Below are 288358 nucleotides of genomic sequence, written 5' to 3' on the forward strand. Positions count from 1 at the left end.
GCTGGGAGGAAATGACAGGTGTAAGCTCAAAGTGTGGGCAGTAGAGGTGGCAGGTAAGCCAGCACCAACAATCTGTTGGTTCACAAGGAGGGAGGAGCACCATTCTTCCAGGAAGCACATAAAATTGTAGGAAGGAACTTTGGGGTTGTCACAGTGACCAGCCAGTACTGCCCTATGCTGAACATCCTACAGTGCTGAGGACACTCCAGCGTCACAAAGTATCCTGGGTATCAAATGCCAACATTGGGGGCCCCATCCAGAAGAACTGAGAATAGAGCGAAGTCTTGGTGTTTAGGTCTGAGGTTTAGTTTTTTGGTATATGACCCAGTGAAGGAAATTCCTGAGTTCTGTCCTGCCTTCTCCATCTCCTGTCTTCCTGAAGAAGGAGATGTGCAACACAGATAAAATGATGCAAAGCAAACAAAGCCACACTTGATTAGCAGCTGGGGATTTGATCCCAAATACCAAAGTAGAACAAAGTACATCTAGGCTTGACCCAACAGAGAACCTTGTTTTCTTAGGCCTGTTGAAGCAAAAGGAAAGGCCCGAATTACCTCCCTCTTGAGCCCAACCCAAGTTTGGGATTTCACTGCTCTGATTGGTGGATACAGGACATTTAATGTGATAGAAAAAGGGTTCCAGATTCCCATATCTTTGCCTTAGCCAACTTCTCACTCAGCTGTCTAATAAACAAAATGCCTGCTTATCTGCTCTTTTCACCCTGGAAATCTATTTCTCTCACTGGAGTTTTGACACCTCTAGATACTCAACTTGTTCAAGCCAGAAATCACTTGGAAATCATCCTTGGTTTCTTTTTGCTCACTTCCTGTATAAATTATCTATTATTGCATGACAAACTACTTCCAAATCTCATGGCATGAGATAAACATATAATCCCACTGTTAGGACTGGCAGAATTCAACTGAGTCCTCTGTTTCATGGGCTTTCACAGGGCCATCAAAGCGTGGGTTTGGGACTGGATCTCATCTGACAACTCCACTGGGCAAGGACCCACTTCAGCGTTCACTCTGTGGTTGTTGGAAGGATCTAGTTTCTTTCAGGTCATTGGAATGAGGATATCTGTTCCTTACAGGCGTTGGCCTGAGGCTGCACCTATTTCCTTGCCAAGTGCCCTCTGTCTGAGAAAGTATATAACAGGAACCAAGAGAGATTGCCAGCAAGATGGAAATCACTGTCCTTTATCACCTATTTTCAAAAGTGATAGCCCATCACTTTGCCATGTTCTACTTGTTACAAGGAAGTAATTAAGTCCAATCCACACCCCAGGGGAGAGGACTAATTACACAAGGGCTTGAATACCAGTAGGCCAGGTATTGGGAGTCATTTTAGAAGACCCCCTCTCTCAGCCCCCAAACCCAGAGAATGAACAAGTTTGTAAAAATACCTCCAAAATTTAAGTGGTACCTGTCTGCTTTTCTCCTGAAATTTTTCAATAACAATTGCTTGACAAGACCAAACCTTCAATTCCTGAAGGCTTCATTCCCATTGTACTTTATGTAAATTGTCCCAACATGCTGACTAGTGTGATGTGACTATTTTAGGACTTAGAAAAAACCACAGTAATCTAATTAAACTCTTGCTTCTTTCCATGCCTTTTCCCAATCCTTAAACTAAATGATTTTTTAGGTTTTTTATTCTATTTTTTTCTGATTTGCCTTTAAATTTTTCTACCAAATATAGCATTATGCATATGTATTTATTTTTATTAAATTTTTTTTCTATATACCACTTGGTTGTATTCATTTATTGTTTCCACTAACTTTGTGGTGGAGTCTTTGAGATTGTCCATATGTCATATCAATATCATATTATCTATAAATATGATAGTTTTACTTTATTTCCAGTTTTGGTCTGATAGCTCTGACAAAAACCTCTAAAACTATGTTAAACAGAAGAGGTGACAATGGACATGCTTTTCTTGTTCCCAATCTTAAATGGAAAGCTTTCAGTTTTTCATCAGCAAGTATTATGTTGGCTGTTGGTTTGTTGCTTTATTATATTGAGGCAGGTTCCCTCTATTCCCATCTTGTTTAGAGTTTATATCATAAATGGTGCTGAATCTTATCAAATGCTTTTGCTGCATCTGTTGATACTATCATAAGATTTTTATTTTACCTTTGTTTTTATGATTATTACATTGATGTATTTATATATTGTATCACTGAAAAATCCCACTTGATCATGTAGCAAATAATCCTTGTGATATACTATTGAATTTGATTTGCTAGTTTTTTGTTGAAGATATTTGCATCAATATTCATCAGGGCTTTAGGTCTGTAATTTTCTTTTCTTGTGTTGTCTTTATCTAGTTTCAGTATGGTGGCATTGTAAAATGTTTTAGGGAATGTTGCCTCATCTTATATTAGCAAGATGGATACTAGTTCTTGATTAAAAATTTGATAAAATTTATTTTTAAGACCATCTGGTCCTGGGTTTTTGCTTTATGGAAGTTTTTAAAATTTGTTTCGGTTTCCATGCTTGTGATCAGTTTATTCAACTCTTCTGTTTCTTCCTGGTTTACTCTTAGCAGACTATATTGATGTAGGAATTTGTTTAGATGATTTTTAAAAATATATAAATCCTAATTCTTCCTTAATCACAATTCTTCAATGGTTATTCATGGCTCATTAAACAAGTCTGAACTTATGATGATGTCTAAGTCCAGTATGATCTGACTCTGATTGACCGCAGCCTCGCTGGCCTCCCACTGGGAATCCACTGTTCTGGCTCACTTGCTTTGGTGCCTTTGCATTTGTGGTTTCTTTTGCCTATTCCATGTTCTGAGATACTTCAAGCTATAACTGTCAATTTAAAGCACCTCACTAGAAAGGTCTTTCCCTGTCACCCTGTTTAAAGAGAAAATGCTCCTCACATTATTTTGTATTATTTGCCCATTTTGTTTTCTGCACAACGCTTACTACTAATTATAATTACTGAAAGTAAAGTATACAATTCTGAGGTCTATGCCACAAAGATCAAGATATAAAACATTTTTTAAAAGATTTATTTATTTATGCATACAAGTGCTGGGGTATAGGCCAAAGATGCGGAGGGTGAGAAGATTCAGCAGAGACAGAGTAGGGAACAGAACAGGCAGATTGACTGAAGTACACTGCTGAGGGGAGCAGCGGGTGAGGTGGGAGAGGTCTCCTGCGCCATGTGGGTTCCTCAGAGTATGGAAATGGTTTGACTGAGAATTCCTAACAGCCCATTTTCACATAGGTTTTTCTGTAGGTAAAAAAAAAAAAAAAAATCTGAAGAGAAACTTTAGGTTAAAATAGCCCAAGCTGGCAGTTTCTTCTAGTTCCAAGAGTAAATTTTCTTTGCGTTTACATATTTTAGTCTTAGGTTTAGTCGTTTGAATAGTGACTCCTTAAAATCCATGTTCATCTGGAACCTCAGAATGTGACCTTATTTGGAAACAGGATCTTTGCAGATATAACTGATATCATGATAAATGGATATCATGACAAATAGCCCTTGATTTAGAGTGGACCTTAAATCCAATGACTGGTGTCCTTATCCTTATGAGAAGAAAAGAACACAGAGAAACACACGTGTGTGAAATAAAGCCTTACAAATATGGAGAGATGGAGGGAAATATTGGAGTCATCGCCCACCAACTAAGGAACATTATGAGCTCTCAGAAGCTGTAGCACACAAGGAAGGATTCTCTCTCAACCTTCTCAGAGAGCATTGCCGTGCTGACACCCTGATTTCAGACACCTGGCCTCCTGAACTGTGAGAGTATAAATTTCTGCTGTTGAAGTCACCCAGTTTGAGGCTATTTGTTATGGCAGACCTAAGATATGAATACATTAGCTTTCAAGAAACGCACAAAGATAAAATTCCAAGGAACTTGATGTCACATCCCAAAACCATAAAGTACACAAGGAAATAAATTATGATAAGTGAAATTCAGCCTGCAGAAGCAAACTGCAGAGAAAAATCTACCAATACAGGCATTGTACAGCCACATGCAACAGAAGTAATGTATGCACAATATTTTTCTTTAAATAAAAAAAACTGTGAATTAGATAGAAGACACTACCAAAAGGGATAGATGTGAGGAAAAAAAAGGTATAACTTCTAAAAATACAAAGTATGTAATGATTAAAATTAGAAACTCAGTTTACGTTTAAGTAGCATGTAAAATCTAACTGAAGAGAAAATTAGAAAAAAATAAGAAAGGTTAAGTCTAAGGAAGTTACCGCCAATGTGCTATAAAGAGATAAAAGAAATGTAAAAAAAGTAAGCAGTTAAAAGAAAAGAAGGTAGAGTGATAAGATCCAACAGGCTTCTGATGATACTTTTTTTTTTTTTTTTTTTTTTTTAGAGAAAGGGTTTTTTTTTTTTTTTTTTTTTTTAAATAGAGGCATGCTTTATTTATTTGTTTGCTGGTTTGTTTGTTTTGTTTATACATGCACTGGGTACAGTCAGAAGCGCGGGAGGGAGGGTGAGAGAATTCACCAGAGCCAGAGCGGGGAGCAGAGCAGGCAGAAGGACCGAAGTACACTGCTGAGGGGAGCAGCGGGCGGCAGGAGAGGTCTGCGTGCCATGTGGGACCCTCCTCTGGTGGCCGGGGAGCAGCCGGGGATTGAACCGGCGCCGCAGAGGCCGCGCGCAGTTTCGCAACCCAGCGCTCAACCGCTGCGCCACCGGGGAGGCCCGATCCAACAGGCTTCTAACTGGACTTCTAAAAGGAAAGAAGGGGGACTAGAGGAGGCAATGTAAAAAATGAAAATGGCATAGAGTTTTATAAAACTAAAAATGGTACAAATATTACATTGAAAAAACATATGTGCTGTAAATAATAAATTTAAATAAATTCATACACAAGCATATTTTTTTTTAAGGGCAGCAGAACATAAAGGGAAAAAGAGAAAATCTTAGGTACAGAGATAAAAGTCCTTCTGTTAGGGGGAAAAGGATGTCCCAAATAGAAATATGGATATCAAAGATGCTTCTGATGGTAGTTGAAAAGGAAATGAGGATCATTTTAGAGAATGTATATATCACTTAGCAAATATTTACATTTTTATTAATAGAATATTGATAGAAATGTGAATATTAAATGCATAAGGGCTTGCGAGGAACTGAAAAATATGTTATTATAAACTGCAGGAAAAGAAATCTTTGTCACAGTGTTAGAAAATTAGAACTTTCAAAAAACTATAGAACAATAGTTATTAAAAACAATATGGCATTGGGCCTCCCCGGTGGGTTGAATGCTGGGTTGTGGAGCTGGCCGCAGCCTCTACAGCGCCGGTTCCATCCCTGCAGGCCAGGCAAGGGTCCCACATGGTGCGCAGACCTCTCCTGCTGCCCGCTGCTCCCTCAGCAGTGTATTTCATCAGTCTGCCTATTCTGCTCTCCGCTCTGGCTCTGCTGAATTCTCTCACCCTCCCCTGCTTCTGACTGTCCCCCAGTGCTTGTACAAATAAATAAATCTTAAAAAAAAAAAATATGGCATTGGAATAACAATAAAGACTTGATTAATGGAACAGAATTGAGGGTTCAGAAATAAATCCATATATATGTCAATACTTAATTTATATAGTGGGGAAAAGGAGATTCTCCTTAGTAAATGGTGCTGGGAAAACTGGATAGCCACATGTAAAAGGATGAAGTTAGATCACACTCTAACTTTGTGCACAAAAATAAATCTTAATTGGATTAAAGATTTGCATATAAGACTTATAACAATAAAATATATAGAAGAAAACAGTGACATATTTCATGAGATCAGTGATAAAAATGTTGTTGGAGACTCAACTTCCATGGTAAGGGAAATGAAAGAAAAATAAATAATTTGTATTACCTCAAACTAAAGAAGTTTTTACATAGCAAAAGAAAATATAAGTAGGTTTAAAAGACATCCTACTATATGAGAAAATAATCATACATTACATAACTGACCAGGGGTTAATATCTAAGATAAGAGACAAAAACAAAGCCAACACTCATACAATTCAATAATAGAAAAACAAACAACTCAATTAATCAATGAGTCACAAACAGGAAACAATTCTCCAATACTGCTGGTGGAAAATGCAAACTGGTCCAACCACTATGGAAAGCTGTGTGGAGTTTCCTCAAACTACTAAAAATGGAGCTTCCATATGACCAAGCAATTCCACTCCCAGGAATCTACTCAAAGGAAACAAAAACATTAATTCAAAAGGGTACCTGGCACCCCTATGCTTATTGTAGCACTATTTACAATAGGCAAGATATAGAAACAACCCAAATGCCTGAAAATAGATGACTGGATCAAGAAGATGTGGCATATATACACAATAGAATACTACTCAGCAATAAAAAAAGATAAACTCATGCCATTTGCAGTAACATGGATGGAGCTGGAAGGGATTATGCACAATGAAATAAGCCAGAAGGAAAAGGAAAAATATTGGATGATTTCACTTATAGGAGGAATATAGGAAAACCAAATAAGGGTCCAGGAAAATGAAAAAATTATAATGAATTAAAAAACACAATTAATCAGAGACACACTGCGGGGGGGGGGCAGGGGAGAGATAGGGATCAAAACAGGGGAGGGAATGTGTTCTTACACAAGGGACTATGTTGATGGTGCATTGGTGAAATGGTGATGGGAACTTTGCAGGGACTATTCCTGAAAGGAGAAAGCATGCATTGTACAAAAAGGAAGAACGATGTAAAATAAATAAATACATATTGGGCCTCCCCGGTGGCGCAGCGGTTGAGCGCTGGGTTGCGAAGCTGCCCGTGGCCTCTGCGGCGCCGGTTCGATCCCCGGCTGCTCCCCGGCCACTGGAGGAGGGTCCCACATGGCGCGCAGACCTCTCCTGCCGCCCGCTGCTCCCCTCAGCAGTGTACTTCGGTCCTTCTGCCTGCTCTGCTCCCCGCTCTGGCTCTGGTGAATTCTCTCACCCTCCCACGCTTCTGACTATATCCAGTGCATGTATAAACAAAAACAAACAAACAAATAAATAAATAAACAAAACATGCCTCTATTAAAAAAAAGAAAATCCCAAGGAAAAAAAAAAAAAAAAAATAAATAAATAAATAAATAAATACATAGACAAATTAAAAAAGACAAAAAAAATGAGTCACAAATCACAGTAGGTCAATAGATATATGGAAAAATTTCTATCACTTTTAACAAGGAAAATGCATGTCAAAACAACAGTGAGATATCATTTCACATCCATGAGAATGACACATATGAAAAAGATCCCCAACAAGTGCTGGAGAGGATGTGGAGTAAAAGAAATCTATCCCACTATTAGTGGGAATGTAAACTGGTATAGCCATTGTTGATTGTGATCTGGATTTACCTTGCAAAACTAAAAAAAAAAAAAAAAGTTTCAAAGCAGGGTACAGAAATGCAGGAGCATGAGAGACCTTACCAAGATGGTGACAAATGAGGTTACTTGCTTTCCTCCTAAGGGAAACATCTAACAGTTACCTGGAGGGACATTATACCCAGAGAATCCTGTGGCTTGGGGCAAAACTGGAGTAGCCCTGGGACATCAGAGACCAGCACACACTACACAGAGGAGACATAAATGTCAGGCTTCATTGAAGAGAAGGTAGGTGCAGGAAACCCCTTGCCCAAGGCAGAGGACACAGATGGCAGGACTACTTGCTCAGCCGGGGTTTCTGGAGGGGAGAGCAAAAGGGTACAATGGCACACACCTTTGACTGAAAGGAAAGTTGGAGAAAGCAGGGTGCTCCACCCAGGTGGGGGTCCCCTGTAAGAACAGACACAGTGCTCTGGGATGCACTCACCTTCTTCACTGGTACTGATCTTATGAAGTTCAAAGGCAGTGTGCAGACTGCAGAGTCTAAGATCTGGCACCCCAGAAAGGAGGGATATTTGCAGCAGTGCCACAAATATGAGACATCTCTCCCCAACCCCAGCACATTCCCACCAGTGGCTGGACCACTCTAAACCCCTCCTGCACCCTGCTGACTCATCAACGACAAAAGCAAGTTTCAATGCCTATTAAAACAGTGAAGTTAAAAAAATAATAATAAAATTAAATAAAACCACAGTGCTACCTATAAGAGAAGTAAAAGTAGTTCATTTCTCTAAGTTCCTGCTATAGATATTTTAAAAGATAGGGAAATTGAAAGCAGAAAAATGAACAGACAAAATAATATAATAATTGGCATCTTAAGATCTCAGGGTAACATAGTGTCAAAAGGGAGGAATCCCCAGAATCTAATCACAAACATGAAAGAGTGTATTTCTCCATCATATAGAGAGTTCAAATTGCTTTAGAAAAGAAAATCAGAGATAGAAGAAAACACAGAAAAGTGAGACAAAAGACTTATACAAAAAAAACTCAGAAAAACTAATCAAAGTTATAAAATAATTTTGGAAAAATGAATGAGTGCAGAAAAAAATTAATAAACTGAGGGAAGAAATTGAAGTTTTAGATAAAATAGGGATTTATGATGTAAAAAACTCAATAAATGAGATAAAAATTCCTGGGAAAGCTATGGAAGCAGAACAGACCAAGTGGAGTACCGAATCTTGCCCTTGAAGATAGTAATACACACAGGGCCTGGTGGGAATACAAGGAAAAAATGACATACGAAGGAAAAAAAAAAGAGAAGCATTTCAAGACCTATCTGACTCCATTAGGAAAGGCAACACAAGGATAAAGGGCATTCCAAAATGGAAAGCGTGAAGGAAAAAGAGCTAACTCAAAGAAATAATAGAGGAAAACTTCTTAACTTGGGGAAGGAACTAAATATACAATTCCTCGAAAGAACACCTTGTTATCTAAATGTAATGAGGCCTACACCAAAAACATACTAAGGAGACTACCAAGAGTTCAAGACAAGGAAAGAGTATTGAAAGTAGTGAGGGCGGGCCTCCCCGGTGGCGCAGCGGTTGAGCGCTGGGTTGCGAAGCTGCCAGCAGCCCCTGCAGCGCCGGTTCGATCCCCGGCTGCTCCCCAGCCACTGGAGGAGGGTCCCACATGGCGCACAGACCTCTCCTGCCGCCCGCTGCTCCCCTCAGCAGTGTGCTTCGGTCCTTCTGCCTGCTCTGCTCCCCACTCTGGCTCTGGTGAATTCTCTCACACTCCCGCGCTTCTGACTGTACCCAGTGCATGTATAAACAAAACAAACAAATGAATAAATAAATAAATAAATAAAACATGCCTCTATTAAAAAAAAAAAAAAAGAAAGTAGTGAGGGAAATAAAAGAGATTTCCTATGAAGGGTCTCCATTCAGACTTGTAACATGCACATTAAGGGCAAGGAGAGATTGAAACAATGTATTTAAAATACTAACAAATTTTAAAAACTGCCAGTCAAGAATGCTATATCTTATAAGATTCTCTTTCAGATATGAGGGAGAAATAAAGGCCTTCACAGACAAACAAAAACTGAAGGAGTTTATGAACACAATAACTCCCCTATAAGAAATGTTGAATAAGGAAATAAATAGAACCAGAAAACTAAAGACAAACAGTAGTTTTAAACAAAAAGACACCCTACTGAATGGGAGAAAATTTGTGCATATCATACACCTACAAGATCCTAATATCCAAAATGTATGAAGAACTTATATAATTTAGCAAAAAGAAACCAACCCAATCAAAAAATGGGTTGTATCTTAAATAGATACTTCTTCAAGGAAAGCCTAGTAATGGCCTACAGACACATGAAGAAATGCTCATCATCACTTATAAGAAGGGAAATACAAATCAAAGACACATTGAGATACCAACTCACACTCTTGAGAATGGCCACATCATAGATATCAGACAAGTATTGGTGACTATGTGGAATAATGGGGGCTCTCACATACTTGTGGGAATGTAGATTCATGCAGCCCATTTTATCCAGTATTTCCACTCCTATCTGAAGAATGCAAAAACTCTGATTTGAAGGAATATATGTTCTCCTACATTCATTGCATCATTATTTACAATAGCCAAGTTCTGGTAACCACCTAAGTGCCCAATGATGGAAGAGTTGATTAAGAAGATGTGGTATATTTATATAATAAAATACTACTCAGTTATAAAATTGATGAAATTTTGCCATTTGTGGCAACACAAATAGAAATAGAGAGCCTATGATCCGTGAAATAGGTCAGAAGGAGAAAGACATATACCAGATCATATCACGCATGTTGAAAATAAACAAAACCGAGAAACAGACAAAATTAAACAAACCCTAGAAATCTGATAGCAGAGTTGAGGTTACCAGAATGGGGGTGCTGGGGAGCAAAGGGGATGGGGCCCAATGGACTATGGTAGAGGATTATGGGTACTTTGGTGGTAACATAAATCTTAATAGATATGGACCTATATCCTTAAGTTATATACAGTGTTGTAAACCAATGTTATCTTCAAAATAAAACACAATTGGGCCTTCCCCGGTGGTGCAGCGGTTGAGCGCTGGGTTGTGAAGTTGCCCGCAGCCTCTGCAGTGCTGGTTCTATCCCTGGCTGCTCCTGGCCACCGGGCGAGGGTCCCACATGGCACGCAGACCTCTCCTGCCGCCCGCTGCTCCCCTCAGCAGTGTATTTCGTCACCCTGCCTCTTCTACTCTCTGCTCTGGCTCTGGTGAATTCTCTCACCCTCCCGCCCCTCTGACTGTACCCAGTGCTTGTATAAACAAACAAATAAATTTGAAAAAAAAAGTTAAAAAAAATACAATTACCAAACGAAGTAACTGAAAATGGAAATATCATATGATCCAGTAATGCCACTTTCGGGCACCTATTATTCAAGGAACAAGAAACTATCAACTCAAATTATATACTCCAGTGTTTATGGTAGCGTTATTTATAATAGCTAAGACTTTGAAACAACCTAAAGGCCCACTGATAGAGGACTAGATTAAAAAGATGTGTGTATCCACACATTGGGATATTATTCAGTATAAGGAAAGATGTGATGTTGCCACTGACCAAAAAAAAAAAAAAAAAAGGAATTTGTTTGATAATGTGACAAAGCAACATATTTATAAAAGATAGTAGACATCAAAACATGAAGTGAGCTTAAAAGCAAGGAGGGAGGCATAGAGGGTCAAAGGGGTATAATAGATGAAAAAAATATACATGAGAAGTTATCACTGAATATTTTCCTGAGATTAAAAACTCTGATCTCATCTTTTACGTTTTGTAGTTGCTTTCTAATGCTTAACATCAAAAACTTCTGCCTACACATTGAAGCTGGAAGTTCAATGAGGGAGGGTGTAGGGTAAATGGTTTTTCAGGCTTTTCTGCCCTCCCACCATTAGGATTGCCCTGCCTGATGGGGCACCTGCAGTTGTTACATTGTTGCAAGCTGTCTTATTTACCTCTCTGGGCCCTGGGAGGAGTATTGACCTAGTCACCAAGAGAAGCAGAAGCAAGAGGAGAGGCAGGAGAGAGAAGGGGTGAAAGAAGCCAGGGAAGCCCAGAGTGAAGACTTGCAGGGGGCTTGGAGGCGTGCCTGCCATGTTCCTGGTTGCTGCGATGCATGTAAAACACAATAAAAGCCTGAGAAAGCCACTGAGGGCTCCAAGACTCTACCAGTCTGCGGGATCATAAATAACCTGCTCAGTGGCCATCCTGCCCCTATAGAAGGAGACAGATTTTTAATTATCTTGGGGGGAAATAAAAAAACAACTTAGGTGAGTTATGTCTGACAGTTATATGGAAAGCAAGGGTGGTACATGTTGAAGTTGGGTATTTAGCTGAAGTGATTATCAAACAAAATATTGACAGTACAGTTTTATTGCTGCATTTAGTAAAATATGAGAGGGAAGAGATACACTTAGGGAAGAACTGTTCAGCAGAAAAAGAAAGAGTACTTCATGATTTGGGAAATTTTTGGCCTGTCTGGATTGTAAAACATGCAAACATTTCAGAGAGTCATTGTAAGAAAAATGTTCCCTGAAGAGAACGTCAGGAAAGTGGCTGGGTAACTTTTTACCAGTACTTGGAAAGGCTTGTCATTCAGAATATTCAATCATGTGGAGGACTCTTTGGAGAGATTAAGCATATAATTCATCAATCTCCTTGGCCATCTCCGCAGAACCAGGAATAAAGATAGATGGGCCAATAAACACCCATAGTGAGCCTTTTATTTAGCAAGGTGAATCCTCATGACATACATGACATGACATTGGTACACAACCACAAGGTTTGGGGGGCATGGTCTATTACTAAGAACACCATCAGCTGGGACAGAAGGGACAGTAGTGACTAAATGAAAGCAGACTGTTGGATTCCCCAAATTCAACAAGTAGTAAACAGACTGATAAAATCCTTCAGCTGCAAACATGTGTTTTCTTTCAATAAAAAGAAAAGGGTAATCAGAACGCAGCACCATGGCCCCAGAGGGTAGAGTTGAGAGCCAGAGAGGATTTTTTTCAGGCATCGTAACTAATGGAGATTGCACACTTTTGATTTCAAAATAGTTTGTGACTAACAATTCCTTTCTTTTTTTTTTTTCTTCTCCCTTTTGGAATGCGAATGTCTATAATTGTTATCCTATTCTTGTTCTATTGAAATTTGAGAGCAGATAACTTGCTTTTGAGTTTCCTACATTCATAGATGGAGAGAAATTTTGCCCAGAAAGGATCCTACCCAGGGTCTCACCCATATACCTAATTTAGGTTACGACTTTTTGTCTTGATAATATTTAGATGAGATTTTGAACTTGAGTTGATGTAACAGGTTGAGAAATTGGGGGAATTTTGGGGTGGAGTGAATGTATTCTCTATGTGGGAATGGTTGTGAATTGAGGGGGGGCACTGAAGGCAGACTGAGTAACAGTCTTCAAACATTTCCAAGTTCTAATCCTTGAAAACTGTGACAGTTCATATAGTAAGAGGAACTTGCAAGTATGATTAAATTTGGAACCATGAAATGTGGAGATTATCTTTGATTATCTGGGTGGACTCTAGATTATCTTTGATTATCTGGGGGCTAGGGAAAGGGAGGAGATCGGGTAAGACACTATGCATGATATAGTAGGAAATCTGCACATACGTATTGTTTATGGCCTGCCTGCCCTGAGTTGATTTTCCAGCCCAAGGACACATCTAGAAGAGTGTGGGAACTAGTGCTGTCAGAGGACCAGACCCAGCACAATGAGACACACTGAGGCCAGGTGTCCAGGAGGGTGATAAGGAGGTCCAGGGGCTGGAGATACAGGCTCCTAAGCAGCAAAGGCCTGCTTACTGCTGAACTGACTTTGTTCAACTCACTATAAAAAGTCAGTGGGAAACAAAATATTAAGGTGGTTTCCTCAGGGTGTCTGACCCAGATTGCTAGCTGTTTTGAGTGTCTGATGAAAGCACACCTCAAAGAGTTAATTCCTATCTCTGTTGGCATTTGGGGGTGACAGGTTAAGAAGATCAAAGGAGGAAGTAGGAGAAATGTCAACCAGAAACAAGAAATTGGATTCAAGACGGGTTGTGCGTTAAGGAGTACAGGCAAACCTCAAAAAAGCTAGAAAAGGGAAGGAAATGCATCCCCCTCTAGAGCCTCAAGAAAGAACCAGCCCTCTGACACCTTGACTTCTTGCTCCAGAACTGTAAGAGAATAAGTTTGTGTTGTTTTAAACCAATAATCTGGTGATAATTTGATATAGCAGCAACAGGAAACTAATAAAGAGGATAAAATAGTGTCTATAAGTTATTGCTCTTAAATACTCAGTGAGTGAATAAAATATACTTTATGAAGGAGAAGTTACTTTGTGAAATCAAGGAGTGGGGGCCGAAAAGCAGAAGTAAATTAAGAAAAAAGTAAGAAAATTTGACAAATGCGAAAACAAGAAAAATATTTTGGAGGATATTTATAATGCATGTATGATTAACATCTATAAACAAAAAAGATTGCTGGATATAGTTCAGAGAGAAGTTGAAAGGTTGAGATCCTTGTTTTGTTTGGAAGTAGGAGATAAATAATGATTATGTTTTTCTTACAAACTCTAATGTTAAGAGTTTTTTCTATATGTTTTTAACAGAATCTAAAGCTAAAGTTAAATGTGTATTTGAAAATTTTAGGCAGAGGTGAACACACAGTATTAACTAAAACATTTCTTTAAACTTTTCTGTATGCTTGAAAATTTTCATTATAAAATATTAGGAATGAAAAACCCATGATGAGATGTCTACCAGAAGAGCTACAATTTAAAAGGCTAATACTATTTAGCATTGGCGAGATCATCAAGCAAACAAAATAGCTTACCTTTCTAGAAGGAGTGTAAAGAGAAAAAGTGGTAGAATCTACTAAAGATAAACAGATGGATAACCTTTAACCTAGAACTCCCACTCCTGTAAATAATAAATAATAGATATCATACTAGGTGCAACAAAAGATAGATAAAATTCATGGTGGTTTCACTTATCAGTCAAAAACTGAAAATTATCCAAATGCTCAGCAAAAGGAGAATTATTGGTGATAATTCATGAAGCTGTACACTGACATGCCTTTCTAAATTAAAAACAGATTATTGCTTCAAAAATTTCAAGATAATTACTGAGTCAGCGAGCTCACATTAATTTCAAGAGACACAGGATAAATACCCCAGGTAGGATGAAAAACCTACCTGTTATTTGGGGGAATCTGAGACTAGAGGATCCCTGACCTGCTTTACTCTGGAAACCGGGAGGTGGTGATGCCATCAGAGTTCCCTGGACTCCACAGAGTAAAAAAGGGAAGTGGATGGAGAGCTGAGGTCTGCAGAGAAGATGTGACGTCCTCCTATGGCCCTGAAGTGTCACAAAAGAGGCAAAACTTTCATGCCCTCTCAGGAAGGCACTGAGGTGAGCAACAGATTCCTGTCAGGCTTATCCTGATTATTTACAGGGTCTGGGGCAAGCGAGTAAATGGAGGCCCACCTACTACTGATGCTTAAATACTTAGCAGTTGTAAGCCAAACTAGCCACTGTCAAAAAAAAAAAAAATATGTTCTATGTTCTTGTCAGACAAATATACTTCTGTAACAATCAAAAATGTCATACTTGTCCATGGAGGTGATGGACAGTCCTCAGTCCTCATTCCAGGCGTTTGGCCCATCTCCTTCACCCTCCACCACTGGCACATCACATGCATAGAAACTCCTGCCCACATGTCAGACTTCGTTCATGCCCCTGTACACAGCTGTTCTTTGGCCACCCTCAGGCCTCAGGAGAAGTACTCCAGATACAATTTACCTTGTGGAGAACTCAAAATGTAGCTTATACCAACCCTTGATATAGGCTGAGGAATTATGCAGTGTGTGTTCTAGAATGGGGGAGGGTAATGGCTGAGGAGGGTCAGAGGGGTCCCTATAAAACATGGAGCTCAGCAGAGGCCTCTCTAACTAGTGTAGAAGGAAAATAGAGTTCCTGTGCCCAGGAGGGATGCCTCAGCACAAAATGGAATAAACTGTCTGTGAGATAGGATTTGCATGCCTCAGAAGGTGCTAGTGTGGAAAGATAACCATTCTTGAGGATCACATAGGACTAGACATTCCTGCATGTATCTGTGTAAGAGAATTAACTCCAAGAGTCAGACACCCTCTCAGGCCCTCCCCACTCTACTGAACGCCAGGATTCTCTGAAAACACCCTAGAAATGCAATGATTATTTTGGGAGAATTAAGAAGGAAAGAGTACCTGTGACCCCTTGAATTCATCCCAAAGAAATTGAGGAAAACACTCTGAAGTAACTGGGTTTGCCATGAATTAACTAACAAACATCAGCTTGAAAGAGAAATTAAGTTCAGATCTGGAAAATAGAAGTTAATTTTTTTTTTTTGCACACCTGAATTTTGTGCATTCGAAGACCATACCTCCTGCATTTTATAACAATGATGCTTAGGTTTACTCTGTTTTAAGATCATCTACCATTGGGAACACCCTGACTTACCTCATCACAGAAATAGGTGAATACATTCATAACTCAGGTCTGAATTGAATGTGGTGGTCAGATTAGGGACTGGAAGGTGATGAGAAAGAAGGAAGAGAGGGCATCAAGATTAGATGTTCTTTTAGTAAACTCAGAAAATGACTGCTATTAAAATATATGAACTCAAAAAAATTTCCAGTAGTAATATTAGACTTCCTAGGATTTTGTTTTTGGAGCTGGACAGTATGAAACAAAAAATATAGAAAGAAGGGGCCTCCCTGGTGTCCCAGGGGTTAAAGACAGAGCTATTAAGCCATTGGCAGCCACTGAAGCACCAGTTCGATCCCCAGCGAGGGAGCTACCCACATGGTGCAGCAGACCTCTCCTGTCTCACCGGCTGCTCCCCTCAGCAGTGGATTTCAGTCAATCTGCCTGTTCTGTTCCCCGCTCTGTCTCTGGTGAATCCTCTCACCCCCTCACTACCCACACCTCTGGCCTGTACCCCAGTTCTTATATGCATAAATAAATAAATCTTTAAAAAATATGTAGAAAGGGCCTCCCCTGGTGGTGCAGTGGTTGAGCACTGGGCTGTGAAGCTGCCCGCAGCCTCTGCAGCGCCAGTTTGCTGGTGAGGGTCCCACATGGCGTGCAGACCTCTCCTGTCTCACCCGCTGCTCCCCTCAGCAGTGTATTTCATCAGTCTGCCTGTTCTGTACCCTGCTCTGGCTCTGGTGAATTCTCTCACCCTCCCGCGCTTCTGACTGTACCCAGTGCTTGTATAAATAAATAAATAAATCTTTAAAAAAATTACTTTATAAAAAAAATGTAGAAAGAAGACAACCACTGCTGTCCACATAATGCACCAGTTAACTGTAAAACAGGATGGGATTGTTTATTGATGTCACTTGATGGCATAGAAGCCTGAGAAAAGATTGACCAATATGAACCTGGGCTGTGCAGTAAAGAAGGCTTTTCAAGTGGATATGCAAGGATGACATTGAGGTAAGCAAACACCACAATGGAATAAAAAGTTGAAAGTAAACTATAAAAGAGCTAAAACAAAACAGAAGTAAACAGTTTTACTAATTTGGTTTGGAGACAGCTTTTGTAAGCATTGCAACAGTCTTGTTATAATGATGAGCAAATTAGGTATCACAGAAATTTTCTCATAATTGGACTCAGGTAACAAACAGTGGTATATAAGTTCAACAAAATATTACTGACGTAGATTACTGATGACAACATTCATTTTAAAATAGGTTATCAAAAAGTTTGTGCAGTTTAGTGTTATAAGGAAAAAAAGACATTTATATGTTTAGCAAAAAATTGTGCAGAATATTAATAGTGTAGTTATCTCTGAATGGTGAATTTTCTTCTTCATATATCTGTATTTTCTTACTTTAATAGACAGCCCTCAAAAACCCCAAAGCTTCTGTAAGTGATTTGTCTATATTTAGGCATTTTTGCTACTTTAAAAACATAGAGGAAGAAACCTGTTCACAAAGGTGAAAAGACAGAAACAAGTCAAATGTCAATAACTGGAAAATGGATGAACAAAATGTGTCACACATAAAATGGAATACTATTCAACAATAAGAGGGAATGAACTTTGGATGCATGCCCCATTTAGCTCAATGTCCAGAAAAGGTAAATCCATAGAAAGTAAATTATTTATGATCTGTGGCTTAGAGTGAAAACAAGGATTAATTTTTATATGAGCCATAAAATAAAAGAACATGGCTTTAAATTCTACAGTGTGTGTCCAGCTATTTAGGATGGGTGACATATTTTATGCCAGAGGAGAAAGTTTATCTAGATTTAGACACAGAACAGTGATCCTATTTTCCTAACCAACGATGGGTTTCTGGAGGAAAGAGACCATGCCTCAGCCTTGAGTGTTAACTTCTGCAACCAACCAGCTACAAGACCTTTCCCTAAATCACTTTGTTTCTCTAAGTTCTTCTCTTCTCCATGTGCCACCTGCTGGAGTTCCAATGTGCAGGAAACCTTCACTTACAAGCCTGGTGCCTGAGCTGGCCTGGCTGGGGCAGCAGAGGCTGGCCACACAGCCCCTCCACAGGGCTTGGTTGGGCTTCTCCACAGCATGGTGGTCTCAAAGCAGTTGGATTTCTTGCACCATGACTGGCGTGCTCAGGGGATGTGTCCCAAGAGGACAAGGTGGAAGTGGCAAGACTTTTCATGACCTGGCCTTCAGAAGACACACAGTAGTGCTTCACTGTGTGCTGCTAGGTGCATAAGGCTAACTAGATCTACTGGGGGGTTGACTACACAAGGGGGTGGTGATTGAGAGTGGTGGCTCAATGGGAGAGGCACCACCACTGCTAAGCTTTCTGTGTTTTGTTTTCATAATTATAGTCTAAATTATTTGAAGTGTGAAAAAGGATGCTCAAGGCAGACTAAACAAATTTCACCTTGTGCCTGAAACCCCATCTTTTAACTTTTAAAATCTTTTTATTGGCTGGCAAGAATCAGTTTCCAACCAGCACAAACTTCTCCCAGAACTGTGAAAAGACAATTTTTTTTCTTTCCATCGTACCCAAGGTTAGCTTGATTAAAAGTCAATGAACTATAGGAATGTAATCTCTAACCAACCCTAATTCTTGGTAAATGCCTTTTGCAATCCTGTCTTCTCCCCACTCCCACTTTTGTCCTTTAAACCCCATTAGTGGGACACACTATGGGCTGTTACCTGAAATTGCACTACCTGATTTGCGATTCTAAGACCATCCCCTTTTCCCCAAAGAAAAGCTATTTACCGGATAGAGGGAAGTTAGAAATCTTTTCCTTTAGCTTTTATTTTATTTTTTTGTATGACATGTTTTATTTCATTTTTTAAATTTATTTATTTATTTTAATATTAATTTTTTATTTTTTACATCATTGTTCATTTTAAAACAATATTTGCTTCCCCCCACCCCCTCAGGTGTAGTCCCCATAGAGTTTCCTTCACCAAGGCACCCGTGCACCATCACTTCAGTCCCCTGTGCTCCTCCCTCCCTCCCTCTGACCCCTCTCTCCTCCTTCCTTGCAGTATGTCTCTGATTTTTAATTGTCCAGTTTTGCTTTGTTGTGTTTTGTGCTGTTATTATTTTTTTACACTGATGTCTTATTGGGTTCCCCTATATTCCCACTATAAGTGAAACCATCCGATATTTTTCTTTTTCCTTCTGGCTTATTTCACTGAGCATAATTTCTTCTAGTTCCATCCATGTTGCTGCAAATGGCATGAGTTTATATTTTTTGATTGCTGAATAATATTCCATTGGGTGTATGTGCCACATCTTTTTGATCCAGTCATCTATTTTTTGACATTTGGCCAACAGGCATATGGAAAAATGTTCAACATCCCTTATAATCAGGGAAATGCAAATTAAAACCACACTGAGATACCACGTTACACCAGTAAGAATGGCACATATCAAAAAAAAAAAAAGAAAAGAAAAACAAGCAACAACAAATGTTGGCGAGGATGTGGAGAAAAAGGAACTCTCCTGCACTGCTGGTGGGAGTGCAAACTAGTCCAACCACTGTGGAAAGCTGTCTGGAGGTTCCTCAGTCTACTAAAAATGGAGCTACCATGTGACCCGGCAATTCCACTCCTAGGGATCTACCCAAAGGACACAAAAACATTGATTCAAAAGAACACCTGTACCCCTATGTTTATTGCAGCACTATTTACAATAGGTAAAACCTGTAAATAATCCTTTATCTTTTATTATCTTCCCTCTCCTCCTCTCCCCCCAGAGCCTCATGAATTGAAACTTGTACAGTGGGTTGGAGGCAGGGTAAGTTCAGGTATCCCAGTCTTAACTCTGTCACTTATAAGCCTTGTGACTTGGGCAATCATTCAACCTCTGAGTTGAAGGTCCCCATTTATAAAATGATGGTGGGGGTAATAGAATAGTTTTCTCTCATACAACTGATATAGGGATAAAATAATGATGGTTTGCAAATCACTTGGGAAAATGGCTAGTATACAACAAGCAACCAATAAATATCAGCTACTGTTGATTAAATTTATACCAAAGATTTATAATTTGTGGGTAGAGTTGTCCAGAGAAAAGGGAAGAACCCAGCCATTATTTTCCAGGATGGAAAAAAAAATTAATAAACTGTGATAATGAACCCAATTGACACAACAGTTCCCATTCACCTCTGTGCCCTTGGCTGTGAAGATATGTTTAAATTTTCTTTTTTCATATCTTCTCTAAGAGAGAATACATCTAACTGACTATGAATTATAATTTTTAAAATCACTATAAAAAGACTAAGTACTGAAATGACCAAATGCAAATAATTAAAACCTACAAGGGAAAAAATTGATATGAAACAAACAAAATGTCAATGAAGGAAAAGAAAAAAATTACTAAGTTACAGAATGAATGAACACTTAACAGAGACTATGCAAAAGCCAGAGTATAGAATGGAACAAAGCCAGAGGAGGAAATGGAAAGAAGGCTCCGAAGCTATGTCTTGATTATGTACAAATGACAATGATATAATTACATTTTAAACACTAAGGCATCTTGTTGAAAGGATTTTCCTTATTTAAGAAAAAAGTGACTAATGTGAACTCTTCTGGAAAAACAATATATAACAATCCAGTTATGCTATTTTAACTTTATGGAGAAGTGTTTGTAATAAGTTTGCAATACTTATAATCAACAGAAATTGTTTGAAATTGCAGGGTGGCCTATTTTTTTTGTAGTTGCAGCTCATAGCTTTGTGGAATTTTTTTTTCTCACAATATTGGTTTTCTTCTGGGTGGCTGCAGTAATTAAAAGACATTCAAGAAGATGGAGATTCCTGGCAACAGTTTTTAAAATTGCAGGCAAAATCGTGGCTGTAAGACTCCGCAGTGAAAAATGCTAGGAAATGAAACTGCAGAAAAATCAAGAAGGTGTTAATTTGGCAATTTCAATATTGAGAGGAAGAAGGGGATCCCAGGATCCCAGTGTGTTTAGAACACAGCAGATCTAATCTAAAATTCAAATAAAATTTCAGATTGCTGATACTGGAGACAAGACTCTAAGACAGTTGAGTGCTGATAGCTTTGTGGGGATGCTCTTGGGTGACACGCTTGCCAGAAGAGGGAAGTGGGACTGGTCTACTCTACATAGAGCTCTGGAGCTGGCTAGCTTTCAGAGTTGTCCTGTGTGAGCAGGGAGCTGGTCTTCTTAGTCCACATTAGCCTTCTGAAGATGGGTAACTTTGGACAAAGCACCTGTCTGCAGTCAAGGGCAATGACCTGTGAGGACGCAGCTATGAGCCAACAGCAGCCTGAATTCCCAGTATGTGGAGGTGAACAAGTCTTCCAATTGTTTTTTAGTCATTCACGAAATTTATTTTTTGTTGTAATATTGTATACATCAATTGCACAAATCTTAAATATATATAAAACTCTATGAATTTTTATATATGCATATACCAATGTAATTCTCGTCCAAATAAAAATGTGCCTAAAATTTCAGTACTCAAAAGTTTTTCTCATGCATCTCACAGTCAACAACCATGCCTCCGGAGGTAATCAGTATTCTCATATCTGTGACCAAAGACTAGTCTCTTTTGAACTTCGTGGAAACAGAAACATTTAACATGAACTATTTAGATCAGGCCTTTTTCATTTAGCATGACCATGTGATTCATGTATGTTGTGTATAACAGTTGTTTGTTCATTCTTGTTCTTGTATAGTAACATTGAATTAAATATGAATATACTACATACATGAATATATAATATGAATATACCATTCAATGTGTTATTTTTTAACTGAACAATTTCATTGTTTATTTTTTCACAATATTGGATTTCTCCTATCAGATGCAGTCTCCACAGTTTTCTCACTACCAAAGTGCCCACAGTCCCCTACTGTGCTCTACCATGTTTTCTCCCCACCCTGTCCTCTACTCTCCCTCCTGAATGTCTCAGCTCTGTGGTCTGCTTTCAAGGGTCAGTCGTATAATTTGTCTTTGTCTGACCCACAGTTTTGTTTCTCTAGATTCCACACACATTAGTGAAATCATCTTGTGTATATCTTTCCTTCTGGCTCACTTCCTTTAGAATAATCCCTTCTAGTTCCATCCATGTTGCCACAAATGGCATGAGTTTATCTGTTTTAATTGCTGAATAGTATATTCCATTGTATACATATACCACATTTTCTTGATTCAATCATCTGTTCTAGGGCATTTGGATTGTTTCCATATCTTGACTATTGTAAATAACGCTTCTATAAACATGGGAGTGCAAGTTTCCTTTAAAATTAGTGTTTTGGTGTTTTTTGGATGGATCCCTAGAAGTGGAATTGCTCATTCATATGGTAGATCAACTTTTAGTCTTTTGACAAACCTCCACACAGCTTTCCATGGGGCTGGACCTTTCTATCTTTTCATCAACAGTGTAATAGGGTTCCTTTTTCTCTATCCCATTGCTGCACTTGTTTGTGTGTGTGTGGGTGTGTTTTATATGGGCCATTCTCACAGGTGTGAGGTGGTATCTTTTTGTGGTTTTGATCTTCATTTTCCTGATAAGTGATGATGAACATTTTTTCATATATTTATTGGCCATCTGCATGTTTTCTTTGGAGAGTGCCTAATTAACTCTTCTGCCCATTTTTTGATCAGGTTGTTTGTTTTCTTTTTGTTGAGTTGTGTAAGCTTTGTAGACCCTCAACATTTGTCCCTTATCAGATGTTTTAGCCCATTCAGTAGGGTGTGTTTTGTTTTGATCACTGTCTCTTTTGCTGTATGGAAGTTTTTAGTTTGATATAGTCCCAGTTGTTTATTTTCTCCTTTGTTTTCCTTGCTGCTAGAGATGAGTCTGCAAAGATGTTTCTGAGGTTTATGTGATGGAGTGTTTTGCCTATGCTTTCTTATATGTATGTTATGGTTTCAAGTTTTATTTCCAAGTTTTTTATCCATTTTTGGGTTGATTTTAATGTATGATGTGAGATTATGGTCTAGGTTCATTCTTTTACATGTGCAGCCCAAGTTTTCCAACATCATTTATTAAAAAGACTTTCCTTGTTTCATGTGTACACTTTGTTCCTTTGTCATCTATTGTCCATAAATGTATAGTTTTATATTGGGGTTCTCAATTCTATTCCATTGCTCTGTGTGTCTTTTTATTTCAGTGTCATGCTTTTTTAATTATTATTACTTTATAGTATAGTTTGAATTCTGGGTGTGTGATACCTCATTTTTCCCCTTTTTGATCAGGAGAGCTTTGGCTACTCAGGGTTTTTTTGTGGTTCTGCATGAATTTCAGTAATCTTTGCTCTATTTTTTTGAAGAATGCCACTGGGATTTTTATTGGGATTGCATTGAATCTGTAAATTGCTTTGGATAGGATGGCCACTTTGACAGTATTGATTCTTCCAATCCACGAGCAGGGAATATCTTTACATTTATTTGTATCTTCTTCTATTTCTTTTAGCAATGTTTTATAGTTTTCCTTATATAAGTCCTTCACCTCCTTTGTAAGGTTTATTGATTTAATTTTTGGGGTGATATTATAAATGCATGGCTATATTAATTTCTTCTCTTTTTTTGTTTATTACTTATAAGTATGTATATGGGATTAGCAACACACATAAAGCTGATATTTGTATGTTGATTTTGTATCCTGACACTTTGCTTAACTAGTTGATTCAGTTAGTTTTCCCGTAGAGTCTTTGGGATTCTCTATGTGTGTTGTTATATAATCGGTAAATAATGATAGCTTTACTTCTCTCTCAATTTGAATTCCTTTTATTGTTTTCTTTTGCCTAATTTCTCCAACTAGAACATTTAATACTATGCTAAATAATGGTGGTGAGAGTGGACATCCTTTTCTTGTATCAGATCTTAGTGGAAGTGCTTTCAATTTTTTACAATTGAGGATGATATTAGCTGTGGGTTTGTTGTATATGACTCCTATTATTTTAAGATACATGCCAATTTTTCAAGGGTTTTCATTGTAAAAGAATGTCTGGAGATATTTGTGGCTATCACAACAGTGGGGCTGGTATGGCACTGAGGAGTCAGGGCAGAGAAGCTACTAAGCATCTTAAAATTTCATAAGGCAGACCCCACAATGAAGAATTATCTGGCCCCAAATACAGAGGTTCAGAAATCCCAGGTTAGAGCAATTCTTTAGGGATGGGGCCAGGATCAAGGCATTGCCAGCGTTCATGACTACTGACACATGGTTCTATAAAATGCATCTGGGCAGGATAGTAGGACAGCAAAACAATATCTTCTGTAGAACTTTTTCCCTCTCTCTCTGTCTCTCTCTGTCTCTCTCTGTCTCTCTCTCTCAAACACACACACACACACACACACACACACACACACGAGACGTTAAACAATTAATGGAAGTGGAAATGCTTTTCAGTGAACATTCCTATGTGATCTGAATTTCAAATGATGGGATGGGATTAGCATCTTGAAATTTATATTGCTCAGTTCTTAGCTACAAGATGTACAAACATGTTGCCAAAAAAACTTCCTGGTTTAGCTGTATACATTTTCGATTTTCTTCAGAGCTTTATTGAGTTTGTGTAAAATTGGAATTTGGACTAAATTGGAGATGGACTAAATCCTACCTGAAATGCCCATTCTGTGCTATGTTATAGCCAACACTGTGCCCTTTATCAGCTGTAACTTGGACAGATTGAACAATGAGTTCAAGAAGTAGAAATAGCTGTGCTTAGTATAAAGCAGTTGAAAAAACACTGGTTCTCAGCAGTGTTAGCCTTATGGTCTGCTCACTCTATATCCTCTTGGGACTATCCTTTAAACTGTTTCTACAATCTAGTATTTATCTGTAAATTAGCCATGAATCCATCTAGTCCTCTTAGAAGCTGTTAATAACTTCAAGTTGCAAAATGTGGGGTATTTCTTGATAGTTCCATTGTATTTCCCACTGTTATATAAAGTGACATTTACCCCCTGTCCACCTTCAAGATGTGTACCTGGTTTGTACTCTAATTTTTGTATTTTTACTCGAATTTTGTAATCTGTGTTTTTCCCTGTCTCAAAACAAATAACCACCTTGTTCTTCATGTCTTGAGTCACACTACGACGCTGATAAATAAGAAGGGTAAATAAGAAAAGTACAATTATCATATTTTTGACAAAATAGTAATCAAGTGGAAATATTTTAATATTATGTTAGCTGAAAAAAGTGAAAATACGGAGTATGATACTATTTTTGTTTAAGAAACTTCTGAATAGGATAAGAATCTGAAAAAAAGTAGTAGTGGTGTAGTTTGCATGTTCTGTGCAGGGTCTCATCAATAGCCAACAATGACTCAGAGAATGGGCTAGAGTTAAAAACTGCTTATTCAAGAAGCTATTTCCAACATAGGTTACTAGCTTACATTGTCTCAATGCCTATATGCATGCCACCTTCTGGAAACGGGGAGCATTTCACCAGTAAAAGACCAGCAATAGAACTTTGTAATAAAACTGAAATTGGAATTATTTATGGAAATTAAAAAAAATAATATTTAATTTTGAACATTGTGGATCACCATGATTTTGTTAGACCACAAGAGAGGCTAATTTAATATAGTCAGAGATGACAGGTTATATACTTGTCCTCAATAAATTGGCCATGGTAAAAACTATTTTTAAAATGCTGAAAGACTATCCAAAAGTAAGTTTTAGGAAGTAGAAAAAAAAAAACAACAAATACAGCAAACTTTTAAAAGGCTAAAAAAATGATGTAAATTTCCATTCCTGTTTGTCTTCCTGCTTAATCAGAATTAACACAATGCTGAAATAATGTCTTTATTTCCCAACAATGTCTACATCTAGAAACAGGAACTCAAATGGGGCTGTAAATCAAAATATGTTTAAGAAAAATACCACGGGAAAAAAATAACATTGCAGATTTACATTTACAATGTGAAAATGTACCTACACATGCAAACATAAAATAATAGGGCATTTAGAAATTTATATAACAATATTAAAAGGTCTGCAAAGGTAGCTAGAGGCCTTAACCCTTGGGGAAGTGGGGGAGACAACCAAGGGAGCTTGATCTGTAATATTCTATTTTTTCAAAAAAGAGAATGACTTTATCACTTATGTAATTTAGAATACAAAGATAAAGAGAATTTTGCTTGCTAAAAAACCCCCATCCTATTATATAGTTGTATTTTATGATATAGTGGATGCAACAGCAATGAATCATATTGCCTGATATCAATGCTGCAATTCTGTGTGTGTTGCCAAATGCAAAATATCTAGAAAGTGCGCAGCTCTACTTTGTAAAGTGCTTTCAATTAGAGTTTTCTCGTGGCTAGCACAGCTTCAGTCTCAGTTAATTCTCTGGCATTAATAATTTAAAAATACTACTGCTTGTGACCTGCAACAATAAGTTCCTTGATAAATATAAAGACTCTTTCTAGAGTAGCCAATTCGGAATGATCCAGTCAAAGGCCTATCTCAAGAGACCTTTTGGGCTATACTAATTCCAAGTGAACATCAATTCATTTTTAATATTGAATGCCTATCATTTTCAAAGCAGGCAGACTTGGGCTTAGTCTGTGAAACAAATTGGATAGGTGGTAATATTAGAATGAGTAAACTCTGTAGCTTATAGAGTATGGACCCAGCACACAGACTTAAGCTTGAGTTTTAATTTTCATTGCACCATTCACTAAATGTGTGACTGGTGCAAACCATGGTGATACATACTATTTCATAGAGTTGTCAGGAGGGGAAAGTGAGATTATTGTAATCAATTTGGTGCAGTGCTAGTACTTTGTTAAGTATGCAATTAATTCAGTTAATCCCTTTGCTACCCAAGGAATGGATGAATGTATAAAGAGTGCTCTTTAGATTGTTTCACACACAATTTATTTTGCCTTTATCAAAACTCTTAGAATTTTTCAGAGTGCTGTTTATTTGGAAGTTTTAATATTATTTGCTCTTGTTAATATAATTTTCCGAGTCCCGATTAATTTTCAAGACTCACACAAAACTGGAGGCTGGACAGGCTTTTGAGGTTATCTGGTAGATGGTCACAGGAGATGACTTTTACCCCCTTTCCACTGATATTTGCAACCATGAAATAAATACTATTTCTTGGACTTTTCTAGTTGCTGGTGGATTAACAGGAAGTAAAATGGGAAGGAAGGATAGCAATTCATCAATGCAGGAGCTTTGGTTTTCTAATAATTGTAAAATGCATAATTGTAAGACATATTACTTAATATTTCTGAGTTGTAGTCTTTGGAATTGATAGTGCAGATTAAATGAGATTAGTGGGGTAGATGCTGTGTAAAATGAACACAATATTCAAATAGTGGATTAGGAAGGAGAGAAAGTAGTAGAAAATGACAGAGAAGGAGAGGGGAGAGAAACCGGCAGAGAAAGACCTAGAGAACTGTTAACAAGGCAAGTGAGAACGAAGGAAAACCAGTAACGACACTGTGACTACTGCGGTGACTGCTCTCCCAACACTGAGCAAAGGCACGTTGTTAGAGCTTTACGAGCACACTCTCACAGTAACCTCACAACATGTCCATGAGACCAGATTCTATTTTTTTCCTCATCTTATTGAAGAGCTATCTGATGAGTTGTTGTAACTTTCTCAAGGTTTTCTTATAGTTGGAAATTGGTCGAGAAAGGATTCAAACGCAGATCTGTTTACTTGTACAATGTGTCAAAATCACTTTTAAGAACCTCGAACCTTGGTGGGCCTGAGGGGGGCTTTTTTTCGGGTTTTCCAAGTTTTTCCTGGGTTCAATTCAAGAATTACAAAGCCACCTAGCCGCGAACATTTTCCTCCAGGTCACGAACAGCGTCCCATCCCCAAGGAGACCGACGTAGGCGGGACTTCCTGTCTACGCTAGCGCACTTCCGCCTCGAGCCGGAAGTGCCGTGGGCGACAGGACTGGCGCGCCGCGTGGGGACTGCTTGGGCAGTTTGGTGCCCGGGTAGCGGCGGCTGTGAGAGTGACCGGCGCGGGCACCTGAGTTCGGCGCGGAGATGCTGACTCCCGCGTTCGACCTCAGCCAGGACGCCGACTTCCTGACTGTCGCCATCCGCGTGCCTTACGCCCGGGTCTCCGAGTTCGACGTTTACTTCGAGGGGGTCGATTTCAAATTCTACGCCAAGCCGTACTTTCTCAGGCGAGTTCCGGTGTCTGGTTTTAGGAACACTTTATTTTGGAGATTTATTCCTTCTTTCACTTGACAAATGACTGCTCGTCGAGGGAGGATGAAAGATCGAGGGGAACACTGCTAACCTACTTGGGCCGGTTCACAGCCGTCTTTCGGCAACTTGGTGGTCCCTGGCTCCAGGAGGTCACCATAGTGACGCCGAATTTAGTGGGGACGCCCGATCGGCAAAGGGCGTCCAGCCAGAACTCCTGGGCTCTAGCGATCCTGAAGTCTCAGCCTCCGCCCCCGGGTAGCTGGGACCCCGGGCGCGCGCCACCACACTTGGCGAGGGAGTACTTTTAGGTTTAACAACTGCCCGAGATGCCCGCCCCTTATTCGGTGCTGAGGAAGTGACCTTTTTCAGGTGTGAGTTGCTACAGATGCAGCAGGAGCACATTCCCTTCCTAAACCTTCCGAATTCCCCATATTAAAGAGATTTCGAAGTCACTTTAAAAACTTGGTGTTTGGCAGCCTGTCAACTTTCCAGTTTCTGTCCTGTCACCGTCCCTCACCAGGGACAGAAACTCTTCTGTCCCTTCCTTTTTCTGATCTTTTTTTTCGCTCTACCTTAATCCTCCTGCCTCTACCCTGCCCCATGATGGTCCTGGCTCACCAGCCCACTGGGCCAGTTGACTTCTCAGTCTCACGTTCTGTTTACCCTCCTTTTGACTGATTGCTCCATAATGCCTGAGATGCTCACCTCTTTGGCCCCCTTGACACCAAATTAGCCTACTTCTACCTCTTGGTAGTCTGCTCTTCCCTGGTTTCCACTCCTTAATTGTGGTTGATGTCCCCGATGTCTCAGGAGGGCTCTTCAGCACTTTATCAATTTGCATTTTTCTCCTTACAGAGCCCTAACAACAACAGAAGTAAAAGCTAACACCTCTCACCTCTGGCAGGGCAAACAAACAATGTGTATTATCTCATTTAACTTTGGCAACTCTCCTTGGAGAGAGACATTATTATTGGCCCATTGCATTTTAGCAAGGAGCACTGCCTGATATTTCTACCTAGAACATTGTCAGTCTTGTCCTGCCATTTCCTATTAGGTAAAATCCATAATAATGTTTCTCATTCAAATGTAGTACCACTACACTTGAAGTGTTTTTGGAAATGCAAACCTTCCTCTTGAGTCAACCTGGTTCTTTCCCTGGACTTCAACCAGTTTTGCTCAGATAGCCTTTAGGCCCTCATTTAAGACAACCACTTGAATGTACTTTATTCATTTATTCCTCTGATGTATTTATTGAGCTCGTTGTGTATACTTCACTCTTTTTTTGGTATTGGGAATGTATTGGTGCCTCATGTAGTTTACATTCTAGTGGAAGATTGAAAACAATAAACAAGCAAGTAAAATACTACATATGATGATAAGGCTACCAAGGAAAATAAAATGCACTGATAGAGAATAACTGGGGATCTGTGTTTCTGTCAAGTGGTCTGGAAAAGCCTTTCAAAAGCAATGATATTTCAATCAAGATATGCCGAATGGGAAGAAGACAATGGTGGTAGCATACATTTGTTGAATTTTTACTTCTGGTTAGTGCTTATTTTTTTTAAAAGATTTATTTATTTATTTATGCATACAAGAACTGGGGTACAGACCAGAGGTGCTAGGGGTGAGAGGATTCACCAGAGACAGAGTGGGGAACAGAACAGGCAGATCTACTGAAATACACTGCCGAGGGGAGCAGTGGGAGAGACAGGAGAGGTCTGCTGCACCTCCTGGTTAGTGCTTTATGTAGATTACCTCATTTGATTTTAGGAAAGTTCTGCAAAGTAGGTTCTATTATCTGTCCATATTGTAGACAAGGCATTAAAGGCTCAGAGAGAAGGTCTTAAGTGAGGTAGTATTGTACTTTAAAATAAATACAATAAAATAAAATTTCAAAGGAAAACCACTCAGCTTAGGTTTGGGAGTTTTAATAAAAACAAAATTAGAGGTTATGTGTGAAATTTATTTATTTATTTTAATCACATTTTACTGATTTGCCATTCATTTACTTAACTATATCATTTTGGAATTACAACTTCACTTTTCTACAAGGTCACTTGTTTCATGCACCCTGCACTAGAGCTTGGCCTACTACCTCCCCTTGTCAGTCTTACCTCCCCTTATTCCCCCTCCCCTTGTGTTCCCTTCTGGTAACCACTGTATTTTTTAGAGTCTAAGAATTATTTTTGTTGTGCTTTACCGGTTTGTTTCCTTTGGTTTTTGTGTTCCGCAAATGAGTGAAACGATTCAGTAGTCTTTCACTTCTGATTCATTTTACTTAATGTAATAATCTCAGGATCCATCTATTTTATTCCAAAAGGTATTATTCATATCTTTAAAGAGCAGAATAGTATTTAATTGAGTATATGTATGCCGCAGTTTCTTTGCTGTTCACCTGTCAATGGTGTTTAGGTTGGTCCCACATCTTGGTTATTGTGAATATTTCTGCTGTGAACTTTGAGTTCTTAAATCTTCTTGTATTAGTGTTTTCATATTCTTTGGGAAAATACACTGAAGTGGTTGCTGGATCAAATAGTTTTGTTTTCAGTGTTTTGAGGACCCTCCATTTCGTTTTCCACAGAGGGTAACTATTGACATTTCCACCAATAGTGGATGAGTGTTTCTTTTTCTTGCCAATATTTGTTTCCAGTCACTTTGGTGTGGGCCGTTATCACAGGGGTGAGATGTTATCTCATTGTGGTTTTAATTTGCATTTTCTTTATAATAAGTCTCTTGAGAATGTCTTCTTTGGACAAGTGCCTATTTCGGTCTTTTGTCCATTTTTTTATTGGGTTGTTTATTTTTGTTGTTGAGTTGTATGAGTTCTTTATATATTTTTGAAATTATCCCTGTGTTGGATATGTGATATACAAATAAATATCTTCTCCCATTACATAGGTTCCCTGTTTGTTTTTATAGTTGCTTCTTTTGCTGGGTAGAAACTTTTTATTTTGATGTCCCATTTGTTTGTTTTTGCTTTTGTTCCCTTGGCCAGTTGGTTGAGTCCCAAAATACAACTCTGATGCCCAGGTGTGTATTTCCTATGTTTTCTGTGTATTTTGTGGTTTCAGGTTTTATATACAAGTTTTTAATTCATTTAGAATTAATTTTTCATGGAGTTAAATAATGGTCTAGTTTCATTTTTTGGTATGTGGCTGTCACTTTTTTTTTACAGTTTTCTTTTCTTTATTTTTTTAAAGATTTATTTATTTATTTATTTATTTAAAAGATTTATTTATTTATTTATTTATACAAGCACTGGGTACAGTCAGAAGCGTGGGAGGGTGAGAGAATTCACCAGAGCCAGAGCAGGGAGCAGAGCAGGCAGAAGGACCGAGGTACACTGCTGAGGGGAGCAGCGGGCGGCAGGAGAGGTCTGCGCGCCATGTGGGACCCTCCTTCGGTGGCCGGGGAACAGCTGGGGATCGAACCGGCGCTGAAGAGGCTGCGGGCAGCTTCGCAACCCAGAGCTCAACCGCTGCGCCACCCGGGAGGCCCAGTTTTCTTTTCTTTTTTTTTTTTAAAGATTTATTTATTTATTTATACAAGAAGCAGGGTACAGGCCAGATGCGCAGGAGGGTGAGAGGATTCATCAGAGATGAGTGGGAACAGAACAGTCAGACAACTGAAGTACACTGTTGAGGGGAGCAGCGGGCGCTACAGGAGAGGTCAGCTGCACCATGTGGGACCCTTGCTGGCCGGCTGGGATTGAACCAGCGCTGTGGAGGCTGTGGACAGCTTCACAGCATGACACTCAACCGCCTGCACCACCAGGGGAGGCCCTGTCCTACTTTTCTAACACCATTTGTTGAGAGGCTTTTCTTTTTCTGATGAGAAATGATGGCTCCGTTGTCACACATTAACTGTCTGTGCTTATGTTTATTTCTGAACTTTGCATTCTAGTCCATTGGTGTGTTTTTATTTGTTCTGATACCATGCTGTTTTGATTATTATCACTTTGTAGTATAGCTTGAAGTTAGGGGATGTGATACTTCCATTTTTCTTTCTTTTTTCTTTCCTGTTATGCTTGCTTTGCCTATCATGGTCTTCTGTTTCATGCAAATTTAATTTTTTTTTAATTTTATATAGTTTTTTAGATTTTTGACACTTGGTTACATAAACATGCTTATTTGTAAATTTAGTCAATATAAATAATTGTCCTTAAAACTTCAAAACTACTGGAAAGCTATCTCTACAGTGATTTTTCCTGGGTATGTTTACCAGATGTAGCTCAACCCAATACCCTCTTAGAGGTTATTCAATAAGTTGGAACTGTGTGCATAGCAAATTTACTCTGAGGGTTATAATATACAACCACCACAAGGAAAAGAACTTCTGTATTGTTTCCTTTTGGTAGAGAAAAACTCAGCCTAATTTTGAGACTAACCATAATACAATGCAAAGCTGTATCAACTAGTTTAGAATATTAGTAATATATGCTGTTGGTGTGAATAACTTGTCTTATATTCTAAAATCATTATAAATAAAATCCATCCATTAGTGTTTGCATTATCATTTGGAGGGTTAGTTAAAATGCGGTAGAATGAATACTTAAGCTAGATATAAAATGTAAAAGGCATTTTTACCATTATGAAAACAAGTGCAGTCTAGTTAGTGGAAAACCAACTGGACTGTAAATTTCACATACCTTCATAACAATACTCCTTATCACATGTGATTGTAAACCATTTTATTTAAAACTGATGAAACTAGTAAAATAACTATTTATTAAATGGACATATTAGATTGGATAGTGGCCAAGCTTACCTTTTTTTTTTTTTTTCTCTCTTTTTTTTTTAAAGGAAACTCTAAGTCACATTGTGGTTACAATTTGTGTCTTCACCCTTGAAAAAGCCCACATTCTATCACAGTGATGTACGGTCAGACATAACCCCCATTATTAAAAACTTGGATCAACTTATAACCAGCTTTATTGCAAAAGGACCCTGCATATATTTATCAATCTCAGCACCTTCGTAGCTGTCCAGTAAGTCACTAAAATACAGAAACATGCATCATGAGAAGCAAGAAATATCACCTATCCCATCCCTTCTGCATGTTAATGTATCACTCCTGAGCAAAAGGGCTCTCATATCAGTGAGATCTGTGAATGCGCACTTTTCTCAATCATCCTGAGTGAAAGATGGAATGACTTAATTACAAAAGCAACATATTATAGACAATTTATTACAAAAGCCATCACAAATTAAGCCAGTGTATTTTACTGAATTTACTGTAAAATGCAATAAAAACTACCTTAAGTGCTCTTTCCCTGTATCTGAACAGCCAACTGGATGTCTTTGGGCAGGGTGGTGACTCTCTTAAGTTGGATGGCATACGGATTAGTGTATTCAAATTAACCTGCTGGGTACTTCAGTAGCCTACCGAACAACACTGATGGCAGGACTCTGAAACCTTAAGTTGATTTTGAATTCCCAGGTGATCTCTCTCTTATATTTGGAAAAGCAGTTTCTGGATCAGAAGCTGGGTTGATGACTTTCTCAATAATGAGATGAATTTCTCAAAGTGCAATAGTCCCAGGCCTGTACCACTGAGGTATTTTTCACTCTGCTGATGAAGCAGGCACCTTTATTGGCAACTTTAGTGGCCAGTTATTTGCAGGGTTGTTTCATACAGTTTGCTTGGATTGGGCCATTTTCTCTTATCTAATACAAAGTCTTAGTCCATCTCTCTGACTGTTGTGCCCCTTTGGTTGCCCAATGAAGAACTAAGTTGCTGAGCGAGGGCAGGATGATACTTCTACAAAGGATCAAGCTGCTTTGCTGGTTGCAGATAAATTTTAGGATCAGTGTATTGCCTTAAAAAATGCCATTGGAGGCCTCCCCGGTGGCGCAGCGGTTGAGCGCTGGGTTGCGAAGCTGCCCGCGGCCTCTGCGGCGCCGGTTCGATCCCCGGCTGCTCCCTGGCCACCGGAGGAGGGTCCCGCATGGCGCTCAGACCTCTCCTGCCGCCCACTGCTCCCCTCAGCAGTGTGCTTTGGTCCTTCTGCCTGCTCTGCTCCCCGCTCTGGCTCTGGTGAATTCTCTCACCCTCCCGCGCTTCTGACTGTACCCAGTGCATGTATAAACAAACAAACAAACAAATAAATAAATAACATGCCTCTATTAAAAAATAAATAAATAAATAAAATGCCATTGGGATTTTTTAGATATTTGATTTCTCTCTTAGTGAGCTTAGTCAAGGGTTTATCAATTTTGTTAATCCTTTCAAAGAACCAGTTTGGTTTCATTGATCTTTTGTGTCATATTTTTAGTGTCCATTTATTTATGTTTTAATTTTTATTATTTTTCCTCTCTACTGATTTCTGGTTTCACTTATTCTTTTGCTAGTTCCTTCAGATGTAAAGTTAAATTGTTTGTTTGAGATTTTTCTTGTTTATTGATGTGGGCCTGCATTGGTATGTACTTCTCTCTTACTACTGCTTTTGCTGCATCCCATAGAATCTGGAAGCTTGTCTGTTCATTTTTGTTGGTCTCCAGATAATTTTAAATTTCTTCTTTGATTTCTTCATTGATCCAGAAATTATCAAAAGCATATGTTAAGTCATCACATATTTGACTTTTTTCTGGGTTTTTTTTTTTTTGGTGGTTCATTTTCTATCTTTATACCATTGTGTTCAGGAGAGATGCTTGATAGAATTTCAATTATGATATATTTATTAAGATATGTTTTGTTTTCCAGCATATGATCTATGCTTGAGAAAGTTTCATATGCACTTGAGTAGAATGTGTTTTCATTTCTTTTGGGAGGGAGGGCTTTGTAGGTATCTATAGTCCATCTGATGCATAGCTTCACTTAAGGCTGTTATTTACTTATTTACCTTCTGTCTGGATGATCTATCCATTGATGTAAGTGGTGTACTGAGATCCTACTATTACTGTGTTGTCAATGGTTGCTTTAGTTCTGTTAGTAGGTTTTATATATATATATATATTTGGGTGTATCTCTGTTAGGTGTATAAATACCAATGACAGTTCAACTTGAGGAATTGTCTCCTTAATCATTATAGTGCCTGACTTTGTTCCTTATTACCTTTTTTGAATGTCTAGTTTATTAGATACGAGAACGGTAGTTCTTTGTCTCTCTTATTGGCTTGAAATATTTTGCTGCAGGCTTTCAATTTAAGTCTGTTTGTCTTTAGATTTGAAATGTGTTTCTTATGTGTAACATATCTGGGTTATGCTTTTTTGCCCAACCTGTCATTTGTGTCTTTTAATTGTTGAGTTTAGAGCTTTCACATTTAAGGTGGTTATTGATATAATGCCATTCTTTTTTATTTGGATTGTGGTTCTCTTGGTTTCTTAATTTCTTCCTAGAATAAAGAAAAGTCTTTATTCTAGATTTTTTTTTTGTGGTTTACCATAAGGGTTATATCAGACTTTCTGTGTCAAATAATAGCCCTTTTTGTATAGGTATCAACTTGTCATCATGTGACTATAAAGATTTCTTTTCTCCTTTAATATTTTGTATTTGTCTCATTATTCTTGTTTACCCTTTTGGTTCCATGTTACTCTTTAACACCTAGATCAAGGTTTTGTGTTTGTTTATTTTTTTAGAAGAACTTTTAAAATTTCTTGTAGGTTCAGTCTGGTGGTGGTAAACTCAATTAACTTTTTTTTTTGCCTGGGAAAACCTTTATTTCTCTATCATTTTAATGATAATTTTGCAGGATTTGTAGTGGCTGGCAATTTTTATCTTTAAAAACTTTAAATATGTCATTCCACTGTCTTTTAATCTTGTGCATAGCTGCCAAGAAATCTGAAAATCTGATAGAGGCACCTTTATATGTTACATCTTTTTTCTCAGGCTTGTGCCTGATTCTTGGCTTGTTCTACTGGCTGGAATGGTTGATGCCCTGACCATAGTTCCCCCTCTTTCTCCTTCTTCTGTTCCCATGATAAGCAACCAACCTTGAGTAAAATATCCATGGGCCAGTTCCTGAGGTTGGCAATGAACTGTTGAAATTTCCCATGAGCAAACCTTAGCTTTTTATTTTTTTTTCTGATTGTGTTTATGGGAGAGGTTTATGAAAACATCTCTATTCCATCATATTGTGATTGGAATCTGAAACAATTTTAGAGTCTTCACGCACACTCATTCATTCCTTGGGTACCAGAGGCTTGGGATTTGGACACTTTTGGATTTCAGCACACTTACTGTTCTGTGAGTTTGGGCAAATTATTTAGTCTCGATTTACTAATCTGTAAAATGAAATTAGTGTTAGTGTCCTTAAAGAGTTGCTGAGTATTAAGATAAGGCGCACATAGTCTTTATTACATCTTGATACCTGTGTGTGCAATAAAAGTGTTACTGTTTGTTAAGGGGGTATTGTTTTAGTTATCTTGTTGCTGCATAACCAGTCAAACTTAATAGTGTAAAGCAACAATCATTTAACTCCTTGTTCTGTTTGTGTGTGTGTGTTAGGACTTTTTGGTCACATGGTGGCTAGACCTGCAGCAGTAAGGGCAGAACCAGCTCTGGAGGTGACGAGGAGGCACAGAATCTCTCTTTTGCTGTAGTCTCAGGAATTCCTTATGTGGCTGGCCTCTTGGCATGGTCCTTTAGGGAGCTGGACCACTAACTATATCACCTTTTATAACCTAACCTCAGAAATTACATTTTCACTTCTGCTTTATTGTATTAGTTAAAACAGTTCCACAAGCCTGCTCAATTTTAAAGGGAAGTGACATAAACCATCCCACCGTTTGGGAGAGTGATGTGAGATGAGCCATGTTGGAAAATACTGTTTGCTACAGCAGACCAAAGATGAATACATACCCAGTAATGGTAAAACTGGGACTCGATTTGAATTTTGATAGTAATGTTAGTGTGCATAACCATTATAACGAACTAATTTATCCATATACTGACTCCTTATGTTGGGCTGAGAAGGGATCTTGTTTTGGAGAATGCTTTGTAGCTCCAGGAAACATTAGGATCAAAGAAACTAAGTTATGAAACCCTGGGACTTTGGAAAGGCAGCTCAGACTCTTAAATTGGGAGGAATCCTGCCTGCCTGTACAGACCATACTGATGAGTTTAAGTGATTTAGCTACTGTCAGGCTGCCACAGAAACTTTTTTTTTTGGGTTCTCTCTCTCTTTTTTTTTTTTCCAAAGATTTATTTATGCATACAAGAGCTGGGGTACAGGCCAGAGATGGCAGGGGGTGGGGGTGGGCAGGGTGAGAGGATTCACCAGAGACAGAGTGGGGAACAGAACAGGCAGACTGACTGAAATACACTGCTGAGGGGAGCAGTGGGTGAGACAGGAGAGTTCTGCTTCGCCATGTGGGTTTCTCTCTGGCTGGCAGGGGATTGAACTCATGCTGCAGAGGCTGCGGATTGCTTCATAGTGCGGTGCTTAACCCCTTGCGCCACCGGGGAGCCCCCACAGAAATTTTTTTGAAGTTCTTATGTGAGGTCTCAGTAGAAAACTGACTGTACCAGGTTGAAACAGGAAAATCAATTCATTTTCTTTAGAATGAAAGAGGGGGAAATCCCCATATAGTAATAATGGGATTTGAGAACAACAATTTTGCTTTCCTTCTTTTTTTTTATTTTAAGTAGTCATTTGCCCCATAGAAACAATTGTTTCTCATTCATTGTCTTTTTGGAAGTCAATTAGTATTCTTTTATTGCACCTCTGCTGTGTTGGGCACCAAGTATATAAATAATTCTTATTCTTTATGAAGGAGTAAGTATTATAGCAATAATGACACTTCATATTTATGTGGTTTTTCTTAAGTTTCTATTATATCAGTGACTATGGATTATTCAAACAGAAAGATAAATCATCTATGATTTCTTTTTTCTTGACTAGAGAAGAAATCTAAGTTATTTAGTTTATAAAATATTAAAGAAATGCTGAGAAATTTCCTTTAAAAATGGCTGATAGACTTTAGTGGATATGTATATACTATCACTGATGGTTGCTTATGCTACTTTGTAATCTGGAGGCTCTATGAGACTTTGTATTAAATCTGCAGATTAACCCTCCCTGGAAGAATTGTGGAAAATGGAAATGAGCAAGGATCCTATGATGCAGATAAAGGTATTGCCTTTTGAACTTTTGCTTATTTTTTCTTGGATTCTTCATGTTAGGCTAACTATATAATCTTTCCAAATACAGTTGGGACTTTTAGACATATTGTAAGTACAATCTATCTCTGTCGTTCTATTATTTCTTAATGTCCATTGACTGTTAGTTGTGGATTTCTGGACAATTACAACTTTCTCAGTCCTTTAAAGCATTTCATAATATTTTTCAAAGTAAAGTTCAATATGCTGGTTAATAATAGTTAAATATGCTGGTTCTATTTACTAGAAGTTTTATTTCCTACTTTCCCTACATTTAGTAAGTGTTTAAAAGTTAAGTGTGAGGTGATTGATTAGAAAAGATAAGGATGAATTTGTAGGCTGTGAGTCAAATCTTGTACAATTTTCAGCTTAAAATTTAAAAACATGTAGGTGAATTTAAAGACTGAATTTTCTTCTCATGATTCATTTAAGATAGGCATGAAACAATTTGTTTTCCCTTTGGAGAAGCCAGTAGATTTTCCACTGGATCTGGAATAAGAACACCTTGTATTTTCTTACATAATTTATGAATGAGTAATTACTTACATCAGTGAACCCCGGATAAGGGGGGGAGAGATGGGATGAGAGTTAAATCACAAAATTTTAACCCAAAACACAGTGTAATTAATGTAATAGTGAAGTATAATGAACCTGCCTTCGTAGGTAGTAAATCTTTTAATTTTAGATAATTGCATGTTGAAACAAAGTTATTCAGTTTTAAAATTGCATAGGGGTTTAGGAATGTTGTATATGTAGTAATGTTTGAGTTATATTTGATATATTAGACTATAGTATGCTAAAAAGAGGTAAAATGTTTTCAAAATGTGAGAGTAGTAAGTAATGTAATGAGTTCATAGGAGAATCTATAGTTGATGAACTCAATCAGGAAAGAAAAGAAATAACATAGAGCTTGATTCTGTTTTAGACAGACTTTAGGGATTATTTCTTGAGTTATCAGAGAACTTTATTAAGCAATAATTGCATTGTTTAAAACTGTATTTTTGAATTGCTATTATTCTCCATTAAATACCTTGATTTCCTCTTTATCTATTGCTTCCCCACCTCCAGAAATATATTGTATTAAGTAGCTACTGGTTAATTCTAAATTATTATCTCCTCATACCATTGGGTTTAAAAGTTTCGGCTTAGACTTTTAATATTATCGGCAGGTTAAGGTGAGACTATGTAAGACTAAAGTATTTTGCAGCTTAATATTTTCACTTCTTATAGAGGTAACAGATGAATCAGTGGTTCTGAAGAACTATATTTGAGCCTTTTTCTGTTTTGATTTTTATTCATTAAATCTATAATAAGCATCTAATTTTAGAGTTCTGTGAAATGGAATAATGTTTTACTAAGACATATATATTTCTTAGATATATTTGGGAAGTCTGAGTTTTTTAATCTAGCCAAATATAAAAGAAATTTATTTTTAAGGGATCTTTACCATTCGACTGCCCAAAGAAACTCCTGGCCAGCATTTTGAGGGACTGAACATGTTAACTGCTCTTCTGGCACCAAGGAAATCCAGAACTGCAAAACCACTTGTGGAAGAAGTAGGTATGTTTATCACAGTCGGGAGGAAATAAAGATAAGCACAATATTTGGATTGCTGTGTGCTTCTAGGGGGAAGGAATATAGCAATATGAAATTGGATAAAATACTTCAAGTGAGAAGATGAGGTCATGTGAAAAGAGCACATTTAGTGATATATGATTTAAAGACACAAGGAATTCTATTGAATCTGTAGGTCAGACATATTTTTGGACCAAGCTGTATCTCTATCTTTGGCAAAATATTAGCCTCTTGGGCTCAAATCAGATAAGTGGAATGAGTTACATGAAGTGAACGCGACCTAGGTTAAGAAATGGAACGTTTTCAACACCAGATTCCCATCCTGTCTCCTCTTCCCTCCCTTCTCGCCAATGTAGCTGCTACCCTCAGTTCTGCCTGTTTTTGAATTGTATATCTAATTCATATAGTATGCATTCTTTTTTGTCTGGCTTCTTTTGCTTAACATTTTTGTGAGATGTATCCATATATAGCTGAGGTGCTTCTGCTTTCATTGCATTTATTCTTTAGCTATCCTGCTACTATTGAAGACCTTTGTATTGGGTTCCATATTTTGGACTATCAAGAATAGCAGGCCTTGCATACTCTTATACATGTCTTTCGATGTACAGAAGTAGGCATATTTTCCTATAATTTTCTTTCCCAAGTTGTACCTAAGATTACCAAAGCTTTGAAAAAATTAGTATTTAACACATTTAGGTGCTTCTGAGGTTTCTGAGGAAGGTGTTGAAGATGATGATGAAGAATTTGATTGGGAAATTGAACAGTCACCCTATGAAGAGGTATCCGAAAGTGCCCTGAATCTACAGTGTCACTATGGATTCGGAAACTTACGTTCAGGAGTATTTCAGAGATTACAGGTATGTTGTCTTTCTCAAAGATCTTGGTGTACAGTAAGTCCTCACTTAGCATATATATGTTCTTGAAAAGTATGGCTTGAAGTGAAATGCTGTATAATGAAAGCAGATCTTCAATAACATTGTTTGTTCAAGTTTGGCTGGGATTGTTTTTTCCTCATTGAACCAAAGGTCATTTTATTCGAGGACCTGTTATATAGGACTTTATCATTTACATAGTTTAATTTCAGTTCTGCTCACTTTTAGAGACTTTGTATGAAGGTTATAGGAGATGATGTATTTTGAACACAAATCACAGCTTTTATGCAGGTGTTACACAGATGCTTGTTCCTTCTATTGCGCTGGTTGTACTATCTGTTCTTTTGGTGCTTACAGATATAAATTGTCTTGCTATTTTCTGTTTTCTCCACTTCATTCAGTATTCTAGACATGAAGTTTCCAAAATATGAAAATGAAGCCCTTTTCTTCTCATATTTCTTGGGAAACCTGAAGTTCTGTATTTCTGAAAATTGAGTATCAAGTACTTAAGATATGATGTCCCTTATGTTTTATATATACAAGTGTGTGTGTCTGCCTATGTAAAATATATATAAATACAAATATATATTTATAAAATTTAAATACATATATTTATGAATATATATAAAACCAAGAAGGATCCTGTTGAGAATGAGTTTGTTTCTTGATCAAATTGCTTAGTTCTTGGGGGTACAGTAGGCACTTTTATTTATTTCTCTTTGATTGGAGGTTGAATGTAATCTCTTCTTAAAACTCAATCATTTGTCAGCCTAAAAAGAATTACATCCATTTTTCTTTCTTCCTCAAATAATCTAGGAAATTCTACTTCATTTTTAGTTGTATAGGAAAATTGAATGTCGGAGAGTAGAGCTTTTTGGATTAATTTATACATATGTGGCTTCATAAAAAATGGATCCCTGCAATGTTACATGGTAAATGTGTTTGAACCACTAACTCGGAGTCTTGTTTTTTTTTTTTTTAATGAAAGAAACAAGTGAGCAGATTTTTTCTTTACTCTCTGACTGGATTGAGGATGTTAAATCAGTTGAGAGTGTGGCTGGTTTTAATAGGATATATGTGAGTTTGCCAACAAAAGGTGGAGAACCTATTTTGTAGTCCCGTTTCTACCTCTCTTTAGATTTGGACCACTTGTTTGACCACAAGTAAGTTTCGTTTGTAAAATGGGATAAAGCCACTCACCCAATTTAGGAAATGAAAGATGATGAACATTATGAAAACTCTTTGAAAGACGGATAGGGTGATAGAAGGACCTCTGCCCCTGAAAAATACCAAATGCTCTCAAGAGTTGTTAAAGGGAACAAAATTGGGAGCTGAAGAGCAAAATTTCTTAAGAGCAAATAATTCAGACACCCTAGATGTTTTTCTGCTGAATTATGGTCTCTCATTTATTCCTTCTCTCTAATCAATTCCTGAGGTAATTAGAATAGAGTCAGTTTTGCCTACACAGGAAACTATGTCTAAAGCTACAAATGAAGGATAGTAAAAGTCACACAGGCTAAGTATGCATTGTATGTCTGTGATTCCTGAGGCCAGGGAACTTTGCTCCTTAATTGCTGCTGCTGGCAAGAGGAGATCCTTTGGAAGGATTGTTGTCAGGTTGCTGAGAAGATTCAGGAAGGATGTCATGTGAGCTGAGGCCAAAATCCTGTTAAGTCATAAGTTTTTGCATCTATTTAAAGTGTTCATGAAATTGTAGTTTAAGTTAATTTAAGAAAAAAATTATGAAATATTCTTTATATCTTCTTGAATGTCTTTTTTTTTATAAATAATAAATTTTATTTTTATATTCCCCATACAATTGCAGCCCCCCCCCATTCTGACCCCAATCCCTCCCCTCCCACCCCCGCCCCCCTAAAAGTGTCTCTGGTTCATAGTTTTTTGTTGATTTTGATTTTCACTTTCTTATAGTTAATCATTTTCCTGGTCCCTTATTTAATTAAGTTTTCTAGATTCCTGCTATGAGTGAGACCATCCGGTATTTTTCTTTTTCTTTCTGGCTTATTTCACTGAGCATGATCCCTTCCAGCGCCATCCATGTTGCTGCAAATTGCATGTGTTTATCTTTTTTGAATGCTGAGTAATATTCCATGGTATATATGTACCACATCTTCTTGATCCAGTCATCTATTTTTGGGCATTTGGGTTGTTTCCAAAGCTTAGCTATTGTAAACAGTGCTGCTATAAACATAGGGGTGCAGGTGTTCTTTGGAATTGATGTTTCTGTGTCCGTTGGGTAAATACCTAGGAGTGGAATTGCTGGATCATATGGAAGCTCTATGTTTAGTAGGTCCAGAAATCTCCACACAGCTCTCCACAGTGGTTGGACCAGTTTGCACTCCCACCAACAGTGCAGAAGAGTTCTTTTTTCCCCACACCCTCGCCAACATTTGTTGTTGCTAGTTTTGTTAATATGTGCCATTCTCACTGGTGTAAGATGGTATCTCATGGTAGTTTTGATTTGCATTTCCCTGATGACAAGTGATGTTGAACATTTTTTCATATGCCTGTTGGCCATTTGCATTTCCTCTTCAGAGAAGTTTCTTTTTAGCTCTTCTGCCCATTTTTTGACTGGATAATTTTCTTTGTTGTTGTTGAGTCTCATCAGCTCTTTGCAGATTTTTGTGATCAGTCCTTTATCATTAGTGTTGGGTGCAAAAATGTTCTCCAGTTGGTGGGGTTTCTCTTTGTTTTTGTTATTGTCTCTTTTGCTGTGCAGAAGCTCTTTAATTTGATGTAGTCCCAGCTGTTGATCTTTGCCTTCACTATCACTGCTTTGGGTGATGTGTCTGTAAAGATGTCTTTGATGTGCAAATCACGTAGTGTTTCGCCTATATTTCCTTCTATATATTTTATGGTTTCAGGTCTTATGTCAAGTTCTTTAATCCATTTTGAGTTGATTTTTGTGTATGGTGTGAGGTAGTGGTCAAGCTTCATTCTTTTGCATGTAGCGACCCAGTTTTCCCAGCACCATTTATTGAACAAACTTTTTTTGCTCCAATGCATATTCTTTGCTGCATTGTCAAAGATTAGTTGACCATAAATCTGTGGGTTTATTTCTGGATTTTCTATTCGATTCCATTGTTCTGTATGTCTGTTCTTGTTCCAATACCATGCAGTTTTGATGATTATGGCTTTGTAGTAGAGTTTGAAGTCTGGGAGTGTGATGCCTCCATTTCCTTCTTTTTTTTTTTCAGGAGAGCTTTGGCTATTTGGGGTTTTTGGTGATTCCATATGAATTTCATCAATAATTGTTCTATTTCTTTGAAGAATGACATTGAAATTTTGATTGGAATAGCATTGAATCGGTATATTGCTTTTGGTAGGATGGCCATTTTAATAATGTTTATTCTTCCAATCCATGAGCAGGGGATGTCTTTCCATTTCTTTGTGTCTTCTTCTATTTCTTTTAACAGTGTTTTATAATTTTCTTTGTATAGGGCCTTTACCTCTTTTGTTAGATTTATTCCCAAATATTTGATTTTTTTTTGTTTTGATAATAAGAGGGATGTTTTTTTTTTATTTCTTCTTCAGATTTATTGTTTGTGTATAGGAAGGCTACTGACTTTTGCATGTTGATTTTGTATCCTGCCACTTTACTGAATTGATTGATAAGTTGAATTAGTTTTTCTGTGGAGTTTTTGGGGTTCTCTGTGTATATTATCATATCATCTGCAAATAGTGATAGTTTGACTTCTTCTTTTCCTATTTGGATTCCTTGGATGTCTTTCTCTTGTCTTATTGCTCTGGCTAGGACTTCCAGTATTATATTGAAAAGCAGTGGTGAGAGTGGACATCCTTGTCTTGTTCCAGATCTTAATGGAATTGCTTTCAGCTTTTCACCATTGAGGATGATACTGGCTGTTGGCTTGTCATATATGGTCTTTATGATGTTGAGGTATGTTCCTTGTATCCCAAGAATTTCAAGGGCTTTTATCATGAATGGGTGTTGCACTTTGTCGAAAGCTTTCTCAGCATCTATTGATATTATCATATGGTTTTTATATTTCTTTTTGTTGATGTGTTGGATAACGTTGATTGATTTTCTGATGTTAAACCATCCTTGTGTCCCTGGAATGAATCCTACTTGGTCGTGGTGAATTATCTTATGGATACATTGTTGGATTCTGATAGCTAAAATTTTATTGAGGATTTTTGCATCAGTGTTCATTAGGGAGATTGGCCTGTAGTTTTCCTTTTTTGTGTTGTCCTTATTCGGTTTTGGTATTAGTGTAATGTTGGCTTCATAGAACGTGTTTGGTATTGTCCCTTCCTTCTCAATTTTTTGGAAGAGTTTGTGAAGGATAGGCACTAATTCGTCTCTGAATCTTTGGTAGAATTCATTTGTAAATCCATCAGGTCCTGGGCTTTTGTTTTTGGGAAGCTTTTTGATTACCATTTCAATTTCGCTGCTTGTAATTGGTCTGTTTAGGTGTTCTATTTTTTCTTGGTCTAGCTTTGGGTGATTGTAGAGTTGTAGGAATTTGTCCATATCCTCTAGATTGTTGAACTTGTCTCCATATAACTGTTCATAGTAGTTACTGATTATTCTTTTGATTTCTGCTGTGTCCGTTGTGATTTCTCCTCTTTCATTTATGATCCTGTTTATTTGTGCTTTCTCCCTTTTTTCCTTTGTGAGCCTGGCTAGGGGTTTGTCTATTTTATTGATTTTTTCAAAGAACCAGCTCTTGGTTTCATTGATCTTTTGGATTGTTTTTTTAGTTTCAATTTCATTTATTTCTGCTTTGGTTTTTATTATTTCTTTTCTTCTACTGGTTTTGGGGTTTTTTTGTTGTTCTTTTTCTAGATCTCTGAGCTTCGAGATTAGGTTGTTTCTTTGAGTTCTTTCTTGTTTTTTGATGTGAGCTTCTATTGCTATATATTTTCCTCTTATTACTGCTTTTGCTGCATCCCATACATTTAGGATATTAGTGTCCTCCTTGTCATTCAATTCAAAGAATTTTTTAATTTCTTCTTTGATCTCCTCATTAGTCCAGTGGTCTTTTAGTAGTTTGGTTTTTAATCTCCATGAGCTAGAATAGTTCCTTGCCTTCTTTTTATGGTTTATTTCTAGTTTGATGCCTTCATGGTCAGAAAAAATGGTTGGTATGATTTCAATCTTGGTGTATCTGTTGATGTTTGTCTTGTGCCCCAGTATGTGATCGATCCTAGAGAATGATCCATGTGCGCTTGAGAAAAATGTGTACTCCGTTTTTTTTGGGGTTTAGTGTTCTATAGATGTCTGTTAAGCCCAAATGCTCTAGGTCCTTATTTAGAGCTTTAGTTTCTTTACTTATTTTTTGTCTTGTTGATCTATCCATTGTTGATAGTGGTGTGTTGAAGTCTCCCACTACGTATGTGTTTTCTCTGATGTCTGTTTTCAGAGAGGACAACAGTTGTCTGATATATTTTGGTGCTCCTTCGTTTGGTGAGTATATGTTAATGAGTGTTATTTCTTCTTTAAGTATTGTCCCCTTGATCATAATGTAGTGACCACTGGGGTCTCTTTTTATTTTTTTGAGTTTGAAGTCTGTTTTATCTGATATAAGTATAGCTGTTCCTGCTTTCTTTTTTGGTCCATTTGCTTGTAGGATTGTTTTCCATCCTTTAACTTTGAGCCTATTTTTATCTTTTGTAGCTAAATGTGTTTCCTGGAGACAGCAAAAGGTTGGGTTTTGTTTCTTAATCTAGGCTGCAACTCTGTGTCTTTTTATTGAAGAGTTTAGTCCATTTACATTTAGAGTTAATATTGATATGTTAGCATCTGTATTTGCCATTGTGATTTTCTTTCCTTTGATTTTATTTATTTATTCTTTTAATAACTTTTTTTTTTTTTGGCCTTCTTTCATTGTTATTCGTCCCTCTGAGGTTCTGGCTTTAGGACTCCTTGTAGTATTTTTTGGAGTGGGGGTTTAGTTGTAATGAAATTCCGGAGTTTCTGTTTGTCTGGGAAGGTCCATATTCTTTCTTCAAAGAGGAAGGAGAGCTTTGCGGGATAGAGTATTCTTGGTTGGCATCTGTTTTCTTGGAGTCTGTTGACTATGTCCCGCCACTCTCTCCTTGCCCGTAGTGTTTCTTCGGAGAAGTCTGATGACAGCCTGATTGGTTTTCCTTTGAATGTTATCTGTTTCTTCCCTCTTGCCAGCTTCATTATTTTTTCCTTGTCCTAGATTCTTGGGAGCTTTACTATTATGTGTCTTGCTGTATTTTTCCTTTCGTCGTGGAAGTTTGGTGTTCTTCTTGCTTCTTGTATATCAATTTTCAGCTCCCTCTTCACATTTGGGAAGTTCTCTTCAATTATCTCTTTGAATATTTTCTCTGTTCCTACATCTCTCTCCTCTCCTTCTGGTATTCCTATAACTCTTATATTTCCTTTCCTCATGGAGTCAGATAGTTCCCAAAGTCTTTCTTCGTTCTTTTTCCTTCGTACTTCTCTTTCCTTTTCTGTTTTGGTTCTTTTTATTTCTGTGTCTTCAAGAGTACTTATTCGTTCTTCCATTTCATCTATTCTGCTTTCATTGCTTTTCCCAGAATTCTTTAGTTCTTCCATTAATTCTTTGATCTCCTGCATTTCTTTTACTTCCCTCTTTAGAGACTCAATTTCATTCTTCTGACCATTGTTTTCCCTCTCTAAGAACTCGATTGCATTCTTCTGATCGTTGATTATTTTCCCCTTATCATTGTTTTCCTTTATGACTTCTGTCAGTTTTTTAATCACGGCAATTTTAAATTCTCTTTCTGGAAGGCTCAGAAGTTCTTCCAAGTTACTGTCGTTGCAATCTGGGGGCTGGTTTTCTTTTTGTGGTGTGCTTTTTCCCTGGGGAGTTGCTAGGTTGCGTGTGGTTCTTCTACTCCCTACTGTCTGTTTTCTAATTTGCCATATGCATTGGGACAGTGTGTTGATGGGACTGGCCGGCATCTTGGGCGAGCTTCTCTGCTCCCCTCTGGTTCCTCCTGGAGCCATATGTCAGTTTCAAGCAGTCTTTACTGGAGAAAGGTCCCTGTTCTAAAATGCCGATGTGAGGACACACTCCCCTGTGCGCCTGGTCTGCCCCGGCGGTGGGTTCCTGCTCCCCCTCTGGGCTTGGACTGCAGGCCAGAGGGCGTCTGGCGTGGGCGGATTTCCCCCGCTCACCTCTGGCTCCTGAGGAAGCCTTCTTTACTGAAGAAATGTAGTCTTTACTGAAGAAATGTCCCTGTTCTAAAATGGTGATGTGGGACACACTCCCTGCGCGTCCGGTCTCAGGCACACTCTTCTGCTCGCCTGGTCTGCCCCGGCTGTGGGTGCTCGCTCCCCCTGTGGGCTCGGACTACTGGTCGGAAGGGGCCCGGCGTGGGCTAACTCCCCAGCCACTGGCTCCTCCAGGAGCCTCTGCTGGCTTCAAGTCGCTAGGTGGCGCCAGAGATCTCTCCTAGAGCCCCTGGGGAGCTGATTTTCCACCCCGTGGGACTGGGAACAGAGCGGGAATGGTAGGGTACACCTCAACGGCTTTGGGGTGCTGTGTCTGCCTTGTGCCCCACCGTCGTGGGGAACCCACGCCCCTAATTTCGTGCCCCGGGTCTCAGTTCCAAAGCTCTCAGTTCCAGGACGCGGGCTGTAGCCCAGTTCAATGGCGCGGGAATGGCGCCTTTTGAATCTGGCTCCCGTGCCTGGGCGCCTGGTTCCTGCTCACTCAGTGAGGGCCTCCTCGCATCTCCCCGCAAGCCTAGGTCGCAGGCGCGGGGACCTGCGCTTGCTTTTCAACCGCACTGCTTTTCCGCGTGATCCCGATTCCAGTCTGTGCTACTTTTCCGCGCAATCACGATCCCGATCTGTGTCTGCTTTTCCAGCGCGCCTCTTTTCCGTGCAAGCTTACCGGGCGGCCGGGGCTGTGTGCTGGTGCTGGCCTCCTCCTGGGGGGCGGGGTCTCTCTTTTATGGCGCCCGGAGCGCACCGCCGCAGCGGATCCTGCAGGATTCTCCACAGCTCCCGTTCACGGGGTGTGGTGGCTGCAATAGTTCCTTTCCACTCACAGTCCCGCTTGCTGCGTCTTTTGTTCTTGTTGGTCCTTTTAGTTTGTTGTTTTCCTCCTCTCTGCTGGTCGGAGAGTGCCGCCTCTGTGGGCGGGGGAGGGGAGCAGGGTTTTGCGCTTTCCTCCCTTCTGGTCCTCTTTTATGGCCACTTTCTTCTTCGGGCAGTTTGCTGGAGTCACCCGTTTATCTTCCGTGTCCCAGTTCTCACTCAAATAAAAGATCTCTTCTTGAATGTCTTAACTAATGTACCAAATCCCTATATACCAGTCGCCTAGTTAAAAAAATTAAATGTTCCCAGTATAGTAGAAGCCCCTGTGTATCCCTTCCTGATTGCTTGCCTCTTGTTTCTCTTTTGGAAATGAACCACTGAATTTATTGTTTTCCAGCATTTAGCTTGCTTGTCTAAAATCACTAAACTGTTCTTCAAATTTTATTTATTTATTTATTTTTATTTTTAAAGATTTATTTATTTATACCAGCACTGGGCACAGTCAGAAGCATGGGAGGGCGAGAGAATTCACCAGAGTCAGAGCGGAGAGCAGAGCAGGCAAACTAAGTACACTGCTGAGGGGAGCAGCAGGCGGCAGGAGAGGTCTGCTCACCATGTGGGACCCTCACCCGGTGGCCGGGGATCGAACTGGCGCTGCAGAGGCTGCGGGCAGCTTCACAGTCCAATGCTCAACCGCTGTGCCACCGGGGAGGCCCCTTCAAATTTTAATTGAATGAAAATTTGCTATTGAAAACTATCCGGATGCATATTTTCCTCAGTGTATATGAGCTGCTGAAGCAAACACCATATTTTCTTCATTGTAGGGAAAAAAAAAGGTTGTACATGTGAAGAACTGTGAGGGATAACAAAATAGTAATACTGCTCGTGATACATGTTTATAACCTGACATGTGCAGGACTGGGAACACAAAAGCTGTTAACTGTAGATTTATTTTTAAATTCAGTTTGGTGACAAAATTTGAATTGGTATGAATCTTTTCAGAGTTTTTTGTAAACTCCCACTTAATGTGCATATTAAAAAAAAAATTGCTGTAGAAATAGAATATAAGGTGCCGTTCCAGACTTCTTGAAAGGGGTTAAAATAAAATAGGGGATATGTATGTGTACCATACATATTCCTAAACTCTTCAAAGAAGAGTCTGAATGCTGAGGCTCATCCATCTCCAGGGGTTTTGGATATCAGAGATGGTCCTGCGGTGTCTGCATGGCAACAGCCAGCTACTGCTGATCTTTCCCTCACAAGGCACCGCGCTGGGCTTTTGTGTGTCCCCTGCAGCAACTGTTCTGTTGCGACATCTTTGTTCTTAGTAGGTGCACATTTTAGGTGTACAAATTAATAGGCAAAAGTGGTTTTTAAAGAAATTGTGTTTTCCTACATGAATTAAATTTGAGGACTATGGTACCCTTCATGACAATTAGAAATTAACAGAACTTTTGAAAATCACATGTGAACCAAGGTGCCAAGAATTCAAGGACGCTCCCTTTAGCATGTTAGATGTATTTTATGAGCTAGTACCACAGAAACCTCACACAATTGGTATTGGTTGCACAGTTGTTTTGCTTTTACAGCCTCTTAATTTGTGTCATTCTTTTTTTTTTTTTTTTTTTTAAAGATTTATTTATTTATTTATCAAGCACTGGGCACAATTAGAAGCACAGGAGGGTGAGAAAATTCACCAGAGCCAGAGCGGGGAACAGAACAGGCAGACGGATGATACACTGCTGAGGGGAGCAGTGGGCTGCAGGAGAGGTCTGTACGCCATGCGGGACCCTCGCCTAGCGGCCGGGGATTGAACCGGCGCTGCAGAGGCTGCGGGCAGCTTCACAACCCAGCGCTCAACCACTGCGCCACCCGGGGGGGGGGGGTGCAATTTGTGTCATTCTTATTACCATGTGGATTAAACATGGATGACCATGTAAGATTAACAATATGACATATTTCTTGCTTGTAGAGAAACTAGAACAAAATCAAAATGAGTACTGCATAAATAAGGGCTTTGAGAACATATCTTCTAATTTAAAGTGGTGTGTTTAAGAAGCCTAACTTTCTCACAAGTTTAGTTTCTCTAGTTCTGCCTTGGATGAGAAAATAGCCACAAAGTTTCATTGACCACTTATGTGAGTATTTTCTCTCATTTTTCTCAAGATAAAAGCCATATATATATTCATTATAAAGATGGAACAAAGAAAGTAAAAGTCATCCATAATTCTAATTCCAGTATTCAAATATCTTCTCTTCATTGGACAATTTAACTGTTTATGGGGGAGGGGTATATAGTTTTTTGTTTTTACCTTTCAACCATTTACACAGTATGTGCTTGTGAACTTTGTTTTATACCATAAGAAGGACATAAAAATATTTTTGCTGAAACAAATTTCTTAACATTCATGCCCCTCCCCCTGCACCACTCCTCCCCCCAACACACACGTCTCTCTTTTTTTTTTTTCCCCCTGAAATTTCTGCCAGTTACCACATGCCTTTGGAAAACTGCCCTGACTGCTCAAAGTCAGGACTTCACAACATGCCTCTGGCAGTGGGTGGCTGCCAGCAGCAACCATCCTAAAGTCTCTGGGCGCCAACCCAGCAAGCTCCAGGGACCACTGCTGCCAGACACCATGGGACACAGCCTGTTGGCCCTTTTCTTCCCTCGGCACTGGGGACCTTTGTTTCCAGGAGCTCTACTGGCAGGATGTGCTCCTAGTTCTCCATTTAGTTATGCCTGAACTTACATAAGCTTGATTTAAATCCCCACGACCTTTTCTTGGCAATGTCCATCTTTAAATAGCTCCCATAACAGGGGCCAGAGCAATGCTGGAGAAAGAATCACTTTCTTCCTGCTGTAGTTCAAAAGTTATCGTCCTCTTTTCTTCCTTCCTTTGGCTGATTGATGTCTGAGGCAGATTTCTCTGTGCCAAATTGACCTTGTCTTTTAGTTTGTTCCCCTTTTGTTTGAAGGACTCACTTGAACAGGGTCAGTCTGTGTGGTTGTGTCTAGGACAAACCTGGGCAGGGCCTACACTATTGTGGATGGTCACTTTCTGTGGGGAACAAGGTGTGTACCTGCATTTGGAGGACCTGCGCCTGAGGTAAGGGGGAGGAGATAGAGAAAGGATAGTGGCATTCTTTTGTTTCTCATTCCCATGAGATCAGGGACCTTGTGTGTGTGTTTATTTCTGGATACCCAGCATCCAGAACAATGCATAGCCTAGAGCTAACTGACCCTCATGCACTGTTTGCTGAAGGAATGATTTAATACTGAAAACTGGTCGTGGGGCTGGGGATATAGTGAAGAAGACAGATCAGACCTTACCATCATGGAACATTCTAGTGAGAAGGTAGATAATAATCATATTGTAGAGGCAGGATCGTTACAGGGCAGGATCTCTATGACTGGGCAGACGAGTGACGGGTGAAGGAGAGTCCTGGAGCCCTTGGTGGCTTTTGCAGGCTTTATTGGGATTTTACCAGGGACATGGCAGGCAGGGGTGGGGGGGCAGGAGGCTGGGAGGCCTCCTAGCCCCCGGTGAATCTTCACTCTTTCTGGACTCTCTGGCATTCTCTCGTGGCCTCTGATTCTTTGCTGGGGCTGCTTTCTCGCTTGTTCTTCTCTGATCTCTCTTTTGTTCTCTTTAGCTCTGCTCTTCCACTCTCTCGCTCTTTTCACTCTCCTGGCATCCCTGTGAAGCCGCCCTTGTAAGCCCAGTCTCTCAGTCCAGGTGAACCCCATCTACATATGCCCACACCCTATTCCAGGTGTCCGCCATCAGGCATGTATTCGGGACCACAGGGATCCATCATTAATCCTAATGGCGGGGGTAGGGGGTGGGGGAGGGTGGGAAGAAAAGCCTTATACTTTCTACCTTACCCTACCCATGTTGTTGGGTAAGGAAAAGAATGTCAGGCTTTTCTGCCCTCCCACCATCAGGATAGATGATGGATCCTTGCGGTCCTGAATGCATGCCTGATGGCGGGCACCTGGAATAGGGTGTTGTCATAGGTAGATGGGATTCACCTGGGCTAAGACAGGGTTTTTAAGGGCGGCGTCATGAGGATGCCAGTAGAAGCCGAGAGAGAAGCAGAGAAACAGAAGCAGAGATCACCGGAGAGCCCAGATAGATTGAGGATTTGCTGGGGGCTGGGAGGCCTGCCAGCCTCCCGGCTCCCCAGCACCCCTGCCTGCTGTGTACCAGGTAAATCCCAATAAAAGACCTGCAAAAACCACTAAGGACTCTGACTCCTCCTTTACCCCGTCTGCTGGATCATAAAAAACCTGCACTATGGTCTTCCTGCCCCTACACATGTAAATGACAAGATGACTTCAGATAGTGATAAGTGAAGGAAAAGAATGGGGTGATGTGACAGATTAGGGTGTGCTGCTTTGTCCAGGCTGTCTAGAAAAGACTCTTTAAAGGAGGTGACATTCATACCTCAATGATGATATGAGTCCTGAATGATGAGAAGGATACTGTAAATGCAGAGGTTCAGATTTCCAGAAATGGAAGAAATCAGATGAAATACAGGTAAGGTAGGAGATGAGATTGAAGTACAGGACAGGGGCTAGGATATGCAGGGGCTTTGAGCTGTGAAAAGAGTTGGGATTTATTCTCAGTGCAATTAGTGATTTAAAGCCCCTGGGGTTACTTAAGTCCATTTATCCTGGAAATGTGCAGTTATCTACAAATACTCATAAATTATACCTTATTTATGTTCTTACACCAGAGGTCCAAATGAAATAATAAAGCAAGATACTTAATCCCCCATTTTAAAATTTGCACTTATAAAAAGATGCTATTTTTTATAAAAATATTTTATATTCATGCAGATATTCTTTTTTTAGCAAGTGAGGAAACCAAAGGGGCGAGAGGATGTGTATTCTTGCTAGGAAGTCCGCCAGTGGCTAATGGAGTGGCCATGGAATTGGGAGACAGAAAGGAAACGGATGTTACTGGTGGGATCAAGCCCTGTATTTGATGTCTTACTCATTATTTCACTTACTCTTCACAACAGTCTATGGGTGACAGAATAATTATTCTCTTCCCCGAGCCCCCCCTACAAACTCCCTACAGATAGGTCAATCCCCAGAACATGTGAATGTTATAAGACAGGAATTTTGCAGATGAGATTAAGGTAAAGCTTTTGTGATGGGGAAGTTATCCTGGGTTATTCAGGTGGGTATAGTATAGTCGCATGGTACTTAATGGAAGAGGTTAGAGAGTCAAGATGGAAAAGGAGATGACCATATTAGAAACTGTGGGAGGAAGGGCATTGTGATGTGGGGCCAAGAACCAACCTATAAAGACAGCTTTTAAGGCAGTTCTAGTGCAAGCATGAACAGGGCAGGTTTACTGTCGACTCAGGCAGACCGATAAAGGAGAGTCCTGGAGCCCTTGATGGATTTTTACAAGCCTTTAGTACTCAGGGAACAGATACACAGGCACATCAGGCAGGGCGGCTAGCATGCAAAGAGGTAGGCTTGGGCTATATAGGGGGGCTGGGAGGCTCTGTTGCACTCTTTCTCTGGCCTCTCTCGATGTTCTCAGTCTTGTATTGTCTTGTGGTCTTGCTTCAGAGTGGTTCTCCTCGAGATAGTCTTGTCTCTGCTTGACACCTTTTCTACATCTCTGGGCACAGGTGTGAGCATTTACTCATGTGCATGCCCATGCTCTCTGGGCCCAGGTGTCCATAATTACAGCATGCATGCCCTGCCCCCACCCCCCTTGGCCCGGGGCATGCACACTAGTGGTGGCTGGGCAGAAAAAAGCCTGATAACTTCATTTACCCTACAGCAGGAAAGGCAAAGAGACAGAATCTCCAGAAAGGTCACCATCCCTGCCTATACTTTCATTTTAGTCCAGGGAGAATGACTGGATTTCTGACTCCCAGAACTCTAAGAGAAAAAAAAAAAATTGTGTTAAGCCACTAGTTTGTGTTCATTTGTTATAGCAGCAACAGGAAACTTGTACGCATTTTATAGTGAGAATTGGGAGAGGTTGCACAATTAAGACTGGAACTGGGTTTTTAAATTTTGGTTTGTCTGACTGCAAAGTCACATGCCTCTTCTACTTCATCAGGCTATCAGAAGAGTGAGGTATCTGTGTTGGGGTGGGGAGAGGCAAAGTTGGGAGGTAGGGAAGAGGGCAGGGAACTCATTGGGGCCAGAAAGAGAGAAAAGGTGCTGGGGAGAGGGACTTGGGGTTCACAGGCAGGAAATGGCTCTCACTTCATTTAACTGAGGTTAGGCCTGCCCATACATAACCTCTCCTTTCCCATAAGGCCTCTGTCCATGCCCTTTCCAGCTCTGTGGCCAGTGGAGCTAGTTTTAGGCAGTTGAAGTGGGGAAGAGAGAACAGTCAGGATGCACTGCTGGGGAAGGGATATTTCTGATGGATTAAATTGGAACTCTGAATGTATTTTCCCATGGAAACATTGCTGCATGCTTATTAAACAATTTATATCATGAGTACTCTTATTTCAAGTTTATTATGAGTTGAATAAACTTGTGGGTTACCCTGAGACTCCAACTACTATTTATGATAGTGTTACTATAGGAAAATACATTTCTAAGTCTCCAAAAAAGTAAATTATAATATAATTTTGGAACTGCAAGTTTTTATAAACTTGGGGACAGACTAGTAATCTGATGTTTGCCCAGAATGTTTGTACTTAGATTGAGATGTTCAGATGTTCTAGTAACGTCCAAAAGGTCTCAGGGTCTTTCCATTGTGTTGGGTTGCATTTAGAATAAATGTTGTTGATATTACTTGAGCTAAATGTATTGTGTTAGAGATGAATTTTTTTTTTTTTTATTATGTGGAAATGTTGATTGTATAGGAAGTCTGGATCCCAGTTTCTCCCTTATTAATTCAGCTTGGGGTCATTTAGTTGTAGTGCTTATTCAGTACAGCTGTTGGCTTTTAAATCTAATGATGAGGTTGTAATTCCATTGCCAAATCGATTTTAACAGTTTGCTTCCACAACTCCTTACCAAGTTATTTTCTGTGATGACTTTTCAGCTAATATTCCTAAGCTTCTTCCGGTTTCAGTACTTCTTGGTTGGGGTTGGTAGTAGGAGTGGGGATGTTGAAGAAAGGAAAAATGGGATAGATTTAGGAATATTTTGCATTGTGTATGGTTTTCTAGGCAGTTTTCTGTAGGTTTCAACACAAAAAACTTGTTACATTTCACTGTGTATACATCTAAGTGCAGATGATTACAGTGAAGTTGATTGGATTTTTAAGCTCTCAAATAGAATGCTGTAATTGTGCTTATAAAGTACAATGTATTCATTTTGTGTATGTGTCTTATCTGATAAGTCTTATTTGAGACCAGCTGACTACAGGAGAAACAAAAAGAAAATCGGTGGATGTCTGATATTCAAGCCATTTTGTTTTAAAAAACTTACAAATCTCTAGGAGTAAATGAGAGAATGAATGGAAAATTAAATGCATCTGCTTTCTGCAGGGGATTATCCTGTGTTTTGTGTTTAGTTTTATAGCCTTCAGTTTGTTTATTGCAAGGATTAAATGAGATAATTTATGTGAAAATTTCCAACAGGTTCTGGCAAGTAGTAGGTGCTTAACAAACATTTCCTGACATTTAGATTTGAATCTAAATGTCATAGGTAGTATCATGGCTAACTAATCAATTAGATTCTTCCTATTTTGGCATTTTGTGTATAATTTGGTTTTTCACTGCTAACATTGGAGATAGCAATTATTCTTTCTTTTCTGGGTGTTCTTAGGATGAATTGAGTGATGTTATCGATATTAAGGATCCAGATTTCACTCCTGCTGCTGAGCGAAGGCAAAAACGCTTGTCTGCTGAGCTGGCCAAATTTGATTCTGATCATTATCTGTGAGTATGGGGTATTTTGAGAATTAATTTACTAGAAATTTATTTAAACATTTGTGTCTTTTTAACTATGCTGGACACCCACTTTTTGGATTCTAGAAATTAGTGATGTCTCAAAACCTTCATTGACTATTAACTAACCTACAGCTGTTACGCCTCTGTGATCTTTGTAAAATGTTGCTTATTTATAGTTCATTCATAGTTCATTTTAGAACTAGAGAATTTTAGAACAGTGTATTCTTCAGAATATTTCCACTTAATTTAGGTAGACTTTCCACTGTGATGAATGGTTTTATATAAATGAAAATGTTTCAGTTTTCTTTAAGAATTTTTATCTCCCTAGCCTCCCCAGCGCAGCGGTTGAACGCTGGGTTGCAAAGCTTCCTGCAGCCTCTGCAGTGCTGGTTCGATCCCCGGCCAATGGCATGGGTCCCACATGGCACGCAGACCTCTCCTGCAGCTCGCTGCTCCCCTCAGCAGTGTACTTCATCAGTCTGCCTGCTCTGCGCTCCCCTCTGGTTCTGGTGAATCTCCCTGTACTGCATTTCTTGGCTGATTCAGGGTATTCCTAATGCTGCCATCCACTAGCACTTGTAATTCAGGATATTTCAAATTAAAAAATATTTTCTTGTAGTAGGGTATAAATAAAATGTAATGTTAAGTTTTGCTATATTTCCCACCTGCATTAATTGTGTCTTTAGCCATATATGTCTCTATCAGGCTTATATTTGCCTGAGGAACTTATCTAATTAACCTAAGTAATCACTTCTAATTAACCTAAGTAATCACTTGTGATGCGTTTCATTGGCCAGGATAGCAGCATTCATTCCAAAGAAAGTGATTGTTACCTGGCTTCTTTGGACACTGGACTCTTTAGGATGTACCTCACATGTTGACATAGATTATTAGTCTTACTGAGCTCTGGACCAGCAGTTGCTTAAACTTACATATTTGCCACTATAATGATCATAGTGCTTTCAGTTTACCAAGTACTTTCATACAATTATTTAAATTGGTTTTCAAAGAACAGGAAGCGGGGAGGTTAAGGGACTTGCCCAAGATCATACTTCTATCAAGTGGCTTGGCTAGAACTTGAGAAGAGTCTTTCCAAATCTGTCATTTTGTATTTCTTTTTTATATACACTCTTATAGTTTAACCTCTGTTGCTCTTGCTATTAACATTCTGTCTCCTGTTACACAGTGGGAGGCTAATTGGAATGGCAGAATGTAACTTGTGATGTGCAAATGCATTGAGTGATGTGTAGTGATAAATGGTTGAACTATTCAGCATCCTGGGAAGCTGGATAAGAGCAGAGAACCTGTTATATTTTGGAGGACATCTGAGAGAGTTAACTCTATTTACATTGCTGTTTCTAATTACTTTTATCGCTCCAATTGTGATTTTAAAGGTCCGCTGAAGAATAATTTGAAGGAAACTATTTAAATCATACTGCATATTTAAAGTGGATATTTCATTGTCAGCAAATTTCTCGGGCAAGTACAAAAACAGAATAAGTTTTACAAGACTGAAATTTCATGTGGGAGGAAGCTTAATTAGAAGAACTGCCTATCTCCTCTCTTCTTGAAACCAGGAGAATATCTATGTGGCCTGAGAGAATTAGGAAATTGCAATTTATAGTTAGCAATATATGATAAGATGCCCTTATTTTTTTCTATGTTTTCTGTTTCTTTATGCAGAAGCTCATTTTTTAAAAAAGTAAGATATACAAAATGTTCTTTCCATGTCTTAAGGATGAGTCTTAGTGGTTTAAATTTAGTCATGGACAAGTCAGTGGGAGTTGTGAGGTAAAGGTTCTTTGTGACTTTTTGGTTGCAGTCAGACTTTGGCTTATTGTAATTTTTGTATTACTCATTACTCATTTTATATTAGGTGACTGACTCACCCCCAAATGAAGCGCAAGTACAATTCTCTTAAATTTGCAATGAAAAAAAATTTTCAGTGTTTTTTTTTTTTTTTGCTGTTGTACATGGATAATACAACGTCCATTAACACAATGGAGGAAAAAGATTTACTTAAAATTATTATCTATCACGCGTGCATTATTATCTTGCATATTTACAGATATTAATTAAATACACATGCATAATATATGATATATATTATGTTAATGTAATAGATGACACTTGTCCTTATAAGTCATGATATATCCTGGTATTTTTAAGTGCTTAAGGAAAACTAATTTTAATTTCAATCTGTAGCAGAATACAGTGGGGTAAGTTGATTAAATAGAAAAATTTATACATTTCAACAGCACAGGTTTCAGTTGTGAAATCTGAATGTTAGTGTGTTATTTTGTTTTATGTTTTGCTGTGTTTTATAGCACAACAGAGTACTGGGTATATATATAATAGGTGAGCCCATAAATATTTATTGATTTTGATTATCCATTTTATGCCATTTGTAATTTCTTTTGGATATTATTTTTTACAATAGGATAAGTTGAGGGCATCTTGAAACATTAAATAGTCCTTTTTCTTTTAATATAGCTAAGTCTTCCTATTTGTCTTACTGAAGGTAGTTTTTTTTCCCCTCTCCTGGCAAATTATTTGTAATTGTTGGCTTATTTTTTACCCTACCCTAGTCTTAAACTCTTGCCTATTTAATTCCTTGGGAGGAGAAATATTTAGAAGAATTTGGTCAATGTTCTAAATATCTGTGAGATTTAAAAAATTTGTGAGATAAGAAAAGGGAACAAAAATATATAACACTTGGGGTGTCATTTTAAACAGGTATTTTTGTCCTATAATTTTGTTAAAGATGATGTATACTGACCAGGCTTTGGGATTTATTGAGATCTCAAGAGTAAAATTTTTTTAAAGATTTATTTACTTATGCATACAAGAACTGGGATACAGACCAGAGATGTGGGAGGTGGGAGGATTCACCAGAGATAGAGCAGGGAACAGAACAGGCAGACTGACTGAAACACACTGCTGAGGGGAGCATGGGCGAGTCAGGAGAGGCCTGCTGCACCATGTGGGTAGCTCCTCTGGCCGGCTGGGGTTTGAACTCCTGCTACAGAGGCTGCGGATAGCTTCGCAGTGCTGTGCTTAACCCCTTGCGCCACCAGGGAGGCCAGATCTGAAGAGTAATTAATGAGTTTCAGAAGATTTCCTTCTTCCAAGGTAGCTATTTATACAAAACACCAAGTTTAGGAAAAAACATTAGAATAAATTTTTTTAATTCATTTTTCATGTGTGCACATATTTGTTCCAGATATTTGTTTGAATGAATTATGTGCCAAGCATTATGGTAGACAGTATAGAGAGTGGTGACTACAACAAGCATGTTCTACTTGAGGGGTTATGTTCTAGTAGAGAAGTATTTTGATTGTGATCAGTGCTATGAAGAAAAGCCAGGTTAAGTGTTTAGGGATGGGGCATCTCGCTGATCCCGTTTTAACATGTCCAAAATCAAGCTCATCAATTTATCTGTAAAGTCTTCTTAACTTTTCTGTTTGATGGAGTGCCCCATTTTTCACCTCAGTTCCTACCTTAGAAACCTGGGATTCATCTTTGACTTCTTATCTCATGTATCCAATCATTCCTGAGGTTTTATTATTTATCTCTTTACTCTTTCTTTTCCTCCATCTGTTTCTGTCCTTCTCTGTGTCTGGCTTATTGCAGCAATTTCCTGGCTAAGTAGCACACTCCATCCAGCCCAGGCTTCAATCTTAAACCACTTGTTTGAGTTCTTAAGCACTGAAAATGAAAATTGGCTAACACTGTTAACTGGGTTCTCTTTTGCTCAGAGCATAAGCTTCCCGCTCCTTAGCATGATATAGAAAGTTCTCTGTTATTTGGATCCTGCCTGCCTCTATAGCTCTCTTTTGCTACTCTCTGCCCACATTTTATATTGGAGCAGTAAAAGGAAGATTCCGTTTCCGATCTGTGCCACTTGCTTCTCATATACTTTTTACTTATGGTTTGCCTTCGCTGGCTACTTTCTCCCCACGCCATCTTGCCTGAATCACTCTTACCACCCTTAAGACTAAGTTCACAGCTGTTGACACCCTCCCTCCCAGACTGGCAGTGGAAGTGCTCCTGTGTTATATAGCTCATCTTGTTTTTACCCCATTTTTTTTTCCCGCAACATTCTGGTGTTGTGGTATCTATGGTTCCCATTAATTTGTGGGTTCCTGGGGGGCAGGGAGTGAGTCTGAGAGATCTTCATCTCCCTGTCGCTGCATGTAGAGGGCACTCAGAGAATGTACATTGTTGTCATCTTGAAACCTGAAAACAGTTAATTCTAGAAAGTAGAATGTCAGTCAACTTCAGATCTTGTTCATAAAACTATCATAATGGTCAATGTAAAGAATAACTCATCATAGCTAAATTACTGGGAATGTATTCTGTTTTACTCAGTCATCACTTGAACATTATAAATTTTTTCAATGGGGAGGGTAAGTGCATGGTGGTCTTAGAGATAACAGTTCCCAGAGCCATTTTTTTAAAAATTATTTTTCCCCTGGAGAAAAGCCAGCATCTTTTCAGATGGGCTCTTCTTCCACCCTTGTTTTATTTATTTTTATTTTTTTTTAATATTTATTACATCATCCTTCATTTTTGTACAATGTATGATTTCCTGTGAAATTCCCACCACCAATTCACCTGTGCATAATCACCATAGTCCCTTGTGCTCTTCCCACCCCTGTCCTGATCCCTCTTCCTCTTCTTCCCCTGCAGAATATTTCTGGTCTATGGTTGCCTGTTGCCTGTTGATTTTGATTTTTACTTTATTATAGTTTTTTTTTTTCCTGATCCCTTATTAGGTTCCTCTACATTCCTCCTATAAGTGAAACCATCCGATATTTTTCTTTTTCTTTCTGGCTTGTTCGCTGAGCATAATCCCTTCCAGCTCCATCCATGTTGCTGCAAATGGCATGAATTTATTCTTTTTGATTGCTGAGTAATATTCCATTGTGTACCACATTCAATCATCTATTTGCGTAGCTTACCTATTGTAAATAGTGCTGCAATAAATATAGGCGTGAAGGTGTCCTTTTGAATTAATGTTTTTGTGCTCCTTTGGGTAGATCCCTAGGAGTGGAATTGCTGGATCATATGGATGCTCCATTTTTAGTAGTTTGAGAAACCTCCACACAACTTTCCATAGTGGTTGGACTACTTGCATTCCCACCAATTCCACCCTTGTTTTAAATGTCCTCATTGCTTCAGTGTCCAAGGCTCTTTCTGCCAGATCTCTCTGGGTGATTCCATCTTCTTCTGGCTTCAGTAACTGTCCCATATGTCTGTCTTGTGCATCACACTTATATGTCTCACTGCTTTTAGGATAGATCACTGTGTATATCTCCTAAAAGGATACCTAAAGTTCAACCTGTTGTAACCAGATGTCATTGTTTCTTCAGTCATATCTGTTAGATCCCTGTGTTCCTGTCTAAGAAAAGGACACCATGGGCCACTGAATTGTCAAGGCCAGAACTTGCACATTAACTGTGACCCTTGGCTCCCTTGATTACTATATCCTGAGGATTCTACCTTCTGACTGTAGGTGACATCTACCCACTTTGCTCCACATGCACTGCCACTGTTCTATTGTAGGCCACCATTATTTCTGCTTCTTCAGGCTTGACTCTTTAAGTTATATTCCAGACTGCAGTGAGAATGAAGTGAAACACACTGATGTCAGCCCCCTATTGAAAAGCTTTCGTTATTCAGTTCTTCAGTTTTTAAATTGATATGACACTGGTTTACATTGGATTCAGAGAATAGGATCACAACTCCTTAGATGCATGTCACCACACCAAACCCACCACCAAGACACCTATAGTCTTCTACTGTAGTCCATTGTGCCCCCTCTCTACTTTGCTCTCCCCTTTTTTCCCCACTGGTAGACTCAGTCCTACCCTTAGATTTCTAAACATTTTTATTGCTTTGGTTTTGGTCTGACCTTTTGTTTTGATTCTTTATATTCCACATTAAGTGAAACATCCGGAATTTGTTTTTTTACCTTCTCACTTATTTCACTTAGCATTGTTCCCTCCATGTTGTTGTAAATGACAGGTTTTTTCTGTGTGTGGGGTTTTTTTTTTTTTTTTTTTTTTTTGTAGCTGAGTAGATATACCTTTTGTAGATATACCACATCCTAATCCACTCATCTGCTCTTGGGCACTTACATGGTTTCTATAACTTGGATATTATAAGTAGTGCTGCAGTGAACATGGTAGTACATGTATTTCTTTGAATTAGTGTTTCTGTATTCTTTGGGTGGATACTCAGGAGTGGAATTGCTGGATCATATGATAGATCCATTTTTAATATTTTGAGAAATCTCTATACTGTTTTCCATAGGGACTGGACAAGTATACATTCCTACCAACAGTGTGTGAAGTTTCCTTTTTTCTCCACATCCTCACCAACACTTGTTGTTTCTGGTCCTTTTGACAGTGACATTCTCACAGATATGAAGTATCTCATTTTGGCATGCATTTCCCCAACAATAAGTAATAATGAGCATTTTTTCATATGCCTGTTGGCAATCTGTTTGTCTTTGGAGAACTGCCTATTTAGCTCTTCTGCCCATGTTTTAATCGGGTCCTTTGTTTTATTTTTGTTGAGTTATATGAGATCTTTATATATCTTCATGTTCAGCCCCTTTCCATATGTATGATGTACAGCCATCTTTCCCAATCACTTGGATGTCTTTTTGGTTTAATGATAACTTTTTTCTGGTGTGTGAAAGCATTTTAGTTTGAGGTAGCCCCAGTTGTTTATTTTCTCTTGTTTTTTTTTTCTTGCTTTTGTAAATAAATCCATAGAGACATCAGTGAAGCCTTTGTTGTGGAGTTTTGCCAATTTTTTTTTAAAGATTTATTTATTTATGCATACAAAAGCTGGGGTACAGGCCTGAGCTGTGGGGGGTAAGAGGATTCACCAGAGACAGAGTGGGGAACAGAACAGGCAGATTGACTGAAATACACTGCTGAGGGGAGCAGCGGGCGAGTCAGGAGAGGCCTGCTGCCCCCTTTGTTTTGCTTCCTGGCTGCCTGGGGATCGAACTCGTGCTGCAGAGGCTGAGGACAGCTTCATAGGTTGCGTCTTAACCCCTTGCGCCACCAGGGAGGCCCAGTTGTAGTTTATGGTTTTGGGTCTTATGTTCATGTCTTTAATCCATTATCAGTTAATTTTTGTGTAAGTTGTGAGATGGTGCTCTAGTTTTATTCTTTTGCATGTGGCTGTCCATTTTTTTCAATACCATTCATTATGGAGATTTTCCTTTCTTGAGAGTACCTTTCTTGTAAATTAGCTGTCTTTTTATGTACAGGTTTATCTCTGGGCTCAGTTCTATTCCATTGGTCTGTATATGTTTTTATTCCAGTACCATGTTGTTTTAATGTAGTTCTGTAGTATAGTTAATGTGATTGTAAATGGGATTGTTTTCTTTTGATTATACCTTGTTTGCATATAGATAGAAATGGAACTGATTTTTGTAAATTGATTTTGTTACCTGCAACTTTATTATTATTTTTTTTAGTTTTGAGCTCCCTCAGCTCAGGGCTTCTCTTCTTCTTTTTTTAATTTTTATTTATTTTTGCATAGAAGATCTGGGTTCTAGGCTAGAGGGGTGTGTGTGTGTGTGTGGGTGTGTGTGTGTGTGTGTGTAAGAGGATTTACCAGACACGGAATGGGGAGCAGAACAGGAAGATTTAGTGAAATACACTGCTGAGGGGAGCAGCAGGGGAGACAGGAGAGGTCTGCTGTGCCATATGTGGTTTAGCTCCCTGACTGGGGATAGATCTCAAGTCTTTGAGATGGTCCAAAGCGATTGAAACACTGAAACTTAACCCCTAGGCCACCAGGGAGGCCCTTTAAGTGTATTGATTTACTGTATTAATTAGTTTTTAGTGGAATCTTTAGGGTTTTCTATGTATATTATCAAGTTATTTGCAAATGTGACAGTGATAGTTTTACCTTTTTTGTTTCAAATTTGAATTCCTTTTATATCCTTCTGTTACCTATAATTGCTCTATCTATGACTTCAATACTGTGTGAAAGTGGACATTTTTGTCCTGTAGTAGATCTTAGAGAAAAAGCTTTCAGGCTTTCAGCATTGAGTATGGTATTAGCTATAATTTGGCATATATGATGATTATTATGTTGAGATATGCTCCATTATCCCATTTTTGGGAGTTTTTATCATAAATGGTTATTGAATCTTGTCATGCATGTTCTCTGTATTGATCATATGATTTTCATCTTTCCATTTGTTGATGTGGTGAATTGCAGTGACTGATTATTTGGATTTTGGACCATTCTTGTGTCCCTGGAGTAAATTCTACATTGTCATGATATACAGTCATTTTGATGTGTTGTTAAATTTGGTTTACTAGAGTTTTGTTGAAAATTTTTGCATCTCATGTTCATCGAGGAAATTGGCCTGTAATTTTCCTTTTTTGTGATATCCTTGTCTGCTTTTGGTATCAGAGTGATGTTGGCCTTATAGATTGGTTGGAAACATTCCATCTTTTTCAAATTTTTTGAACGTTTTGAGAAAGATTAGTATTAGTTCATCTTTGAAGGTTTGACAGAACTGACTTGTGAAACCATTTGGCCTGAGCTTTTGTTTTTTTAAGAAACTTCTATCTTCTGTTTCAATTTCCTTGCTTGTAATTGGTCTGTCCAGGTTTTCTATTTCTTTTGAGAGGATCGTAGTTTCCTTAGAATTTGTCCATTTCCTCGAGGTTATTCAGTTTGCTGGCTCATAGATTTGTGGTCATTGCTTATGGTTTGCTGTATTTCTGAAATGTCAATTATAACTTCTTTTTCATTTCTGATTCTATTTATTGGAATTTCTCCCGTTTTTGCCCTTAGTTTGTCTAGCTAGAGGTTTGTCTATTATGTTAACTTTTGACAAAAAGCCATCTTTTGGTTTTGTTGATCTCTTGTACTTTTTGATTTCTGTTTCATTTATTCTGCTCTAATTTTTATTATTTCCTTACTTCTACTGGCTTTTGGCTATCTGTGTTCTTTTTCTACTTCTTTAGGCTGTAAGGTAAAATTATTTACTTGAGCTCTTTTTTCTTGATGTGGGCCTGTATTGCTAAACACTTCTTTCTTAGTAGTGCTTTTGCTATTCCTCTAGGTTCTGATGTTGTGTCTTCATTTTATTTTGTCTCAAGGAATTTTTTTTCTTTTTTTTTTAAGTTTTTTTTTAATATTCCCCATAAAATTGCACCCCCCTTATGTTGACCCCAATCTCTCCCCCCCCCCCATAGTGTGTCTCTGGTTTATAGTTGCTTGTTGATTTTGATTTTTTCTTTATTATAGTTATTCTTTTTCCTGGTCCCTTATTTAGGTTTTCTAGATTCCTGCTATGAATGAGACCATCCGGTATTTTTGTTTTTCTTTCTGGCTTATTTCGCTGAGCATGATCCTTTCTAGCTCCATCCATGGTGCTGCAAATTGCATGAGTTTATCTGTTTTGATTGCTGAGTAATATTCCACTGTGAATATATATATATATATATATATATATATATATATAACATCTTCTTGATCCAGTCATCTATTTTTGGGCATTTGGGTTCTTTCCAAAGCTTGGCTATTGTAAACAGTGCTGCTATAAACATAGGGGATCAGGTGTCCTTTTGAATGAATGTTTCTGTGTCATTTGAGTAAATACCTAGGAGTGGAATTGCTGGATCATATGGAAGCTCTATCTCTAGTAGGTTGGGGAATCTCCATACAGCTTTCTGTAGTGGTTTGACCAGTTTGCACTCCCACCAGCAGTGCAGGAGAGTTCTTTTTCTCCACATCCTTGCCAACATTTGTTGTTGCTAGTTTTTTTTTTAAAAAAGATTTATTGATTGATTGATTGATTGATTGATTTATACATACAAGCACTGGGTACAGTCAGAAGCGCGGGAGGGTGAGAGAACTCACCAGAGTCAGAGCAGGGAGCAGAGCAGGCAGAAGGACCGAAGTACACTACTGAGGGGAGCAGCGGGCGGCAGGAGAGTTCTGCACACCATGTGGGACTCTTCTCCTGTGGCCAGGGAGCAGCTGGGGATCAAACCGGCACTGCAGAGGCTGCAGGCAGCTTCGCAACCCAGAGCTCAACCGCTGTGCCACCGGGGAGGCCCTGTTGCTAGTTTTTTTTGATATGTGCCATTCTCACTGGTGTAAGATGGTATCTCATGGTAGTTTTGATTTGCATTTGCCTGATTACAAGTGATGTTGAACATTTTTCATATGCCTGTTGGCCATTTGCATTTCCTCTTTGGAGAAGTTTCTTTTTAGCTCTTCTCCCCATTTTTTGACTGGATTATTTTTTGTTTTTGATGAGAGTCTCATCAGCTCTTTGTAGAGTTTTGTGATAAGTCCTTTATCATTAGTGTTGTGTGCAAAAATTTTCTCCCAGTTGGTGGGGTTTCTCCTTGTTTTGGTTATTGTCTCTTTTGCTGTGCAGAAGCTCTTTAATTTGATGTAGTCCCAGCTGTTTATCTTTGCCTTCACTATCACTGCTTTGGGTGATGTGTCTGTAAAGATGTCTTTGATGTGCGTGTCATGTAGTGTTTCGCCTATATTTCCTTCTATATATTTTATGGTTTCAGGTTTTATGTCTAGTTCATTAATCCATTTTGAGTAGGTTTTTGTGCATGATGTGAGGTAGTAGTCAAGTTTCATTCTTTTGCATGTAGCGACCCAGTTTTCCCAGCACCATTTATTGAACAAACTTTTTTTGTTTCATTGCTTGTTCTTTGCTCCTTTGTCAAAGATTAGTTGACCATAAATCTATGGGTTTATTTCTGGGTTTTCTGTTTGGTTCCATTGGTCAGTGTGTCTGTTATTGTTCCAAACCATGCAGTTTTGATCATTATGGCTTTGTAGTATAGTTTGAAGCCTGGGCATGTGATGCCTCCATTCCCTTCTTTTTTTTTCAGGAGGGTTTTGGCTATTTGGGGTTTTTGGTGATTCCATATGAATTTCATCAGTATTTTTTCTGTTTCTTTGAAGAATGACATTAAAATTTTATTGGAATAGCATTGAATTTGTGGATTGCTTTTGGTAGGATGGCTGTTTTGATAATGCTTATTCTTCCAATCCATGAGCAGGGAATGTCTTTCCATTTCTTTGTGTCGTCTTCTTTTTTTTTTTTTTATAGTGTTTTTTGTTTTATAGTGTTCTAATTTTCTACTTTTATGTTATTCTTCTTTATTGGTGGAGTCAAAAGATTCTTTCCTTTATTATAATCTTACCAAAATCTGTGGTATTTGCAAACTCAGTACACATGCTAAACGTTAGTCACTTGTTTTTCAGATTTATTCCATCCCATCCCAGTCAAGTGAGGGGCTTTAGGGTAGGACTGGACTTCTGGGTACTTTCTATTTATAGAAATCAGAAATGTCAAATATCTTGGTAGTCAAATGCTTACTTTTCCTTTTATAGTGATTAGTGACTAAAAAGAAAATAAATACATTATTCAGTTTTTCCTTGAAGTATTTCGAAGTAACAATCTGCATTTCTAGTGTAAATGTGATAATACATTTTAAAAATGAAAAACAGTCTAATTCTGTGTAATAAGCCATTCAGTTTTTTCCCCACAGAGCTGACTTTTTTGAGACTGAGGCGATTGAACAGGTTTTGAAGTATAATCCTTGGTGGACTGATATATATTCAAAAATGACAGCGTCTTTGGGAAAGAACCAGAAGCAAGAAAATCGTGCTGCGTTGGGTAAGAAATTCAAAATTAGGTTCATTTGTTTGCTGCCTTCCCTATTATTAAGCTTACAGTTGTAATTACCTCATAAAGTTAAGATGTTATTTTGGTTTGCTAATTTTTGAATGGGGTCTTTACCCCTGACTGATAAAAGCCACTTAATCATTAGACTTACTTGTCTTGGGAAATTCTTTTGAAGTACATTTTCCTTTTGATCAATGGGGTCTTTTTTAAACTTAAAAATTTTTAAAGTCAATTTAGAACATTAGCATATAGGACATTTGTAGGTTTTGAGAGATCTTTTTCTCTGTGGTAGAACATTTGAGTGTCAGTAATGGTGAGAAAAACCCAGTTTTTATTCTCTCTGTTGGATGAATATGATATGTCCTCCCTAAATTTTTCCCAAGTAGTTTTATGTGGAAATGGGGCTAGTTGTTCTCATATTTTTACTTTACCAATTCTTGCCAGTGAAAGCTGAGCTGGGGTTTTATGAGCCTCAGGAGATTGCCATATTTAACAGTAAGCCAGATGTTATCTACAAAGAGTCCATTCTTAGATGGTCATCATATTACCCCCTTTTCTAAGTGGAAGGTTGGTACATTAAGTCTGTAAATTAGAATTAGGTTTCAATAAATCAAGAATTTGGGTGATTTTTACCAGATTGAGAGATATATTACCTCAGTTGCACAATAGACATTCATTCGTAAATAATGAGACTCTTTCTACATTATTTTCAACAAATTCTTGATTTATATTTGACTTTATAAATCTTTTCAGAAACCTCCCGCATTATAAAGTATAGGGTTGCTTAGCTATAGATGCCATGTAGATCTGCTTAGATAATTTGCTTAAACTGAAATCATCAAGGCTATCTACTGGTCTGAGTCAGCTTCCCCAGTTTTAGCACAGTTAATGAGGTGGTATGGGAGGACTTTGGTGGTTGCATAGTTTTCTGTCCACAAGGGTGAGCTAGTTGCCCTAAAAATCAAGAGAAGGCTTTACCTTTGATTTAAATTTTAACATGCTCTACTTTGATCAGTTGTAGCTTGTTCTAGGTCCTGTTTCCTGTGTCAGCTGTGCTTTCAGTTAGTTCTTGATGTATAATTTTAGCAGATTTAGCCAATCCATCCTTTTTCCCTTTCGCCCTGTGTTCACCTGGTAGTGGCATGTATCCAGACTGGGACTTCAGGAACACTTGCCATCTGCTAAACTCCTATGGTGATTCGTTCTAAAAATAGAAAGGGCTTGTGACCTAAGGTAGAAGAACTTGAGTTCTGTGTTGTATAGAAAGTACCTTTTCTAAATGTGCAAAGTATAGAGTTAAGTATAGCATATAAGGTAAATATAGGTTTGGGCCTTCAGTGCCTTGCTCCACTGTCAGCTTGTTGTGAGATCTTGCAACTTCTGGGTTGCTGTGGAAGTCCTGTATCTTAATCTCATAGAGTTATCAAGAGGATTGATGTGTATTGATATGATGGTATATTTAAAATCCTTAGCATGTTGTAAGTGGTGTAAATTATTATTATAGAATAAAATCAACTACAGAGCCTGGAACCAAATGGCTTTTCTATGAAATTATAATTTTTGTACTTTTACAAAGCTTTAAGAATAGTTCCTTGAGATTTTCTTTTTCTTTTTCTATTTTTTTCTTGTTCAAATATGTGAGAATTCAGAATCGGAGGAAAAAATTGAAGTGTGTTGAAGCTGGATAAATATGGGAGAAAAATAAAGAAATAAACCTTGAAGCACTCAACTTAATCAAGGAGTGTGCTGCTGCTGTAGATTCCCCTCTTCTTCCTCTTTGTTCAGTTCTCTTTCCTTCCCTTCCTCCGTTCTGTGTCTCCACAAGGGGGGATATTGCCTCTCATGCTTTCCTAATCAGATGTTGTCAGGCAAAATATAACAGTACAGTTGAGTGGGGTACCTTTGATTCATCCTCATCATGAATATAAAGTAGATTGTTTTGAAGTCCAGATAAGCCTCAGGTCACGAACTTTGCTCCCCATCTTTGCCTTGGTTCATAGTAGCCCTGAGTTATTGCATGGAGACTTTTATTATCTTCAGTTTTGTAATGATCCAATCACCCTCCGTAAAGGCTTATAAATGGAAGGGTTAAATGCTGCATTCCCACTGAGCTCTGGTTTCATGAGGATAGACTTCCCATATTTCCCATGTTGTCTTTCAGTGGTTAATCTCAGCTCCAGAATCTTGGCACATGATTGCTTGTTATGATACCCAGTAACATTTGTAATCAGTGAACTTCCTAGCAGGGACATCCTGTTTGGCACCAGTGAACTCTCTTAGTTGTTTGTAGAGCTAACTGTCAGTGTCAGCTTTGAAAGTAGTAGCTCTGCAGGACTACCCATTCAGCCTGAAGATTTGAATGCAGCACATTTTCTCTAGTTCCCTTGATCTGTTTCCAGAAAGTGTACAGTGCACTAGGCAAATTTGCATTCCTCTGAGAGGAGCCAGATTTTGGATGATCTAATTGTTGATCCGGAGGAGACTGGGATATTTGGGAGGGAGATACAAAAGTAAAAAAAGTAGAAAATGTTCTAAAAGTAGTGAGTAGATCACTTTACATTTCAGTAGGTGCCTCTTCTCAGTCCCTAAACATATTCATGGGGTTTTGAATGTTGGGAAATGGTATTGGGCTATTCACTTCAATGCTAGAACATCTGATTTTTCCCCAAATGAATCAAGCTTTCAGCTGGCTCATTGAGCTTTCAGTTTGGCTGTGGATTATTTATAGAAGTATAATTAACTGAAATGTTGTGAACTATATAGCTTAGCTGCTTTGTAGTGTAGCTAAGTCATACAAATGCTTGACAAATGTTACTCATGGTGGCAATCAGCCAAGTATTGTTGGCATTGCGTCTGTAGTTATTGCCAGTTCTGCCATTCAGTTAGACCTGATTGTGTACAAGCCTCCCCAACTTCCCTTTTGGGTGATATGATTTACAGCTCTAATAAAAGTCTTAGGGAGTTCAGACTTTTACTTTTCTAGTGATTTCCTGGTTTGCCGTTATTGTTATTTATCATCTCTGGTTTCTTTGCTTGGATTTTAGATTATTTAAATACATCAGTGTATTATTAATGAACTAAGGCCAAAATGGAACTTAGAAACACTAAGAAAAATAGTAGTATATTAAGGTTAAGCTTGGGGCACCTAGTGCCCAAGAATTCAGAAGAGTACAATCAAGTAGATCTGAATTTTTCTTTTTTAAATAATTATTTTTTAATGTACAGTTTATTATTATAATGTACAGAGCAAATAAAAATTCAAATCAGACAGTGCCAAACTAGAAGTTGTTAAGAGTGCTCTCCTGATAGGGGGTAGGGGGAATACTTATGAGACAAGGAGGAAGCAAAAACAAGGAAATTATTTGACTATTATGTAAATCTCTGCCTTATTTGGAAAAGCTTAGCTTGCTGTTTATACTTGGCTCTTGTTAGGTTTTGATTTCTTTCTCTTTTTTTAATTTGGAAAATATATGCAGATTTATTTAACGAATGAATGAATTTTTTATTAACTAACAATAAATGTCTGTTAGTGATCTACAATAATTGATACGATATAGAGATATAGGATCATCCCTTCAGGTGTTTGTATCTCACCACACATTCCACCAAGACATGATAGTCCTCCGTCATATTCCATCCTGCTCCCTCCCCACTTTGCTTGCTTTCCCATCCCCTCCTACTCTGGTAGCCTCAGAACTACACTCACATTTCTAGGGTTTGTTACTGATTTGGCTTAATCTGGCCCTTTGCTTTGTTTCTCTATATTCCACATAAAATGGCACCATCTGGTATTTGCTGCTTCTTTTGACTTATTTTGGTTAGTATAATCCCATCCTTTACGTTCATAGTATGGCAAGAGTTTAATTTTTTTAATAGCTGAGTAGTATTCCATCTATATACATCTCACACACACAAACAAACACTATAGCTTAGCTATTGTAAATAGTGCTACAGTGAACCTAGGAGTGCATATATCCCTTCATATTTGTGTTTTTCTTTGGGTAGATACCTAGGAGTAGAATGCTGGATCATATGGTAGATCCACTTTTAATCTTTTGAGAAATCTTCATACTGTTTTCCACAGGGGCTGGATGAGTATACATTTCCACAGAATACAAGGGTTCTTTTTTTCCTCTATATCCTTGCTAATACTTATTGTTTCTGGTCTTTTTGATAGGGGCCATTTTCGTAGGTGTGGGAGGGTATATCTCGTTGTTTTGGTTTGCATTTCCCTGATGATCAGCAAAGGTGAGCATTTTTTCATGTGTCTGTCGGTATGTCTTCTTTGGAGAAATATCTTTTTAGCTCTTCTGCCCTATTTTTTAATTGATTTCTATATTTTATTTTTGTTGAGTTGTATGAGTTCTTTATAGATCTTGAATATTGGCCCCTTGTCACGTGTGTGCTGTGCATGTGTTTTCTCCCACTCAGTAAGGTGTCTTTCTCTTTTCGCGATAATTTCTTTCACTGTGCAGGTTTTTCATAGATATATGTAGTCCCAGCTGTTTATGTGCGCTTTTGTTTTTCTGTTGGAGACAAATCCATAGAGACTCACTGAAGCCTGTGTTGTAGGGTTTTGCCTATGTTTTTGTCTGTGTACTTTATCATTTGGGTGTTACACCCATGTCTTTAATCTATTTTGAGTTAATTTTTGTATAAGGTGTGAGATGGTGATCTAATTTCATACTTTTGCATGTAGCCATCCAGTTTTTCCCAGCAACATTTATTGTGGAGATTTTCCTTTCTATTGTATACTCTTGGCTCCTTTGTTGTAGATTAACTCTCATTTTATGTGTATTTATTTCTGGGCTTTTCTTATTCCATTGGTCTTGTATGTTTTTTTTTAATTCCAGTACCATACTGCTTTGATTATTATAGCTATGTAGGTTAGCCTGACATATAGGAGTGTGATACCATCATTCTTTTTTATTTGGTCAGCATTTCTTTGACTATTTGGGTTGTTTTGGTTCTATATGAATTTCAGTAATGTCTGTTCTATTTCTTTGAAGGATACCATTGAAACATTGATAGGGACTGCATTGTATCTGTATATTGCTTTGGCTGTTTTCACAATGTTAATTCTGATCCTGAGTAGGGACTGCCTTTTCATTTGTCTGTCTATTCTTCTATTTCTTGTAACAATGTCTTAAAGTTTTTATTGTCTAGGTTCCTCCTTTGTTAAGTTTATTCCTAGTATTTAATTTTTTTGATGCAATTATAAATGAATTTTTGTCTTGATTTCTTTAGATTATGCCTATTATTTGCATATAGAAATAGAACTGATTTTCGTAAATTGATTTTGTAACCTGCCAACTTACTGTATTGATTTACTGTTTCAATTAGATTTTAGTGGAGGGTTTAGGGTTTTCTATGTATATTATGTCATCTGCAAATGTGATATGATAGTTTTACTTCTTTTTTCCAAATTTAGATCCCTTTTATATCCTTCTGTTGTCTAATTATGCTAGCCAGGACTTCCAGTACTATGTTGAACAGTGGTGAAAGTGGACATTCTTGCCTTATAGTAGATCTTAGGGGAAAAGCTTTCAATCTTTCTGCATTGAGTATAATATTAGTTGTGATTGATATCCATGGTTTTATTATGTTGATGTATGTTCCTCTTATCCTGTTTTTTGAGCTTTTTATCTTAAATGAATGTTGAATCATGTGAAATGCTTTCTCAGCATACATTGATAAGATCATGACTTTTTGTTTCCTTTTGTTGATGTAGTAAATGACATTGATTGATTTTTGGATATTGCACATCTTTGTTCCTAGAATAAATCCCATTTAGTTATGTTGTGTGATCCTTTAAATGTATTGTTGAATTCAGTTAACTTAGATTTTGTTGAGGAATTTTACATCTGTGTTAAGTAGGGAGATTGTTCTACAGTTTCATTTTTTTATGTTGTCTTTGTTTTTGGTGTCAGGGTAATGTTGGCCTCTTTTCTTTTTTTTCTAATTTTTTTAAATTTATTTTTTTATTTTTTTATTCCCCATACAATTGCAACCCCCTGATTTTAACCCCAATCCCTCCTTTCCCCACCCCCTCCCCCAAAGTGTGTCTCTGTTTCATAGTTGTTTGTTGATTTTGATTTTTTTCTTTCTTATATTCTTTTTCCTGGTCCCTTATTTAGGTTTTCTAGATTCCTGTAATGAGTGAGACCATCCGGTATTTTCCTTTTTCTTTCTGGCTTATTTCACTGAGCATGATCCCTTCCAGCTCCATCCATGTTGCTGCAAATTGCATGTGTTTATCTTTTTTGAATACTGAGTAATATTCCATTGTGTATATGTACCACATCTTCTTGATCCAGTTGTCTATTATTGGGCATTTGGGTTGTTTCCAAAGCTTAGCTATTGTAAATAGTGCTGCTATAAACATAGGGGTGCAGGTGCTCTTTGGAATTAATATTTCTGTGTCCTTTGGGTAAATACCTAGGAGTGGAATTGCTGGATCATATGGAAGCTCTATCTTTAGTAGATTGATGAATCTCCACAGTGGTTTGGACCATAGTGGTTTTCATAGTGGTTGGACCAGTTTGCACTCCCACTAGCAGTGCAGGAGAGTTCCTTTCTTTCCACATCCTCACCGAATGTTGGCCTCTTAAAGTATATTTGGAAGCCTTCCCTCTTTCTCAATTTTTTATAAGAGTTCGAGAAGGATCAGTATTAGTTAATCTTTAAAGATTTGGTAGAACTCACTAATGAAGCCATCTGGGCCTGGGCTTTGGTTTTTCAGAAGACTTGAGTACTACTCAATTTTTGTTCTTTTTCAAAACCAAAAAATTATAATTGGTCTGTTTAGGTTTTCCATTTCATTCTTATTCATTCTCTGGATGGTTGTATATTTCTAGGAATTTGTCCATCTCTTGTAAGTTATTCAACTTACAAATGTTCCTTGTAATCTCTTATCATCTTGAGAATTTCTGAGATATTTGTTGCAACTTCTCTTTCATTTATGATTCTATTTATTAGAAGTGTAACTTGTTTTTAAATTGTAAATCTAGCTAGAGGCTTCTCTTATATTATTTAAAGAACCATATTTTGGTTTCATTAATCTTTTGGACTATCTTTTTTATTTATATTTCATTTTATTTCTACTCTAATTTTTATTATTTCCTTTCTTCTGCTGACTTTTGTTTTTCTTTTTCCATCATTTTCTAATTCCTAAAGATGGGAGATGAAAATGATGATATGAGCTCTTTCTTCTTGATGTGGGCCTGTATTGCTACGTCTCTTTAGGGCCTGGTTGGTTGTCTTCATTTTTCATTTGTTTCAAGGTATTTGTGAATTTCTTCATTAATCCATTGGTCATTCAATAGCGTTTTGTTCAGTTTACATATATTAGAGGCTTTTCCTGTGTTCTTTTTGTTTTTGATTTCTAGTTTGATAATATTGTGATCAGAGAAACACTTGATATGATTTCAGTCTTCATGAACTTATTGATACTTGTTTTGTGACCCAGTGTGTTGTCAGTCCTCGAGAATGTTCCATGTGATTTGAGAAGAATGTATAGTCAGTTTTTTTCTTGGGGGTGGGGGGAATGCAGTGCCCTATAACTGTCTATTGAGCATGCATGGTATAGTTCTTTGTTTAGGGCTTTTTTATCCTTATTTATTTTCTGTCTGATTGATCTTTACATTGGTGAATGTTCATTGATGAAAGTGTCTGTCCCTGTCTCCTGTTGCCTTTTTGGGGGGGCTGGAAATCTATTTTATGTAATATATAAGTGTGAATGTGCCTGCCTTATTTTGGTCCCATTTGCTTATAGGATTTTCCCCAACCCTTTGCTATGAGACTGTTCTTCTTTGGAGCTCTGGTGCCTTTCCTGGAGATGTTGGATTCTGTTCTTCTTTTTTTTTTTTTTAAGATTTATTTATTTATTTAGTCATACAAGCACTAGGTACAGTAGAAGCGCGGGAGGGTGAGAGAATTCACCAGGGTCAGAGCAGGGAGCAGAACAGGCAGAAGGACCGAAGTACACTGCTGAGGGGAGCAGTGGGCGGCAGGAGAGGTCTAGCGCGCCATGCGGGACCCTCCTCTGGTGGCCGGGGAGCAGCCGGGGATCGAACCAGCGCTGCAGAGGCTGCGGGCAGCTTCGCAACCCAGTGCTCAACCGCTGCGCCACCGGGAAGGCCCTGGATTCTGTTCTTGATCCAGTTAGCTACTCTTGGCCTTTTGATTTCAGAGTTCAGTCCATTTACATTTTGGGTGATTTTTGATGTGTGAGCGTCTGCTGTTACCATTTTGTCCTTTTCTGGTTCTATTTCCTTGTTCAGTTTTTTTGTAGATGTTCTTCTCTTTTATTTAGAGAACTCCTTTCAGCATTTCTTGGAGGGGAGGTCTAATATTTGCCAACTCCTTCAGTTTCTCTTTATCTGAGAAGGCCTTTATTTCTTCCTTATATCTGAAGGAGAGTCCTGCAGGATATTCTTGACTGGCAGTTTTTCTTGGGTGTTTTGATCACATCAGCAAGGCTCTCTCCTAGCCCATAGTGTTTGTGTTACCAGAACCCAGCCATCTTGGTGGTGGGAGCCGGCAGGGCAGTGACGTCCTTCCACCCCGCCGCTCCACCACAAGTCCGTTGTGGCAGTTGCTCCTCAGAGCTCAGTAACGGCCGTTTGTAATGGACCAATCAGGTGCGAGCTGTGAGCTGATTGGTGCTAAATGGTCCAATCAGACTTGTGGGTAAAAGAGGATATAAGCCAGTGTTCGAGGGAGCTGAGGGAATCCCACTGAAAAGGGGCTCCCGAAAGGAGAGAGGGCACCAGCCCCTGAAAAAAGGGAAAACGGTTACAGCCACCCAAGAAAGGAAAAAAGCATCCAGCAGCCGCCCTCCCCCTCCGAGGAGGAAGAGAAGCCGAAGGACTCTGTCCTGGACTGGGCCTCGGTCCTGTCTCTGACGTCTCCTGAAAAGAGCACCAAAGGCCCCGGGCCTGGTGCCTCGAAGAGCTGTTTGTTGTTGGTACCTGGGTCCTCACCCAGGGGACAGCCACCACTGTGGGGACAGTGAGCTTGTTATTTCCCATTTGTAAATAAACCCCCTGGTTGTAGTTCCCGGAGCCTGAGGTCTCTCGGAATTGTGCGCGCAGGTGAGAACCCACAGACAGTGACCTGTCCTCTTATCGGGCACTGACCCTTAGCTTTTGGTTTTTGGCCTTTTGGGGCTTTTTGGTGGCTCTCTGGTCTCAGAGACCCTGTGGCCTCTCTTGTGGCCCACTCTGCCCCTGTTTCATTTGCTCAGGTAACTCAGATGTAAACCTTTCTAAGTTTTCTGCTACTTTCCCTACACAGATTCAGTATTCTCTCCTTGTCTTGAACTCTTGGACTTTTCAATACTATGTGTCTTGGTTAGGTCTCATTACATGTAGATAACCAGGAGTTCTTCCAGCTCCATAGACTTTAATTTATTTCCCACTGCAGGTTTGGGACATTTTCCTCTGTTATTACTTGGAATAAAGTTTCTGTTCCCTGCTTTTTCCTTCTATTTCGGAATACCCATTATTATTATATTGCTTTTCCTCATGTTGTTGGATAATTTTTGAGTTGTTTATTTTTTTTTATATTGTATTTCTCTTCTTCCATCTGTATTCTTTGTGCATTCTGAATTAAGCACTGACCTGCTTTCTGAGTTGAGCACTGATTTAAAGAAATATATTTGGCTGTTACGGGTTTTAAAGGCAGTGACAGCAAATTTGGAGAGATAATTAGGTTTCATAACTATAAGTGATAGCTTTTTAAAAATTGGCAAACTCATCCACTAGAAAACTTGGGACAGAACATATTTAAGTGAGTAATTTTAAATTGCCAATAAACTTAGTCATGTATGGCTTACCTGGGAATTTCTCTTTAGGTTCTTCAAATATGTCTACCTACTTTTTTTTTTTTTTTAAATAAATAGGGTTTAACAGCTCTTATTGGAGCTCAGGGTTCTTTCCTGAGCCCACATGATCGTTGTAGAATTCTGTTCTAACTGTTCCCACATTCTTGCTGGCTATCAGCTGGGAGATACTTCCATGTTTTAGAAACCCCCTAGCACTCTGCCATGTTGCCTCTCACAGTATGGCATCTTATTTCTTCAATTTAGCAAGTGAATCTCTGGCTCCAATCTGATAATATAGAACATAATTAGGGCAGTGACTGTCTCATCATCTTTGTTGGATTCTATTGGCTAGAAACAGGTTGCAAGTTGTGCCCATAGTCAGTGATGTGTCTCATTAAGGGGGGTTATCTCAGAATTTTTTGGTCATAGTTGCTTTTTATCCATTAAATGGAAATAATTAAAAAAAAATACTTATTGCTAGGAGGGGAGATGTGTGTAAAAAAGGGAGCCTCTATGCATGACCATTAGAAAGAAGCCTTTAAAGAAGGCTTGTAGCCTTTATATAATACATTTTTTAAGGACAGAAATACATTTTCATCCTGTAAATCTACTCATGGGAATCTGTTTTATGGAAATAAAATCTCCAGTATCCAAGGATATATGCCAGGGACATTTATTGTAGCATTATTAGTAATGTTAGAAAACTGGAAGCAAAGTGAATGTCATCAGTAGGGGGAGTAATTGGCTATCCTGAGTATTCGCCTTTACAAAGATTAGTTATTACAGATTGACTTGGAGAGATTTGCCAGAGGTGTTGAGTGAGATAGATAGATGGATAGATGGAGGAAAATGATCTAATTCTTTCAGGAAGAAAGAGATATAAACTCCTTTGTATCTATGTTTGTGTCTCTGAATATAATTACATTAGTTGTAGAGAAAAATATGAAATGATATGTACTGGATTTTTTTTTTAAGATTTTTATGTATTTATTTATGTAAGAACCGGGGTACAGGCCAGATGCACAAGAGGCTGAGAGGATTCACCAGAGACAGAGTGGGGAACAGAACAGGCAGACTGACGAAATACATTGCTGAGGGGAGCAGCAGGCGAGACAGGAGAGGTCTTCCACGCCATGTGGGATCCTCCCCGGCCGGCAGGGATTGAACCCGCGCTGCAGAGGCTGCGGACAGCTTCACAGTGCTGTGCTCAACTGCCTGCGCTACCAGAAGAGGCCCTGTACTGGATTTTTATGTGGGGGAGATGCTGTTGATGAAGATAGAGAGAAAGTGGTATACAAAGAAAAAGGGGAAACAGACTGTTGAAAGAATATATATATCCTCTTTCTATAATCTAAAATGTGTGATACAGTCACATCTTGTTTATTTTAAATTGTTTCTACATATTTTTATATGTAAAGAATATTAAATATTAAATTTATACCTTAAAATTGACTACTGTGGGCCTCCCCGGTGGCGCAGCGGTTGAGCTCTGGGTTGCGAAGCTGCCCGCAGCCTCTGCAGCGCCGGTTCGATCCCCAGCTGTTCCCCAGCCACCGAAGGAGGGTCCCACATGGCGCGCAGACCTCTCCTGCCGCCCGCTGCTCCCCTCAGCTGTGTACTTCGGTCCTTCTGCCTGTTCTGCTCCCTGCTCTGGCTCTGGTGAATTCTCTCACCCTCCCGCACTTCTGACTGTACCCAGTGCTTGTATAAATAAATAAGTAAATAAATAAATCTTTTAAAAAAAATTGACTACTGTGTCGAATAGTCCTTTTTTTTGTATAGGACCTTCAAAACGGATAATGAATATTTACAGTATCCTTTGTTTACATATTTTTTGTTACCCAAATTTATCTTGTTTTAAAGTCAATAATTGCAAAAAAAATAAAGTCAGTAACTGACTTTTAGATGCCTTAATACATAGCAGTATAACCAAAAAATGGGGCCAGTATAGAATCTAGAAATAAGAAATAGCTGTTGTTGAGACATTTCTCCTTTTTAAAACCCTACTAGGGTTTCAGCAAATGCATAATCTTTAATAAAATTGTGAATCTAGTTTAAAAATTGTTTATATATCCAAAGTTCAATAACTTTTAGTTTCTATATTCAAATTTCTAATTTTGACAAATCTTCTGTGTTGGGGGTTTTATAAAACTGAATGAAACAATCTAATTTATAAATGCATTTTCTTTCAAGTGTCTTTTTCTGAAGAAGACAAGTATCAACTACGGAAATTTGTCAATAAATCTTATCTGCTGGACAAGACAGCCATTCGCCAGGTGTACTTCAGTTTGATTGACATCCTTCTGGCATATTGCTATGAAACTCGTGTCACCGAAGGAGAGAAGAATGTAGGTGCAGGTGCACATGCATGTTGGTATAGACTGCTGCACTAAGTAAACTCTATTAAGGTGTCAAACCTCTTGTCAAGAGTAGTATCTGCTGTGATTAGTTATTTTGGGGAGGCTTCAGATGGAGGGCCATGTGTGTTGATGGGTACCAACAACATGAAAAGATAATGCTTACTCAGTCTTTTTCTCTTCCCTTGGCATAGTCTCTGTCAAATAGCAGAGCAGGGACATAAAGCTGTAGTTAGAGGAAAAGGGTATCTTAAGATCTTACCTCTTTTATAAAGGCGATGACTACACCAAGTAATAGGATTATCGCCACATCATACTTGACAATAACAAGAGGTAAATTTTACCATAGACTTTTATAGTAAAACCTCTTGTAAAGTACACTATTTTTTTTTAAAGATTTATTTATGCATACAAGAGCTGGGGCACAGGCCAGAGATGCGGGGGGTGGGGGGGGGGCGGTGAGAGGATCCACCAGAGACAGAATGGGGAACAGAACAGGCAAATTGACTTAAATACACTGCTGAGGGGAGCAGCGGGCAAGGTAGGAGAGGTGTGCTGCACCATGTGGGTAGCTCCCTGGCCAGCCGGCAATCGAACTCATGCTGCAGAGGCTGTGGATTGCTTCATAGTATGGTGCTTAACCCCTTGTGCCACCAGGGAGGCCCAGTACACTATTTTTTAAAATAACATTTTTATAGACCACATTATATACTTGATTGTATCTCTTCTTATACCATATTTGATTTTGTAAATGAAGAGCAAAACTTTTTTCTCACCTATAACACTGATTGTATATGTAAAAATAAAAGCTGGAAAATCAAAAAAGGTCTTTTCCATTAAGTGCCCCTGCAGCTGTTTGTAATCGTCCTTGCTCAAGTGGTTGGAGCTGAACATGTGCTCTCCTTTTTAAAAATTATACATTTAATTCTTTTTGTAAATGGAAGCACACACTAAGAAAATAATTAAACTTTTCTGTAATCTCAGCCATCTGAAAGAGCCACTCTTAGTAGGTGATTTCTTTCATTGTGCATGTATATGTATGTACATGCATATATTTACATTGGGTTATAACAGATCTACTATCCTTTAATCTGCTTTAAACATCATGATTAGCATAGCATTAGGATTAGAGTTTGACATGTGCCAAATTTTTTGTAATAATTCTGGACATTTCAAAGGCAACCCTTGAGATTTGCATTTGACTGCAAAATGAATATTAATGAGGATATCAATGGCATAAAATAACTGAAAATGCTTTTTTTTGTTTCCATTCATCTTTTAAGGATACTATAATTGGAGGAAATGCTTTCTTTGACAAAAAAAGTGTACGCCATATTACTGCTTGAGAAGATGAGCGAGAGTATTTAATTATACTCAGTAAAATTTACCATTTTGATTCTTGTATTCACACATTTGAAATCACGGAGTCTTGCAACTTCAAGACGTTCTCTAAGATTTACTTTTTCTCACAAACATTCTCTGAAAGGCCACATTCTTGAGCGGCTTTTTAAGTGTCACAGATGGCACTTCAGCATTATCTTTGAGTGCTCTGGTAGATTATTTATAGAATGCTTGGGAGGTAAGTAACTTATTTGAGAAGGACAGGAACTGAGCAGTATCACTTTGCTTTAATTTTTAGATTCAAAGCCACTGCTCATTTATTCTTGTGTTCTGGTACTTTTATCAGTGGATAAACTTTACTTTATAAAATCGTAGGGAAAGTTGACAGAAACTTACCTTGGAGAACCTCTGTACCAACAGAGCATTTCTTTTTCCACAGTCATGTATACTTCTCAGTTCTTGTATATGTCAATACTATATAGATACCAGTTGAATAAATTTGCTTTTTTTTAATTTTTTTTAAGAGTTTCTTCTTTTTTTTTTTTTAAGATTTATTTTTATTTATTTATTTATTTATTTATTTATTTATGCAAGCACTGGGTACAGTCAGAAGTGCAGGAGGGTGAGAGAATTCACCAGAGCCAGAGCGGAGAGCAGAGCAGGCAGAAGGACCGAAGTACACTGCTGAGGGGAGCAGCGGGTGGCAGGAGAGGTCTGCGCGCCATGTGGGAACCCTCCTCTGGTGGCTGGGGAGCAGCCGGGGATCGAACCGGCTCTGCAGAGACTGCGGGCAGCTTTGCAACCCAGCGCTCAACCACTGCGCCAACGGGGAGGCCCAATTTGCTTTATTTTTAAATGACTTTCCTTCTAATGTGACAATTATCTTTTCTCCAAAATAAATGAAGGTTGAATCTGCCTGGAATATCAGAAAACTGAGTCCAACACTGTGCTGGTTTGAGGTATGACTTCTAGTGACACTTGTTTAGATTTTCTTGGTTCAGAAAGTTATTTTTCTGTTGTCATTAGTTCATTTTGGGTAATTCCAGCAATCTCTTGCCATTTTAAAAGTGAAAGCTTTATTGTACAAGTTTGCTTTCCATCTTTTGAAAAGGAATCTAGTTTCATTTGTTGCATTTACTACAATATAGTATACTAAATGTGCCATGTGGAGCATTTTATAAGTTGGGACAGGGAGAACACACTTGGGAGAAAGAATGGACATGTGGCCTTTGAGTGAATGTAGGATAAAGTTTGAGGTATGTTTCTAAGTTGGCTTTAAGTGTTCAAAGGTGGGAAGCAAACCCAACTACTAACTGCCACTTACCACCAGGGACTGTGCTATGCATTTTATATGTATTATTTCACCTATTCTTTTAAGTAAGTCTGTGAGATAAATGTTTTTGATATTTTACAGAAGAGCAAACTTAGATCATATATCTGAAATGACTTAACCAATTACTACGGTTAGACCCTGATACCTTTTATTGTTTCCATGATAAGGATGGTATCTTTTAATTTGCGTGTTTTGGACAAACTGTTACACAGCTGAAAGTGGAAACATTAAAAAATTGTTGATTCAAATAATTACATCAACAGTTAAATCAATTTAGGTATCTATCCCCCTCTTTTAGCCCCCAGTTTAAATACTTTTTATAGGATGTTTTAAGTTGTAAAATCAGAGCGGTTTCATGGCCTTATTGTGTGCAAATGACAGATAAGATGTAAACAGGAGCTGAAACAATTATTTTACCAGAAAATCTTGCTACTCCAAGCATGGTCCATAGGCTAACAGCCTACTAGAAGCTGTTAGAAGGACAGATGTCAGTCCCGATGAACTGATTAGAACCCATAGCATAAGCTTCAATATGCATATTGAAGATGGAGAAGTGGAGCCCCTTAGACTTCATTTGGGTTCTCCATATTGCCATGATCACCTTGTATTAGAGAAACTGTTTTTGTTTGCATTGATTACTTATGTTAAAAGCAAAGTAGTTGATGCCTAGATATTTTGTTATTCAGTCAATAAAATCTATATGAGTAATTCACTTATTTATGACTTTGTTTTAAAATTGCCAGCCACTGAAGTAACTATGTCAAACTTTGATTAGTACTGATTTTAATTTTTAAAACTATTATAAGTATTTTAACTTTTAAATGTTATAATTGTTTTTTAGATACTGTTCTTTGTTAGCTGCTCAAGTCTTAATCAGAACTCTCATTTAAAAAAAAAATTTTTTTTTTACATCATTGTTCATTTTTAAACTATTTGCTTCCCCCCATCCCCTCAGCTGTAGTCCCCATGGAATTTCCTTCACCAATGCACCCGTGCACCATCACTGCAGTCCCCTGTGCTCCTCCCTCCCTCCCTCTGATCTCTCTCCCTCCTCCTCCCCTGCAGGATGTCTCTGATTTATAATTGTCTTTTTGCTTTATTGTGTTTTTTACTGTTATTATTATTTTACACTGATGTCTTATTGGGTTCCCCTATATTTGTGCTATAAGTGAAACCATCTGATATTTTTCTTTTTCCTTCTGGCTTATTTCACTGAGCATAATGCCTTCTAGCTCCATTCACATTGCTGCGAATGGCATGAGTTTATCTTTTTTGACTGCTGAATAATATTCCATTGTATATATAACACATCTTCTTGATCCAGTCATCTATTTTTGGGCATTTGGGTTGTTTCCAGGTTTTACCTATTATAAATAGTGCTGCAATAAATATAGGGGTACAGGTGTTCTTTTGAATCAATGTTTTTGTGTCCTTTGGGTAGATCCCTAGGAGTGGAATTGCCGGGTCATATGGTAGCTCCATTTTTAGCAGGTTGAGGAATCTCCATATAGCTTTCCATAGTGGTTGGACCAGTTTGCACTCCCACCAGCAATGTAGGAGTGTTCCTTTTTCACCACATCCTTGCCAATATTTGTTGTTGCTTGTTTTTTTGATATGTGCCATTCTTACTGGTGTAAGGTGGTGTCTCAATGTGGTTTTAATTTGCATTTCCCTGATTATAAGGGATGTTGAACATTTTTTCATATGCCTGTTGACCATTTGCATTTCCTCTTTGGAGAAATGTCTTTTAAGTTCTTCTGCCCATTTCTTGACTGGATTGTTTGTTTATTTTTTGTTGAGACATGTGCATTCTTTGTATATCTTTGTGATCAGTCCCTTATCAGTTGACTGGAGTACAAAGATTTTTTTCCCAATCAGTGGGGTTTCTCTCTGTTTTGGTTAATGTCTCTTTTGCTGTGCAGAAGCTTTTCAGTTTGATGTAATCCCAGATGTTTATCTTTTCCTTGACTTTCTTTGCTTTGGTTGATGAGTCTTTAAAGATGTTATTGTGATGTATGTCTTATAGTGTTTTACTTATATTTTCTTCTATATATTTTATGGTTTCGGGTCTTATGTCCAGTTCTTTTATCCATTTTGAGTTGATTTTTGTGCATGGTGAAAGGTGGTGGTCTAGTATCATTTTTTTGCCTGTGGTGGTCCAGTTTTCCCAGCATCATTTTTTTTATTTTTTTATTTTTATATTCCCCATACAATTGCAACCCCCTGATTTTGACCCCAATCCCACCTTTTCCCGCCCCCCTCCAAAGTGTGTCTCTTTCCCAGCACCATTTTTTGAACAAACTGTCCGTGTTTCATTGCATAGAAATTTCATTTATTAAGGATTAATGTACATGGAAATTATGCTGTTTCTTTAGTGTTAACTTCATGTTTTAATTTTTATATGGGGATTACATATTTTATACTTTATCAAAACCCAGTTAAAAAATTTTGTAAAAAATCGTGTTTGTCTAGTGTTTCCAGTAAATTTTGAATTGCCAGTGGTATCAAGTTGATACCATTCAAAATAAAACACTCCCCCCCAGAAATCAGTAGTTTTCTCTTTGCTATGTGAGAGCAAATTGTCATCTATTACTCATGCCCAAAGTAAAAAAAAAAAAAAAGAAGAAGAAAAGAAAGAGGGAGAATGTGAACACATTTCACATTCTAAACTTTATACTATCTTGAATGGTCCTAAAAGACAAAAACATGAAACATATATCATTTAGAAATGTCTTTCATGTGCATCTGTATTTTGTTAGAGCCATGTGTTTTAGATTCATATTTGTAATTCTTCAAAAATTTGAAACTTTCCTGATACATATGTGATTGTTGCGAGGCATTTGTGATATGTTCATAAAGTATGAGAAATTACAGGCTATGATGAAATATTTTAAGTTGTACAGAAAGCGTATCACTGTGTGACTTTATATTTCTCTTCTACTTACAGTTTTCAATTGAGAATAATTTCATATTTCATTGTATGCTTTTGTTTGTGTTATATGGAACTGATTACTTATTTAAATACTTCACAGACCTGGACTAATGTTCATGAAATCCTGGTATCTTTTGGAAGAAGAGTTTTGTGCTATCCACTTTATCGCCATTTTAAGCTGGTGATAAAAGCCTACGGAGACACTATAAAGATATTACAACTAGGTAAGATACTGTGCTTGCAAATTTGGGAATTTAAGTGTTACAAGTTTATAAGTCATTGAGGATGTAATCATGATTTTGCTTTTTTGTATACATAAATAAGTAATGAAAATTATTCACTTCAATATTTTCCCCTCCAGATATGCAAATAGTCACTCCCTGTAGCTATGTAATTGCTCTTTTCTGAGAAGGTGGAAGGGTAGACAGAAGGTGAACTCAGTATTCCAAACTGTTTTATATCAGAGTACATTGCATCATTCAGTATTTTTTGGATTCCTATCATTTTCTATGCACTATGCTAGGATGATGGGTATAGTAATAAATAGATAGATACATCCCCTATTCCTTTGAAGTTTACAGTTTTGTCAGGGAAGACAGATGGTAAATAAGTAAGCAATCCAGAAGAGAATGAAAGCACTTGACTGTGGAAGTATAGTGATCACTAGGCAGAGGCATGAAAACCGGACTTGGAGGTCAGGAAAGACTTCCCAAAGTAAAGCACAGATGCTCTGAAAACTTTTGAGTATTGCTCAATCTAATCTGAAAAGATAAATATTTGTTATCTTTAAGCATATGGAAAACCCCAGTTTCTGAAACAAATTCCAGAGTACCCATAACAACATCATTGGCACAGTGTATAATTTCTAAGCTAATGCCTTTAAAAGGGGCAACATACACTTGTCTGTATTAGTTCTGGCACTTATTTAAAAATCACTTTTGGGCCTCCCTGGTTGAGTGCCGCACTGTGAAGCTGTCTGCAGCCTCTGCAGCGTGGGTTCAATCCTGGCTGGCCGGCGAGAATCCCACATGGTGAAGCAGAGCTCTCCTGAATCTCCTGCTGCTCCCCTCAGCAGTGTATTTCATCAGTCTGCCTGTTCTGTTCCCTGCTCTGTCTCTGGTGAATCCTCTCACCCTCACGCGCATCTGGCCTGTACCCCGAATCTTGTATAAATAAATAAATCTTTAAAAAAAAATCACTTTCAGTACTTCATGGTCATTTCTGGGGACTCTTGTCATTCCTTTTTGCTTATATACAAGTTCTTCTGGGGGCTCAGTTTTCAGACTTCGGAGTAAGAAGGTGTACAGATACAAGTTCTTCTGTGGGTTTAGTTTTCAGACTTCCGAGTAAGAAGGGATAAGAAAGGAAGTAGTCCTTCCCTTTATACCCAGGTGACTTCATTGGCTTGAAGTGAAGAATCATATCTCTAATATTTTGTCCCTCCTAGAGGTATATCTAAATTTTTCCTTGACTTCAGTGTAGCCTATCATCATTTTGGTGGGGGAAAAAAATCATGTTTGAACTAGATTTTTTTTAAGTGCACAGTAATTGTAAAAATGTATCATAGTTAAATGAAAGATACCTTTTTATTCATCCAATTGGTTTAGACTATCTGTATTTTATTTGCATTATTGATCATAAGGTAGCAGAGCTTTTTTTTTTTAAAGATTTATTTTTATACAAGAACTGGAATACAGGCCAGATGCGCAAAAGAGTAAGAGGATTCACCAGAGACAGAGCGGGGAACAGAACAGGCAGACTGAAGAAATACACTGCTGAGGGGAGTAGCCGGTGAGACAGGAGAGGTCTGCCTTGCCATGTGGGATTCTCACTGGCCAGCCGGGATTGAACCTGCACTGCAGAGGCTGTGGACAGCTTTACAGTGCGGCACTCAACCACCTGCGCAAGCAGAGCTATTTTTGAGAAATCTCTTTAACAGTGGGAAACAAAGTGCTTTTTGTCCCTACATATTATTATCGCTATTCGTCTAAGATATTTCTTGAAATTCAGAAATGACTTTGGAAAATTAATCTACTATAAATGACTGTTGAACTTGAGTTACATGTCACAATTTCTTGTTTAAGTCATACTAGATATTTACTTATTATTCATATTTTTGTACAATGAGAATGCAGTTTGAGGTTATCCTGTTAAATCATGGTCTCCAGATGGAAAACTGGTAACACTCCCATGTATACATGCACATGCATATACACATGTGCTCACATGTGCACGTGCTCGCACACACACAATTACTTGTTATTTTTTATTCTGGGACATAATCTAGTTCTCTGGATTTTTATTTGAAAAGTAATCAGTTCTGTGATTGCATAACCAAAAATAAATTTGATTGCCCTGGCTTGCACTGTAATCAACTGCTCAAACAGTTTTAGTGGGTTAGAATTGAAATTTAGACTTTTCATCATTATCAGTTTGACAAGAAATAATCTTGTCAGCTGTGTTGTGATAGCACCAGAAAACTTTAGATAACATACTGGAGGCCTGTCTGCTGAAAATGAATCTGAACCCTCTATAAACCATACACAGTATGTTCTGTGGCTAAAAACAGGTCATAGCTAGCTGGTGTCGAAACAGAGCTGGATTGTCTAGAATTCATGCCATAAGCTATGGGGATGGGAAACTCTGTATGATGATTGTAATCTGTATTTGTACAGGTGGATTGCATAGGGATGCCATTATTGTAGTCGAAGAGCCTTGTATGTTTGAACACCCCATCATTTAAGTGTATATCACTCTGGTTTGGCCTTTGTTGTATTCATGCATACTTTTAACTCAAAATGCAATCATAGCAATCACTTTTTATTATAAAGGTCAGTGTAGTGCTTCCATAGTTGAAAGTAATAATTCTTTTCCCAGAAAAAATACTGATCTTAAATGGAAGAATGAGCTTCCAAAAACCTGTGTAGAAAGACTTCAGAATCTACAGGGTATTTCATTACAACTGATTTACTAAAATCTGAGTTTGGAGGACACCACCTATAAGATAGCAGAATAGGGAGGTTCTGATAAACCTCTCTCCTAAGTATAACTATAGAAAAACTAAATTTTTTTCTCAGAAAATTTCACCAGTATATTGCTGGCAATAAGAAAACTGAAACATGAGTATCTTTCTCTGAGATCAGGGACTCGCTGTTGGGGTGGAACAGGGAGACAATGAAGAAGTTACTGCCAAGTTGGCGGTCCTACCACTCAGATGATTAAGCTAGGGACTGGGCACAAACTGAACCAGTGCACAGAGTGTGCACAGAGAACTTTTTTCAGTGACGGTAGAGTTCAGGCCTACATAGACACAGGCACTGGAACTGTTGTTTCAGTGGCAGAGAAACTGGCTACTCACAATGCCAACAGTAGAGCGCCCTGCCCCTCCCTGGTGGGAGAACTGAGAGAGAAACCTACTGCACACTCTACACCCCAAAGAGCACCAGCAGGAATCTGGGCTCTGTTAACAGTGAACAGTGTTTCCTTTGCAGATCTAGGGACGAAGTGCAGAACTATTTGCCTAGAAAACTCTCCCCACCAAGACTGAGGCCTAGTCTGGGGAGTCCAGCATCCCCTTTGGTCCTCTCCTGCCACCAAGTTAAACAAAAAAGATAAAACTAAAGCCACAGTGCACCAAATGGAAAAACCAAATAAGGGAATACATATGCCTAGCATGGAAAAGCTGAGAAAGAAGATATAAATCCAGAGACCTCTATAAAGGACACAGAGTTTGAGGACCTAATGTTTTACAATTAAAAAAAAATCAGCAAGATCCTAGCAATTCAATCAAATGCAGAAAATCAGGTATGGAATCTTAGAAAAAGGCCCAGGAACAAAAAGATTTTTCACTAAAGAGATTGAAGATACTCAAACAAACAAAAGAGACAAATGTGGAAAGCATATTAAGTAAGTTTAAACTAGCAGAGGACAGAATTCTATAATTGAAGATAAAAATGCTCACGTGACCCAAGTGTAAGAAGAGAGAGGGATAAGGGTTAGGGAAAAGAAGAAGCTCTATGAGAAATGTATACTTCATTAGATGATGGATATTCTAGATGGTGAGAGAGTGAGCAGGGAGTAGTGACTCTATTCAAAGAAATTACAGCTGTAAACATCCCAAACCTAAGGAAAGAATTAAACGTGGATGTCCAGGAAGCCAAAAGAGCAACTGAATTTCTAAAAGCAAAATGACCTAAACTTAAATTATAGAGTCAACAATAAAAAAATGCTAAAGACTGCTAGGCAGATAAAGATGAAACATACAAAGGTACCTTTATCAGATTTTCATCAGATTTCTTACAGATAGATACACTCAAGGCAGTGGAATGGCATATTTAGAATTCTAAAGATTTATTTATTTATGCATACAAGAGCTGGGGTACAGGCCAGAGATGTGGTGGGTGAGAGGATCCACCAGAGACAGAGTGGGGAACAGAACAGGCAGAATGACTGAAATACACTGCTGAGGGGAGCAGCAGGTGAGACAGGAGAGGTCTACACCATGTGGGTTTCTCCCTGGCCGGCCGCGAATTGAACTTGTGCTGCAGAGGCTGCAGATTACTTCATAGTATGGTGCTTAACCCCTTGCACCACCAGGGAGGCCCCGTATTTAGAATTCTAGAAGATAAAAACCTCCAGCCAAGACTATTATCTTTCAAAATTGTCATTTAAATGATGGGGAAATAATGACTTCCCCAGACAAAAGTTAATTGAGTTTGCCACTACTAGTCCTGCCCTACAAAAAATGTTGAATGGAGGTCTTCTGAATGAAAAGAAAAATAGAAGGACACAAAACATTGAGTTAGTGTTAAATAGTAAAATGGAATCAGAAGGATAAAGAATAATAATATTGACAATAACAAAATATTAGGAAAAAGAAAAGGATAGAAACAGTATAAAATGACAATGAGTTGATACCTACAAAAATTGCACTCTTTTTGATATAGTCCAATATTTCCTTCATAGAAATCATAAGACAAAACCTGGAATAGAGAGGTATAGAAGAAGAAATGAGGAAACTTGAGAGAAACACCAGGGAAAGCCATCCAAGTATAAAGGCAGATAGAAACACATGGAAAAAGACATAACAAAAAGGTAAAATAACCAAAAAGCAAAAGAAAGAATGGTAATAAATAAGCCTTATATATTAATAATCACCTTAATGTGACTGTTTTGAACTCACCAATTAAAAGACATATCAATAAGCAAGAAAAATCTGAAATAAACTTTACATAGAAAGAAACTAACTAGCATTTTACTCAGTAGTGAAGAACGAAAAGTGTTTCCTCTAAGCCCATGGTCAAGATAAGGATGTTCGCTTTCTCTACTGCCATACAATACATTATCGAAAGTCTTAGCCAGAGCATTTAGGCCAGAAAAAAGACATGAAAGAAATCTAAATTGGAAAAAAAAGAAGTGAAACTATCAGTATTCACAGATGGCATGCTGCAAACATAGATAACCTAAAAGACTACAAAAAATCTACTAGAATAATAATACAGTAAAGTGACAGGATGCAAAATCAGTACAAAAAAATCTGTAGCAATTTATATGCAGACCATGAATTAGAAGAAAGAGAAATTAGGATGCTCTCCTGCCTGCTTGTGACTATGCAGGTGTTTCGTCTCACAAACCTTTTTCCCTTGCAAAACAGTAGTGGAAGCTCTCTGTCAGCATGTGTCTATACAGGTTTCTCTCTCTTTCTTTCTCCTTTTCCTAATAAACCTATCCTTTTAAAATGTAAGCAAACAAAAAAATTAAGAAAATTGTATCATTTATAACTACACCAAAAGGGATGAAATACCAAAAGGGAGTAAATTTAACAGCAAATGAAGGATCTGTACACAGAAGTGTATGACAACGTCAAAGGAAATTAAAGAAGACACAAAGAAAGAAATGGAAAGATATCCCATATTCATGGATTGGAAGACTACATTGTTGAAATGGCCATATTACCTAAAGCAACTTACAGATGCAACACATTATCAAAATCCCAGTAACATTCCTCGAAGAAATAGAGCACACAGTTATAAAATGTGTTGCGACAAGAGATTCTGAATGACCAAAGCAATCCTGAGAGAAAAAAAGCAAAATAGACCTATTATACTTCCTGACTTCATACTATCACTACATAGTGATAGTAATCAAAACAGTATGTTTTATTGGCACAAAAACAGAAATACAAATGAAAGGGATAGAATTGAGAGCCCAGAAGTAACCTCACACAAATATGGACAGTTAATCTTTGACAACGGAGCTGTAAGCATACAGCAGAGAAAGGAAGATATAACATCATGACTTTTCTGACAGTGCACTATTTCACAATGGATTAAAGACTTATATACAAGATCTGACACCATAAAATGTATAGAAGAAAATAAGTTATGCACTCCTAGTGTCAACCTTAGAGATGTACTTGGGGACTCAACTCCAATGGCATGGGGAATAAAAGCAAAATTAAATAGCACTACATCATGTAAAAAAGCTTTAGTACAGCAAAAGAAACTACTACAGAAACAAAAAGGCAGCCTGCACACTGGGAGAAGATATTTGTAGATTAAATAAGCAACTCAATGAAAAAATGGGCAGAAGACCTAAATAGGCATTTCTCCAAAGAAAACATGCAGGTGGCCCATAGGCATATGAGACACAACATCACTATTGTAAGGGAATGCAACATCACTATTGTAAGGGAATGCAAACTGAAACTGCAATGAGATATCACCTCACCCCTGTGAGAATGACCTATATCAAAATGACTGGAGACAACAAATGTTGGTGAGGATATGGAGATAAAGGAACACTCATCTACTGTTAAGGGGGAGGGGTGTAAATTGGTGCATCTCTATGGAAAAAGTATGCAAGTTCCTCAAAACACTAAAAATGGAAATGCCATGTAATTTAGCAATACCACTTCAAGATGTTCTTAAATTATATGAAAACCTTAGTACAAAAGAAAAATATATGCAGTGATATTCACAATGGCCAACACATAGAACCAATCTAAATGCCTGTTAGCAGATTTGGTAGATAAAGTAGTTATGGAATATAATATGCTGAATGTTAAAAGAAATAGGGCCTTTTGGGATTAGTGAATGGATCTTGAGGCGATTATGCTGAGTGAAATGAGTCAGAAAGTGCAAGACAGTTACTGGGTGGTTTTACTCATTTGTGAAATACTAATAACCAAATAAAACAAACTGGCAAAACAAAAAGGATAATTCATAGACTCTGTAAAAAGGCTTTGACTTTAAACTTTGTGGTTACCGGAGGGGGAGTAAGGAGAGGGGAACGGAATAGGGAAAGTAATGTCACTGGTGTTGGCACCAGAGGCTTGGTGGAAGGTGAGTGGGGCATGTACATACATGGAGGTGTGAAGATCTCCCAAATGTATAGTTCTGTAAATAAGTAGTAAATCCATAAAATTTGAGAGGAGGAAAAAAAAAAGATAGAGGTTTTTAAAAGAGCCATGGATTTGCCTTACTTGACTTCACTGTACCTTCACAAGGAATCTTTAATAGGCTTTTGGTAATTTCCAGTTCTGTATTCCTTGTCCCATTGTCTGCCATACTGTCAAAGACTGCATTTACTCACACTGCTGCTTTACATCTAACTCTAATTCTTAAGGATAGAAAACCTATTTCGTCCCTTTAAATACTATTTTAAGTGCTAAACAGAGGGCCTAGCTCATGGGGTTGCTCTCCCTGAATCAGCAGTTTGGATATGTGATTGCATCCCCCCTTTTTCCTCTGTTCCTGTGTCTTATGCAACCTTCACTTCCTCCTTGCATTCTTTGGGAAGAATGGGTGAAATCCTTCATGGAAGCATCGCTTGTCTGCTATCAGTCATTGAAAATAAATTTTAAAAGGGGTTAAAAGAAAGCAGCTTTTTTAATAAGTGTAGAGAAATTTTATTCGAACGTGATATAGTGTAATATTATACATTGTTTATATACTACTTGCACTAATATCTGCATTCATTAATCTTTATAAAGCCATTTCTCATCCTTCTTCCATACTTTCGTGTAACTATTGAACACATAATGTTGCCACAGGTGAAAATCTTGGGGTAGAAAGGAAACTGCTTAATTTTTTTCCCTAGTTCTCCTTTTGAGATCATCCTGTAGATTCTTTCTTTTATTATTTCTGGATGGAAAAAACATATTCTATAAATACATCACGTGCACACACACATATCCTATAATATATAATGTTCTGTAATTTTTTCCTGTCACTTTAGATTATAAGGGGAATCTCAGTTCAGCACTTAAAATCTCCTCTTTGAACTTGATTAAAAAAAAAAAAATCTTCCCTCTCTGTCTCAGGAAGCCACTAATGGGCATGGATCCCTTTTGCTATTCTAAGAAATATTGCTTGCTCCAGAGTGGGCCCTTCACCAGCCACCACTGGCTCCTCTGTTCTGCTGTTCAGTGAATGGCCTTTCAGGTGTGAATCCAACACTAGTCTTTGTACCCCACAATTTCCAGGGCAGGTAGATTACGTTTTCTAAGGGCCTCTGTTAAACCCCCTTTCTCTTGCTTTAAGGTGACAAGAAAGCACTTCCTCCTCTCCCCATGAGGAGGGATGGTGGATTCCCAATAGCAAGTCAACGACTTTATCCAAAGAGATTTATGGAATCCCTTTAACCTTAAACTGGAGCTAAATATTGAGATCTGGGGTCACTTTACAAGTTCAGCATAGAGAGTTTAATATTTCTTTTTTAAAATATGGGTGTATTTGATATCCCCTTTGTTCTTTGTTAGCCTAATGTGGTAGTACAGTAATAGTAACCACATTTGTGTATGAACTATTTTCTGTGCTCCAGTGTTAGGCTCAGTTCTTTCGATACCTTGTCTCATTTTGTTCATACTATAATCCTGAGAAGTGGGGACTACCAGCCCCATTTTGCAGATAGAAGACAGCCTCAAGTAAAATCACTTGCTGTGGATCACACTGCTGGTTGTTGGTAGAGTCAGGTCTGTCTGCTCGAAGTCTGTGCCCTTTTGAACACTGAAATGGTTGTAAATGAAATTACATGAAGCCTGAGGTTTACTTAAATAATTGAGGGTAGTTTGGGGGAAGTGTGCAGAAACAGATGAATCACGGTTGGACAGAAGTTGTTTCTTGCTGAAGCTGTGTGGTGGATGTGGTGGTTTACTGCTCTGTTCTTTCTTTTTTATACATATTTCAATTTTCCATTATAGTTTTTTTTTTTTAAAGTCTGGGTGCTTTACAACTCACTATATTTATGTTTCAAATTTAAATTCATATACCATTTTGTGGAAAACATTGTAAGTTTTGGTTAGATGTATACATATTTTTTGGCTAATACACATTTGAAAATTTTTTTTGGGGGGTGGATTCTGTTTTCTTTTTAAGACTCAGAAAATAACCTTTCTGTAAACATTTGAGATCTGATACTGGTAGCTACAGGGCTGGGCTATAACCCAAGAAATAGCCATCAGTATATTAGTTAATATTATCAACTAAAAGCTAAGAGATTTTCAAGAAATGACTGTTTTACTAACTTCTGTATATATAATAGCATGATTAATGTGAAAACAAAGAAGAATCATAGCACAGGGCCAACCTTTTTTTCTTTTCTTTTTTTTTTTTTTTTAAATTTTACTTATACAAGCACTGGGTACAGTCAGAAGTGCGGGAGGGTGAGAGAATTCACCAGAGCCAGAGCAGGGAGCAGAACAGACAGAGGGACCGAAGTACACTGCTGAGGGGAGCAGCGGGCTGCAGGAGAGGTGTACGCGCCATGTGGGACCCTTGCCTGGCGGCCTGGGATTGAACTGGCATTGCAGAGGCTGCAGGCAGCTTTGCAACCCAGCGCTCAACCGCTGCGCCACCGGGGAGGCCCCAACCTTTTTTCTTTAAGAAAATCATTCAAGAAGTTGAGGGATAGGAAGTGTATTGTGTGAGTTTTGATGAAACCTTGAAGATGAATTTATTTTTAGCATTTGAATTGTTTATTACAGCATCGGTTTAGCAAATACTTTGTTTTATTGACTTGTAAAGAAGATTACCCTAAACTTGAAAACTGAAAGGTGAGACTGGGAATTTTCCATTGTGGCATTTATCTGTATTTAATTTTATGAGTTCCCAATTATGGAGATTGTAAAGAATTGTTAGACTTTTTAATTTATTATTATTTTTTTAAGATTTATTTATTTATACAAGAACTGGGGTACAGGCCAGAGATGTGGGAGGGTGAGAGAATTCACCAGAGACAGAGCAGGGAGCAGAACAGGCAGACAGACCGAAAACACTGCTGAGGGGAGCAGCGGGCAAGACAGGAGAGGTCTGCTGCACCATGTGGGTATCTCCCTGGCTGGCTGGGAATTGAACCCGCTCTGCAGAGGCTGCGAGCAGCTTCACAGTGCTGCACTCAACCTTCTGCACCACAAGGGGGGGCCTAGACCTTTTAATTTTTACTCTTTAAGTACATTATATAAAACTAGCTATTGAGAGCTATTCAAAACGTACTTGTTGAATATTTGCTATGTTGAGGTGCTGAACTGGATCTCCAAGGTAATGAACAGAAGGGGTGTGACTCATGCCCTCTGGGAGCTTAAGCTTCTAATGGGAGCATGTCATCTCACAACTATCAGTTGAAAAAAAAAAATCTATGCACTGTAACCAGTAGTTCAAAGGAGAAATATAGGGGGTGAAATCTAAAGTCAGGGACTGACTTACATTCAAGTCATTTAAGACATGTAACCGAGGGAGAGAAGCCCTTGCTTTTTCTAACTTCTGAGTCTCAGCCTCTGCTGCAGTTTCATATTACTAAGGATTTTTAATTGGTTGATGAGTTTTTTATTAATTCATTCAGCAGGTATTCTGTCAGTATCTACTGAAAAGCTTTTTTTTTTTTATTCATGCAAGCACTGGGTACAGTCAGAAGCGTGGGAGGGTGAGAGAATTCACCAGAGCCAGAGCGGAGAGCAGAACAGGCGGAGTGACGAAGTACATTGCTGAGGGGAGCAGCGGATGGCAGGAGAGGTCTGTGCACCATGTGGGACCCTTGCCCGGCGGCTCGGGATCGAACTGGTGCTGCTGAGGCCGCGCGCAGCTTCGCAGCCCAGCACTCAACCGCTGCGCCACCAGGAGAGGCCCTAAAAAAGCTATTTATTATATGCACAGTAGTCTGTAAATATAAAGAGCAGTAGAAGAAGTAGACTTAAGTTCTGTATTTAGGGACCAGTGTGCTGGTATCAGAGCTAAGATGTCTGTCAAGAACATAAAATACAGAGTAGACAGTGGTGAGTGCCTTGCAAGATATGTGGACTAAGTAATTCAAAAAAGGGAGAGATGACATTTCATTAGGAATCAGAGAAAGCTTCATTGAGGATGTGAGATTTGAATTGGAACTTAAAGGGCAGTACTGGATGTAAAATGATGGAAGAAAGTGTTTTAAATAATGTAAGTGAATAGCTTAAGGAAGTTCATGGAATAGCCTTCATCACAGAGAATTTGGAATTCATATGCTCTCTGACTCAGATTTGCCCTACAGCCTCTAAAACTAGTTGATAGCTCCTTTTCTACCCAAGTTAACTGGTCATCAGAATTTTATTTAACTGCTTTTTAAATATTATTTAATTCCCTGCTCTCTACTTAGGAGATGTTCTTACTTTGTTTTCGTCTTCATTCTAAATTGTTCTTGAACTTCTAATTTCCTGGTTAAATCCCATCACATTTAAAATATTTCTAACATGGGAGCAATCATAGTGCTTTCAGGAAACTTAAGTAGCATGAAATTCAAATCAAATATTGACATACTGTTTATACCTGGTTTTGCTGACCACTTACACAGCAGCTCATCCAAGAAAGGAGGGGCTGCAGACCTGGAGTGCGGTGAGGCAGCTGAGACCTGTAGGAGGGAGAGAAAGACTGTGCTCATCCTTGGCCTCCCTTGCCTGGCATTCTCCTTCTCCGAGGCAAAGCAAATTTCTATTCTTGTCTGTTCCTCAGAGACCAAATCAGTGCTTCCAATCCCTTATATTTGCATGTTCTTATTTATTTATCTGTAGTACTTATCCTCAGAACATTGTGAGTATATATCATTGTGATATAATGCTTGTATATATCACTAGAAGGACATTGTATATGAGCATTACAGGGAAGAAAATCAAATTTCAGTCATCTCCCTAGAATCTTTTTCCTTCATACTGCTCTGAATCATTAAATATTGGTAATCACTAATATTTTTTTGGATGAATCTTAAAATTTCTGAGTTACGTTTATATAAAATATTCTTTGTTCTCTGAAAATACTCTGCAGGGGGCAGTATTCCTGTATGGTTTAGAAATAATAAATTGCCTTTTGATTGCTATAAATGATTAAGAGCTTATGGTTATGCTGCAAAAAAAAAAATCACTTAAAGTATCTTCAAGTATTAGCGTCCTTTGGAAATTTGAGTTATATCACAGTGCTTTCCTGTGAGTCATGGCTCAAAATCCATTGATGTCTTAAATATTTCCCTATGCATGCAACTTAAATTTATACTTTATTTCCTGTACTATTTGCTAAAGTTTTGTTAATTTTTGCAGTTTCTGACCTGAACTATGTAGAAAATTCAGGAAGTTAGTTTCATGACTTGATATTAGGGTTTTTAAAAAGTTCTATAGTTAGTGCCTCTTTTAATAAATCTGAAGTTCAGTGTTGAGTTTTTTTTTGTGTGTTTGTATATATAAGGAAGCAACTCTAAGTCTATTTTCTTTAAGAAGATAAGGGAGGGCTTCCTCTTGTGGCGCAGCGGTTGAGCACTGGACTGCAAAGCTGCCCACAGCCTATGCAGTGCTGGTTCGATCCCTGGCCGCCAGTGAGGGTCCCACATGGCGCGCAGATCTCTCCTGCCGCCCCCACTGCTCCCCTCAGCAGTGTGTTTCGTCGGTCTGCCTGTTCTGTTCCCGCTCTGGCTCTGGTGAATTCTCTCACCCTCCCACGCTTCTGACTGTACCCCATGCTTGTATAAATGAATAAATAAATAAATAAATAAATAAATAAACTTTTTTAAAAAAAGAAGGCTGAAAATTGTATATATTTAAGGCAAACTTGGGAGAATGAAAAGAAAACATTTTATTGTATAGTAATATTGAGACTTGGAATGAAGTATGTTTGAGTAATGTTTTATATATTTCTGGAATATATAGAGTTTATATATTCTGGAATATATTAGAGTTTCTGTAAGTAGGAAGTTAATACTGAAAAATAACAAGTGGCAAATACTTACTTAAAAAACATTAATCAAATCCCTTTTCTGTGTAAGACATTATAACAGACCCAGTGAAGATTTATAAGAATATATATATGACTTGATCTTAGCTTTCATGGGAGTTTGTTATTTAACAGATACGATAAGTCAAAAGAGAATGGTATGAAGAGAATGTCCCTTTTAGAAAATACCCTAATTGCCACCCCACAGACCAAATCCATTTTGTATGACCTAAGAAAGCTTTTTTACATGTTTATATACTGAAAAAATTCAAAGGAATATTGTATTTCATGACACATGTAAATTATATGAAATTCAAATTTTAGTGATTACTTTTGTGATATAATGGCAGAGTTGATTAGTTGCAACAGAGATTGTGTGGCTTGCAAAACCAAAATGTTTCCTGTCTGGCTTTTTACAAAAAAAATGTTTGCCTACTGTTACTATAGGTATATTCACAGTTTTGGAGAGGAGTCCCTTTCTAGAGGCCAAGGTCTTTGGCTGCCTTCAATCCTAAATGGCCAGTAGAGGAATGGGGTCATTTCTGTTTGCAATTTCCTTAAAGCCCCACAGGAGGAGATGTAGTTGATCTGGTTTGTTCCTATTCAAGTAGTTCCCTCAGCATTAGAAGTAAGCTGAGGTGCTTTTTTGCTGTGTGGGGAATGAATGAGGATGGCAGGATTTATGAAAATGAGAGTAATGAGGCCTGGGTGAACTGGAGACATACAACCACATGTGTAGCTAACCTGTTGTTGCCTTGTGAGCTGTGTAGTCTGGCTAGTATGGGGGGACTTAAAAAGAAGTGTTAAAAAAATGTTTCTTAATATAAATTTTTAAAAGCTGAAATACAAACACTGAAGTAAAGATTTCAAGTACTACTATAACACCATGGCATGTCTGAGAGCCCAGACATGTTGGCCTGTGTTGCCCAGCAGTTTTTTATTTCAACTCTAATGCTAAGTGCCAGTGTCTCTCATACCCTTTCAGAACTCCCAGTTTCCAGCTGCAGCAAGGGCCAACACCAGGTGTCTGCTTTTCAGCTTCAGCCTGAGACTAAGTCTCAGCTCTTTGTGGCTTCCAATATTAGTTTAGGAAGGAAGTAGGAGATGTCCTACATTCTCTAAATAACAATGTCCAGAAACCTTAATTAAAAAACCAAAAAGCAGATCCCACACCTTTCTTTTCCCTTGTATTGTTACTCTTGCCAATCAGAGCTTGGTCAGGATTAAAGGGGTGGTTACAGGATTTCAGTATCACACTTCATTTTGACCCCATGTGATGCCTTTGAGTTGGGGTGAAGGGACGGGCTTATAAGGAAGAAACAAACAGCACAGGCTTAATGGGGTACATTGATTTGATAACTATTACTTGAAGAATGTGCAGGAATTAGAAGAAAAGAAGGGGAGGAAGGTATTCCCTGAGAAAATAGAAGGTAAAGAAATCAGGGAGTGGAAAATTAAAGTTATATGTCCAAGAAATGGCAAATACTGTTTGTCTGGAAGCCTGGCTGTGAAGGGGAGTTGTATGAGGAAGGTGGAAATGGCATATTGGGACAGGATTTTGGAAAGCCTGCACTAGTTTGCTATGGAGGCTAGATCTTATTCAGTGAGGGACCAAGGGAGAATTTGGTGGTCGGGTCTGTGACACGTATATGATGTGAGATTCATCTGACATCACACTGGGGATGGAGTCATCGAAGGGGGAGAGTTTAGTGACATGGAGAAGACACCACTCTTCCTGCCTGAAGCCTGTAGTTTGAGGATAGGTGATATGGTCTGAGCTGGTGATCCAGCGGTGGTGTGCATGGGAGAGGCTACTCTGCTCGTGTTCTCAGATCCCCAGTTGATGGCTGAAATCTCAGTTAGTACTGAACCCTATAAATGCTTTGTTTTTCAAACCCACACAGACCCCTACCTATGATAGAGTTTGTAAGTTAATTATAAATTAGGTACAGTGTAACAGTAATAATAATAATAATAAATACACAATTATAATATACTGTAAAGAGCTATGTGAATATGTTCTCTCAAGATATCTTATTGTAGGTAATATTTTTGGACTGTGGTTAACCATGGGTAACTGAAACTATGGATAGCAAAACCATAAATAAGGGAGTTCTACTGTAAAAGGAATCCTAGACCTTTGGTCATCTTCTGTGACCGGCTGTTCTCTTTCCCTGTCATCTGTAAGGTGCATATATGTTCAGAGTCATGTAATTTCCACAACAGTTCTGAAGAATTTCCCCATAATTTACACCTCTGGAAATACATTATAGTTAAGTACCGAATAGCTAAGAAATGACACCAAAAACAAGTGGATTCTGGGCTGCACAGCCTTCCCACAGTGGAACAGTTATAATGACCATCTTTTACTTTGTGGAGAAATTAAGCAGTGCATAAGATTATTTATGTACAGCTCTTTAATGATCTTTCCTTAGTTATTTTAGAAATTGCGATGAGAATCCTACTATCTTAATTTCATAATCAAAATTTTTCATGTAAACTTTTAATATAAATAATCACCTTTACCAAAGTATGTTTACTTTAGTATTTATTAAATTATAAAATTAATTTATTTAATTTAATATTACATTTATTTATTAAAGTTTATTAAGTGTATTGAGTACATTTATTTAAATGTAAAGAATTTATTAAAATGTAAAGAAGCAGAGCTCAGTTTGACCAGGATGCATATCATTTAGCAGTGAGCAAGCATGCTCACTGGAATACAGTGAGGGCTTCAGAGGGCTGCTCCTTTTCCTTCTCCCTTGACAATACTTATCAACGAAAGACTCAAGTCAGGTTGGACTGGGTTTGTTGTAATTTTTTATGAGCCTACTGTCTCTGTTCTTTCCCACTTTGAAACTAAGCTAGCTCCAGAGAATGTTAGTATTATTAGTATGCGATATTTATTGGACAAATGAAGTATAATGTTCAACAACAAAAATAATTTATTTTAAATGGAGATACTGAGCATTGAGATACATAGGGTGGAATAGTTGAATTAAAACATTACCACAGGCTTATGAAGTTTTAAATGCTTAAGGATTGTTTAAGATCCAAGTTTCAGTTGCAAGGGATTTTTTATTCCCAGTACATCTTCAGCTTTTTAATGAAGGGGGTTTTGGGGGTACTTTTGTACTTTTGTCTAGATGGGAATTTAAAAAAAAATTTTTTGTGTTCCACCTGGACGCTTCACTCTTAATTGTCTAGAGATATTGAAATTAGTCATGTTGCCATAATATGGCTTTTATGTTATTTGGCAATGAATTTCTACACTGAAACAACCTCTACTTTGACAAGTGACTTATGGAGGTCGATAGAGTTAATATCAAGGCTAACTTTTCAAAGCAGCAAATCTCATATGGATTGTTAAAGCAGAAAAAGCAGTATTAGGGTTAAAATTCATTATCTGGACTTTAGGTGGTATAGTCATATAAGAAAGTTGGCACAACTACATTCTTGATTGGGAATAGATATTATAAGGAAAGACAGAAACAAATTGTATGCTCTGTATTTGCCATGACACAGTAACAAAGCTGACAGCTCCAAAAGTGTTATGTTATAGTACAGGTCAACCGAGGAGTTTGACCACATATTTTAAAACTTAGGTTCTGTCTACCCCAGACTACGTTAACAACCAGGTTATTGGTCCGGATTGTACAATTTGCTAGATATTGTTCTAGATCAGAGGAGAAAGAAAAAAATTTGTCCTTTCCATCAGGAGTTAGCCACACAGGTGATAAATCTGACACTATTCATTGATTAATAGTTGGAAAGCAGCTATACTTATTTTCACATCCCAAGAAAGTATTTAACTAGTAGGGTTAAATAATGAAATGTTTGGAAAGTACTTGGTGGAGAGCAAGTGGCGAGGGATGGGCCAGACATTGTGAGGAACCCAATTCAGCTTGGGGGAGACTTGGATCCTGTTTCCGAGAGAAAGTATGGCCTAATTTGAGACCTGAGAGTAAGTTAGGGTTGGGTTGGCTTTTATGTATTCCAGGTACAAGGGAACATCTAGAGAGTATATGTTTGCTTTGTTTTAATTTTGTTTGTGGCTATAGAGATAACATGTAATTTTAATAACAGTACTATAAATTTGTACTCAAAAATAGTCACTCATTGCTTCAAGTGTGTGTTTCTTATTACAGATCAGAATTAAATGGCCATCTAAAGAATTTGGGACTAAAAAACAATGAAATGAATTTGAGATACCTTCATAAACTTAAACATAAGGAATGTTTATGTTAATTGTTAAGCAGTGCAACTTATGTGCTATTGAAGCAAATTCCCATACTTTGATTCTGTTCATAATAATTTGAATAAATTGACACATTTCAGTCATTTTTATGGTCAAATGGTCTATGAATATTATGTTAAAATAGTTCATAAATTATCCTTCTTGATAATGTGTACTCATCAAAACCCCAGAATTCTGGCCTGATATCTACTAAGCTATCTATATATTTTTAGATAATAATACTTTTTTACTTTTATTTTTAGATTTTACAAATAAAGACTAAGCAATGCTTTCCTTTAGGTATTTTTTTTTTTTTAAGATTTATTTATTTATTTATTTATACAAGGGCTGGGTACAGTCAGAAGCGCGGGAGGGTGAGAGAGTTCACCAGAGCCAGGGCGGAGAGTAGAACAGGCAGAGTGATGAAGTACACTGCTGAGGGGAGCAGCGGGTGGCAGGAGAGGTCTGCGCACCATGTGGGACCCTTGCCCGGTGGCTGGGGATTGAACCGGTGCTGCAGAGGCTGCAGGCAGCTTTGCAACCCAGCGCTCAACCACTGCGCTACCAGGGAGGCCTTCCTATGATAGATTTTAACCAGCGAAAATCTCTCACTTTCCTGAGAATCTTCTAGAGAACGGTTCCATTTTGTAAGTCCCTTCAGCCATGAGCTGCTCTTCTAGTGAGAGATATTGCCAAACCTGGTCTGCCAGTAGGAAGATTTCAAATTGCCAAAGGTTCTAATTTGGAATAGTCCAATTTTGTCTGTTTTAAGATGTAGTCATCTATTCATGTATTTCCAGAACAGGAAAGCACATTATTCTTGTTAGCACATGACCAAGGGCTACCCAGGTACCCCAAACTCTGAAGGCATACTCTTAAAGGGGTCCAGCCACCCATGCGCACAAAGGCAAAAGAAACATATCCTTAATGTGAAAGGTTTTTAATAGAATTGTTGTGCATAGAGAAAGAGACAGAAGATGCTCAAACAGGCTTGGCTTAAAGTGGGCAGAAAGCTTGCCACCAGTCTAAGTTACCTGCTGGCAAGGAATCACAAAAAAATGTGTTAGGCAGGTCCCTGAGTGCTGGGACGAAGGGAGAGACTCAAAATTAGAAATATGTTACGTAATCCAACATGAGATCAAGATAACAACTGCCATAGTCTCAGCAAGGACCAGGAGCAGCCTCCCCATGTCTCTCATCCATGTGTGTCTTCCAAATATCTTTTCCAAGTATCTCTCCCTGTCTCTCCTCCATGTGTCGCCATCCATGTGTCGCCATCCATGTGTCTCCTGTCCCCATCCTTGTTCCACTTCCACTTATATATATTCACCTTCCTTCTTCCCAGCTTTCTCCTCCCCCTATCCAGGAAGTGATATGCATGGCATGTTGGGACTTGTAGTCTAAGGTACCTGCTAAAAAGTGGGGTTGGGGAAAATGGCATTTCCCTTTTTCACAGAAGTGTATGTGCAACTTTCTTAGGAATGTGATCCGGGAGGCAGTGTTCTGGCTTATATAAGCTCTACAGAGGAGCTTATATAAATGTCAAATGAATTGCTCACTTTTCTGGTAATACCTGTGTTTGACTTTTAAAACTTTAAGCTAATCCTTATTATAAAACTAAACACTTTCTCCCTGTACTTCACCTCCAAAAGAGAGAGAAAGAAATTGGCACATGCTTGCCCTAATATTTTCTTCTTTCTTTGTGGCATTAAAACTGTTCAAAAAATTCTTGCATTTTAGTTTGTTCTCCCTTGATTTTTTTTCTTACTTGGACAACATGGCTGATTCGGTTGCATCACTTCAATGAGTTTTTGTGCTTTAATTTACCTGTCATCAAACATTACCTACTCTATAAGTAGGTCTATAATCATTTGATAAATCACAACTCTGATCTTGACTTCACCAAATGTAGTTGTAGGCCCTCTAGGTATTTATTTTTCTTAATCACTTTAGCAACTTTTGTTGGCATTCTTTCTATCTGCATTTGAAGAAGCCATGTAAATAGTTTAAATCTTTAAGAACAGCATGGCACCTGCTTTGACCATACTACTTTTTTTTTTAAAGATTTATTTTATTTATACAGGAGCTGGGGTACAGGCCAGAGGCACGGGGCGGTGAGAGGATTCACCAGAGACAGAGCAGGGAACAGAACAGGCAGATGGACCGAAAATACTGCTGAGGGGAGCAGCGGGCAAGACAGGAGAGGTCTGCCACGCCATGTGGGTATCTACCTGGCTGGCTGGGAATCACACTTGTGCTGCAGAGGCTGCGGACAGCTTCACAGCGCTGCGTTCAACCTGCTGCACCACCAGGGAGGTCCGACCATACTACTTTGAACTCACTAGAATGTTATGCTGTGACTGAATGGGCCAAGAATATATGGGCAGCAGAGCATAGGGGCTAGCTTCTAGAACCAGTGATACCAGAATGTAGATCTTGGATGCTCAACTTAGTGGCACTGTATCTTGTCTATTGAGCCTCAAGTTCTGCTTCTATTAGGTGAGTAGGTGAGTTTATGGGGAGTTTCCTTCCCACTTCTTTCCTTTACAGGGTGTAGTGAAGAGTTCTGACCCTAGAAGGGTAGCCTGAAGGATGACCACTTGACATAGGCTTTGAAGGTAGGCTAAGTTTCCATTAGGTGTAGAGACAAAGAGAAGGCTTTCCATGGCTAGGGAACCCATTGAACAAAGGACATGCAGTGTGGGAACTTGACAAAAGCAGTGCATAAAAAATGCACGTCAGAGGCATAGAGGGAGAGAAAAGGAGTTCAGGGGGAAGGAAGGAAATTTTGGCATGAGATAATAAAGAGTGTGAGTGAGGATAGGTGCACAGAAATGGTGGGAAATGGGAAGCGCCAAGGAAAAATCATTAGCACTTAGAATATGAAGCTATGGGATAAGAGAAATTATAAGGTAATTACTGTGTCATTCATTTATTCATTCTTGAAACACATTAATTTTATTTATTTGCTGCTGCAAGCTATTGGGGATTAACTAGTAAATAAAACACAAGTCCCTGCTCTTTTGAAGCTTACTTCCTTAATTTTGTTAAAAATCTAGTGGCAGCAATTTAGGCATTTTGAGATGGGATTATCTAACTTATGATACTTTTATCTAGAAGTCAAGTGGGAATTGTCGATAAAAATATGATCAGTGTGAATGAAGAAGTTAAATTGAAAATGTTGTATTTCATAGATCAAAGGAAGAAGTGGTACTACTGTAGATTTAGTAAGTTGCTTTATAGTTAATAAATTTCAGGGCTATCATGAAGTTTGGAACACCTAGGGAGTTATTGAGTTGTGAAAGGTTCCTTTTGTAGGCTTCGGTTGGGATTTATATTAGGTTTATTTAAAGAATGAGGAAGTAATTAGATTGAACAAAACTTTAGTACTTGGTGACTTTTTTCCCAAATAATTTTTATTGGCTCATTTTTGAGCTTTTATTATGATAGTTTTCAGGCTGAGTTTTTGTCAGTTCTGTAAGGTGAATAAATTTAAGTTAGTTTAGATGGTTCTTTCACAACAAATGTTTACATAAAGAACAAAGAAGTTTGAAAACTATAATTTCCATGGTATTTTTGAAGTTCGAATTAGAAGATTATCTAATTAAAGTTACAGTGCATTTAAATATTTATTTAGGTAGGAAAACTTTCCTTTTTTTTTTTAAAGATTTATTTATGCATATAAGAACTGGTGTGTAGGCCAAAGGTGTGGGGGAAGGGTGAGAAGATTCACCAGAGTCAGTGTGGGGAGCAGAAAAGGGAGATCTACTGAAATACACTGCTGAGGGGAACAGCGGGTGAGGTGGAAGAGGTCTACTGTGCCATGTGGGTTATCTCCCTGGCTGGGAATCAAACAACTCATGGTGAAGTGGCTGGCAATGGCTTGATAGCGCTGTGTCTTTAACCCCTGCGCCACCAGGGAGCTTAATTTTCCTTTTTTTATGTACCACCTGTGTTTCATAGTTACCCACAATCAACTGTAACAATAGAAATAAAACTTTTTCATAGTTCTTCAGAAACAAAATAGAAGGGGTTGGATTTAATAGTATTGATATAATTTCATGCAATAAAGGAGTGTTAAAAATAGCCTTTAAAATGTTAAAAATTCTGAACTATAAATATATTAACCCTTAGTATCTGAAGTTTTCAATTGGAAAAATCAGATTTTTTCTTTCTTAAGCGTGGCCTTTTTTGTTTATTGTTTCCTTTAGGTAAAAGTGCAGTTTTAAAGTGTCTACTGGATATTCACAAAATTTTTCAGGAAAATGACCCTGCTTACATTTTAAATGATCTCTACATTTCAGACTACTGTGTGTGGATTCAGAAAACCAAGTAAGTTTTGAGTAATTTACAAATCTTATATAGTCCCATTTCTGGAACATTTACTTACCTGGGAGGAAGAAATGGAAGTGACTGACGTAGGGTATAACTTTTAACAAGAGAGAAACCCTATATCGATAGCAAACACTGTAGAAAAAACTGGATTAGCATGGGAAACTGTTGAGTTTGTTTAGGGAGCAAGTTGAAGATGGCAAAAAGTTAATTTTACTGGAAAAAGTTAGTGCAGCCTGGAAAATAGGTGATACAACAGAAGTTGTATTCTTTGCTATGCTATTAACTGTCCCATATGAAATCTCAAGACTGGGTATTGGAAATTGTTAATATAGGTTACAGTATGAGTATGTGTGTGAGCATACTTTTGTATCATAGGACACAAACCTAATCAATTCTAAATACAATGAGAGCTGTGCATTCAATGGCTAACTACTAACTTACAGAATCAATTATGCAGACTATAAAAATATTCAACCTTGTAATAACATGATTCTTGCTAATACAAATATCTAAGAGTCTAAATACTTGCAGATGAGCTCTTGGTATGTAAAATTTTTTAAAAAGTTAACCATTGTTTGACTCAATGAGACTTAAGTTTAAAAATACGGTAAATTTTTATTTCATGAAGGGGTTCTGTAGATCTGACTCTTATCAGATATGCCCATATTGTCCATTTCAGTAGTAAGGGGTTATTAATTGAGACCATACAAAGAGAGCGCTACATTGGTATGATTCTTAGGTGCTATAGATAATGATGACATTTATGACTTAGAAGAAAAATAATCACGATATTTTTACTATTACTGCGATTGGTAAATGAATGCTTTAGTATGGCTTTAATACCTGTTTTGAATGAGCCATTATGTAGAATTTACTTTTGATTTCTGTTCGTGGGGAAGCAATTATATTGCAGAGCAAAGTAAGAAAAAACTTGAGGCTATACCTGTTGTAAGGAAAATGCTTAGGGACTGCAAGGGATAACGCCTAATAACATACAGCAGGTGGTGTCAGCATTTGTGTTGGAAATCTAGATTTCACCAGATGGAAAATTGCATCTTTAACCCCTGAGGTCATAATGGCATGTCATCACTTCATTTGATCCTTCTGCTAATTGAGCTTATCCAATGCCCTGCTGACATTTCCTGTTGTTTTCATAATAAAATTAAATTGAAATAGTCTATTTGTGGAGGTTTAGGTTTTTCTTGTTTCTTTCGGGGTGAGGATTTTATAAACATGTAATGAGCTTTGAGATTTGTGCTAGGATCTCATTTCTGGGAGTGCCTCCTTTCTCTCTTTGTAGCATTAACTAGAAAGAAGATTGTATTTCATTAAAGTAAAAGGGTGTATAACCTCGAGGTAGTGGTGGGGATTTTCACACTTTATTTATCTTAAAAATTTGTATTCCCTCCCCACCACCCCCTCTAATTTTTTCACCTTGGTTTCAAGTTATGGGAAACGAAATGAAATTCCAGCTTGCCAATAATTATTATTATAATAGGATTTTTTTTTTAAAAGCATATATGTGGAGAAATGAGATAGGAGAGAGGAACTCTTGAAATGACTTTGGAGATTTTTTGCCACTTTACCAATTTGACCACAATTTTCCTTCCCCTAAATGGGCTGAATTGTTTTCACTTTGTGTGTTGAATTTGAACTCTACTCTAGCCCAGCTCTTTTTTTCCTCCCCCTTTGAAATAAAACATTTGTTCGTTTATCTAATTTTTTTTCATTTTTTCCAATTTCATCTTTAATTTCTGTCTTTATTGTGAACTTTCTTGGCTCTGAGTTAATTTTATTGCAGTGTAAGTCCAAGACTTTTGTAACTAATTCCTTCCTAACCTTTAACCCTCAGATTTATTTTTCTCGAATATGACTTAATGAAATCCAGCACCTTATTTTTATATTTTAAAGTAATTGTGTGTTTTCCTTAATCTTCTATTTGATGTTTTTGATTGTAACTTAAAGACTAAAATTTTATTCGGAATACCAGACAAGTGCTAAATTCTGACTAGCACAAAGAACAGCGTTCCATTTTTGCAATCAAATGTTTACGTTGGCAAAAACTTAGTGGAATGTGGGCAGCAAAGTCATCCTTATTGAATTAAAGAAGTTAGGACAACAGTGATACCTTTTGTTTTAATAGTACATAATTAAATTTTTCCTTGTGTTATCTGTGTCTTGTGGAGCAGATTTACAGATTTTAAAAACTGAAGCTCCTATATTCCTTTTCTGAGTTGCAAACTCTGCACATTGTTTGTCTGTAACAGAAAGCCCTCTGCCGTCCTTTACTGTGGACTTCATTTAAAGTTTTGAGTGTGGTGGCTTCTCCATGAGGCCTGCAGTTAGCCTGGGTGGCAGTATGAGGAAGTGATTTGGAGGTCAGATAGTTTATGAGAGCTAGGTCTGAGATAGTCTCAGGTATTCTGGTTAAGGATTTCATATTTTTCTATATATGCCACCTCACCAACCAGTTGTCTTAACCCATGGTATATGTGGGGGGAAGGAAGAGAAGAAAAAGGAAAACACCCTTTAAGAAGAGAAATTAAGGAACCACTTGTCTCTTCCTGGATGTTCCCATACCATGCGGTTTAGCCATCATTTTATAATAGTACATCGCATGCTTGTCACACACTGTAGTCATTTTTAGGTACATAACTCTTTCCCCTTCCAAAATTTTAGAATTCATGTGAATTTGAATCTCTCTGGGCTTATAGTCCCTTGTGAGCACAGTAAATTTTAGTTGAATTGAATTATTTTTGGTGGAGCCAATTAAGTTTCTCATTGTTTCAAAGAATTATAGCACTTTCAAAAACTATGAATCAACTCTAACATATTTTTATTGAAAATTTCAACTACATTCAGTATAAGTTTTCTCCCTTCCTCTGATTATCTTTTCTGGTGGACTGTGTTCATCTTTCCAGTGATAGGTCTGAGCTTCTTAGAGTTCAGCGTTCATGTGCTTTTATGTAGACAGGGATGAGAAGGAAGGAACTGTAAGATATGTTCTATCTCTGCCTCTCATTGGCCATAGGGCCTTAGCTAGTTACTCAATCACTTCATTTGGTGCAGCCATAATTACTATTTCATATTTCCTCCTATCATTTATCTAGTGCATTGTTAGCCCCGGGGAAATAATACTACAGATGCTATTTTCTACCTTTAATAGTAGCCTATAAATCATTTTCCTTTATGACATAATATCTATAGCATGATATTTTGAAAAAATAGCTGATTTGTTTCTCATTTAAAAGGAGAGTATAGGGCCTCCCTGGTGGTGCAGCGGTTGAGTGCTGGGCTGGGAAGCTGCCCGCAGCCTCTGCAGCGCCGGTTTGATCCCCAGCCGCCGGCAAGGGTCCCACTTGGCACGCAGACCTCTCCTGCCGCGCCCGCCCGCTGCTCCCCTCAGCAGTGTATTTCGTCAGTCTGCCTGCTCTGCTCTCCCCTCTGGCTCTGGTGAATTCTCTCACCCTCCTGCGCTTCTGACTGTACCCAGTGCTTGTATAAATAAATAAATAAATAAATAAATAAATAAATAAATTTTTTAAAAAAAAAACAAAACTTTGTTTAAAAAAAAAAAGGTGAGTATAGACACACTGAAGAAAATTTGTTTTTGTATAGTTCTAGTTCATGGTGTGTTATTTATTTATTTTTTTCTTCTTTGTGCTATGTTTTAAAGTGACAAGGGATTTAGTAGGGTCTTAATTTGTTTTTGCTCCATGGAAAATTTTTCTTTTTTTAAAAACTGAAATTAAAATCTAAAATCCTGGCTCTCTTCAATACAAGTCTGAGCTTGTTGTAGAGGTTTATAAATCATGCTTTTTCTCTCTGGTATAGTTTTTTAAGATGGTGATGGGTAAAAAAGAAATGTTTTTGAAATGTTGAATCTTTTCACATTGAACTGATAAATTTAGTTTACTGAGATTAAACATTCTTGGCATATTCATTTTTTCACTGCTTTTTAGCATACTTTCACTCCACAAAATGAAATCCTACTTTTCAACCCTCTGGAAATAGCTCCACTGCTAAATCATTAGATCTTATTTGATAATTCCTGGACCTCCCTAATTTTCTTCAATTGTGAATGAGCCTAATTTGTTTTAGTGCCGACATCTTGAAATTTTGGAAAACTTTGGGCTTTATTATTGCTTCATACTGCTTTTGTTGCTTCCTCTGTGTATGTGCTTTGGTAGGGGGTAGGGTTATGCTCCTGAGAACAGCCAAGGTCCCTTCCTTTTGGCTCTTTATTGTTCCTGGTTTATCTATTAAAAGCCATGGGAGTGATTCCTTTCTGGTGGCCAGTGGGTTATGTCTCAGCGCTATCACCACTACAGCCTGAGTTTGATCCCCAGCCAGGGAGCAGCCCACATGATGCAGCTCTCCTGCCTTGCCCGCTGCTCCCCTCAGGAGTGTATTTCAGTACATCTGCCTGTTCTGCTCCCCACTCTGTGTCTGGTGAATCCTCTCACCCCTACCCTGTACCTCTGGCCTACACCCCAGTTCTTCTGTGCTAGTTAAAAAAAAAAAGAAAATGAAAGCCATGGGAGTGGGTAACTTGTATACAGATGTTAAACACCAGGTTGGATATTTACTTTTTCAGCCTGCCATCTTAAAACTCCTATCCTAGTGGAGAGTATGAGGTTGTGGATGCACAGTAGGAAGTACGGGTACTGTGTGAGCACTGGTAGCCCACATGCCTCATCTCAACATGTAGGAAACAGCTTCCTCAAGGTAGAGTTGGAGCTGAGAGCTGGAAGATCAGTAAGAATTGGTCAAAATGCAGCTGGGGAAGTAGAAGTGAACAGTATTTCAGACAACAGGGGCAGAAAAATATGGCCCTTTTGAAGAGATCAAAAGCTCAGGATAGATGCATCATAGAACAGGAAACAGTAAAAGAAGTAAAACTAGAGCAGTTCTTGTGGAGCGTTGGTCCAAGAGATGTTTGGATTTTGTCTTGGTTGTGGAGCAGCTGCAGAACTTAAACTGTGTGTATCTGTGTGACATGATGAGATTTAGATTCTGGGATGGTCTATCTGTCGCACTGTGGAGAATGAATGGAGCCAGGGGAGTGCAGACTCAGGACTGAAAGTCTAGTTAGAGGCTTGGTGATCCAGCAAAAGGCATGTAGCCTGAGACAGGGTAGTGAGAATGGGAGGGAGGCTGTCCAAACAGCCAGGATATAGTAATTACTTGGAAAATGAGAGAGGAGGAGTCGAAGGTCAGATCTAGGTTTTTGACATGGGCAGGGCACATGATGAGAGTTCAGTGTTAAAAATGTTGATTTGATGTCTCTAAAGAATCCATAAAGAAATAGTCAGGAACATTTGGGACACAGCTGAAAAAGACAAGAGTTTGAACAAAGAAATGATATGAATTAATAGTAAAACACAAAAAACGGTGTCTGCTTGCACAATACTGTTACACATGTGAACATAATCATAATCAGGAGTGGATGCGTTCCAGGCCGTGCAAATAACATCATACAGAGCAGTAGACAAGCAAAACATGGAAGTTTCGTGGTGAACAGATTTCCTGGTTGTTGCTACGGGTATGCTGGAAGGGCAAGCATAGATGTGAGGCTTTTGTGCACTGGATTGGAGATTCATTTGTTTTTGTGGAAGTCTAGGATCATGGTGTCTTAGTAACAGGGCCAGATATATAAGAGAAATCAACCCAAGATTTTATAGCAAACACTGTTAGGAAGCTGCTGGCTATCTTTTGGCTCCAGCACTGGGAATGTAGCTGGGTCTGAACTTAGGTTGTGGAGAGCAGGAGTTGGTGGTGCTTCTTTCTACTTGTCTTTACCACTGTTCCCTCTTTTTTTCTTTTTCTAAAGATTTATGTATTTATGCATACAAGAACTGGGGTACATGCCAGAGGTGTAGGGGGTGAGAGGATTCACCAGAGACAGAGTGGAGAACAGAACAGGCAGATTGACTGAAATATACTGCTGAGGAGAGCAGCAGGCAAGTCAGAAGAGGTCTGCTGCACCATGTGTGTCATCTCCCAATGCACTAGAAGAATGACTCGTCCTTAGCTCTGAGTTTACATTTCCCTGCTTTCAGTGGAGGTGGACTTGAATCCTTCAATTGTAATTTCAAGGGAGGGAGAACGTGGCTGGCCAGTGTGGGTCAGTGTCTATTCCTTGTCTAGCTGCCTTGGTCTAAGTGGGCTTGGGGTCAGGGGTGCCCCTTAATGTGGTACACACATGGCCTTAGGGCCCTCTTTGTTAGTAGTGTTATTTCTCAGAAAAAAGTGCTCCTGAGGAATGCAGATGCTTTACTTATGAAGACACCACTGCAATTCCAGCGAACCATGTCACTGATATTCATAATAGAAATGAATTATCAAAGATGGCTTCAGGGATCTTTTAAATTCAGACATGTTAGTATTAACATTAGACATTTAATCAGATATTCTAGGTGGTTTTGCTTTTATATGGAAGTTACTTCTCTGACAGATGGTAAAACATTGTGTTACTTAGCTCCTAATGATAGCATATAGAAATTTCAAGAAAAAATTGTGTGTAATTTCAGGTAAGTTAAACCTCCCTTGAATTGAAATCATTCTTGGTAAGGTGCTTATTCTGGCATGCCAAGTTGCTCTTTTGTTTTAGTGTTTATTTTTAATTAAATCCACAAATTCATCCTGCATGGGAGTGGGTTTTATCTCCATAAGAAAAGATTAATACATGCCAATATCCATTCGCTTGCATCCCTTCAGTGTGGTTTCATATAGAAAGGATTTACTTAATGGTTCTTTACCTTATCACCAGGAGTTCAGAAGTGCCCACTAGGGACTGTTGCTCTTCATTAGACTTTCGTACAAGAAATGTGCCAATAAATAATAGGATTCCCAATGTTCCTGCAGATTTCAGACTAAAATAACCCTCTTACTGATATAAATGTTCCCTGCAACTATGGCTATTATGAAAACTAGAAAAAGAATTACATATCTCAATATTAATGTTTTACAAGATTTTTGTTCTTTGTTTGCTTTTTTAAAAAAAATTAAATTTTTATCCCTTTCAAGGTGAAAAAATTAAATTACCTTAAATTTTAAGATGATCTTTTAGTGTCAAAATAGTTTTTGACTTATGGAAAAATTTTGGAGATAGTACAGAGAGTTCCCAGATACCTCATACTCAGATTCCCCTATTGTGACCACCTTATATGGGTATGGTATATTTGTCACAATGAATGAACAGTTACTGGTACATTATTATTAACTAAAATCAGAGGCCTCTCTGGTGGTGCAGTGGGTTGAATGCAGCACTGTGAGGCTGTCCACAGCCTCTGCGGTGCGGGTTCATTTCTCGGCCGGCCAGGGAGATACCCACATGGCGCGGGAGACCTCTCCTGTCTTACCTGCTCTTCCCCTCAGCAGTATTTTCGGTCCGTCTGCCTGTTCTGCTCCTTGCTCTGTCTCTGGTGGATTCTCTCACCCTCCCGCATCTCTGGCCTGTACCCCGGTTCTTGTATAAATAAATAAATCTTAAAAAAAAATAGTTTATTTAGCTGTTCCTAGTTTTTACATAATGTCTTTTTTCTATTCTTCTATACAACATTTTAGTTTTTTGGTTTTTTTTTTTTTTTTTTTTTTTTTTTTTGGCTAAGAACTGAAACTCAAATCAGTAATGCTCAGTGTCTTGTACATTTTGACTATCAAAGAATTTAAATACTAATGAAAGATAGTGAGATTTTTTTTTGAATTTTAAAAAATTATTTATTTATTTATTTATGAAAGTACTGGGTATAATCAGAAGCGCGGAAGGGTGAGAGAATTCACCAGAGCCAGAGCGGAGAGCAGAACAGGTAGACTGACGAAGTACACTGCTGAGGGGAGCAGCGGGTGGCAGGAGAGGTCTGTGCGCCATGTGGGACCCTCGCCTGGCAGCTGGGGATCAAACCGGTGCTGCAGAGGCTGTGGGCAGCTTTGCAACCCAGTGCTCAACCGCTGCGCCACCAGGGAGGCCCTATTTTTGAGATCTTAAGATACTTGAGCTCAACATGTACAGATATTCTAATCAATGTGAATCAAAATGTTGAAAAAAATGTTTTACATATTTGAGAAGTTTTAGAAATTTGGAAACATAATTCATTATTTTTACTTCTGCATGTACTGTGGGCATTGTGGGTATGACACACTAAAAAAAGGTTTGTAAAAATCAGGCAAGTCTTTATATTTAAGGTGGAGATGGTTAGAGGAGACAGTGTAAATAGGAGTTCTTGTAAGAAAGGCTGAAAATCTTCAGAGGTGAGTAGGCAGCTCCCAAACTGAAAAGTGCCCTTCATTTATTGGTGGGCTTGCTGTGACTGGCTGGCTGTGTTGATTTGTCTCTGTCCTTACTCTTTTGGACCCAGGTACTTGGCTCCAGATTTTTTAGATCCTTGGTTTTGACTTGCTAGAGCCAGGGCTTGTCATAGCATGTAATTAGCTACTGTGTGCATAAATTGGTATTTTTCTTGTTCTTATGTAGTTTTGCACATCAAATGTCTTTGAAGGAGTATTATTATAGGAGACTCACAGGGTCACTCACATAAGGCAGGAGGCAGATGGGCTGTGGGTATGTATGTGGGGAGGGGAGTTTGAGGTAGTCTAGGTCTAGTTTTGTAAACCAGGATTCTGCACTTCACACAATATTTCCACGGTTCTGGGATTGTCTTCACATCTCATTCAGAGACGAGGCCTCATTGATTAATGTGGTGAATGTGTGTTTCGCAGGCTCAGAAATTGCTGTTTAAGGAGAACTTTGTTAAGAGCATCCTTTGAATGGAGTCATGAAAGCCTTTTTTAAAAAAAAACTGACAACTTCAAGTACAATTTCTGTTTTCTTCTGCCTATTATGATTGAAACCCAATCTTTGTTATAACATAATTATCTCAACTGAAGCCAGCAGGGAGTTGCTGCCTTAATGTAAGGGGTGTGAAGTCCCCTAAATAAATAGAGGATTAATTACACTCACAGTGTGTTCTGAAGGTGATGAGATTGATTGTGATCATTTGACTTGTCCTATTTACTGCTCTGACTACTTCCCTGAATAAATATACACTGGGAAGGTAATAAATAGAGCTACAGAGCAGTGTGCTGTTGCACTTGGGGTGGGGATAATGTTGGAAAAGGACCACTTTGAAGTATATTTCCAGGTTTTAATTGATATGTGAGATTTGCTTTGGAAAATTTTATTGCTAATTATTCATGTACTATTCTCAATTTAAACAGTTTCCCAGAGTATGGTACTTATTGCAGAAAATAAAGCTATTAGTGTAGTTTGAAAGATTTTGACAGATTGTATTTTAAGTGGCTATCAGCAGATTTCTGACCAATTTTTAGATGTTTTCACTTAATGTGGTCTGTTGGAAGATTTACACTAAAGAAAATATTAGCTATTATATGTATTGTCTTCTTGCTTTTGTTAAAATGATAAATTAGGACTTTCATAAAACAGATTGTATCTTTGTTTATTTTGTTTCCCTAGAGAGTTTTATAATACTGAAAAATTGTGATTTCAAGTTTACATTTATTCTCCAGATTTTCTGTTGCAGTAGAAAAAGTGAGATGCACTTAGCCCAGGGAACACATAAAACAATCTTTTTGGAGTGCAGAAAATCTATAATAGACCTATGTTTATTTTTGTAAAAAAGAAATCAAACTTCAATAATATTTAATATATGGAATCATGGCCAAAAAACAACAGGTTTTGTGGGTACCAAACATTTTTCAGTGATGAGAAACTTTTTTTTAAAGAATTTATTTATTTATTTATACAAGCACTGGGTACAGTCAGAAGCGTGGGAGGGTGAGAGAATTCACCAGAGCCAGAGCGGGGAACAGAACAGGCAGAGTGATGAAATACACTGCTAAGGGGAGCAGTGGGCGCAGCAGGAGAGGTCTGTGGCGCCATGTGGGACCCTCGCTGGCGGCCGGGGATCGAACCAGTGCTACAGAGGCTGCGGGTAGCTTCGCAACCCAGCGCTCAACCGCTGTGCCACCAGGGAGGCCCAGTGATAGGAAACTTGATCAGGAATTTAGAGGAAAAATCATCTTTGATTCTAACAGCTACATGCGCATTTATTCTGAGGGCTGAATTGTGGTCCCCCCAGGTAATTGGAGTTGGGGCTCAGGAAATCTAGTCAGTCTCTGCCAGTTGCTTGAACTAAGTGGACGACATACACACTGCTGAGGCTGGAGATTTTGTGCCAGATGTAAGATGTTCACTCTGCTTCACTTACTCCTCTGGGTATATTCTGTTTGCTTGGGCAAGAGAAGGAGACCTAACTTCTTATGCAGGGCCTTTTGTCAGGGTGACAGCACAAGCTTCCTGAGCACAAGCAAGGTGGCCTTTAGTTAATCTTTGCTTTTGGGATTCTTATGTGTTAATTTAAAGCATTAAAAAAGAAAATGTCAGTTGTTATTTTGAGAAAAAAATAAAGAAATTTGAAATGGATGATTATATGCTTGGGAGTGGGGCATAATTTAGGCTTAATATTAAGATGCATGATTCCATAAGAAATGATTTTGTGATTTTATTATTAAATATTGATCCAAGGAAAAATGCCCTGGAGAAATCTAGACTGTGAATGTCTTAAAGGGCAGAGGTCTTATTCTGCTTGATAGCCTGGTATCTAGCAAATGCCTGTCACTTATGAGTGACACTCAGTAAGTGCTCACTGAACCGAAAATTTTCTCTCTAATACATTAAAAGGCTTCAATGAAAAGGAGCAGTTTTACCCCCTATCTTCACAGAACTGAACCTGTGTCTCTTTTATGACCTTCATTATGCTATGCTTCATAACCTAGTCATAAAATTAATATATATACACTTCATACAGATATTATGTATCCAGGTGAATGACAAAGGAAACATAACTTTATGCTTGTTTACTTAGGTGTGAGCAAGTCAAATAGGCTAACAGCATGTGAGAGAGTGTGTGTGGATGTTTGAATGGACAGGTAGATGGATACAATGATCACATGCATGTCACTCATTGTTGGACAGTATTGACCTGACGTGTGCGTCGGGATTGCCATGCAGTTTCCCCTGGAGTCTGAATCAAGAATTGTTCTCCCTAGGATCTGTGCTCTTGTGCTGTCCCTATGTCTAGAGACAGAGTTTAACCTGGTTGAGAAGGAAGCAGGTACCCCTATCTTAAATTCCAGGTCATCCTCTTAAGTTTATGCACCTAAACAGGAGACAGATTAAGTTACATCTGTCATGTAACTGAAAGACATCATGGCTAGTCATTAAATTTAATTCTGTTTCCCATAAGGAGGTAACCATGAATAGAGGTATTTCTTTTATCAAGCTGCGTTTTTCTAAATATTTATAATTATAGTGGTTTATTAATAACTTAAGTATAATTATAATTATTATTATTTAAAGATTTATTTATTTATGCTTATAAGAGCTGGGATACAGGCCAGAGGTGTGGGGGTGGGGGGTGAGAGGATTCACCAGAGACAGAGTGGGGGACAGAACTGGCAGATTGACAGAAGTACACTGCTGAGAGGAGCAGTGGGCAAGTCAGGAGAGGTCTGCTGCGCCATGTGGGTTGCTCTCTGGCCAGCCGGGGATCGAACTCGTACTGCAGAGGCTGCAGATTGCTTCATAGTGCGATGCTTAACCCCTTGTGCCACCAGGGAGGCCCATTAAGTATAATTATTATTAAATACAATGATTTATAATTAAAAATGTTTCTGTTCTTTATGATTCATTTATTTAAATTAGAATGTGATTCAGTCCAAAATTTATTGAGCACCTCCTGTGATCAGTATTGTGCTCCATGGTGGAGATAATGTCAAGGTCAGTATTTCAGTATCACAGTGCCCACTCTATGAGGGCTAATTGGAAATTGTTGCTTAGGAGGCAGCGACCTGTATTTGTCTTTAAAATTCATAACTGAAAAGCCAGAATGGATGAAGTAGCATGTGTAAAGCTGTATATGTTGACATGGTTTAATTGCATTTATATAGTTTATAAATTTTATATATGTACATATATATATATTTCTTTTTCCCCCCACAGAACAAAAGTCCTATAAGGAAAGCACATTAATATTGATGTTATCTCTCTTTTGTATATTTTATGGATAGCTTTTCTATATTATACTTATTTTTTGCATGTTTAGTTTTTCCCCAAATAATGCATTTTAAGAAAGTTTAAGGGTGCTATAAATACTTTGTTATAAGTCTTTATCCTTAGGTATAACTGAATGAAGTGAAAGTATGGTGATCTGTGCTCAAGGCCCATATTCATTCATTAAATAAATGAATGAAAAAGAAAGTCTTATGTCTGAATGAAATGAAAGAAACATAATAATTGGATGATCCATTGGTGCCTGTTTGAGATTTCTCAAATATCAATTCATCATTTCAGTCAAGTAGCAATTTGACATTATTTTCAAATACTAAGCTTTATTATTTCAGTACATCAATTTATTACTTATATAAAATTATATAGTAGAACAAAGTGCCACCTCATTAGATGTCTACTGTGCCTGTGTTCTCAGGGTTTTACAACAGACCAGAAGATAGAATATGCCTGTAAATTGGGGCAATATGTCCTTTGTTTAGTTCAACTGCTGTTAGAATTGTGATGACTAACCTACCCTTTACATCACAGATCTACATTATGTGGTGTGCTTTAAGCAATAGAGTGAATGTGACAGTGATGTCTGTTCCTATGTTTTGTTTTCTTAACATCCTTTACACATATACAACCAGCCACATACATACCCAGTCTCTTCTTGGGCATATCACTTCTGATGCGTTACTGGAGCCCTAGGACACGTTCTTTGAGCAAAAACAAAACACGTTCTCACATTTAATCTACATGCCCTGGTGCCACCCAAGTAAGCTTGACAACTGATATAGATTTTTTCCTATTCTTAGGATATCTTAATGCTTCAGAAAAATGTGGGTTTGGTTCTAACTGGAAGAAATTGACTTCATTTTTAACTTAATGTTTAAAATGACAGTTGTTTGCATGTGTATTACAAACATGTTTTGATGGACACAAAATTTAAAGGATTTCACTTAAGCCATATAAGCTAAAAGCATCTGAATAAAACTGCCAAAGGATCTCCATATAATGAAATATTTGATTAATCATAAAATTAAACATTTGAAATTCAAGAAGTTGTGATGCTTGCATGCTTTATGCTTGTTATGTTTTAGAAATTTTGTTATAATCCAGGATTTCAGATGAAATTTAAAAATTTTCACATAGCAAACACTTTTTATCAAAAAGATCCAATTTTGCTGCAAGTGTATATGAAAATGTTTTTGCTTTTATTTTTAAACAAAATCTATACAAATCATCCCATCATCTGTGACGGGCTTGTAGCATGTTACATTGACGATATTTTCAAAGATCACCAGTCTATATAAAATGGACTTTCCCCTTGAGCCTTAGGAGTGACAGGTGATATAGACCCTACTTTGTTTCCTATCTGTTGGGGTCTTGTTACCCTAAATGGTTATAAAGTTGGCTTTAAAGTTGTGACTGCTTTAGGCTTGAGTATCTTCCATCATTCATTCACTCACCAAACAGTTACAAGTTCCTACTATGTGCAACATTCTGTGCTGAGGTTTTGAGCCTCTGCTGGTAAACAAAAAGCAGACTTGGCCCCTTTGCCTGTGTCTGAAGAAACAAAGTAAAATTAAATCTTGGAGAATGCAGCAAAGACAGAATTCATGTTGCCATGAAATCATGTGATTGTTGACCTGGACTGGAGGGGAACTCAGAGGAGGGCAGAGGTAAGTCAGGGAACATTTCCCCAGGGAAATGTCTCCAAATAATGAAGTACAAGTAGGAGTTAACTTGTCCGGGGTGCTGGACTTCAAGAAGAGGTAATGGGTCTCTTGCCCTGGGGCAAGAGAAAATTTTCTATGTGTTTAAAAAGTTGAAAGATGACCAGGGTGACTGAAACACAAAAAAAGGTGTATGTTTGGAGGATGGACTGGAAAAGAGGTGGAGATGAGGCTGGTGGTTTGGGCAAGGTCCCAACTGTATAGTACTTCTAAGTAATGTTGTTGTTCTCAGTATGGTGGGGAGGCAATGAAGGATTTTAAGCCTGTGATGGGAGACCATCCCTGGGGTTGTAGTGTGAGGACCTTCTTAGTCCAATTAGAAAGACCACTGTGAGGGATGAGGATAGCCCGCCCAGGAAAGGATTTAGGAAGTAAAATGGATTGGGGAGAGAGGGCAATATGCAGGGTAATGCCTGTGTTTATCACTTGCATAGCTGAATGGAAGATAAGAACTGATTTTGGAAAAATAATTCTCACTCTATTAGCTTCTGTTAGAGAAATTCTTCTGTTTGCAGAACTTAGCCTGTTTTGGGGTACACTCTAGTCTGAAATTCTGGGGTATGACTAGTTTTCTTCCTTTTCCTCTGTTACTGTTTTTGTTATTATTTATTTATTTTTAAGATTTATTTATTTATGCATACAAGAACTGGGCTACAGGCCAGAGTGGGGAACAGAACAGGTGGACTGACTGAAATATACTGCTGAGGGGAGCAGCCGGCGAGTCAGGAAAGGCCTGCTGCGCCATGTGGGTCACCTCCCTGGCCAGGAATTGAACTTGTGCTGCTGCAGTGGCTGTGGATAGCTTCACAGTGCTGCATCTTAACCCCTTGCGCCACCAGGGAGGCCCCTGTTATTATTTAAAGGGATTATTGGGCTCATTTATCTAAAGGTTACTTTTTGTCTACCTTTTTTATGTTTATAGGTTTGGTTATTTTCATAAAATATTTCCTTTTGAAATCTAAAATACATATAAGAATGTATAAAATGTATATGTGTAGTTTAAATAATAATAGTAAACTGAATGTACATATGCCTACCAATCTTAAGAAATAGAAAATTACCAGTTTTTTTAGAAGTCCCCTATGAGACCAGTCCCAGTTATTTTCCTTCACACCCTCTGGTTAATCATAACCCTGAATTTTATGGTAATCATCACCTTGTTTTTCCTTATAGTTTTACCATCTATGAATTTATCCCAAGTTCAGTTTTTTTAGTTTCATTTACTTCTGAACTGTACTGAAAATGGAAATCAGATCATTTGTATTCTTCTACTATTAGGTTCTTAAACTTAAGAATCTTAAGGCACTGCTCTCCTCTCTCTTTATTTATTTATTTTTTAATTTATGGTGATGCATAAAGGTGCAATTTTTGCTTTTTCCCTGCTGGGTACCATCCTATTGTCTAACTATTCTGCCATTCATCTATCTATGGTCCTGTAGATCATCTTGTTGATTGAATAGTGTCCACTTTGGGGAATAAGGAAAATACTGCTCTGAACATCATTTTCATGTTTCTTGGTAGACTTGCACAGCTTTTTTAAATAACTTATATTCTTATGAATATAATTGCTAGGAGTTAGGGGATGGTTTGTAGGTTAGGCTTCAATAATTCCTCACTGTTTTCCAGCATGGTTGTTCCTGTTTATTTCTATTTATATGTCCACCTGCAGATGAGAAATTTCCTTCATCTTCATGTCAACACTTTGTATTGATCAAATTTTAAGATTTGACAGTCTGCAAGGAGGGTGTGTAGCGGCAGGAAGGCCATAGTGCAGGATATTTGTGATCTTGTTATAGAGCAGCCCCGATATTAAACAGGTTCCTGGCAGACCTAATGCGCTTTATGGTGACCAACACAAGAAAAATTACTTTGGGCTGGTCAACCATGGGTGAAACTTGCAAAGCACGTTGGGTGCCAAGCTGTTATAGAGCAGCCCCAATATTAAACGGGTTCCTGGCTGTGGGTCCTCACCCGCACACTTAAAAGGGACTTACGAATATTCCACTACAGACACACACAAAAGGTTAATAAAAGGTTTATTTACAAGGGAAAAGGAAATAAGGAAAATGTACAACTCAGGGAGAAAATAGGAAAATAAAGTCTTTAATGCGTCCTACCCGATCTGACGACCTAAAAACCCAAAGTCTCTCTCAGAGCTGGCCGGATGCTGCAAGCTGGCCGATAGCCAAAATGGGGATCCCCCAAAGCCCACATGTCTGCCTTTTATATCCACCTGGCTGCTTAACCCCACCCTCAGGTCCCAGCTACCTTCCCTTTGGTGGTGATGGGATTTGGAGTTTCCAGTGTCTTTGGCTTTGGCCTGGGGTGGGGGTGGAGTCCACAAAGCCTGTATGGAATTTGCTTTAGGACATCCTTTTCCCCCTAACAATCTGAGCAGTCGAAACAGGTAAAGCAGAGTCCTCGAGCCCTCAGTGGCTTTCTCAGGCTTTTATTGAGCTTTTACATGCAGTGCAACAACCAGGTACACGGCAGGCAGGGGTTCTGGGGGGCCAGGAGGCCAGCAGGCAAGTCTTCACTCTGGGCTTCTCTGGCTACTCTCTCTCCTTTTCTCTTCTGCATCTTTTGCTTCTGTCTCCTTCCTCTGCTTCTCTTGGCAGATATCTCAATACTCCTTCCATGGCCCACAGAAGTAAACAGAACAGCTTACAAAAATGTAACAAAAATGTACCCATCAGGCAGGGCAGTCCTAATGGTGGGAGTGCAGAAAAGCCTAAAAACCATTTACCCTACAGGGTATAAAAATTTTTCTTCTATAATTTGTATTTTTTTTAAAGATTTATTTATTTATGCAAACAAGAGCTGGGATACAGGCCAGAGGCATGGGAGTGGGTGGTGAGAGGAGTCACCAGAGACAGAGTGGGGAACAGAACAGGCAGATCAACCGAAGTACACTGCTGAGGGGAGCAGCGAGCGAGTCAGGAGAGGTCTGCTGCGCCATGTGGGTTTCTCCCTGGCTGGCCAGGGATCGAACTCATGCTGCAGTTAGTGGCTGCAGATAGCTTCATAGGTTGTGTCTTAACTCCTTGCGCAACCAGGGAGGCCCCTATAGTTTGTATTTTCTTGATAACTGATGAAACTAAGCATTGTTTCATATATGTAGGAGACATTTGTGTTCCCTCTTCTATGATGTTTGTATCTGTTGTCTAAAAGTATGTTTTTCTTTTTTCTTTTTAGTATCCTTCTGGTAATCTGGATAGTCCTTTATTGGTTAAATAGGTTACAGACTTTTTCCTCCCTGTTTTTAGATTACTTTTCAGTCTCCTTGTAGTGTCTTCATAAACAGAAGTTTTTAATTTTAGTGTTGTAGAATTTATCATGAATGCATGGGTGTACTTTTTGTTTCTTGTTTAAGAAAGTTATTTTGATTTGGGCATTGTAGAGATATTCTCATATAGTATCATCTAAAATTCTTACACTTTTGTTTTTAACATCCAAGTCTTTTGTCCACCTGGAACTGATTTTTGTATATTTTATGAGATAAGGTATCGAGTTTCATTTTTTTATATTAATGGTCTTATTCCAGCTCCATTTATTAAATAGTTCATTCTTTCCCCTGAAGCCTGTACCTTTCACTCTGTCAAACATCAAGTTTACATATATGCATGAATCTGTTTCTAGGTTGGTCTATTCAGTTCCACTCACTTGCTTGTCTATCATGTGCCAGTACCATACTTTCTTAATTATTTTAGCTTTATATCAGCTTGTCAAGTTGCATGAAAAGTATTTTGGTTGGAATTGCTTTGAGTCTGTTAATAAGCTTGAGGAGACTAAAATACAATTGCTTTCCAGTAACGTGGCATGACTCTCAGATTTCTTTAATGTCTTTCCATAAAAGTTTACAATATTTTCCATAAAGGCTTTGTACATTTTTTTATAGATTGCCTTATATTTTGTGTAGCTATTGCTATTGCAAATGATAATTTTCGAGGTATATGAAAATGTGATTTACTTTGTATCCAAGCACCTTGCCAAACTTTATTAACTATGTAGGGAATCTCTGTGGTTTTCTATATAGGGAATTGCAATGAAAATAAGAGTCTTTGTTTTTTTCTTTTCCAATATTTATATTCTTTATTTAATTTCCTTCTTCATCTTATTGTACTGGCTAGATCCTCACTAAAATGCTGAATAGTGTGGTGGTAATGTGCTTCCCTGTGTTGTTCTTTATCTGCAAGAAAATGCTTTCATCAGTACACCATCAAATATAGTATTTGCTGCAGAGTTTCGTAGATCGCTTTTATCAAATTAAGAGATACCCTTCCATTCATTCATAGTTTACAAAGAGTTTTTGTTCCCAAGTGGTTGTTGAATTTTATTGTGTATTTTTCCTCATCTTTTGAGTTGATCTTAAAGTCTTTCTCCTTTAATCTGTTAATGTAAATTGTGAAGTTAGACCTTGAATTCCTGTGGATAATCTTGATTATGATATATTACTTAAATGTATGCTGGGTTTAGCTTGCTGAAGAGAGAGAGAGAGAGAGAGAGAGAGAGAGAGAGAGAGAGAGAGAGAGGCTTAACATTTCCCTCTCTTGTACCTGTCTTTTTCTAGATTTGTTATCAAGATTATGCCAACCTGATAAAATAAGTTTGGGCAGTATTGCCTTTTTTGTTCTCTGAAATAGTTCATGTAAGATTGAAATGCTCTCTTTCTTGAATCTTAAGTAAAATCCACAAAAAATCCATCTTCACTCTTTGCGAGAAAACTTTTCACTATTCATTCAGATTTTCCATTTGTTATAGGACTATTCGGAGTTTCTCTTGGAAGCAGTTGTTTTTTGTTTGTTTGTTTTTTAATATTTATATAGGGGCTTTATTAGCACACAGAAGAATCCAACACTAACACTGAAGGTGCTGAATTTCAGATCAGCAAGTTTTAAAACGTGGGCCTTCCTGATCGCACAAGGGGTTAAGTCTCAGCACTATCAAGCTAGTGCCAGCCACTGTGGCCCAAGTTTGATCCTCGGCCAGGGAGCTGACCCACATGGTACAGAAGACCTTAACTGTCTTGCCCACTCCTCCCCTCAGCAGTGTATTTCAGTAGATCTGCCTGATTTGTTCCCCACTCTGTCTCTGGTGAATCTTCTCATCCCTGGCATCTCTGGCCTACACCCCAGTTCTTGTATTCATAAATAAATAAAAATAAATCTTTAAAAAAAGTGAGGTCCATGAGATAAAATCATTTACATAATAGTACTAATACTGCTTTTTTCTTTTTTCACTTGCATTTTCTCACAAGTATATAATGGGGTTTTCTGGAGGCTCCCTGAGGTATGATATTGTAATATAATACACTGCCATGGTTCTACCTAAATTGTTTTTGATTTGTTACATAAAAATAATTTATGTTAAAGTATAATGGGTACGGTGTTGTTATTTTTGAATTAATTAAATATGCACACTTAAAATTTCTCAGTTCCAATTTTGAATATGTTAAATATCAATAGAATTAAGTCATATAAATGAAAACACTTGGGGCCTACAGTGTTTAAGAGAATAAAGAAATTCAAAAAGTTTAAGAGTTGTCAAAGTAGAGAATATCTAAAGAATAATGCCTAAGTTTTTGTAAACACGTTAAAAAAAATAAAACAGGGGCCTCTCCTAGTGGCGCAGTGGTTGAGCTCTGGGCTGCGAGGCTGCCCACAGCCTCTGCAGTGCCGGTTCATTCCCTGGCTGCCGGCGAGGGTCCCATCAAAAAAACCCAAAAAACAAAAACAGAACATTCTCTTTAAATTTTGACCAACATTCTCCATTTTGTATTAGTTTGCTAGAGTTGCAGTTAACAAAATACCATAAACTGGGCCTCCCTGGTGGCGTAGCGGTTGAGCGCTGGGCTGCAAAGCTGCCCACAGCCTCTGCAGCGCTGGTTCGATCCCCGGCCACTGGCGAGGGTCCCACATGGCTCGCAGACCTCTCCTGCTGCGCCCACTGCTCCCCTTAGCAGTGTACTTCGTCTGTCTGCCTGTTCTGCTCCCCGCCCTGGCTCTGGTGAATTCTCTCACCTTCCCATGCTTCTGACTGTACCCAGTGCTTGTATAAATAAATAAATAAATCTTTGTAAAAAAAAATACCATAAACTGAGTGACTTAAACAACAGAAATTTAATTGTATTATAATTTTATAGGCTGAAAGTTTCACATTAAGGTGTTTATAGGGTTGGTTTCTTCTGATATGTGAGGAGGAATTTCCCTCAGCTTCTGGTGATTTCCAGATAATCTTTGTCATTCCTTGGTTTGTGGAAGTATCTCTGCCTTTATCTTCAAATGGCACCCTTCCCCTCCACCCCTTTTTTTCAAGACACTTGTTATACTGTATTTGTGTTCACTCTAATGACCTAATTTTAGCTTGATTACTTCTGCAAAGATCCTAGTTCTAAATTAGGTCACATTCAAAAAAATGGAAGTTAGTATTCTAGTAGGTACACACAATTTAATCTGTAACACAAGAAAAAATGTTTATTATGTAGTGACTTTGTTAGGCTAAGGTTTTTTTGCTTTAGTCTATTTTGTCTGATATTAATATGAAGGTCCCAATATTCTTTTTAGTATTTACCTGGTGTGTCTTCTGTCTTTGGAGGAATTAGTTTTTGATAACACGACTTCAATATACTTTTGATGACTGATTTCAAATTCAGAGATAATTACAAAACCTTGTAATTTGTGTATTTGAAAAAATATATTCTGATCAATGATGTAAAGTTGCGATGAATCGGTAATTTGGGAAGCAGTCGTGACTTCAGCTATTTGGGGTTTTTGGTCTTGTTATGCAAGTTGATATGTCTGGTCTCCTGATTCACGTGTTTCTCTCTTTGACTCTTCATGCAACCCTGGATCAATCACCAGCTCCTTTAAATTCTTACTATGCAGTCTTTTCCAGTTAAATTCCTCTTTTTGGTTTTATTGCTTCTCTTTTTTAATTCAGCCTATGTTCTCTCATTTTCTGCCAGAGTGTTTTTCTGATTCCCCTGCCACCAGAACCTGACTCCTGCTCTTGCTTTTTCCTACAATAATGCCAAATTAATCATTCTGATATGTTTGATCATGGCTATCCTGAAGTTAATGATTCCCTAACAGGCTAAAAGCGTAATTAGCTGACCTGGGTTCAAGACCCTCTGAATCTTCTTCCCTCTTTCTTGCCAAACAGATGTCCTCTGCATTTCCCAAATTTGCCATAAACTTTAGCTTTTCATTGCCTTTGTGCATTCCATTTTCCATGCTAGAAAGGTTACATTTTGCCTAAAGCTTTCTATAGTGACCTTAACAACATCCTCTTTTGTAGGACTTGATGCTAACACCAATATCACTTTTCTGGGTGATAATCCTTTGTGGTTCAATTAGCCATAGAATTGAAATGTCTGGTGAGATCATCTCCTTTTCAAGCCTTTTATTTTGTGAATCAGTTCCCTCTGCACTGTCGCCACTATGTGATTGCTTAATTTTAGCATGAATGACTGCAGTGCCTGAAACTCACTAAAATGAGGGAAACCATTCTACTCTGGAGCACCTTGGATTGTTTAAAAATTTTCTTTAAATTGGACTGAAATTTGCTTTCTTCATAGTAGCTTTAATTCTGAATTCATATGGAATAATTCATATGGAATAATGAATTCATATGGAATAATAATACTATCTATAACTCTCCAAAGAATTGCTACTGTATCCTTCTAACAGATCCACTGTTAGATGGATCCTCTAGCTTTTTAATTGTTCTCATAGATCTAATAGTTTCAATTCTTTGCCCTTCCTCATCTCTTTTTAGGCACATTTTACTCTGTCAGTACCTCTCTGCCCTCCTCCCCGAAATCTTTTTTTTTTTTTTCAACGCTCTTTTAAAGTATTCTCCAAGTTTGGCCAGAAAGTAGAGAAGCTGTTGCTTTTGCTTTTTGCAAACAGTACTGTGTTAATGTATCAGAGATGCTCATCTCCTTATCATTGGAAACCTCAATATACTACTTAATCTTAGTTTGCCATTAGCCAGACTCTTAAATATTTTGTTTAAGATTTTGTTGCTTAACTGTAATTTCTCTTCTGTAGTAATTGTTTAAGAACTTTGTATTTGTCCCTGTTAGTTTTACTTTGTACGATTGGGTTTATCTCATCCACCTGTTTTAATCTTTTTGGAGCTAGAAACTGGCATCTTGCCTATTTCCTGATCTTTTGGTCCATAGAGTACTGTTGTAAACTTTACTCTTGAAATATCATCCAGTTTTTGAGCACACCATGTATGCCAAACACCAGGTGAAGCACTGGGGAACTAAAGGGGAATTAGATAACGTATTTGCTCTTAAGGAATTAGAAAATACATTCTATGTTTTCTTTTTCTAAATTGCCTACCTTTTTATTTACATTTTTTATTAAAGTAACACTGGCGTACCTTGTGTTAGTATTTTGGAAGTGTAGGCTTTCCCCCTTTAGGTGTAGTTACTATAGCACACCCACCACTACAGCATGCCATAATTCACCTCTCTTGGTGCTTTTGTTGTTCCTTATAGATGCCTCAGTTTTAAATGGTCAACTCTCAGGATTAGTTTTCAAATTTCACTTTATATGACCCTTTGCTTGTTTTCTCTATATTCCATATTTAAGTGACACTTAAATAAGTGACATCTGGTATTTGTCTTTCTCTTTCTGACTTAGTTCACTTAGCATAGTACATTCCAACTCCATCCATGTTGCCTCAAATGACATGAGTTTATCTTTTATTAATTGCTGAATAGTATTCCATTGTGTGTGTTTATAGGTATATATGATATCTTCTTGATCTACTTATCTGGTTTTTGGCACTTAGGCACATTGGCACATTGGGCATTTGGCACTTTGGCACATGAATTATAATTCATGTTGCAATAAACATGGGAATGTAATTTTTTTTTTCAAATTAAGGTTTTTGTATTCTTCAGGTAGACACATAGAAGTAGATACATAGGATCATATAACAGATTCATTTTTAGACTTTTGAGAAATTTCCATACTGTTTTTCATGGGGGCTGGACCAGTGTACATTCCCACCAACAGTGTAAGAGGGTTCCTTTTTTCTCCATACCCTTCCTAGCACCAGTTGTTTCTGATCTTTTTCATATGGGCCATTCAAATTGGTGTGGGGTGGTATTTCATTGTGGTTTTGCTTTGCATTTTCCTGATGATAAGTGATGATGTACATTTTTTCATCTGCCTGTTTTTCTTCCGTATGTCCTCTTTGGTGAAGTGTCTCTTTAGCTTTTCTACCCATTTTTTGTTTGGGTTATTTCTTTTCTTTTTATTGATTTGTTGAAGCTCTTTGTAGATCTTAGATATCTTCCCCTTGCCAAATGTATGTGGTGTGCAAATGTTTTCTTCCATTCGGTGGAGTGTCAGTTTTAGTTGTGGTTTCTTTTACTGTGCAGAAGACTATTAGTTTGTTGTAGTGTTTATATTCATGTTTGTTTTCCTTGATGCTGGAGAGGAATCAGCAAAGACATCAATGGAGTTTATGTCATTAACTGTTTTACTTATATTTTCTTCTATATATTTTATGGTTTTAGGTCTTACATCCAAGTATTTCATATATTTTGAGTGATTTTTGTGTATGGTATTAGGTAGTAATCTAGTTTCATTCTTTTGCATATGGCTGTGCAGCTTTCTCAACACATTTATTCCAGAGGGGGGCTTTCCTTGTTTCATTGTATATTCTTGGCTCGTTTGTCATAGATTAACTGTCCATATAGGTGTGGGTTTACTTCTGGGCTTTTCATTCTGTTCCATTGGTCTGTGTGTTTGGTTTTTGTTCTAGTACCATGGTGTTTTCATTATTATGACTTTACAGTGTAGTTTGAAGTCTGGGGATATGATGCAACCATTCTTCCTCTCTTATGTCAGGATTGGTTTGGTATTCATGCTCCTTCTGGGTTCCAGATGAATTTCGCTAATATATGTTCCATTTCTTTGAAGAATGCCATTGAAATTTTTATTGGGATTCCATTGAATCTGTATTGCTTTGGGTAGGTTGGCCACATTGACTGTGTTGATAATTCCAAATCATGAACAGGGACTACCTTTCCATTCTTTGTGCTGTCTTCTATTTTTTTTTTTTTTAACAATGCCATATAGTTTTCTTTTATAGGTCCTTTCCACCTTTGTTAGTTTTACTCCTATTTATTTATTTATTTGATTGATGTGATTGTAAGTGGAATACTTTTCTTCGTTTCTTCCTCTTCCAGCCCATTGCTTTTATATAGGAAGACAGTTGATTTTTGAATATTGATTTTATAACCTGCCACTTGCTGAAGTGGTTTATCGTTTCAATTAGATTTGTCATGGAGTATTTAGGGTTCTCTATGTACATTATCACGTTGTCTGCAAATGATAGTTTTGCTACTTCTTTCCAATTAGGATTCCTCTTTTATCTTTCTCTTGCCTAATCTCTCTAGCTAGGACTCCCAATACGGTGTTGAATAGCAGTGTGAGGGTGGACATCCTTGTCTTGTAGCAGATATTAGAAGAAAGGCTTTTGGTTTTTCACCATTGAGAATAATATTAGCTGTGGGTTTGTCATATATGGCTTTTATTATATTAGGATGTATTCCATTTATCCCCATTTTTTCAAGGGTTTTCATCATAAATGGATGTTGAATCTTGTTTTTTTTTACATTTATTTATACATACAAGAACTGGGATACAGGCCAGAGGTGCAGGGGGTGAGAGGATTCACCAGAGACAAAGTGGGAAACAGAACAGGTGGATTGACTGAAATACACTGCTGAGGGGAGCAGCAGGCGAGTCGGGAGAGGTCTGCTGTGCCATGTGGGTCACCTCCTGGCTGGGGATCGAACTTGTGCTGCAGTGACTACAGACAGCCTCCAGTGCCACCCCTCAACACCTTGCACCACCACGGAGGCCCCAGGGTGTTGAATCTTACCAAATCCTTTCCTGCATCTGTTGATGTCATCCTACAGTTTTTATCTTTTTGTTGATCAGGTGAATTATGTTGATTGATTTTCAAATGTTGAACTATCTTTGTATCCCTGGTATAAATCCTACTTGGTCATGGTGTATTATCTTTTAAATGCATTGTTGAATTTGGTTTGCTGAGATTTTGTTGAGGAATTTTGCATCTGTGTTCATTAGGGATATTGGTCTGTGGTTTTCTTCACTGTGAAGCCATGTGGTCCTAGACTTTTGTTTTTGGGGAGAGTTTTGATTACTGTTTCATTTTTCTTGCTTTTGATTGGTCTGTTCAGATTTTCTGTTTCTTCCTTATTCAGTCTTGGATGATTGTATAATTCTAAGAATTTGTCTGTCCTAGATTATTGAACTTGCTAGCATATACTAGTTCATCATACTCCTATTATGCTCTGACTTTCTTTTTTTGACGATCTGACCATTGGTGACAGTGGGGTGTTGAAGTCCCCTACCACAAAAGTGTTTTCCCCGGTGATTGTTTTGAGTTTGTGGTAGTAACCAAATGTTTTGTTGCTCCTTTGGTGAGTATAAGTTGATGGGTTTTAGGACTTCCTGATGTAGTGTTGCCTTAGTCATTTTACAGTGTCCATCCCTGTCTCTTACTACTTTTTATTAACTGGAAATATGTTTTATCTGATGTATATATGGATGTCTCTGACTTACTTTAGACCCCATTCATTTGTAGGATTGTTTTCCTACCCTTTACTTTGAGTCTATGCTTATCTTTGGTGCTTAGGTGGGTCTCCAGGAGACAGAAAAAGATTGAACTCTGTTTCCTGACCCAACAGAGTCTCTGTGTCTTTTAATTGGTGAGTTCAGTTCATTTACATTCTGAGCGATTATTGGTATATGAATGTCTCTTGTTGCCATTTTGTCCTTAATTTTGTGGTTCTATTTCCTTGTTCACTTCTTTGTGCATCTTCCTTCTTTTGGTTTAGCTATGAGAATTCCTTTTAATATTTCTTGGAGAGGGGGGTCTAGTTTTTGCGAATTCCTTCAGTTTTTGTTAATCTGAGAAGGCCTTTATATCTCCTTTGTAGCTGAAAGAGAGCCTTGTAGGATAGAGTATTTTTGATAGCAATTTTGGGTTTTTTTTAAAAAAATTGTTTTTATTTATTTATGCATGCAAGAACTGGGTTGTAGGCCAGAGGTGGGGGGGGCGGGGCGGTTGAGATGATTCACCAGAGACAGAGTGGGGAGCAGAACAGGCAGATCTACTGAAATACACTGCAGAGGGGAGCAGCGAGTGAGACAGGAGAGGTGTGCTGTGCCATGTGGGTTGGCTCCCTGGTCCGGGATAGAACTCATGCCACAGTGACTGGCAATAGCTTGAAGCACTGCGACTTTAACCCCTGTGCCACCATGAAGACCCTGGATAGCAATTTTTATCTTTGAGTTTTTCGATTGTTATTCCATTCTCTCCTTGCTCACAGTGTTTCTTCAGAAAAGTCCAATGTTAGCCTGATCAGCGTTCTTCATTGGTTTCCTGCTTGTTCCCTCTCACCATTTTCAATGTTCTTTTTTTGTCTTGAACTCTTGAAATTTTACTTCTGTATGTCTTGGTATAGGTCTCATTTTGTTTTAGTATCCTAGTATTCTTTACCTTCATAAATTTGTATATCTAGTTCCTTCTCTTTAAGTTTGGGGAGTTTTACTCCATTATTTCTGTAAGTTAGTTCCCTGTTCCCATCTTCATTGCTTCCTCCTCTGAGATACCCATTATTCTTATGTTATCTTTTCCTAGGAATTTAGAGTTGGATAGTTCTTGAAATGTTCATTCTTTTTATTTGGTTTCTCTTTTCTTTCTACCTTGATTCTTTGTGCATTTGCATCCTCAAGATCACGCATTTGATTTTCCATTTGGTTTATTCTACTTTAATAGTGTTCTCCATAATTTTTTATCTCATCAGTTGATATTTTAACATCCTGCAACTCCATGATTTTCTTATTTAAAGCTTTCAATTTCAACTACTGTTTATTGATTTTCTTTTCAGGACACGCATTTGCTTTTCTGAATTCTCTTTTATATCTTTTATCTGCTTTTCTGTGTTTTTCAAATTTCATTATTATGGCAAGTTTGCATTATGTATCTGATAGGGAGAATAGATTTTCTGTGCCTTTGTAACTGGGTTCTGGAGATGTGTTTCTCCTTCTGTGGTATAGTTTCCTCTGAGTACTCATGTGGCCACTTGTTTTTGTGTTTTTCTGTCTCCCCATTCTTTGCTTTTGAGGATGTACTTTTATGGGTGGGGTTCCCACTGCGTGTGACTCTGCCCTCTGTGCTGGGCTGGGTGTTTTACCTTTGTATCTAGGGGGTGCTGGTGCATGCCAGGTGCTTCACTGGGGCTTGCTCCATACCCTGTGTTGGGCTGGAGGGTCTTGCCAGTGGGTCTGGGGGATTCTGGTTCCTGGTTGGTGTTCACTGAAGCATTCACACAGAAAAGCAGGTAAAAGATATATAAAGGAATTCAGAAAAGCAAATGAATGTCCTGGGAAACAAAACCAGTGAACAGAGGATTGAAATTGAAGCTTTGAATAAGAAGATAATGGAGTTGCAGGTTGTAAAAAGATCCAACAGAGGAGATAAAAAATTCTGGAGAGCGCTATGAAAGAAGAACAAACCAAATGGAAGATCAAATCAGTGATCTTGAGGATGCAAATGCACAAAGAATCAAGGTAGAAAATTTTCATCAAAGATAATGAATAAAATGCTGAGTGAGGAATTTCTGATTATCAAAACGTTGCACTCTCTTCTACTAGATTCCTTTCTTCAGACTGAAATCAACTTCACCTATGAGGTCAAATGTGAGTCCACTCTCCTTTATAATTATGCACCTCATTCTCTGTACTTTGCCCATAAAAAGGCCACAGGAGATGGCCATATGCCTTGGTAAAACCCAGGCACAATTTTGGACAGGGCTCCCAGGCTTAAACCATTCTAAGAGGTGTCATCCAGTTTTCATGAACCCATGCTAGCCCCTGGGGAGCACCATTCATCTGTTCACTGCTTATAGTTCATGAATTTTGAGTTCATTTTCATTCTTCACATTTTTGAATGTTAGGCAAGATACATTGGCCTCCTTCTTGTCTTCTTTATGAATGTCCAGAGGTTAGAAACACTATGCTGATGCCCTCACCAGGTTTTTTTTTTTTTCCCAGTGATCAGCAAAATGTATTTTCTTTTAGTATTAATCTATGTTACAGTTTTTGCTTTCCCTAATAACAGGTATAATTTTATGGTTCTTCCTGGGCATTTCTCTCTTTTCCCCATCATTCTCAGTTTATTGAACAGATTAACAACCTTTGATTAAACTGACAGAGAAACAGACTCCTTCTTGTGACTTTTGAGATCATAATCTAACCCAAGCCAATCCCTGATCATATTATCATCTTAAGCTATGCCCTACAAAACCAAAGGAGGTTGAGGTCAGAAAATTGTCCCTCTCATTATAAATGTAGAGTTCTGGTACTCTATAACTATAGCCTACAAGAACCCGTTATCTGCCTTCAGATCTCTGTCTGTATGTATGAACTTGGACAAGTCATTTAAACCCTATGGGTTTCAGCTTATACATAAAATAAGAATTGATAAAATTAGATGTGCTAACCCGTGCAATATGTTTAAAGCATGTTAACACTAAACAGTCAATAAATGGTTTGCCAGTAACAAAGTCCCATTGATTCAATGCTTGTTTAATAATAACACTTAATAAATCAGGCAGTCCATAATAATGACCTACTGCATGCTAGGCATTGTGCTGTAAGTGCTTAACATTTATCATCTGTCTTAATCTCATAGATTCCATATAAATTTGGATTTGGTCCACATTTTTTACAGCCCCAGGTTGCAAATATGGAAACTAAGGCCAAGAAAGATGAAGTAACCCAGGATTGTTTATCTTCAGAGCATCTTGCTCTATCCATCTTGCTGTGGTTAGTCAGTCTCCTGTCTTCTTCAGGAGCATGTGATATCCCCATAAACATAGCATGCTCTATTGATGAAGATCCAGTGTGGATTCTCTTATTGAGCATTTAGTCTGGTTGAAGAGACAAGCTATTCAGATGGCAGAATTAAAGGAGTACAGAATAAACCCCTGCCTCGTTGCTGATAACACACACATAAGAAAGATGATTCCAAGAAAGGGGAACTTGGAGTAACCTACAAGACTTAGTGAAATTAGGGGTCTAGAAGGGAGGGCTAAAGATGAGTGGGCTCTGACCAGGCATAGAAGTGACATCGTTTTTGGAGATGTTGAGTTTGGAGAGCGGGGTCCTTGGGTTAACGCTGGGAAAAGTTTCATCAGAGCTCCCCTTTCAGCAGCATGCGGCGAATTTCCCAGGCCAGTTTCTCACGAGACAGAGATTTGGGGATACCAAAAGGCAGTTTTATTATGAAGACAGGAGAGAAGGAAAAAGGACACTTGCATAGACACAAGCAGACAGAAAGAGCTTCCCCCCAAAGGGACAGGTTTGCTAAAAGAGAGGCCTGCATAGTCACAGGCGGGCAGTTTAGGGGGGAGAGCTGCCTCTGCTTCTTAACAAATGGAGAAGGTCCATGAAGAGAAGCACGGATGTGGTCCAGGTCACAGGCCAGCAAAAAGGCTGCTGCTCTGCAGAGGGAGAACTGCCAGTGCAGAAATTGCCCTGATACCGTCTTTTTCTCTTTGGGAGGGGCTCATTCCTTTGTGGAGTTGTTAACTTTTGTTAATTTCAAATAACGCTGGAGAATTTGACAAGGATGAGAGAGTCTGTGGTGGTCCTCAATCTCCATATTCTCACCTCTGATCTAGCCTTCTGATATTTGCTCTAGAAGTTGACCCCCAAGAATTTTCATTTTGATAGGTGGCTTAACAATATGTTTAATCACTTCTACCCCCATCTCCAGCTCCTGGCTTTGCATAAGCCAGGTTTCTGGTCTTGTGTCTCCTTTCCAACTTTTCTACTTTTAACCTCCATCCGAAGGAAGGGGGTTTTATTTGGCTGGGACACAACTTGAGGCAAATTCCACTAGTTAAAACGATGGTGCTGAGTGTGGGAACAGTGATAATTGGGTCACTCTTGGGTAATAGTATGTGTTGGAGTATATATGATATGTTAGAGAATTAGGAGATTGGACTAATTCTGCAGAATGTAAGAGTTGCCAGCTAGTGTGGTGGTGCTGGGGCCACATTTGATTCTCAATGAGTTTTTTAAAACTTTGAATTGGTTGTCAACACTTAAACATTAGAAGATTTTATGTAAAGTCTAGATTTATAGCTGCTCTTGAAATAGTGGAAATTCTGGTTGTTGCTGGGCCCACATCCCCAAATAGTTAACAGTTGGCTAGAGTGGAGACCAGCTGTCTCAATTATGCAGGGCAAGTGCTTTCATTTTGCCACAGGCCCCCATTAGCCCCACTAACTCCATCTGCATGATGTGTGAGGGCATGGAGTTTGTGAGCTTGGCCTAATGGCCTCTGATATTAGGTGAGAGGACCTGGTACTTTATTCCTGCCTGCTGAACCACAAGGTCCTTGCAGACAGGAGTCACATACTGTTCCTTTGCAAGGACTTGCTATATGCCCAGCAATGATCAGGCACTCAATACGTGTGACACCTGGATTAGTAGCAGTGACCACATTATAGTGGAATCAATTTGGGCAGCAGCAGCAGGCCTTTAGAATGCTTAGGAGAAAAAAGACTGAGGAGGCCCACATCACCCAACCTAGGGGCTCATCTTGGACCCTGTTTTTAAGGCAACTATGAATTACTATTGAGGAGTGCAAACAAGCAAATATTAAGCCGAGATTAGTCTGGTTGTCAGAGAAGAGGTGCTCTTGCAATGCTCTGTGTCCATTTCCGGACAGGCCCAGCCCCTGTGTTTTCTTCTTTGGACACATATTAACAGTGGGGACAGAAAATGCACAAGGAAAACTTGTGGCACATGCTTATGTGCCTTGCTGAGCAAGGCAACCGCAGGGCAGAGATCACAGCCAGCACTCAAACTCTGTGTGTTTTAGCACAAACTGGTAAAACCCAGCTGCTTTTAACTAGGGATGTGATCTTACTTCCTGGCTGCTGACGGCAGCTCTCTGCGTGGTCTTGCCTTGCCTCTGTTCTTGTTTTGTTTATTTATTTCTTTCCCTTTCTTCTGCACTTGGTATTCCTCGGGGCTCCATCTGAATGCACCTTGCCTTGGGGAGCACTGGGAAAGAAGAAAGTCAAACTGACTCTCCCCTCAGGCTCTGGCTCCAGAAAATCAAAGCCAAGTGTGGCAGCTCTCCTCTGCCTGCAGCAGGGTCAGCAGTTGTGTAATGTTTTCCCTGCGAGCTTATCTCTGCTGATTTCTTGTGTTTGGAGCCAGGGATTGAAGGGCTGTGTGGTTGTGCTGCCTTTGTAAGCAGGTGGGAACTGCAGCTGAGATCAAAGCCATTCTCCATGCTACCCCTCCACCCCCCAGCCGGCTTTAGTTTTTTGTAAATTGCTCATCCAGAGACTGGGTTGTCTCTGTGGAGTGAGGTGGCTCTGAGAAAAAAAAAAAAAAAAAAAAGTCTATCCAGATGCCCTGACAAGGAATGAAAGGAGAAAAGTGTTTCTGTCTGTCACCTCGATGTGGGAAGCACTTGATAACATCGTTTGAATGGAGCTCTAATTAGACCTTTGCATCCATTTCTTGTCGAGGGAACGTGAAATGCTGTTCAGCCAACAGGTTTGATTCTCACAGCCAACTAGCTGGAAGTTTAAGTTGTCCTGTGTGTTCCTATATTTAGTCAAATAATATCTTTGAGCCACATTTTCATTCTTATTTTTAGTAATCGGTAATTTTCATAGGTAGTAATTTACTCTGATTGGATCTTTTGGCAATTTTTCAGTTCTAATTATAGAAGTTTTTATGTGTGCATCCTGATGATAAGGCAATCCTAGCATTTTAAAGAGATGTCCAACAAACAGGTTGAGTCTTTATTTTCAAGAGTTATGGTCACTACCTTAAACTACAGAATAAATTGTAATGTTCAACCTGATAAAACCGTCCTAGGAAACTTTAATTTGTGTAAAATATTTGTTGAGGACTGGATCCCATGACATAGGAGGTTCTTCAGAGGTTCTTTTGGTGAATGTCATCTTCAAGCATCTTGTTTTATGTCATTAATAAACTCTCTGATTATCCAGATGGGTCGCTGCTTCCGTGTAAACACATAGTGGGCCTGAATGCCAGAATTTCTGGCAATTAAAGGATAACCCTCTGGCCCTAGGTGAATGTTTACCTCTGAGTATTGGTGAAATATAGAAAAGTCACATGTGGTAAGCATGTGACTGAGGAAAGGATCAGATGGGCTCATGCATATAAAAGTAATTTGAAAAACCTCCAGACTGAGGTATCTGGGGTAAAGTACTTTAGGTTATGCCTCAAGTAAGCCTTGTGTCTTAACTCTGTGTAGACTTCGTCTTTGTCACAGAAGAGAGGGCTTTAGATTAGATCTGTGAATGAATTTGTGAATTTTGGATTCATAGCCACAAATGGCTATTGTTATTGAATTAAATAAAATGTAAAATTCCTCTGTCATGCTAACAACATTTCAAGTACTCGGTGTCCACGTGGCTTTTGGCTAGTGGCTACTGTATTTGATAGCCCAGATACAGAATGTTTTCACTATGATGTAATTTTCATTGTAATATAAAGCTCCACTGGACAAGGCTGTGTATCCAATTACCAGATTTCTTCTAATCTGAGATGGTAGATGAAAGGTTCGGCGTGGTAAAGAAAAGGAGAGCCAGGCTACATATCTCAAAGGAAGGGAAAGTTTATTGCGCCCGGGCGGACCTCACAGACCCAAGGCGGGGGTCAGTGGAGTCGCGCACGTTGTTAGGCGGAAGCAGGGTTTTATAGGGCGAGGAGAGGTCAGGTGGGTAGTTGGGCTCCTACAGCGGGAAAAGTTTGTAGGGCAGGTATAGGTTCTTTGTCTGAGACGAGACTCTTAGGGGAAGGGGGGAGGCTCATTGCCTGAGTCCTCCAGGCAGGTATCCACATTCCTACCCCCCAGGTGGGCTTCAGGGTAGGCTTTTGCATTCCGGCCTGCTGCATGGACCTTTCAGTTTAGACTTGACAAAGTGCCTTACTCAGTCCTTAAAGAATTGTGCCTTTAATGCCCCTCTCCAACCCATACCAGGGGCTGGGATGTCTCAAAATTTTTATTCCAGATGAAATGCAGCTACGATTTATGGCAAAGTGGAAGGAACTTGAGGGATTTTCCTAAGTGACATCCTCCAAAAAGATAAATATTGATAAATATTGATGTCCTCCAAAAAGATAAATATTGGATGATTCCATATACAGGAGTAATACAAGGACACAAAGCAGATGAACTGGTAAAGCAAAATAACTATAATCTAGCTGGCATTGAGAACCTCATTGAACTGAGGTTTCTGAGGTTAAGAGGGAGGGATATAAGGAATGGTGGTAGGGAAGAAAATAGAAGATTGATGATAGGTAGGTAGGTAGGTAGGTAGGTAGGTAGGTAGATAGATAGATTGATTTTGATCTACATAGAAAGACCAAGGAGATTGACTTAGAATTCTGCAGAGTATAATGACCATGTTCACTTTTGCTCTTACGTGTTAACACTGAGATTGAACACCTGCAGCCTCTCTTCCAAGAACTCTTACTAGGTTTCAGTGTCACCAAAACAAACAAACTAGAAACCAAAGAGACACACAAATGCAAAAATTGAAGCAATGGTTTTCTTTATTAGACTGTAGTTCATTGCCAATATATTGTGATTCATAAAACTAAAGAATAATATAAAACAAACTCATCAGAGATTGTAGATATAGAAGTGAAAAATAGATGGAAAAAAATCTTCCCTCCTTGTTTTCCTTGGTGGCTGAGTGCTAGGTCTTCCAATGACTTCTTTGACAATCAGTTTCTTAGAAGAGATAAGGTGGTTGGAAAATGATGCATTCTGGAACCCTCAAAGAGCTTTGTCTGTCTTGTATTTATAACAAGTGATTCTGGCTTGGCGTGATTTTTTTCTCTTTTCCTAAAACTCTGCGACTTCCCTTTTTGAAACAAGATGACCCATTGCCATTTTTCACACACCGGGGACAGATACAAGGAGTGGTTTTCTAGACAGGGATACATGATCTGGAGACTAGAGATAACCTTGTAGGAACTGATGGCTTTTAGGACTGGGAGCAGGAAATGAAATTACTGGACTAGAAGTTCAAGCCAGAAAAAAATGGAATAAGAAAAAGGCAAGAATAAAGCTCTAAGTCCCACAGTTCAGGCCACTCAGTGTGTGTCCCCTTTCTTTTCTTTAAAGATTTATTTATTTATTTATACAAGATCCGGCGTACAGGCCAGATACGTGGGAGGGTGAGAGGATTCACCAGAGACAGCGTGTGGAACAGAACAGGCAGACTGACGAAATACACTGCTGAGGGGAGCAGCAGGCATGACAGGAGAGGTCTGCCGCTCCATGTGGGACTCTCGCCCTCCGGCCGGCTGGGATCAAACCGGCGCTGCAGAGGCTGCGGACAGCTTCACAGCGCTGTGCTCAACTGCCTGTGCCACCAAGGGAGGCCCAGTGTGTGTCCCCTTTCTGGGAGACCTTCCCTAAACACTAATAATAAATTGCATGCCTGCTATCCTAGCTCCCCAGGCTGCCTTTCTGCTGTTTTTTTCCCCCCTAGGTCATATACTCACTCACACGTTATATATTTTTTCTTCAATATCTGTCTTTTCCTATGGAAAGTATGAGCTCCACAAGCACAGGAATTTTTGCTTATATTGTTGGGACAATACACACATGAGTGCCTTCAGTAAATATTTATTGAAAGATTGGAAAATGCAATGCTACATTGTTCCAGTCGGGAGTAGGGGCTGAGGAGACAGGTGAGGGTTCGGGATCTAAATGGACAGAGATGGTAAGAGTATCTTACCAGTACTTACCAGTCCAGATGGTAAGTATCTGGACACTGACCTCAGGAGGGGGTCCCCATAAAATTTGAAGATTTTGCATCAGAAAGCAGCTAATGTATAAAACCCCAGCTTTGCAGAGATAGGGTCAGAAGATAAAGTGTTTCTGAGACTAAGTCTTGGGATCAAGCTGGCCCGGAAGAGAAGCCAAGGCTTAGAGAGCTCTTGAGCCAAGGGACCATTATAGTGGGGCTCCCTGCACTACTCACCTGGTGCCCGTGGTGTGCGAATGCTGGTAGAGGTATGTGTCTGGATGAGACAGGGCTGGGCAGAACCAGACTGTGTTACAGATGGGTGAACTGCTTGCCCCTTCAAGCGCTGCCGGGAGGAGAGAAGCTCACCTCCGCACCTCACTCCATGCCCCTTCCACCTTATGTGTTTGATTAGATCGAGAGTCAGCAATATTGAGAGTTGAAGAAGTGTGTGGTCATAGTAATTACCACTGGCACACAGTCACAGTGCTGGCTAGAACAGTGTTTTTGAAACTTCATCGTATGCACAAATCCCTGGGCAGCTTGTTAAAAGGCAGGCTTTGATTCAGAAGTCTGCGGGTCTGAACTTCTACAATTCTAACAAGTTCTGGAGTGATGCTACTGCTCCTGGTCCAGAGGTTACCCTTTAAGTAGCAAGGCTTTATTAAGGAGAAATACTAGTTATTGACCTCATTTGCCTTTACTAAAAAAATTTTATTTCCCCTTGGATAATCTAGGGACTGTCATTTTAAAATCGCTTAGACAAATGCCTTTCATTTTAGTTCAAATAGTTTTTGAAAGAGCATAGCTAGTATTAAGAAAATCTGTCTTTCCCACTTCTGATTCTCTTATCAGTGAGCACTTGTCAGCTCTGTTATCAGGTCGACTTTCAAGTCCAAGGCTTCCGAAGGCAGTCACTGAATACTGCAAGCCTAAGTGAACTTTCGCGTTGATTCCCTGTGTGTGAGAGGTGGTTGTGCCTGTGCGTGTGCTGAGTCTGGGGCCAAACTGGTCCTTTTTCGGTGCCTGAATCGTGGTTAGCATAAGTCTGTTCAAGTGCAGTGTGGTGAGCCGGCAGCACTGGTGTCACTCTGAAGACCACCGTGCTTTGTGTAAACATTACTGCCTGGAAGATTTAATGGGGATAAAAGAAAAAGAAGGACCCACGGCCTGGACATTTTGGAATTTCTATTCTAATAGTTGTGTCTGTAAATAGAGAATCCTATGTGCATCTCCCCTTCCCGCCACATCTGAAATAGATGCTGTCAGTCTGTCTTGCAGTCCCAGAGGGTAGCCATGTACCTAATGGTGTTGACCTTATGCTGTGATTTCATGGTTCCCACATCACTAAAACCTTCCCACTTTCTACTGGACAGTTCCTCGTAGACTTGAAGAAAGTTTCAGTTTAGATTACCCTTTCTATTGGAAATTCTGCCTGCCTCTTTTCTCCCCACTACTCTAACCCTGAAATGGCTGGCCCTCTGTGGTCTTATGGCCATTACTGAATTACAGTGGTTTCTTACTATTTCAGAAGTTGTGTTCTATAAAGTTGCTGCAGACACAGTTAGCAAACTCGGCTCTTGCTCCTAGAAGGGAAACACAGAGGTAAGTTCCTGGTAGTCTCTGCTCATGGCATTTTCATCAACTACCCAATCCACACCCTCATTTTATGTGTATTTCTGTTTAAAGAAACCTTAGTTCATTAACATTACCTGAACGCGGCTTATCTGACACATATATTTTCTCCATAAGACACAATCCAGGAGTTCAATCCTTATACACATAGGAAGACTAGATGGCAATTCAGCGCTAAACTTGGGGAATATTTCATTTATTTATTCATTAAAGATCATTAATTAGATTCTTTGTAGGAAAGTTAGAACACCAGTTCTGAGGGTAAATTCCTTTCGTGAGAGCAAACACAGGGTGGAGGTAGCCTTGGAGCTGAGGAACAGCTTTGATTCAGGGCAGAATTTTTGAGGCCACAGCTTTCTGATCAACCATGTACTGCTCTTTGATCTCGTGCTTCTCCTTTTCTGTCAAAGATCTCACCTTCCTGGTGTTGGGGCTTATGTAACTGCTGCTTCTTGAAGTACCAGTGAGGTACTTTGGAATCTTCACACCACTGATAGCAATTTTGGTGGAGGTGGCAATGACAAGTTTCTGGTGTATCCTTACACAGGGGAACTTGATTGAGGGACAGAAGTCCAGTCACAGGTAAGAAGCCACTGCCCCATGGCTTCAGGAAAACTACCCTCTTGCCTCTGTGGCACCAGTGAGGATGAGCAGAATGGTCCCTGGAGTGATGGCAGCTCTCAGTTTTCTCACTTGCTGACTGAAGTGTGTGTTTTTTGTTGGTTTTTTGCTGTGGCGCTGACAGCTTTTGAAGTGCATCAGCAGTTGGACAGTATCTAGACATATTGTGAACTTTAACCACTTGGGTACTTCAATTCTTGTCACCACCAGCTGGTCTTGTCATGACAGCAAGAACCTTTTCTTTCTTTTCAACCCTGGATTTAGCTGCTGAGTACTTCCTCTTGTACATGGGCTTCCTGGAATACATAGCAGGTGGGGAATAGCTGCCAAGTCCTCTGCCTAGGACACGGTTTCAGCTGCAGCAGGGTTTCCCCTTCTTAGAGGTTTGGCCTTGGTCTTAACCTTGCCACCAGCATCGGCCTCCTGGGCTTCAGATTTCTTTAGTTGCTGCCTTCTTAGCTTTCTCAACCACCATCTTGCAAGATGTGAAAAAAAAAAAAACTGGGCATTTTTTTATATACATTTTTTAACATCATTTTTCATTTTTGCACAATGTATGCATTTTCATCTTGGTTATAGTCCCCATACAATTCCCACCCCCCCTTGTTTTGATCCTACTCCCTCCCCGCCCCCCACCCCCCAGTGTGTTTCTGGTTTACAGTTACTTGTTGATTTCGATTTTTACTTTATTATAATTAGGTTTTTTCCTGGTCCCTTATTCAAGAAGATGTGGTTCATATACACAATGGAATATTACTCAGCAATCAAAAAAGATAACTCATGCAATTTGCAGCAACGTGGATGGATCTGGAAGGGATCATGCTCAGAGAAATAAGCCAGAAAGAAAAAGAAAAATACCGGATGGTCTCACTTATAGCAGGAATTTAGAAAACCTAAATACGGGCATGTTTTAAACAGAGAAATTATCCACCAAAAGTCCCCCAAAACAAAAAATGTGACACTCACTGGACACAAGTGAAACAAGTGAAAAGGACACTTGTTTATAATGAGATTTGAAAAGAGAAGGCAGAGTGTCACCTTGTTAGACTCAGATGGGAGCATACACGTTGGGTGACTGAAAGTTTTCACTGTTCTGTGTGTGTCCATGAATGACCGTGAAAGCACAAAGTGGTATTAATTTTGAAGTTACAAATAAATTTTAGTGAACAGGTGAATTTCTAAGTATGGAATCTTTGAGAATTGTCTGCACTGTATAGACAGACTAAACATTAGTGTAGGGACCAGCATAGTAGGAGCAGGAAAAAAGATACATGTGTTTCTTTCTGCAAAGAATTTGATCATTGAAATTTCAAGGAAAGCATTGAAAGTGGTCAGTCTGGGCAGAATTAGGTCTTTGGCGGGCTTCCAGCCCTAGAGAGAAGGGTTTTTGCATGGAATTCTGTGTGGGAGGAGACTCGACTCTCCTCCAGTGCCCTGAGTCAAATGTGCCTGGTGCTCATGCTGACCTTCCTCTATGTTCCTTCCTTGCCTTTCCTGTTGTGTTCTCTGTTGTGTTCTCACCCTGTTGCTTGTTCTCTGCTGCAACAGGGTGAGATGATCTGATTTTCAGATCAGATATTCTGCTTTGTTTCCATTATATTTGCCAAGCCTGACACTTAGTAGGTGAGCAACAAATACTTGTCAAAACACAGACCTTGGACCTTAGGCATTTAAACTGAAAAGCTGCAGCTCAGCGTAAATGCTCTGGACCGGGTCAACAAGCCTGAAATCCAGAAGTTCTGAAAGTAAAAACATTTTCAGGGCAATTGGCAGCAAAACCTGACTGGCCTGAACTTATTTGGTGACCTGAGGCTATTTACAGCCTTTACTAATCCCACTTGGCATGACTAACCATACATTTTGCCGCAGAAATATTAGTGTATTTGATTACAGGTAGCTTCTGGGGGAGTTAGGTAAGAGCATATGCATAGGAGAGCATATCTCCAGAATTACTTTTCTGAGAGGCAAAACAAAAATTTGAAACTCATTTAGGTTCAAGGGTTTCCAATAACGCATTGTTGACTTGCAGTACAATATAGGGATTTCTGTAGAAATTTTAAGGAAATAGAGGATTTATTTAGAAGTGAATTAGCCAGAGATAATCTCTGGCTGGTGAAATTAAATGACAATCTAATGGCATAACTCCCGAAGGGACAATATGTAAAGTCCCCCTAAGTTTGAAGAGTAGTTCTTTCTGTGCTTAGGAAATGTAAATAATGAAAACAGAGTTGATTAATTTAACATTTTATCATAAACATTAGAAATGTTTACTTTGAGTCTTTATTATCTTTATATATGCGTGTATCAGAAGGCACATGGATAGAGCTTTTTAGATAAAGAGAGCTTTGAATTTCAGAATTTATTTGAAGTCTGATCATAATGTCCAAGTCAACTGTCTTTTCACAGAGATCTGTGTTGTAAAAAATAAAAGTGATACAAGCCACTGGAATCAACCAAAAAAGAGTTTATCTTAGCCAGTTCCCTTACAATGATCATGATGATGATGATAAAGAACGAGCACTCAAAATTTTGATCTAGATTTCTTCCCACCCCTGTCCCCAGGAAATGGTATTTGGGAGGGTAGAGGGAAACTGTTTAAATTTTAATTGGAATTGAAAATATAAAATGGGATTTTATAAACCTTTATTCTCATTTTTATCTGTTTTGAGAAAGTAAGATTTACTCTGTAGCACACTAATTAGAGAAAAGAACTCACTTGAAGTAAAATATTCCTGTAAATGTTATAAAGATTCCTGGTGGCTTGTTTTGGGGTTTTTAATAGAGAAGATGAAGTATTAGAAGCTCAGAAATAGCATTCAAAGGAAAAATAGAAATTTTTATTTTATAGTTAATTCAGAAAGTACTAAAGTTAATCTGTAGATCAAAGGTCCTGGCGGAAATGCCTTTAAAATTGTTATTGGAAATGACCCAAAGACAGCACTTGACCCAGTGCCTCAGGAATAGCCTCATTGGCAATGAGCTGTGCACGTCCACAGGGGACTTCTGTGTGGAGTAGCGCACTGACGGGCAGTGAATGGGTAAGATTTAGATGAAGAATGTTGTATTAAAAATCCAGATAGTTTGTCCAGAGAAATTTGGGGCTGTTTCTGTTAACCTGTCTGTACTCGGAACATATTCCTCGTCTGACTCCATCCCCTTCTCCAGAACTCATGAGCCTGAGACTGCCTTTCCAGGACTCAATTTGTTGCTGTTTTTATTTATTTATTTATTTTTTGAAGTATGTACACATTCCTAAGTATATAAAAAATTAATTCTGATAAAGTGAAACAGCTGTGTAATTTTCTTTTCTTTTCTTTTCTTTTCTTTTTGAGATTTATTTATATAAGAGTCAGGGTATAGGCCAGATGCATGGAAGGGTGAGAGGATTCCCCAGAGACAGAGTGGGGAACAGAACAGGCAGACTGACGAAATACACTGCTGAGGGGAGCAGCAGGTGAGACAGGAGAGGTCTGCTCTCAGGCCGGTGGGGATCGAACAGGCACTGCAGAGGCTGCACACAGCTTCACAGCACTGCAGTCAACCACCTGCGCCACCAGGGAAGACCCTGTGTAATTTTCAAATCAAGAACTGGAGCCTTAGAGGAACTCTGCAGAAGCCCCTTTGTGTACCAGGTTCCACCCTATGACTTCTATCCAGACTTCTGTAACCACCCATTGGTTTTGTGTGTGTTAGAACTTTGAATAACTGAGAGAATGTAGTACATACTCTTGTGTGTGACTTCATTCATTCAGCTTTATTTTCATATGGATTCTAACTCAATATCAGTTCTTAAAGGTTTTTGGGGGGTACCTTTTAAGACAGCTCTTGGCAGATTATTCTGTCTGCCATTTTTTTTTTATATAGTGAAAACCATCTCCAGAAATAATAGTATATTTGATTACAGGTAGCTACTGGGTGTGTTAGGTAATAGCATACGCGCAGAAGAACATATCTCCAGAATTACTTTTCTGAGAGGCAAAACAAGGGGTGAACTGGGTCAGGAACCAGATATTATGGGGTCTTGCCCTCTGTGGAGAGTTGGATCTTTGTCCAGGTCACTGGGCTCCAGCTATACTTACTGCCCCCCTCTATCCATCCCAAAGACACACACTAATGCTTTCCCAAATATAAGGCCTTATATTTGTTTATTACTCCTCTGGAACATTCTTCCCCCAAGTCTTCCCATGCTGGTTCCTACATTCTGTACTTAGTTAAAATGTTACCTAGGAGAGTCTTACAAAGTAGTCTATTTCATCTATTTAAAGCAATGCTTCCTAAGCTGTTCCACATCATGAAACACAGATAACAATATTTGCCTGGGGACACAAATGGTAAAACTGATCATAATAGTTCATGTCCTACCTACTACCCAGAAAGGTGAGGGGGTAATATCTCTATTTACCTGAAACCCATTTCTGGTGCCAGAGTCTAGCTTTGGGTCATTCTGTTCCCTGTCCTCCAACTTCTTACACCAAGACTTACTCTTCTGAACTTGGTATACAAAGGAGAGTTTTGTGGTCTAAAGAAGTGGTTCTGGTCAAATTTTCAAATATGTCTTTAAAAAAAAAATTATGCATACGAGAGCTGGGGTACAGGCCAGAGATGTGGGGGGTGGGGGGGAGAGAGGATTTACCAGAGACAGAGTGGGGAACAGAACAGGCAAACTGATTGAAATACACTGCTGAGGGGAGCAGCGGGTGAGACAGGAGAGGTCTGCTTCACCATGTGGCTTGCCCTCTGGCCAGCCGGGGATCGGACTCATGCTGCAGAGGCTGCGGATTGCTTCATAGTGCAGTGCTTAACCCCTTGTGCCACCAGAGAGGCCCTCAAATTTGTCTTTTGTCTCTTTACCATCTTGAAAGCATAATGAAAATGACTGCTTCCAAAATTCCTGGCATATTCAACAAAAGAAAAAAACTGGGTCAAGTGGTTTAATGTATTTATTTCTTTGTGTGCATCTACTGAATGCTAAAACTTTCATTGGTTACAAAATACAATGTTTGAGAAGTATGTTGCTTTCACAATACTGAAACAGGAAAATGGAAAGGTGCTGGTATGTTTACCACATGCTCAGGCTGAAGCACATGGCTATGCAAGATAAGATGGGAATGGAAGACTTCGAAAACTCAGAATACCTATTCACTGTTAGGATGCACAGTGAAATGTCTTCTTGAATACATCACAGTGGCATGAACCAGGTGAACCAAAACCATCCTGTGGTTTCCTCACGACAGTCCTGCTCTGTTGAATGAGTAAACAGCTATGTACTGTTCTGCTCAGTGACTTGGTTTTCTGGAATTATTAAATATCTGACAAATCACATAAGGTCTGTCTCTCTGAACCAGTTCTGTGTTCATCTGTACATCAACTGGTGTTGCTTCATAAATATCCTTTACAAAGAAATTAATGTGCTGTTTGTTCCCAGATATAGAACCTGAGATGGTGTGTATATTACATGTCTGTCTGTATGTCTATGTATATGTGTGTGTGTATCCTTTGAAATTAAAAGACCAAGTCATTATATTCCACCATCCAAGAAGAAATGTTTCTTGAGTTGTCTCACTGGAGCCTTGTCCTACATTACTAATTTCTGGCTGTAGTGTCAGTGTGTCATGCCTGGCAGGTTAGCAGGTTTTGGCAGAGGAAATGAAACCTAGTCACTTACTATGAGATTTATAGTAGACCTGCTATTGCAGGAAGTGGTGAAAAGTTGATTGATAGTTTGAGACAAAGCTCTATAGCAAGAAACAGGATGTATGCTTTCTATTTATACTCAGTTTTCTTTTCCCTGCATTTCAGGGCTCCTTTTGCACTTACTTTGGCTGTTTCATAAGGCCAATGGATTCTTTTTTTCCCCCTTAAAACTCAGTCACCAACTATGAAATAATTGAGGAAATTTGATACCAGATCAGCTATGGCAAAGGCATGCACTTCCACTGGTTACTATATTCTTTCATGGTAGTTGTATTTACTGTAATTTGTCAGAAAGCAATTTAAAATGTAAAAACATTCCCCAAATTGAATAGTATTCAATTTATATAAACAGAACGGAAGTTTTTTTTTTTTTTAAGTTGTATGGTAAGATTACATTTCCAAAAACTTTCCCAAAAACCTGTTTTCGCTATTATTAAAATATGACATTAGTATGGTCTGTGTATCTCTTTAAAATGCTGAATACATTTTTGACAGGTTAAAGTGTATGATATTTAGTGTATATAGTATATATATTTATAAAGTATAAGTACTTACAGATATATGAATACATATAGTTATAAGTATTATAACTAGTAACACAGCATATGTGTTTGTTGAGTATATCAGAATGTATCTGGTTTTTGTAAGCATTCTGGTTAACTAATAGTGTTATTTGGCAAGGCTTTTTGACATGAGCTGACCTCATCTGTTTCGAGTTTGACAGTGAAAAACCACTAACTACATTAAATGAGGTACTTTCTAAAATGGATAGACCATCACAGCGTTAGATTCTAGAATTTACAAGGAGTGGCAGACTTTGAGCCAACTCTTAATTGTTCTAATGGTTGAAAGAACAAAAAGGTTGCTCTTTCATGGTGTAATTTTTCCAAAGGAATAATTTCCTTTTTTGTGAATGGTGACTGCTATCTGTGTAACACAATTGAATAGAAACAAATCCCAATTTCATTCCTCAGAATATTGGGTCACTTTCTACACCTGTCATATTTCAAAATTTTTAATCACTTTTTATCCTAGTGTCCTTTAGAGGGAGAGTTCAGTGTGCTTGTAGGGTAAATGAAGATGCTTAGGCTTTTGCGCTGTTGGCCTCTGTGGCTATCACCTGCAGCCTTGAATGCAGTAGGCACTTGGGAGTTTGGGCTCGGGGTACGCATGCCTGATGGTGGACACGTGGAGTATGTTGCGGCTTGTGTAAGAGGGCACACCTGAGCCGAGAAACTGAGCACATAAGGTTGGTGTCACAGTGGACGGAGTGCAATGGAGAGTGGTGGAGACAGCCAGAGAATGGCTATGAGAGGAAAGAGCATATAGAGATTCACAGGGGGGGCCCGAATTGCTGTCTCCCTGCTGGGTTGTTTTCCCCTCACCTGTGGGGACAATGCCAGGGGCTCCAAGGTTCTCTTTTAAGCTGCCTGAACTGATGATGAACCTACCCAGCCTGGGATGGTTGCAGAACAATGCTGCTTTTGTGAAGTTTTAGAATTTTAGAATTAATTTAGGAAACTAGCCAGCTTGAGGTAGTGAGAGTGGTATATAGAGATGATTCAGCTTGGTGAAGAATCAAAGATGAATATATGGCATTGTTGGTATCCCACAGCTCACGTCCATCAAGTGTATTGGTAGGTTTTCCCACACCCACAAGCAATTCTGGGACACCAGCAGAATATCTGTGTAGTTGGTGGTGTCCTGGAGCCCAATTCCAGTGGGTATGTGTGTAGAGAGGCCTTCCCATACCAGCAAGCAATTCTCAGAAACCAACAAGATGTTCAAGAATTCATCTCAAATGTGACACCATCTAGCTAGAGAGCTCGCACCTGATTGGTCCATTACAAACGGCAGTTACTGAGCTCTGAGGAACAACTGCCACACTGATTTGTGGTGGAGCAGCAGGATGAAAGGACACCGCTGCTCCTGCCGGCTCCCGCTGCTGAGGCGGCTGGGTTCCAGTAACAATACAGGTACCTGAGTTTCTGACAAACCAGCTACACGTAAGAGATTCCCATGGTGACCATCTCAGACTTCAGGTGCCCATTGTAAACCCAGATTGTTATTTGTGCTTCTGACCAACTGGCTATAAATCAGGTTCCCAGGACACCCTTCTCAGTTTTGATTAATTTGCTTAGAACAACTCATAGAACTCAAACCATTTACTCACTAGATGGCTGATTGATTGCTGATTGAATGGCAAGATGGAAGAGATGTACAGAGCAAGGTATGGGGAAAAGGTGTGGAGAGTCCATGTCCTCTCCAGGCATGAAATTCTCCTCCGTATCTTCACATATTCACCAATCTGGACACTTTGGAGTCCCCATCTCTTGGTTTTTTGTTTGTTTGTTTGTTTGTTTTTTCTTTCTGGAGGCTCCATAGGTATAATTGATATACATAGGTAAAATTGATTAAATCATTAGCTGTTGGCAACTGAACTTAATCTCCATCCTTCTCTCCTCTTGGGAGGTTGAGGATGGTGGAACTGGAGGTTTCAATCCTTTAATCGTAACACTGGTTTCCTTGGCAACTACCCCATCCTTCGGTGCTTCCCCAGAAGTGACCTCGGTCACATGACAAGAGAAACTTTTCATACTCTGAACACTTAGGAAATTCCAGGGGTTGTGGGAACAGAGCCAAGAGTTGTGGATGAAGACCAAATATAACAACTATAAATCACAATATCACAACATACAATTCATTTTTTACTTATATGAATGGGTCACTCTAAACATAATGTATGATATTAAACATATTGGTGTTTTTTTTTTTTAAGTTACATCATGGTAGGAGTGCATTTCCAAAATCTTTCTAAGAAAAACTTGTTTTCAGTATAATTTTATTAAGATAGGTATTAGTGTGATCCAAGAAATTAGAAACAAACTTTTCCCTAGGGGATAAAGATAATTATCAGCTGGTAATAGCAGTGCCTATGACTGGGTCACATGACTGTCTTTGTAGTCACCCTGTATGTGTGGTAAGCTTGCCAATAAGAGCCAGGGTTACAGGTGAGGGGCTTGGAGATTCCAAGTTTAATTGTTTATATAAATGTAAAGGCAGGAAGGGCACGGAGCAGGTTTTCTGATTCCAGCACACCGTTTAAAGGAGGAGTCCTAGAGCCCTCGGTGGCTTTTCAGGCTTTTATTGGGATTTACCAGGTACACGGCAGGCAGGTGTGCTGAGGGGCTGCCAGCTTCCCGCCCCCAGCAAGTCTTCGCTCTTTCTGGGCTCTCCAGCATTCTTTCTGCTTCTCTCATGGTTCTGCTCTCTGCTCTTCCATTTGTTCTCTGCTCTCCTGCTTCTCCTGGTGTCTCCGTGACGCTGTCCTTATAAGCCCAGTCTCTCAGCCCAGGTGATTCCCATCTACAATATGCCCACACCCTACTCCAGGTGTCCGCCATCAGGCATGCATTCGGGACCACAGGGTTCCGTCATCTATCCTAATGGCGGGAGGACAGAAAAGCCTGATACTTTTTACCTTACCCTACGATAAATAAATTTTTATATAACATGTGTGACATTATAATTTATATTATATATGGATTGTAACAAGATCCAAATAATTTGAGCTTGAGATTTGATACCATCTGTACTCACTAATATCTGCAGAAATAATTAAATTTTTTTCCTCCTATTCTAAATCTCAGTAGTTAAAGCTTTGAGTGTACTTTGTTAAAGAAGGCTAAGCCAAAGAGATATACCATAGCTATTTTGGAGAATTCTGGGCCTTGTGCAAGTCAGAACTTACTCATTTGGAAGCTGTTGAGGAGCTGTGGTCCTAAGGAAATTTCAGAGCCTGGATACCCCTGAGGCCGCATGGTGGAATAGAAAGCTGGAGCTCTGAGGCTTGTGTTTCCAGCGTTGACTGCCCATTGTTAGCTAATGAAGTCCAGCAGAGCTCTTCACCCCTCCACACTTCTGTCTCATCATCTATAACCTGAGGGAAATAATGAAACTAATTCACAGTGTTGTTCAGAGCAACACTATGATGCTTGTGGAACATCATCCTTCCAGTATTGTGGACAGTATTTGTCATGGCTATTAACAATGTGAGATGTATGGTCCCTGAGGTAGAAGCTTTTACTTAAAATGTTTCTTTCGAATGTTATGATTTAATAAGAGACGTTGTTGTCTTTCCCAAGTAAGCTCATGCTCTTAAAACTATGTCTCGCTACCTAGAGGGGATTCCTTTCAGCAGAAAGATGTTGGTGAACCAGATCCTAGGCTGATGGGGCCTTGGGCCCAGAGATGTTTTAAACTGGTCTGCCAGCAGTAACCAAATCCTTTGCACTGATAGTCAAGGTTTCAAAATGTATGGTGGATGTCATCTACAACTATCTTGGACATGAGTGTAAATGGCAGCCATCTCATTCCATACCTATGCTTTCAGTGGTGTTTCCAGATATCAAAGCTCACCTGAGTGTTTTATATGTCTTTAGTGAATCATTGATGCCAGCAGATCTCCCTTTGTTTTCATTTTTTCTCCAGTCACCTCACCTTTCCTTTTCCAGGCTCTAGAAACTAGAGCACTGAAATTCAGGGAGGAGCTTCTCAGTTTAAGAGAAACTTGCCCCAATGATCGGCATTGCCTTATATCATTCAGCCGCGGTGTTTTCGCCCACCCTGTGGCACTGACTGCAGGTCCTTGTGGAGAGGGGGAGGGGGACATTCTTCACAAGGTCATCATTATGCCAAATATTTGGAGAAGAAAGGGTCTCAGATCCAACTAGACCCTTAGATGAAAAACACCGTCTGTTCTTTAATTCCCTTTGTGCCACTCATTCATTTCAGCTCTGTTGAAATGAAGCCTCATTTCCCAATTATCATGGGATGGACTGTACTTTTACAAATGATTTTATCTGGTGAACTCATCCGTTTGTCTCCAACCCATTATTTTGCATGCTTATTTAACCTCTGGAGGTAGAACAATGAAGACTACATGTCCACACACATTTTCACTCACTGTTTCCCTTATTCAGTGTCAGATTTTCCTCTGTAGAATAGTAGAGAGTTTTTGGACTCTGCAGTCTGTTCTATGTTGCTTCAAAACCAAAACAACTAAATGTATCCAAGTTAAAGAAAACCTGTATTCAAATCATGTAATGATATAAATTTAGAAAAATACCTTCTGAAATAACATGAAATGATTTACTGATGAAAATAGAAAGCACTCTGTGCTCTCAAATAAGTCTTTTTTTGTACATTTAAAACTTTTGAATGGGTATTATGTTCACATAGGTTTAAAGATAATGTGCAGTGAAATGTCTTGCTCTTGGTACCATCCTCCATCTTCCCAGATCCCACCACTCCACTGCCCTAGTATTAGTTAATGTTTTTGTAGCTTTCTGGAGTTTGCTAGTGTGTAAGTGCATACAAATTGTATGTTTTTTCTTTGTTAACTTAAGGTAGCATATACATGTGTCTTGCCCTTTGTTGCTGCTGTTAAACAGTATATCTGGGTTACACAGAGAGCTTCATTCCCTGTGCACCTACAGTCTCCGCCTTTGTGCGGCTATGCTGTCATTTATAAGCCAGCCCCACAGTAATGGACATTTGGTTGTTTTTCATTTGGGGGGTATCAAAAGCATTGCTTAGTAAATAACCTTGGACCTGTGTCATATACATATGTGTTTAATTTCCAGGTGTGGTGGTACTTTTTGAGGTTACGTATATTTTCAATTTTAAAAGTTATTGCAAAATTCTCCTTCATCACGGTTGTACCTAGTTAATCTCTCACCAACATTTTATGAAAACGCCTTTCCCATAGCAATCATGCCTGCAGTACTATCAAATGTTTGGAATTTTGCCAATCCAATAAATAAAAAATGTATATCTTAATGTGACTTTAATTTGCATTTCTCTTATTTGAGTGAAGTTGAATATTCATATATTTAAGAGCCATTTGCACTACCATTTATGAGAATTGTCTGCTTGTATCTTTAGACCATTTTTCTGATGGGTTGTGTTTATATGTCCATTTTTAGGAAGCACTAGGCCTTGATTTATGATATGAATTGCAGATATCTTTCTCAGTTTTGCATTAGTTTTTTTGACTTTATGATTTTTTTTCTTTTTTTTCCCCTATAGAAGTTACTGATTTTTATTAGTTGAACTTACTAGTCTTTTATGTTGTGGTTTCTAGATTTTGAAATATCATTAGAACCTCCTTTATTCTAATGTCTTATCTCGTATTTTCTATGTTTCCTCCTAATACTTTATTAGCTTCATTTTGTACATTTATATCTTGGATCCATTTGGGGATTTATCCTGTGTGTCTTGTGAAATAAGAATCAACTTAATTTTGTTATTTCTTTAAGCTGCATACCCTGTTATCCCCAGGCCAGTTAATGAATGGTCTTAATCTTTCTTCTTAAATTGTTTTTTAAGATCCAAAAAGTTGGCAGCTCTTGCTGAAGCCTTAAAGAAAGTATCTCTGACAAAGGCCCAGCTGGGATTAGAACTAGAAGAACTGGAAGCAGCAGCACTTCTTGTCCAGCAGGAAGAAACTGCATTAAAAGCAACCCATTCTGTTCCCAGGCAGCCGACATCTACCTCCAGTTCTGAGGCAAGTGATTCTGAAGAAACAGACAGCACTGAATCATCTGAGACCCAAGTTTCAGATTCAGAACAAGAGGAGCTCGAAAATACTGAATCTGAGACAGTAAATTCCTTTCCAGGTCCGTTTGTTGAGGAAAACAGTGTCCTACTTATTGATGCTGGTGGGGGAGGCAGAAACCCAGCCCTCCTGAGGTCTGATGTCACTCAGGGAAAGCCAGGCACGCCTTCTTCGGCTCTTCCCAGGGCCAAGCCTCTGATAGAGGAGCTTGGAGAACAACTGCAAACTAACGTTCGGATTTCCGACACCGCGCCTGGAAACTGCAGCAGTGTCCAGGACAAAGACGACAGGCAGACACCAAGCGATTGCTAGCGATTTTACTCATTGTTGAGAATTATGTGAGGTTGGTTTTTATTGACTGAATTAGAATTCATTTTCACATTATATTTTTCGTTATAAGGGTATTCAATATTGCTTTTCAATGAACTAATGTTTATACCTGTTGAGTTCCTTGTTGCAGTTTTAAAAATAAACTGTAACGTTTTTACTGAAGTGTAATAAATATTTGATGATGAAGATAACAGTTCTGCCCAAATCTCTAGACTGTAGTGCCTATTGATATAGTTTATAGTTTTACTGAGGTATACCTAACATATAAATACATGTATTTAAAGTGTACAATATGGTAAGTGTTGACAAACCTGTATGTATATATACCAAAGGAAGCCATCACTTAACAATTAACATGCTGTACTTAACTATCATGTCCAGTGTCCTCATGCCCCTTTGTAACCCTCCACTTTACCCTACCTCCCCGGCAAGCATCTGTCTGCCTTCCATTACTATACATTAGTTTGCATTTCCTAATTTAGTGTAAATTGGATAATGTAAGATGTACTCTTTTTTTTAATCTAATTTCAGGCTTATTTCACTCAGTGTAACTATTTTGAGACTCATCATTGTGGTAACATGGATCTGTTTTTTCTCTCCATTGCTGAGTAGTGTTTCATTGAATAGATTTATCCATTCACTTATGGATGGACATTTGGGTTGTAACCAGGTTTTCTGTCTGTTGGAAATAAACATTGTGTGCAAATCTTTGTGTGGACGAATGCTTTTATTTCTCTTAGGTAAATACATCAGAGTGGAATGACTAAGTCTTACAGTAGGTCAATGTTTAACAGTTTAAGAAACTGCTTAACTAGTTTCCAGAGTGAATGTATCATTTTACATTCCTATAGTCAAGTATGAGAATTCCAGTACTTTATACTCTCGCCATCACTTGATATGGACAGTTTTTAAAAATTTGTTACCACTTATGTACTAGTATCTCATTGTCATTTTAATTTGCATTTTAAAGACTTTATTTTTTTTTAAGTTTTTTTTTTTTTTAAGATTTATTTATTCATGCATACAAGAACCGGGGTACAGGCCAAATGTGGGGGAGGGTGAGAGGATTCACCAGAGACAGAGTGGGGAACAGAACAGGCAGACTGATGAAATACACTGCTGAGGGGAGCAGTGGGTGAGACAGGAGAGGTCTGCCGCCCCATGTGGGACCCTCGCCAGCTGGCCGGGATCAAACCTGCACTGCAGAGGTTGCGGACAGCTTCACAGCGCTGCGCTCAACCGCCTGCGCCACCGGGGGAGGCTCAAAGATTTACTTTATTGAGCATCTTTTCATGCGCTTGTTACCACATCTCTTTGGTCAAATGTCTGTTCAAATTTCTTGCCAATTTTTTTTTTAAAGCTGTGTTGTTACCTTTTATTTTTTTTGTAGCTGGGTGGTTTTTTTATTATTTTGTTTTGAGAATTCTTTGTAGATTCTGGATACAAGTCCTCACTATGAGTCATCTTTTTATACCTTGTAATCTTTGTTTGAATGCGAAGCACTGAAAATTTTACCTTGTTGAGTGCTGGTTATGATATGTATTCTTATAAATATCTTGAGCTTTGCTTTGGGGTATACTTGGAATAGTTTGATCCTAATGGGTCTTGTTTTTGTAATTTGTTAGCAGGTCTGGGACAGTGCTCATTCTAGGATAAACTATTTCCCAATACTAAAGAAAGATTTTATTTTTTTAATTTTTTTTAACATCTTTTTTTTTTTAAAGATTTATTGATTGATTGATTGATTGATTTATACATACATACATACAAGCACTGGGTACAGTCAGAAGCGCGGGAGGGTGAGAGAATTCACCAGAGCCAGAGCGGGAAGCAGAGCAGGCAGAGGGACCAAAGCACACTGCTGGGGGGAGCAGCGGGCGGCAGGAGGGGTCTGCGCGCCATGCGGGACCCTCCTCTGGTGGCCGGGGAGCAGCCGGGGATCGAACCAGCGCTGCAGAGGCTGCAGGCAGCTTCGCAACCCAGCGCTCAACCGCTGCGCCACCGGGGAGGCCCTACTAAAGAAAGATTTTGCTGAGCACTGCGAATCAGGAGTTTTCAGTCTGCTGTTGGAAATGGGCACCTGCGGGTGTCGTATGCTATTCCCTCAGTCCTTTCAGATGGCTTCTTCCTGGTCTCACTTACCTGCTCTCATCAGTAAGTACTCTTCTGCATATGAGAAGGCAGCCTTCTCTAGATAACTGGGGTTCTCTGCAGCTCCCTTCTCTTGGTACTATGTCTGCAAACTCTAGTTGCCTTATCTCCCTAAATCTGGGCTCTGTCTCCTGAGCTCCAGAGTCTGGGTTCTAACAAGGTTGTCCCTCTCTACACAGCCCGGACAGTCTTTTAAGGTAGTTGTGAGACAAACACATGACCTGCCTTGTTTTCCATCCCTCAGCATCGCTCTCTCATTGCCTGATAGCCAGTGTCTTGGAAATCATTGTTTCATGTGTTATTTCTGTTTTTCTTTTTTGATTATGACAGAGTAAATCCGGTCCCTATTATTCTATCTTAAATTAGAAGCATAAGTCTCCACTAATATTTTAAATGTGTGTTTTCCCACTTGAGTGTAAGTTCCCAGGGAGCTGGATCTGTGAATCATCAGAGCCCATATTCTCAGTGCACCTTATGTATTTGTTGAATGAATGAACAAATGAAATAAGCCAATTTCTTTTGGGAGGAAATGAAATCTGATATGTATGAATCTCAGCAGCATTTTTTTTTTTTTAATTTCCAGAAAGGGTTTGATCCCTTTTACTCTGGGCTTACGTAAGTTGGGAGTATTTATATTTCCAATGTAGATTCCAGGTTGTACTAACAGGATAGTTGGGGTGGCTGTGCCATTTGCCACACATGTTAGTTCCTGAATACTCTTACCAGCTTTGTCAAAGATTTTCAAGCCTTTTCTCAGGCTCGCTGGAGAGCTTTCCAAATCCCTATAACCACTGAAGATATATTTTCTCCTCAGTAGTACATTACCTGCAGCCAGTTTGAAATGTATTCTCTGTAACTCTCGCCTTTACTTTTACTAATGTTAAGTTGTCTAAAAGTTTAAAGTTGTGGAAATTCTTCCTTGCACCAACTTCTATCCTTCCTTAAGAATCTTGACAGGATCTACTTCTGTGATACTTGTCTTGGGCAGAAAAACCTGTTACTCTCTTCCTCAAAGAATGAGCAAACATGATCCCTCCCGGATATCCTCAAAGCAAAGGCACTCATTCAACAGTTCTCATACGACTTAAAGACAAGGGGAGTAAGCACCTGAAGTTTAAACTCTATATCTGCAGTGTTTCTTTTACCCTTTGTTCGCAGGGGATTAAAGCTTTCTTATATCATATTACCCTGGCTTTATTTAAGATAGGCTAAGAACACTACCATCTCTGTAATCCAGGACATATTCAAAGGTGCCGCCTTTATTTTTTTATACTGGACAAGCTGCCAGACATCTCCAGGGATCTTCTATAACCATACGAGTTTCCTGAGAATTCTGGATGATGGGGAAGAAAGACAAGGAAAACCTAGTGGGAGGAACCACAGCTTGGGCTTGATAAGAGGAAGAATAGAGTTGCAGTCACAGTTCAGGTGTGACTGGCACATAAGGGGGATCACACCAAACTCCAGCCATTCCCCTTTATCTTGAATACAGGAATAGAACAACTTTTCTTTCATACCTCACAGGATGACAAGACTATATGTCTCAAAATATTTTTTATAAACTGGAAAGTAGTAAGTCACCATAAGGGTTTATTATTATTATCTGCTTCCCAGAGCTGAACAGGGTCTATTCAGCTACCTGACAACAGGTCGCTGGGGGAACTGGCACTGTGAAAATGAATCAGCCCTGTTAATCGCTTCAGAGGCATGCAAGTGGTAAAAGTCTACACAGTTCAGCAGATTAGATAGAAATATTAATTATATCAATGAATCACAGCACTGCCTCATCTTCTGGGTTTGCATTAGCACTGACCTATTTTTCTCTGTTCTGTCTCTCCCATTATCCTTGAAGAATAATGCAGGGGGCCTTGCTGTAGGCATGATGGGTTTTCGGTGCCAGTAACTATGCCAATATCATATTTCACTGGCGTGGGATTAATTTACAAATGAGATAGGGCTGCTCCCTACCACATTCTAAATTGGTCGAACAGCTGGGAGGCGGTTATCACACCTGCTAGTGAAAAATTCACTTTGGTCATATGGATCAAATTCTGGTACCAAGAGTTGAGGGAAGAACACCAGGAGTCAAGTTCCTGCATATCTATTTTGTTATAAAGAGATTTTTATTTATGTTACATCTTCTAACTAGTGATTGACCCATGTAGTCAAAGGTGAAAAAACACACTTCTAAAAGAAATAGAGATGAGTTAAAGACATAGGAATGAAAGTGCTATTAAAAAATATACCAGATCTTCACAATGTTTCACGAAATCTTTAAAGATGTAGAAATTCGCTTCATAAAGTGATCTGTCATTGTAGTTCAGGTAGATTGAAGTAAAGCGTCATTAACACAAATATCTGACTGGCTAGGTATCTCCACTACAGCAGATCAAAGATTGCAAATATTTCCTTCACTTCATCCATCTAAATCCCCAATGAAATTTTTGTTTGGGATCTGGTCTGTAGGGTAAAGAAAATATCAGGCTTTTCTGCCCTTCCGCCATCAGGATAGATGATGGATCCTTGTCCTGAATGCATGCCTGATGGCGGGCACCTGGAGCAGGGTGTGGGCCTAGGTAGATGGGATTCACCTGGGCTGAGACTGTGCTTTTAAGGGCGGCGTCACGGGGACCCCAGCAGCAGCAGCAGTAGAAGCCGAAGCAGAAGCTGAAAGAGAAGCCGAGAAGCAGCAGAACGAACGCTAGAGAGCCCAGATAGAGTGAAGACAGCCCCCCAGCCAGGACCCCTGCCTGCCATATGCCTGGTGAACCCCAATAAAAAACCTGCAAAACTACTGAGGACTCTGACTCCTCCTTTACCCGGTCTGCATGGGATCAGAAGACCTGCAGTGTGTCCTCTCTTGCCTTTACATGGTCCCTTCCCCGCTTTTTTTTTTTTTTTTTTTTGGCATGTGTTATATATAGTTTCAATCCATACCAAATAAAAGAAGCATTGATTAGACTTGATTTAAGGCAGCAAATGATAAATGCAGCTGGAAATTGATTCATGCCCCTCGAGTGACTGGGGCACAGCCATCCGCAGTTGACACAACTCAAAGCTGGAGAAAACAAACACAGAAACACATGTCAAACAGATAAATGACTTTGCTGTTTTGAGCTCTCTATGGAGGGCATTTGTTTCCTAGATAAGGAAGACTGCTCTCAAAAGTCATGAAAAGATAAGCTCGGGGAAAGGATGAATGTGGAATTGAGATACTTGAGCACTTGAAGAAAACAAACGGAAAAGGTTTACCTCCTGGAGGAGCTGCACAACTAGGATCTGCTCTCCTCCATCTCAGACATGCTGGAAACCTCGACCTAGTTGAGATCGCGTGCTAAGGACTCGGTTCTTGGTATTTTAAGTGTTCACTGTGAAATGCTCTTGGCATTTGAGCTATTTTCAGGGAGACATTCCCCAAATGCTCAGCTCAAGTGAGCATTCAGGGGAAGCAGCAGCTGAGAGCCCCACTTACAATCATCTGGCCCGAAGTGTGGATGGTTCCTGCAGTTCGACCATCAGCCCAGAAATCCTCTGGAAAAATCAGACCTATCTAGGACCTAATCCACAGTCTGTAGTGAAATTTTAACTGTTTTCTTTTCCTGAACATGCCAGGTGTTTTCCTACCTTACAAGTTTGCTTGCGCACAGCTCTCTTTTCTCTGTAGTTTGCTTAGGTACACACATCATGTTCTCTAAGTCCCATTCAAATGCCACCTCCTCCAGAAGGTACCTTGCATTCTTTCAGGCTAGAAATAGTTTCTGTCCATGGATCTCTCACCGAATCCAGGAAGGTCCTGCTGGAAGAGACTTGAATCCACAAGCTGAAGGGATCAGTGCTGGGAAGAGATTCCTAGCAGGCTATTCCTTAGAGTGTGGGTTCTAGGATTCTGTGTACAGACTGGTGTAAAATTTTTTAATAAGAAACTAAAAACAAATGGGGTACAGAGGACCATTGAAAAAAGGCTACCAAAGTCCAATTTACATATATGACTACCAAACCATCCTTCCATAAATGCATGTTACTATCAAAAAACAAAAGGGTACAAGCCAGTCCTCTAAACTGGACACATTTCACTTCAGGAAAAGTGAAATGTTTCACCTGAGAACCACAGTTACCTTTCTGTATCTTTTTCCAATCTTTTTTCTGTGTATATGTATACAAATATATACCCATTTATACAAATATATGCCCATGGAATTTTTTAAAGAATCATGTACTACATAAATTTTATAGCCCTTTTTCTCCTTTAACATGAGATCATGAGTAGTTCCCATGTCATTGGCTAACTTCCTGCTAAAGGGCTTTTCAGAGCTTCATTGGTGTCACTGCAATGGAAGGATTTTAATGACAGCTATCGCTCCTTAAGCCCATTGTGCTAAAACTTGTCTTTCCTAAGCATGTCAAGCTGGGCCTGTCTCCACTTCCAGAGGCACAGTCCCTGGTGGAGGAGGCTTTGGGCATGTTGAGACCATATGGCTCTGCTCTTAGCTGATGGGCCCAGTGTTGAACTTGACCCAGGGGCAAGCTGTGGGGTTTCCTGGCCTGGAAAACCTTAGTAATCCAGGGGTTCTTACTCTGGTAGCACATTTGGACTATCTGAGAAACTAAAGAAATACCAACACCCAGCCTATCCTTTCAGCAACAGGATCCCAATTTCTGTGTGTGTTTAAACAGGCAAAACTGGGATAATCAGATTTGTGTTCCCAGAAATCTGGATTGGTAGCTGTAGAGAGGATCAGGCCCTGGGCAGCAGATGTGGAGGGTGAGAATGCCTCAGGAAAGTCACAGAGTGGACTGGAGTAACTTTTGCAACCTCAACTAGGAAGGAGAAATATGAGTTAGAAAGATCTCTGTGGTAGAGAAAAGTTACAGAGGAGAGAGTGAAGACACCAGCTGGTCATGGAAAAGAGGGTGCAAAGGGAAGCAAATAAGGGTTAAGTCAAGGTTAAGTCACATTACTCTCTCAAGGGAAGATTCAAACATTTCTAGATCTCAAGAGTAGCCTTGGAGCCATATAGCACACTCTCATCAACCCTAGTTCTACTGAACTTCATTCTATACTTTGCTTGCTTTTGGAGTCCAGAGGACACCTATTTCCCTTATTGCTGATCAAATCAGAAGCCTTTCATGTAAGCAACAAGAAACCTGACACAACTATTTCTAATAGTAACAAGGTTTGTTAGTTCATGAACTGAGAAGTCCAGCAGTAGAAGGACTTCAGGAGAGGCTGCACCCAGCAGAAAAAAAAACACATGTATGACTTAAACTCAATTTGTATGCTTCCCTTTGCACCCTCTTTTCCAGGACCTGCTGGTGTCTTCACTCTCTGCTCTACCACTCTCAATGTTGACATCTTTCCAAAGTGGACATCTCTTGCTTCCCAAGGAAGCTGTCGTCAGCACCGGCAGCTTCCTACTTTCTTGTTAACATTCATCAGAAAATAAATTACCTGTTTTCCAGCACCCCTGGCAAATGTTATCAGATTCACTGTGATTGGATCTGCTTAGGTAAACTGAATCATTCATGGTTGGCCAATGATATGGAATATGCTGATTGGATGTAGGCACCCCTGGAACTGGGGACAAAGTCATGGGGGCTTTGGGGGATGGGAAAGGAGTACAAAATGGGACAGGTAACTGATAAACATCTACCATCCATTTCAGCAACCTCCAGGGGTAGCTGCCTGACCAAAGTGCTCAGCTCTTCTCCCAAGAGAAGCTGCTAAAGTGGGGGAACTTTCAGCTTTCAACTGTCATGCCTTTGTTTCCTGACCCATCTCATTGTTCATGCTGAGGCAACACTCCCCCCAGACCACTCCCGGTGACTGGCACTCCTGCTAGAGCTGAGTCATGCCTGCCCATGGGGGGCTCCTCTGACAGGCAGCCTTTGCTCTGGACTCCCCATGGCCCTTTGAGACTTTCTCAGACTGCTCCTCAGGAAGTGTGCTTTTCCCCACCCAAACTTCCCTCCCTCTCCAAGGGTGTACATCTATCTTCCTTACTCCTATTTCCTCTCTTGGTCCTTCGCAGAGGTTGCACTTCTAATTCTATATTGGCTCCTACTTCCAGATGGACTCGCCTAGCACACCCTAGTGATGTGAACCCTGAGCGGGCCTCTGACAGTCACAAGGTGCTCAGCTCAAACAGACTTTGCCTCCCCAGTGTGTGTGACTAGAGAAGACCAGAGACAGAGCAGCTGTCTTGAGACAGAGCTTGAGACAGAGCAGCTTGCCTGAGACACCCACACAAAGAGAGGCAGCCCCAAGTTTGAAGTCCCATCTTCCCTTCTTGGCAGCCCGGCTCTTGCCCCTTGTATAGACTGATGAGGTCGCCCGAACCACTCAAGGTCACCTGGGCCGGAGGGGAGGAGAGGGTGAATTCCAGCGTATGTCCAGTCCAGCGGGACTTTTCTTGAATCCTTCAGTGGGAGGGGTCAGGAGCGGGCGTTGCTGCTGGATGGGCAGAGGTGGTCATTGTCTTCGTGCACAGATTGAGGAATCCACTGCCACGCGGCGCACGGAGACTTGGCAGGTGACACGTGCACAGGAGTGGCATCCTTTGCACATAGATCATCCTGGCTTGGCATGTAAAAAGAGAGCAAGGTCGCCGAAGCTGGAGAGGGCCCGGCCAGGCAGGTCGCCCGGCGGGCGGGATCCTCCTGCGCCTGCAGGCTGAGCCGGGCGGGGCGCGAGCGCCGCTTTTCCCCGCGCGGGCGGGGCGGATCCGGGCGGAGGCTGCTCTCGGTTACGCGAGCCCACCCCCTTTAATCGGCCGCATTGTCCATTGACGTGTCTAATTATGTGTTTTACAACCGGAGAACTCCCCCCAGAGCAGCGGGGCCCTTCTGGCGGAAAGCGGAGGCTGATTGCTCCATCTGTTCCGCGGGCCCGACGGGAGGCGGCGGCGGGCGGCGCGCGGGCGGGGGAGGGGCGCGCGCAGGTGCCTGGAGAAAGCGGATCCCAGTGGCAGGTGCAGATGCCACCCTCGCCGCGGCTGAGTATATGTTTAATTACAGCCAACCGAGGGGGCTGTTTTATTTAAGAGTTACAGGAGGCAGGTTCAGATAGAGTTCCGAGCCGCGCTCAAGGCGGGAGCGGGCTGGAAGCTGCCGGGGAGGGGAGGCACCTGCGTCTTTAATTGGGGGTGGCAGGCTCCGAATTTCCCGATGAACAGACGTAATCACCTGGATTACAGGAGGCTTTTAAAGAGAAGTGAGAGACCACTCTTACCCCCCACGTTGACTGAATTGTTGTTTGGTGCCAAGCAGATCCCTAAATCACGAGCATGTTTCACTCTGTCCCCCTACCCCAGTAACTCCTTTGGGTCTGTGGATCCCTGGCTCCAGGGACTCATTGAAGAATCCCCTGGAGAGAATAGCACGGAGAAGACCATCCCAGATAGGCTCTTCGTGGAACCAAATACCAAAATCAGCTTTCTTGTGCCTAACCCTTTATAGTTTGCAGTGTGCTTTCTTCTGCCTCATTTTCAATGACGGCAAGCAGGGGTTTTACCCACCTGAAAATGAGTACCCTGGAGATGCTCAGCCTTTCTCTGGGCAAGCACGTGATGTGCGGGGGTGGGGGGGTGGGGGGGTGGAGGCAGGGCACTCAGCCGAGGGGGTCTCGGACAGTCCCCCAAAGAAAGGAATTACAAGAATTGGTCATGAGGAGAGCGATGACTGGCAGGGAAGAGGCTGGTTAGCCAGCTGGTAGACAGGACACAGCCCATAAAATGACCATATTCACTTGTGGATCTAGATTCAGCTTTGTGTCACATTAAAAAAAGAAAGAGAAACCACCTGCATCCACAGTAACAGAAAACCAAGTAAGTATTGCAGTCCCTGGTAACTTTATTGTGAGGTGTGGCCAAAATTGCAAAGTCTTCTTGGAGGGAATAAGGGGGCGGGCAGGCTGGGAATGCCATCATTTGGGCTCATTCCTGAAGCTCGTTCCACTGCATTGACCTAAGTCAGTAAATTGCTTTTCTCCCCTTAAACTGCTCTGGGTAGGGTTCTGTTACCTGCATCCTGATATATCCTGACCAATATAGGGGTTTTACCAGGTGCCTTGGCATATTGGGTGCCTCCCTTGGTACCTACAGCCCTTGTGTAATTTTCAGTGCCTTCTGGCACTTGAATGACCATGATTGTTCCCTTGCAGGTGGCTTAGAGCACCTGCACTTGTTTTGGCCAACAGGATGCTCACAAATATGATGCAGGCACAACAGGACTTATCTACCCTATCACAGCTCTTAGAGCCCTTCTGTCACCATAGGCTGGCCTGACCTGGCCTGGCTGATGGATTGAAGAGATGAAATGACCCACTAAACAAACCAGCCCCAGCTGCTCTGGAGGCTGATGGCAGTCACAGAAAGCACCACCTAACTCAGCCAAACACCATCTGTAAGGGCAGAAGGACACTGAGCAGGTTTTCTAATCCAGGAGACCAGGTAAAAAAGGAGTCCTAGAGAGTCCTCGGTGGCTTTTGCAGGCTTTTATTGGGATTTACAGGGTACATGGCAGGTGGGGATACTGGGGGGCTAGGATGCTGGCAGGCCTCCCAGCCCCCAGCAAGCCTTCCCTCTGGGCTCCCTGGTGATCTCTGCTGCTCTGCTCTCTCGTGGTTTTGCTTTTACTTCTCTGCTTCTCCTGCTTCTGCTGGCATCCCCGTGATGCCACCCTTAAAACACCTAGGTGAATCCTATCTACATATGTCCACACCCTATTACAGGTGCCCGCCATCAGGCATGCATTCAGGACCGCAGGGTTCCATTATCTATCCTAATGGTGGGAGGGCAGAAAAGCCTGCTACTTTTACCTTACCCTACACCATCCCACAGAATAGTAAGTTAAATAAATGACAAAAATAAGTGACATTTTAAAGCACTAAATTTTGGAGTGATTTTTTTAGGCAGCAAAAGTTAATACAGAGGCAAAAGGTGAAAACAGCATTATGAAAGGCACTAATGGAGTGCTGCTTATCACCTGGTGGCTTGTTGTAGCTAAGGCAGACGGAGGCTGTGATGCTGAGCTATTTCCTAGGCTTAAACCAATGCCAGCTCTAGACCACCAGTACTTAATTAAGCAAAGGTCCCGAGGCACCGAATTCTGAGCAAAGCCACGTAGAGATCTATGCCTGGCACTGCCACTTGACAACCATTCACTCCTGTCATCATTGCCAGCACAGATTTTTATCCCTTGAATGAGGACGTCAGGTATTCATCTGACAATTTACAGTTCCTCTTCATCATATCCAAAAACTCCACAGTAAGAGTGAAAGACAACAGCAAGAGACAGTAACCAAAACAGAGACACCCTACTGAATGGAAGAAAATATTTGTACACCAAACATCTGTTAAGAGGTTGATATCAAAGATCTACAAAGAACTTATAAACTCGATGAATGGAAAACAAACAACCCAATCAAAAAATGGGCAGAAGAGCTAAACAGGCACTTCTCCAAAGAAGACTTGCAAATGGCCAACAAACCTGAAAAAATGCTTATCATCACTTATCAGGGAAATGCAAATTAAAACCACAGTGAAATATTACCTGTAAGAATGGTGCATGTTGAAACAAAAAACCCAAAAACCAAAAAAAAAAAAAAAAAAAACCCAAAAACCCACACCCAGAAACAAGTACTAGCTAGGGTGTGGAGAAAAAGAAATGCTTTTACATGCTGGTGGAAATGTGGACTGGTCCAGCCCCTATGGAAAGCTGTGTAGAATTTCCTCAAAAGACTAAAAATGGATCTGCCACATGACTCAGCAATCCCACTCCTAGGTATTTATCCAAACAGCACAAAAAATGCACATTCAAAAGGAAACCTGCACTCCTATATTTATTGCAGCACTATTACAATAGCCAAGATACGGGACAAGCTAAATGCCCCCAAACAGATGAACTGATCAACACGTTGTGGTATATATACATAACGGGATACTGCTCATCAATCAAAGGCGAGACACTCATGCCATTGTGGCAACAACATCCAACATTGTGGATGGACCTGGCAGGGATTATTCCAAGTGAAGTGCGCCAGAAGGAGAAAGATAAATACCAGATGTTTCACTTATGTGTGGAATCAGAGGAACCAAACAAAGGATCAAAGACAAACTGTGAGGCTGACCCTGGAAAGCTGACCATGGATCTGAGATGCCAGGAGGTGGGGGAGCGGAGAGGGGGAGGAGAACGCACTTGAATATGGTGGGGGACTACGGGTGCTTTAGTGATAGGAAAACTGTGACCACGCCTGAGGGAGAAATCCAATATAGGAAAAATAACAAGGATTTTTTTAAAAAAGAGTTTCCCTAAAATCAAAAGCCCAGGACCAGGTGATTTCACTAGTGGGTTCTACAAAACCTTCAAAGATGAACTAATATCTACTCTTTGCATACTTTTTTAAAAATTTAAGGAAGAGGGAACTCTTCCAAACACACTTTGTGGTCACGGACATTTTGTCTCATGCCTGGTCTTGGTTTTTTTTTTTTTTTTTAAAGACATGATGGACCGTGGTGGAGGATTGTGGGGCCTTTGATGGTGGGAGAGCTATAGTGACCACACCTGAGGGGAGAAATCTTGTCAAAATATAAAAAAAAAAATGTTTCTTTAATGGCATTTTCTATTTCTATGAGTCTGTGATTGCAAAGATGTGACTATAAGTGACTTCCTGTGCTGATTGGGACCAGGAGGCAGAAGGGATCCAGGAGCAAAGTTTTTCAAGGAGGAGGGGAAAGATCCACTCTTGTCTCTTTTAAGAGCCTTCCAGGAGCCCAGTAGAGAGACTTGGAATGCTTGTGCGAGCTGATCCCTGGTTGCCTGCCCCCCTTCCCGGAAGAACAGATGGGGAATTGTTGGAGAGCAGAGACCTAAGAAGCACCAGTGGACACAGCTCCACCTCTGCCTCCTTTTCTCCACCCCCACCCCTCACTCATCCCAGCCTCTGCCCAGGAGCCTCCACACCTCTGCACCTCTCTGCACAGTGACCAGATTTGGAAAGGATTCTTCTTTGATGCCAAGTATCAGCAGGGCTCTCTGAGGGTGTGAATTATGCATCGACAAACCCAGCACCCATCTGTCTGCAGTGGCACTGCTAGCATCTCCCCGAGCCCCAAAGCAGCCCAGGGTACCTCCAACCCCAAGGTTTCCTCCTAATGACAATGCAGCTTCTTGAGCCTTTTGCCTTAATTGGAGACATGAGGAGCCCGAAGAGGAGACTCTAGTATGTATTTGAAATCAATTTGCCCCTCGAAGTGGCATGAAAAGTAAAGTCTAAGGGATGTTTGCTGTGAGGGGGTTTCTGGGGCGTCACGCCCCCTCAGTGTCTCCTAAACCCAAGGCTGTGTATTCCTCTCACCTTTCACTGAAGAGATTAGGGTGTAAGTGCCTTTTCTGCAGAACAAGGAGGGACTTTTGGAGGTGGCCTACCTCTAAATCAGGGTCAGAACCTGGGGGCTGCCATGCCAGTTGGCCTTTTTGGCCGTGGCATGAGGGAGGTGCACGCCTGGTTCCCCAGAGGGAGGCAGTAAGATTTCAGACATTTTAAAAAGAGGTGAAGTTGCCTCTGATCCCAACCAACTTCTTGAAATCTCTGGAGGAAAGACATGTGGTTGCAAATATGGAGACGAAGGGGCCAGAGGAAGTGGTTGTGTTGCTTGTTATGAAGTCTCTCGATTCTAAGAGGAAAATGGTCATTTTCCTCCATTAAGATAATAAGATGGGAATTATTTGTGTATTTAGTGGCCAGCAACTGACTTTCAATTCAGCCTCTTTGGGGGAAAAAAAATAGGAGTTTCCTCAAAGGAGAATGAATACCTGAGTACAGAGTTTCCCAAGTACTACCAATTGTGACTATTTTTATATAGCAGGGCCATTATAAGATGCTCATTGGCCCTCATTATTCTTTTTTTTATTTATTTATTTTATATATTTTTTTAAAGATATATTCATTCATGCATACAAGAGCTGGGGCACAGACCAGATGCAGGGGGTGGGAGGATTCACCAGAGACAGAGTGGGGAGCAGAACGGGCAAATGTACTGAAATATACTGTGAAGGGGAGCAACAGGTGCGACAGGAAAGGTCTGCTGTGCCATGTGGGTCACCTCCCTGGCCGGGGATCGAACTTGTGCTGAAGGAGCTGTGGATAGCTTCATAGTGCTGTGTCTTAACCCCTCATGCCACGAGGGAGGCCCCCTAGTCTTTTTTTTAGAATGCACCTCCATTATTACTATACCAAACGTACATGCATATTAATATTACATATATATTATGCATCTTAGAGAATTTTTAGAATTTTGCTTTTGATCTTGGCTTTCTAAGCAATCATACGCAAGAGTTCATGCAGGACTGGGTAATGAATTTGCAAGTCGTCCTCAGGTATAATACATTTTTTTGTCCTTATGCTTCACCTCACCTCTGTCTCCCTACTTGAGGGGTGGGGTGGGAAAGCTTGCAACTCTGTACCCCCTGGGCTCTGAGTGAGTGCATATCCCTGACTCTTGAAAGGGGTCAGGGAGTGGGGAGATTTCACGTCTGTGGGCTCCTTGAGGCTATGTGCTCATAGAATGTTAGTGCCACCACTGACACCCAGTGCCGTTTAATACAACCCTTCTTGTTATAACTGAGGAAACTTAGGTACCAGCTCAAAAAGTTAATGGGGTAGATCAGTTATGGAACCCAAGTGCACCTGACTCACCAATCCACGAAACTTCTGGTCACATGCCTTTCCATTCCACATCTGTAGCTGCCCTCTACTGGCGGTGGGGAGACTGTGACAGGGGTCCAGAAGCTGCCCTGAGGTCACAAGAGACCCAGAAACGTGTCTAGAGGAGCCCACACTAGTGAGACCTCTGCCTGGGCACACACGGCTGCACGCCTGCAGGAAGGAGTTGCTCCACATCACTAGATTGAGGGACTCTCAGCAGCTGATGCCTAGAGAGGAAGGAAGAGGGAGGCCCCTGCATTTGTGCTCACCCAAGAGCATGACCTAACCCCCACCCCCTGCCTGAGTCTGTGTGCCCCATCTCTGCATGCGAACGAGCTTCTACCATAGCTGGTGACAGCCCAGTGCACTTGTGGCTGCCTATTATGCCAACAGGGCCCTAGGGACATGGCAGCCCAGTAACGCTGGCACCGTCATGCCCTCCCTGAGTGAGCGGTTAGGCTTTGGGTATTCACGTCCTTCCCAGAACTTTGTTAGACATTCATTTTTTTTTTTTAATGTAGGAGAACTGGGGTATAGGCCAGAGGTACGGGGGGGTGAGAGGATTCACCAGAGACAGTGGGGAGCAGAACAGGCAGATCTACTGAAATACACTGCTGAGGGGAGCAGCGGGCAAGACAGGAGAGGTCTGCTGCACCATGTGGGTAGCTCCCTGGCCGGGGATGGAACTCAGGCCTTACTAGTCACAGTGCTGAGACTAACCCCTAGGCCACCAGGGAGGCCTCATTTTTTTTTTACATTTTATTTTATTTTATTATTAAAGATTTATTTATTTTTATACAAGAACCAGGGTACAGGCCAGATGGGTGGGAGGGCGAGAGATTCACCAGAGACAGAGCGGGGAACAGAACAGGCAGACTGACGAAGTACACTGCTGAGGGGAGCAGCGGGCGAGACAGGATTGTCTGCCTCCCCATGTGGGATTCTCGCCAGCTGGCGGGGATCGAACTGGCGCTGCATAGGCTATGGACAGCTTCACAGCACAGCACTCAACCGCCTGTGCCACCAGGGAGGCCCCTTTTTTTTTACATTTTAAAAGGAAAAGTTTTTTTAGGAAAAGGAGAAAGGAGGACAGAGAGCTGCTGCTTTTGAAAAAGAAAAGGTTTGTGAAAAGAAACACCTACATAGTCACAGATAGGCAGTCTTGGGATGAGAACATTTCCTGTTTTTTTTTTTCTTCTTCTTCACAGTTGACTTCTAACTTTCTAACATTATGGTCAGAAAGAGTACTTGGTATGATTTCAAGCTTCATAGTTTTATTGACAATTAAATGCTATCCAAACATCTGTTCTGTTCTTGAAAAGAATTCTGTGTGCACTTGAAAAAAAAAAAAAGCGTGTGCAGTGGTTTTCAGGTGGAATGTTCTGCAGATATCTATTATGCCCATTTGATCTAGTGCCCCATTTATGGCTATTGTTTCCTTATTTGTAGTTAAGATAAGGCCACAAACTGCAAATTATTCTTTTTGCTTTTAGCAAGGAGTCTTATCCTGGGGTACTTACTGCTGTTATTAAGGTGCAGTTCCTTAAGCTCTGGTTAGTGAGAACATTCAGATGTCTCTGTTTTGGCCTTTGGCGGTAAGGTACATAGGTATTTTGAATATCACAGCCTCAGGCTGTAAAAAGTAGTCTCATCTGTGAGGAGACAGGGGATCTGACCTTTCCCGGGTTCTGGCTCCAACTATTTTATACCGGGAGCCTCAGACTCAAGCTAGTAATCATCACACCCTTACTCCTGTAGTTCTCCACAATTGCACCCTCTACTGCCCTGGATGCCAACTCCATGCACCCCCTTCTCCAGTGCAGTACCAGATCTCCAAAGTCCCCAATGTGGACATGCGACCCTCAGCCAACAACAGTAGAGCCATTCCACACAGCAGCTGCCCCTCCCTCTCACAGCGGTGCTGGAGCGGGGAGCTGCTAAGTCTGCTGCTTGGAGTCTGCCAGAGCGGAAAGTTCCTGTGCTGTGCCACTTGCCCACAGTAGTAGCCACGGCTGCCTTGACCCCCTTCCCAAACAATAAAGTCTATGATGGATGGAGTGACAAGCTTCCTCATACAGATTGCATAAAACCCTGCCATTTCTGCTCTTCAGGGCTCAGACTTTTGGGGGCGATCCCACTGAGCCCGCCGGTGTGACAAATAAATCTCTCCACCTCTCTGAGTGCCGCCTGATTTCTCTGGGAAATTGCTGTCACAGTACTAACCCAGTTATCACGGCACACGCTTCGCTTAAAGTTTTTCCTACCGCTTTCCACTGGACTGTTGCTCCTGATACATAGTGGTCTGTTTATTTTTAAGGAGTTGACTTAGTTCTGCTGCATTTTGGTTGTGATTATAGGGAGGAGGCAAACCACTTCACTTTGCTACAAAAACTAAATTTGACAGTGCACTGAGCAAACCTCACATTTATAAACAGTTTAGACATCTATTCATTTTGATTTTGCATTCTTTTATTTTTTCTCATCTCTGACATGTTTGTGAGACCCAGAAAATGTGGCCTTGCGTGCGTGTGCGTGTGTGTGTGTCCATCCTAATGCATAAAAAGTCCCTGCCTGAATGGTGGTGGGTTGATGGGAAGCCTGGAGGAGGTGCAAATGGGATCTCCAGGTTTTGGGAGTTTCATTTCTATCAGGTTTTATTGGCTTTTCCCCATGACTTAAATAATAAGTTGGGCAGGGTTTGTGCTTACGTAGGGAGACCTTTGACTCACCTTCCAATCAGCACCTTTAGGTGAAAAACACTTGGGGCTGTGCCAAACCTGTTAAGAAATAAAGATGGAAGACTCAGTGCCCTCACCTGGCATTGGATCTGTCAGGGGGTCCTTTGGGCAGTCATCCCTCTACTCAGCAAAGTAAGAGTCGAGGAGTTGTTTTTCATGCCTCACCTTGAGTGGCCAGATGGTTGGGAGGGTGAGATGGGTGGGAAGAAGATACAGAGTGTACAGAGTGTGAGCTTTGCCCCATAATCACGTCGGTGGTCTCCTACCCATTTATGTTTTGTGTCTTGGCACGCGACTCAGGGAGCACTCAACACAAGTGTGTGGTTGACCTGGTTCTTGGTGTCAGGGCCCAGAAACACCCCTCCATGGGTCCCAGTTGGGCCGTCACCACTTGTTGAGCCCTGTGAGCTATTGAGAGAGACAGGGAAGTGTGAGGAAGGACTAGCGCTGCCGGAGCACCTCGGTTGCTGGGCAGTGCCCCTCCCCTTGCTTGCTATTTGCTTCCTAACCTGAGGCTCAGGCTATCATGTGCCCTTCTGCAGTGGTGGAAATGGAGCTTCAGTGAGCACAAATGCCTACCCAAAGTCACAACGTTGGGAAACCACTATGGTGGGGTGAGAACTCAGAGCAGTCACGGTCAAGCTCCGCTCTATTTCTCCCACACCCTGCTGCTCCCTGAATTCCTAGGAATGTTCAGGCTCTCGGGAGTATGTTGGTGGAATTTCTGCTGTACCTTAAAAATAGACTCATTGTCACTTCTAGGTAAACTGTGCTTCCCCCACAGCCGAGAAGAGAGAAGTGGTGGGTGTGGAGGGCTGCCGCGGGGCCTCTAAGTAGGGCAGAGATGCCTGCAGAGGAGGCAGATGGGGCTGACATCCAGTCATGTGGCACCTGCCTGCCAGGCCCCTGGTGTTGCCTTCTGGCTTACTAGAGAAGGGTTGCTTGCCAAGCCCTGCGCCTCTGAGACCACATCCACCCAGACAGGTGGCTCTTAATAAAATGCACAAAAGCCCTGCCTTGGTTTAGATTTTCCTGGAAGCAGACCTGGAGACGAATGAGTCTCTTGTCTGGAAGGTAAACCCAGGAGGCACTGGCGGGGGGTAGGGAAGTATGAGAGGAGAGGTACCAACGAGCCTGGGACGCATCAGGGTGCTAATCACTGTAGACCACCAGGGCCCAGGCCCACGGGGGGCTCTGGAGGACATGTCCTGTGTCATCCCAATACCCCACCAGCCATTGCTGAGGCTGCTTCTGGGGGCTGCTTTGCTTGCCCTGCATATGGACTGCATGTCCAAGGGGTGGCACCAAGCCCTTCTGCAGGGTGACGGTTGTTCCTGATAAGTTGTGTGGTAATGAGTGTTGCAGATGGGATCTGGGTGGGGATGGCATCCATCCTGGCACCCTCTAGTCGAGCTTGACACCATTGCTGGGGTCTTCCCTGCTGGATCTAATGGCCTCCAGTCATTGTTTATGTCCTAGTTACCCCAACCCGCCCACTGGTAGACTGAGTGTGAATATAGGCATCACTGGTGATATTGCCCTCCCACACTCTAAATTGGGGTTGATTTTGAAAAAAACTAAAATTCACTGCTGCTAAAACAGCATCATGACATAAGGCCTCTGGCTTTATACACAAGTCTGGGATCTGGGTGTGTGTGGCACCTCCTCGGGCCTTCCTTCCTCCTCTCTCTTTTCTTCCCCTCGAAATCTTCTTCATGACTTACCACTTTACTGTTTTGATCCTATCGATCTGCGGGCAGGAGCAGCAAGTGGCTTCTGGGAATGGCACTGAGCTCGGGAGGAGGCTTTCAGGACAGGCAGAGGTTTGGTGGGTGTCTTGCAGCTATTTTGTCCCACAAACACACTGCTTTCGGAATGCTATTTATTGGGGGCAGCTGTTAGAAATTATGGGCTAATGCCACCTTGGCATGACCCCCAGGAAGACTGAATTCTTGCCTTTGCTAATCTCCAATATAGTCTCTCCTCAGAGCTCTTTCAAGAATACCTGTTTCTGTGGTTTTACTTGCTCTTGGGCTAAATTTTGGCCTCAGGAAGAGTCAAAGCAGGAGGTAGGCAGAAGGGTAAAGAGTTGATTCAAATCAGAAACCCCCAAATGCAAAATTGCCATTATTTTTGTTGCTGTTTCCTCCAGCTTTGGATCACAGGAGGTTGTTTTTGATCACAGGAGCTTTGATTCACAGGGGGTTGTTGATTCTACGTTTTACTTGCCCTTTACGACTTCTGCCTAGGACAGAAACAGCTCCTAAGAAGGGGAGGATGAACTCTGTTGCTTCATTTGGCACTGCTGATCTAATGAGGTGTAAATCCCACACATGCTGCTCGGGCAGCCGACATAGTAATTTATATCAATTGGTGTAATTAGAGGAAGCCCTCAATCATCCCTCGTGTCTCATCACAATCTGTCATAGTTCTAATCAGAGGAGCATCACCCTGACTCTGTGCTGGGATGAAAATAGGGCCCTTCTAGATTACTCGCAGAAGCCCAAATGTAAGAGTTAAGGGGTCCCCCGGGGGAAGAATTTCCCAGGTACCTGGCTGGGAGGCCCCGACACAGCTCAAGTGTGAGTCCCCAAGTGTTAGTCCCCTGTAGACTAATGCTCAGTTACCTCTCATGGACCTGGGGCTTTGGAGCAGTTATTCCACCCTGGGGCCTCTGTAACATGGGGTGATAAGAATGCTACATGCCTGGGGCCTCCCTGGTGGTGCAGGGGGTTGGGACACAACCTATGAAGTTGTCCACAGCCACTGCAGCACAAGTTCGATCCCCAGTTGGCCAGGGAGCAACCCACGTGGCGCAGCAAACCTTTCCTGACTCACCTGCTGCTCCCCTCAGCAGTGTATTTCAGTCATTCCGCCTTTTCTGTTCCCCACTCTGTCTCTGGTGAATCCTCTCACCCCCACACCTCTGGCCTGTACCCCAGTTCTTATATGCATAAATAGATAAATCTCTGGGGAAAAAAAAATAGATGGGCCTCCCTGGTGGTGCAAGGGGTTAAGCACCGCACTATGAAGCTGTCCGCAGCCTCTGCAGCATGAGTTTGATCCCCGGCCGGCCAGGGAGCAAGCCACAAGGCAAAGCAGACCTCTCCTGACTAGCCCTCTGCTCCCCTCAGCAGTGTACTTTGGTCACTCTGCCTGTTCTGCTCCATGCTCTGTCGCTGGTGAATCTTCTCATCCTCCCGCACATCTGGCCTATACCCTGGTTCTTGTATAAATACATAATTCTTAAAAAAAAAAAATGCTACATGCCTTATTGGTGGGAGGGTTAAGTGAGTTAATATTTAGTTAATATTTAAAAGTGCTTAGAAATATAGCTGGCGCATAGCTACAAAGGCCAGCAGGCAAAGACTGAGGAACTCAAGAGCCATAGAAGGAAAGGGACAAGGAGAGAGGGTTGTCACCTGGTACATTGAGTAGGGCTCTCTGGGTGAAAGGAACACTTGTGCATCCAATGACTACCAGCTGAGCACCTACTGTGTACCAGGCAGTGTGCTTGGTGCTGGACCCCAGCAGTGATCTCATGGAGCTTAGATTTGAGTGTGTGAAGTCACACAAGGCCTAAGTAAACAAGCAAATAAGTTGGATAATTTCAGAGTGATACGGACTTAGAGAAAAATGAAGACTTTAAGGAGTGGGGTGGGGAGCCATTTTAGGTTGGTTGGTGAGGGTATACCTCTCTGAGGAGGTGACAAGAAGGAATCGGCCATGTGAAACTCTGGGAGGACTTTCCACAGAGAGGGAACAATAGCACATGCAAAGGCTCTGTGATATTGGAGCTTGGGGAGTTGGAGGAACAGCAAAAACGTTGGGATTGAAGGAAATGAAGAAAGGAGGCTAATGTGAAGAGGTTAGGTGAGGTCAGATCATGCAGGGCTTTGCCAAGCATGGTAAAATGCTTGGCTTTTATTTTAAGAACCTTTGGGGGCATGAAGCTGCAAGTGTCATAGTCTCCATTACCATTTAAAAGGTCTAGAAACCCAACTGAAGGTACCTTAAAAAAGGGGAGGAATTTATTTATTTATTTATTTATTTATTAAGATTTATTTATGCATACAAGAACTGGGGTACAGGCCAGAGGTGTGGGGCTGAGAGGATCCACCAGAGACAGAGCAGGGAGCAGAACAGGCGGATTGACCGAAACACGCTACTGAGGGGAGCTGCGTTAGTCAGGATAGGTCTGCTGCATCATGTGGGTAGCTCCCTGGCTGGCCGGGATCAAATTCATGCTACAGTGGCTGTGGACAGCTTCATAGGTCGCATCTTAACCCTTTGCACCACCTGAGAGGCCCCTGTATTTATTTATTTTTTGACATCCGCTAAAGTTGACTTTTATTTTTCCCTGATAACAAAGAAAGACAACCATAACAAACAAATCAAAATACAATAAATGTACACTATTAAAGAAAGAATTAAAATTGGAATCTCTTCTAACCCCGTGCAATCTCCACAAAATGGAGACAAGGATGAGACAATTCTATTACTGACACCATATATAGACACCATGGTTCCTATATATCATAGGCAACACACCTGAGATGGCCACAACAGAAAGAAACCACGACCTTTTACATAGTCAGGCAGAGATAATCCATTCCTTTGTCCAAAGGAAAAAAAAAGTATTTATGTTTTTTGAGAAGCAGGAAGTTACAACCTGGAGCCAAATGCTTGGACTAAACTCCTACAGAGACAGGGAGAGAGGACTCCATCCTCCTCTATGTTGAAGTGATGTTGGTTCCAGAAAGATACTCTGAAGGTGCAAAACTGACTTTTACACAGATTTATATCCATGTAAAAGACCCAGAGGAAGGATTTAGGATTGTAAGTGTTCTACAGGAAGTGCTGAAAGAAAAAAGAAAATGTCTCCCTTTTGACACCAAGGATACATCAAAATTCTTGAGATTAAAGAAAGCAACATTTTAGAGGCAAATTCATAGTCAAATTCTTTCATTACTAAATAAGACTGAACAGATAAACTCTATAATTCACTTAATGAGAACAAAGTTAACCACAAAGAAAGTAGAAGGCCATAATTCTGAATATTTGGAGACAAAATTAATTAAGAGCAGAGCAGAGAAATTGTAGGCCCGGAAATGAAACCAAAATTTGCTTTTTAAGGGAAAGGTAGATAAGTCTCTGGCAGATGGTAAAGAAGAAAAACACAATCAAAATAGAAGAAAGCTAATCAAAACCAAGAGATAAGAAAGTGATTGTAATTATGGACACAGACTATCATATTACAGGAAACTGAGTGAGAGAGGTAGAGTAGAAACTGAGTGAGAGAGAGACAAAAAGGTACAGGAGCAGATTCATGGGTATTTCTGATGTTTGAATTAGGAAAAAGCATGTGAAAAAGAGGTAATATGTCCAAAATGGAGTCACTTGTGCCATGTGACCCACCTGCATACCAAGATTTAATACCTAATCTAATGGCAGTTCTAGCCCCTCCCAGAAACATAACCAGGAAATCTAGAATTACCTAGATAGCACTAGTGAGGTAATCCATCTAATAAACTCCTCACTTCCCCCACAGGAACGTGATTTTAACTGAAACAATCTTCTCTTCAAAACGAGGTATTATTAAAAGACTGTGGTGGTGTCTCGGGGAAGTCATGAACAGAGATGGGCTTGAGCCCTGGAGGGGGATTTCTCTACCTCCATGTCAACTTTTCCACAGTCATGTGAACCATGGCTGCCAGCTACTCCTTAGTTATGGGAACTTGATTTCTACAATCAGCATCTCAAAGGCAAGTGTTGTCTCGCCTCCAACATGCCTAAGCTTAAGACTTAGGAGCTGCTTTAGGCTACTCAGTTATGGCTAATAACCTGGGTCACACACCACCTGGTGGTTTCTGAATAAGGATGGGGGTCAGGGAAGAGGGGATAATTCTCCAAAGAGGTGGTGAGGCTGCAGGCCAGAGTAAACAAAGTGTCAGGTTGCCAGAGAATCATAAAGAACATATACCCAAATACATTTTTTACATCATTTTTCATTTTTGCACAATGTATGCATTTTCATCTTGGTTATATTCCCCATACAATTCCCACGGCCCTTATTTTGACCCTAATCACTTTTCCCTCCCCCCCCCCACCATACTGTGTCTCTGGTTTATTGTTGATTTTGATTTTGATTTTATTATAATTAGGCTTTTTTCTGGTCCCTTATTTAGGTTTTCTAAATTCCTGCTATGAGTGAGACCATCCGGTATTTTTCTTGTCTTTCTGGCTTATTTCGCTGAGCATGATCCCTTCCAGCGCCATCCATGTTGCTGCAAATTGCATGAGTTTATCTTTTTTGATTGCTGAGTAATATTCCGTTGTGTGTATGTACCACATCTTCCAGTCATCTATTTTTGGGCATTTGGGTTGTTTCCATAGCTTAGCTATTGGAAATAGTGCTGCAATAAACATAGGGGTGCAGGTGCCCTTTGGAATTAATGTTTCTGTGTTATTTGGGTAAATGCCTAGGAGTGGAATTGCTGGATCATGTGGAAGCTCCATCTTTAGCAGGTTGAGGAATCTTCACGCAGCTTTCCACAGTGGTTGCACCAGTTTGCACTCCCACCAGCAGTGCAAGAGAGTTCCTTTTTCTCCACATCCTCGCCAACATTTGTTGTAGATAGTTTTTTTTTTCTTCAAGATTGATTTATTTATTTAAACAAGCACTGGGTACAGTCAGAAGCGCGGGAGGGTGAGAAAATTCACCAGAGCCAGAGCAGGGAGCAGAACAGACAGACTGACGAAATACACTGCTGAGGGGAGCAGTGGGCAGCAGGAGAGGTCTGCATGCCATGTGGGACCCTCGCTGGCTGCCGGGGATCGAACCGGCACTGCAGAGGCTGTGGGCAGCTTCGCAGCCAAGCGCTCAACCACTGCGCCACCAGGGAGGACCCTGTAGATAGTTTATTTATTTATTTATTTATTTTAAAGTCAACAAGGCATGTTTTATTTATTTGTTTGTTTGTTTGTTTGTTTTTGTTTGTACATGCACTGGGTACAGTCAGAAGCGCGGGAGGGTGAGAGAATTCACCAGAGCCAGAGCGGGGAGCAGAGCAGGCAGAAGGACCGAAGTACACTGCTGAGGGGAGCAGCGGGCGGCAGGAGAGGTCTGCGCGCCATGTGGGACCCTCCTCTGGTGGCCGGGGAGCAGCCGGGGATCGAACCGGTGCCGCAGAGGCCGCAGGCAGCTTTGCAACCCAGCGCTCAACCACTGCGCCACCGGGGAGGCCCTAGATAGTTTTTTTAATATGTGCCATACTCACTGGTAAGATGGTATATCATTGTAGTTTTGATTTGCATTTCCCTGATTACAAGTGATGCTGAACGTTTTTTCATATGCCTGTTGGCCATTTACATTTCTTCTTTGGAGAAGTTCCTTTTTAGTTCTGCCCATTTTTTGACTGGATTATTTACTTTGTTTTTGTTGAGTCTCTTTAGCTCTTTGTAGATTTTTGTGATCAGTTCTTTATCATTAGTGTATAACCAGTATTTAGTTTAGAGTTTAGCACTGAGCTTCCTGGAACCAATGCTAAAAAGAAGTATGAAGGGCTTCAGAGTTTTCATGCTCAAATAAGATGGAGCAGATCCTACTAGAAGCAGATGTCCTTGGGATACCATGTGGAAGGGGAAGCATCAGCAGCTATTTAATTAGATTGCTCAGATAATTTGGTTTTTCAGAAAGTATGGAGACTTGCTCTGGTAGGCTGTGGAAGTAGAGAGGACATTATGGAGTCTCAGCAATGTGGGGTTGGGCAGGCTGTGTTCTGGGGAACAGAAGTACTGTCCCTCTGTGCTGCTTTCTGATGAGTTCATCAGTTCTTGGAGACTTCAGCACAAGTGTGGAAAACTCGAATGCCCAAGGATCATCGTGGTGTGAAGTGGGCTGGGTGCGAGGGAGCCGTGCCAGGATCAACGGCAGCTGGCACTCTGCTCAGTCCTGGAGGAGACTAGGAAGAGCTGCTGCACGGCTCTAGCCAAGCTCTTGGGCCTGATGATTTTCCAGGAGGAACTGGAAATCTGGATTGGTTTAAATGTGAATGTTGACAACTAAATTTGTTTTAAAAAAAACATTCCAAGAGCCAAGCAAAATGTGGGTGTGGGGTGAAAGTAGCCCACGGCCATGGGCTTGCAGTCTCTGTTGTCCCGTGACCAGCCAGCCGGTTCCCACATGAGATTCCCCACATGGCTCAGCCAGGCTTTGGGCCAGAACTGGGCACAGGGAACTCCCTGAGTGCAGAGGCTGTGGGTCTGTGGAGAACCCTAGGCCTGGTAGCTGAGACCACAGCTCTCCTCACCCTGCCCCCTTATTCTCCCCATTGCAGGCTCTGCCCTAGGCCCAGGTAGCCAGTGATGAGTAAAACAGACCAGTCCCTATCTCAGGGGGTTTGTGCTCCAGTTAGGGAACCAGACATTCAATAACTATCTACATTAGGAAGCAGTTAACCAAAATTATAAGAAATGCCAAGAAGGAGGCCTACAGAAGGCAGCCTTAATATTTATACGGACCTGACCTAGTCCAGGAAGGTCTGGAAAATTCCCTTGAGGAAAGATTTAAGCCAACATCTTTTTTTTTTTAATTTTTATTTTATTAATTTTTAAATTTTCTTACATTATTGTTCATTTTTGTACAATATTTCATTTCTCCCTTTAGGTGTAGTCCCCATAAATATCCCACCACCGCATCACCTGTGAACTGACACCATGGTCCCTTGTTTAAGCCAAGACCTTAAGGAAAGCAGTAGTGGTGGGGAAAGTTTGTGATTTTGTGGTTCCAGACAGACCCAAAGATGAGATGGAGCTTGTCACAGGAGGACAGCTTCACCGATGTGGCTGGGGCAGAGATTGGATTTGATCATGTGAGCCACGTTGAAGACTTAGAACTATTAAGAAAAATTATCTGAAACATAGCAATCAGGCAAAAAAGGAAGGATGTAGATTCTTTCCTTGTTGACTAGAGCATTATTTTCCAGGTCCATTAAGGATGGCTTCATTCTCTGAGATTTCACCTTTGTTTGATTTGGCTCTTTACAATAGGGCCTCATTGCTGAGAGGCACAAATACACTTGTAGACAGTTGCCCTCCAGCAGAGAAACCAGCATTTCTGTTTGGGAGAGAAGATAACCCCAAAGGTCATCACTTCACTGCCATGTCAGTTTTGTCTCTAACTTAAAAAAAAAATATGGTGACTTTCTTTTGTAGAACTTTTCAGAAGGACTATGTAAACCCCTGTCACCAAATGATTTTTGTACCAGCTCTATCTACCCCTGGTTCCCTCATTAATGAGTTAAATAAATGTTTTATATATTTATTCTATATCACTGTAAGAACTGGGTTTTCAAAAATCATTATCTCAAAGAGATATCTGTATTCCCATCTTCATTGTAGCACAGCACTAGTCACAATATACAAGATGTGGACACTATCTAGGTGTCCACTGATGGATGAATGAATAAAGAAAATGTGGTGCCTATGGAATATTAATCAGTCATAAAAAAGGAGAAAGCCGTGCCATTTGCAACACTATGGATGATCCTTGAGAACATTATGCTAAATGAAATAAGTCAGGCAGAGACTTATGTGGAATCTAAAACAACTGAACTCATAGATACAGAGAATAGATTGGTGGTTGCCAGCGGTAGGTGTGGATGTGGAGAAAATAAGTAAAGGTGGTCAAAAGATACAAGCTTCCAGTTGTAAGATAAATAACTATATAATGCACCACATTGCAACTATGGTCAAACAACACTAGATTGTATATTTGAAAGTTGTATATTTGATTGTATATTTGAAATTGTATATTTGAAAGTTGCCAAGAAAGTAGGTCTTATAAATTCTGATCACAAGAAAAAAATGTAATTATGTGAGGTGATGGACGATAGTTTGATTCATTGTGGTGATCATTTTACAATACATACAGATATTCAATTATTATGTAATACAACTAAAACTAATACAATGTTATATATCATTTATATCTCATTAAAACTGAGGTGGGGAGGAGTTGGGTTTACATCTTCTGATTTTTCTTTAACCGAATATGGTGAGAAGTGGAGATTTCAAGGAAGCAACTGCCCTGATTAAATCTGTCTGTGGACACAATGTTGATCTTCCAGAGAAAAGAGATTCCTGTTTTGAATAGAAAAGAAGTGACTCCTATTTTTACAAGCAAATAGGGGGCTTTCCCTCTTGGGAAAAATAACTGGTTTGGTTGAGGACCAATCTGGGGTTGTTATTAGTAACGAAGGTTTATAATAAGGTCTTTCTACAAATGTAGGAGGCTATAATCATGATAGTGTCCATTTTGTGAAATTTTAAGCAGTGAATAATAATTTATTATAATGGAATAGAAAGTAATGAACTCCACTTACAATTAAGATATTTTAGAAAGCTTCCTTGTCTCCTGGGTCCCCAGCAAGCCCTGCTCTGAAAAAGTGGACCCTCTCTGCCTCTGGGCAGATGCTCATTGACTATGTCAAGTGTCACAAGCTGGGTTATCTATTTAAAGTGCTTTAAAAAGGGGGGGTATACCAGATCCATTTCCATAAATTATCAAATATGCATTTAAAATCATCTAGTCAGAGTAGTGTTGAAATCCCACCTGCTATTTGTCATGTCGGGCAGGGTTGGGGCTGCAGAGAGCAGACCCATACATGTTATTTCAGAACCTTTGTAGTCAGAATGAGGGGCCGTAGAAGCTGAGGTAACTGCACAGATCCAAACTGGGTCTCAGGGAAGGGAGGCAGCAGTACCTGGGCTAGAGCCTCACCTGTATCGTCTGTAATCCTCACGGCCACCTTCTCTCAAGTGGAACTCTAAGGCTCCCAGTGGAGCCTTGACAGGGGTCTTGGACTATAGGCTGCTGAGGCGACATTTGATTCAAATCCAGGTGTTTTGGTCAATGCACCATTTTGCCTTCCTCTGATTTGCAAGCATTTTTCTTCTTCTTTTTTAAAGATTTATTTTTATTTATTTATGCATACAAAACTGGGGTTTAGGCCAGAGGTGCAGGGGGCAGGGGTTGTGGTGATAGGATTCACCAGAGACAGAGTGGGGAGCAGAACAGGCAGATGTACTGAAATACACTGCTGAGGGGAGCAGTGGGTGAGACAGGAGAGGTCTGCTGCACCATATGGGTCAGCTCCCTCGCTGGGGTTGAACTGATGCCACAGTGGCTGGTGATAACCTGATAACAATGGGACTTTAAACCCTGTGCCATCAGGGAGGCCCCATGCAAACATTTTTCATTTCCATTTCATTTGCTCAGTGTTTATACTTCAATAAAATTGTTCAAACTGATACAGTAGAAAGAGCATGATGCCCATCCCCTCATTCCATACAATTAATACTCAGCTTTAAAAAAATGTTTTCTTTCTTCTCTCTCTCTCTCTCTTTTAAAGATTTATTTATTTTTTTATTTATACAAGCACTGAGTACAGTCAGAAGCACTGAGTACAGTCAGAGTGAGAGAGTTCACCAGAGCCAGAGTGGGGAGCAGAACAGGCAGAGGGACCGAAATACACTGCTGAGGGGAGCAGCGGGCAGCAGGAGAGGTCTGCGCACCATGTGGGACCCTCGCTGGCGCCTGGGGATCCAACCCGCGCTGCAGAAGCTTCGCGCAGCTTCGCAGCCCAGTGTTCAACTGCTGCGCCACCAGGGGAGGCCCTGTTTTCTTTCTCTTGATAGAGAATTGAATTGGAAATTATAATCCTCCTTCCCACCTCCCTCCCTGTCTCCCCTCCTCTCTCTGATAAGTATTTGTCCTTCAAATATCATTTACTCAGCAAAACCTCTGGTGGCTATCCCACTTAAAACTGTAATTTACATGAGCTCTGAATACTCTTACCTGCCACCCTATTCCACTTTTTAACTCCCATTGCATTATTTCCTGGCATACTATATAATTTATTGTTTATCTTCCTCTAATAGAATTTTTAAAATATCAAGAAAGCAAGAATATTTGTCTATTCACTGATGTACTTAAGTGCTCAGAACAACACCTGTAATGTAGTAGGCGCTTAATAAATGCTTGTTGAGTGAGTGAATGAATGAATGAATGAATACCTATTATATAGCCAATTCTAGTTTAGTGAAAACCAACGAGAAAACCAAACAAATGCTATTGTGCGTATCCATGTTCTAAGCATTTGCTCTTCTTCCCTCTTTTAACTCTCACAGCAATTGTTATTATCATCATTTTACAGATGAGGAAGGGGAAGCTCAAGAAGGTAGAAAGACTTGCCCAGAGGTACCTAGTTAGTGCTTTTCAAGTCTATTTTGTTGAGGAATACATTTTTTGAAAAAGATTTATTTATTTATGTATAAAAGAAATGGGGGACAGGCCAGAGGTGCAGGGGTTGGGGGTGAGAGGATTCACCAGAGACAGAGTGGGGAGCAGAACAGGCAGACTGACTGAAATACACTGCTGAGGGGAGCAGTGGGCGAGGCAGGAGAGGTCTGCTGTGCCTTGTGTGTAGCTCCCTGGCCGGCTGAGAATCGAACTCATGCTGCAGAGGCTGCAGATAGCGTCACAGTGCTGTGCTTAACCCTTTGCACCACTGGGGAGGCCTGAGGAATACATTTCTATAGGAAAATGCATCTATTGTCAACATACCATTGACAAGTATATACTTATGAGTGTTACCCCAGAAGATGTAGACCCTTTCCGTGAGTTAGTCCCCTGAGCCTCTGGCAATTCCTAATCTGTTTTTTGCCCTCATACCTTTGCTTTTTCTAGAATGTGATATATAATGGACTAATACATCAGGTATTTGTGTATGCCTGACTCTTGCTCAGCATAGTTAATGGAAAGTCATCCTTGTTGCTGTGTGTATCAACAGCTCATTTCCCTTATGTGTCGAGTGGTATTCTGCTCCTGGTTAGACCACAGTTTCTTTATTCTGTTGCCTGTTGATGGACATTTGGGTTGTTTCTGGTTATTGGCGATTAGAAATAAAGCTGCCATGAACATCCATGTGCAAGTTTTTTGTGGACACATGTTTTCATTTATTTTGGATAATAACCAGGAGTGGAACTGCTGCATTGTGTGGTCACTCCATATCAACGTTAGAAGACATGGCTGTTTCCAACGTGGTTCTGCCCCTGTGCTCCCTCCAGCAGCATGTATGTGAGTTCTCACAATCCCACCTCCTTGCCAACGTCTGGCAAGGCCAGCCTTCTGAACTTCCAGCACCTAAGTGAGTGTCAGGTCGCGTTGTGGCTTAACTTTTCATTTCCCACATGACTAATGCTGCTGAGTGTTTTTCATGTGCTTATGAACCAACAGTCTATCTTCTTTGATGAAATGTTTGTTCAAATCTTTTGCCCATTTTTTTTTTAAAGATTTATTTATCCATTTATTTATACAAGCACTGGGTACAGTCAGAAGCGCGGGAGGGTGAGAGAATTCACCAGAGCCAGAGCGGGGAGCAGAGCAGGCAGAAGGACCGAAGTACACTGCTGAGGGGAGCAGCGGGCGGCAGGAGAGGTCTGCACGCCATGCGGGACCCTCCTCCGGTGGCCGGGGAGCAGCCAGGGATCGAACCGGCGCTGCAGAGGCTGCGGGCAGCTTCGCAACCCAGCGCTCAACCGCTGTGCCACCGGGGAGGCCCTCTTTTGCCCACTTTTAACTGGATTATCTGTCTAATTTTTGAGATTAAAGAATTCTTTTTATATCCTAGTTTTCTTTTGTCAGATATAGGCAACGTGAATATTTTTTCCCCACTATGTGACTTGCCTTTTGATTTCCTTTGGTGAACCTAAGTCTGCCTGCCCTTCATTCTTTTTTAAAAATTTATTTATTTATATATATTTTACATCATTGTTCATTTTTAAATAATGTTTGATTTCCACCCCCCTCAGGTGTAGTCCCCATAGAGTTTCCTCCACCAATTCACAGATGCACCATCACCTCAGTGCCCTTTGCTCCTCCCTCCCGCCCTCCGATCCCTCTCCCTCCTCCTCCCCTGCAGGATGTCTCTGGTTTATGATTATCTGTTTGTTTTTGTTTTGTTTTGTTTTGTATTGTTATTATTTCCACCCCTCCCCCATGTCTTATTTGGTTCCCCTATAAGTGCCCTTCATTCCTTTCCATCTTCTTAAGCAAGGTCCATCTTCAGGAATAGTACCCTCAAGGAATATGGAAATAAGGAAATACCCAGAGGAAAAACAAAATCCTGGCTTGTGCTCCTTGGGAAGGTTTGGAAACAAATTACCCTAATGGGAAGCTGAGGGGGGTGGAGAGAGAGTTCATCACTAACCCAGGCTCAGTGTTGTTTTAATTAAGCATAATAAGAATAATGAAATTATGCACCACTTAGGATTCACAGCTTAGCTATTTGTATGGCATTGAGAGAATTTCAGGAACAAATATAAGTGACGGTTTCTCAGGGACCTTTCAGGTCTTTGCTGGGTTGTCCTTCTACAAGGCCCCAGGCTCAGGGGAGACGGGGAGGAAGGTCAGGCATCCTGACTGTTCTCTGCTTCCTGGACCCGGTCTCTTGAAATGGGGAGGATTTGATGCAGCAGGGGCTGTGTAGTTAGTTAATGCCTCTCAAAAAAAGAAGTACATATATGTATTTGCAAATGTTTCATGCTCATTATAAATTTAATTAACACAGACAATGTACACTCATGCTTTGCTTAATGATGGGTTTAAGTTCTGAAAATTGGGTTGTTAGGCAAGTTTCATAGTATAAACATATGTAGTATTCACACACAAATCTAGATGGCCTACCTTATGCACACCAGGTGAGCTGGTGCAGCCTGTGGGGACACTCTTGTACATGCACTGTTGATGGAAACATTGTAAAGGACACATGGTGTTTAGTATACAAGTTAAGAACAGTGGGCCTCCCTGGTTGTGCAGAGGTTAAAGTCTCAGTGCTATTAAGATATTGGCAGCCACTGCAGCTTGAGTTCGATCTCCAGCTAGGGAGCTGACCCACATGGTGCAGCAGACCTTTCCTGTCTCACCCGCTGCTCCCCTCAGCAGTGTATTTCAGTCAGTCTGCCTGTTCTGTTCCTCACTCTATCTGGTGAATCCTCTCACACCCCACATCTCTGGCCTATACCCAAGTTCTTGTATGCATAAATAAATTAAAAAAAAACTTAAAAAAATAATAATAGTAAAACATAGAGTATTATATTTTATTATAAATAAATTTCACAATTTATAAATTTCAGAAATTCCAGTGGCCAATAATTTTCACAAAATGCAATTTTTAACTTGATATCATCAGTCAACCAACAGTTGCAAGTGACAAATGAATGGAGTTCTATCATGAATATTGTTTTATATTTTTGCGTATGTTAAAATGTAAGAGGAAAGTAAAACAAGGAAGATGCGGGTCAGAATTTATGCATTCATTGATGGCACAAATGATTTCTTTGCTGAATTGAATAATAGCATTTGAATATTGGAAAAATATTTCCTTGATCTTTGTGCTATTTAAAATTTAATGACTATAAAATTTAATGTACTTAATATCAACATTTCTCCATCACTTTCTTAAGTCTAGACAATCAACAAAACAATAGATCAAGTTCTGATTTTTATAATCTCTATATTGTCTGCGAATGTCTGTGTAAATACCCCTATGTTGTAAATACCCCCTATGGTTTAAATACCTATGGTGTAAATACCCCTATGTTGACCCATATTAAGCTGCTCATCTGATGTTATTAATGTGGATTTGGCTTACTCACTATACAGATATGGTAGATAAAGTAACTTCAAAAGCACACTTAGTAGTAAAATGTAGCAAAATACTTAGGAAAGCACTGGTTTGATTATTTATTACCTTTATTTTTCATATAATCTCTTTAATAAACCTCTATATTTTCATTTTCAATGATGGTTGTGTTTAATAAATGGCTTGGAAAATTCCTGAAGACATTACAATCAGTCCCAGGAGTGTGTAAACCAGTGGCAGCACCCTACTGAGTTAATGAGATCTAATCCAGAGTCCACAGCCAGGTTCGACTTCCAAGAGGAGCTCACATTTCTGACCTTCCCTTCCCGAAGTCACTGTCTCTCCTGGCCAGGACCAGGCCTGCTTCCTGCCTAAGAACAGCAGATATACAGCAGTGTACTCATCTGCTTGGGCTGCCCTAGGTGGCTCAAGCAACAGAGATCTATGTTCTCACCTTTCTGGTGCACGAAGTTCCAGGTGCCAGCACCACTGATTTCTGGTGAGACCTTTCCTCCTGGCTGCCTGATAGCCTCCTTCTTGCTGTGTCCTCACATGGCCCTTTCTCTGTACTCCATATTCCTGGAGTCTCTTCCTCTTCCTATGACACCAATCCTATTAAATCTGGACCCACTCTCATGACCTCATTTAACTTTAATTACTTCCATCAGGGCCTTATCTCCAAACACAGTCACACTGGAGATGAGGGATTCAAGATATGAATTCATGCCAGAACAAGTGGTGTGGTGTTTCTGCTTCTCTGGGAGAAGAGAGAGGTGACAACTCAGTTCTCAATACCCGGGGGAAAGAAAGAGGAGTCCTTTCCTGGGATTGCCAGATTATGGTCATAGCCAGAGGCTGGCCAGGTGGAGAAGAGGGGAAGGGAAAAGTATGGAGATGGAGACCCTGCAGTGCTGAGTCCAGGCCATGCAAGGGGGTATGTGACAGTGCCCTTGGCTTTCATGCCACTGCCCTGGCCAGGGCCCTCACCTTTGCAGCAGCATCATCCTCAATAGAGAGCAGAGCATAGCGGTCAAAGCCATGGCGATTCTGTTTTCCTTATGTCCCATTCTTTGTTGGTGTGGGATGGGTAGATGGGATGTCTTGGCCCCCATGTGAGGAGCAATGTCTTGTATTGACTAATCTATAGTGGAGCTGCACATAGGAGGCCCTCCCACTCCCAGGCAGAGTGATTGGGGCAAGTTTCTTAGGCTCCTAAGCCTCAGTGCTCTAATCCATAAAATGGGGATAATTATTGTATGCAACTTCCAGATCAGTGGGAAGATCCATTGGCATAATGCAAGCCCCTTAGCACAGGGTTCGACCACAGTGAGAGCTGTTGGTGGGAATGCATATCGAGAGTCCTTGACTTATCATGGTTTGACTTAATGGATTTTTAACTTTACAATGGCATGAAAGTGACACACATTCAGTAGAAATCTACTTCGAGGTTTGAATTTTAATGTACTCCCAGGCCAGTGAAAGGCAGTAGGACAGTCTCCTGCGAGGCTGGGCAGCAGCAACTCTGGGTCAGCCACACCTTTCTTAGGAGCACAACCTTTTGTTCCTCACTTTCAGTACGGTATGCAATGAATTACATGAGATAGTCAATAAATTGCATGAGATATTCAGTACTTAGTTATAAAATAAGCTTTGGGGGCCTCCCCTGGTGGCGCAGGCGATTGAGCGCCGCACTGTGAAGCTGTCCGCAGCTTCTGAAGCACCGGTTCGATCCCAGCTGGCCGGTGAGTGTCCCACATGGTACGGCAGATCTCTCCTGTCTCACCCGCTGCTCCCATCAGCAGTTTATTTCGTCAGTCTGCCTGTTCTGTTTCCTGCTCTGTCTCTGGTGAATCTTCTCACCCTCTTGCACATTTGGCCTGTACCCCGGTTCTTGTATAAATAAATAAATCTTTTTAAAAAAAAAAGCTTTGGGTACGATGATTTTGTCCAACTGCAGCTAACATGTTCTGAGCAGGTGTAAGGTAGGCTAAGCTAGGCTATGATGTTCAGTCAGTTAGGTGTTGTAAGTACATTTTTGACCAGGAATATTTTCAGTATACAAAAGTTTATGGGGACATAAGTCTATCATAAGTCGAGGAAGAACTGAATATGTGTGCCCCAAGACTACGGACCCCAGAAGGCTAAGACTGTGAGTGCTATCCACAGCTGGCACTGCAGGGAGTCTATTTTCCCAAGTCTCCAGGAGCTAATGAAGCCATCAGTGGATGCAAAACTGTGGAAAAGACACTGTGAATGATCTGCTCTGCCCCTGTGGGGGGTTGCTTCCTGGGGGTCTATCAGGGTGCCAGTTCCCTTCTGCCCAACAGTGGGGTTTCCTGCTGGAAACAGCCCCTCCAGTGGTCAGTCAGATAAGAAGGAATTGCTGGCCCAGGGAACATGGTTTGCCACTGATGACTTCTGGTAACACAAAGGTGAGTTTAGCTCACTTACAAATGAGCTGTAAGAGCAGAGAGAGGGAGAAAGGAAGAGGGTCAGGAGTGAGAGCACAACAGTAGACTCTCTTGACAAGCTTAGCAGACGAAGGTGCAGCCTGTCTACAAAGGTGAGAAATGTGTGAGAAATATAGAAATGAAAAGAGGGAGAAAATGAATTGGGGAGGCTGTGGAGAAGAAGAAAGAAGCAAAAGAAAACAGAAGCACAGAAAAATGGCACGTGCATCCAGATAGATCTGTCCCAAAGAGGGCCAGAGTCTGGAAATGGAGTAGTAACAGAATCTAAGTATACATACATAGGTATGTACACATTGTTGTACAAATTACTGTTCTCCATTCCTATAATTGTAGTAGATATCAATAATCAATCACAGTACTCTTTCAACTGGGGTCAAACTAAACCTTAGAATACTCTCAGTCAGAGATTCAGGTTATTCCTCCTAATCCATTAGAGTTGGCTTTTGCAATTGAAACCTCCTTTCTGTCTGGGTTATAAGTTCCTGCCACCCATTTAGGGAGGCAGCTTGGGCCAGAACAATAGACAAGATACAGAGGATTCAAGAATAGCCCAGAGGGGGCATTAGGAATGGCACATTCCTGGTCATGGGGCAGAAAAAAAATGGGATCTTCACAGTTCCAGAAACTCGAGTGGTGTCTCCAAACTTGTTCCACTTATCAGACAGTCCCATTTCTCTGACAGTAAAGTAGAGAGTTAAAAGGGCCAGACTGAAACCAGACCCTCAGAGTTCAGTTCACAAAAATCATTGACAATGACTCCCAGGGAGTAAAGGGCTTATTCTAGCTATCTCTAGCAGAACCTGAAAAACTGGGGGTGCTCAATAAAAAAATTATTGAAAATTGAGCAAAGACTGTTCAGGGGCAGTAAATACAGGGGAAGAAATATTCATTCACCACTGGAGGGAGTGTGCACCCTTCCTGGGGGATGCTATGGTCCTTAGAAATGTGCAGAACTTTTTACCTGGAAATAGTTTCTAATAATTTATTCCAAGGAAATAGACCATGGAAGTACATAATAATTTATTTCCCGGAATGTTCATTTCAGCATTATTTTAAGTATTGTAAAGATGCTGGAAGCAACCTAAATATCCAACAGCAGTGTATCAGTTAAATGAATAGCAATATATTCAGGGGGTGAAAGTCTACAGAGATGCTTAATATGATGCTGTCCAGGAATGTCTAATGAAATGTGACTATATTTATGCCATGTCATTGGTGGATAGAACAAGTTATTAAAAAGCAGGTACTTCATGAAAAAATTAAATACATCTATGCACACGAAGTATAGATGCCAAAATATAAAAAAATAATTGTTTAGAGAGTTGGATAAGAGGTGGTGATTATTTTTTCTTTCTACTTTTTACTTAAAAATCTTCCCATAATAAGCAAATTAAACTTTAGAATAATTGAAATTCTTAAGAGTGGTTATCATCTTGATAATTTTACACTAACACACATAACCATGTGGTATGTGTGACTCTAGGTATTTGAACTCTTTGGGTTACTTAACAGTAATAAAGAAATAGTCAACATTTAATAAACATGAATATTTATTGAGTGCCAGGTACTATTAAGCTCTTTTCATAGCTGCCTTTTTAAATCTCCCAGCAAAGCTGAGAGGAGTTCAGTTCTCTTCCTACATCAGATGTGAGGAAACTGAGGCCCAGGCATGCATTGCCAGGACCCTCCAGGTGCTGACGGGTGGGGGCAGGACTCCAAGGCAGGCAGGCAGGCTGTCTCTAGAACCCACACTTTTCACTCTCTTGCTACATTGCCTCCAGGAACAGGAAATCTTAGCCAGAAATTTTTGAAATTCTAAGATTGAACCAAAGGATATTAAGAAATCACATCAGCAGTAATTTTGAGCACCCTAAATTAAATGAGATTCACATTTTTGTGTGTGTGTGAGTTCTTGTCAGGGGAAAAAAATGAGGGAATTAAAGTGTCTTGAAAAGATTCCTTTTTATAATTAAGCCTTCCTGCCTGCTTTCTGTTACCCACACTGACATATTATAGCAATAAACAGCGCCTGAAAAGGCAGCCGCTCCTGGGCTATGTCAGGGTGTGAAGGATGAGACTTCCCATTCAGAAAGCTCCTTGATTCTGTCAGCTGTTTTCTGTGTGCGGCTTGCACATTCTCCAAGTCACTGCATTGGAGACACATTTAGATAAATAAAATTTTTTGTTCCTGAATGGCAACTGCAGTTTCAGGGTTTCCACAAAACGTTTTTGAGGATTGGGTTGTGAGGGTGGACAGATGGAGGAAAATCTCTAGCACCGGAGCTGATCCCTGTAATGGCTTAGCCACCTCTGAACAAACAGAGCTGTGTGTGGGCAGGAAACCCTTTAGCACCATGAGGGGAAGAGCCTGTTATGGGGTTTCTTTAAGTAAGATAAAGGGTCAAGTGATAGCCTTGACTCTTACACCCAAGGCTGTACTTGGCAGGGGTGGGGGGGTGGTGGGGACCTATGGCCAGGTACTCTCCAAAGGAGGGGTTTATGAACCCCAGAAGAAAGAAAGTGTGAAGGAAGATGACAGGGACTTCAAACGCCGACTTCCGCACTTATAAGCCACATGGCTTTGACAAGATATTGCAATTGTTCAAGCCTTGGTTTCTTCACTTATAAAATGAGAGAAATTTATGCCTCCTAAGTCCCTCTCCTCCCTTCCCTTTCCTTTACTCCCCCTCCCCTTCCCTCCTCTGCCCTCTCCCCTTCCCCCCTCCTAGTAAAACAGAATCAGTAAGATGCCTGACTCAGAGGACAAGCTCAAGAATAGCCATGGAAGCAGAGTGTGTTCCTGGCTGTGGCTAAGGGCTCTGGGACCAAACGAAGGCCAACTGTGGCAGGTCACAGACACTCTGATACTCCTCCCACTTGGAGGTGGCTCTGGGTCCCCTCACCTGAGTCTGGCTGGGCTCTGTTGTCTCTGAAGCCATGAGGTGCAGCTCGTGGGGCCCAGGTCTCAAGCAGCTTCCAAGTACTCCTTCAGATCTTGCCCTGCAGCTGAGACAGTCCTGCCAGAGAGATCACATCTGTTCCCCCAGGTGACAGTTGCAGCACAGCCACCCAGCCTCCCTGCTAGGACACCAGTCGTGGAGAGAAGTAGTCTCAGACCAGCCAGGTAGACTTCTGCCTGCCTAACACCAGAAGTTCTGTGCGGAGAACTGCCCAGATAGTTCTGTGCGGAGCTAACTCCTACCTAAACATCCCTGTGTTTAGGTGGTGTATTTTTTTTGGGGGGGGGCAAGGGGCGGTATTTTGTTACACAGTAGGAGACAGCTGGAGCACCAGAGTTCTAGACCTCCTCTTCCACAGCTGCGCAGCTGTTCCTCTCCAGCTATTACCTCTCCAAGCTCAGTCCTCTAACCTTTAAGTGGGAATGGGAACAGGCCCTGCCTTATAGCTTGGAGTCAGAAATAAATGAGGCGACTCCGGCAAAGTGCTTAGGGCAGGGCCTAGCACAAGTCATGCTAATACTATTATTACTCTATTCCCAGACTTGGCTGACAGGACAATGAAGAAGGGGCAAAAGGAAGAAAGTTCTCAGACCCTGTGCATTTGAGGGCAGTGAGTCCAGTTTCTATTTTTCCACAACGAATAGAACTGTCTGCACCATATTAATCCTGTTCTCTGGGGCCGTTTAAACTTGGAACAGTCCTTTATTTGTTTTCCTCTGAAAAAAGTCGCCTTAGGGAACCCACCAGTTTACAAAGCAATGAAGAGACTCCTTTCTGTCCTCTGTCAAAGAATGCCCTGTCTCCTTGTGTGAGGTGTTGGTGCGTGTGTGTGCGTGTGTGGGTCTTGGGTACAGCCTCTTCTTTGTTTTTCCTTCTTCGCTTTGCTCCAGGGCCTATTCCTAGAGGGCCCACCTGCAGGTGGGTGCCTGACTGTTTGTCTTGATCAACACTTGGGGGCCTGCCGCCCTGCCATGCCTGCTTCCCCCAGGTCAGCGCTGACTCTCCTCCCAGCTTGCCTTCCTTTCTCTTACAACTAAGTCTTTGAGCCCACGCTGTTTCGCGTTTCAGGAGACAAACTGGGAACTGTGATCTACAGGAACTAAGGTAGAAGCAGAACAGTGTATTCAAGCAGAATAGCGTGGAACACACATCATGAGCTCTGGCGGTCATTAATTAATTCAACAAATGCTGCTTAAGCACCTTCCAAGTGCCAGGCGTCAGGCTGGGCACTGCATGGGAAACCTTTGGGTTGGCTGCTCACCTCCTCCACCTGAAGGTTAGCTCACATCCACTCAGTAGATTGACTAGAATGAAAAGGGAGACAACACCAAATCTTAAAGAGGCAATAAAACAACCAAACTCTCCCACACTGCTGGAGGCTTGTGAATGGCCCAACCACTCTGGAAAGCAGGCCCTACTAAAGCTGAACATTTCACTGTGAGGTCCATACCAACGGAAGTGCACACGGTTGTGTGCTGAAGGCATCTTCAAGAATGTTCCCAGCTGCACCATTGTAAGAACCACCAATGCGCAACAGCCCAAATAGTTCACCAGCTGCAGAATGGATGCCCACACCACAGAACATTGTCCTGCAATGGAGCCAACAACCAGCACCACACAAAATGTGGGCGTATCTTAAGGTGCTGACAAAAGGCAGCAATGGACAAGAGTAAGTTATGAATGCTTCCATGTATGTGCATTTTGAACAAACACAATTCATTTGTGGCATGAGTTAGGGTGCAGTTGTCCTTAGGGATAAGTAAGTGGAAGACACAGAGAGGCATTCGGGGAGGCTCTTTTCTCGATTGCGAAGTTGGCTGTGTGTTCACTTGGTGAGATCCGTCTACACCGTTATCTATAGGGTATATATTTTTCTAGTGTGTGCTTTAATCAAAAGTTAGAAAAACATTAGCCAATCTTGACCAGATTGTTTTGTCACTTTAAGTATGGCTGCCTTATCTGTAAAATCCGGTGTTGTAGACTTTGTCTTGGGGCTATTGCTATACTGAGACTTAATGAATGGGAACATAATAGTGAACTATATCATAATGAAATAAATGTTAGGTGTTCCATAAATGATGACTATTACTATTGTGATTATTTTTGTTACTAGTAATTTCTTTTTCGTAGACTTAGAGTTCTTTGACACAATGTTTTATAAAAAATCTGGGGAAAATGTTGTCACTACTCACATGACAGAAATGAATGTAGAAAACCCAGCACTATAAAGGTTTCTCTGTGAGTTGCAGTTATTTTGTGACAGGTCAAGTTCCTCAGAAAGTGAAAACTAGCTCCCTGTTTTGAAAATGCTCATTTTCTTTCTATGATCCTCAAGTCTCTTCCCAAATGTGCTCTGAGGGGGGAACTCTGGGGAGAGAATGTCCCACCACCTGGAAGAAATATCCCCATTCCTTTCTCCACACACTCAGAGAACGTGACTGAGAGCAAGGTTTTGAATTCCTGGGAGTTGAGCACATGCTGTGATTGAGTGTGTGACTCTCGGTCTGAATTTTCTCTCACTTTTCACGGAGCAAGTGTTATGGAAGGGTTTAGAGGTACAGGCTGTGCTCTACCAAGGTCCAAACATGATCCGTGGTCCCTGGAGAAATGCCTCTCTCTTCCCTGCTGGGAGCAAGACTAATATTTTTGCACTCTGGATATTACATTTCATCAACTTAGAAAATGTAATCCTGGAATTAGCCATTGTCAGCTGAAAAACAGACACAGCTGGTCCCAGCCAGGAGAGAAGGCAGCAGAAGGAGCCCGGGGACCCCAGAGAGCCGGGGGCCAGGGCTGGGCGCTGCAGGATCACCGCGACCCCTGCCCCCAGTGACCCTCTGGGCTGGAGGCCGGGCAGGCCCAGCGTTGAGAATAGAGATGCCTAAGTGTTCTGCTGATACACTCTGACAGACGTGACTCTGACGTGCAGGCAAATCTAATGTGATTTAGTCACAGTGAGAGGTCGGCTGCCTTGCTGCCCCTCGGGACAGCTCCCTCTTCCTTAGAGGGTGGACTCAGGAGGCGTTACCACTGTGGGCTCACTGTGGGTTCTGCTGTCTCCAGGCCTCCCTCCCATTTCAAGACAGGGGCAGCTTAGCTCTGAAGCACCTAACTGTGTTTGTGAGGGTGAAGGGAAACCAAAATTCCTAGCTTTTCTTCAGTTTCTGGAGGCAATTTGATGGTTTGTGTTGTTTTTAAAAGCTGTAGCTCCTTTGACTTGAGGAACTTATCCTAACAGGTTTTGACTGAAGTGACAGATATTTGGTGCTATTTTAGCTTACTCTAGGCCTGGTCTGTGCCTGGTGAGTGCCAGAGACTTCACAGGTCTCAGGCCCCCTGCTGAGACTCTGCCCCATCATCTCATAAACTGCTCAGCGTGACCCCTGAGATGCCACTGTCAAGGTCCCCGTGTCACAGACAGGAAACCCGGGACTTCGGAGCTCACTGGTGGTGTGGGGGTTTGAACCAGATGCTGTCACTGAGAGCATGAATGTATAATGTTCCTTGGAGCACCAGGCCCTCAGCAGGCTAGGGGTGGGGGGGACTAGGAGGGAGAGCATGGCCCTTCAGCAACATCTATGCAAGTCGGTGGTTACTGAAGGAAAAGCACCAGCACCAGGCACCAGGGGAACACACCATTCTGATAGTCCCACAATTGTTGATTATCAGCCTGCCAGAGAGGAAATAACGTAAATGTCTGACAATTAGGGTTTGGCTAAATGACATTATGTCCATGCTTTGGAATCCTGAGCAGCTTTAAAATGAATGTCACTGAGCTATGTTTACTGACATGGCAAGAGGTTCCTGTCACATTATTAGAGGGAAAAGGGTAATTACAGTAAAAGAAGAAAAAGTCTCTTTCTTTGTGGAAGTGCATGGAAATGGCACATTACTAGTTGTTTTCTTTGGGTTTGGGATTATTTATAAAGAGTGTTTTTTCCTTTCCATCTCTCTGACCTTTCTGATTTGGGAGATAATTAGCATGTATTTCAAGTCTAATCGGAATAACAAGCTATTTCCATTTGAGGGGGAAATTGCTGCCTCTTAAGACGCAATGGCTTTGTTTCCTACAGAAGGAAAATGATCACCTGCAGGTGAAGGCTGGTCCATGTACCTGCAGAGCGGAGGTCCTTAAAGGTGCCCCCTGCTTTTCCATAGCTGAATCAGCTAGGGCTGCTTGTTAAAAAATGCAGCTTCCTTGGCTGACAGTAATAATAACTCACATTTATTGAGTCTTTACAATGAGCTGACCACTGTGATAAGTGCTTTTTATCCTCACAAACCCTAGGTTATACATGGTTACACCCATCTCATGGACGAGAGCCACGGCACAGGAAGGTCACCTGGGACACTCCAAGTTACAGAGCTGCTGGGTGCTAGGGGTACCCCCCAACGTGGCCCTGAGCCCTGGAGCCTCTTTCACCGTTACTACCCTTGGAGGGTGGGGGCTCGGGGATCCAAATTGTTAATAACCCCTGGGGATCCACATGCCATGCTGCAGTAAAGCCCTGCTACTTTAGAGATTCTGTTATCTTCTTAGAACCACTTGCATTGTTTTGAATTAAGAAATAGGTCAACTATTTACTCCCAAATCAGCTGGGAGTGTCAGAGACTTCACAGGTCTCAGGCCCCCTGCTAAGACTCTGCCCCATCATCTCATAAACTGCTCAGAGTGATTAGAAAAAAAAATGTTGATCTGAGAGTCTCAGCGATGGATGAAGTCGGCTATAGGTGAGTCATCAAATCTAAGAAGTAGATGAGCTCGGAGAACCCACTCACTTAGTCGTCCCTTCCTCCCTTCTTTCCAGTCTTCCCAACAAATCCTTGCTCAGAATCCCACTCCTAGAACACTAAGGAGTGGGTTGCTTTCTCTAAAGTTGGGGGTAGAGGAGGGGGCTATGCAGGGTCCAGAGGCCCACTTGAAGGTCCTCTCTGGAAACTCAGAAAAGACGTTGGAAACACTGTTTGGGAATCCAGAGCTGGTTGAGGATAGGAGACCAAGCTCGCTCCAACTTCTAAAAACTAACTGGTGCTACTTTGCTCGGTGGTCCTGATGTGTTAAGACTCAGATGTGATACTGCAAAGCTTGATGGGGTTGCTGAGTTCAGGTATCAGCTTGGAGGTGTCGTAAGCTGGGTGGCAGAGTTTCAGGGGACCCTTTCACATCAGGTGAGCAGAGTTGGGCTTTGAGGACTATTCATCTATTGCCAAGTGGATGGTGCAGTAACCACCTATGCACCTGTGTTTTAGAATCAAGGTGACAGGCGCTGCTGGCCAGTTGGGTCCCACGAAGCACATCAGAGAGCTGAGAGCAGTGGGACGAGGCCCTGAAATGCAAACCTTCCCACCCGCGTTGGAGACTCACTACCATGACCCTTACAGTTCACCACATTTGCCCATGGCTGCTCTGGACACAGGATTGGGGCTGTGGCATTGTGATCAACCTAGAACAAGCTAGGAGACTTGTTCCTCTGCTGGGGCCTGGAGAATGATGAGATGAGGACCGAGGGCCACCGTTGAGGGGAGTGGCACCATCGCCGGCTGTGATTCGGCAGACCATGCCTGTCAGCGTGCTCAGGAACAGTGTCCCCTTTGCTGCTCCTGTGCTCTGAGGCAGTTTAGTCAGTCAAGATTTATTGAAATTTGATAATAAAGTGAGCCCGAGATTTTTATTTTCCTCATTTTGCAGATTAGGAAGCTGAGGCTCAGAGCCTTGGTTGAGGCCACATAGTTAGGGAGAGACGGTGGCACTAGGTCACTTGAACCGAGACTTTTCCTCACTTCTGAGTTGGTGAATGATGCCAGAGAGCAGTCCTGGGTCAGATTAGGGGAGAGTGGCTTTTCTGTCTGGGGAGACATGAGCTCTGCATTGCCTGCAGGGCCCCACAGCTTACAGCTCCTCCAGGATGCCCGATGTCCCGCGCTCACTGGAGCTTCTTCACTGTGCTCCTCTACTTCAAGAGCTGATACAACTGCTGCAATTTACACAGGGAGTAAAGAAAAGAACACTCCTGAATGTGACAGGAATCGGCTTTCCTCCAGAACTAAAGGCTTTCACAGGGATGCAGAAAAAAATTTGATCATTCTTGGCAACTTTGGAACAAATTAGAGTATTAGAAGAATGGATGAAAGACGGAGGGATGTCAGCGAGGCGTGAAATCCATACGCTTCTCAAGTGAGTGCCTGCGCCCTGCTATTATGTGCTATGAAATCAAGGGTAGGTTGGAATCTCACGTTGGAAAACAGCCGTTTCCTTCTCATTTCAGCTTGAGCCAGGCCTCCCCAGGGAACCTCCTCAGACCCCTGGCCCAGGCTGGCCCTTCCGTTTGTGTGCAAATCCTCTGCACTTGACCTTTGTAACCCAGATTATACTTGTAGTTCTTTGCTTAGTACCTGCATTCTCCATTTGGCTGTGAACTCTTTAAAGGCAGAAGCTGTTCTGCCCTGCTCATCACTTATATTAGTTGGCAATCTTTTGGTTTCAGGGAAAAGAACACCTAACTTAAGGTGCGTTAAGCAAAAGGAGACTTTTTTTTTTTTCTTCCGAAACTTAGACTTGGTTTCAGAAGGGCTGGATTCAGGGATTCTGGATAAGTTATCCAGATCTGATCTTTCAACCACTTTTGCTTCCAATTGATTTTCTTCCTTATGTTGATTTTACTTTTGGGGTCCTCGTGATGCAAAGGTGGCTGCCACAACCCCTGCCTTAGGGGCTCTCAGGAAGGAGGAACTCTGTCTTCTTGGCATCTAAAGCAAAATTCTCGGGATTAACATTGATAGGCTTTGTCTGAGCAATGTGCTCATCCTGAACCAGACACTGTAGCCTAGAAAGCGTGGTGCTCTCTGCTTGGCCTGTGTAGCCAGGCATCATTCCCCCTTTCCCTTGTTCACAAGAACCCATTAAGCAAGGTGCTCAGAGAAAGTGACTCCTCCTCAACCCAGGAAGCCAGGCATGGCAATCTTGCCCCCTTTGGGGGTGATGAGTTTAAAAGTGTGCATGATCCACTTCTGACAAATAAGATATTATGCAGAGTGTTTTGGAGATTTTTGGGAGAAATTTCACTCTTTGACAAAGAACTGCAGGAGGAAATAGCTCCCTTCCCATCCCTTCTCGCCTTTGGACATTGTTGTGAGAGGATAGATGTTTGGAGCAGCTGCAGCCATTTTGTGACTTTAAGGTGAGATTTGCTGATTGGGTAAGGTTGGATGGGAAATGTCTGCTCCTGGCTTCTGTGCTGTTAGACTTCTACTGGCTTCCACCCATGACCATTTTTTTTTTCTGAAGGATTGTCTACTTTGCCTGCATATGCGGGGTGCCAGGGTTCCTGGGCTGTATGCTCCTAGTGGGGCAGCCTTGCTAGTACCTGTCTGATAGGCAAGTCTGAAAGTCTGCCTCCTTTCCTTTGAATTGGGACTTGTCCACACCAGCACACCCTACAGGATCAGGTTAAGGCTTGGACTTGTTTGAAATCAGTCGTTGCTTGCCATTTTTCCCTTCCCTGCCCTGCTCCTCCTAGTCTCCACCAGATGCCTCTGGGACCACTTCCTTAATCAGCAGCTTGCACACAATTCGTTAGCTCCTTCTGGGGAACCTGTCATTTCACCAGGACTTGCATATCACAGCTGCTATGTAAATATTTGTTGCCTGAATACATGAATGGATGAACAAGCTGGGGAAATCACAAGCAGGTGGAATCCGAACAGGTTATTATACTAATTATAGCTATCTCCTTTTTTCTCCCCCTTTGCCTCTATGAAACAGGTTGACCCCCTTGGGAGAATTTTCCCAAAGCTTTAAAATGGACAGGGTGCCTTCTCCCCAGACTCATGTGCTTCCCTATTTGGGCAGGCCATTAGGAGGTGAGGTCATCTCCTGGGGAAGAAGGAGAGGCTTGTCACTTAGGGCAAGAGACCCTAGGGTGGGGAGAGAATTGCTGGTACATGGGCAGTGTCTGTCATTGCTGGAGCAGCTGGAGACATGACCATTCTGGAGTGGATCAACGAAACCTTTGACCTGAACTCCAGTTTAATTCACTCTCCCCCTCCATTAGCTCGTGTAAGGGGTGGGGGAGGCTGGAGGAGAGGGATAACCTTTTATTTTCATGGCATTTTTATTTCAAATGACCTGATGGGTCAAATCCACTCTCCTTTCATGAATTATATATTAGAGGAGTCCTTTTTGTTTTCTAATAGCTTTAGTTGAGTTCATCTTCTTTTTAAAAAATCAGGCATTTCAATTAAAAAGTTCACTTCTTGCCACAATAATTGGCATGGTTTTGATTGATTCCTCCTATAAATGAGTCTCTTTGGCAGAATTTTCAAGCTTCCTAAGCTTTAGAAATTGTCCAGACCCACCTTCTTATTTTATACACAGAAAACTAAGAAAGAACCCAGAGATGGACAGTCATACCCAAGTTCTCAGAGCTAGTGAGTACCAACAACTGTTAAAATGTGGAGGAAACAATAGATTTCATACCTAGAGAGGTGACATAGTTGCCATGACTGCAAGACAATTGCTTCAGAAACTTGTGGCATAATAATCATCAAAACTGCATGGTATTGGAACAAGAACTGACACACAGACCAATGGAATCGAATAGAAAATCCAGAAATAAACCCACAAAGGAGCAAAGAATATGCATTGGAGCAAAGAAAGTTTGTTCAATAAATGGTGCTGGGAAAACTGGGTCGCTACCTGCAAAAGAATGAAGCTTGACTACTACCTCACACCATACACAAAAACCAACTCAAAATGGATTAAAGAACTAGACATAAGACCTGAAACCATAGAATACATAGAAAGAAATATAGGCGAAACACTACTTGATACGCACATCAAAGACATCTTTACAGACACATCACCTAAAGCAGTGATAGTGAAGGCAAAGATAAACAGCTGGGACTACATCAAATTAAAGAGCTTCTGCACAGCAAAAGAGACAATAACAAAAACAAAGAGAAACCCCACCGACTGGGAGAACATTTTTGCACACAACACTAATGATAAAGGACTGATCACAAAAATCTGCAAAGAGCTGATGAGACTCAACAACAACAAAGAAAATAATCCAGTCAAAAAATGGGCAGAAGAGCTAAAAAGAAACTTCTCCAAAGAGGAAATGCAAATGGCCAACAGGCATATGAAAAAATGTTCAATATCACTTGTAATCAGAGAAATGCAAATCAAAACTACCATGAGATACCATCTCACACTAGTGAGAATGGCACATATTAAAAAAAGTAGCAACAACAAATGTTGGCCAGTTTGTGGAGAAAAAGGAACTCTCCTGCACTGTTAGTGGGAGTGCAAACTGGTCCAACCACTATGGAGAGCTGTGTGGAGATTTCTTGACCTACTAAAGATAGAGCTTCCATATGATCCAGCAATTCCACTCCTAGGTATTTACCCAAAGGACACAGAAACATCAATTCCAAAGAGCACCTGCACCCCTATGTTTATAGCAGCACTGTTTACAATAGCTAAGCTTTGGAAACAGCCCAAATGCCCAAAAATAGATGACTGGATCAAGAAGATGTGGTACATATACACCATGGAATATTACTCAGCATTCAAAAAGGATAAACACATGCAATTTGCAGCAACATGGATGGAGCTGGAAGGGATCATGCTCAGCGAAATAAGCCAGAAAGAAAAAGAAAAATACCGGATGGTCTCACTCATAGCAGGAATCTAGAAAACTTAAATAAGAGACCAGGAAAAAGAATAACTATAACAAAGTAAAAATCAAAATCAACAAACAACTATGAACCAGAGACACTCTATGGGGGTTGGGGGGTGGGGAAAGGAGGGATGGGGTCAAAATAAGGGGGTTGCAATTGTATGGGGAATATAAAAATAAAATTAAAATTAAATAAAATAAAATATAAAAAAAAACTAGTGGCATAAAACCATATTATGAGCACATATTATGATCAGGGATCCTGTGGACAGGGGGTAGGGCACAGTGGTTTCTTTCTGCCCTGCTGGGTCTGGGGACTCAGCTGGAAGAGCCACAGGCTTGGGGCTAGTTTCGTCTGCAACCTTGTCCATGCACGAGCAGAGGTGGATGCTATCTGTTGGCTGAGATCTCAGCTGAAGCTGTTGGCTAACCATCCATATGTAGCCTCTCCATGTGGTCTGGGCTGCCTTACATGTTGGAGGGCTCCGAAGGGCAGTCAAGAGGGGAAGAGGAAGGGGGAGGGGAGGGGCAGTAAGGGGATGGGGTGGAGGAGTAATTGAGTGGTGGAAATTTTATTGTCTTTTAGGGATCCAAGAGTCACTCAACCTCACTTCTATAACATCTTGTTGGCCAAAGAAGTTAGAAAATCCACCTGGTTTCACCCCAAGGGGCTCATATCTCAATGGTGGCATGTCCTTTACCTTGTGAGAGAGCATAGTGAATGGGATGTATATTGGCGTCATCTTGTTCCAGAGCAACCCTGATATGAAACAGGGTGCCTGACTGTGGGTCCTCACCGGCACTAAAGGGGAATTCTTAAAGTTAAACTGTAGACACACACAAAAGGTTGATAAAAGGTTTATAAGGGAAGGGGAAATGAAGAAATGAATAATTCAGGGAGAAAGAGAGGGAGATAAGTTCGTAAATGTGTCCTCCCCATTCCGTGGACCTGGAATCCCAATGACCCGCCAAGCTGGCAAAAACCGAGCACGCCACGTGGCCAAGAGGGCGACCCCTGGCCACATGGCCAGTTAAATACTCAAACAGAGGACCTCCACCCTCAGGTCCTCTCTTTGGGGATCATGGGATTTGTAGTTCCCAGTGTCTTGATGGAGTGGGGGTGGAGTCCACAAAGCCTGCATGGAGTTTGCTCAGGACAAACTTTCCCCCTAACAATCTTTGGGAAACGAACTTCGCTGCAAGAGGGTTAGAGTTAATACACATTAAATTTTGTTGAATTGCATCTTTAGTACCTCTCTTTTCTACTAATTATAATTTCCTAAAGGGCAGGATATGTGTCTGTCATTTGCTGGTACATCTGGTATATATTTTGATACATTTCGGTGACCAGCCTGCTGCAGCCAAATTGTTAAGAACATATTTTTGTTTGGAAAATGAGTGTCAAAAAAAAGTCTTTATTGGCTAAGAACCCTACAGTCTATTGACTGCTTGATTGACTGATGCATTCATTCATTGACCTTTGGGTGATCAGAAACCCTGTCCTGGAAAATGAGCTCGAGTAGGATGAGTGGCACGGCAGGAAGACGGGCACACCAGGTAGAGGGACAAACTGCACAAATGCAGAGGCAAGGAGCTCAGCACGGCAGGCGTGTAGCGTTTCAGAGGAGACTGACAAAAGGTAAGCAAGGCTGGAGGGGCAAGCCGGGCAGGTGTTGTCGTCAGGTCACTGATCTCACCTCAAGAAGTTTGATTTATTCCTAAGAGCAATGGGAAACCACTAGGGAAGTTGACCCAATCAGATTTGTGTTTAGAAGGAGCTGTCTGTCTGACTGCAGGGTGGGCGATGGATTGGACTGGAACAAGGTGGGCAAGTGGGATGATGTTGACAAAAATCCTGGCCTGAGATTGTCATAGGAACTTGTTGCTCTGTGGCACCTTGTTGTTGACGCATTGGAGAAACCCAGCACAGGTCAGGTTTCACACGTTGGTGGGGTTCTGCTTTTGAACCCTATACCAATTTTAAAAAGGCACCTATCAGGTTTGAAACCCACACTGCTTTTGAGAGCAAGGGGGAGGAGCATAGGGACCCTGAACACCAGTGCCTCTAAGAGCTGCCTGCTGACCGGAGCCACCAGCATGTGCCCATTGCCACCACCAGAGCTGTGTCCTGTTGCTGTTGCCTCTGGCACTGGCCAGGTAGCTTCTGGGTCACTGCTGCTGGCTGCTGTGGTGCTGCCTCTATGAATTGGGTCCTGGCCCACTACATATTGGTGTGCCACCAGCTCCAGGCTGTCACTGAAGGGACAATTCCATCTCTCATGAGCAGTTTTTGGTGTGAACACTGTTTTGGTGTGAACCCAGAGGGTAAGCTAAACAGCCATTTGTGGCCTTCCTTTTTCAAAAAAATTTCCCCCTTGTAAATAAACCCCGTTGTTACACTGTGTTTGAGTCATGTCTTGCAGCTGTAAGCACACGGGTGAGGACCCGTGAACTGTGACTGTCCCCAGGTTTACATGGTTTCAAGATCACTGGCCAGAGCTACAGCAGAAGACATTGGGCTGTAGAGAAGTGGGTAGATATTTCCAAGGAGGATGTGGGGCCGGGGGAGGGACTGAAACAATTCTTGCTCCCTGGTTTAGGCAAATGCGTGGGTGGTAGTACCAGGTACTGAGCATGAGAACCCTGGATATGGAGTAGGCTTGGGGTGGGGCTGTGAGCGGTTCAGATTTTTGGACATGTTGAAGCTGAGATGCCAGGGGGATGTCAGAATAGAGGCTCTAAGAGGCACGTGGATTCACAGGGCCAAAATTCAGCAGAGCTGTGAATGTGCACCAGGGACTAGGAGAGAGATGGACACTGAAGCCACACAGTGGGGAGAGCCATGTAGGCAGGTTTCAAGAAGCAGACAGTCAGAGATCGTTACCCAAGACAGCAAGGAAGGAAAGAAGTGACATTGTCCATGGGACTGAAAAAAAGTCACTGGCAATTCTCACAAGGACTGTTCCCCCGAGAGATGTAGGAAGAAGTCAGATGGCAGAGAGCTGAGGGATAAAGAGTGACAGGGGAATGAACGAATGAACGAATAAATGAATGAATGGATGGATGTCATTCTAGCAATGTCTTTACATGCCTCCTTCTAAGTCTGTTCATTCTGGAGACACCAGGATGGTCTTGTCAAGTAAATTGGCAAGGAAGACCCACAGAAGGTCCTTTCACCTACCCTCTCTGTCCAGAAAATAGGCTGAGTTGGGCTGACCTCAGCGCCCTTCCCTAGCAACTAGCCCCTGGGCTTATTCTTGGGGCAGGAGTGTTGTCATCTTATGCCTATCAGCACAGGTCTGTGCTTACATCTGTTCTTTATCTCTTCACAATAGCTTTTCAGCATCATTTAGTTATTAACCCCAATTTGGGTGGGACCGACTCCTTCCTGGTTTGAAGGGTAACACACGTCCTGCATCTGACCAATAAGACTCAGGTCTGAAATCCTTTGGAAGCTGTTGGGAAAGACAAGCATTCCAGAGATGGGGGTGGCTGCGGCAGGGGGACAGCCTGCCAAGCAGAGAGAGCAGATCCAAAGACAGAGAGAGTCTTGACAGTTTTGGAGCTCCTGCCTCTAGCCAGGCCTGAAGTCTTTCATTTCCTGGCCCTTTCAGTTACATGCGCCAATACATTCCTCATTTTTGCCTTTTAGAAAGGGCTGTGTGAGTACTAGTGCTGTGTGTGTGGCCCCAGTAGGAAAAAACTGCTGAAACTAGGGACCTAGGGGTGGGGTTCTATTGACTTCATTTCCTCTCAGGCTGGATGTCTTGCTTGCCAAGTGACTTCTCCTGAGGAATCTCCTTCTTGGAGTCAAACCTTCTTCCAAGGTTTTCACTTGTATTCCTTTTTGTAAACCTCTCCTTGCTCAAAACAACAACAACAAAACACTTCATTTGAAGTGCTTGGATGCAGTCTGGGGGCCCTTCCTGCCAGAGGGCAGCCTGGGGGACCTCTCCCGCCTGAGGCAATGCACACTCATGTTCTTAGTGGTAAAGGCTCCCAGGCCCTAAGCCCAAGGTGGGGCATCTGCAGAGACTCGGCCAGTGGACCTGGTTGAGCCTCTAGTGACTCGCTGCCAGCCAAGGCCAAACAAGCTCCCTGCTTCTGGTCCTACCATGTGCGTGCACTGCAGCGGCCCCAACAGGGCAAACTCTTGTTCATTTGTTCAGAACATGAATTAATCAGGCAGGGAAATCCTGGCCGCTGGACCATTCTTTGCTATGTGAGCAAAAACTGGTCCTTCATATGTCAGCACAACCGGAGGGGGACACAGGGGCCAGAAACTTCTGAGGTGATAAGGGGACTCTGCGGGTCACCCAAGGCAGATGAAGGGAGTGACACAGTCCCTATTTTTCCTTGCTCTCCACCCTCCCCATGTCAGCCCGGATCTTGCTTTCCTCCTACCTGAAGGTTTCATTCCATGTGATGTATGTTCTGTCCAGCCTGATAGACTGTCATCGGCACGGACATCTCCTTGGGGCAGACCTGGTATATTTCAGTACCAGGCTTGGCAGAATCCTCCAGTGTCATTTCCTGTCCCTCCTCAGTTAAAATTACCTCTCCTTTCTTCCCTCGCTCACTCTCATGTTCCCTTCCTCAAGCTTCCTCTCTCCTCTTCTTAAATAATCATCTCTTCCACCTCTCCCCTCCCTCCTGCCTTCCTTCCCTCCCTTTGTTACAGGGCAACCCCGCTCTAAAACAGGTTGCCTGACTGTGGGTCCTCACCCAAATTCTTAAAAGAGACTTACACTGCAGGCACACACAAAAGGTTAACAAAGGTTTATTTACAAGGGAAGGGGAATAAGGAAATGTACAACTTAGGGAGAAAAGAGGGAGATAAATTCTTAAATGCATCCTATCTGTCCCTCCGACCTGGAATCCCAAGTGACCCACTGAGACCAAACCTGCCTGGCCAAGAGCCTGAGACTCCACTAACATGGCTGGTTTTTATTTACTAACAGAGAAAATGGCTGCTTAACTCTGCCTTAGGCCCTCGCAACTTCGCTTGGGGGATCATGGGATTTGTAGTTCCCAGTGTCTTGACGGAGTGGGGGTGGCATCCACAAAGCCTGTATGGAATTAGCTCAGGACATCCTTTCCCCCTAACACCTTTATTTGCCCCTCCTGCCAGTCTCTTTCTTTTTTATCTTTTCCTCCACTTCCCCTCCTCCCCAGGACTTTAACCCTGTGGTTCCAATGAAATGAAAATGAAGCGAATGATATTGAGAAGCAGCCAGGCTCAGCCAATAAATCCTCTAATGCTTTTAATAGTTTCACTTTCCTCATGTTCATTCTAGTTTAAGAGTTTAATCAACATCTTTCAAATACTTACGATTTTACTCCGTGGAGCCTTAATTCGAGGCACATAGAGTCCCTTCTCTCCTCTCTCCCTTCCTCCTTTTCAGTTATTTAATAAATGTTTTCCGAGAGCCTATTATGCGCCAGGCCCTGGGTGCATGTGTTGGGAACAGTGAATAGAAACAGAGATATGGACCCTGCTCTGATGACCTTACAGTCTAGTGGGAGAGACGGATTTTCACCATAAATCACACATAAATGTCTCCACATAACCTCTACGAGTGCTCTGCTTTTCCATGAGGAACTGACCCAACGGTGGAGGTAGCAGCCTTCCTTGAAGAGCCAAATTGAAAGATGAGTTTTCTAGGCAATGAGAAAAGGAGTGAGCACTCCAAGCAGAGAGAAGTCAACACGCATAGTCCTGGGGGGAGGGGACACAGGCATTTGCAGGGAATGCAAGGAGAATTATGACGGGGACAGGCAGTGGGGAAGGAAAAGCCAGAGGTGGGGAGGACCCTAACCTGAGGTGCGGATGTGCGTCTTCATGACAAAAGCAAGGAATGCCTTGGAACAGTTCCACTGGAGATGGAAATGGGTATCTTATGTTGGTAACATTGGGGTCAGAGGGGTGGCCCTGAGTGAGACTTTTCTAGTCTGGAGTGAATTGGGAGGACTGGAAAGGAATACATTGAGTACAGTCTTGGTCCCAGGGCCTGGATTGGGGCCCGGTGACTAGTTATCAGGAAGATAACCCTGCCTGCAGGCTTCCTGTGTAAGCCAAGGAAGATAGGGGACAAGGAAGGAGAATCATTTAATCTGGATGACAGTTTCAGACAAAACTGGCTTTGTTGTTTACCCAGTGGGAGACCTTGGGCAGGTTTGCAGTTTATCTGAGCCTGTTTCCCCATTAAAATGGGAATAATAATAGTAATAACTGTATTATTTTTGTCTGCCTATCCCTTTTCCAATCAGGAAACTGCCATTTGCACATGGCTCTGTGGGAACTGTGCCACACCTACTCTTTGGCACACGATCGGGGTCCAGCCCAACAGCTCCCATGGCCCACGTGCCCATCTCCCTGTCCCCAGCGACTGCCTAAGGGAGTGAGGCAGGCAGGGCCAATCAGGGCCTCCCTGGGATGTGAGGCGGACTGTCCAGAAGAAAGTCTTTCATGGTTTAGATTATGAGCATTTTTTCTGGAAAAAAATTCAGGGAGACGAGGGAAAGGGGAAAGAAGATTAGAAAGTAGGGTATTGGAGAACTTTATTTGAAAACCTAGATGTAAAATTTCCTGAAGCCCAGGATATCCTTTGCATTTTTCAGCTAATGAACACATAAATGCCCATTATTGTTAGCAGGCAGACTGAGGGGCACCTGGAGACCCCAAACTTTCACCTACTTTCACCTAACACCAAACTTTCATCTAAATGGGATCTGCCATCTGCTGCGTAAAGACAAAATGTATTCTTGGTGTGTAAGGCTTCAATAGAAAAGAACTTTAGGAGAATTATTGTGCATAGCACAGAGAGAGAAAAGAAAGGACATAGTTTCCCAGTGAAACACCCAATGTTACCCATTCTCTTGTGGGTAAGTGCCCAGCCAAACAGGGTTGGCCCATAGCAGAGCCACTGAGGCCGGAAAGCTTTCCGCAAGTCTTAGGCACCTTCTGGTGGGAACCCGCAGAAAAGGGACAGAAGGGACCAGGCAAGTCTGGGAGGAAAAAGAGCAAAATCAAAATACAAGTCAAGATAAAGGCTGCCGTTGACAGCCTCCCCTCAGATGTCTCACCCAGGTCTTTACCAGATGTTCCTTCCATGTCCACCAAGTCCCTGTGCAAGCCCAAGGCTGAAGGCAAGTGCAGCTGCTGCTTCACAGGTCTCTCAGCTCCAGGTGCCTCCTCAGGTGTTTTACCCCAGATCCTTTTAGGTTTCCCCTCACTGCTCAGCTCCACCCTTCACTGGGTGGGGCAGAGAACATAGACTCTCCCCTTTTTACAGTACCTTTGCAATATGACTGAGTTGGGCTTTGTCACTCACAATGGATGTGTTTTGACCAGAGCACACATCACAGGGTTATGTGAGGGTTCATTTAGTTAAGGCACCAACAATGAGTATATAGTGCCCAGAATGCAGAGTACTCATTAATCCCTAGCTAGAACACAAGAGGATATGGCCATGGTTCACAGGTGACCTGGTGGTGGTGTAACAGGGTGGTCCCCAGAAAAGGAAATTAAAAGGGGGGATTGCAACAGGGTGGTCCCTAGGAAAGGGGGAGGTTCCCTGCCCCACCCAAGGGAGGGTGGAGCTGAGCAGGAAGAGGAGAAGCTGCAGAAGAGACTGAGGAAGGAAGCAGGATGGAGCCAGGAGACCTGGAGGAGGCACATGGAGCCTAGAGACACGTGAAGAAACTGCGCTTGTCTTTTGGTCGTGGACGGGGTGACACAGATGTGGGTGAGACCCGTGGGGAGGTGACCATGGCAGCTTTTATCTTTTTTTTTTTTTAATAGAGGCATCTTTTATTTATTTATTTATTTGTTTGTTTTGTTTATACATGCACTGGGTACAGTCAGAAGCATGGGAGGGTGAGAGAATTCACCAGAGCCAGAGCGGGGAGCAGAGCAGGCAGAAGGACCGAAGTACACTGCTGAGGGGAGCAGCGGGCGGCAGGAGAGGTCTGCGCGCCATGTGGGACCCTCCTCTGGTGGCCGGGGAGCAGCCGGGTATCGAACTGGCGCCGCAGAAGCCACGGGCAGCTTCGCAACCCAGCGCTCAACCGCTGCGCCACCGGGGAGGCCCGGCAGCTTTTATCTTGATGTTGATTTTGCTCTTTTCCTTCCGGGCTTGTCCGGTTGTTTGTGACCCTTTTCTGTGGGTCCCCACTGGAAGATGCTTTAGACTTGTAGCAGGCTTTGGGGCCTTGTTCTGGGCCGATCCCATTTGGATGGAGTTTTACCCACGAGGGAATGGGTAACTTTGGGTGCTTCATTTAGAAACTAGACTCTTTGCCTTACCTGTATTGTTTCCTAGTTTTATTAAAGTTCCTTCCCATTAAAGTCTCATATGTTTTGTGTTGATGCGGCGGATGGCAGAACCCATTTAGAATAGGCAGGTTTGCGGGGTTTGGGCTGCCCCTCTCCCTGTCCTATAACACTGTAACAGTGGGAGAAGGATAAGGATATAAGAAAAATAATTAATTAAAAGCATCACTAGCTAGGTTCTTGTTTTGGTAACCATGCCGTCATGTATCAATTAATGACAGGGTCATGTTGTGGGGAATGCATGTTTAGAGGATTTTGATGTTCATCGTATGCTATCCTCAGGGTATAATTACGCAAATCTATGTATCTGTGCACACACCACAATCATGCATGTGGGCCACTGGTGACCAAAATGTCATTAGGGGCCACATGACTGTAAAATGGACAACTGGAGCTTGTGCAGCTTCTCACCCCTGAAGTGTTGTCTCATGTTGTCCCACAAAGGGCTGGGTCACCTTAGTAATTCTGGGTAAAAGACGCGCATAGTGAGTTTCCCTTCCCATCTCCCCAGCTCCCTCCAAAATTTGGGATTCCTGTGTCCTTGGCTTTCTTAGAGTGACATTGGCAGCAACAGGACACACCAAGCTAGACAATCACTATAGTTAGGTCTGATTCAAAAAGCCCAGTCCCCACCTACTCCATAGTAGGTAACTGTCCATGATATTTTTCACAAAATGTATTCATTGTCTATTGCCAGGAAATAAATTAGCCCAAGATCTAGTGACTTGAAAGAACAGATCTGTTGTGTTGTGACATCTGTGGGTTGGGGAGGAGGTAGGAACAGCTTTGTAGGTAGTTTTAGCTCAAGGTCACTCACGAGGCTGGAGCCAAGACATCAGCCGGGCTTGCCAGCCCTCCTGGAGCTGGAGGATCCACTTCCTTCACGTGACTATTGGAAGAGGACTCTAGGGTCTGCTTGAGTGTCTCCACCCTATGGCAGCACCTCTCCCAGGATGAGTGAGCCAGGAGAGGAAGATGGATGTTTTAACCTAGTGTTGGAAGACATTAGCTATTTCTGTAATTTGAAAGATTGTCCAGTGGGGGAGATCTAGGGCTCCCCAGGCCTGTCTCAGAGGTTGGTTGCCACAAGCTCTAGGGAGGGTGATGATGGTACCGTTCAGTCTCATTAAAATTTCTATGTATTCTGATGGGAATTCTCCTCCCCAAGGAGGACTTTGGATGCTCAGGATATGGCATCTTTGAGCCACGAAAACATACCCATTCCAAAAACTTGTGCTCGAGTTTGTTTGCTTTTTTTTTCCGCCCAGAGCTCTAAAGAGCTCCTTAAGTACACTAGTGAAATGACTAAATTTAATTTGCTGGTCTGTAATTTCCTGGCACATCTGGAGATTTCCTAATAAATACTAGTTTCAAGTTGGCAACCTGCCAGCATTCTGGCCCTCTTCCGAGCTACAAACAGGGATGTGTAAGCAATGTGGAGGGCTGGGAAGGTTGCTATGTCCCCGAGGAGAGCGCTGGGATTGGGAGGTAGGATGTTTGGAGTTGAGAGCTGGTCCTGGCTCTTACCTACCTTCATGCTTCCAGTCAAACACATTCCTGTCTGTGCCGCAGTGAGGGAAAGCCGTGATGACCCCGGCTCCCGGCTCACAGGGCTGTTACGGGGTGTGAGTGAGTGATGCGGCATTTCCAAAAGGGTGATCATGGGGCACTGGTGCTGTGACCTGCTAACTCCAAAAGGGCTGAAGTGAGCATGGAAGACGATGTTAAAGTTCCATGTTTCCTGCTTTCCTTGAGTTCAGGCAGGGCTGGCTCGAGGGCTGCAGACGCTCAGCACCGGTGTTCAGGAGGGCAGCACACTTGGGGTTTCCTGCGCTGCAGTTGTCTTGAAAATCTGCACCATTGTACCCTTCAGCTTGTGTTTCATGAGTGTGATTTTATGGGCTAAGGGCTCCTATGTTGGGGCTTGGAATCTTGACTCACAGCCTTCCCCATCCCCACAACAGTCTCCCTGGGGTGAGCTCTCTTGGAAGCCTGCAGCCCTCCCCTGGCGCCCCCGGCTCCCCTGCACTGCCAGAGAATGTGTCACCAGGGGACTCAGACCATGATGTTCAGAAAAGGATCTGGTTCTCAGTCCCCACCGCCCCCCATCCCACCCGCCCAGAGGCTTAGGTGCAGGGGAGGGGAGGTTATGATCTAATGTCCACCCCAAGGCATCTTAGGGCAGAGCAAGGTGGGAGACACCCCAAGGCTGGACTAGCAGTGCCCTGCTGTTTTTGGCAGGCAACTCAGAGGGGGTTTCTCACCCACCTCTGACTCAGGTACCCAGAAGGTTGCAGTCCCTTGGGGCCCAACATCTGCTGTGCTGGAAGAGGGGTGAGGACCGCTCTGCAGGAACAACCTCCCACCACCAGCCAGACTGTGCATCCTGAAAATTCTGTGGCCAGCCTACCTGTCGGAAGCATCAAGTGCATTAGTATAAAAGGCACTGAAGTATAGTAGGTCAGAGCACAGACTTGGGAGCTGTGCTGTGGTTTTAGATCAAGGCACCTCAGCTTACCAGGGTTATCACCTTGGCTAATTTTCCCATAGCCTTTCCTGCCTGTCTCCTCATCTCCAAAATAATGGCCATGTAGTTCTTACCTCTTAGGTTGTAATAGAACGAGGTGGTACATGCAGGCCGTCTGGACCAGTGCCACCACTCTGGGAGTGTTACGTGCTATTATGTCAGGCTTGTGTCCCCCAGAGTCCTGCAGAGTTTCTGGGTGTGGGACGTTGTCTGTGCTGTAAGGTGTCAGCACCATGCCTCGAACAGACGCGATGATTCTTGTGGAATGAATAAAACTCCAAAAGCAGCTTCCCACAAAATAGCCACCAGTTCCCTCCTCTCCAGAGAACCTTGTAGAATCAATTTTATGCAGATCACACATTTAGGAAATGCCAGGCACAGCTCCATGAAGTGGAGCACCCCTGGGTGCAGAGGCAGTCAGAAACTCAGCGCTCGGCAATGTCTTTTGCCTCCTCACAGTCCTTGGGGCTCAGCATCTTGTACTTGGTCCCCTTTAGGGTTTAGGGTCTTTGGTTTTGGGAATGGGCCACTGGCCACCTCTGTGGACCCTTCCCTCCTGCTGGGAAGTGCTCCTGCAGACCCCACAGCCTGCTTGCTGGGTGCTGTCACTCACCATCTCCCTGGCCTCACCCCTTAACTGGGCCAATCTGTTTGCCTGACGCCCTGTCTGGCTCTCTTTCCTCTCTACCTCTCTCTTGTAATTGACAGATTCTCAGCTGTCGCGAGAACATTTTTCAATTCACGCTGGCCCAGTGATTTCCTAACCAAGTTTCTCCTCTTTCTAAAGCTGCTTAATTTTATAATTTCCAAATGATTTTCTGCAACTGCCATGATTTTTCTCCACCCCGCTCCCAGCCTTACTCCTAGGGCTCTCAGCTTCTCAGCCCTGAACCGGCCAGGGCCCTATAAGGGAGGCTGTTTTGTTCAGCTGAGCGAGGACCATGCACTTAATTAGGGCTTCCCCAAATGCTGGCCCTGAGATAGGGCTAGGGATGCAGTACTCTGTTTGGGTGGTGCTCCAGGAAGCGAAGTGAGGGAAAGGGAGGGAGAAGAGCTGAGGATGGTGTCCCATTTTGCTGGTTATCCCCTGGGTAGCCTGAGGAAAGCACGGAGCTCGACTACCTGAATCATCCTATGGAGGCAGGGTCTGGGGCACTCAGGCACTGACTGCCACCCCCCATTGTTGGAGGGTTGTCCCTGGGGAAACTGACTTCCCTGTAGTTCTCCCCATGAGTATGCCCCCCCCACCCCCGCGCTCCCCACCCCCCCTGCCTCTCCTGCCTTGGAGAAAAGCTCAGCCAGTGTATGAGGTGGTCTTTCGGAAGTCTCCTGGTGGTCCCCATCAGAGCTCAGGTGACATGGGCACATGGGCGTTCCATACAGTCACTTACACACTTGTTATTCCCTGGAGCTGGGATTGCCTCTTGGGGTGTGAATACCTTCATTTCTTCATCTTCGTTTGAAGTTTCTGATTACGAAGGTATTTTGCTGCTGTGGGGGCACCCTCCCAGAAGGACTGTAGGGGCCCCGGAGATAAATGGACATTCAGTCTGGCAGCCCCACAATGTGTTTCCATTTCTGGTGATTAGTCTGTTGAGGGAGGTATTGCCATTCCCAAGTGAGATGAAGGGGTGCGCCTCCATCTCCATGGCTGCCTGGGTCCCTGGCTGCATTGTGTGAGGTGCCGATTGCAAAGCAAATGCAAGACCCACTTTGTGTATTGACCAGTCTGAGATGATGAGATGAAAACAAGAAGGGGGTGATTTTCCTCCAATTGGTTTATCTCCTTTTCTTGTCCCTTCATGCCCCTCAAGATGGATCCCATAGGTTTCTGTTCACTTTGGTCATAGGAAGATCCAGTTTAAAAATTTATTCCCCTCAGGGCTCCCCGGTGGCGCAGCGGGTTGAGCGCAGTGCTGTGAAGCTGTCCACAGCCTCTGCAGTGCCGGCTCGATCTTGGCTGGCCAGCGAGAACCCCACATGGCACGGCAGACCTCTCCTGTCTCGCCTGCTGCTCCCCTCAGCAGTGTATTTTGTCAGTCTCCCTGTTCTGCTCCCTGCTCTGTCTCTGGTGAATCCTCTCACCCTCCCGTGCCTCTGGCCTGTACCCCAGCTCTTGTGTAAATAAAAATAAATCTTTAAAAAAAAATTATCCCCCTCTCTTCCTTCTGTCCTAATTAGGTTTGACTTGAACTCAGGGGCTTAAAGTGAGAAAAAATCTTGGTTTGCTTCCAGGATCCAACCTCCTCTCCCCTTTTACCCACCTCCTCCCTCCTCCTCCCTCCTTCTCCCTCCTCCTCCCCCTTCTCTGTCTGCCAGGAGCACCTCTGACACTGTAGCTCAGGCCTGGCACAGCAGACAACATGAATGGTGTTCCTTGGAGTTTTCTGGAGCCCCATGTACTGGGTCAGGGATTGGGGAAAGGGATTTTATGCCACTGGAATTACTGGGGTCCAAGCTCAGCTCACCTGGTTGGCCTCCATGTCCCCTTTGCGTGGTGAACTCCAAACTCTGGCTTTCAAATCAGTCAGTTTATGGGTTTTTAAAAGATATCTGGGTGTGGGGAGCAAAGTGCGATGTGTGGGGGCTTCTCCTCAATGTACAGGTTTTCAACTCAGAAGAAACACCCCTGCTTGAGATCTCCTACCTCCCCCCAGGCCCTAGGATCATCTTGTCTGGGGTTAAATTCTTGGCAGAAACTCAAGCCTTTGGGCTCCTTTTCACCCAAAGCTTTCCCTGGCCCATCCCCCTTAGTGGCTGGAGGATTGAACTCACCCTTCTCCAGCTTACTGCCCAGTTCTCACCCGGCCCTTCCAAAATAGGGCTAAAGTCCTATTGTTCATGGGAATCCAACCAGGAAGTGAATTCCTGGTTCCCTTTGCAAGCACCTCTGTCTCTAGACTAGTCTTCCTCCTTTGACTGGAAGAAGACACAGTCCCTTCCCCAAGAAGTCACAGCCTTGTTGGGACCCCCTATGTTTGTAACAGGTAGGAAAGAAGGAAGGAAGGAAGACCAGAAGGGTGGCCACACCAGTCTGGGGTCTCACTGTGGATGCGCTCGTGAACTCTCTGTGGTTCCCAAAGGAAAGAGGTCCTTGCCTTGGATGGGGAAAGGACTGATTTTTTATAATTTGCTGAACTTGGGCCTCCCTGGTGGCGCAAGGGGTTAAGACGCAACCTATGAAGCTTCTGCAGCCTCTGCAGCACGAGTTCGATCCCCGGCGAGGGAGTTACCCACATGGCACAGCAGACCTCTCCTGTCTCACCTGCTGCTCCCCTCAGCAGTGTATTTCAGTCAGTCTGCCTGTTCTGCTCCCCACTCTGTCTCTGGAGGATCCTCTCACCCCCTGCATCTCTGGTCTGTACCCCAGCTCTTGTATGCATAAATAAATAAATCTTTAAAAATAAATTTAAAAAATTGCTAAACTTTAAGTGAAGATTCACTTTTCTTTCTGTTCAAAATGTAGGTCTCAAACCCCACAACAATATTAGCAGTGTCTATGATGTTGTCATCTATTGAAATCAGATATTTTCATATCACAGTGGAGTTGTCACAGTTACCTGATTGTGTGATTACAAAACAGGTGAGAACATTTTACCTGGGCATTTTACACTCATCTCCATTTAGAAATTACAGCAATAATTGGACTCACTGCTAGATCTTGTTTTCAAATGTGCTCGTAAAGTAACACTAGTATTACCATGTCATAAATTTGCTTAACATTTTGATAGCCATGTAGCCAGCTTTCTTTACAATGCAATATGTTTGATTTTGTATGTTTTACAATCATTATTTTGAAGGGGGTCTGTCACTTCATTGGATGTCAACACAAGAAAGGTCAGAAGCCCTGCTTTAGGTCTGCAGGCCTAGTGTCTAATGTCTAGCCTTGGGAGCTTGACCATGCTGCTAGGGCTAGCATATTCCTCTAGATAATTTTCTACTCTGGCTTGCTTTTTATCCAGGATTCTGTTAGCCCTAATCAGAGCCAATAAAAGTGAAAGTGTTTTAAGCACTTACTTTACTCAGACACAGTGCAAAGCACTCTACATGCATTAGCTCATTTGATTCCCATCTTTGATGGAAGCGCAGAGAGGTTAAGTGACTTACTCAAGGCAGTAAGTTGGGGAGCTAGTGTCTGAACCTGGGCATTCTTATTCCAGAGCCCACAATCTTAAATCCATTGATCAAAAAACAGGTGAGAGATTCCTAGTTTTCCAGACCTTGTGTTCCAGTCCTTGTTCCTGACTTTAAATGGCATGGGGTTAGCCTGTGCACACAAACATTGCAGTGTCTTGCTAAAAACCTTTGTGGCTCCCAAATTTAGCAATGAACATTAACCACAGTGTTCCCTGGCTTATGTAGCAATTCTGATTGTTCACTTTAGAGGTTAGGGAGCTCACAGACATTTAAGACAAACAGTTACTAGGCACCTACAATGTGGCAAGCCAAACTTAAGGATAAAGAGCAGATTCTTTTTCACCCTCCAAGAATTCCTGCAGTGTGGAGGGACACACCCAGCAATATAGAAAGAGTAGCAATATAAAAAGAGTCAGCTCTGGAGGGTGTGGGCACCAAGACTTGTGGGCGGCTGGGGGCCAGGGCTTTTCTTAAGATTAGGAAAAAGTCAGGCCCCTGCGCATCCTCTGCCTCCAGGCCCCCTCCCCTGATGCGACCTTGAGCTCCCTGGCCTGGCCGGAGTGCCTCCCACTGAGACACGTGTGTCTTCCTTTCTCTTCCCTCTGTGCTCTCAGATGGCTGCTGGCTAATCCCACAACCTCATTCAAAGTCAGAGGTTAATGACTTCTGAATTTTAACAAGCGTTTTCAGTGCTATAAACCAGGGATCACAAACACAAACGTCCAAGGGTCAGGCAGATAACAAGAATGAACTAAGCAGACCCATATTTGCACACTAAACATGCAGGAATAGGAATATTCTTTAGTCCTACAAAGATCTACTCTCAACTACTTTTTTTTCTGACACACATTATCTCTTGGAACCACTTTCCTTTTTTTTTCTCACTATTAATAAAGATCAAATACAGATAAGTATTTCTCAACCAGGAAAAAACCAACAATGCAGCATGATGATTAATGTTAACTATCACATGGAAAACTAAGCCATGTGGATTGTGACTTAGGCCATCCCAGAAGCAGACTCTGAGAAAGGATTTAAATACAAATAGTCTATTTGGAGATGAACCTGGAAAATGTTGGGAGGGAACTGGGAACTAGGGTAGGAAAGGGAAGGCAGCCAGTCAATAAAGGGTACATTAAGGAGTGAGTTACCATGCTGAGCAGCTGGGACTCAAACTCTGGGCATAAAAGGTAACCCTTCAGCTGTCCCTGAGGGATGGGGGATGAGAGCATTTATACATCAGCTTCTTTTGGTTGTTATCTGGAGACTGATGGGAATGGTAGTACTTTAATTCTCTGGCTCTGGAGCAGAATGGGCTTCACAGGGCCCAACAAAGTCCTCAGGCAAAGGAACCCAGGCTCTGGAATTTGGAGTCAGATCACTGTACCCTAAAATGGCAAGACACAAGAACACAACATCTGCCACAGGTATCTGCCTTGGTGCATGAAAATACACTTGCTACTGAATTTTACTAAGCAAGAATGAGTATTTCTCAAGAGAAGCTGGACATTGAGATTTTTATGTGAATTTTCTCAGACTGTGAATGTGAGGACAAATCCAAAAATTTAAAAAATACAATGTATGAGCAAAGTGAAGCATGTCTGTGGGCTTGAACAGGTTGTTTGTTCTAAAGGCTGATCTTGGCTCCAGACCATTCTTGCTCAAGGCAAGTTTCAAGATGAATCTTGATAACGTGAGACTAATGTGTTAGTTACGGAGTAGTTTGGATTGCTTAAATAAAGAGCCACCCCAACTAAAGTGTTCATTACCACACAGAAGTTCTTTCTTATGTAATAATCTGGAAGTATGTAGATGGTCCAATATACCTGTGTTGCTTGAGTTTGTCCAGGGACCCAGGTTCCTTCTACCTTGTTGCTCAGAGACTTGTCTTCATCTGTGCAGTCAGGGTGAGCTTACCAATCCCTTGTCTATATTCCTGCAAGTAGAAAAGGGGAAAGAAAAACCTGTAATTGCATAATTAACTTCCTCTCATCCCACTGGTGAGAACTCAGTTACATGTTTACGTCTAGTTGCAAGGGGTGCTAAGAAATGTAGTCTTTCTCTTATTGCCTCTATGTCCAACTTAAACTTTGTGTGTGTGTGAGAATTCTATTACCATAAAATTAGGGGGGGGGGCTATTACTAGGAGACAATGTCTCTGTTACAGTAAAGGAAGGATCTGGAAAAGAGAATGGGATTCAAGCCTAAGGCAGGACCTACCTGGGAAATATTTTTCCTCATGAGAAGAAAGTCTGGATTTCCTCATTTGCTCTTTTTGTATTGCATTGGTCATTTATGACACTCATTTCAGAAACTTTTATACACTATCAACCCAGACCTGGAAAAAAGAAGTAAATAAAATGAGTACCAATTAGATCAATGTACTTTCATGTGTGTGATTTCATGCAATCCTTACAACTTTGAAGTAGGTATTATTATTTTCCCATTCTTTGGAAGAAAAGTTGAGAACTAGAGAAAAGTCATTCAAACTAACTAGGATTAGGGCATGGGCATGGACCAATCAGAATTTGCCCCATCAGAGAAGTGAAGGGCCTGGCCAGCACTTGAAATGAGGCCCATATGACTGCAAAGCTCACATTCCTTTCACTACATCTGATTTCCTTACACCAGCTGCTTCCCTAGAGACAGTGACACCAAATCTACTGGATTGTTGAGAGGGTAAACAAACCATGATGAATGAATCTCCTCTCCTAATATGAATGCCTTATTGTTGTTATTCTTCATGACCTGACAGTGAATTTACAGGCTTTGCTATTGCTTTCCTTCTATCTGCTGGATTAAGGGAAGTCAGACTCCCAGCCCTAGCAGCAAGTCAAAACTTGGATTTGAGTTAATGAAGAGTTAAAGACTCAGCAAATGGCACTTGGCTTTACTACGAACCTGGACAAAGCCATTAACTCTCCTGTAATCAATTGGCTTATTCTGTAATATACTGTTGTCCCAGAAATACCCACATGGGTGTACCCCACATTAAACAAATTTTCTCTATGGAAATTGAGATATATTGAAAAGATAAATGGAGGATAATTATTTAATTAACCACAAGAGACTTTGTTTTCCAAAATGGAATTTCTACATAGCTACTTTAGAAATAACACCGAAATTTTGGTTCTGGAAGAAGGGGTGGGGTCACATACATGTTTCAGTTCCCTCCGGGGCCATCTGGGAATGTTCTGGAATAGATTAGATTTCAAGAACTCTGTAATGATATGTCAGAAAAATTTTTGAAATCTGAATTGGTTTTGGGCTGGTTGTGGTGGATATGTTTGGGATGCCTGCCAACCTCTGGTTTTCCTTGGAGACTATAAATCACCTACAACCCCATTGAAAGGAAGAGACGGGTCTAAACATGCCTTTGCCATGTGACCATCACCCCAACCCTCATCACTCACTGAATCAAAGCCAAACTCCTGGCTCAGGAACCAATCTATAAGTTTACCCGGAGAGTCAACCAACTTCTGTCCTTCAAATATGTGAACTAAGAGACACATAACCTCAGCTAAGTAGCACTCATCCCTTGAACCAAGAGATTGGGTAGAGCCTGGTTGGGGAAGTGACTCTAATGCTGAGTACACTATCTTAAGACAGAGAGAATGCTCCAGTCTGTAAAGGGAAAAAAGGACCATAATGAGGCAATGGTAGACCTGGCGATCTTGATTTTCTGTTCTTGAGGGTTCAAGGGATTATCTGTTGAATCATTAGATAAACTTGTTTAAGTTCTCCATTCTCAGCTTATCCACACTGGTCAAGAGTGACAGTATATTTTAATGCAATCATCTGCTCTCAGTGGTTCCGGGGGGCCTCTGTGGCTCCCTTTGTCTTGGGAGCTTTTGTCTTGCCCATTGGATGGGGGGAGCATGTTATCCATAGGGCACGTCACTGCAAAGTGGACAATTGATGGATGTTCCTTGCCAGGTAAGAGAGATGCCTTGCTGCTGAATCAAAGAACTTCCACTCCTTGAAGCAAACCTTGAAGCAGAGTCTCCCACCATATTGTGTAAGCACTCTTTGCTTTGTTTCCCTATGGAGGAACTGACTGAGGTCTCACTGGGTTAGATTGGGGGTGGAAGCAAGGAAAGACACCAGCAAAGAAACCTGGTGAGAACAGAGGGTGAATGCACCCATTATTAACACTTTACATGTTATACACCCCACTAGCTTGAGTAGATTTTTATTTGTTACAACCCGACGTGGCATGCATATATACCAACAGTAGTCTGCCCCTTCCTTGTCCTTCCCATCCTTCCTCAGTTTCTATTGGAAGTAGAAATCCTATGTGGCTACTGAGGAGTCTTAGGGGCACCATATCCAGATTTACTGCATGGCCCAAACAAATTCCATCCTACCTTGGGGGTTAGCAATTGTCCTTTGTGCATTCACAGGGCTTTAAGAAACAACCAACATGCAGCCTAATGTTTTTGAGAGTTTCTTATTAAAGAGTTGGCCATCCCTTGACCTCTTCATCTGATCCCTTCCTCCTTTGTAATCCCATCTGGATCAACAACTTCTGTGGGTGGGTGAGTCTTTTCCTCTTTTGTTAATATTCATTGTGTGGGTTTTATTGGTGCTTTCTTTATGTTAGCCTCAGTGCTAAGTGATTAACAAATACCGTGCTGTTTAATTGTCACAAACACCTCTGTGGTAGCTACTAATGACTACCTCCATGTCACAGATATGGAAATGGAGAGGCTAAGTTACCCACCTGACTCCAATGCCTGACAATGTTACCCCCTGTTTTACTCTAACTCTGGCTTCTCTGGGTCATAGTGAAATTTCCTCCCATTGTTTTCAGTGGCTGAAAAAAGCCCAGGTATCCTGCCTGGCAGCGAAGACCCCAGAACTTGGCTTTTCTCTTTCCTCCTTCCATGCCAGCACAGCTGCCAATCTGGAACATAGCCCTTTTCCAAGAAAACCCAGGAGAGAAGCCAAGTGTTGACTCACCTGCCAGACACAAGGGTGCAGCCAAATTGCCTTGGGGCCTGTGCAAGAGGATTGGCAGGGCAACTCATGTGAGCTCAGGGACAGGACTCCGGGGCAGTTTCAAGGGACGTGATCTGCTTCCCTGAGTGCTTTAAGTTCCAGAGCCTTGAGCCATCAGATGTGCTTGGCCACTTCCTCTCCTACTCCATCCTTCAGCACTGGAAGTTTCTGAAGGAGAATATTTCCTCTACATCCTCCTTTTGTGTGGCCAGCAGATTCCAAGAAAGCCTCCAAGATTTCTGCTTCCCATCCTCATCTCAACCCCAGTGAGCATGCTGGGAAGAATCCCCAGAGTTGAGAATATGAAGGATTTTACTCCTGTGATTAGGTGATGTTATAAGCCTCATGGACCTTCAGTGGAGGAGTGTGCCTCATCTAGTCACATGAGTCCCTTGAAGGCAGGGAGAACTCTGGCTGGTGGAAGAAGAGCAAGTGAGCCATGCAAAGTAGGAGGATTGGCCTACTCTTTCAGGTTTAGAGGTGGAGAAAGCCCTGTGGCAGCTTCTAGAAGCTGTGAGTATAATCCACAGCTGCAAACCAGCAAGGAACCGGGACCTCAGACTACCACTGCAAAGAACTGAAACCTTCCAACAGAGAGAATGAGCTTGCAGGTTGGGTCCTCCTCAGAGCCTCAGACAACTCAGTGCATGGAATATCTTGGCTGCGACATTCTGAGGCCCTGAGCAGGACTGGGCAGAACCTGCCTGTACTGCCCCCTACAGAACAGTAAGCTAGTGGGTACTGTTTCCAGCCACTAACTTGGTGTCACTTCCTTACGCAGCAGTAGAAAATGACTACAGCTTGGATCTCTAAGGCATCACAAACCAACAGGGCCAACTCCATCCCTAGAACCTGCACCTCATGGTCTTCCCCATCTGGTTAATTACCACTGACTTCTTGTCTCAAGCCAAAATCTAAAAGTCAACCTTGACTCCTCTCTTTTTATAGACTTTACTTTGATCCATAGGTAAATTCTTTGAACTCCTCATAATGTTCCAGACTTGGACCATGCATCACCACCCCTGTTCCTGTCCCTCCTTCTTTCTGGCAGGGCAACTGTCTTTACCATGATGGAGAGCACGATGCTTGGGGTGCTGCCTTCCTCTCTACTTCCACCTGGCACCTCCGGGCTACTTGAGAAATACACAAAGGAGGGAGTGGTAGGGGAGGGGCCTCCAGAGGCCTGTCTGGAAGCAGGTTTTGGGGCTCTCAGAGCCAGTGCCCAGACAGTTCATGGTGGGACATGAGGGTTCCCAAGTCTGCTTCCAAACTATTTATGCTCAGAATTCATTCTGTGGAATGCTTTCTGGGCATCAGAGTTTTATTTATTTTGTTTGAAGTTTTGAGCCATGTGTGAACATTTGTTGTGGTTGTGACTAGGGAATTCCCTGGAGGCCTAAAACTTAGAGGCTACTGGTCATGGGAGGGGTTAAGATGTGTATCTCTTGGGCCTTCCTGGTGGCGCAAGGGGTTAAGATGCAACCTATGAGGCTGTCCACAGACACCGCAACATGAGTTCGATCCCCAGCCAGGGAGATACCCACATGGCGCAACAGACCTCTCCTGCCTCGCCTGCTACTCCTCTCAGCAGTGTACTTTGGTCAGTCTGCCTGTTCTGTTCCCCACTCTGTCTCTGGTGAATCCTCTCAACCCCAGCACCTCTGGCCTGTACCCCAGTTCTTGTATGCATAAATAAATAAATATTTTTGTTAAAAAGATGTGTATCTCTCAAATCACAGTGTGAGTCCAACTACTCCTAGCTGCATGCTCTGGGACCTCAGTTTCCTCAGTGAGATGCAATAAGACCAGTTTTCACTGTGGTCAAACAGGACAGTACCAGACACATGGTAAGTTCTCCCTAAGTGGTGACTGTTATGCTGATTGGCTGTCGGTCATTTACTTCTAGAAGTAAAGCATGGTTAGTAGCTTTCTGTGTTAACTCACCTACATTGTAGGGACAGTCCATTAACACTGGACACATCTCAACCCCACACTCGAGAGGAAATTACCATAAGTAATTCAATTATCTGTTTTAGCACAGCACCCACACTATGCTAATTAGCATAATGGGTTTTTAAAATGGTTTTTCATTGATGAAAATAATGGCATTTAAGAAAGGTAGAGGGCTAGAAATGTTTCTCGGTGCGTCTGTCTCACCTGCACGTTGCAAACTTATCTAGCCAGACAAGTTGCTCCTAGAAAGGCACTGTGCTCAGAAGTCCAGCCTGCCCTGTGCTAGGCACCAGGGGCTGGATTTCACCCATTGCCTGACTAGGTTAGGTAAATAATGCACTGAGAGTACTGTCACATGTGCTTTGCATGGGATTTTTATGAAAGAGCTGTCCTACAGTCTGAAGGACAGACCACTGAGATGTCCCCAGGCTCACAGGATGGGCTGAGCAGCTGTGTACGTGACTGCTCATTAAATAACTGTTTTCTTGGTGGTGGAAATCAGTCTGAGATATGATCTCTTTGTAAGATACCATCTGGTTAGGAGGTGAGCAGAGGAAACTTGTATCTATTATGGACTTCTAATGATTGGAGAACGAGGCAGCTACCACCAAATTCTTTATGATTTGAAAAGCCAAATTGCCTAGAATCGTTGCTTTTTTAAAAGTATTTATTTATTTATTTATACAAGCACTGGGTATAGTCAGAAGCACGGGAGGGTGAGAGAATTCACCAGAGCCAGAGTGGGGAACAGAACAGGCAGACTGATGAAATACACTGCTGAGGGGAGTAGCGGGTGTGGCAGGAGACGTCTGCGCACCATGTGGGACCCAGGCCAACAGGCCTGGATGATCCAACCAGCACTGCAGAGGCTGTGGGCAGCTTCGCAGCCCAGCACTCAACCGCTGTGCCACCAGGGGAGGCCTTAGAATCGTTGCTTTCAAATAAGAAAAGTACAATGAAATCAAAGAACAGATTGCTTCTAGCTTAGAAAATACATATTATAATAAAAAGAAATAAAAAAAAATTGTGAGAATAAACCTCTGTATAGAATGCCCTGGAATTCTGGTACTGTTGTAGATGCAGGACAAACTTAGAAGGGTGTGTGCATGTGTGTGTGTGTGAGTGTGTGTGTGTGTTAGATCAACAGAGAGGAGAGGAGAAAAGGAAGGTGAGCAGAGAATTCTGGTACCATTTTCCTCCCAGGAAAAGAAAGGAAAAGTCATGGAACTTCCCAGAGTGGTCTCATGCCAGGATTTGAATGCTGTTTCTCTAAGTAATCTTGAGCAACTTTCTTTTCTTAAATTATTTAATATTTATTTTATTTTATTTTTTGTCTTTATTTTTTATTTAAATATTTTATTTTATATAATTCTTACATCTTTTTTCATTTTTGCACAATGTATGCATTTTCATTTTGGTTATATTCCCCATACAATTGCACCCCTCCTTATTTTGACTCTAGTCCTTCCTTTCTCTGTCCCTCCCCTGCCCCCACAGTGTGTCTCTGGTTTATAGTTGCTTATTGATTTTGATTTTTTACCTTGTATTGATTAGTCTTTTTCCTGGTCTCTTATTTAGGTTTTCTAAATTCCTGCTATGAGTAATACCATCCAGTGTTTTTCTTTTTCTTTCTGACTTATTTCGCTGAGCATGATCCCTTCTAGCTCCATCTGTGTTGCTGCAAACTGCATGTGTTTATCTTTTTTGATTGCTGAGTAATATTCCATTGTGTATATGTACCACATCTTCTTGATCCAGTCGTCTACTTTTGGGCATTTGGGTTGCTTCCATAGCTTAGCTATTGTAAATAGTGCTGCTATAAACATAGGGGTGCAGGTGCCCTTTGGAATTAATGTTTCTGTGTCATTTGGGTAAATACTTAGGAGTGGAATTGCTGGATCATATGGAAGCTCTATGTTTAGTAGGTCAAGAAATCTCCACACAGCTCTCCATAGTGGTTGGACCAGTTTGCACTCCCACAAACAGTACAGGAAAGTTCCTTTTTCTCCACAACCTCGCCAACATTTGTTATTGCTAGATTTTTTAATATGTGCCATTTTTTAATATGTGAGATGGTATCTCATGGTAGTTTTGATTTGCATTTCCCTGATTACAAGTGATGTTGAACATTTTTTCATATGCCTGTTGGCCATTTGCATTTCCTCTTTGGAGAAGTTTCTTTTTAGCTCTTCTGCCCATTTTTTGACTGGATTATTTTCTTTGTTTTTGTTGAGTCTCATCAGCTCTTTGTAGATTTTTGTGATCAGTCCTTTATCATTAGTGTTGTGTGCAAAAATGTTCTCCCAGTCGGTGGGGTTTCTCTTTGTTTTTGTTATTGTCTCTTTTGCTGTGCAGAAGCTCTTTTATTTATTTATTTTTTAAATGAAGTACTGTTATTTTACATCCTTATAAATTTTTTTGACAATATAGGATTTCTCCCATCAGGTGTGAACACGGTAGCTCTCCCACCACCAAAGCACCCCTAGTTCTCCACCATGGTCCATTGTGCTGACCCCACCCGCACCCCCATCCTCACCTCTTCTCCCTCTCCCTCCTGGATGCTTCAGATCTATGATGAGCTTTCAACGGTTTGTTTTAAAGTTTATCTTTGTCTGATCCTTTGTTTGGTTTCTCTATATTCCACATATAAGTGACGCCATCTGGTATTTATCTTTTCTCTGGGTCATTCTGCTTAGCAGCTTCCAGTTCCATCCATATTGCCTCAAATGGCATGAGTTTATCTTTTTTGATCGCTAAGTATTATTTCATTGTATTACATATACCACATCTTCTTGATTCATTATCTGTTTTGGGGCATTTAGATTGTTTCCATACCTTGGGTATTGCAAATAGTGCTGCAATAAACATAGGAATGCAGGTGTCCTTTAGAATTAGTAACCTCTCTGAGTCCATTTCATCCTCTACAAAACAGATACAAAAATACTTTCCTTTGAATTGTGATTAAGGTGAAAGGACTTGAAACCACTCAAGAGTGGAGTGGACCTTTTAATAATTAACTCTCCTTGATATCCACAGAGCACTGGGCTCTCTGCACACAGCAAGTGGGAACAGCAGCAAACAGGCTTTTGTTTTCTGGGTGCTTACAACCTCCCAGTGATGATGAGCTCCATGGAGGACTCCCAAGAGAAAACCCTGGCGTGTTTGTGAAAATGAGGGTCCTGAGTACCAGCCCACACCTCCTGAATCAGAGGACCAATGTGTATGTGTGTGTGTGTCGGTGGGGAGAGGAACTTCTAAGAAGACCCCAGGTGATTCTGAGGGCCAGTCAGGGAGGAGATCCCCTTACTTAACCCCAGTTTTAACAAAGCTTCAGCCTCCTTCAAAGGCTACTGGGTAATGTGTCTGAACCAACTATACTCACATTTATGGGTGGCACTGCTTGCCTCATACCCCCAGTCATTCTGTTGCCATGGGGACAGGAGAGTTGCCCCTTGTTTTGCTTATTTTATAGACAGTGCTGAGGCATCTGTATCAGAAACCTCAAAGACTTTGCTGAACATAGAATTGACAGGCTACCTCTTGAGTCAGGCAATCTTCAGTGGTCAGCCCTCTAAATCCCGGGCAGTTCCTGCGCTTTAGGGCAGTAGCTATGAACGAGGCAACTCTAGTCCAGATGTCTGCGTGGGACTTTGCAATCATATTTCCGACCCTCCCTCCTCCTTAAAATTATGTGTTGTGCATTTTTTCCCTAACACATAATTCACATTCACTATACAAAATAGAGGCAATATAACATTAGCAAATGTTATATTGGGACCTCTCAGCAGATAACCATCACCATCAGTGTATTTCCTTCCAGTCTTTTTTCTATGTACATAAATACAGATGTTATTTTTTCCTCCAAAAAGTCAAGATAGCACTGGGCCTTCCTGGTGGCACATGGGGTTAAGCTGCAACCTATGACTCTATCCGCAGCCTCTGCAGCACGACTTTGATCCCCAGCAAGCCAGGGAGAAACCCACATGTTGAAGCAGACCTCTCCTGACTCACCTGCTGCTCCCCTCAGCTGTGTATTTCAGTCAGTCTTCCTGTTCTGTTCCCCACTGTCTCTGGTGAATCCTCTCACTCCCACACCTCTGGCCTATACCCCAGTTCTTGTATGCATAAATAAATAAATCTTAAAAAAAAAAGATAGCACTGTACATGATGTTTTTTGATCTGCCCTTTTCATTTGATGACATGTTTTAAAGTAAAAAGTTAATGGGATTTTTTTGTGTGCTATTAAATAATCCTCTGCAACAGTGGCTTCACACTGTGTCTGAAAACAACCCCAGGCTTCCTGGGAAATGCTGGGTTACCTGAGGTGGACAGGGGTTGGGGCGCTACAAGGGGTTTGGGATGGTGCTCTGGACCCCAGAACTCTGCTTTAGTCACAGTAGCCCTACTGATATTTGGCTATAACTGGAGTTGCCATGTGAGAGTCCATCGCAAAAAAAGATTTGGAGGCTTAATAAAGCCCTGAGTCATCAGAAAGAAAATTTTTTGTTGAACTTGGTTTCTTTCCTTCTTTTTTGGTTTAGAAAAAAATGAACATGGAAATAACCCTTTCAAATGATAAAAGATATATTTGCAAATTGTTTTAAGACTCAAGTGTTAATTATATATTTAACAAAATTGACAAATGATACATGTTCTTTGTAAATATAGTGAATACAGATTTGATGCAATAAAAATTTATTTTAAAAGTACAGATTTGGTGGAAAACCTATCCTTACTTTCTCCCACCCCAAAATACCAAAGAAGACCCACACCTCCCCATGACCCCGTTCCAGAGGTCTTGATCAGAGAATGCCCAAGTGAGATGCATAGCTCTTTCCAGACTCTTCTGTACATGTGAATTGCCTTGATGCAGAAACCAATGCTGGCTGACGTTAGGATTTCCCTACAAGTGTTTTCTTTGGGAACTAACATGACCAACTTTTCCAGTGTGTCTGAAACTGGGGCTTTCCTGGGATGAGTTGGAAACCCTGAGGAGAGGTGACACCAGGGCCCTGGAGAGAGGAGTAGGGAAAGAGAGGGGCTAGGAAGGAAGTCCTGTGGACAGTGGGGGCTTGGGCTTTTGGGCCGCACTGTTTAACACCCCCCTGAGTAATCCCCAGGGACTTGTATCCACCAGCTCTGGTTGAAACTAAGGGCACTAACCCTGCCTCCATCCAGTGCACCTCCTGCAGCCTCCGAAAGTCTTGAGCAGAGAGGAGTGGAAACACGAGCAGCAGCAGGTCAGAGCATGGAGCTTCTACTGGGGAACCATTCTGTGCACACTCTTTTAAAAGTAAGACAGGATCACTCCAGTCTTGATTTCCTGGCACCCTGGTGACTAAAGGAAAGCCATTACACACCACAAATCTAATACTACAATCACTTCAAGGGATCAGGCTTGGAACTGCCCCAAGATACATGATATTACAGGTTCATCACGTAAACAAACAGCACTTGCACTAGGTGAAATAATAATAACAAAAATATCAATAACAATAATACTTCCTATGAGTCCTCTGCTGGATTCAGCTCAAAACTATTTGCCAAGCCCCTAGAAAAAACTAACACGGAAGTCTGGGGATCCTGATTCTTCCAGTGCTAGAATCACCCAGCTCCCACACAGGCACAGGTGCTAATCCCTGCACTGACAGTGATGCACCAGCTCTTGGCCTCTCCTGAAACCCAGGAGCTGCAAGGGGTGGTGGGGGAGGGTAAGCACATTACCAGGTGTGTCAGCTGTCTCCACCCTCTGCACACTGCAGCTTCTTGATTGCTCTGTCCAAACAAGGGGAGCAAGGAATAAGTTCCTTTGTCACCGAGTCTCCATGGTTATTTGACGTAAGATATTCTTTTTGGAGCTCTTGGCAAAAAGCAGCAGTGGGTTTGGCTGTGACATTCCTGTCTGTGAAAAAAAGGGAGGGATGGAATTATTTTTCTGGGAACCCTGAGGCTGTTTCCTAAAGCAATTTACAGGGTGCAAGTTCCAACCCTGATGTATCATTATGGGTGCTGCTAAAATTTTTGAATGCTGATTGGCTTTCTGATGATATTAAGGAATCACTGTTACTTTTTAAAAAGTTGTTATAATGGAGTTCTGCTTTAAAAAGCAGTCTGGGTCTTTAGAAACACATACTAGTGTTTATAGATGAAATGACAGGAGATTTGCCTCAAAATACAGTTGATCTTTGGACTATGAGGGTTTGAAGTATGTAGGTGCACTTAAATTAGGATTTTTGAAACCCTCCTTTTCTTCCTCCTCAACCAAGTCAATGTGAAGATGGTGAGCATGAAGAGTTTTATGATGAGGCTTATGATTTGCTTAATAACATTTTCTTTTCTCCAGTTTACTTCATTATAAGAATATAATATATTATACATATACCATACAAAATATGTGTTAATCAATTGTGTTACAAGTCAGGTTTCTGGTCAACAACAGGCTCTCAGTTAAAAGTTAACATACAGATTTTCAAACGCATGGCATGGGGCGCTCCTAACTCCTGAATTGGTTAAGGGCCAACTATATATGGGCAGGGATGGATGGCCACAGTCTAGGATAACACATGCACGGGGCATTTGTGGTCCTATTCTGTTTGGTTTTGCTTCAAGTTTTCCAAACTGCCAAAATTTTGTTTGAAAAAGAGAGAGTGATAGGTGAGAATTGAATCTGCTTTTCTTTGTTTTCAAAGGTCATGTTTACCATCTGATGAATGGATGTAACTACAGGATAAGCTCTATGAGTTGCTACAGGAGAGTTATATGCCAGAAAATTCTCATCTGTAGGTAGTGATTGGCGGAGGGTGTGTGAGGAGGGTAGGTGGGAATCGCGGAATTGCAGGGTGACTCAGAGGGTCTCAAACAGAACCGTTCGCCTACGGCTTGGGCAGGGTGCAATTTTGACATAGTAGCCACAACCCACCTCCAAACTCCTCAGTGTATGAAACCAGAAAATGTATGTGTTGTCTAGGGGAAGAAATGATGCTGCAGAATCCAGGTAATAAAGGGTTTTAGCATTTTGAACTTCAAAAGCTACTGGCTTGGCAGGAGAAAAAAGACTTGATTTAGTGAGTCATTATTTTCCTCCCTCCTGCCCCCAAATAATGAGAACTTTAATTAAGCACTCATGATGTGCCAGCCCCTGCGCTAAACATCCTACAAGTATCCTCACTTTTTATTCCCCTAGCAACCCCATGAGACCATTTTTAAAGATGGGGAAACTGAGGCGCAAACAGGTTATGTGACTTACCCAGAATCACACAAACACTCTTACCGCCGAACCTGGCCCCTCACCATTCCAAGATGGAGGCCCTCATGGGAGCTAGAGGAGGGGCCCTAAGTGAGGGAGATCCCCGGTTCTCATCCCCGGCTTATCATGAGATCAGTTGGGTTTAGGCAGAAAGGACCTGAGAAGGTCTCAGACTAACAGGGAGGGTGTGACTGGTTTTCAAGCCTCCCTCCCTTCCCCCCCCCGCCCCCATCCCCCTGCCCCCATCCCCCCTCCCCCTCCCCCTCCCTCCCTTCCCTCCCCCGCCCCCGCCCCCTCCCTCCCTTCCCCCCGCCCCCTCCCTCCCTTCCCCCTGCCCCCTCCCTCCCTTCCCCCCCGCCCCTCCCTCCCTTCCCCCCCTCCCTTCCCCCGCCCCCTCCCTCCCCCCTCCTCTTCCCCCTCCCCCACTGCCCGCCTCCCTCCCCCCTCCCTGCTCCCCCTCCTCTCCCCCCTCCCCCTGCCCGCCTCCCTCCCCTCCCCCCCCCTCTCCCTCCCTCCCTCCCCCCTCCCCCCCCTGCCCCTGACCCCTACGGGCTTCCATGTCAGGGTGCTCGGACTCAGCCTGGGCGAGAGTTAACTTTAATTGTCATTCCAAACGGAGCAATGCTCATGGTGGAGTCTGCAGCTTGTAATTCTGCAGTGTGGTCTGGTTTCTGCTGTGGTGATTCAAGAAGGTATTCTGTAGGAATCAGGGCTCTGGTTAAAATATTAGATTTTTAAGACACACCACCCTGGTTTGAACCTTAACTCTGTCATTTAGTTGCTATGTGGCCTGGGAGTAGCCTTAATTTCTTATCAGCAAAATAGGGATACAAGCACTCACTGTACCTACCATGCAGGGGGGCTTAAGGCTGAGGAGAATAGTTGCATGCACAATGCCCTTTGCTGCCTGGCATTGGGCCCTCTGCTCCTCTGTACATTGTAACCTATTTTTTGAAGTGTCTCCATTCATTGGTGAGACAAACAAGAAATGGCTTTATTGTTTCTAATAATTGCCCCAAACCAGCTGGGTGACATTTTCCATTAGGAAGCACATCCTTCCTAGTGGCTGGCTGGATTCTGTAATTTACCAGTTCCTTCAGTAAAGCCATCCCTTTAGATTTTTAGGGTCTGTCCTGTTCATTTTAAAATGTCAGTCTCATGTTGGATTGAAAGTTCCTTTTCTGCTCTTGCCTTATCTCAGGTTTGAACCACAACTGCAACGATATGGAGGGGATGTGAGCTGTGCTCATACCCTTTGGCTTCCTCCTTTTGTGTTGGCTCTTGTGGGGAGAGGTGGGAGGAAGAAGAGGGAGCATGGTCAGCCTGGACCTCCTGCGCTTTAAGACTTCTCTCTGGGTGCCCAGTGCTGTTATTGCCCCAGAGTTCTGTGGGCTTCATGACACTGGACTTTCAAGGAGCTTTTTTTTTTGCTTTTTTTTTTTAAAGATTTATTTATTTATGCATACAAGAACAGGGGTACAGGCCAGAAGTGCAGGGGATGAGAGGATTCATCAGAGACAGTGGTGAGCAGGGCAGGCGGACTGACTGGAGCAGTGGGTGAGATGGCAGAGGTCTGTTGTGCCATGTGGGTCACCTCCGTGGCTGGGCCTTGAACTCGTGCTGCAGTGGCTGCAGATTGCTTCATAGTGCTGTGCTTAATCCCTTGCGCCACCAGGGAGGCCCTCAAGGAGCTTCTTTTTCAGCATCTTCTGGATGATGTTGGTCCCTCCCTGGATATGATCACACCTTCTAGACAACACCCCATAATCCTCTGTGTGATGAAATTTCCTTGCTCATTACCTTCCCTGCCAAACTTCATGTCATCCAGGCATGTATGAGATTGAACACATTCAACAACATTATTTTGATTCTTTAAAACTCGAGGTAAATCAGTTCACTTCTTACCACTGCTACCACCTTGGTCCAGTTTGCCATAATCTCTTGCCAGCGTTCTCACAATAGCTACCTAACTGATGTCTCCCCACCCAGTCATTCTCCACACAACAGGCAAATACACTTTAAAAAGAAAGTATAAATCATCAGGTTAGGTCACACGCTTGAAGTTTTCTGATGGTTCACACTGAGTGAAGTCAGGACTACTTACCCTGCTTACAGGCCCCGCCTGGCCTGTCCTTGCCTCCCTAACCAGCCTCTTTCTCTATCACCCCCTTTGTTCCACTTAACCCCAGTTGCATTGGCTGCAAAACAAATTATCTTGAAATTTAGTGGCTTACAACAGCAACGGTGGTTATTTCTCACAAATCTGTGAACTGGCTGGAAACAGGCGGAAGGTTCATCCCTGTGCCCTATAAGGTCATTTGGGAAACTCACAGGGTTTCTCTGGTGGGTCAGACTCCTCTCACATGACAGCTCTTTGGGGGAGCAATTCTTTCTCTCCACACAGTCTCTCCAGCAGTGGAGCTGGATCCCCTTACATGTTAGCACAGGGCTCTAAGAAAGAGAATAGAAAATTGCCAGAATCCTTGAAGCTTAGCCCCAGAAATGAAACACTGCCACTTCATACATTCTATCGATCAAAGTAAGCCTCACAATGCACTCTGATTTAAGGGGAGATAAGAGAATGTGTGGCCATCTTAATTCACAACCTTGGCCCTCTTCCTGCTACTTGCATGTAAACAACTCATTCTGTAAAAGTGCAGTGAACCTGTTGGTTTCACACCCTGACTTCCTGGGACTGAGGATGGAACAGGGCTGGCTGGTAAGTTTTGAAGACAGACCAGGTGGTGCTGAGCTTGGGGGCTCTTTTGGCTGCCTCCCACTTCTGCTTGGCCTGCCAGCCTCAGCTGAGCAGGCAGCCTCCCTCCCTCTCCATGGCATGCTCCTTTTCGGGCCTCAGTCTCAACTCAGTAGACGTTAGCTGTGGTAGGAAAAATGACACCTGGCCACGTGCTGGCCAATACATTTTCTTTTCCTTCTCTCTCCATTCTCCCTTTTCCTCACTCTGTGTGTATAAACTTTTTCATTTCTGCTTTTGGGTCTTGTCTGCAGGTGCCAGGTCCTGTAGTGCACAGGTGGAGACTCACCAACTGGGTCATACTCGGTCCCCAGATTTGCCCCGTTTCATTTTCTCCCTTGGAACTTCTGCACCTGCCTCTCCCCTCGGCCTGGAGTGTCTTTCTTCCTGGTTTTGGAATTACTGGCACCTTCTCCTCATTCAAATCTCATTCAAAGTTCATCTTGTAAGATGTGACGGTCCAGAGAAGCCACAGGCCACTACCATGCTACTGTTTAAACATTCAGTGTAACTGTTTACTTAGCACTTTTTTCTTTGTACTGGGGAAGCGAAGCCTCATGAGGGCAGGAAACTGGCTGTTTGGTTCTCTATATCTTTAGCTCCTGGAATATCTGATACCGAGGAGGCCCAGGTCCCAGTGAATAACCTGTTGAATAAATGAATCCCAAGAAACCTTTCCTCCTGTGGAGGTGAAGAATTCATCTTTCCTAATCACATAGGCCTGGTTCTGCCCCTTCCTTGCTATGACATTGTGGGGGGAACTATCTAACTTTTCTGTATTTCAGTCTCGGAATCAATGTGAGACTTAAGAGACCCCCACCTCATCCTTATGGAGGACTTGTGAATGAGAATGATCAAACTTAGCAATAGACCTAGTGCTTGGGATGCCCTCACTACTATTATAATGTAAGCTGTTATTGACTCACTCCTTCCTTGAGTTCCCAAACTAGGAGAGAAAAATTCCATGTAACTCTAGAAGGCAGGATTCATATTTCATTTCATTGTGATCCTTAAAAGATTTTCATGTGGCTGCCTGCTGGCTCCAGTCAGGAGTAGGTCCCTACCTTTTGTCTGGGGTGGAGGGCTGGCCAGTCAAGGTCAGGCAAGTTTAGAGCCCAGGCTCTGCTTTTCACAGGCATTTAGTGCTCATGCCCCAGGCCTGTCAGACCTCCCATGGGTTCCTTTCAGATTTGAATCAGCCAAAGGCTGCCCTGGACCCCAACTTCCTTATTTTCATTAAACAGTTTGGTCCATCCCAAATTAGGCCTTTAGAAACCACTCTACTCAATTTACCAGTTAATTACTCTTACCTTGTTTGTTCAATGAAGCTTTCATAACGATCCTGGTGATTTTTGTGAGATGTTAGGTGAAGATTTTGCTTTTTACTTTATAATTTGTGATTTTTATATTAATGCTTTATAACCTTGGGTTCTTAATCATAGAGTCATAAGGAGCTTAATTGATTGGAAACTAACCATGCCCTAAAGTGTGTACATGTCAAATTGATTCAAATTGATCCAGTGAGTTTAAATAAAGCTTAGGCCAGAGAGCATGATGGCACCTGATGGAAATTTTCCTAAAGCGGTTGACTTGTGCAACTCAATTAGGCTGCCATGTCGGTACAATAAATTATTGGATGCTTTTTCCTGCATTTATTGCAGACTGGATAGCTAGGACAGTTTAGGAAAACGTAGGAAAAGTTAGACAAGTGTAAAATGTTATATTTATAGTCCTTTCGGGAAAACTGTGGGGAGCTCACTTTTGAGAGCATACTGGTTTAAAAAACAAAACAAAACTATGTATTCACAGGCTTTGTTTCAGAGCCTGGCAGTAAATATTGCCATCTTAAGTTGAAAATGGTTGGAAATTAAGTACTGATAATAAAAGCACTGGAAAAACACTAGTCATTTGGAAGGAGTGTGCTTTTTTTTTTTTTTTCCCCTTCATTTTCCTTAAGGCGTGATCAATACAAGCACTTTCCTATGGAGAACTTTCTCTGAGCAAATGGACTCACAGGAGAAATCCTCAGTTTTCCAGGACAGGGTGAGTTCCATTATGCACTTCTGCCAAATGACAGGTCAATTTAGTTCTAATTGGCCCTAATTGGCACCCTGTCTCTCCAGAGGTTAAATTCTTTTACCTGCCTCCCAGCAGTCCTCACAAAGGTGTGAAATCCTTTCATGGCTTTGAAAAATATCAGACATAATTTCCCAGCGGATCCCTGTAAACCAAATGAAACTGATTGCTGGGCCCAGGGAGACAAGCCTGACTCCAGGAAAGATGCAATTCCCCGGGCTCTGGAGGCCCCAGTGGTGAGCAGTCACACCAAATTTTCCTGTAATTGATCTCTCCCAAAGCTTTTCCCTTTGTCAGCAGTTCCAAAGTTTCCTGACTTGCTTTCATATCTCAGTTCCTGTTTCTTACAAGTCAGTCATTTCCCTATATCTGTCTTTTTAAGAATCTTTGATGAAATGATTCTTGGACTTGTCAGCAAACAGTTTCCTATGCCTTGGGCTCATGCTATTGCCCTCCTGCCCAGCTTCCTAATGGGCCTCCCTGCCTTGTGCTCCTTGCTGCAGGTGCCCAGGGGTGGTGCTCTGTCTGCTTCAGTCACCTCTGTGCCTAGAACTGGGCACAGCATTTAAGATAGCGCACCTGCTCAGTAAGTACTTCTTAATTTTTTTTTGCAAAGCATAAAATCCTTAGATGACATCATGAAGGATTATTACCCATGTAGTCACCACCCCTCTAAATGATACTGAATATTCCCAACCACCCCAGGAGGCTTCTTTTAACCTATTCTCAGTCACACCCCAACCCTACCTTTTCCAGAAGTCACCACCATGCTGACTTTTACCACCAAACATTGATTTTGCCTGTTCTTGACCTTTATCTATGGATGGAAGTGTTCAGTGTTTAGCATTCATGAAATGAATCTCCAGATGCTGCAAGAACGGATTGGTGGCCAATTCTGTTCAGCACTGAAAGCCATTACTATGTCTGGAGGGCATGTTTTCCACAAGCTCCTACCTTTGCTTGGGTGAGGTGGGGACGCTAGTGCAGCTCCTCTCTTAGAACTGCATGGTGCTCCAAGATGTTTCCAGCAAATTCCCTGCATAGAAGTCTGATGGCTCCCAGCCTCTTCAGACTATCTCCCCCTTTCCCCTTCGTCATTTCTTGAGCATTTTAATCTTGACAGCATCTTGGAGGACCCAGACTCATCCAAATGTCTATACTTTTCTGTAGATTTCTTTTTTCAAAAATATTTATTTATTTATGCATACAAGAACTGGGGTACAGGCCAGAGATATGGGGGGTGAGAAGATTCACCAGAGACAGAGTGGGGAACAGAACAGGCAGATCTACTGAAATACACTGCTGAGGGGAGCAGTGGGAGAGTCAGGAGAGGTCTGCTGCACCATGTGGGTAGCTCCCTTGCCGGGGATTGAACTCCTGTTGCAATGGCTGTGGACAGCTTCATAGCGTCACGTCTTAACCCCTTGAGCCACCAGGGAGGCCCAGTCTGTAGATTCTGTTTGCTCATCATTGTTCCTGTGATTTTCCATGTTGTAGCATATAGCAGCAATTTGTCATTTTTCTTTATTGCTCTGTAGTATTCCATGCTGTGAGGATCCCCACAGAGTATTTAGGTCTTCTAAACTTGGTGGGCATTTGGGTTGCTACCTATTTTGGATTGTTACAAGTGGGCCTGCCATGGGTGTGCTTGGATGTGCTTGGTGGTCACATGCCTTCACTCCTTTTGGGTACGTATTTGGTTGTGGTATTGCTGGGTGGTAGGGTGGTGATGTTTAGTTTTAGTAGGTACTTCCAAAGTGTTTCTGCCAATTTACTTTCCTATGCTCATGAATACATGACTCGTGTCAGAATGGTCTTTCAGAACCTGATTTTATCCAACCATTCTCTATTTTTAAAAAGATTTATTTATATTTGCATATAAGAGCTGGGGTATAGGCCAGAGGTGCAGGGGGTGAGAGGATTCACCAGAGACAGAGTGGGGAGCAGAACAGGCAGATAGACTGAAATACACTGCTGAGGGGAGCAGTGGGCGAGTCAAGAGAGGTCTGCTGCACCATGTGGGTTTCTCCCTGGCAGGCTAGGGATTGAATCTGTGCTGCAGTGGCTGGCAATAGCTTGATAGCTCTGTCTTTAACCCCTGTGCCACCAGGGAGGCCCCATCCAGCCATTCTCTTGATTAAGTCCACACACACAGATTTCCATGACGCCCCATTCTTATAATGTCCCAATTCCAAGCTTATAGCTGTACAAGGTCCTAACTGTTACAGCCCTTGTATGATTCTTGTTACTTACTACAACAGGCACCCAGCACTTTGCACCTAGCATCCATCGCCAGCACCACAACAAACGCTTCCTTTAATTTGAATCTCCCATCTTAAAACATGCTACAGTCTTTCTGCCCTCCAGGCTTAGGCATATACTAGACCCTATGCTTTACACAGTTTATTTTGTTCTCCTAAGTATTTCTCCACATTGCCTACTGTATGAATTAGAAATACTTTTGATTGCAAGTAATTACCAGAGGAACAGTGAGAAGCAAACTCTGAGCCAGTGATTGATGTTTTGAATAAATTCCATCCACTCTTTCCCCATCTCCACTCACATAGCTCTCAAGCACCTCGGATTACAACGCCCACTATGCTGTGAACTGGACTTCCTGAACTTCCTGGAATAGAACTGCTGGGAACTATGGGCAGCCAGACAGGCCTTTAAAACACTGACGGGAGGTGGGCCTGGCTCTCTTGTTTCTTCAGCTCTGATTAGCACCCTGGAGCTGCTGGTAGGACAGAAAGCATCTAGCCGTAATCTGGTCAGTTAACTCCCTCCCTCCCTCCTTCTTTCCTTCCCTCTTCTCTCCCTTTTCTAACTGTCCTTATAAATAAATCGTTTTTTATCTCTGCCTGTCTGCTTTTTGGTCTTGCCCCAAGTTCTTAAGTTTACTGGTAAAGACTCCTACTCAGGTAACTCCATCTCCCCTGGGATTGCCTTGTAACAATGAAAAAAATTGGGTTCAAAAAGTGGCTCCTGTTTTTCACATAACAAGAAATGTTGAGCCACGAGCATTGCTCCAGCAGTATGATGACAGGGCTGGCTCTGGACCATTTTCTTTTGTGTCAACTTTTTTGCCCCGTGATCATAAGGTGGCTACTGCAATGCCAGCTATTACATCCTTCTCCAAGGCAGGAAAAATGCGAAATGGCTAAGACAGGCATTTCTGTCTTTTCATGAGAAAAATAAAACTTTTTCCAGAAAAACCTTCAGCAGACTCTTTTTGGGCATTGCATTGGCTGAACTTCATCCTGTAGACCTCTCCAGTGTCAGGGAGGTGGGAAGCTACCAACTCTTTAATCGTCTATAGTGAGGACAAGAAAGGAGAAAGGGTTTGGAAATGGCCACTGGATGAACTTACTCTTTCAGTCTGCAGTGACTTCCCATCGGCCGCCTCCACCGGTTTCCTCTCTCCTCTCTTCTTCAAACTGAGTGAAATGCCTAATGCAATCTCTGCCTAAATCAGTGGCTATTGCATTTCCTCAGAGAATTTACAGTGAGGTCGGGGAGCTCAAACAAGCAGCCAAGTAACTAGAAAACAGTAGCCGATGTGGATTCTGTGCTTACTTCGGGCCTTGCATATATTATAATAGCTCGTTCCTTGCCCATGTGGGGAATTTTCATTTCCCCCCCCTTTTTCAGATGAGAAATCTGCATCTTGGAGTGATTTGTGAATTTATAGCGTCCCAGCAGGGGATTAAATGCAGGTGTGTCTCATTTAAGGCCAAGTGCCTAGCCAGGCTGTTAGGCTGGTTTTATGACACGGAGTGGGCTACACAACCCCGAGAGGCACATGGTGTCTTGGGTTCAGGGACTGGAGAAATCCCAGCCAATTCAGGGCTTTCCAAAAAGCCTTCATGGACATATGACACAGCTCGGGGACTGGCAGACGGTTTAAGTTAAGTTGCTAGGAGGAAAGGGAGGAATAGCTGGAAAGGTTTTTAGATGAATGAAACAGCAAACACAAAGACACGGAAGTGCAGTATCTTTTGAAGGAAATAATGGGTCAGAATACAGGCTCTGGATTTGGCAAAACCTTGATCAAATCCCAGTTCTGGCAATTGCTGGCTGTGTGATCTTAGTTAAATTGCTTAATCTCCCAGTTCCTTAACCCCATTTGCAAAATGAGGAGGATAAGAGTAACTCCCTTGTGGTGCTTTGGGAGGATGAAATGAGTTGGCATTCAAGGTCATCTGGACCCTTGTCCATGGATCCTTGATGGAGGAAAATGATTGATCAATGTCACCTGTGCTCAGCACAGGACACAGGCTGGTGGTCAGCGTGTCACCTGCCCTTAGGAGATTAGGAACAGAGGAAACAGCTTTTGAGGTTTCTCTGTGCTTTAGGTAAAAAGCAGTTGAAAGCACTTGTTCCTTTTGATTTTGTCTCGTTGCCAATGACAGTGTGAATCACACTTTACAAAAAGTCTCTGAGAATCTGTTTCGGCAATGTGCGTTAGCAAAATGCAGATAGAGTCGACCATGAAGAGAATGAAGGAAACTCATCTAAGTATCTGATTACAAATATTTGGCTTTGGCAGATATTTCAGGCCCAGTCCCCAGGGAGAGGCTTGGAGGGTCTTTCTAAGAGAAAGTATATGAACTTAACAGCGAGCCGCATGTCTTTCCCCGTCACTAACAGGACCCCCAAGTCAACCTCATGGGGGAGGGGAAAGCAAAAGAGAAGAAAGAGGTAATTTGAAAAAAAAAAATTGTATTTCCTTTTCTGTTGAGTCAGCTGCATGTGGTCAACTCGTTGCTTTGGGAGACTTGAGACTCTCAGACTGTCCTCCATGAACTGGCTTTTGTGTTCCTCAAAATTGATGTGGAATTTTGCCGCCGTCCCTGCCCTTCCTCTGCTCCTGCTCCCATTCTCCCCGAGGAGATCTAAGGAGAATTTAATCCATATGGTTTTGATTCCCTCACTCATCAAAATGCAGTTTTCCAAGAGCCATTTGATCTCCAAGATGTTATATGAGTGTCTTTTTATATTTTATTTTTTCCCTTAGAAAAGAAAAGTCAGTGGTTTGCCAAAAGAAAATGAACTCCAAACCCTATGGCTCAAGCTTGCGCAAGCGTTAGTTCCAGGGGAGCCTGGGGGATGTTGCTCCGTCAGGGAGTTCAGATGTTCAGAAGCCAGGTGACTCCTGGCAAAAAGAGGTGACTTTTGCTCTCCTTTCCCGTGCTCGCTCGTCCACCCCTATATCTGGATGACAAGCACCAGGTAGTAAGTAGCTGCCGAGTGCCAGGCACCGTGCTCTGTGATGGATGAGAATTCGCCAGCCGAGTCTTTACAAGCACCCCTCAAAGGGCGGCCTCCCTTCCTCCTACCCTTCTTTCTTTTCTTCAGTCCCTCATTCTGCACATCTTTATTAGTGTTTGTGAAGTATCAGGCACTCTATTCTGGGGTCTGGAGACACAGCAGTGGAGAAGCCAGATCACTTCCGTGTATTTGTGGTGGACACATTCTAGTTTATGGGCGATTAAGCAAACGGATAATATCCTTTCAAGCAATGATCAGTGTTATGAAAAAAATACCACAGATAGGGGGCAGACTGATTTGAGTCTTGTTTTGTTGGGTTTGGGAAGGCCTCCTGGCCTGAGAACTGAAGACTCAAAGAATTAAACTGCAAAGAGATGGCATCAAGACTCTTGCAGAGGGAAGAACAAAGACCCCAAGGGGGCATACATTTAGCAAATTGGGGAGCAAATAGACCAGTCCACGAGAACAGTGATGATGGACAAGTTGAAGAGTTTGGGGGCAACTGGCAAAAGGATGTCCCTTCCTCCCCAAGTTCGGGACCTACTGCATCAGTGACTGTTTTTCACAGGGCTCCAGTGCTGGCTCTGCTGCTCACTCTTGGCACTTCAGAAATGGAATAACTCCAGACACTGAGGGACCTTTTTTTTATTTAAGATTTATTTATTTATGCATACAAGAACTGGGGTACAGGCCAGAGGTGCAGGGGGTGAGAAGATTCACTAGGGACAGAATGGGGAACAGAACAAGCAGATCTATTGAAATATATTGCTAAGAGGAGCAGCGGGAGAGTCAGGAGAGACCTGCTGCTCCCTGTGGGCCACCTCCCTGGCTGGGGATCAAACTCGTGCTGCAGTAGTTGCAAATAGCTTCATAGTGCTGCATCTTAACCCCTTGTGCCACCAGGGAGGCTCCCAGACAAGGAGGGACTTGTCCCAGTCAATGGTGGCTTAGACTGAGGTGCCAGCTGGGAAATGGGGGAGAGCTGGGTGGGCTTGCTCATGGAGTGCACATTCAGAAGGAAGAGGTGGGAGGAGTCTAGGATGGCAGGCAAGTCAATGAGCCACTTGGCAGCTCAGGGGGTGGTATCCTCAATTCAGAGATGAGAAAAGGCAGGGAATGAGTCAACAGACTGAGAGTCTTTACTAAGGCGGAGTCAAGACACAAAGCCCAGAACTTTCTGTCTCAGCAGGTATCTTAAGTGTACCTTCACAGCTTACTGCTCTGCCCTCAGAGAACCCTGTGCATTTGCACTGGTGGGAAGAAACTCAGCACTTCTCCCAGATGTCACTATGGCTTCTCAGGCCCTGAAGCGTCTCCTTTTCCCTATAACTCCCTCACAAGAGTACATATATAAAGCATATATTCTTTGTTTCGGGTTTTGTTTTTTCATTTTTACCCAGTCAGTATAAGCATACTATTGCTTTTCCCTTTACCAATTTTATTTTCAACAATTTGCTTGTGCCTACTGTATACACAATAGACTTTTTCTAAATGCTACTGATGGACTAAATGCCAAATGAGTAGTGTGATCCAAATTTAATGCTAAAGAGCTGTAGAAAATTTGCATGCATTCATTCATTCATTCATTCACTCATCCATCCATCCAATTTTCTGACTGCCATGGCAGATGTTACGCCACATGTTAGGGATTCAGAATGAACAAAAGCAAATCTCTTAAACAGGTGTAACTAAGCTGATTAAATCTAAGTGTGTGTGAGTGTAGAATAGGAAAGACTGGTGTCTCTCACATAAGTAATTTTGGCCCATGAATAAATGGTCTAATGAAGATAATCTATGCACAAAAGTATTGTGAGTAATGAAGGGGCTAGTTTAAATCTTGGGGAAGTGGGGGTGGTGTGGGTCTTATTAGAGATGGCTCAGGGGGAGGGCAACATTTCAGCTCAGACTTGAGGGACATGAAGACAGAGGTATCAAAGTTTCCTGGCACCCAGGTGCAAAGTGAAAGACTGAGAGTTGAGAGACACATATTCCACCTGTGTGACTTCTTCCATCAGTTAGGAAGAAGGCTGGCATGGGTGGGCACTGCTGGGGAAGGGTGTGGATATGGACTTAGGGACTGTTACCCTCTGTGTCTTGGAGAACTTTGGGATTTCTATAGCCAGTTTACAGGCTGCAGAAATTCCCAAATCTACCTTTCTGAGGATAGTGTTGATGACCATGGTGGACAGGGGCTGTTCCTCTCTATTTTCTGTCCCTATTCTTTGAGAGCTTCCATGGGATCATCCTTTGTGCAACCTTTGTTCACATGCTGAGAAGGGATACACCCCGCCCTGGTCCATTGGAAAGTTCCATTCCCTTGGTCACAAAGACAATATGATTTGTGTCATGCTAATTAGGGCCCAAGAGACTCAACTCTAGAATTTTCATATGAATTGTTAAAAAAATGGAATTCAACATTTCTGCTGGATTTGATGCCAGAAGGGTATAGGGCTTAGAATGGGGGCTACACCAAGGGGTAGAGTCAAGATCGAGAAGGAAGCTGGTTCCTGGTGACATCCTTTGAGTCCCAAGTTAATGGATACCTAAGTCAGCTTTATCCTAGAGCTTAAGCCAATAGATTTCCCTTTTCAGCCTTAGCCATTTTTGAGTTGGGTTTCCTATATCAACAGAATCCTAACTAATACTGTGACTAATAATACTATAAAATGTCATGACTGCAGGAAAATCTTTTCTTTTTCCCCAAGAAATTTTGGTCTTAGGATGTAAAAGAGGGATGAAGGAAGGAATTTTAGACATGATGGCCAGGAATGCAATTGTGAGGGGTAGAACATAGTTGTTCCTGATTTTAGAACATCTGTGATATTCTCACTAATGTCAACCACTTTCATATCCTTAATTTGGAAGGATTTTCTGCTGGGATATATTTCAGTCGAGAGAGTTTTATACTTTTAGTGCAAATTTTTATTGTTGGTAGTAGAGACATTTTGTGATTTGTTTTTATAACTCCAAAGTAATGATTTAAGTAGTCACTAAATTAGAGACTATTTTGATTTAAAGGGATCCTAGAGGTCATTGGGTTGAACACATTAACACACAGACCTGTCATGTCTGTTTAGCTCTGCCATGGACCTACATTTTTTTTCAACAGAACTGCTTTATTTTGAATTGCTTGGGTAATAGAATAGAAACCACTGTTGAAGTGGTTGTTGAAGATTAAAAGAATACGGTCCATGAATGGATCCTCCAGATCCATTCTCTACTCTTCTCCATCCTGCTCTGTGCCTGCGAGGCTGATCTGAATGGGCTGTGACTACAGGTTCCATTGCTGTTTGGTTTCTGGAAGGTTTCAACCCATGAAAAACATGAGATTGGAATGAGAGCAGAATTCCCCACTCCTGTGGGGTTAATGTGAGCTATGTTCCACCATTGAGAACCCTGGAGCCTTCCAGCTGGCATTTTCTATAGGATTTGGATGCTGCTTTGTCCCCCTATGTCTTCAGGCCCTGGCATGTGGGTAGAGGTGACAGCTATCTGCTATGTCCCCTGCTGCTGCACTCTGCCTGTTTCTCTACATCTGGTCCATGCCTTTGAAAGCTGTCTTTCTACTAAGCTTTTCTCAAAGTTCCCAATTTGAACATGCCTTCTGCTTCTGCTATCCTTGACTGTTTTACTCTTAGGCAGGATGTGGGACAGAACCTGGCACACAGCAAGGACCCAGTACAATATGTTACTCCTGTTATTTTGTCATCTACATGTAAAATGAAAGTGTGGTATGACCATCAATTTCATTGTTTGAGGTCTTCCTTCTTTAATCACTTGATGTGGTTCTACTCTCATGAATGAGGAGCAGCTTATGACGGGCCTCCCTTCCCTGTGCTACCACGAATAACAGTGTATGGCCCCTTTCTAATCATCACACTGGACTTGCTGTCCTCCAGGATCCTGACCTCCCTTTATCAAAGCTTCTAGGAGACTTAACTATAACCCAGGAGGTTCTTACTTATGTTAATCTAACTTAAATAAACCAACTGCAATTAAAGTTACTGGTAGGGTCTATATATGTTATGACCAGATGTCCAAGAAATTCCTATGTTGAAACCATAACTCCCAGTGTGATGGTATTTGGAAGGGGGGGCCTTTGGGAGAAATTAATTTCAGATGAGGTCTTCAGGGTGTGGCTCCCATGATGGGATTGTTGTCCTTATAAGAATTGGAAAAGAGGGGGCCTCCCTGGTGGCACAAGGGGTTAAGCGCCAGCACTATGACAATATCTGCAGCCACTGCAGCATGAGTTTGGCCCTCAGCCAGGGAGGTTACTCACATGGCACAGCAGACCTCTCCTGTCTTGTCCGCTGCTCCCCTCAGTAGTATATTTCAGTCAGTCCACCTGTTCTGTTCTCCACTCTGTCTCTGGTGACTCCTCTCACCCCTCTCCCACCCTGTACCTCTGGCCTGCACCCAAGCTCTTTTTTTTAATTAATTTAATTTTTTTATTTTTATATTCCCCATACAATTGCAACCCCCTTATTGTGACCCCAATCCCTCCTTTCCCCACCCCCACCCCCCATAGTGTGTCTCTGGTTCATAGTTGTTTGTTGATTTTGATTTTTTCTTTCTTACAGTTATTCTTTTTCCTGATCCCTTATTTAGGTTTTCTAGATTCCTGCTATGAGTGAGACCATCCGATATTTTTCTTTCTCTTTCTGCCTTATTTCGCTGAGCATGATCCCTTCCAGCGCCATCCATGTTGCTGCAAATTGCGTGTGTTTATCTTTTTTGAATGCTGAGTAATATTCCACGTGTATATGTACCACATCTTCTTGATCCAGTCATCTAATTTTGGGCATTTGGGTTGCTTCCAAAGCTTAGCTATTGTAAACAGTGCTGCTATAAACATAGGGTGCACCCCAGCTCCTGTATGCATAAATAAATAAATCTTAAAAAAGAAAAAAGAATGGGAAGAGAGACCAGAACTCTCTCCCTCTCTACCATGAGGAAGCAGGGAATAGGTGCCCATATACAAATCAGGAATAGGGCTCTCACCAGGAATCAAATTGGAAAGCACCTTGAACTTGGGCTTCCCAGCCTCCAGCACTATGAGAAATCAATTTTGTTTAAGTCATCTAGTCTATGGTATTTTGCTCTAGTAGCCTGGGCTAAGATAATCTAACCATTCTAAATATCGTTATAGTGTGAATTCTTCTGCTCTAAGAGCTCACAGTAAGGCAGCCACTGATTGAGCTAAGCACGCTACATGAAAGGCCTCATTTAATTTCCACAGTAACATTGTGGCTATTTGTAGGAAGAGCCTAGAAGTAACAGTGAATTTGAAAGATACTTATTTTCTCATATGTGAAAGAAACCTGAAAACTGACAGTTGTGGGCTTAACAGTAATTCCATAATCATCAAAGCCTCAAACTCCTTGTCTCTTTCTTAGTTCAATAGATCCATCTTCAGGGTTGCCTCATTGTCAACTATGAATGCTGTGGTTCCTGCCATCATGTCTATAATCCTGACAATGAGGGAAAGAAAGTCAAAATATATATTTTTAAGCGTTAGCTTGCTTTATGAGTTCACTTTATGGCACTTTCCCAGGAAGGAATCTCACCCAACAACTTCCACTTACATCTCATGGGCCAGAAGTGCAAGGGGGGCTGGTCAAGATAGTCTTTTAAGTGGGCTCATTGCAGCCCTTAGTAGTGACAAGACTGTTACTAAGAAAGAAGGAGACAGTGAATGAGGTAGGAAATCTCTGCTCTTTACTGCTGTTGTCCTCATTTTACCAATGAGGACAGGTACCTAAAGTCAGGCATCTCAACAAGATTACACTGATGGTGAGACAGGGCTATCAGTGCATAGGGATCTGCCTGACTACAACACCCTTGTTCTTTACCTCTAAACACAAATGATAAAGTTTGCTGAAGAAGAAAGGCAGGCGCCTAAGTAGGCAGCTCAGAGGTATCCAAGGTTGCTATGTGGGCACCTGCTAAAGGGGTCTAGAGTTCAAAATGATTCTGGCTTGTGTTCAAAACTAATTCATGGAAGGTTTTCCGGAGGGAGCCCTAATGTAAATGGAGAACAGTCTTATCTCGCTTACCTTTCTCTCTTTCCTGGTAGGCAGTGAGTTTAGAAGCAGCCTGCCTTGTTCACAGTTGTATGCCCAGCAGCCAACATGGTGTCTCGCAGACCACCGGGACCCAGTGCACATTCACTGAATAAATGAAGAGCGTGCGTGAAAGAACTAATGAACTTGAAAGCAAATAAACGAATTTTTTCCTGGATGATATTGACCCCAGTAGGCCAATTGTGTTGAAACCATCCTCTAAGAGATAAAACCTCCCTGGGAAAACCACCCATTGTCATTTGTGTCCCAAGAGTCTCTATCTGTGAAAATTAGCATGTGTGGCCCCTGCGAAACCGCCCCCTCCCCATATCCTTTTTCTGAATATCCTTTCTTCCTGATTGGCCTATGAAGTACACTGAGGAATTTTGCTAATGCTGGTATCTTTCCAACCGCATCCACAGAGGATTGAGTCTATATTTCAAAGACAGAACTGAGTTTTAATTTAGTGTCCCTGTGACATTTTTCCTTTCATGCACAAGAAGGATACCCCTGCGAAGGGAGAGGTCTTGGGAAATCTTTCACGGATGACTGCGCTTCACGCCTGGGTGGAGTAACCCTCAGTACGCCAGCTTTCAATTAGAAGCAAATAAATGGAGACAGCTTTGCAGTGTGCCCGACAGCCTGAAAGATCAATCCTGGGCCTTGGGCCTGGATTCTCTCCACTGTGGCTAAAATTTTTTATTTACTTTTTTTTTGGCATTTTCTGGAAAGCTTTAACATACAAGGTTTAACCTTTAAGGCTTTTTCTCCTTCTCACCGCTGCTTCTTCCCCGACCCCAGGCTTCAAGAATGCAATGAGCCAGGAGGCCTCTGTGGGGAATGGGACATGTACTTTTCACACAAGTGCATTCTGAATGGAATTCTCTAAGATGAGGTTTGGCCCTTTTGGGGCTAAGTAATGGAGCCCCTCCACCCTCCAACTTGTAGTTGTGATTCTATTTGAAGTTAGGACAGGTAGGGACATGTCTCTCCTCTGCCCACCACATCCTCTGCCCACAGCACATGGGGGTGCTGAAGGCTTTTACGGGGACTGGGGATAGGGAAAGCTCCGGGGAACGACTCCTTGCTGTGCCATTTCTCCACATTTTGCTACTCCAGAGGAAAGCCTTGGCATGGTTTTGAGATTCTTCTATTAGGGAACTATGTTAGCTAGTTGTTGCTATATAATAAACCACTCAAAAACTTAGCAGCTTAAAACAAGATCATTTCCTAAGCTCACAATTTTACATTTTTGCCTGGGTGGGCAAGGTGGGGCATGGCTGACCTCAGATGGGCCTGGTTAGCTGGCACATTGGCTTTTGATGGTCTGGGCCGCGCTGGCTGGGGTTTCATGGACACACAGAAGGCTAGCTGGAACTTGCTTACAGGGTGGTGGAAGAGTTCCAAGAACAGTCACAGAGAAGTGCAGTCTCAGACCCAGAACTGGAATGATGTTATCTCCGCTGCATTTTATTGGTCCTAATGAGTCAGAAATCCTGCTCTGATGTTAGAAGTAGAGAATGGGCTCCACCTCTTGATGAGGACTATAGATTTTTCTTACCATCTATTACAGGGAGCAAATTTCCAAAGCGCTTTTTTGTTTTGAAATATAATTGAATTTATTTTATTATATATATATATATATGTATATACACACATATACACACATTTATGAGTAACATTGGTTTACAACTTTGTATATGATATAGGTAATATGTTCACACCTCTTCAAAGGTATGATCCCACGCCATACCCACCACTGAGACACCCATAACCCTACACCATAGACCAATGGCCCCCTACCCACTTGGTTCCTCACTTCTCACCATTCCCCTCAGCTCTGCTGTCATATTTCTAGGGTTTATTTTGGTTTAGTTTTGGCTGTTCCTTTGCTTTGTTTCTTTATACTTCACAGATGAGTGAAATCATCCGGTATTGTCTTTCTCTTTCTGACTTAGTTCACTTAGCATAATCCCCTCCAGTTCCATCCATGTTGTTGCAGTTGGCAAGGTTTGCTCTTTTTCATGACTGAGTAGTATTCCCTCATGAATATATGTCACATCTTTTTTATCTACCACCTGTTGTTGGGCTCTTCAGTTTTTCAATAACTTGGCTATTATAAGTGGTGCTCCAATGAACATAAGAGCGCATGTACCCTTTTGAATTAGTTTTTTGCATTCTTTGGGTAAATACCAAAGAATGGAATTGCTGAATCATATGGTATATCTATTTTAAATATTTTGAGGAAAGGATTATGCTAAGTGAAATAAATCATAAGGACACGGATAAATACTAGATGTTTTTACTTATATATGGAATATAGAGAAATAAAACAAAAGGTCAGACAAAGACAAACCTTGAAAAGTGACCGTAGATCTGAGGCATCCTGGCGGAGAGGGTACGCCAGAGGGAGGGGGGAGGGGTGAAACAGGAGGGAGAAGAGCACATTAGACTATGACTAAAGTTACCAGAAGGGGCACATGATGGGGTGGGAACAAAGGGGAAGGGGGTCTAATGGAGGATTTCTGGGGCTTTGGTGGTGGGTGTGGTGAAATAAATTTAAGACGCATATATAAACATTACATCAACATATATAATGTTGATGTAAATCAACATTACCTCAATAAATAAAACTTCAAAAAAGTAAAAAATAAATTGCTATACAAAATTAAAAAAAAAAAAAAGGAAAGTAAAAGAAAACTGTCTTCCTGAGTCTGGGCCCAGGAGCCAGTCAACAGAAAAAGTAATGCTCACCTTGCACAGTTCCTGTGTAAGTTAGAGCTGATGTGTGTGAGACACTTTGCATAGTGCCTAACAAAGACCCAGAATCTATAAAAAGTAGTTTAAATTGCAAAAAAAAGAGCCATGTTTTTTTTTTTAACCATTTGCTGGTTTCTGTGGTATAAATAGCAGATAGCAAAATTCCTAAATATTAACAATCAGTTCTCATGAGCCCAGCCAATACAATACTAAAGCATCTGCTTCGTAGCAGTAAATGACACAGAGTGAGTGCTTTGTGTTTGCTATTAAAATTCCTGCTGCTGTCACATGTTCCCCGGTCACCTACAGTGTCATTCAGTTAACAGACACCTTGCCCAGGTTTGGCTGCCCTGGCTGCCCCAACTTCCTCTGACATAACAAGGACTGCTCTACCCTATGACACCCCAGTTGATCTAGGAGTCAAAGAAGGGTCTTGGCATAGAGGGGTGCTGTGGGCATAGAGGATTAGTGTACAGAGCTCTCATCCTGTGCCAGTTAGGGGTCTGCATGAGATGGATGTGACACCCCAGGGTGGGGACATGGTCAGGGACATTTCATCACACAGATGACACCACAGAGTTCAGTAGATGTCACACAGATGCTACAGGGGCCCTTGGGAGAGGCTTTTTTCCAAGCCTCTGGGACCATGGAAAGGATCTCAGAGAGGGTTGAATGGAAACGACTCAGGTGAAAGAACAAGGGGAAGGAACTTCAGGTGGAACAAAAGCCTGGTGGAGAGAAAATGTTTCATTTCTATGGATCTGCAGCTCTGAATGTGGCAGGAGTGTAGAGTGACTGGTTCAAGGGTGTTCTATACCACTGACCTGCACTCTTCAAAATGACTTTATTATGAAATGGTGTTTCTGATTCAAAGAGACTATTCAAACATGACAGCTAAATGCAATGTGTAATCCTGAACTGGCCTTCAATGGAGAGCAGCAGAAGCACAAAAAAGACACTATTGAGACAGTTGGTGAAATTTGAATATGGACTGTGTATTAAATAATGGTCTAGTGATAGTTTAAAAATCGTATTTTCTTCTGTGTAAGAGAATGTCTTTGATTTTAGGAAATTCATGTTGAAATACTAGGAATGACATCTACAGTGAATTCTCCAGTATCACTGGAAAAATCCTCTTTGTTTAGAGAATGAGTGATGAAAAAATGTGGCAAAATGCTAACAATTGAAGTTGGGCAAGAGGGGTTAAAGGAGTTCCTTCTTCTTTTCTTACAATTGTTCTGTAAGATTAAAATAATTTCAGAATAAAAAAACTTTAAAAAAGAAACTGCAGGCTAAAAGGCAGCAGGGGAGGAGTCTGGAAGTCAGGTTGCTGGTGCCATTCCAAGGGGCGCTGAGTCATGCACGGAACAGCAAAATGACTGATGGCAGACAGTTAGCAGTTAGCAGTTAGCACAGACTTTGTGCCCCTGACCATTACTTCAGAGACCCAAGTCCTGGCTCTTTCCAGTAAACTGGAGGGCCCCAGTAGGGCAGCGTGTCTGTTAATATATGGCCTGTGTGTGGAGAGGACCTCCAGGGTGTAATTTCTGCTTGCCATGCAGGAGTTAGCCTCACAGCAACTATTATTTCAGGTTATCATTAATGTGAGCTGTGCCCCAAATTCCCCATGCACTGCCCTGAAATCTGCCCCATATGTTTGTAAAGGTTGATTACATCTTTGGGACCTTTTACTAATGTGAACCGGAGCTATAAAATTTCAATTGTTGCAGCTCATTGGGATCAAATGTCTTTTCTAGCACACCATAAAATGCATCTGCATTTGATATCTGAAGTCAAACAAACATGCACAAACTATTGCACATGACATGCAGTGGGATCTGTGGTATCATCTTCGATAGGACATTAGGAACAGTCCTTTTTCCTCCCTTTCAAAGTAGAACAGCTCAGTGAAGAGCAATGGCCTCCTGGCTAACTAGGGACTAGAATTTAAAAGGAGTCTTCACTTCTGCCTTTGGTGAATATGTTAATCAGTACTACTAGTTTGGGCAGTCATTTGATAGTCATTTGATAAAGCTTAATGTATGGTGGAACAAGGCAATTATCTAAGAGAAATGAGTGCACATGTCCACCTAAGAACTCCTACAAAAACATTCATAGCAGATTTAAGAATAATAGCCAAAAAAAAAAAAAAACCACCCAGCTCCATCAATGCTGGACTTAATACAAAAACTGTAGTATATTCAGATGGAATACTATTGAGCAATGAAAAAGAATAAATACTGAAATACACAAAGTGGTTGAATCTCATGATTATGTGGACATGAAACAAAACATTTTTAAAATTTATTTGAAATTTAAGAGCAGGTAAAGTGAATCTATGATGCTCGCAATAGTGAATATTTAGTTAATATTTAGGAGTGTGTTGATTGTCAGAGGGCATGAGGGAGGTCTGTGGAGTGGTGGAAATGTTTGCTATCTGCCCTGGGTGGTGTAACTTTATGCAAGTAAGGTATGAGCACTTAGCTGCTTGTAATAATACATTAAGAGAAAAATAATTCAAACAAAGAAAAGGGAGGACTGTTGTGAGAGGCTGTGGAGTAAACCATCTCCATGACCATGCCTGATAGCGTTAACCATGATTCATTGTCTTCTCAGGCCCTTTGGAGGTGCCAACCACATGTGCTTCTGCCGACACGTTGAGGAAACAGCCACCAGTTACTCAAGGCTCAATCAATGGTGTAGCCAGACCAGTGGCCCTAGGACTGCTTCCGCCTGGCACCGAGACCAACCCTCTCATGCTCCAGTGTGTAAAACACTCATTTGGCCATTTTCATATGCACATTCTGATCCAGGGGGTCTTATTCAGGGCCTGAGTGTCTGCATTTCCAATAAACTCCCACATGATGCCGACGATGCTAGACCAATTTAGAATATCAGCCTTCTAGAGGCACACAGGCCCAGAGAGAATCTTGCCACCTAGGACTGCTGTGCTTGCTCTTTGCCAGCTTTCTTTGTTGGCAAGAAAGTTCTCAGTTTCATCTATAAAATAGGAGAGGGAAATGGGTGTAGACAAGACAATATCTCCCCGAATGGTGTGGGTTCAGGAGGGTCATAGACACAAAGTGCTCAACAGTGCCCTAGAATGGTCATAGGTAGTTCATGGTATGTTTATTGTTTTCAATATAGAAGAAGTTCTGGGTCATGATTTAGAGAAAGATGAGTAAAAGTGGTTTTAAGGGTAGAACATATTGAGTAGTTATTTCCCTGGTAACCTGTTGACTGGGGATTTTTTTCCCACTTCTCTTGGGCTTCATTCCACAATCCTTCCCTTGGCCTCTATTCTCAAGATATATTTTCTGTTTACTCTTCGCACTCCAGTCCACCTCTAATCTAGTAGAGATGAAAGAACTCAGGCAGAACTAAAGCTTGATGTCAAGCAGATTGTCAGATTGTGCCTGGAGGTGATTTCTTTGTCACAGAAATACCCTCCCCTCTTGACTCTTTCTTGGGGGGCAGGACTGACCCCGGGGATTCCAGGTCTGCAGCTGGGTTTGCACACATACCCACACTCAGCTGCCTTCGTCAGAATCTTCCCATCCCCCATCTGAAAGAAGACATTTGTTCCTCAGTCTGTCAGTTGACATATTTTTAAAAAACAGAATTAATTTGTCATCAAAAAGGGGGAGAAGAGAAATGCTTTGTTCTTTGTTGTCTGGAGGATAATAGGACGGGACTGGATTGGGGTTTCTGCATGGCTTTCTCTCGTTTGGAGGTGAAGAGCCATTTGAGGGAGTTTGGTGTAGACCTGAGTTGTATGGCACTCTAAGTTTCCATAAAGCAAAGTGTTTTTAGTGAGGACCAGGCACTGTAAGCTCAAAAGTAACCAACCAAACAAACAATGGCACTCACAATGGAGCAGGGAGACAGAAAAGGAAGCAAGTGTGGTAGCCTGAGATAAATACTGAGGTAGGGTACATGTGGGTCCATGGAATAAGGGGAGCAGGAAAGGTGCAGCAGCTAGTCTTCAAAGATGGCCTTCCAATGAACCACACTTCTTGGTTATTCACACCCTTGTGTAGGGTGTGAATCTGTGAAGCCAGTAGAAGTCAATGGAAATAGCCCTAAGGGTTTTGGTTGCCGAGCAATGGGCTCACTTCCCAATGTGCACAGATGCCATACTATGACACCAGCTTTTGAGAAAAGAGCTTCATTGCAAGTAGATAGGAGGAAAACCTCAAATCTGCCTCTCTGACCTGAAGCAGGAAGAGGCTTTTGTAGGAGCAGGGGAAGAAGGGGGTGAGGAAAGCTAGGAATTAGGAAGCTTATGGACTTGGCAAGAATTGATTGATTAGTTATAAAGTGGTTCATATATGGGGAGATATGGAGAAGTTTTTCAGATAACTGAATTCCTAGGATTTCTATTGATGGACCCTCTTGCTTCTAAATAGAGTCTGGATAGACCCCCATTTTCTATTTCTTTTGAGTCCACTGGCAATCTCTTCATTTTACCTGGTTTGGGAATTAGCTCAAGGTCACTCACTTCTGTACATGTTCAGGTTGTATCTTCCAAGAACAAATGCCAAGTTCTGCTGTGTCTGTAAAAACTAGCTTTAAAAGAGAAGTTAGATAAATTACATATGACCTAAGGGTCTGAGGGCAAATTGACCTTGGTTCTGATTTCCGAGAGGAGTTGTGAAAAAAACTTTGCAGCTTCTGCCTTGGTCTCTTGGAACATGCACTCTGGGATAAGGCAGCAATCATGACTATGCTGAGACCACCACCATATTGTGAGGAAACCTAACCCTTGTGAAGACACCCCCAAATGGCAGGTGGAGAGATAGCCACCCAGCAGTCAGTGATTCCATCCATCTTGGCCAAGTGACAGAGAGATATGTCAAGAAGCCGTCTTAGGTGCTCACCCCAGCGGAGGCTTCAGACACCACCAGCTCTGGTTATCTGACAGCAACCCTGTGAGACCCCCAGTGGAACCCAGGGAAAACCACTCAGCTAAGAAGACAATCTACAGCACCTGGAGTAACCACCACAGATGGTAACGATAAATTGTTGCTTTAAGTGGCTATGTTTGAGGTGGAGTATTACCAATGGATTATAAAGAGAATGACTTCTTTTGGTTGAAAGGTCACCTGAGCAGGGAGTTGGAAAGTAGATTGCTAGATGGAGAGAATCATTCCATGGAGGGGCACATCTTGAAACACCACAGGAAAGGAAAAAAACAGAGTGGGCTGTTGAGGAATTAGAGCAGGTAAACATTAATAGAGAGCAAAAGGCCAGGCAGAGAGAAGTCAGGGTGGACTAGAAGAGGTGGGCAGGAGTCATAATCAGAGATTCTATGCAAGGTGTTAGAAATGACACACCATATTGTTTGTAGGAGTTTTGCACCAGGTTACTCTTAGCCCAGGGGGCAGCTTGCCTCTCAGTTGCTGGCAGTCAATAATATCAATTACTAGTTAACATTTCTTGAGAGATCACTATGCTACAAATGTACACATAAAATATATACATAAAAATCACGCACACTGGGAACATTTTTATTTGCAGAAATTGAGGTGGAGTGAGGTTAACTTGCCCAAAGCTACATAGCTGGGACTTGGCAGGAAGCTGAACATCCCAGACAGTCCCAGCCTGCTGCCCTGCGATGCCTCCCAGAGGGAGAGAGCCTCTAAGGATGGAAATTCACAACACCTCTCGTTCTTCTCAGAAACCTAAACGAGCAGTATCTGTCTTTGTTTGGGCAAACCCCTTTAATTAGAATCTCTGCCTACTTTGTCTTTTCCTGCTGGTGTAAATGAAACAAAGGAAGGATCTTCTTAATCCCAGGCCCCCATAATTACTAGTGGAAAAAATCCTCAGAAGTTGTTATACCTTGTTCTGAGATTTTTGTTGTTGTTGTTCCAAAATGTTTGAGGAATGATCCGGAGCTTGCACAGGAAAATAAACCCAAAGAGGACAACAGCACTGTTATCCTCGGCACTCTATTCTCTGTACTTACAGCAGTGTCTGACCCATAGTAGATGCTCAATAAGTCACTCATCATTGAGGAAATGCAAATCAAAACTGCAATGATATTTTCCCTCACATTGGTTAGAATGTCTGTTATCAAAAAGTCAAGAAACATTGTGTTAGCAAGAATATGGAGAGAAAGGAACCCTAGTGTACCGTTTGTGTGAATGTAAGTGGGTGCAGCCATTCTGGAAAACAGTAGGGAATGTCCTCAAAAAATTAAAAATAGAAATTCCATATGATTCAGCCATCCCACTTCTGGATATTTATTGAAAGAATATGAAAACAGGGCCTCCCCGGTGGCACAGCAGTTGAGCACCTGGTTGCGAAGCTGCCCACAGCCTCTGCAGCGCCAGTTCGATTCCGGGCTGCTCCCCGGCCACCAGAGGAGGATCCCACATGGCACGCAGACCTCTCCTGCCGCCCGCTGCTCCCCTCAGCAGTGTGCTTCGGTCCTTCTGCCTGCTCTGCTCCCCGCTCTGGCTCTGATGAATTCTCTCACCCTCCCGCGCTTCTGACTGCACCCAGTGCTTGTATAATAAATAAATAAAAATAAATCTTAAAAAAAAAGTTTTTTTTAAAAAAAGAATATGAAAACACTGTTTCAAAAGAGGTATGTTTATTGCAGCACTATTCACAATAGCCAAGATATGGAAACCACCCAAGTACAAAATGAAAGCTGATTCGATAAAGAAGATGTGGTACATATACACAATGGAATGCTGGCTAATTGGAAAAAAGATGAAATTTTGCCATATGTGACAACAAGGATGGATTATGCTAAGTGAAGGAGATTATGCTAAGTCAAAAGGAGAAAGAGAAATACCAAATGATTGTACTCATTTGTGGAAGTCAAAAACAACAACAACAAACAAAACAAAATTGAAAACAAAACCTCTGACAACAAAATTGTGGTTACCAGAGGGTGGGGCAGGGTCATGAAACAGAGAGAGGGATCTGTTGGTTGGTGGTCAAGGGTGACTGGATATTTGTGGTGAGTGTGTTGTGATATATACAGTTGCCAAGGTGAGAAACTATATTCCTGAAACCTATACAGTGTTGTAAATCAATATTACCTCAATAAATAATAAAATTAAGCGAGCATTTTCTCTTTTTTCCCCAAAATTTATTTATTTATGCATACAAGAGCTGGGATATAGGCCAGAGATGCGGGAGGTGAGAGGATTCACCAGAGACAGAGCGGGGAACAGAACAGGCAGATTGACCGAAGTACACTGCTGAGGGGAGCAGCGGGTGAGTCAGGAGGGGTCTGCTGCCCCATGTGGGTTGCTCCTGGCCAGCCGGGGATCAAACTCGTGCTGCAGAGCCTGCGGATGGCTTCATAGTGCGGTGCTTAACCCCTTGTGCCACCAGGGAGGCCCCCAAAATGTGAGCATTTTTTGAATGGGTGCAGGACCAAGCTCTTCAATAGGTACAGTGCTATTAGGGACCCATGATAATGTTTTTCAACAACAGAAGAGAAAAACAAATATATAGAAATATGAATCTAGTGCAGATTATACTCATCTTCATATCAATGCAGTCATAAAGTGTAATTTTCTGTACTTTTTTTTAAAAAGATTTATTTATTTATTTATACAGGGTACAGACCAGATGCGTGGGAGGGTGAAAGGATTCACCAGAAACAGAGCGGGGAACAGAACAGGGAGACTGACGAAATACACTGCTGAGGGGAGCAGCGGGCAAGACAGGAGAGGTTTAGAGGGGATAGAACTCATGCTCCAGTGGCTGCAGATAGCCTTATAGGTTGTGCCTTAACCACTTGCGCCACCAGGGAGGCCCACTTTTTTTTTTTTTTTTAAATGGAGGGACAGCCCACGACAGTTTAAATGCAGCCCTGAGTGGGTGAGGATTCTGTGTGAATGCCCAGAGGCTGGTACAAGGTAGAACTTAGACAACAGCCCTTTCCTTACACCCTTTTCCTTCCTTCCTTCCATGCTTTAATAATGACATCACGTGGCTCAATACTTTCTTACTCACAGGCTGCATTCCACAGGCCACCCCCCCCCCACCCTACTAAAGCGTGTGGCAATGTCACCCACTGCCGACCTCTCCTGTGTGCTACACCTGATTGGTCTCAAGTGAGCCCTTGCTGGGGACAGCCAACAGGATCTTCACAAGGTCAGGAAATGGTCTGTTCAAGAGATGCTACCATGAGCAGTGATCTGAAGCCAAAAAAGGAGGAAAGGACCCAGAGATTGTGAGAGGAGAAACTAGAGAAACACAAAGAGGGATAACTGAGTTGCGGGAAAGGGGAAGTGAGGATCCATCAACCCTCGCTGTGGGTCAGGCTAGGTGATCTGGTTCCTGGATGGACTTTAAACACAAGACCCACCTGCATTTATGAGCACCTTCTGTGTTCTAGGCCCTGGGATGAGTAACTTATATTTCTGTCATCCCACTTAACCTTGCAGCTCTTGAGAGGTAGTTTTATCTTTATCTTACGTCTCAACTGTGGAAAGAAAACTTAATTCATCTGCTCAAGCTCAGAAAACCAGTAAGTGACAGAATGAGCTTTCTAACCAGCCCGTTAGACTATGAAGGCTACAAATTAACCAACAAACCACATTGCTTTGCCAAATCCCAAAGCCCATTCCAGTCTCCGTGACTTGACAGTTCCCCTTTCTCTGGTTCCCTCAATATGCCTTGTGCCTCCCAACATGCTAGATGTGTCTTTGCAACCCACTGCCCCTCGCCCCCATCAGTTGATTTAGTCTGAGTCTCTGCTCTTTCTCTTCAAAAGAATAACAGTCCAGGAGGAGTGAAGAAAGAGTGAGCATCGGGGGCAACCATCAGGTGATAGACATGAAAAAAGAACCCAGAGGGGGACTGTTCATTGGACAAGGAGCCCTGGTTTGCTGGTCATGGCGAGAATGAATTTCAGATGGTTGGGAAAAGGTCGGATCAAAGATTGCCCACAGAGCAAGACCAAAGAGATTATTCTTTTCTCTATAGGCAAATGGGAAGTGGGAGAATATATAAATGTATAAAATCATGTTTTAAGAAGCGCCTTCTGGTAGCTTAACCAGGATGAATTCATTGCAGAGAGGGATGAGGCAAGAGAATATTTTTACAACTCTAAGAGAAACATAACTAAACTTGAACTGGGGTGGTAGGTAGCATGGGGATTGGAGGGTCAGGAACATCGAGAAAAATAATTCCCCAAGGAGTAATTAGATGTAGGCCTGGCCTGAGGAGCCTTCTGTGATACTATCCAGAAATGAGCTCTGGACATGCTCTGGCCGGCTCCCCCACAGTGGCACAAAGATGACAGCTCCAGTCTAACGTCTTACTGAATAAACCCCGCAGGAAAGAGCATTTGTCCTGCTCCCAGCAGCTCTAGCAAAAGCTTGATTGTGTCTCAATGGGTCTGATTGGTCATGTACCCATGACCCAATGAGAAACAAGGCTTGCTGATTGGCTGAGGTCTAAACCACAAGCTCCACCCCAGGAGGAGAGGTGACATTCTTGCTAGACTGCTGGTCAGGGAGAATGAGAGGTTAGGTCCTCAGTCAGGAACAGAAGAGGAAGGAATTGATGATGCTGCAAGACAACAAAATATCCTAGTACCCGATGTCTTCATACTTACTTCATCTTGGAACCCAGTTTTCAGAAAACATTTTTTCTGAGTTACTCTGCAGAAATGTAGGGACATGTTACATCTTAGAAATATAAGTGTATTATTGTGTATATGCACAATAAATGGGTTAGAGTTGGGGATGTTAGCAAAGAGGGAAAAAAAATCTCCAAATTAAATGGGGTCACATGATTGGTTGAAACATCCTGTTCGCTTCTCTTGATATATTCTATTCTCCTAGAGATTGTATTACAAAGAAGATGGATAATTTGCCAGATTTTATGTATTTTAAGAAAAAAGAGAGTGAGAGCCCATATATTTCGCCTCAGTGTCCTTAATCCCCTGTCCATCACATTCTGAGTGCCCTTGTATCCTCCTGGACAGGATTCTTTTATCACAGGTGATATCCACAGAAAAAAGGGCCATGCTTTACACCACCCACTGTGCTATAGGGAGTAAAGCTCAGAGGAGGTCCTAACAGAGAGAAGCAACTTGGATTCAGCAGTTCTGAGCAAGTAAGGCCAGGTGGCCAGTACTTGAAATTATGATATCTCAGGCTTGTGCAAAATTATACCTTTATTGATTATGGAGAGTCACATGAGAATAGAAGCATGTTCAAAAAATTCATCAGAGGATGATATTTAGTAGACTCTAAAGTTTACAAAAGACCAGTCAAAAATACTATTCCTAATGTTCTATAATTTGTCTTAGGAGAAATCGTAAGATTATTAATAAGAAGGAACAGAATAACAGCAACAGCTATCATTTATCCAGTATTTTCTATGTGTCAGGCCCTTTGTATGTATTTTACATACATTGTCTTATTTAATATTTACAGCCATCCAAGGGAGTAAGTGTTCTTATTTTCAAGTTAAGGAAATTGAGTCTCAAAGAAATTAAAGTACAAGTTCAAGATCACATGACTAAACCATATTAGGATCAGAATTGGAACTAGGTCTGTCTGACTTGAATATATGTGTTCTTAACTTTCATGTGCTACCCTGATACACGCTATGGGCTCTTGACTCCACCTGCCATATACCTGCCTCATAGAGACACTGGGAGAATAAAATGCATGATACATTAGCTATATCCCTATCTGCAGAGATTGTGCCATTGGAAGATGTGAATTCTAAACTTTTTTTTCCCTCATGGGCATCACTTTGAACTTTCGTGGAGTGGCACTGCCAAAGCTCTGATGCTCACCTCTGTCTTGAGCTGCCAGATCAGCACTGTGACTTGTAGCAGTGTTTTGCCAATTCTGGCCCCTACATATAAGTCAGGATTCTGACTTCTTACCAAATCTTCTCCTAACAGGTATTTGTGAAAGTCACATGTGCTCATGAATATAACCAATTAGCATCTCAGGCATAAGCCATTTTATTTTATTTTTTTCCTGCTCTGGTCCCCTTTCTCTGGCACCCTTGGTGCCCAAGTTACCATTATTGCTCCCCTGGGGTAAGTGCTTTGAGTGTACTGTGATTTGGGCCAAACAGAAGTGGAGGCTTTTACTCTCATCCTGCCCCCATATTGTGTAATGATATATCAGAGGGTGAAAAATCTCAATAAGATGTTTTTGGTAACCTTTACTGAAGTGTAGTGTGAATACAGACAAAACATAAGTGTTCAGCTCCATAAATTTTTAAAGAAATGAACACAACATGTAACCAACACAGGTCAAGAAACAGCATTCCCAGCACCAGTCTCCATTGTGCCCCTTCCAATGGGCAGGGGTAACTATCCTGCCCCTCCGAGAAGCAACACTATGCTGACTTCTCACACTACAGATCCATGTTGCCTATTTTTGAGCTTGAAATAAATAGAAACCATATAGATTTATGAAAGTCTGATTTCTTTGCTCAACCTTATAAGATACATTCACATTAATGAACACAGTTGCAGTTTATCATACTCACCCTGTATATGCCATTGGATGACTATAACACAATTTACTCGTCTACCCTATTGAGTAGATGGATATTTTCCAAGTTTTGACTATTATGAATGGTACTGCTATGGTATTCATGTCTTTTGGTGAACATGCTTGCAAATATGAGCGTTTGTGTTAAAGATATTTGTATGTATCTCATTCATATAGAATATTTACATTTATACATACATACATACACACACACATATATATGGAGTTAGATTTGGCTATAGACTATGTATATATTCACCTGTAGTGGATACTGTCAAACAGGTTTCCAAGTGATCGTACCAATTTTTGCTCCCCTGAGAGTATAGGGATTTGGAAAAACTGGTGTTGCATTAAGAACTTTTTTGTCCAAGTGTCCCTCAAATATTTAAATTGTGCCCCAGACCAACCTGCCTCTCTCCTTCAGCCTCTTGAGTATATCAGTTTGAGTTTGTGATTGCAAGTAACAGAAATCATGTCTAGCATCGAGAAGATGCTTACAGAATGGTGGAAGATAATCCTCCAAAAGGAAATCTGGATGTTATTGGGATGGGAAATAGACTGTGGGCCAAAGGATAGGACATGGCAGGAACAAGCAGCCCAGGAAGCTGGTGCGTGCCTCGCAGGAGCAGTCTTCAGCCAGGAATTGTGTTAGCATGCCTCTCAGCATCCAGTGGCCTCACCCACAATCCTTTGTGATGCAGTGATCCAGGAAAGAAAATCCGATGGCCTGAGCTCACTTGGCAGTCCTTTCCTCTGGCCTCTTTAAGAGAAAGGGTGCCTGGCCCTTTGAGTTCTGATGTGGGAGGCAAGGAAAGAGAATTGCCTTGAAAGAAACCTGGATGTGGCTGGAATGGAAAATGGATCCTGGGCAACTCCTGAACGATGGCTCTCCACCAATCTAAGAGGGAAACGGGCACCAGGAATAATGGCCAAAAAGAAGCAAAGTCACCTTTTTTGGTAACTGGGGCTTAGGTCCCAAACTGCAATACAGAAAACTCTAGTAGCTTACCTGGACCACACTGAGCTCCTTTTTTCTAAACCGGTATATCATTTCTTAGGGTTGAGTGAATAAAAATGACAGAAATTCGTTCTCTTGTGGTTCTAGAGATAGAAGTATGAAATTAAGGTGTTGGCAGGGCCACACTCTCACTCAAGATGCTAAGAATCTGAGAGGAGGCTTCTAGGGTGGCCGGCACTCCTTGGCTAGTAGGTGCATCACTCCTATCTTGGCTCTGCCTTTACCTAGACTTCTCTCCAGTGTCTCTTACTGTCCTCTTCTTATAAGGATACTATTTATTATATTGAGATCTCACCCTAATTGAATAAAGCTTCGTGTTCATTAATTGCATCTGCAGAGGGCCTGGTTCCAAGTAAGTTCACATTCTGAGGTTCTAGGCAGACACACATTTTGAGGGGCACAGGGAGACACTTCAACCCTCTATAACTCATTTAGTTGCAAACCAGAGTACCTGGTGAACTCTGCTCCTTTTATCCCCCCACGACTTGCTGGTACCCAAAGCTGATGTTTTCTGCATCCTAACCACACGGAAGGAGAGGAAGATGGGAATTGCAATCACATCTGATACTTTAATGTTCTGATGCCCACTCTGCTGCTCACTTGGCCCAATCAGATCCTGGAGCCACCCAATCTTATAACTGTTCCAACTCGGCTTTAACTATCTGGGAGACACGCTTTGTGGCCTGGTTTGCTCCTCTGTGAGATGTGCTTGATGAAAAAAGTACTACTTAATAAGTTTCAGTAGTAAAAGTGAAATGAGAAAATGGAATTAAAGTCTTAGCTCAGTGCCTGGCACAACATAAGCACTAACTAAACTTTATTTTTAAAATGTGTCTTCCTATGGGAAGTAGGTATGAGAAAGGAGACCTAGAAATGATTCCCTCTCAGAAAGACCTTTAGAATTCTGACAAAATCTTGCACTTTTTTCCCCATACAGTTTTCCCCACTCCCCCCTCCTGTGCTGACACAAGTCCATAAGACGTTGGCTGGAATATAAAACCTAACAGACCTCAAAGCCTACCCGTCCTTCTCTACAGTCAAAGCTTTGTTGCAGGAAAAGGCTTCAGGCTCTCAACGCTACTGTCCCTGCTGCGGGTCTCTCCCAGAGTCCTCTGAGCCCACATGCAAATAGACTTTCCGAGGCCAGGCCCATCAGTTTACCACGCATTCCCAGGCGGGGCTGAGGCTCAAGCTGCGGTGAGGGTATGTGCACTAACAGTTCTGTTTATGGCTGGGTTATCCCTTGGGCTGGAGACACGGGCTGGCTGGGGCACCCGAGGCTGGAGCAGATTTATGAGGTTGTACTTCACGCCATGTTGGGATCACCCAGGAAGAGGATTTGAGCTTCCTTTAGTCAGAGGCCCCGGGGCCCTGGCTTCTTCTGGTGGCTAACAAATGAGACTAGCTCCTCTTGAGCAACGTGAAGCTGGCCCGGGGCCAAGTGCTGTTGATTTTTCTTGCGAGGGTCTGAAGCTGAGACAAGAGACTGCTTTCTGCATCAACTGTGTGGGCCTGTCTTGCAAAGGGAGTTCCTCTGCCAGAGCCCAGGGCCCCTCACTGAAGGCAGTGGGAGAGCAGGCACACATCAGAGACAGCTAATGACTCCTTGCTGCTATCGTGTGTGCAGTGCCGTGGGGGATACTGTAAAGAGGCAGCCTTGGTGCCCTCCAGCAAAGGGTCCAGGGGGCTTTTTGATTTTTATACAGTAGTTTACAAAAATATCCTCTCGTGTCTAATCTCACAGTGGAACAGGGTTTCAGACCTCCAGTGGCCCTTAGGATGATGGGAATTGAGCAAAGCAGAATCACAAACTCTGTGCCAGCCGGACGCCTACCATTGGGGAGCCGGGAGCAGGCGTACAAATGGATGCTAGCATATGCCATGTCTAAGGATTTTTAAATTATAAATTTCATGAGCAAATATTAAGTAAAAAGCATTCTCCCCTCCAAACCTCATAAATATCCCTTCCTAATGCCCTGCTGTGCCAGGATGGAAATTAGATTTCTCAGCCCCCTTGGCATTCCATGCTAGAATGTGGAATTTGGGGAGAGTCATTCCCTAGTGCCCAGTCCAGTCTTTTCCTATCCCATCACGAAGAGCCTTGCTCATGCTCTTGCTTTCTGTGGATATCCCACCCTCCACTTCCAGGTTCCACTGCCACCTCCCTGCAGAGTTGTCCTGGAGTCACGCTCAGGGCTGGGGTAGGCACACTGTGCGGGGAGGTCTGGTCTCCCAAGGAAGAAAGAAGGGAAGGGGCACGCATGTCCTGGGGAGAGGATGAGGGGCAGATCCTGGGCAGGAAATTATGGGAACCCAGGTATCCAGAGGGGAGTCTATTAAAAACAGGACTTGGGACCCAGATGAGAACATCTCCTTGGTCCCAATGACTCCCTGGGGAGACATGAGGCTCTGTAAAGCAGGGGGCCAGGGCAAGTCCCTATTGTCTGGTTCTCAAGTTCTTCACTTGCTAACATTGAAATCTTCATCTCTGTTTAGAGATCAGGCTCATGTGTCAAGGAACGTGTTTTCTGAAGTTTGGGGGAGGTAAACACTTGACTTTGCATCCTCCGGAGAAAAAGGCTCCCCAGGCTAGCAGGGACTGCTTCAGAATCAGGGAAATCAAAGAAACAGCAGCATCCAACTGCCTCTGATTCAAGAAAGAAGCCACTTTCAGGCACCCCAACAGCGGCCAGTGCCTCCATCATGTCCTTGTCAGCGTCCAAAGATCCCTTTAAAGGCAACATCCCCCTCCACAACCCATGTGTTGTCTGTTGTCTCTAGTCCCCAGCTTGCAGGTCCAAGCCCGCATCCAGATTTCCATCTGCTCTTTTTGTCTGACGAGTTTCTTCCCACTTGTGTGAGGTGCAGCTGTGAGCCTGAGAGATGCAGCGGTGCCCCTTCACACAGAGCCGTCACGTTCTTCACTGGAAAGCATCAACAGTCTTCATGTTTCTCCCTCTGACCCACCATCTCCTTCTTCCTTTGCCCCTAGTGTGTGTGTGCGTGTGTGTATTTTAGCTGCCTTGGTGTTCCCCCATTTTTACTGCAAAGTGAGGTGTTATGTAACAGTTTCAGGAACCTGCCTCCCAGTAGCTGAAGAGTCTGTTGCTATAACTACAATGCTCATAAATTCAGCCTCACTTGAAATTATGCCTTTTCCGAACTTCCCAAGAGAAGATTCAGAAGGGTTGGGCTGGTTTTTAACTGTAAAGTTTATGTCTAGATCCCCAAATCTGTACCGGTATACTTCAAATGTTTATAAAGGGACCTGGGTTTCTTTTTAAAGGGTTAGTTTTATTTCTGCATTTGGACGCACAGACATTCTACATTTCCCAGGAAATAGAATTCACTTTACTGCCAGATCCTACAAGAAACAAGATCAAGAGAGTGGAAAGAGGAGAAATGTGTGATGCCTAAATAATCAATGGTTTTGGTGACCAGTTGGTTTGCCTACGCTACCTGTGATTTGAGCTCCTGTCCTGGGGCTCTGGGTGGGGACCAGGCCATGTATGACAGGGGCTAAGAGACCTTGCAAACTGTTATGATATGATGCAGGGAAAGAAAGCCATTCTGAAAGAAATAAGAAACCAGGGATCCAATCACTGCTCTTCATTCCTGCAGCCAGCTCCATAATCTAGGACACCAGATTCTCCTCCCGGGAATACAATAGCTTCTGTGAGACAATTCCCTTCTCTTTTTAAGGAAACAATAATCTAGTTAGTGACGGCGAAGTGCCAAGTTATAAGCTACCTTTCTAGCTCCCCTCAGAGATTAGGGTATATATTAATTATCTATTGCTAAATAACAAATTGTCACACATTGGTGGCTTAAAACAACAGGAGTTATTATCTCAAAGTTTCAGTGAGTCAGAAATCTGGGTATAGTTGAGATGGACCTTTTGCTTCAGGATTTTTACCAGATTGCAATTCAGGTGTCAGTTGAGGCTGGGACCTCAGCTGAAGGCTTGATTGGGGAAGGAACTGCTTCTAGGCTCGCATGGTTGTCGGCAGATTTCAGTTTCTCGAAAGGCTGTTTCAGCTCTAGAGCCTGCTCTGTTCCTTGCTACATGGGCCTCACCAATATGGTAACCACCAAAGTGTGAAATCAGGGAAGGCAATAGAGAAACCCTGCCAGCCAGACAGGGATAATGATCTGTAACCTAATCATGGAAATGACGTCCGATCACCTTTGCTGCGTTCTGTTGGTTACATGCAAGTTACTTGTAAGCACAACGTCACAATGTCATTGGTTGAGCATCCTGGGCTCAGCTGTGCTTGGCACACCCTAATTCCTGGACTTTTCCCTTAAATTTTAGTTTATGTCCACCTGAGTTGAACTTTACATCAACAGAGAATATGGAGATACAGCAGGTACCAAAAAATATGTGATGAGTGAATTTAAAGGAAGTGCTGAAGAACTGATAAGCAATTCCAGAACTCTGAAGGTTAGAGATCCTAGAAATAATACCTAGGGGTTGGCAAACTTTTCCTGTAAACAGTCAGCTAGTCAATATTTTAAGTCTTGTGATGCATACAGTCTCTGTTATGACTAATCCGCTCTGCCATTGCAGAGTGAGAGCTCCCGGAGATGATAAACAGGTGAGCATGGCTACGTTCCAATAAAACTTGACAACATGAAGCAGCGGGTGAGATTCATCCCACAGCCTGGAGTTTGCTCCAGGCCTTATGACGCTGGTGAATGTGGAAAGGGCTGTTAATTGTTTTACCTTAAAAAATAAAAATCTGAGCAGACTGGTGACCTTGAGTTTGTAGCTCCAAGGCCACGTTGTGTTTCTTCTCAATTTCTTCCAATCTAGCAACCTTCCTTCCTTTTCTGGTGCTTTCAGTGCTTGAAGTGCTTTGGGAAAAGGGAAAAATTGTCCAAGTCCATTGCAGCTCCACATTCGGCCCACCCTCTGTCACTAAGTCAGTCACAAGGGCCATCGTCCTGAGCTTTCTCTGTTCTCTTCCTTCCTCCCACATCCAGCTTGGGTTTTCCCGTCTCCTCTACATTCACCAGCCTCGTGTTCCTCTCCTTTCCATCCCCCTCTTTCCTCTGGATAGGAGGAAGGTGTGCAGAAAGAAGAGGGCACAGAATCTAAGGATAAAAATAAATGAAACCAGAATGGCTCCTTCCCCAGACCTGACTCTCACCTGTGTCCTTGGAGCTGTCAGATGAAGGGCGTCAGGACTGTGCTCCGCTGAGAACGGGAAGGGGCCCTCACCCTGGTGAGAAGTCTACAGGAAGGCAGGGATTCCTCACAGAATGGGGACTTTCTCCCAGAACATAAGCTGGAAGTGGGCAGAGCCAACTCCTCAGTCTATCCCCAGGGCCTGGCACCACACTGGCACTCTGCACTGCAAGTAGTTGCAGAACAGATTGATGAATGGAGCCCTTGCAGTTGGTCTTCTGAGAGGTTTCTCAAATAAAGGCTCACTTTATTTTCAGGCTCCTAAAGACTGTGCTTCCTTAACTTAGCTCCAGGCCAGCTGCAAGGATTCCATAAGCTGGAAGCAAGAGGGGTGATCCTATCCACTGTAATCTTTTTAAGTGAGTTCTTTGGGAGAGGTTTTGCATGCATTAAATGCTGGGTGGGTAGAGTCTTCTGCATCTTTCAGAGGCAGTGTCAGGCAGCCACTGCCAATAGGTCCACAGGAGATGGTGTAAAGATGGACAAGAGATTATCTCCTCTCCACAGAGCAGAGGAGGGACAGAGCCATGGGCCACTCGAGCCCTGTCCAGGGTGGTCCCTGCAGTTTCCAGAAGACAAGTGCAGGCCTCCCCGGTGGCACAGCAGGTTGAGCGCTGCGCTGTGAAGCTGTCCGCAGCCTCTGCAGCACGGGTTCGATTCCCAGCCAGGGAGCAACCCACATGATGCGGCAGGCCTCTCCTGTCTCGCCTACTGCTACCCTCAGCAGTGTCTTTGGTCTGTCTGCTTGTTCTGCTCCCTGCTCTGTCTCTGGTGAATTCTCTCACCCCTCACACCTCTGACCTGTACCCCAGTTCTTGTATAAAATAAATAAATTAAAAAAAAAAAGACAAATGCTCTTCTTCCTCTGTATCAGCTATGGCATGGCCCTGCGATCAGCAACTGTCTTGGTATCTATACCGTATGGCCCCAATTCACAATCCTATTTCCTCTCAAAGTAGCTGTGTGACCCTGAGCAGGCTATAGCCCTCTCTGTGCCTTTGTTCACTTATCTAGGTAATGAAAGACTGTGCCATGGTTAAGTTCTGAAGTCAGCTGGAAATTGTGTGTTTCCCAAAATACCCTTGAAAAATGTCTTAAATCACCATAAAATTCAGTCTACATGATTTTGTGTATTGATAGCAACACACAGAATTTTCCGGGACTCTAACGGACCCAAAGGCAAGTCTATGGAACAAGTATATGGAATGTTGACTCATTCTGTCTTCCAGGTCTATAGAATGGGGTGGGGTGATGATTTCTCTCGTGCCCTGACTTGCCCAATGTTTATTCTTTATTCCAAGTTTTACAGCAAGCTTCAATAATATTCATATACAGTAATTGTTTTAAATGGAAAAATCAAAGAAATTGTGGCATGTCGTGGGCTTGGGGTGGTGTGGGAGTTAGCCAAGTTGAAAAGTCCTCAGACTGCTGTCCTGTAGATTAAATGAGATACTTGCAACCAGTGTGTAGGGCAGTGCTGGGGACAAAGTTGGTACTGGATGAAAGAGAGGTTTTAGTCTAACATTCCGATGCTAGTATGTCTTAAGACCTCAGCTCAGCCTGGCCTATAATCACTTTGAGAGTGAGTATGGTGGATGTGGTAAGCGTTCTTCCAGAATCCTGTATCCCCAGCTTCCTTTACAGTTTTCCTGGGGTGCTCTGGCTCACACCAGCCAGCATCTGAGTGTGTGGGGACTCCTGCTCTGCCCTCAGGCTGACAACAGCTTAGACTGTGCCAGTGGAGAGGGGAGTGCTGGGGAATGTGTGGCTTACCAGGCTTCCTTGCCGGATGGTCTGATGGGGAAAGCTGTGGTGCCAGCCTGCTGTCTCCATGCTCTCCTGAGGGTGGAACTGTTACAGGGCAGGACAAGGGGCACCCCAGGACACCCAAACCTGCCTGCTCTAAATGGGTCCTGCCATCTGCTGCATCAAGACAAAACATGCTCTAGTGCGTGAGACTTTCTATGGAAAATAACTTTAATACAAATTAGTGTGTGATAGAGAGAAGACAAAATAAAAAGAAAAAATATTGTTTCCAAATCAAGCACCCAAAGTTACCCATGCTCTTGTGTGTAAATGCCCAGCCAAACAGGGTTGGCCAAAGCAGGGTCACAGAGGCCCAAAAGCCTACTATAAGGCTAAGGCACCTTCTGATGGGGATCCATAGGAAAGGGGCCAGGCAAGTCTGGAAGGAAAAGAGCAAAATCAGAATTAAGATAAAAGCTGCCATTGCCAGCCTTCCCATGGGTCTCCCGCCCACATCTGTTTCAGGTGTCTCCTTCCATGTCCCCCAAGGCCCTGGTACCAGCCCAAGGCCAAGAAGCAAGGACAGCTTCTTCACATGTCTCTCTGCTCCGTGCGCCTCCTCCAGGTCTCCTTCTTGGTCTCCATCTCTCTCTGCTTCTCCTCAGCCAGGTCTTCTCTCTTCTTTGGCCCTTCTCTCAGATTTTCTAACTTCACCTTCCTATGCAGCTCCACCTTCCTTAGGGTGGGGCAGGAAATTGGAAGTTCCCCCTTTCCCTGTTACAGAACCAAAGGCACCCTCTCTTTGCCCCTGTGTTCCCAGCCACTTCTAATGAGTGGCTTTCATTTCAAGGTCTCTTGTGGAACACAGTCTAAGACAGAGAGGTTCTTAGATATAGGGACGGAGCCAGTGTGAGGATGGAGGGGGAGGAGAAGAGAGGAAAAGGGAAACATTGGGAAGGGAAGGGAAAATGGAACAAAAAAAATTGTGGTGGAGGAAACTTTAAGTCGAATACATTCTTGACAAGTAGAGAAACTGAGGGCCAAGAGGGAAAGTGACCTGTGTGGTTGTTACAGGGCAGGGAGAGGGGCAGCCCAGACCCCGCAAACCTGCCTGCTCTAAATAGGTTCTGCCATCCGCTGCATCAACACAAAACATATGAGACTTTTAATGAAAAGGAACTTTAATGCAATTAGTAAACAATACAGGAAAGGCAAAGAATATAGTTTCTAAATCAAGCACCCAAAGTTATCTGACCCCTTGTGGGTAAAAGTCCACCCAAGCAGGATTGGCCCAGACTAAGGCCCCAAAGCCTGCCACAAGTCTAAAGCACCTTCCAGTGGGGACCCACAGAAAAGGATCAGAAACAACCAGACAAGTCTGAGAGGAAAAGAGCAAAATCAAAATCAAGACAAAAACCATCATTGTCACCTCCCCACGGGTCTCTCACCCACATCTGTGTCACCCAGTCCACGAACACAAGGCAAGCGCAGTTTCTTCATGTGCCTCTTGGCTCCACGTGCCTCCTCCAGGTCTCCTGGCTCCATCCTGCTTCCTTCCTTCTTCAGTCTCCTCTGCAGCTTCTTCTTCCAGCTCAGCTCCACCCTCCTTTTGGGTGGGGCTGGAAACCTGGAACCTGCCCTTTTCCTGGGGACCACCCTGTTACATGGTAACTGAGGACATCACAGGGCCAGAAATTGCAAGGTACCTGGCTCGTAAAAGTGCCCAACAAATGCTTGTAGAATGAATGCGTGGCTGGGTGGCCTGGGCTGCACACTCCCAGGGCCAACAGGCTCAAGTGAAAGAACATTCTACCCTGAAGCATCTACCCTCCACATACCTGGGTCTCCCTACAGATTCACTTCTGTGACACACCTGGCCACCCTGGGGTGTGACATTCCCCAGCAGGGGCCCAGCATGGACACAGTTCCATGCTTTGTCATCAGCCCCTTCTTCCCTCCCTCCCTCTCTCCCTCCCTCCCTCTTTTCCTTTCAAGGAGAGATAAGCAATCTTTTGTCCTCAGTTCCCTAAACTTTGATCTGCACGATAACCTCCTCATTGTTCAAATGTAAATACTGATCCAGAAGGTCTGGGGTGAAACTGAGAGTCTGCATTTCAAACACATCCCCAGGTGATGCTTGTTTTTGAGCCAGCATTTTGTAGAAGGTTCTAAGAATAAGCTTGTGTTTACACTGCTCCCTCCTCCCAAGAAGATCCTTTCTCCTTGCCAACCCTTAAAGTTCAGCTCCACCATCATCTCCAGTCCCCTTGAGTATTCCTCATTCTTTCAATGGGAAGAAATTTCTTGCCATGTCAGTTTTTCTGAGCCTTATAATATTACTGCCCCCTCTTTTATGGCATAGTTATTCTTATGCTAGACAATGAACATTTTTTTTTTAAGATTTATTTTTATATATGCATACAAGAACTGGGATGCAGGCCAGAGGTGTAGGGGCGAGAGGATTCACCAGAGACAGATTGAGGAGAAGAACAAGCAGATTGACTGAAGTACACTGCTGAAGGGAGCAGCAGGCAAGAAGGGAGAGGTCTGCCGTGCCATGTGAGTAGCTCCCTGGGGTCAAACTCATGCCACACTGGCAGTGGCTGCTGACAGCTTGATAGTACTGAGACTTAACCTCTGGTGCCACCAGGGAGGCCCCTAGACAATGAGCTTCTTAAAGTGCTATGTCTGATTTATTTTGTAAACCTGTAGCACCTCCTCCACTCCCTCACACACCACAGCAATTACTCACCCATGGGTACAGGTTCTGAGCTCAGTTCTTAATGGGCATTATTAGCTCAATAATCCTCACACAGTCTTGTGAGGTAGGTATTAGTACCCAGAAACTCAGAGGAGTGATGTGAATCACCTGAGGTATAGTTAAGTGGCCAAATCCATCGAATCATCTGTCTAGTGCCAAAGCTCAAGATCTGATACATTTGGATTTGTTGAATGGGTGACTAAATGGATGGATGGGTGGATGGATGGATGGATGGATGGACAGATATTTCAGACAAAAGAACTGCCTGTTCTGTAAAAATGCTTCTGTAATATGCTTCACATGAAGATAGAAAATTCACAGACTAGGACCTTCCTGGTGGCATAGGGGTTAAGTCTCAGTGCTAACACACTATGGCCACTGCAGCCTGAATTCAATCCCTGACCAGGGAGCTAACCCACATATGGCACAGCAGGCCTCTCCTATCTCTCCCTGCTGCTCCCTTCAGCAGTGTATTTCAAGTCAATCTGCCTGTTCTCCTCCCCACTCTGTCTCTGGTGAATCCTCTCACCTGCCCCTCCCCTTACCTCTGGCCTGCACCCCAGTTCTTTCATGTATAAATAAATTAGAAAAAAAATTCATAGACTTTGACTTGGGATGGGACTGAGAGTCCCTCAACCCCTCTATGCTTCCAATCTTGGGATTTCCATGAAATCCTTATTCATAACTGAGGCTCTCCCCGCAGAGAACAGGAAACTGGCATATTCTCCCCCAGCTACTGCAGTTTAGCCCTCAGAGCCTTATCAGTCACTAAATAAGATCTCCTTTCTCCCCAAGTGTGGCACTCCCTGCCTCCTGGGATGGGCGAGGGGTGGGTGCCCAAGTGCAAAGCTGCCTTTTAGAAAAGCACAGAGGCTGATGTGGAAGCAGGCAGCTGTTGCCCTTTATTTCACTGGAACAGCTTATCTTGCAGCCTCTCAATAACTGGCCCTTAAATAGCGCTGATATCCATTCACTCAGCCCCTCTGCTGAGGCTCCTGCTGAGGGTGGAGGAGAATTACTATTTACCTGTGTATATAAACCACAGCCTTCTGTGGCCACCCAGGTGAGTGAAACTGCGGCCCCCGAAGGTTTGTGCGGAAGCCAGATCCTCCCTCTTCATCCTTTCAGATCTTTCCATCATCTAGTGAGGGGCATGGACGGAGCACTTACCAAAACTCCGGGCAGGGGTGTGGAGGTGGGAAGGTGGGGAGCAGGGCTGGGGAGCCTGGGCTTGGGCCTCAGCTCCTCTGCTCACAAGCTGGTGACCTCTCTGAGCCACACTTTCTGTGCTGCCTCACCTGGAAGGCCGAGTGAGATCAAGCCTCCAGGGAGGCTCTGGAAAGCCCTCAGTAAGTGGAGGTGTGCCGGAGGCTGATCTCCAGAGTCCTGGAATCACAGTGGTTAGGCAGCTCCCTGGAGTTCATTCCCAAGTCTGACTTCAGTGCCTCCTACTCATCCTCCATGAATCTTCCTTTAGGGATCACCTCTGGCAGGGTCAAGTGCCCTCTCTGTCCCCATGGCCCAGCTTCTCCAGCAAAGACATTTCACAGTACAGCTCTGTCTTGTCTTGTTTTTCTCTGTCTCTTGCTGCTCTGTCTGCTACCCCAAGCCAGTGCCTGATCAGTCATGGTCTCTGTAAATATTTGGGTAAAGAATATTGATGGAGGAAACAGCTGGAAAGGGCAAGAGGATGGGAAAATGAACCTGGAAAAGATGTTTGGGGCCAGGTCACAAGGAGCAGTCTAAGACCTATGAATGAGGGAGAAGGATAAGGGGGCCAGTGAGTAGCTCAGATCAGGCTTTTGGAAGCACACTCTGGAACAGTGTAAAGGATGGACTGTGGGGTGTGAGGGACAGAGAGGACAGAAGAGCAGACAGACAACTGTAGCTCAAGTCAGGGTGATGTTTGAAATGTCTAACTGCTCGCACAAGAGCAATGGGACAGCTGGTAGGTCAGATCAACTAGTCAGAGGGCTTGGAGCAAGGTCTTGGTGCCCCTACTGTGCCCACCATTAACCCTTTATTTACTAGACAAGAGCAACCTGGCTATTCAGGAGAGAGGCTTCAGTAAGGGGAGCTGAGGACACAGGTTAGTGGTCACTTAGCAGGACATTTGGACATGGCTATATCAGTGCCTGTAGGCAGCTCAGCCCTGGCTGATGCTTGGGGCTTGGAGAGACTGAGCAGATTTCAGAGATTTTTATTGTCATAAGGAGATGCCTTGTTCAGAACTCTCAGGAGTAGGCAGAAGGGACGGCATCACCCCATGGCCACGTTGGTTCTTTACCTATGCTTGTGGTATCCATGACTTCTGATACCTGCACCTTATTTTCCTTTCCAGAAACATCCTCTTCCCATTCAAACCATTTGGTCCCAGGGAACACGTGTTGCTGAGGTCTGACCAATCAGCATTTTCATCCACTGAACAGAGCAACAAACAATTAGACGTAATGGTTCAACTGGTTCAACTGATACAGGATGTGATCCTGGAATTTGATTAGAACTCTGGCAGAAAGAAGTCCCCTTTCTTCTGGAAATGCTAAACTGGAGGCACTAAGCCTGTGGCACCCACCCTCTTGGTGCCTGCAGAATGAAGTCAACACAGCAAAACAGGGCTGAGCCAGAGTTCCCAATGGAAGAGCTTGTGCTCCTGGATCCAGCTCTACCTGAAGCCTACACTTCACCTTTAAGTTATTTGAAGCAGTAAGTTTGACTTTTTTCCTGAAGTCAATTTAAATTGGATCTTCCAGTATCAGACTGTTCTGCCCTGAGAATTAGTAATGGAGACAAAAATACCGAAGTCCATTTATATTGGCTTAAACAAAGAGGTATATAATGCCAGGTTGAATAGAGAGCAGAGTGGTGTAGCAGAAGCTGGGCACATAATGCCAGCTTGGCGAGCTACATGCTGAGGTGGGGGTGGGGTGAAGAGGAGAGAAGAGGGGTTAGTGGAGAATGCAGAAGAGAAAAAAGTGAGACAGATAAAACAGATAAACAGAGAGAGGAAAAGATGAAGGGTCATTTGACCACAAAACAATGGGAAAGGGCTCTCTCCTCTCCTGGGGTCCTCATGTACCTGCTGCTGAAACTGCAGAGAGCCTCACTGCATTTCCTGCATTCGGTTCCTTCCCCAGTCTTTGTTTCCCTCCAATAAATTGGCCTCCCGAACTTGAGTTACAGTGAACTTCTTTTCCTTGTCCCCAAATAATTCCCTTGCCCCAACACAGCAGGGATTGGATAGGGGAGGTAAGGAAGAGAAAGGGACCAAGGATGATGTCAGGCATGATAGTATGGGGAGACGAGAGTGAAGGAGGCTCAGGTTGGGGCTGGGGGGACCTGGAATTAGCCAGGCTCTGAATAGTCTGTAAGCCTCTTTGTGGGTCCATGGCCTGGCCTGTTGTAAGTAATGCAGATTCCGGGACAAGCAACCAGAGTCCCACGTAATCCTGCCCTCCATGGACACTCAGAGGGCTGTTAGTTGGCACCTGTTTGGGGGTTAAGTTTACGTCTAATTGTTTGTGCTGTCAGGCACATCCATGAGGTCATCTTCCTCCCTTTGGTGGCTTTTTGCCTCCTGCTTCCCAATCCCACCCATTAGTCACACCACACTCACTGACCTTTCCCAGGGGTAATTGGCCTCAATCTTTCATTCCTTAAATCACTGGGTAGGAACCTGGTCCTCTGGGCTACTGTGTTCCGGACGGGTGCCCTCGGCCCTCACTGTTTCCCTCATGCACAGACGGCATCTTGTTACACATGCCCGGGACTTGCTGCCAGGGAGCTTTCTTTGTTCAAGAGATGCTTGGGGAAATGGGGGGCTAAACCAGAATGCCAGGAGTTAACTCCCCAAGACTAGCCCTGGATAGAGCAGCAGATTTTGCTGGGAGCAAATAAGGCAGCTTTTTCGACCCTGTGTGGACTGCCTCTGCCACCTCTCCCGTGCCCTCTCAGGGTCTGTTCCTAGGGGAGTTCAGGCCAGATGGTGTGTCCTTAGGTCCAAATGTTATAGGACAGAGGAGAGGGACACCCCCAAACCCCAAACCTGCCCTCTCTAAATAGGTTCTGCCTTCTGTCGCATCAAGACAAAACATGCTATAGTGCATAAAGCCTTCAATGGGAAGGAACTTTAATACAATTAGTGTGCAATACAGAAAAACGGGAAGAATATAGTTTCCAAATCACGCACCAAAAGTTGCCCATCCATGGGTAAATGTCCAGCCAAAAAGGGTTGGCCACTGAGGCCTGAAAGCCTGCCATAAGTCTAAGGCAGCTTTTGGTGGGGACCCATAGAAAAGGATCAGAAACAGCCAGACAAGTCTGAAAGGAATAGAACAAAATGAAAATCAAGATCAATGCTGCCATTGTTAACCTCCTCACGGGTCTCTCACCCACATCCTGTTCAAACAGTCCAGGACCAAAAAGCAAGTGTAGCTTCTTCACGAGTCTCTCTGCTCTGTGTGCCTCCTCCAGGTCTCCTTCTGGCTCCATCCTGCTTCTTTCCTTCTTCAGTCTCTTTTTCTGCTTCTTCTCCTCCCTGCTCAGCTCCACCATCCCTTGGGTGGGGCAGAGAACCTGGCACCTTCGTTTTTCCTGGAGGCCACCTTGTTACACAAACATTTCATTTCCCACCTGGATTCTCTGGCTGGACTTGATCCACTACAGCAGAAGAAGCTTTTCAAAATGCAAACTGATTTATTTTCTTCCTTTTTCTCCCTTGGTTTTGGGCAAAGTTCAAGTTCTTTATGTGGGTGACAGAGCACCCTGACTTCCCCATTTTCAATTTGGGCCTTTACCCTGAATCTTTCTCCTCCTTTCCCCTATCCTAGTGTGTTGGCCCAGCTCACACTACATGTGCTGCTGGGTCTCAGTCCTTCAGCAAGCTTTCTGCTGGAGTTAAACCCTCTGGGCCCCTCCCTCTGGAGCAGTGACTCTGAACCCCAAAGTTACATTGGAAACGACAGGGGTCTTTACAAAATGCAGACCTGGGCCCTACTGCAACTTCTTAGCGTGAAATCTCAGGGATAGGACTGGCATCAACTTGTCTTAAAAGCTCCCCCCAGTGATCCCAGTTTGCCCACAGGGTGGGGACCACCTTCCTATAGTATGATCTCAATAAAGGAAGGATCCCAGTCTTCTCCAGTCCCTTCCCACATGGGAAGTGTTGACAATGAATACAAGCGACAACTACAGACATGCTGTCTGTTTCAGGGCTCTTCTAAGAAGATGAATGAATGAAATAATGAATGAATATGTGAGTGAATGAATGAAATAAAGGTCCACCCATATGCATTTGGGGACTGGAGGCTCCTCAGAGATGTCTGTCCCTGACATGTTTAATTGTCTAGCAGGCATCGACTAGCCTCCTGCCAAAGCAGAGATTAAGCAGTCATCTAGTCTCAGGCACAGCCCCAGGTGGGGGTGCCCAGTGTGGTCAGTGGTGGGTAGCAGCTAAGCTGCCAAGTCACGAGCAAGTTGCTCCTAGTAGCAGCCACAGAGCTGAAACCTGCGGGGAGTAGGAGGTGTGGGCCGGATAGTGGAGGAGAAGGCAGCCACCAGGCCTCTCATTCAGAAATGATTTTGGTGGTGAGGGGGTTGTCTTTCAAATGCATTGTTTCTGTGGTTGCACCCAACAGTGATCCAGCACTGTGGGATTGGAGTGGGGTGATGGGGTTGTAGGCTGCAGTGTTCCTGCCAGTGAAACTGCTGGAGAGTGCACCAGAGAGGCCTGAAACCCTCACTGGCAAGAATGAAAATATATGGTTTAATAAAAACGGCTGATTCAATTTCAAACAAGTGGTTCATACCCACCTCTAAGTAGCTGCTGTTAAAAATCCAGGCTCTGGCCTGATTTTAAATGAAGACTGAGCTGGGAAAAAAAAAAACAACAGAGGCCTCTTTGGGGAGGTTCATGGATCTTTGGTGAAGCCTGTTTCAGTCTGAGTTTTTTTAAATGGAGTGAAAGCAAGGGCTGGATGTTGCTTTATTGTTTTCTCTCTTGCACAAAGCCGACTCTAAAGGGCATGAACTATAATGAGGCAGCCTTCTGTGCTGCGGGTGAGGAGCCTGCGGGGAGTGACTGCAGAGAAGGGGCCCCCGCAGTACTGGCCCCGGTGCTGGTAGCCACTGGGTTGGCTCTGAAGGGCCTTGTGGGGCCCTGCTTCCCTTTGTCCCGGCTCCAGACCCAGAACGCTAGAAGCAGGGTAGCACTTGGGGCCGCCCCAGCCCCAGCTGCCAGCTCCCTGGTTGTCTGAATTGAAGAGGTCAGAGGTTAAATGAGAGATCAGAGTCCCCAGGTCAGGGAAAGAAAAACAAATCCCCAGGGCCCGTGGCTGTGCTCCGGAGGCGTGTAGGCCATGCCCTCTCGTACAGATGAGGAATATTTTATACTTACAGCTCCTGTCCTTTGCTGTTACCATGTAAATTGATTGGGTTTTTTCCTCTTTAATCAAATTAGGGGAATTTCATGGAGGGAAAAGGGATTGGATGGGCATTTGGGTTTTGTTGGAGGCCCGGGAGTGGTGACTCCTCCGCTGGCCTCCCTTCACAGGAGGAAGCCATCAATGAGGTCAATTTCCCTGTTTTCAAATGAGTCCAAGGGGCGATGAGGCAAAGGTATCTGAGAAGCGTGAGCACACTCCGAAACCAGGCGGTGAATCCTACTGCCGAGCGGGAAGGAGGCACGTTTAAGAGCTGTTATTCTGTGCTCCCAATAAGCTCCTGGTCATTAAGGCTCATCAATCAGGAAGCAGTTGTAGAATCTGACTGGGTTTTTAGCCTCGCGCGAAGAACTGTAAGGGTTCCTGAAGGATAAGACAAGATAATGCCTCTCAGGGGGCGTTTTATGTTGTCTTGGAGCCAGAAAGACTGCAGTTCATCTTGGTGTTGATAGTTCCCAGCCAGCTACTCTAAGCCTCAGTTTCGTTACCTGTGATATGGAAGCAATGGACCCCATGCCCTTACCACTTCAGTGCACCCCAAAACTGTGCTTCTTCATCTGGTGGCTTTTTCTGGTTGCTGTTGTCCATTTTATCTGCCCTTACAGGGGCCAGGAGTGCCCAGGATTTAATGCCACTCTGCAGTGACCCACAGCTCTCAGCCAATGCCAATGTGTGTATGAGGACCCTGACCTCATGGCTATGAGGATTCTGAGGTGTTCCACGCCATTTCTCAGAATTTCCCCAGAAGGATTAAGTTCCAGTTTCCCACAGGGGTAACCTGCTTGGTATCACATCACACCTTCTATTGTCTGCCTTCCCTTACTACCCTGCCCATATTTCTTTCATTCCAAATAAACTACAGTCTTGTGCCACTAACAGTGCGGACACATTCTGAGAGAGTGTCTTCAGGTGGCTTTGTTACTGTGCAAGCATCACAAAGTATATTCACACAATCCCAGATGGTCTAGCCTGCTACCACTTTGGCTATGCAGTCTAGCCTGCAGGGACCACCATTTCCTGCTTGGATTGTTGTTGTCTGAATCATCGTCAATGGGTTCTTGGAAACTTGGGCTTTAAGTGAAATAATGTCTAATGAGGGTCTTCTGAACTTGTTTCCCTGTATCAGGGATGGTTTCTGGGGGAACCAAGACAATGGGCGGGGATGATGACAATAAGAGTTATCCTGGGGGCTCTGGAATAGTGGAGCAGCACCCGTGCATGTGGAGCACCTGGTACAGAGTGAGTCCTCAAATAAATGAATATTATTTTCTTAAAGGTTACCTAGGAGAGATGGTTTACATTGAGAAAAAAAGGCTGCGTATGATGGAGGGGGGTAGATATTGGGAGGAGGAAGGGAAGGGCCCCAAAGGCAGGGCTGCTTAGATAGGGTAGGGGAAGGAAATGGGCTTCGAAGTCTGGAGGGCAGTTGACTCAAGTGGCATGTTCATGATGCTGGGAGAGTGGCTGGTTCCTGGAAGGTCATTAGGATTTCTTTATTGGGTGTCTCCTGAGCGCTCATTACACATTAAGGATATCTCAGCACTAGTCAGAGTCTTGGCTAATATTTGGGTAATATTTGATGTTCATGTTTCTGTTAGAGGGTGAGGCACTGTATTCCGTACCTGACACACAGGTCTGCATACTAGTAGGTCTACAATAAATGAGCCAAGAAATAAGCAAGTGAATCAGGGTTGAAGGGCAGAATCAGCAGCTAAATCAAGCTAGTTTAAGGGCAGGTGTGAGCAGACCAGGTCAAAGTCCTAGCACAGGATCAACATGACAGCAGTAGAAAAGGAAGCCCTATAACAAAGGAGGCCCAGGCTGCTGGCAGAGGGTGTTAGGTGCTAACTTAGAAGGGGGCTTTTATTCTGACCATAATTGGGAGCCATCAAAAGTCTTTGAGAGAAGAGGTGACATGCCAGAAAGTTTTTTTTTTATTTAATTTATATATATTTTAATATTTTATTTTATATAATTCTTACATCATTTTTCATCTTTGCACAATGTATGCATTTTCATTTTGGTTATATTCCCCTTACAGTTGCACCCATCCCCCTTATTTTGACTCTACTCCTTCCTCTCTCCACCACTCCCCCCCACCCCATAGTGTGTCTCTGGTTTATAGTTGCTTGTTGATTTTGATTTTTACTTTGTATTGATTAGTCTTTTTCCTGGTCTTTTATTTAGGTTTTCTAAATTCCTGCTATGAGTGAGACCATCCGGTATTTTTCTTTTTCTTTCTGGCTTATTTCGCTGAGCATGATCCCTTCCAGCTCCATCCATGTTGCTGCAAACAGCATGTGTTTATCTTTTTTGATTGCTGAGTAATATTCCATGGTGTATATGCACCACATCTTCTTGATCCAGTCATCTATTTTTGGGCATTTGGGTTGTTTCCAAAGCTTAGCTATTGTAAATAGTGCTGCTATAAACATCGGCATGCAGGTGCCCTTTGGAATTAATGTTTCTGTGTCATTTGGATAAATACCTAGGAGTGGAATTGCTGGATCATATGGAAGCTCTATGTTTAGTAGGTCAAGAAATCTTCACACAGCTTTTCTGGCATTTTCCTTGGTTGTAATATGGACTTTTAATAACACCATTTACCCTATTGGGTTTCTGTGAACTTAAATGAGATAATACTTGGCGATGTTTAGCACAGTGCTTTCCATATAGCCATAGTAAGCTCCCAGTAAATGTTAGTTACTGTTCTTGGTTCTAATTCGTGTTTTACAAAAAGACTAAGCAGAGAAGAGCAGAAGGCTGAAGCCACAGTGAAGGCCAACCCTGACAGGCAGGTGCAGTGGGGGAGGCAGATGTGGTGGATACTGTGAAGTGCTCCCACCCACTCCTGGAGGATTGATTCTCCTAGTGCAGGTAGAAGGGCCTCTGGCTGACCTCACAGCTTCGCCCAAAGCCTCACCTCTGCTGATGACTGATTTGCAGGGACTACAAAGCTGGTCCTTCTCCAACTCATGGCTGCGAATCACTGTCCCAGCTCTCTGAGGACTTTCTGAGACCACGTGCCCAGCCCTGCTTCATCACCACTCCCCTCCTTCCCCACCTTCATCACCACTCCCCTCCACCACAAGCATTGGTGGTGAAGGCACTCCCCAAGCATCTGCATCTCAGCTCGGCTCTTAGGGTCGTCACCCTGTGGAAGGGGGAGGATGCATAGGGGACAGAGTCCCGTGAGCCTGGGAAGACAGAGCTCGAGGCGGAGAAGGTGGGCAGCATGGCCAAATGCCACCAGGAGACGAGGAGAACGAGAGCCAAGAAAGCCTACTGGATTCAGCAACTGTGATGTCAGCAAGGACCCAGAGCCAGTGATTCCAATTCATTCCAGAGCCAGTGACCCAGAGGTCATGAAGAGAGAGTGAAATGAGACCACAGGTGCTCCTTATTGAGCTTATTTTGTGTAACACCTGATCAAGATTCCCACCAGACACCTTCCGGCTACATGCTCAAGAGACATCAAATACCTCTTTAACTGTGAGATAGAAAACAATGATTTGTCTTTGCAGGATGCAGAACGATTTGTTTTTTGCGGATTCTGAATGTGAGCCCTAGTGGCATTTCCCCAGCATGAAAAGGCCCAGCAGTCCCGATTCCAGGCATTGTGTGAAGTGAGAATCTTGTGTCGCCTGCTCCCACTCTCCCTCCACCCGCACGGCCTCCTCACGCTCCCTCTCTAGATGGAACCCTGCACCTCTTTTCTTTGGGCCTCCCTTGACAGTCCTTTATTAATTCAACAAATAGTTATTGACACCAACAAAATTGCATCAAGTTAAAGCAGCTCATTCAATTCTTTCCCTCCTCTGCTTCAACACCCATTCCCACGCCAGACAAAGAAGACATGGAACAGATTCAGCCAGCTCTCCTTCAGACCAGTTCTCATCGCCACTGCTCATTTTTCCACAATCCTTGTGTCTCCCACCTCCAGCCAGGTCTCTTTCTAAAGATGCCTATAAAAGGGCGGCCCACCTGCTGGCTTCTGTCTGCTTTAAAACAAAGTCCCCATGCTCACATGCTGCTCATGGGAGTGTAAAATGATACAGCCACATTGAAGAGCAGTTTGGCAGTTTCTTAACCTAAACGCACTTAACTTATAATTTAGCCATTCCAATTCCAGATATTCACCCTCAAGAAAAGAAACTGTGTGTATGTACAATGCCCCGTGCACAGATGTTCATAGCAGCTTTATTTCTAGTAGTTCCAAACTGGAAACAATCCAAGTGTCCATTCACAACCCCATTGTGAATACATAAACGAAACGTGGTCCATCCATACAGTGGAATATTACTGAGCAATAAAAAGGAGTGAATTACTGACTCTGGCAACAGTATACAGTCATGTGGCACCTAATGACTGGAATATATTCTGAGAAATGCATTGTCAGGTGGTTTTGACATTGTGTGGCCATCAGAGCTTACTTATACAAACCTAAATGGAATAGCCTCCTACTCATGGAGGCTAGATTAGGGATCTTTTTTTTTTTTTTTTTTGGTCTGTCATTGACTAATACAACTAGAAAATGCAAACTAATCTATAGTGACAGAAAACAAGTGAGTGGTTGCCTGAAGGGAAGGAATGAAAGAAAGAAATGGGCATGAGGAAAATTTGGGAGTGAATGGATATCATGACTGTGGTTTTAGTTCCAGGGCAGTATGACTATATCAAAACTCGTCAAATGTGCAGTTTATTGTATGTTAATGATACCTCGGTTAAAAAAAAAATTGATTGCTTTTTAAGAAATTCAATAATGTTTTTCAAATCAAAGTTCAGGAGAAGGCAGGCACTGTGAGGTAGATAGTAAAATCCTCTGGGGTGTTCCAAGGTCATCATGAACTGACATTTCAGACTTTTCAAATTCGAGACTCCACCCAATGGCTCAGATCCTTAGAATCACATCTTCATTTCAGAGTTCACTGGATTTGCTCTTCACTTGATACTTAGGTTCTGAAACAGCCAGCAAAGCCCATTTAGGAAATATTATATTCTATGAACTGAACAAACAGTGGAAATGTGGGTGGTTTTTAAGAACAAAGACTCTGTCTCTACTGGTAACATTCTTAGGGTTTGCCCCATGGTTAATTAACCTGGGCTATTTGTATATGTAGCACTTTTCTTCAATGTTTACAAGAATTTATTTACTCCTCTAGAAATTAATGGACATTTATTTCTTTGAATGAATGCATGACAGTCACGTATTGACAAACTATGATTTATTTAGTTTTCTTTATGAACCTTGTTGGATGTTTAGGTGATTTCCAATGTTTTACTGTGATTTCCAATGTTTTACACATCAGAGCAGACAATTTGGTTAACAGTAATTTGGTGAAAAGCAAATTGATTAAGCTGTCAGTGTGGTTAGGACGTTGAATTTGTTGAAAATGAAAACTTTTTAGTCACCACACTTATACAAAGAGGAGATTTTTGTGTGCCAAGGAGAAATTTTGTCTGGAATGATTTTGCAACTTTTTATGCACAATACCATCTTTTTTTGGAGGGGGTAAATATTTTTTTTTCTATTTTTCTCCTCTTAAAGGTCCCCATATTTCCATTCAATGATGCTTTTTTGGGGGATTGGATCAAGAAGGAAACAATCTAAGCAACTAGCTCCTAAAACATGCAAACAATACAAGTGTTGAACATTACATGCCTTGTATAGAGCACTCAAAATTTATCATGTGCACTACTGATTGAAAGTTAACCTTGGGTCAATTTACAAAGTAAAAACTTTCAGGAAAATGTGACTAAATAAACAGAAAAGAATCCTATACTAAAAAAACCCCTTT

General features: G+C 41.7%; 1 protein-coding gene and 1 pseudogene across 2 annotated transcripts; one reads left to right on the plus strand and one right to left on the minus strand.

Moving 5' to 3' along the window:
• Positions 1-27864: 27864 nt before the first annotated feature.
• On the plus strand, positions 27865-157352 carry SHQ1 (SHQ1, H/ACA ribonucleoprotein assembly factor; the record flags this gene model as incomplete). Its single annotated transcript, XM_084247742.1, has 11 exons — positions 27865-28007; positions 38040-38104; positions 39568-39690; positions 40402-40562; positions 56360-56472; positions 68058-68185; positions 80214-80368; positions 82624-82677; positions 86084-86207; positions 107658-107778; positions 156812-157352. The coding sequence occupies 11 exons, from the start codon at positions 27865-27867 to the stop codon at positions 157350-157352; spliced, it is 1728 nt and encodes a 575-aa protein (XP_084103868.1).
• LOC311179355 (large ribosomal subunit protein eL6-like) lies at positions 144314-145079 on the minus strand (annotated as a pseudogene). Its single transcript has one exon. The product of its transcript is annotated as a large ribosomal subunit protein eL6-like (transcript).
• Positions 157353-288358: the final 131006 nt, after the last annotated feature.

This window comes from Talpa europaea (assembly GCF_964194135.1).
Source record: "Talpa europaea genome assembly, chromosome: 11".
NCBI lineage: Eukaryota > Metazoa > Chordata > Mammalia > Eulipotyphla > Talpidae > Talpa > Talpa europaea.